The sequence below is a fragment of the Pan troglodytes genome, chromosome 16 (genome assembly GCF_028858775.2).
Source record: "Pan troglodytes isolate AG18354 chromosome 16, NHGRI_mPanTro3-v2.0_pri, whole genome shotgun sequence".
NCBI lineage: Eukaryota > Metazoa > Chordata > Mammalia > Primates > Hominidae > Pan > Pan troglodytes.
The window spans coordinates 61,063,104-61,276,968 of record NC_072414.2 but is presented as its reverse complement, the minus strand read 5'-3'; the positions used below and the strand labels follow the sequence as shown (position 1 = coordinate 61,276,968).

The following is a 213,865-nucleotide window of genomic DNA, read 5'->3' as shown; positions in this document are numbered from 1 at the left end:
GGGGGATTCGCCCCTCGTCTAAGTCATGGCCAGAGAAGGCAGGGTCACATGGCATACAGTGGCCGCCAGAGCCTGTGGCTATGAAGGGAAGGAGCACTCATCAGACTGCCAAGTAAGTTCTCTGGAGTATGGAGGGCCCACCCCCCTCAAGGGCAATGGGGAGATGAATATTAGATGCTCATTGTGCTAAGGCAGAACAGCCAACGTATTAACAGTTTGGCTACAAGCAGCAAAATCAAAGCAAGAGCAGCTGGAGAGCTCATTCAGCCCAAGACTTCTTGCAACCTTATGGCCATTTCCCAACTGAAGACGGTGGGGAAGGAAAAGCTGCCAAGAATGTTGATTAGTAGCCTGTCAAAATCTGTGCACCCATCAGCTGGAAAAAGTTGATTCGTGATCAATTGTAATTCCATTACACAAATGGTGCAGAATGTTTATAATCCAAAAAATACTGTGCAATGAAACATAACATGAAGCAAGACTCTGGTCTCTGGTTTTGTCTGTTTGGGAGGTTAAATCATTATTCTTTGAGAAGGGGGTAAACATTAAATAATGCTAATTGTTCTGAAGAGGCAAGTAGAGAAAATATATGAGGGACAAACTCTCAAATAAATCTGAATAAAAAATGGTTACCCAGTCTGAATGAGCATGGGAAAGGCCATCCTCTCACCTGGCATGGACACCTGTTTTTGCTCAGGTTACTCCCTCCTCTTCTTCCACCTGGACTCCACCCCTGGAACACCAGCTTAGGCTCTGTCTCTTCCCTAACACCTTCCCTGAGTACACAATTTAGCATTTTATTTTTCTTCGAGTTTTTAGTATACATTGTGCTCCCCCTTGAAGACTAAGGGTCCTTAGGATTAAAGCCCATGCATACTCTTTGTTCCCACACATTGTCTGACAGGGCTTGGTATGCCTTTGATGAACAACATTTGTTGCCTGACTTCTGGTCACGGGTTGAACAGGAAATGGTCAGAAATCTGCTTGCTGGGCTCAAATAACCTTAGAATAATTTGAGAAGAAAGAGAAATATCCAGGTATATTCTTTTTAAGAAAAAAACTTTATTTTACAGTTTTATAAAGCGGCTTTACATTAAGCACAAACAATCCATTTACTTTGTATAGAAACAAAATACCTTTCCATCTGCAAAAAATCAAGTTTTGCTGTATATAAAACTAACATGTGCACATTGTGCTTAAACTGCAAAGTCTGTACAGCTTTACAAAGGACTACCCTTCAGAAGGGCATCCTGTAAACACTTTATTGCATATTTAACATATGGTATATAACCCACATGTACAATGGAAGAGAAACAAGAAAAGCAACCACAAGGAGGATGAAAATAGCAGCTTTCAGTGAGAGTCTGCACTGAGAAAGGAGAAGGAGCCACGTCTGGAGAGTTGTGCTTGTGTCATTTTTGCACTTGCTTCTGTGCGCTGGATGGTTCGTGGATGAAGCCTTTATGTACAATAACTCCTAAAAGGTCAAACTTGACCTTCATCCAGAAACTTTTGGCTGGTTTTACAACTGAAGTAGCAATAGATTTAACATCAAAGTGAACTCAAGATAAGTGGAAAAACAAAAACAAACCTAATACCTATAATCTTAAAGCAAAGAAAAACTTAAAGAAATAAAACAATAAAATTTAAAAATACCCTCCCCATTCTCTCTAAGTTCAGAATAAGTAAACATTTTACATAATTTAAAACCCTAGAAAATTCTGTAGTTGTTTAGAGGCAAAAATGCAATGGATAGTCCAGGGCAGTGTTCCTCCCTGTATGCCCCCAGCTCACCTGCATCAGAATCACTTGAATGCTCATTACAAATGCAGACTATCATACTTCACAGGCAGATTTACTGACTCTGGGTTCTGCATTTCAATAAGCTCCCAAGTGATGCTGAGGCATTTTAAAGTTTGAGAACCACTGGTCTGTACTGACAATGCTGCTATAGATTCAACTCATCCTCTTAGAAAATTCTGGGATCACAAGAAATCAACTTGCTGTTGCAATGTGGAAGGCAGTGTAAAACCAACAGCAAGGAAATCACAACGCTATTTCTAGATCAAAAAGTCTTTCCTTCTTCAGTGGAAAAGGACAGCCACATTGTTAAGGCACGATATTTGTCACAGAAGCAGTACCATACTGTTATCATCGAGTCTCATAATCTGAAGACCAGTATGCAAACAAAGCAGACGTATGAACCATTCTAAATAATAACAAATATGGGGAAGTAAAAAAGGTTCCCAGACTGGAGAAAGTTTATTTTGAACATCGGCACTGGGAATAAAAATTAGGGGAGACCAGATATTCTTGCTGAGACATCTAACATATATGAAATGCAAAGGTCAAAAGCTAGGGGTAAGCCTAATAACTCAAAAAAGTGTTTTTACTGTGAGCAAAATTAAGAAGAGTGTGGTCACATCAATTGGGAGTTCAAGCTTACTTTTCTATGGCCAGTCTAATGTCTTCAGTGCAGATCTGTATCTTCTTTGCTTCTGCCCCCTTTGATGCTAACATATATATGTTTTCCAGTTTCTAAGTAGTGCTTGATAGTTTGAATTCAATTAAAATATAGTGTGTAAGCAGGTAACCTACCTGGCTCCTAAATGTGTACTTGATATAGGTCACAGATAAATGTATTGTGTTTGTCAGACTCGGTCCCCTGAAAGTGTAGGGTATCATATTTTCAAACTGTATAAGATATAGTATTGATTTAGTGTACTGTCACAGCAAAATCAACAACCCTCGGTTTTATTTAATGCCTGAAGCCCTATAGCAGACACTGCCCATTGTATGGGGGCTCTGAAATCTATTTATGTGCGGTATAGGAGGATATGTATACCTAAATAAAGATCTGATTACACATAAGTGCAGTAACATCCCTTCTATCTAATAGCTGGAATAATTTAAAATTAAATTAAGAAAAACACCCAATGATGCACAGACTTACTAGTTTGGGAAGCTGATGATCAAGAATGATCTTGGTAGGAAAAAAAAACTTTGCTATGATTCTTGCATATAGTATTTGATCTAATATTTTTATTTAAAGGGGGAAAAATCCTAAAAAAGTAAAATATGGTGGTGGCCTTAAAGCTACTAGCTCCTTTCCAAATTTAGATTTGTAATAAGTTTCCAAAATAATGTCCCAAAAATATCTCTCTCAAAATATACAAAACTCCAAGGTATAGTCTGAAATAAAATACAAAATTCTAGACAGTGACAAAAAGAAACTGTCACAATGGGGGTTGGGGAGGGATATACTGATTATCAAACTTTTACTGATTGTAGATCAAGTTTCAAAACAGAAACATTTTTGTAATTTCTTGTGCAGTCAACAAGTTTCACTTTAGTTGTGCTTACATTATATAACTGTGAAGCCTGAACACTGATTGTGTTTTTAATTTACACGTTTCAAGAAAACCATAATTAAATATTCACCATATACAACAAATTGAACAAATGCAACAAATACTCATTTGCTCCCAAGAAATTAATCTATAGAAAGGAAACATCTTTTTAAAAAGTTGAACACAGTCTGCTATCCAGGCTACAAGTACATATTTACTGTATTACAGCACATTATTTTTTTTAAAGTCCGCTTTCAACATAAATATAAATAATCACATTTTAAAAGAGCTCCATACTAAGTTTTCAGGTAAGTGCTAGACAGTTGGCCAGTAGCAACTACTTACCATTATCTTTCTCACATAGAGTGACTAGACTATCTGCGAAACTGTATAGGGTGATGGGCAAGGCAAAGTGAAGCATCTTTGTTCAGCCCATTGATTAAACATTGTGTTCTAAATGCCACCTACATTTCTAAATACCCAACCCATGGAATGCAATTATTTTAGAAGGCTGGTTTTAAGGATCACTTATCACTTTGATAGAATCCACAAAAACCTAGTACATAACCTTTTAAAATGTGCCTATGCTCTCCTGAGACAGAGCCTGTAGTTTCTGTGTACAGCAGAGGCTGAAGTGCAATTTTGGTTGTGAGCTCTAGTTGTGCTTTGCCCTGCTGCCTTTAAGGTAGCTTTTCCACCTCTTGACAAATTCTTTGAAGATTGGGGACTCATCAATGGTACTGAGTAGCTGCAACTGATTGATGTGGGTGGTATGATAGTCCCAGCGAGCCAGGTTAGGAGCGATGCCAAGCATGAAGTGACGGAGGTCATAGATGGTTCCTGAGCCAGTGTCATACAAGGGCAGCATGGCTTTAAGAGATTCCATGCCACGCTCATACAAGGACCTTGCTTCTTTTCCGAGTTTTTCCCCTGCAGTTTCTTTTAAGTCATACAGCCCAATTAAAGAATACATAAAGCCATTTAAAACAAAAGAGCTAGGTGTGGTTGGATATTCTTCATACCAGTCATATTTATTCATAAACACAGCTTTAACTCCATGCTGCTCAGATAGAAACTTATAAGGGGCTGTTGCCCTTAAAGCTGAATTGAGGAATATATGGTCTTTTGTTAACAGATAGGCCCTGACTAATGTAGAAATGGCTTGCCCTTGGGCCATGGCAGAATACCATCCTGGCTCTAAAGACTTGAACCCTTCCCCTAACTTACGGGTCACCATAATTGGCCAGCCACCTTTCTCATCCTGGTTCCTTACTAGCCAATCACTAGCAGCAAAAAATGCAGCCATGTGGGCTGTGGTAGAGATGGTAATGTTGTCGAGGAATCCCTTACCTTTTGCAATCAACCTAACCACCTTCTTGGGCATTATTTTGGTTGGCTTGACAGCTTTTGTGTTTGAAAGACCCACTCCTTTCCTGAGGTCAGTGACCAGGTCCCTGGTAACTGTGCTCCATGAAGTTCTGGGCCCAATGCCATAGTATATATCTCTTTCTTTAAAAGCAATTAGCTGAGCATTTGAGACATAATGTATAGTGAAGAGCTGATTCTTTTCTGTGGTCTCTAGAACCACGGACACACTTCCATTTGTCAAGAACTTGAGGTCAAATGAAATAATAAAATCTTTTGTGTTTCCCAGTTGCAAGGATACACCTTCACTGGTTTCTGTAGGGGAGAATATACCAACAAAGACTGGTTAGAATAAAAGCACTTTTGTATTTGAAATTGAATTGCAATTCATCCTTGAAAACCCTGACCGCACAAAATTAACACTTAAATATTTTTAGTATCAGATCATTTGTAATTTTATTTTTTATTAAATTAAACAAAAACAAATGACAGAATTGGTGAGTTCATGATGGCTTGTGAGCATCAGGCCAAAGCTCTTACCTTTTGCCCTGTCTAGGTTCTAGCAGAGGATTGAGAGCAAATGGCTAAGGTATTGCTGATCAAAACTGCCTTTCCTAAATCTAGTACTAGCTGATCAGTAATCAATGACTATTCTAGTATACCCATTCTGCAAACAGAAAAAAAAAAAAAAAGCCAAAAGCTGGCTCAGCACATAATATTGCAAGAAAGAGGCTAGAAAAAATGTTTATACATGAATTTTAAACTATTTAACATTTAATATGTACTTAATACTATGTTCTAAGGGCTTTACACCTATTTATTCATTTAATCCCCTGAACAATTACAAGGGTAGGTGCTATTACTATTACTTTATGGATGAGGAACTGAGACACAAGGAAGTAACTTGCCCAAGGTACAAGACTTGAACCCAGGTTGCCTGGTCTCGCTCCACAACACATTATTAATTTGATTTTGAAAATGATAGATTTGTTTTCACATACTTGCTAGAAGTGCTAATAAAATTTCTGGAAATTAAGCAATGGGCTCATGTGTACAACAAAAAGTGAGAGAATGGTGGAGTGACAGGGTAAAGCTCAGGCTTTGGAGTTTAAAAACCTCAGATTTGAATTTTTGTTCAACCACTAGCTTTGAGAAGTCTGGCAAGATGCACCTCTTTGAGCCTCAGTTTCTTCACATGTTAAATAGAGATAATATTACTTTGCAGGGTAATTGTGAGGATTTTAAGAAAGACAATGGAGTGGAATATAGTAATAAATGATGGTTATTATTCCGAAGCCACTGGCTTCAGAGGTCAAAAAGTTAAAGTTGTTTTATTTGACAAATTATTAAAGAGAAAATTTCTCTTGAATATTTACAGTATTAATGATGGCTAATTCCCAGAAAGATGACATTTTGAATACTGCTCATCTAGATCTACCAAGAAACTGAGCATATTAAAATAGCAGTAGCAGCAGCAAGAATAAGAACAACAAAAATATACGTAGTACAAATTTAAAAATATTAAAGGGAAATCTTCATATCTTGATCTTTTCACAGCTTAAAAGTCCAAAACGCATTCACATATATTATCTCATTTGATACTTAATCTTCTGAAGCTGGTAGGGCAGGAATTATTATATTACATCTCCATTTTAGAGGTGAAGATATGTAGGCTTTGCAAGGTTAAATGGTTTGCCCAATGCCAAAAGCTAATTAGTGGTAGAGCAGGGACTAGAATCCAGGTTTCCCGGACTCAGGTTCAGACTGTGAAAAAGACAAATGATATTGGAGATGGTATTCTTATGAGAATATTCAATAGAAAGGTTCTCTTAGATGCAGCCATAGAAGCAGATCTATGCTTTGCAGAATCCTTGAAAAAATCTTTAGTGTGTCACCAGGAGCAAAGATCAGAAATGTGAACTGGGCCAGGCACAACTGGTCACACTCAGCAGTTTGGGGGGCCAAGGCAGGAGGACTGCTTGAAGCGAGAAGCTTGAGACCAGTCTGGGCAAGAAAGCGAGACCCTAACTCTACAAAAAATATAATACAATAGCCAAGTGCAGTGGCATGTGTAGTCCTAGGTACTTGGGAGGCCAAGGTGGGAGGACTGCTTGAGCCCAGGAGTTTAAGGCTGAAGTAAGCTATGATCACACCACTCTTGTTCTGGGTGACAGAATGAGACTCTGTCTCTTAAAAAAAAAAAGAAAGGGAAAAAGGAATGTGAACTGATGATAGTGTATACTTGGAGGGTGTCAGTATGCTGAGTTGATCATTTAACTCTTGCAACACTGGACTCAAGCAGGATGGTTATATTTGTCCCAAGGCTCTTAATTACTTCATTGGATGGAACAGACAATTCTGAAAGTTGTATCAAGAATGAGAACATCCTCATAGACTTATGCATCAAACAATGCTCTGAGTAACTTAATAGAAAAACTGATTGCAGAAGTAAACTTCTAATACAGTAAAAAATCCATTTTATCTGGCAAAATGTCAACATGTACTCTCTCTCTTAACTAGCATTTTTCTGCATCTATAGTAAAATGGGATCTGAAGTTCAGGACAACATCCCTGAAACACTGCAGGATTCTGAACTGACTTATGAACCACTCAAGATTAAATTATATTCAGTGGAGCAGACTATCTTGAGTGCTTATTTTTTCATTCTCATCAGATGGGATTATTAACTATGACATCTATTCTGGCCAAACTGGATAACAATGACCCATCTTTAGAAGTCCAAGTGTGAGGAAGCTGGAAAAGTACCCATTTCCTCCCAGAATTTCGGAAGCTGGAAGAGTACCCATTTCCTCCCAGAATTACAATTTTATTTACACAAATTTAATGAAATGACATGGTTTAATCCGTCACCTTATATCTTCATATGACAAACCAGTCCAAAGAACTCAGTAATGAACGATGTCAAGGGATGTAACCTTTTAAAAAGCCAATGTATCAATTTTCCTAAGACCTTAACACCAGCAGAGGGCGTTACTGAGTCATCTAGGAGAAGTGACAGAAGTCACAATCCTCAATTTAAATTAACCAACCAACAATTATAATCTTCACAACAATCTTACAAATCATTTAATTCCCATTTTATAGATATACAGAGGACGTTAAATAACCTCCTGGCATCATTCACGAGGACCTGAATGGGAGCAAATGGGATGGTGGCAACCAGTTTGGCAATGTACCAGGTAAGGTTCTGAGCTCTACTGGAGGTACTAGGCTATCTGAAGATTCCTCCTTCAAATCTAATAGAAAGTTTTTTTTTTTTTTTTTATTGTTTGAAAGCCATGACCCATCCTCTCCTAACCAGTTATTCCCAGTAGTTACTATAACTGTTTATTTTTGGTATATGTGACACATATATATGCACTTTAGACAATAAAGGATGATCAACATTTAAGAATACTTTTGACATTGGTCTTAGCAATGATTGTTTAGATTTGACATCAAATGTACAAGCAAAAGGGGCACAGACAAACAAGTGGGACTACATCCAACTAAAAAGCTTTTGCACAGCAAGGGAAACAATCAACAAAATGAAAAGCAACCTATAGAATAGGAGAGAATATGTACAAACATATATCTGATAACAGGTTAATATCCAAAATCTATCAGGAACTTATACAAATAGCAAAAAAAAATCTGATTAAAAAATAAGCAAATGATCTGAATAGACACTTTTTCAAAGAAGACACGAGTGGCCAAAAGGTATATAAAAAGGTGCTCAACATCATTAATCATGAGGGAAATAAATGCAAAGCAAAACCACAATGATATATCATCACCTTACACCTGTTGGGATGACTATCATAAAAAAGGGAAGAGATAAGAAGTACTGGTGAGGATATGGAGAAAGGGGAACCCTTGCGCACTTCAGGTGGGAATGTAAATTGGCATAGTCATTAGGAAACAGTATGGAGGTTCCTCAAAAAATTAAAAATAGAACTACCATATGATCCAGCAATCCCACTTCCTGGTATACAACCCAAGGAAATGAAATCAATAACCTCAAAAAGATACCTGCACTCCCATGTTCTTTGCAGCATTATTCACAATAGCCAAGGCATGGGAGCAACCTAAGTGTCTAGTATAGATAAAGAAAATATGGTGTAAATATGTGTGTGTGTGTGTGCACGTGCGCACACATGTGTGTATACACACACACACCTATAGAATAGAATATTAGCCATAACAAAGAAGGAAATCCTGCCGTTTGTGACAACATAGACGAACCTTGAAGGAATTATGCTACGTGTGACAAGTCAGAGAAAGATACTGTATGATCTCACTTATATGTGGACCCCCAAACAACTGAACTCACAGAAACAGTAGAATGGTGGTTGTCGGGCTGGGGGGGTGGGAAAAATGGGGAGATGTTGATCAAAGGGTACAAACTTCAGATATAAGATGAGTAAGTTCTAGGGGTCTGATGTACAGCATGGTGACTACAGCTTATAATACTGTATTGTATGCCTGAAATGTGCTAAAATATCTCTTAAATGTTCTCACCACCACCAACACCATACAAAGAAAGGTAACTATGAGGTGATGGATGTGTTAACTAATTTAATTATGGCAGTCATTTCACAACATATATGTATATCAAAGCATCACATTGTATACGTTTGCCAGTTATACCTCAATAAAGCTGGGGAAAAAAGAGCCTTTAAATCAATGTTTCACATCCAACAAAAACTGTTAATCAATCAATTCGTTTAATCAACAGATTTACTATGCAGCATGAGAAGAGGCCCTACTCAAAATCTTAAGAAACACCAAGAGAAAGAAGAATCAGGCAGAAGAAGAGAAGCTCCCAAGAAGCCTGAGAAAGAATGGCTACAGAAATAGGAGAAAGTGAGGTCATGGAAATCAAATGAAAAGAGTGCTTGGGGAAAGGGAAAGCTAATTTAATTTAATAGAGTAGGACAGGCCTAAAGTTTCAATTCATTCAATTTTAAAATTAGAAAAAGGAATAAAACATTATTCAACAAATAAAACAACAAAAATATGCTGCAGACCCATATTATATGCCTCTTCACTCATATTTGATTTTATCCCCTTTCAGAAAAAAAAATCGAAGGCCAAGAAAGGAAAAAAAAAAGGCCAACAGCATTCAGCTTGTGGTCCTCCAGGGTCTCACCTCACTTGAGCCTATGCTTTTATGTACAAGTTCCAATTTCCTCTTAATGGTGATTCTCTGAATTTATCTCCCATGAGGTCTATATCCTCTAAAAAGCCTCATTTCTCATACGTATGCTTCAATAAAATAGTCTCACCTCTTTGATTCCCTTCTCCTGCTCTGTTCTGAGCAATAACTCCCATGTAACTCCAACTCACCTTCTCTCATACTCTTATAGTATGCAACTGGAGAGGCAGCATCCTTAGTTCAAAAATCCAAAATCTGAAATGCTCCAAAATCCAAAACTTTTTGAGTGCTAACATGATGCCACATGTGGAAAATTCCAGATCTTCCCTCATGATGGGTCGCATATATTATTAAAAATATTATAATAAGTTACCCTCAGGCTATGTGTATAGCATATGAAATATAAAAGAATTTTGTGTTTAGACTTGAGTCCCATCCCCAGGATATTTATGTATATGTAAATATTCCAAAATCTGAAACACTTCTAGTCCCAAGCATTTCAGATAAGGGATACTCAACCTGTACATGCACACACAGAATTCCATTCCCAGCTAGCATGCTTCCACCAACAGGGAGTTCCAACTTAGAACAGCTGTGTCCCACTCGCAGAGTGGCTGTTAGAGACAGAGTTCTCTCCTCTATATGCTTAAAACCACCTTAGGAAGTAGTTTTATCTCCAGCTACTGGCTACAGAATGAGGGGCTAAGGTGAGGATCCCTCATTTAAGATGTGGGGACCTATCTTTTGTATTACTCAAAGCACCCAAAAGTGCACAATGAAATCTGTTGCTCTAAATAGGACAGAGTTCATAAGACTGTCCTAGAAAACCTTCCAAACACTCAAGGAGATCAAGGTGAGGGCTGCTGATTCCACCCTAATCCAGACAACCATTATTAACTAGTGCAAAAATAAGTTTCTTGAGTGCACCCTAAAGTTCTTTTGCATAGTCTAATCATTTCCTGTTGCAATAACCTCTTAGGTATCACAAGCTAAATATTCTTAAACATTTAGTTGTACTTTCTCACTCAGCCAAACCTGTTGTTTACAATAAGCAAAGATGCTCTGTGTACCAGAATATCACAGAATGCCATGGGAGAAAAGGAGTTCTAGTGACAGAATAAAAATTAAAGGTCATCTATTATTTGCACTGCATTCAGTACTCATAAATTCATTACTTAAGGCTATCTAGAATGAGTAGGTTTGTATTGTGGCTTTCAGGGTCTGTAAATTATGAAGAACAAGGAGAGAATACAGAAGAGGTCTTATAACCTTTCCTCTCTTTTTATTTACCAACTGCAAGATTGGTGGGAGGGGGAACAAGTTCCGTACTTGAAAACATTCCCCCATAGAGAATTAAACCTGAGGTGCTAACTAAAATTATTTCATTGTCTTCTTAAGTAATGGACTCATTAATTCTCATTGATATTGATTAGTGCAGGAAAATGCATTACATTCTAATTAATGAGACTGTCTTAGTAAAAGGGGAAATGTTGCATAAAGTTAATTTGATTTTGTTAATTATTTTATTAATGAAAATGACTTTACATGAAGTTTGAGATAATCTACTACATTAACAAAATCCAATATGGGAAACAGGCCTCTTTGGTAACGCTCTATTATCCTGAAAAAATTAAAAGCTATTGGCAAAAAATAGGCAAAGGAAAAGATGGCTGTCTCCTTAAAACCATTCTATTTACTGCAAAAGTTTAAAAATTAAACTATACTGTACTGACATATTAAATGGAGGAACTTCATTCCTATCAGATATAGACCCCTGGAGGCAGGTACACATTGTGCAGTAACCTGGACCTTACCATTCAATCTATGGCTTGGCTCTTTACATAGTAAATATTCCTTTTTATAACCTTGACTTTTTAGCTGTATCTTTTTTAGAGATTTCATTGGGGTGACACCATTTGTTACTTTATATATGTAATATAAAGGGTCTGCTTATGTGTTTTTTTAAACCATATTAAAATTTTAAGGGACTATCAGGGTCCCATAAGTCAACATAAAATTAGCAGGCACATATAACACATAACTTACCTGGTGCAATAAACTGTTTGACATTGGTGAATCTAGACTTATCAGCCACATTCGCCATAAAGCAGCCCTTTGGCACAGTCCAGTCATTAGGCTTGTTTTTGTCTCTGTCTTCTGCTGTTTCATATACCTCTATGTGAGGAGGTTTCTCAGTTAGATTCTTGCTGTAATGACTTAATCCATACTGTGCAATCTGGATTGGATAGAAATAGCCTTGAGGTCCCCATTGTGTAGATAATGGCACACCTATAAAATAGAGAAACAAAATGAATAATCATATCCAGACATTACAAGCCTATTCCTAATACCATTCCTCACTGATTTACTTCTGGGGGATCTTACAGGGTTATCAGGAAGTTGTGGGCTTCCTTATAATACTGCTCTCATAATGACCAGATCTAGTACCAAATTAACCAGATGTGAAAAACAAAAATTAAGTATTCTTTCACTCTCATTCATTATTTGTTAACAAATAGTGCAACGCTATAAATTACCTTTTAAGGACTGGCTTTTTGTGTGTGTTACTTTTGCTCATGGCTACAGATGTCATGTTTCATAATCCTGTTTCCTACATTCAAATTCTGCACAATTTAGATGCGTATAGCTAATGTCACCACAGTTCTATTTTCAATATTAATCCTGAAATTTTCTTAAACATTTATACTTAACAGTCAAGTTACTACATACTCATCTTTCCCTCCAATGTCAAAGTGTGGTCTACTAATTAGGTATGTCATCTGATGGTTAATGTATTTGCTTAAAAAGCCAGTTGTGGCCAGGCACGGTGGCTCATGCCTGTAATCCTAGCACTTTGGGAGGCCGAGGTGGGTGGACTGCCTGAGCTCAGGAGTTTGAGACCAGCCTGGGCAACACGGTGAAACCCCGTCTCTACTAACATACAAAAAGTTAGCTGGGGGTGGTGGCAGGTACCTGTAATCCCAGCTATTTGGGAGGCTGAGACAGGAGAATCACTTGAACCCAGGAGGCGGGGGTTGCAGTGAGCCGAGATGGCGCCACTGCCCTCCAGCCTGGATGATGGAGCAAGACTCTGTCTCAAAAAAAAAAAAAAAAAAAGCCAGTTGTGACTTGGCAATTTAAAATATAAACACAGCTTGAAATTCTTTTTCATATCTTTCCTGTTAAAATGTAATTCTTAAGAAGTGTTTTTTAAAACATGAATTTAGTTTGTATATTTTACCACAGATTCTTGAAATAATTCATTAATGGATTACCTTATGTAAAGTTCTAAGTACAACTTTTAAATGTTGGGTATTAGTGTTTTTCTTAGTAATTTACTACTTAGGAGCTACAAATCCTACATTTACATAATGTTGTATGGTTGAATCACGTATGTATTGAGAGATAAACTACTATCTGTAGTTCTAAAATTAATAAGAATCTGATGAGCACAGCAGAGACTGGGAATCTACAAAATTTTATGTGTTTTGTTGTAGATTCAAAACAATGTTTACAGAATTAGGTAGGCTACAGATAAGCTTTTTAACATTTGTACCTTTCCTCCAAGAGGGGGATCCCCTCTGTAATTCAAATAGAATTATTATCAATTAATAAAAGGTGGTTTATACAACCTCATTAAACATGAGTGGTGACTACAATAATGTGCAACTGGCACAAGAACTGGGACTGATCAATGAAACCAAGTAGTAGTCCAGAAACACATTCTAGTACTCCTAAGAATTTAGTATAATGACGAATATTCCATCAAACTCAGTGGGAAAAGAGATGATTCAATACATATTGGGGAAAAAGGTTTAAAATTAGGCTGTGACCTTGTACCATTTGCCAAAATATAAATCAATTTAGCAGAACTAAAAAAGTTAAACGTAAAAAAATGAAACCATAAAACTATCAGAGAAACTAAAAGTGAAAAGCTGATCATAATGTGGTGTGGCAAGTGCCTTTCTAAGCATAAAAAGAAGAGGTACAAAGATCCAAAAAACCCCATAAGTTTAATAAATGGAACTAAAAACTTCTAAAACCAACAAATCATATATAAAATGAAAAGACAACCAGATTGAAGAAATAGCTCTAACAAATATGAGTACTGCTACCCTTACTACATAAGTTCACACAAATACATTTTTAAAAAACTCCACTTATCACATTCGAAAAAGGGGTAAAGAACATGAAAATACGGCAAAAAGCATAAGAAAAAGATATCTGACCTCACTAGTTGTTAAAGAGAGAAAATTATAATATCCCTCTGTAACCAACAGACAAAAAAACAATGTTCCATGATGGCAAGAGTTGGGTGAAAACGGCACCCTCATACTCTGCTGCTGGAAGCATGAGCAAGTTCCACCTTTCTGGAAAATGGCTGGCAAAACAGTACAAAGGTTTGGCAGGTTATTTGACATGGCAGTTAATTATATTCTCAGAATAGGAATACACTACAATGAGAATAAAATTAAAATAGCAAATAAAGATTAACAATGAAAATCTGTAACATTTATAATAGCAAAAAAATGGAAATATAGTTAGTCACCCTTTGTGCTACCAAATACCAGATTTTATTCACTTGATCTTAATTTATTATATATTTAAAAATAACTGAAAGAATATTACTGGATTGTTTGTAACACTAAGAAAGGATAAATGTTTGAGGTGATGGATACACCATTAACCCTGATGTGATGATTATTATACATTGCATGCCTGTATCAAAATATCTAATACACCCCATAAATACATACACCTACTATGTACCCACAAAAATTAAATATAAAACATTAATTAAAAAACATAAAAAACCTGGAAATGACCTAAGTGTACAACTAAAGAGAAGGGTCTCATACATTACATATATCATGGCATGTCCTTACTACAAATATTAGTTATTAAAATGTTCAATAAATATTCAGTGAGGAGAAATAGTTGAAACACGTTAAGTAGAAAATATCAGAATAAAAATTGACCATACAGTATGATCTGAATTTTTTTTAAAGATGCATTTCTACTATGCAGCCATAAAAAAGAAAGAGATCACGTGCTTTGTAGAAATATGGATGGAGCGAGGGGCCATTATCCTTAGCAAACCAACGCAGGAACAGAAAACCAAATACTGCATGTTCTCACTTCTAAGTGGGAGCTAAATGATGAAAACACATGGACACATAGAGGGGAACAACACACATTGGGGCCTACTGGAGGGTAGAGGGTAGGTGGCGGGCGAGGATCAGAAAAATAACTGATGGGTCCTAGGCTTAATACCTGGGTGACAAAATAATCTGTAAAACAAATCTCCATGACATGAAGTTACCTATATAACAAAACTGCACATGTACCCCTGAACTTAAAAGTTAAAAATAAAATAAAATAAAATAAAATAAAAATATATTTCTACAACAACAAAAAGAATGGGGAAAAAAAGTCAAAATATTAATAGTGGTTATGGGTACTTTTTACTTTTTTATTTTAGAATTTAGGCACCTATTAATTTCATGCATTTAAAAAACTGCTGAAAAAAAGGTTTGACTCTGAATATCTTTGAAATCTCTATTACTCTCCTGAATCACTGTATAGTAAACATCATTACGATTATGCTAAAACATATGTCTAAGTACAAAGGCCTCCAGAGAATATATAAAAATAATAATAATTATATTGAGGTGGTAAGAGTATAGGTGAATCTGGTCGCTTCTCTCTTCTAAACATTTGGTAAGGATATTGGCCAGGCACAGTGCCTCATGTTTGTGATTCCAGCACTTTGGGAGGCTAAGGTGGGAGGACTGCTTGAGTCCAGGAGTTTCACACAAGCCTGGACAACACAGTGAGACACTGTTTTTACAAAAAATAAATTTTAAAAAATTAGCTGGGCATGGTGGAGCATGCCTATAGTCCCAGCTACTTGGGAGGCTGAGGTGGGAGGATCACTTGAGCCTGGGAGATCAAGACTGCAGTAAGCCATGACAGTGTCACTGCACTCCAGGCCTGGGTGACAGAGTGAGATTCTGTCTCAAAATAAGAGAAAAAGATATTATAAAAAATTTATCTAAGTCGTAAAAACAAAGGAGAAAACTCCTGCATCAGATATGTAAATTCCAATTTCCAACTGGATGAATAAACACACCATTAACTTCACAGACATGGGTGGGCTATAATCCTTCGGTCTGTGGGAGTCTGAAAACATCCACATGGTCACCAAGTGAGCACAAACTTCTTTCCAGAGCAAAAAATATATATTTAGTTAGTTAAAAACTTATTTCAATACAGATTTTAAAATACTAAGATCTTAAAATCACTTTATAACAAAATGAGGAAAGTAAAACCCAAACCAAGAAATCTCAAACATATTAAGCTCTTTCCTCTGTTTAAGTGATATACTTTAAAGTCAAATTCAATTTGGCTTTCTGGTTTGAAAAGCAAATTCCAAAGCATATTAATTGTATCCACAAGGAACTCTTACTGCCCCAGGTTTTAAAGACAATGAAAAATGTAATAGACTAGGAGTTCAGTATAAGTCCAGAGAAAAAGCATCTACATATTGTCTTGTTCTGAAGACTTGAAACCTCCTTCCAGAGATGACACCTGACTCATTAGGTAACCAGACCACACTGGTACATTGATGGGTCCACTGGATGGTCTCTCTCCCTTTCCCATCTCTCACAGGATTCTAGCTATATATTTTAACGCAAACTTCCGGAGAAACAGTGCCTTTACCTTACTGGTGAGAATTTTAGATTCTGAGTTAGGTTAATAAAATAATTCTATTTGCCCAGGTTTGGTCTTATGGCAGCCCTTAAGTCATAGCATCTAGAAAGTTGCCCTAGGTTCAGGCTTAACCTGTTCCTCCCTGCTAAACTAGAGTGATGAAAGGTCTTTTGACAGTAAGCTATGTACTTGTTGTATAATTAACAACATTTTCTTATTCCTCAACACAATCATGCTTGAAAAATGCAAGTGAAGCAGACAGATACCAACCTTCAACCCCACTTATGCACTTGACTCTGTCTCGGACTTCCACATTGTAGCCTTCAAAAGACATAAACACACCATCGGGGTGATAGGGGGCTCTCTGTGCATAGACTTTGGAATAGCTATGAGAGAATTCAAACCGATCATAGCCATCATACTGAACCACCTTTCCATAAACATCAAAATATTTCTCAACCCAAGTGAATGGAAGAAAGACTTCGTTCCCCTCTCGTCTCCCTTTAATTGTGTGTTCATCATTTATGAGACAGTCAATTTCTTCATATTTGAGCCCTAACACCTTACTTCCCACATTGCTATTGAAGCCCCCAACAACAGGGGGTGCTTTCTGCTGTTCCTGAGGGAATGCTTCCTCAGACTGTTGTTTGGCCACGTGGTTCATATAGTTGTTACTCTCAGATGCTGCTGCTCTTTTTTCAAACCCATCCACTCTGAAGCCACTACTCGAACGCCGTGGAAACTGGATCGCTTTGTCACTGGAACACTTATTCCACAAAAGTACTGTGACCAAAGTGAAGAGTGCGCAGATAATAATCAAAGTCTTATAGTTGACCCGAGCTGCCAAGCAACGCATATTCAGACCATACCTATGGAGGCAAGAAGAAAAAAAATCATGCAAAGATGTACTACCGGCATTTCATAGGATAAAGTTTTCTTTGCTTTTTTTTTTTTTAAATGTTGAACAACTGTATTAGGACAATTTTGGATCAGATTTAAAATTGCAAACTCAAACTTTTCAGCACAAAAAAAGGTAAGAAGTGCTTCCTCCTTTTGGTGAAATCCTTAGTTAGCACAAGCTTCTAAAGCAGAGATGTTCAAACTTTCTTAGTTTGTGGCTCCCTTGGTATCTCAGTAATTTTTCACAATGCCCCCTAGGCCAAAAGAAATACCTAATACAGTTTGAGTATGCTGTACCCAAAATGCTTGGGACCAGAAGGGTTTTGGATTTTGGATTTTTCTCAGATTTGGGAATATCTGCATTACACTTAACAGTTCAGCACCCCAGATCTAAAATCTGAAACGCTTCACTGAGTATTTCTTTAGAGCATCACGTTGATGCTTAAAAAGTTCTTGATTTTGAAGCATTTTGTATTTTCGATTTCTGAACTTGGGATGCTCAACATGTAGCATTTATTTAATAGTTAGGGCCAAATAACTACTTATGTACAAGTATTTATGTCCTAACACCTTAGTAGCTGTCTGAAAAAACACAGTAGACCTTTTCAAGGTAAACACCAACATCCATGTTGCTAAATCCAACAATGAATTTTTAGTGCTCATCCTACTTGACCTCCTAACAGCATAAAATAGTCAATGGCTCTTTCCTTCTTGAAACATTTTCTTCCCATGGTTTCTAGGGCACCATTCTCTTTTGGTTCTCCTAAAATCCCACTGGCTGTTCTTCTCTTCTTTGAGTCTTCCTTTTCATCTCCCTAATTCTTAAATGTTAGAGTACCTTAGGGCCCCAGTCTTTTGAACTTCTTTATCTCTATTCACTCTATTCACTTTGATCTCACCCAACCTCATGCCTTTAAATACAAGGCTGACTATCCCCAAATTCTCTCGCCAGGCCAGGTCTTTCTTCAGAGCTGCAGATACGTATATCCAAATACATATATCTTTATTTGGAGGTCAAATAAATTTCTGAAATAACATCCAAAACTTAACTCCCAATCTTTTCCTCAATCTGTTCCACCCTTCCTACTGCTCAGACTAAAAATCTTGACCCTTTCTTATTCACTCAATATCCCATAAGTCAGGAAATTCTGTTGGCTCTACCTTCAAATTATACCCAGAATCTGACCTCTTTTCACCAACTACATTGTTACTACCATGTCAGAATCACTGTCATCTTTCACCTGGAACACAGCAGTTATATTCAAACTGGTCTCTCTCCTTCTACGCTTACCCTACTACTCCACCCTCAAGTCTATTCTTAACACAGCAGTCAGAATGATGCTCTTAAATTTAAGTCAGATCATGTCATTCCAGTCCTGATGGGAGGAAAATGTGATGCTGTTGCTTCTTCTGGCCATATGGTGTATGAGCCTGTTGTGATTGCAATGCAAGTAGTCCTGGGTTACTTTTTGCTGGGATGATTGGGAAACATGGGAAATTATGGATAGTTATACGTATAATGTATGATACATTTCAGCCTGATGAGAGTAAAGGGAGTAGTTTAACTGCCGTTTGCCACAGGAGCTCTGTAATTTATTGTATGGTGTGAATCAACAACTAATTTTATCGTTTTTAATCCCCCCTTCTCATTTTCCCCTCAACCCTTTTGGCAGCAATGATATATTAAAAAAAATCAAATGCTAAACTTCCGTTTCTCAAGAAGTTGATGGTGAATGTGTAATTCATTCATTTCTTTTACTTCCAATGGAAGGCAAACTTTGCACCCTTCAGCGTCTGAAAACAACTGTATTCTGCTCTCACCCTTGATTAATAGTTTGGCAGGTTGTAGAATCCATGGTTGCATATTATTTTCTTTCTAAATGTTGTAGGCAATACTTTACTGTCTTAAATCATTAAGAGTTATTCATAAGGGGTTTGATTTCAGTCTCTTACTTGTTACTATGTGTGTGATTTCTTCCGGGATCTTTGTTTATCCTAGGAATTCTGCAGTTTTGAGATGTGTCACAGTACCATGTTTGATTCTCTATTTCAGTGCTTGGTGTGCCCTTTCAATCTAAAAACTTGTGTCCTCCTATTCTTGTTTAATAGATGTAGTATCTTCTTGGATCTCTGAATATATTAGATGATTTATTCTTCTTTTTTTAAAATAAAGTTCTTTCTTATTAGTTTTACTTTTTCCACTGGCCATTTTCCTGGTTATTTAGTCTTTCATGCCATTAGTTTTTCCTACCATGCCTGGTGATCTTCGGTTACTCATTCACATTTAAGGGAGAATGACTCATTAGCCAACAAAGATTTCCTGTGTTATTTTGAAGATAGTCTGATTTTGGCTAGATTGTTCCCCTGGAGGGGATAAAAAGAGGGAGCTCTGTGTGGGCTGGACATAAGCTGACTGGCAGTGTTCCCACAGGGTGAGGGGGTGGGGAGCCAGCAGACCTTTCAAATGCCAGAAAGAAGATGGTGTTTTCTCTTTTGTTACACGAACACAGCACACACTTTAGAAGCCTTCGTCTTTCTCATGCTCTGTAAAGAAAATCTGCCTAGTGTTTGCCTGGGATTCTTGCCAGCTATCTGTATTCAAGTGTAGGGGTGAAAGAGGTATGAGGAGGGGAGAAGAGGGTATAGTTGGGCCTACTGGTACTCAACTAGAGATCTGGAAATCTGTTCAACTATCATCCTTGGGTAGTCCTCCTATTTACTGTTACTGGCTTCTTCATTTCTGATTTTTAAACATTTTATTTTGCTGGGGCATCAGAAGGGAAAGGAGGTGAATACAGATTTTAAGAAGTGGAAACCCAATAATACATTTTTAACCCTATTAACTGAGAATAATTCATCATCTGCATTATTACTATGAGAAACCAAAGTGTGTAACAAACAAAACTTTAGAAGTCATATAAATTGAGGGTTTCCTTATATTGCAGTGGGGGCAAACTGATAACACTAAATGGTGTTTTTTTTTTTTTTAATCCTTCATTAAAAACACTTACATGTCAACAGCTGAGTAATCTGTCAGCTACGCCTTACATTTTGACCAACTAATATAGAAATATACAGCTTTTTATCCTATCTTTGAGAAGTGCCCTTCCTCCACTACTCGCATGCCTGCAACCCTGCTTATGGAACAAGGCTACTGATATAGTTTGGGCATTTGTCCCCACCCAAATCTCATGTTGAAATGTAATGTTCAGTGTTGGAGGTGGGGTCTGGGAGGAGGTGTTTGGATCATGGGGGTGCATCCCTCTTGAATGGCTTAGCGCCATCCCCTTGATGATGAATGAGTTTGCGTGAGATCTGATTGCTTAAAAGCACTGCCCATACTCCCTTGGCTCCTGCCCTGGCCATGTGACCTGCCTGCTCCAGCTTTGCCTTCTGCCATGAGTAAAAGCTCCCTGAGGCCTCCCCAGAAGCTGAGTGGATGCTGGCACCATGTTTGTATAGCCTGCAGAATTGTGAGCCAATTTTAAGCCTCTTTTTTTTAAAAAAATAAATTACCCAGTCTCAGGTATTCCTTTACAGCAATGCAAGAACAAACTAACACAGCTACCAATATGTTGAAGCACACGATGGGAAAATAAAGAAAAATCAAATTTAAAAACTTCCAATAATCCTTATGTCCAGGTTTTATTGTCTGATGCCATTCGTTACTAAAGACAATCAGGGCTTCTTAAAGAAATGAGTAATTCCAGGTCTAGGGATGGGACACCTTGCCACACCAGAAAACAAACTTTCAACTACCAATGAGATAAAAATCAAGGGTGTCAAAAAAGCAGCAGGAGACAGATAAAATTAGAAAATTATTGCTAATTGCTAAAACTGAGAGTGACAGATATATTGGAGGTTCAGTATACCACTCACTATATACTTTTGTTTAAACATTTCCATAAATATATAACATCATGGCAAAAAGACACAGGAATCAGTCTAAAAGGTCCTCTTTCCTATGAGTCAAATTTGTAATAATTATGAGTGAAGTAGACTGAAACACAACGAAGCAATAAAAATCCATGAATCTGCAATAATATTTAAAAAGGAGAAAGCCAGCAAAAAACTTACCTAATCTTCTGAGCTGACAAAAATTGGCAACTGAGTGAAAAAAATTATTTACTTGTCTTTGTAGGAGCAACCATATTTCAGAACAAATCAATAACCCTAGTAAATAAAATACTCTGTTTTGCAAAAGCCTATCTAATAATAAGAAGTAAATTTTTTTAAAAAAATCAGAAAATTAGCATTATGTAATCCCTCATGATATTACAGATTCAGGCAAGTGTTAAATGCAGGTATATGTTTGCCATGACCTAGAGATTCATACTGTGCAAAGTAACACCAAATACGTTATTTTCTAGTTGAAAGAAGAAAAAGATTAAACTTGACAGTGAAAGGATCAGATAGTCATACCCTAATTCAGTGGTCAACTTTAGTCTCCTTAATTGTGACCCATCCAGAAGCTGTCTCCTGATAAGTCATAATAAAAAATATATCACTTACCATACATTCCAGCCCAAAATGTTTCACTTAGATCTCTCAGGACATAAAATTTAATCTCTGGTTAACAGGAAATACAAGGGATAGAGGAACAAGTTAAAGGAGGAAGCAACCAGACACTTCTGGAAGGTGAGACATCCTGCAGGACAGCTGGTCCTGTCTCCTCAACTCAATAAGTGATATGAAAATAAAAAAGGAGGGGGCTGTTTTGTGTGTGTGTGTTTTTTAAAGAGACTTAGGGACATAACAACCAGATGTGAAACTTGGTTCTGGACTGGGAAATTCAACAATGGACTTGATAAAATGGAAAGATACTGAAATGAAGACTGTTAACTGAAAAATATAGGTTACAGAACAGCACATTTAGTATTATCTTATTTTAAGTAAACAATGCATATATAGGTCTTTATTTTCTAATTTTCCATGACCACGCTGTTTTTTTTTTTTTTTTAACTATAAAAAATGGCATGTGCTTGCAGTCTCAGCTACTTGGGACTGGGGTAGGATCACTTGAGCCCAGGAGTTCTGGGCTATAGGGTGCTATGCCGATCGGGTGTCCACATTAAGTTTGCCATCAGTATGATGACCTCCCGGGAGTAGAGAACCACCAAGTTGCCTAAGGAGGGATGAACCAGCCCAGGCTGGAAATGGAGTGTGATGATCAGTAGTGGGATTGCGCCTGTGAAGAGCCACTGTATTCCAGCCTGGGCAACACAGCGAGATCCTGTCTCTTAAAAAAAAATAATGAAAAACTAAGAAGGGCAAGGTTAACTTTGTTAAAATATTGAAAGAAAAAAATGTAAGTCAGTTAAAAATTTGTAGAAAATTTTAGCTTTCGAATGGGCACGGGTTTTTTTCAGAGGGGCGGGGATGATAAGAGAGATCGAAGGAGGATGAAGAGAAGGAAATCTCTGAGTGTTGACATACAGTATTAACTAAAAAATAGGCTCATCTAAAGAGAAACTCAGTAATTTCATTATAATGTTGCCAAATTATAGAAAACTGACACAGACACTCTGAAATTTCAAGAAGTAGATTGCACTGACATTCTGCTAGGTATAAATGATGGTAACTTTGAGTGGTGAGAGGCTTCCTACTTATTTTGAAGCTTTTGCCACATCTACAAAATAGATTGATGTTTTAGGTAAAACAAACAAATGAAAAACTCATAAATTAAAAAAAAATCTTGAAACCTCACCTACTGCTGACCCTAAAGATTTATTTCATTAGAAATAGAATCCAATAAAAATCAGGTCTTATAACGCTGGAGATCTAAAACAGAAAATGTCATGCAGTAAGCATCATAAAGAAACTGTGGAAAAACTTCTTTGTAGAAATAGTTAAAAATTAGGGAAAATAAAACATAACTCTTAGGGTTTTTTTTGGAAAGCAAATTGTTCTATTCTAAAGTGATTTGCAATTCAAACATCTTTTCTGTGATACTTTACTTTTCAGATTTATTTTCCTAGTTACTTCAAGTAACTATTAGAGTAATTCACTAAATATCAGGAACTATGGATAGCATCATGAGCTTTCAAAATATGAAGGTTATATTTCAGTAAAGAACAACCTTTCAATAGGTTTTTTAAATATTCATTTACATTGTTATTGGCTTTTTTTCCCTCTGAATAATGTAGGCCAAGGCTTCCCTGCTTATTATTTCTCTTATCTACTTACACATCTATTTATGTTTCCTATAATTCCTTGATTGAGAAGAATGCTTACTCTTAATTAAAAAATAATTTATTGATACTGAGTGAGTAGATGAAATAGTAATTGCTCAACAAATAATCAAACTCACTGATTGTTTTGATCAATATTTGTTCAGCAGCTACTATGTGGCAGGTAAGGCATTATCCATGTCTCTAAAGGACAGATTCGCAGGCAGAAAAAATAATAATGCTAAGATTTAAGAACTGTAAAAAAAAAGTTATGTAGACTATGCTATAAAACACCTTAACCTTTTAAGGTGTTAAGAAAAGCTTCCAGGTAGAATGAATTGAAGATTGACAGTTAAGCATGCTCCCAAGTCAGGGTATTTGCACTTGTCATTCCCCATGCCTAGCACTCTATTTCCCCAGATATCCATTTGGATGGCTCTCTCACTTCATTCAGGTCACTGCTTAAATGCCAATGTATTAGAAAGGGCTTCCCTGGCCACCTTATCTAAAATACCAGTTCTCACCCCATCATTCTCTAGGTCCTTACTCAGTTTTATTTTTCTTCATAGCATTTATCACCATTTGACATATTATACATTTAAATTATTCATCCCCAATCCACTAGAATGCAAATTCCATGAGGGCTGGGGTTTTGCTTCTCCTGGCCACTGTTTTATCCCCAATACTTAGAAATGCACCTAGCTTGGCTCATGCCTGTAATCCCAGCACTTTGGGAGGCCGAGGTGGGAGGATCACTTGACAAGGTCAGGAGTTTGAGACCAGCCTGGTCAACATGGTGAAACCCCATCTGTACTAAAAATACAAAATATTAGCTGGGCGTGGTGGTGTGCACCTGTTGTCCCAGCTACTTGGGAGGCTGAGGCAGGAGAATTGCCGTGAGCTGAGATCGCCATTGCACTCCAGCCTGGGCGACAGAGTGAGGGGGCAAAAAAAAACTGTGCCTAGCTCAGAGTAGACATTCATTAACGGTTTGTTGAATAAATGAACATTGTTAAATATTCTTTCCTCTCCGTTGCTCCCTCCTTTCCTTCCTTTCTTGAAAGGAAGCAAGCAAGCAGGCAAGCACTTGGCCTATATAATTAAAAAGATAAAAAACAGACATTTGAACCAGACAACTTTGTTTTCTTTCCAATATTTGGGTATTCAGAAATTGTAATCCAAATAAAAACGAACATAACTGACATAACAGAATACGGACTGTGATGGTGTATATTGGCCGATTTTAAAACAGATTTATAATTTAATTACTGCTGTTAGTAATGTTCCATCTGTTTACTGCTTAATAGACCAAGATTTAAATTATACAGTCAAATTGTTAAATATCCAGTGATAGATGTAACTCAAAGGAGAACTGCCTAATATTTTTGGTTGTTAGGATCCTTCCAGTAATATAAACAAGTAGAATTCTCTGGTAGCTACTCACAATAAGGCAAAACAGGAAGGAAATTTTGCAAGTCCCTTTTATTTTTTAGTAACAAAATTGAAATGATCTGTGATACAAGTGCTCATAATACTTCAAATAAGATTGTATTTCTAGGAAAAAAATCCCAAGGAAACTGAGTAGTGGGTATATATATGGACATGCTTTATGTTACTGAATTCTCACAGTATTTCTAATATTTTCTCATAATTATATCTGTTACGGTGATCTGTGATCAGTGATCTTCAATGTTGCTATTTTAATTGTTTTGGGGTACTATTAACTGTACTCATAAAAAATGGCAACCTTTATTGATAAATGTTGTGTGTGTTCTGACTGCTCCAATGACCAGCTGTTCCCCGATTGCCTGTTTCTGACCTTCTCCTTGGGCCTTGCTATTTTCTGAGACACAACAATATGGACATTAGGCCAATTAATAACTCTACAATGACCAGTAACTATTCAAGTGAAAGGAAGAGCCACATGTCTCTCACTTTAAAACAAAAGCTAGAAATGATTAAGCTCAGTGAGGAGGGCATGTCTAAAGCCAAAATAGGCTAAAAGCTAGACCTCTTGTGCCAAAAAGCCAAGCTGTGATAGCAATGGAAAAGTTCTTGATGGAAGTTAAAATTGCTACTCCAGTGAACACATGAATGAAAAGAAAGTGAAACAGCCTTATTGCTGATAATGGAGAAAATTTTGGCGGTCTTAAGGTCAAACCAGCCACAATATTCCCTGAAACCAAAGCCTAATAATCCACAGCAAAGCCCTAACCCTCTTCAATTTTATGAAGGCTGAGAGAGGTGAGGAAGCTGCAGAAGAAAAGTTGGAAGCTAGCAGAGGCTGGTTTATCAGGTACAAGGTAAAGCAGCAAGTGCTGATGTAGAAGCTACAGCAAGTTATTCAGAAGCTCTAGCTAAGATCATTGATGAAAGCAGCCACACTAAACAGATTTTCAATGTAGACAAAGCAGTCTTCTATTAGAAGAAGATGCCATCTAGGACTTTCATAGCTAGAGAGAAGTCAATGCCTGGCTTCAAAGCACCAGCTGACTCTCGTTAGGGGCTAATGCAACTGGTGACTTTAAGTTGAGGCCAATGCTCCTTTATAATTCTGAAAATACTAGAGCCCTTAAGAATTATGCTAAATCTACTCCTCCTGCACTCTATAAATGGAACAACAAAGCCTGGATGACAGCACATCTGTTTACGACATGGTTTACTGAATATCTGAAGCCCACTGTTGAGACCTACTGCTCAGAAAAAAAGATTCCCTTCAAAATGTTACTGCCCATTGACATGCAGCTGGTCACCCAAGAGCTCTGATGGAGATGTACAACGAGATTAATGCTTTATCCATGCCTGCTAACACAACATTCATTCTGCAGCCCATAGATCAAAAAGCAATTTGACTTTCATGTCTTTTTTTTTTTTTTTTTTTTTTGAGATGGAGTCTCACTGTATCGCCCAGGCTGGAGTGCAGTGGCATGATCTCGGCTCACTGCAACCTCTGCCTCCCGGATTCAAGTGATTCTTCTGCCTCAGCCTCCTGAGTAGCTGGGATTAGAGGCATGTGCCACCATGGCTGGCTAATTTTTATAGTTTTAGTAGAGACAGGGTTTCACTGTGTTGGCCAGGCTGGTCTCAAACTCCTGAACTCGTGATCCACCCACCTCAGCCTCCCAAAGTGCTGGGATTACAGGTGTGAGCCACCACACCCAGCCAACTTTCAGGTCTTAGTATTTAATAAATACATTTTGTAACACTATAGCTGGCCATAGATGGTGATTCCTCTGATGGATCTAGGTAAAATAAATTGAAAACCTGCTGGAAAGGATCCACCATTCTAGATGCCATTAAGAATATTCATGACTCATGGGAGGAGGTCAAAATATCAACATGAACAGAGTTTGTAAGTTGATTCCCACCTTCATGGATGACTTTGAGGGGTTCAAAACTTCAGTGGAGGAAGTAACTACAGATGTGGTGAAAACAGCAAGAGAACCAGAATTAGAAGTAGAGTCTGAAGAAGGGGGTGAATTGCTGCAATCTCATGCATGAGCAAAGAAAGTGGTTTCTTGAGATGGAATCTACACCTGGTGAAGATGCCATGAACATTGTTGAAACGACTGGCCGGGCGCAGTGGCTCACGCCTGTAAACCCAGTACTTTAGGAGGCCGAGGCGGGCAGATTACCTGAGGTAAGGAGTTCGAAAGCAGCCTGGCCAACGTGGTGAAACCCTGTCTCTACTAAAAATATAAAAATTAGCCGGGCGTGGTGGTGGGCACCTGTAATCCCAGCTACTTGGGAGGCTGAGGCAGAAGAATTGCTTGAATCCAGGAGACGGAGGTTGCAGTGAGCTCACACGGTGCCCCTGCACTCCAGCCTAGATGACAGAGTGAGACTCTGTCTCAAAAAACAAAAAAGAAAAGAAAAAGAAATGACAACAAAGGATTTGGAATATCACATAAACTTAGTCAATAAAGCAACAGCAGGGTTTGGGAGGATTGACTCCAATTTTGAAAGAAGTTCTGTTGTGGATAAAATGCTATCAAATGGCATGGAATGATACAGATAAATCTTTCATGAAAGGAAGACTCATTCTATGTGGCAAACTTCATCGTTGTCTTATTTTAAGAAATTCCCACCACTACCACAATCTTCAGCAACCACCACCCTGAGCATTTAGCAGCCATCAACATCAAGGGAAGACCCTCCACCAGTAAAAAGATTATGACTTGCTAAAGGCTCAGATAATCTCTAACAATTTTTAAGCAATAAAGTATTTTTAAATTAAGGTATGTACTTTTTTTTTTTTTTTTTTTTTTTTGAGACAGAGTCTTGCTCTGTCTCCCAGGCTGGAGTGCAGTGATGTGATCTCGGCTCACTGAAACCTCTAACTCCCGGGTTCAAGCGATTCTTGTGCCTCAGCCTCCCGAGTAGCTGGGATTACGGGCATACGCCACCACGCCTGGCTAATTTTTGCATTTTTAGTAGAGATAGGGTTTCACCATGTTGGCCAGGCTGATCTTGAACTCCTGACCTCAAGTGATCCTCCCCACCTTGGCCTCCCAAAGTGCTGGGATTACAGCTGTGAGTCACTGCACCCGGCCAGGTATGTATATTTTTTAGACATAATGCTATTCTACACTTAACAGACTACAGTACAGAATAAACATAACTTTTATAAGCACTGGGAAACCAAAAAATGTGTGTGAGTCACTTTATTGTAATATTCACATTATGGTGGTCTGGAACTGAATCTGCAGTATCTCCAATGTATTCCTATAGTAAATTATATTATTTGAATTTCATAGATGAAAAGACTAAGGCATAAGAACCCACAAAAAGATTTACTAAAGGAAAAGAACAGGAACAAAGCCAAGACGAGAACTTAAATCTGATAAAAAATTTTGTGCGTTCCCTACTTACAGATGATGAAACTAAGGCATTGTGATGTTAAGTAATTTACCTGAAGCCACATGATTATTTGATGGTTCACATATCTAGTATTAAGAATGGTATTTTAACTCCAGTTTTTCAGTCTGACTCCAAAGGCTGTGCTCTGATATGTCACAGGGTATCTTAGAACAGATATATAAATATTATATTTCAGAAGCTGAATACTCCCCTTCCCCAGAAGATTTTAACTTATAACAGGTTACTAGACTGCGAACTGAATTCAGACATTCACAGGTCTTGTTTTGGTTAAAGTTTAATTTTACCATAAATCAACAGTTCACACAGGTAAACATAATTTTAGGAAAAGTTATCTAGTTGTTCTAAAAATGTATTAGCATTTCTGAATGAAGCTACTGAAATTTTTGAATTTTCTTTAAATCTAACAGTATAATTAAATGCCATATTAATATTAGAAAGGGACAGAAATGAGAGTCATGATTGTGAATGTTATGTATTTTATTCTAAGAAAGCTACCTGGTCCCCAGGTGGCTTAGAATAATTAAGCTCTTGACAACAGGATCCTCACTGGCCCCACAAATCCAGCAATAGCTTACAAATGCATTATAATACCTTATTTCTGTCATAATTATTATGATATTCTGGTATAGCTCGTTGAAGCAAAACCTTCCCCATGTTAATCTGAGGCTTTGAAAATGTACTCATGTTCTGAAAGCCCCAAGGTGGCAGTATATATGAGTAACTAACAGTACAAGAAATTAGGGTGTAAAAAAGAAGAATCTAAAGATAAAGCTATTTTTTGGGCTGGGCATGGTGGCTCACGCCTGTCATCCCAGCACTTTGGGAAACCAAGGTGGGAGGATGACTTGAAGCCAGGAGTTCGAGACCAGCCTGGGTGACCTGAGACCCTGTCTTTTTTTTTTTTTTAATTATTTTATTCTATGACTTTTTATTAGCCATAGCAAAAATAAAAATAATAATAAAAAAAGGCAAGAAGTCAAGGGGAATAAAAAGCTTTAACTTTTTTTTTCTACTTAGTTTAATTTCTGGCAAGAACATATAATCTTGAATACAGATTGTAATTACCCTTAGAATGAAAATCACCAGTGACACCAAAGGTCAAATCTATTTGCTCATGTCATGCAACACAAATTGGCTTTTTTTTTTTTTTTTGAGATGGGGGCGGTCTCATTAGTTACCCAGCCTGGTCTTGAACTCCCGGGCTCAAGTGATCCTTTTAGCCTCCCAAAGTGCTGGGATTACAGGTGTGAGCCACTGAGCCGAGCCAATAAATCGGCTTTGAAGCTATGAAACGAAAAAGCAAAACAAAAATAAAAAATTTCAACACTATGGAGATAAAGGAGAACCATCTAAGGAAAGCTAATTTTATTAGCCTTTAAAGATAATGTATAAATAAAAATGCAGAACAGAACTAGAAGTTGGGGGAAGACACATTCGTGGTTATTGCACTTTACTCATAAGGAGACCTGAGACCACCTGGTGGCTTCTATTAGCTCAGGTGTGGAAATTCATATTCTAAGCCTACTGGGCCTCCTACCTGACATACTTTTGTAGGAAAATCTTAGTCTTACCCCTAACAGGACACCAAAGCAATTCCAGTTTTCTTTTTTTCTTTCCTTTCTCCTTTCTTTTCATTTCTTTCTTTTTCTTTCTTTTTTTTTTTTTTTGGACAGGATCTCTCACTCTGTCACCCAGGCTGGAGTGCAGTGCCATGCTCATAGCTCACTGTAGCTGCAATCTCTTGGACTCAAGTGATCCTCCTGCCTTAGCCTCCTGGGTAGCTGGGACTACAGGTGCACACCATCATGCTTGGCTAATTTTTATTTTTTATTTTTATTTTTAGTAGAGATGAAGTCTCACTATGTTTCCCAGACTGGTCTTGAACTTCTGAACTCAAGCAACACCCCCTGCCTCGGCTTCCCAAAGTGCTGGGATTACAGGCATGAGCTACCACACCTAGTTCCAGTTTTCTTAACTTCAGCAACCATAAACTAGGCAGAAAGAATAATATGGTGAACCTTTAAAAAAATAATTTTAAGAAGTACAGATGTTGACTGGTTCCAGACCAACCACTTTTTCATACTAGTAGAAGGAAAGTTGTTTGCATCAAAGCACTAAATTAATCAAATAGAAAAAGAAAATCCTCATCAATTCCTACAGCAGTTAATGACAATGAGCTAATGAACAGACTAAATTCAATGAATGAAGCATTTTACTTAGTATTACTATATATCTATAGTATATAGATATATAGATGCATAGCTTAGCTTAACATCTGATACTGAGGAAAATAAAAATATATATAGAAACGATTTCCGCTCTCAAATAACTTAGAACCTTGAAGATACAAGACTTGAACATACAGAAAACAAGTGAAAAAAATCCACATTGAAAAGGTGGTAAAATAAATATAATAATTGAATTTGAAAATCAAATAAAAAGTAGTGTGGCAGGTAGTTTAGTTAGGAAAGGGAAAGATACTAGAAAGTGGTGCATGGGGAGAACTTCACTGAAGTTCACTTCAGTGAAGCCCAACTTCACTGAAGCCCAACACAGATGGTATATACTGGTCTCCAAGAGAATATTAACAACCATTAAGTGAGGCCCTTTTCAAACACAGGATAATGAACTTGTAGCTATGGATTTCCTTATCTACACTGCAAAGTACTTTTACATTCATTTCTTCATTTAATTTCTGCAACAATCCAATGAAATGGTCAGGAAAATGAGTGCTATTTTACAATAGAAAATACTAAGGCTCAGAAATTGATAAGGTGGTCTTTTGGTTCTAAGCTTTATCAGACCAGTGATTTCCAAATCCAGATAATTAAGTCTCATCTGGACTGGGAAAAGACGTTTCAAAGTCTTACACAAGTGATTCTGATGATTAATTTGGTCTGAGAACCAATACAACTGGCTCTAAATTTCACTGGGCATTAGAATTACCTAGAAGGTTCGTTCAAACACAGATTGCTGTTCACAAACCCCACAGTTTCTGATTTACTAAATCTAGGTAGAGACCTAAAAACCTGCTTTTCTATCAAGTTCCAGGTGAAACCTATGCTTCTGGTCAGGAGATCACACTTTGAGAACCACTGTAATATACCATATGCATAAAGTAGGTACTATGTGCAAGTGGAAATACATATGCTGCCCAAACTCAGAACTATCTTAGGCAATTCTGAAAATTAGGGTCACTAGCATATTGATTTTTGCAGAATAATTAGTTTGTGCTCCAGTGAGAATGACTTTAGTTAACTCTTCAATCAATTTACAAAGCAGTGATTCAAGAGTTAGCTAAGCCCTAAAGTCATGCTTGGAAAAAATTTGTAAGTTTTGGCTTTTGCCTGTATGTTGCAGAATCTCTCAGCTACAGTATGTTTTGAAATAATTCTTTTAGAAGGGTAGGTGGGTGGTATATATTTTGAAGTCTTGCAGAATTGAAAATATGTGTTGCTTCTTCATCAAACAACTTGGCTGAATAAAGAATTTTAGGGTCCAAATTGCCTACAGAACTCTGTATACACTGCTCAACTGTTTAATGGCAAGAACAAGCCGATGTTTAATGATAAGAACAATCAATCTAAAGCTAGTCCATCTTTTCTTTCCTTGTGAACAACTTGTATGTTTTCTTGTTTTTCTCCCTTCCTGGATGCCTGACGATCATGATGATGATGATGACGACGACGATGATGATTTTAACAAGAGAAAGTACAAAGTTTCACCAGAATAGCTTTAGTTGTTAGGCTGTTTTCATTAATTTTTCCTGGTGTTTGGCAACAAGCCTGCTTGAATTGCAGGCTCAGGTCATCCTTCATCTCAGAAAAGTTTTTATCCCATAGTGTGTTTAATAATTGTTCCTGTTGAATTTGTTCTGGTCTCTTCCAAAATGTCAATTGTATATATTGGATCTCTGTACTCTATCCTTTATGTCAATCATCTTTTTCTTCAAATTTTCTTTTTTCATCTCTTCTCCCCCTTTTCCTCTGTATTTTGGGAGAGCTTCTCAAATTTGTAGTCTGCATCACTAATACAATTTTCTAATCCACTCTCTGTTGCTTCTGGTACAGTTTAATCTATATACTGCCTATTTAGTTTCTATTTTATTGTTTCTTATTCGGATATTGCATTTTTCAGTTTCCATCCTATAGGCCTTACTTATTAATATCCAACACCCTTTTAATGTATGCCTCCCCGTTAGCTAGCCCCCACTTTCATCCCCGCCTGCTGCCTTATGAACTTATTTTCTACATCTCACTCCAAAGACTCCACAATTTAAAAAATCTACAAGCATAAAAAAATGTTTTCTACAATTTTCTTGTTACAGAAGTAACCTTTTATATCAAGAGTATGTGCTTTTGCCCTGGTGTTGAGTGCAACATTCCTGTATTTTTAAGGTTGCAGAATCTTATTTCAGAGTCTGTCTCCTCAATATTTCTTATATATCAGTTACTAGATATCTAGAGGTTTGATAAAAGTAGGGTTTGATTTTTCACAAGGATACTTCATGATAGAGATGTGAACTTTCATCAGGAAGTATATAATGTTCAACTGTCTCTCTTTTTATGATGTTAAGATTAATCCCTATTTTCAGCCTAATCCATTATAAAGCCATTATATGACCCAAGAAAGCTACTAAAGCCTCAGCCATGTCTGTGTTGTAGCCCAAAAACAAGAGGAAAGCCATTATAAAGTTATCCTTTAGCAGTTCACCCAATATTACTTTTAGCAATCACTGATGACTGTTTCATTAAAAGTTGCAAAATGGGTGATATTCTATCAGACCTTCTTAATGTATAGTTAAAATATTTCTATAAAGAAAATCTTGCTCTTGCCAACTACTTGGTTACCCTGAGATATACAGTTTGTATGGGAAGGGCAGAATTAATGATTAAATCTTTATCAATTTTCAAAATAATGAATTGGCTCCCTAGTCCCCAAACATAAGGAGCTTTTAAAAAAAGTAACATATGAACTCACAGATTTTTAACATATTTGATACATTTCAACCTACTGCAGTTATTTCTTTTTCTTGGGATGTTGGTATTTCAGGTATGTGAACACTTCCTTTTTGGTGTTTTCAATGCTGGTACACTCTATTTAGATATATTTATAGTCATTTCAGTGGTAACTAGATGTGGGGTTAGAGGGAGTCAGATGCTTGTACCACACTGCTATCTGTACCTGTGAGGAACAGGTTTTGCTATTAGTAACAGACACCAGAAATAAACCATCTTATGTTCCAGCTTGGGTTTTCACTCATATAAAATATATCTAGAAATAGGCAGTCTGGAGCATATATGCAGCTATGTGCTCATCAAGGACCTAGGTGCTTTCTATCTTTCTACATCACCTTATGCCCCAAGAAAGCTACTGAAGCCTCAGCCATCATGTCTGTGTTGTATCCCAGAAAGAAAAAGAAAGGCAGAAGGGCAAAACAGCACATCTCTCAGTAGAACTAATTCAAACTAATGAGACTTTCCTCAAGCTTCACACAACATTTCCAACATTTCATTAGTCAAATCTTAGTCACATGGCCACCTCTAGCTGCAAGGGAAGCTAGGAGGCACCTCTGTTCTAGGCAGCCACATGCCAAGTGGGAAAAACCGGATTCTATTATTAAGGAGAAAACAGACCCTGGGAGGAAACCCACAGTCTCTGTCATACCATCTCACCAGAAAGTTTCTCAATGTACAAATTAATCACTCTCTCCCCATGTAGCCCTTTACTATATCTCAATTACACAAATTCTTCAAGTCTGGTTTGCAAGTAATTATGAATCTGTGGGTATTTTTCTCTAGATTGAATTCCTTGAAGATGCAGGGCATTTTTTATTTATATATATATTTCCCTCTATCAATGCCTATTCAGGCATTCCACTCAAACATGCCTTATTCAGACACACTGAAGGCATGTATTTTGTCGCCATGTTTATAGTTATGTATGTTCATTTTCAAACTATTCTATTGGGTTTTGTTACCTGTATGGCAACCTATTCTTCCCACAATCCAGAGCTTGTGCTGAATGAAAATCATCATCAGCACTCCATAAGTAGGTCAACCCTGCTACTCTCATTTATCCTCAAACCTTAATAAAACATATTTAGGCTAAAAAAATATTCATTTCAATGAGAAAGGAAGTTGTTCCTTTTTGGGAGGGTGGGGAAGGTCACAGAAAAAGGAAAGGTTTAACGAGTAGTTTTACCATATATGCTAAGCATTAGATATACTTTCGGTTATTGAAATCAAACCCTAAGAAGATTTTTTTTTATCACCCACATATGGTTGAAGAAACTGAGTAGTTCTTAACTTTGCTGAAGAAAAATTATTAGTGAGCACATAGTGGGATTTAAACCTAGATTTAATCTGGCTTTGAAGTGTAAATTCTTTACATCAGACCATAGTATCATATTATGGCTCCAAGTCACCATATACTTTCACACCAACTACATAAGAGCAGAAAGATTTACCCTTGGTTGTGCAGACACAATCTTAAACTACTAGCATTATGCATCAGCTTCTGAAACTAAAATATGTTTTTAAAAAGAGCTTTTAAATACATTCAGCTTACTTTTCTCTAGCATTGAAAGCCATAACATAAAAAAGTGAGACAGGAATGTTTTTTTAACAGCAAAGAGATGCTTTGTATCCAGAAAAGCTGAACAATTACAGTGTAGCTAAAATGTTCTTTGAAGTACTGTATAGCACTTAACTTTAAAAGCTCTCTGCTTGCTTCTAAGCAATGTGTCAAACTAAGCATATGCTATGTATATAAATCAGCTCAGAAAGGAGTTCCAGGCTTCTCCAGCTGTGTTAAGATTTCTCCACTCATTAGGAAAGCCAAGAAAAAGAAAACTTAATGATGTGTTTACTCTGCATGGTTCAAACACAGGTTCTATAGAATAGTTGTTGACAATAAGTTTTTATGAAACATCTTTTACCAAGTTTGGCGCCATCCTGCAAACTGGAATGTCTAAAGGAGAAAGGTTCATCAAGAAGCCTGCTTATAGTAATTTTAAAAATCATAAGATACAGAGTATTAGCTATGCAGAAGAAATTATATGTGGAAGAAATCAGTGCCCAATTTTTTTTTTAAATTTTTTTGGAGACAGAGTCTTGTCAGTCACCTGGGCTGGAGTGCAGTGGCACATTCTCGGCTCACTGCAACCTCTGCCTCCTGGGTTCAAGCGATTCTCCTGCCTCAGCCTCACAAGTAGCTGGGATTACAGGTGTGCGCCACCATGCTTGGCTGATTTTTTTTGTACTTTTAGTAGAGACGGGGTTTCACCATGTTGGCCAGGCTGGTCTTGAACTCCTGACCTCAGGTGATCCACCTGCCTTGGCCTCCCAAAGTGCTGGGATTACAGACATGAGCCACCGCACCCAGCCCCAAATTGGTTTTTAAATGAGTTATTATTAGGATAATTTTTTAATATAGAATGCAGTTTTGAGCTACTTCACAAAGCAATGCAGAAAGCATGATATCAGAAAAAATGATTGTGAGAATATGCTAATGGCAACATGTAAGGATAATCTGGTAGAATAAACAATACTGCAAATTCTACTTGCAATTTGAAGTAATGTTTTTTCTAATGTTTATGATAAAAAGAAACATTTAATATACAGCCTTCAGACACTGCATAATCTTTTGCCATTTTAAAGATACATAAGAGTAATATCCATATTATAAATTTCTCTTAGTAATTAATAGTTAACAGAATGGCAGGTCAAGAGACTGGGAATTGGGGACCTTTATAAAAAGGGGGGTAGAGGAAGAGACTAGCAGCAGTTTTGAGTCCTTATTAATGTAATCCCACTTAATTCTCATAACTACAAAGTGGTATTACCTTCGTTTTTCAGATAAGGAAACTGATATAGAGTCAACTGTTGACTCAATCACTTACTAGCTTTTCTTCCACTGCCAGTTATTTCACTTCTCTGAATCACGGTTTTCTCATTAGTACACTAGCACTAGTACTATCTAGCTCACAGGTACCTCACAGGTGTCTTGAGAACTAAATGAGATACATGTATATACTCAAGAATGTGGAAATGTAAGTTCCATTTTTCTTTTAGAGCGGTTACTAGTTTTTTCAAGTCTCAACTTGTCCAAAATCTCTTAAGAGATACAGCTGGAAAATGAAACCAGATTATAGGCTCAGAACCCAAATTTATCTTAGTCCAGTGTTTGCCATTATACTACATTTCCCTGTACTTTTTATGTCATTTATTTCCTACTACTACTACTACTACATGCTAATTTTTTTAAAAGGCATGTCTCAAATGTCATCTCCAAATTTTGAAAGCAATCAACAAATTCATCTCCAATTTCTAACAAAGGGCTCACAACCTTCAATCATGTATCTCATATCTAAAACTAAGGAATCTATGAACTCGTTAGAAGGCCATATGACTCCAGAGAATGCCATAATAATCCAGAAATTTTAAAACTAAACAGGTTATGAACATGTATGGTTACAGCAGTTTATTAATGATAATTCCAAGCTGGAAACAACCCAAATGTCCACCAAATGGTGACTGGATAAACTGTGGTTCATCCATACAATGGAACACAACACAGCAATGCACTGATACTGATAACCTGCCACAACATAGATGAATCTCAAAAGCATTTCACTAAGTGAAAGAAGTCAGACACAAAAGCGTACTTACTATATAATTTCATTTATGTGACATTCTGGAAAAAGAAAATCATAGGGATAAAAGTTAATCAGCAGTGGCAGGAAGGGAGTGACTTATAATGGGACATAGATGAGAGGCTTTTGAGGACGATGGAAATGTTCTAGATTTTGATTGTTGTGCTGGTAGTTAAATGACTGTATTCATCCGACAAAACTCATCCAACTATAAATTTTAAAGGGGCACATCTTGTTTTATGTAAACTATACCTTAGTAAAATTAATCTATAATGGGTTTCTATAGTTTTGTTTTTGAGTAATAAATGCTATGAAAATATAGAAGAAACTAATTAAATAGGTCATATAAACAAAGTGAGAAGGTATATTTTTGGGACAACCTGAGCTTTTTAGTCTGATAGGCCTAAATTTGAATCCTGGTAAGCTTGACAATCTTGGACAAGTTAGTTGACCTTTCCAAACTTCGGTTTCCTCATCTGTTAAGCTGATATCATACTTTCTGCTTTATAAAGTAGTTTTAAGATTAAGTGAACACTTAATTTAGTGCCTACCACACAGTAGGCACTCATAATAGGCAAACAAAGGAAAATGTTTATGGATGAAGTGATATCTAAGTCAATTAGAAAAATAATAATCTTCAGGCCGGGCACAGTGACTCATACCTGTAATCCCAGCACTTTGGGAGGCTGAGGTGGACAGATCACATGAGGTCAGGAGTTTGAGACTAGCCTGGCCAACATGGCGAAACCCCGTCTCTACTAAAAATACAAAAATTAGGAGGGTGTGGTGGCATAAGCCTGTAATCCCAGCTACTTGTGAGGCTGAGGCAGGAGAATCGCTTGAACCCAGGAGGCAGAGGTTGCAGTAAGCTGAGATCGTGCCACTGCACTCCAGCCTGGGTGACAAAGCGAGACTCTATCTCAAAAAAATAATAATAATAATAATAATAATCTTCATCTATCTGTATCAGTTCATTTAATCAACAAATATTTGTTAAACATCTGTTATAAGGTATGTTAGCATTTTCCCAAATAAACAATCAGTAAAACCAGAGTACATATTCCCCTGAAAAAAATCACCTTTCTCTAAGCTTCTGTAATTTTTATTATCTCATAAAAGTTGATAAGAATAGCAATCAAGAAACAAATATAATCTGGCTTTCCACAGAATGATATATTGGTAGGCAACATAAATTTTATCAGCAATAAATGTGAATTAAATAAGATTTAAACTAAGATTTCCCAGCTGCACAATTTTCTAAGCAAATAAGAAGGTTACCAAATTGAATTAACTTCAGCACTGCAAGAACTTTCATTAACCTCCTGCTTAAGACCTTACTTCATGCTGATCAAAGGGTGTAGATACTTTCTGTTGGTTTTTAAATTTGAGGTGAATGTAACTTGCAGCACAGAAACAGCATTTACCTAAAAAAATAAGGTGGTGAAGCAGAAATGAAATTTTACCTAAGATTATTTCTTAAGGCATATAAATATATTCCATATATATATATATCAATACATTTTCTAAGGGTTGAAACTAAGTTTTCACTGACATTTATATAAATAACCTAAAATCTTGGCACTAGGATTATTTACAAAGGTAAAACCTGAATTACAAATATTTGGCAAGGAGAAAATTATACTTTCTGTCTTTGTTCCCAAATCAAAATCATCTTCTATGGGGCGGCATCCCCACCTCAGCTGTGGGAACGGTGGCCCCAGAAAAAATAAGGTCAAAAAAATTTAAAAAAAATAATCTTCTGGCCGGGAGCAATGGCTCATGCCTGTAATCCCAGCACTTTGGGAGGCTGAGGCGGGCGGATTACCTGAGGTCAGGAGTTTGAGACCAGTCTGGCCAACATGGTGAAACCTCCTCTCTACTAAAAATAAAAAAATTAGCCGGGTGTAGTGGCGTGTGCCTGTACTGCCAGCTACTGGGGAGGTTGAGGCAGGAGAATCGCTTGAACCCAGGAGGCGGAGGTTGCAGTGAGCTGAGATCACGCCATTGCACTCCAGCCTGGGCAACAAGAGCGAAACTCTGTCTCAAAAAAAAAAAAACAAAAAAATCTTCTCCATATATGTATGTATATGTGCATCACATATATTTCATATGTACGTATGTATAAGTTTTCTTCCTGCAACAAGCTGTACCGTGTAGCCTACACACTGCTTCATGTTTTAAAAATTGCTTCCTTAAGACAGAATTTAAATTATTACTCACACATCATAATAAACTCTAGGTTTCAAATTGTGGCAAATGTTGATTAAGAAATTAAGATGTTATACAAATCTTTCCTTCTCTATTAAGCCAACCACAAAGTAGCTATGGTCCCTAAACAGTCTAATAGGGTACCTGGGTTATAAACTGAGCTTCTTATCATACCCTACAATGCACATATGTAATAAGGATAGAGACTGTTCTTTTTCCTTAGTGCTGAAACTCCACCTCTAGGAAGCAAAGTGACTTTAAACAGAAGTTTAACATATACTGAATTTGAAGACTCATATGACATCAATGTTTCCCCCCATTACTAGTGCCTGGGGTTGGGAGGGAGAAAGCATTCAAGTATGTTATTGATGTCTACTTCTTGACTTAAAATGTAATTTTTCTAGCAGTTTCTTGGTATAAATTTACAGAGCCTGAATGTAGAGATAAAACACGGGGAATTTATAAACTAAAAACAAACATAAAGTCAATAAAATTTTGATTTCTCTTTTCTCCATGTTAGTCACAAGAAGTGACTGAGGAGGTCAAACTTCAAGACTTTTGGGGGCTTTATGGAATCTTTTACATGTTTTTCACATACTTTACACCTAAATCCTTAGAGGTGATAGAGCACCCAAAAGTTAAATATGTCCAGCTTGAACATACTTTTCTGAAAGGAACCCCTTAAGATGACTATGAAATTTTAAGCCAGTATGCCCTCTTTCAGCCTTTCTGGGAAAATGAGAAACTATCCTAAAATGCCCAAATATGAATATTCTACAATCTTTAATAATCAATGTTAAGTAAGTCATCTTACACTGTTAGAAAACTGTTTCTCAATTGTGTATTCTTGGCTCCCTTCCTACTGTCTGCTGCTCCTCCCGAAAAAGCATATTCTCCACCCAAACAGAAATACTCTCATTTAGTCTATGACATTGGACTAATCAAAAGCTTACTCTCAAGGATAAATGTCTTACAGGTCCTTGCTGTTCCATTTATGTCAAAAAATAAACTCCTTGAGAGAAGAAGCCACGTGTGAATAGATTATTCCCCCTTGTTTTCTATTTAATTGTCTAATTGTTTCTAGTATACATATAAACAAATTATGTGAATATAATTCCCCCCTCAAATTCTACTCTGCTATTCTAAACACTTATTTTTTCCCTGTAAGAAGCCGCAGCTAGTTTAGGAAGTATAATGGTTCCAAGCTCTGTAACAATAAAAGCTAGAAAGCAACGCATCATTTTTTTAAAAAGTACTTGAAATATTTTAGACAACTGGCAAAATAAAGGCATAACTCAATGATTTCTATTTTCATGACAAATAACTCAGGAGTAAGAACATATGGACATACTGATATACATACATACACACACACACACGATTCATGTAGTCATATCAATCCCATAAAACCAAGTGACTAATCAAGACTTTTGTTCCTAGGAAGACATTTCGTAATATAACACAATATGTATCTCAGGAGCCATTGCTTGAAAGTATTACTGATTACTAAGAACATAAATTAGTCCTAGATCAGCACTAGATGTTAGAAAGGCATTAATGACTATTCTACCATACTCTCCTACCAGACTGACACTATAGATTCACTCGTTAACATACCAGACACAGGAAGTTGTCCATTCTCAAATAATTAAAATTGTTATTTTCTTGCAAATAAAAGGAAATGGTAATTACTCAGACAATAGCCTACTTTACTCCATCCAAACGTATATATAAAAATCTGAGGCCGGGGTGGTGGCTTGGGCCTGTAATCCCAGCACTTTGGGAGGCCGAGGCAGATGGATCACAAGGTTAGGAGTTCGAGACCAGCCTGGCCAATATGGTGAAACCCTGTCTCTACTAAAAATATAAAAATTAGCCAGGCGTGGTGGTGTGCACCTGTAATCCCAGCTACTTGGGAGGCTCAGGCAGGAGAATTGCTTGAACCCAAGAGGCGAAGGCTGCAGTGAGCAGAGATCGTGCCATTGCACTCCAGCCTGAGTAGTGACAGGGAAATACTCCGTCTCAGAAAAAACAAAACAAAACAAAAAAGATAGATAGATATCTGAATCACATGTATATCCTAAATGGGAAAAGCTCATAGGCATATATAAAAATATCAAAAAGTCCTTTAAGATCTAGAGAACAAACAACAACAACAAAATGAAATGAGGGCATTTGCTGAGGATGTTGCCAAGTGCTCAGCGAATAGTCCATCAACTCACTTAACATGTGATTTTTAAGAATGACTGGACAAGGCTGGGTGGCTCACGCCTGTAATCCCAGCACTTTGGGAGGCCGAGGCGGGCGGATCACGAGATCAGGAAATCGAGACCATCCTGGCTAACATGGTGAAACCCCATCTCTACTAAAACAACAAAAAATTAGCCGGGCATGGTGGCGGGCGCCTGTAGTCCCAGCAACTTGGGAGGCTGAGGCAGGAGAATGGCGTGAACCCGGGAGGCGGAGTTTACAGTGAGGCAAGATCAGGCCACTGCACTCCAGCCTGGGCGACAGAGCGAGACTCCATCTCAAAAAAAAAAAAAAATGACTGGACAAAAAACACTAGGTAGCAAAGGCAAAATCTCTGGCTGCTCATAAAAACTTGGTAAAATTAGATATTTTGTCTTCAAAAGTCTAAAGTATAATAAAATCTGTCTCACCCCTGCTTACCCATACCTAAGCAGAGCACCAGGAGAAAAACTGTCATCAGAATTGCAAAGGGGATTCGAATTGAAAATTTGTTTTCTTTTTCAAAACTTTACTTTCATGGTCTTGTTTCAATAAACCAAAAAAGTGGTTTTATCTACTTGATGGATTACACAGATCAAGTATTCCATCTGAAATACAGGCCTTTTTACTTCTTTAGAAGGGAGCCATGAGCCAAGGAATACAGACAGCCTCTAGGAGCTAGAAAATGCAAGGAAAAGATCCCCACTACAGCTTCCAGAAGGAACATAATCCTACTGGCCCCTTGATTTTAGCCCAGTGATATGCATTTTGAACTTCTGATCTCCAGAACTGTAAAATAAATCTGTGTTGTTACAAGCAACTAAGGTTGTGGTAATTTGCTATAATAACAACAGGACACAAATACATCTAGAAATTAGTAAGCCCCAATAAGTATTTGCTATTTTTACTGATCTCTGGTTGTTGACACTTAGAATAGAATGTGCACTTTAACACTACTTTGATAATCAGGGTTAGCAGGAATAATCTTTTGGCTAATGAGAGAGCAACTCCCAATTAGAATGGAAACATTAAAACTAATGTAACAAGGATAAATCATGCCTCTTGTGGTAGACTACAGTTCAACTGAATCAATTATTGAGAAATAATGTTGCAGACCCCAACTATAATTGTATATTTTTCTATTTCTCCTTTGAATTCTATTAATTTTCCTTCATCTATTTTAATGCTCCATTATTAGGGGCCTACATGTTTAAGGCCACTATATACTCTTGGTAAACTGACCCCTTTTATATTATCAAATGTCCTTCATACTTCTTGCTCTAAAATCTACTTTATCTGATACTAATTGTGGAACTCCTGTTTTCTTTTTATTAGTGTCTACACGGTATATCTTTTTTCATCTGTTTACTTTTCGTTTTTTTTTTTTTTTTAATCGAGATGGAGTCTCTCTCTGTCACCCAGGCTGGAGTACAATGGCGCGATCTTGGCTCACTGTAACCTCTGCCTTCTGGGTTCAAGCGATTCTCCTGCCTCAACCTCCTGAGTAGCTGGGATTACAGGTGCCCACCACCACGCCCAGCTAATTTTAATTTTTCGTAAAGATGGGGTTTCACCATGTTGGCCAGGCTAGTCTCAACCTCCTGACCTCAAGTGATCCACCCTCTTCTGCCTCCCAAAGTGCTGGAATTACATACATGAGCCACCGCACCCAGCCTCAGCTGTTTACTATTAACCTGTGTTTTTATATTCAATGTGAGTTTTTGTAGACAATATGTAAATGAAATTTTTTTTAAATCAAATTAGATAATCTCCATTTTTTAATGGTATTTAGACCATTTACATTTAATGTGATTATTGCTATGATTGGGTATATATCTGCTATCTAGCTATTGGTTTACTATGTCTCATCTTTGTCATTTTTTTTTCTTTTTGTCATTGTTGGGTAAGTAATTTTCATAATTCCATTTTATCTCCACTACTGGTATATTAACTATACCGCTTTAAAAAAACAAAAAAACCTCTACTTATGTGAAAAATTCCATAACATATTATTATTCTTGTTTTAAGCAATTATCTTTAAGAAAAAAGTTTCTTAAATGAGAGAAAAAAGACTTTTATATCTATTCATATACACTCACCATTTCCAGGGCTCTTCATTTATTTTTGTAGATGCAAATTTCCATCTGATATAATTTTCATTCCTTGTCATCTCTGAACCCAAACTCAAACCTGTGTAATTCCTGAGCTGTTTGGGTTCCCTCTTCCTGTGCTATGGCCTGGAAACATTGTGGGCTCACTTCATTTGTTCTAAATCACACAGCTAGACTCTCTGGTTTAGCTTCTAGAGAAATGAAATTTGTGGCCATACTCATTTTAGCTCTGTCATATTTTGCTTTATATCTTTAAAGCCAAATTATTAAGTTCACATGAATTTAGAATTATTATGTCTTTCCAGTGTATGGACCTTTTACATTATTATGAAATGACCTTCTTTACGTCTAGTATTGCTTTTTGCCTTAATGTCTACTTTGCCTGATATTAGCATAGCTTCATCAGCTTTCCTTTGATTAGCATTTGCATGGTATATTTTAATCCTTTTAGTTTCAACCTTTTTGTGTTCTTATATGTAACATGTATCCCTTGAAAATGAAATATATTTTGGTTTTAAAGAAATTTATAATCCCAGCACTTTGGGAAGCCAAGGTGGGCAAATCGCTTGAGCTCAGGAGTTTGAGACCAGCCTGGGCAACATGGCAAAACTCTGTCTCTACAAAAAATAAAGAAAATTAGCTAGGTGTGGTGGCATGCATCTGTAGTCCCAGCTACTTAGGAGGCTGAGGTGGGAGGATTGCTTGAGCCAAGGAGGCAGAGGTTGCAGGGAGCCGAGATCGTGCCACTCCAGCCAGGGTAACACAGCAAGACTCTGACTCAAAAGAAAAAGAAAGAAATTTAGTCTTCCAAATTTTTCAAACAAATTTGTCTTTTACTAGAATATTTAAACCATTTACATTTGATGTCATTAATATATTTAAAATTTTATCCATTAGCCTATTGTTTGTTTCTTCCAATTAACCTGTTTTATATTCTTTCTCTTCTCTCTTGCCTTCTTTTGATTTTATCAAGTAGTTTTCATTATTCAATTTCTTTTGTTAGCTAATAATTCTTTTACTGTTCAAAACCATCCTTGCTAATTACAGTCTAATACAAATCAGTACTTCTATCACTTTATAGCTAACTCTAAGACCTTAAAACACTTTATGTATACCCTTCCCACTTTTTGAGTTGCTGATATCATGAGTTTTAATTCCACATACATTTTAGAGCTCATAAAAATTGTCTGATACAATTAATATAGTTCATCTATATATTTACCCTTTCTGTCACTCTTCAATCCATACATACTGGTTTTGACAACTTATAGTTCCTCACAGTGCTATAAAATACAAAGAAGATACATAGAAAATAAAAATGTTATCAGACAGATTATAGGAAGGAAAAGCATAATACTTCAGTAGAGAAAGAACATAATGCCTTGGGGAAGAAAAACTTTCCTCCTAGCTTTCTCTACTATTTTAAGAGTAGGCTTAAATGTCAAATGCTAGCTTTCAATGCATCTATTAGCAGATCAACTGAAAATACTTTATGTGACAATTTTCAGTACTCTAATAACTCTTCCTAGATAACATGCAACTTACCTATATTTACTTCTACTAGCAGTCATATTCTTACGTATCATTGTTTACCTTACCCAGTTTCCACATAAGCTCATAAAAATAAAAGCGGAATTTTCTCATGTATAAAAATACAAAAGGGATTGATGCTACCATACTAAACCTATATTCCTTAATGTGCTTTTATAACCATACAGATTAGTCAGTCATATTTAACTCTATCATGGACAACCAACAAAGGGTGAGAACAAAATTGAAATTATCAGTATAAGGTCAGCATATATGCCCAAGTTTGCTGTACACAAAGACTGTTTTTTAAATGATGGTTTAGCTATACTTGCAGATCTTGCTGCTTCTTGCAAGGTTTATGTTCGGCTCACAGCGTTCACTCAAAAAAGATTATCTAATTTTTTTTCTGTCATATGAAAAAAGAAAGTTCATGACTCTCCTGATTTAGTTATCTAACAGTTCATTCTAACAAATCCTGTGTTTTTGTGCATACTTAGCAAGCTTTCTCTGACACACCTACTCTAGTATCAGCTCTACATTGAACAAATCATATTTAAGACTAGTGACTTGAGTTATCATAGGGCTTCACTAATACTGATGTTCTTTCTCCAATACAAATAGGGGTCTCTAATAATTATCTGGATACCCTTTCTATAGGGTATTAATTAGTCAGGATAATCTAGGCCTGGGGCTGTAACAAATATTCCCCATAATCTTAGAGACTTAGCAAAAATGTCTCTCTTACACATGGTCTACTGACTCAAATTACATTTAAACAATAAATCATCCTTGATTTAGTTAGGCAATAATTATATATATTTTATACACATACACATTTTTCCCTACTAACATCCGACTCAAGAATACACTAATTAGAAAGCTCACTCTTGGCTGGGCACGGTGGCTCACGCCTGTAATTCCAGCACTTTGGGAGGCCGAGGCAGGTGGATCATCTGAGGTCAGGAGGTCGAGACCAGCCTGGCCAACATGGCGAAACCCTATCTCTACTAAAAGTACAAAAATTAGCTGAGTGTGGTGGTGGGCGCCTGTAATCCCAGCTACTCAGGAGGCTGAGGCAGGAAAATCGCTTGAACCTGGGAGGCGGAGGTTGCAGTGAGCCGAGATCACGCCACTGCACTCCAGCCTGGGTGACAAGAGCAAGATTAGGTCTCAAAAAAAAAAAAAAAAAAAAAAAAAGCAAGCAAGCAAGCTCACTCTGGCTGAAGATATGAAATCTATATTAAAAGTCCTGATTTATGGATCAGGGATGTGCATGAACATGAAGTTCTTATACTTTCTATGCAATCAAGTTTTGATTTTCACTAAGAAATTGGAATCCATTTTAGTATAAGCTTTCCTATTTGGCAACTGAGCTTTACTCTTAAGACTCCATTATTCCTATGCTGTTTTGCAATAAACACTATGGACAAAGTAAAAACGCTACATTTTAGGAGTGACTAATTGACTATAATATTTCTCAGATTTTGCTATCTTCTACATTTGTACACTTGTAGGACAGACAGGGTTTATACAGACCAGAAGGCTTATCAGATCTTTATAAAAATATTCCTTTGTCAGTGTCTATTTAACTTAATAAAGTACTCAGAATTCTATCTAACCTAACACTTCCAACAACAGCAGTGTTTGGAATATTGCCAAAATCATGTTTATTACTTATGAAATAGAGTTTTGAAATGTTCATAATCTGGAATAGAAGTAATATTTGTGTCAAATACTCAATTCTAACTCAATTCACCTAAAGGTAGGTAGTTTAAGTTACAGAAAACGCCATGATCCCAAGATGGTCTAATAACTGTATCTAATAACAAAAGATTAAAATAGGTGTGTGTGTGTCTGTGTGTGTGTGTGTGTCTGTGCACGCACGCACACGTGTATGTGTTTAGAGGAGGGAGGTTTGATGAATTTAGGCCCTTAAGTCCAATAAAAATTGGAAACGTCATATATGTAACACTGGGAGGCAGTATAACATAGAAGTTAAGGATGTAGGCTTTTAGCTGTTTTTTTCTGGGTTTGAATCCTGGCTCTATCACTTATTAACTCTGTGTATTTAAGAAAAAGTTTAACTTGTTTATATCTTAGTTTCCTCATACACCATATGGATTTAAAGAATACTTCATAAGGTAGTATTAAATGAGTTAATGTACGTAAATTGTTTAGATCGATGCCAGGCACAGAGAGAGTACTCAGTAAATGTTAGGAAATATCAGCACTACCACTCTGAAATCAGTAAAAGAATCCTTAGTATGCAAGTCAAAGTTCAAATCTACAAATTTACACATAATTCACAGGAAGTTGTGCATACTTTCAGTCTAATGTCTACTCAAGTTTCAAGACCTTCATTATTCCACAAAAAAATTATTGCTTATACATGATAACCTAATCAACAAGTGTTTACTGAATACCTACTAGGCACTGTGTGTACAAACAAGAGGCATAACAACTGCCCCTCAAAACCTTATAATTATTAACAAATTATTTAGACTATGATATAAGACCATATTTAATTGAATGCTGAACTCTGTGGTACAGAATATAAGTCCTGGTATATCCTAATGTTTACTGAAGACTAAGAGGACAGGGACTTCTATGACAGCCGACGCAAGGATGCCTAGCTTACTGCATACATTCCCAAAACTAAGGGCTTACTCTTTATTATGCCAACTGTAGGGCAGATGAAATAATCTAACCCCTCTCCACCTCTGCCCTGCAAAAAAGAAAAAAAAAAAGCTTTAAAATATTTGGCTAATGAAGCTTTTATTCCTAATACCAATAATCATACCTTTTTAGACATATTATATCACTATGGGTATATGTAGCACCATAAGCCATAAAACCACCAGCATAGTTATCTTGGGCTGCCATTCTAAACACAAAAAACAAAAATCTGATTTATTAGGAACCAAAAAACTATATCACTTATGTTGAGTTTACTATTAACATAATTTCTGCCATAAGAAATCACAGAGGGATTCAAGAAAGATGACAAAGTAGGAACCACCAGGAATCTGTCTCCCAACTTAGACAACAACTGCACTGGCAGAATCTGTCTAAAGTAATTATCTTGGAACTCTGTAGTCCACTGAAGGCTTGCAACTTCCAAGAGAAGGACTAAATGATAAAGTGCATTAATTTGGGTCATTTTCAGCTCTTAACACTGTTGCAGCAAGCCATCCTCCACTCCTAGCTCCCTGGCAGGCAGCTGTGCATGTGCTCCTGGAGCAGTTTGTACTCAGCTTGCAGGAGCCCACGTAGGCAAAAAGGACCTTGTCCTCCAGGTATGGAGATCTGTACTCTGATCACTGATTGTTGCCAAAGATCACATGGGTGTAGTCAAAGAGGCTGCCAGCCATTGTTGTTGCACCTCCTCCCGGTGTTGCAAGAGCCCCCCTGCTCCCCTGAAATGACTTCCAGGGAACTTAAAGGGCCAGAGCCAATTTTTCTTCCTGTATTTATTTTTCTCTTTTTCTCCTTTTGGGAGCCAGACATTAAAGACTGGGACATTCAAAAACAACTGTAAATATGGACAAAATTGGAAAATGATCATGCATGTCCAGGAAAAGATGCAAAGAAAATACCTGGGAAGACCTTAAGTTTATATTTCTATCTCTGACATAGGCTGATCCCTGTTTCCTTACCCAGTCTACAAAAACCAAAAACAATAAATAAAAATAATACTAAAACAACCAGCCCTAGTGAAAGGAGAAAATCTGATTTCCAGACTTAGCACATTAATAGATGTAAATGTCTAGTTTTCAACAACAACAAAAAATCACAAGGCATACAAAGAAACAGGAAAGTATGGCACATTCAAAGGCAAAAAATAAATCATAGAAATTGTCCTTGAAAAAGACCTGATGGCAAATCTACCATAGCTCTTAAAATGCTGTCTTAAAGATGTGCAAAGAACTAAAGGAAGGTGCAGACAGAATCAAGAAAATGATGTATGAAAAACGTGTAAGTATCAGTAGAGCTACAGAACCTAAAAAAGAACCAAAGAGAAATTCTGGAGCTGAGAAGTACAAAATGAAAAATTCACTATATAGATTCAAAGGCATATCTGAGCAGGCTGAAGAATCAGCTAACTTTAAGATAGGACAATTGCAACTATGACTCTGAGGAACAGAAAAAAAAAAAGACTGAAGAAAAATGAAGAGAATCTAAGAGATCTGTGGGACACCATCAATTGGATGAGTATATACATTGTGGGAGTTTTGAAAGGAGGAGAAAAGAGAAAGAGGCAAAGAGATCACATGAATAATGATGAAAAACTTCCAAAGTTTGATGAAAGACATGAGTATAAACATCCCAGGAGCTCAACAAACTCCAAGTAGCATGAACTCAGAGACCCATATTGGGATATAGTATAATGAAACTATCGAAAGCCAAAGACAAAGTGAGGATCTTAAAATCAGTAAGAAAGAGACTTATCATATACAAGGGACTCTCAAGAAGGTTATCATCATGTTTCGCATCAGAAACTTTGGAGGCCAGAGGCAGTGGGTTGACATATTCAATGTGCTAGAAGGAAAACAAACAAACAAACAAACAAAAAAATCTGTCAAACAAGAATCCTATATCCGGCAAAAGTGTCCTTCAAAGGTGAAAGAGACATTAAGATATTCCTAGATAAATAAAAGCTGAAGGAATTCATTACCACTAGACCTGCCCTGCAAGAAATGATCAATGGAAACCTATAAGGTAAAATGAAAGAACACCAGAAATAAATATCTCAATAAAGGTAACTACATGGGCAATCATAAAACCTACTATTGTTGTAATAATGGTCTGTAACTTCACTTTTTGTTTTCTATACAACCTAAGAGACTACCGCATTTAAGAGTTTGTTTGTGGGTACATAATGTATAAGGATGTAATTTGTGACACCAACAACTGACAGGTGTGGGAATAAAGCTGTAGATGAGCAGGATTTTTGGATATTATTGAAGTTAAACTTTTATAAGCTCAAATTAGAGTGTTATAACCTAGGATGTTAATTGTAATCCCATGGTAACCACAAAGAAAGTAGCTATAGAAAATACACAAACAGGAATGTGAAATTATTTTAAACCTTTCACTATAAAAAAAATCAACTATGGATTCAGCAAAGGAGCAGGATATGAACAGAAATCAGTTGCAGAGGAACCAAACAAGATGGCTGACTAGTCATAGCCAGAAATAACTTCTCCCATTGAGATAGACCAGAGTATCAACTAAACTGGCATAATCCAGACAGACAATCTGAGAAAATCACACTGAAAGAGGTTAGAGAGATGACCTAGATGCCAGGACTGAAGGGGGAGGAAACTGGGAACCCCACACAGGGTTGCCAAGTGCCAGGATATGTTCAAGGCCCTAAACAGCTCCTTAGGAAGGGGTGGCTCTGACCTGTATAAGCTGCCAGACCTGGAGAGAACAGGGCTTTCTTTCCTGTGGGACCAGGGTGAGCCTGATCTGTGCACCCTGCTGTCCACCAGCCCCTCGCATAGTCCCTGTCTGGTCGTGCCTACACACAGCAAAGCCTCAACTACCCTGCTGGAGCACTTCCTGCCCGTGGTGCCTCCACCACCCCTGCCTCCCACCCATGGTGCCCCTGCCAGAATGCCTCCCACCTGCAATGCTCCCACAGGAGCACTTAAGCCCATGGACCCGTGCTGCCATACCTCATGGAATGCTGTTGTCAGCAGTCTGGGAGTACCTCAGCCCCTCTAGCCCAGCCTGGGCTCAGCTTCGAGGAATCAGTGGACAAAGCTGTGGATTCAGTCCAGGCCACCCAGAGTTAGAGCATGCAGCCCATGAGTGTAAAGCTGAACCTTGGCCCTTTGAAAGCATTCAGAAACAAAGGCATTCAACCACATGCAACTTGTGCCACAGGCAAACTCTTGAGGCAATAAAGATCATAAAAACAAAAAGTCCCATTTGAAGGACAGCAACTTCAAAGGAAAAAAGAACATCAGCCCTCATCAATGAGAAAGAACCAGCACAAGAACTCTGGCAATTCTAAAAGCCAGGGCATATTCTTTTTTTTTTTTGAGACAGCATCTCACTCTGTTGCCCTGGCTAGAGTACAGTGGCGTGATCTCGGCTCACTGCAACATCCACCTCCCAGGTTCAAGTGATTCTCCTGCCTCAGCCTCCCAAGTAGCTGGGATTATGGGTGCCCACCACCACGTCCAGCTAATGTTTGTATTTTTAGTAGAGATGGGGTTTTGCCATGATGGCCAGGCTGGTCTTGAACTCCTGACCTCAGGTGATCCACCCACCTCAGCCTCCCAAAGTGCTGGGATTATAGGCATGAGCCACCGTGCCCAGCCTAATTTTTTTTTAATTAGTTAATTTCTATATACTAACAATGAACAATCTGAAAAGAAAATGACAAAAGTAATTCCATTTATTATAGCATCAAAAAGAATAATATACTTAGAAATTAACCAAGGAGGTGAAAGACATGTAAAATGAAAATTACAAAACACTGCTGAACAAAATTAAAGAAGACATAAATAGAAACATATCCCATGTTCATGGATTGGAAGACATAACATTGTTAAAATGTCAACACTACACAAAGCAATCTACAGATTCAATGCAATCACTATCAAAATCCTGATGACATGTTTTTCATGGAAATAGAAAAACCTAACCAAAAATCCACATGGAATCTCAAAGGACCTCAAATAGCCAAAACAATCTTAAAAAAGAACCAAGTTGGAAGACTCACACTTTCTGATTTCAAAAGTTAGAATGATCAAAACAGTATGGTACTGGCATAGACATATAGATCAATGGAATACACTAGAGGGCCTAGAAATGAACTCTCAAATATATAATCAAATAATTTTTGACAAGGGTGGCAAGACCACCCAAAGGGGAATAAAAGCACAGTCTTTTCAACAAATGGTGTTGGGAAAACTGGATCTCCATATGCAAAAGAGTGAAGTTGGATCCTTACCATATGCAAAAATAGATGAAAGACTTAAACATAAATTCTAAAACTATAAAATTCTTAGAAGAAAACAGGGCAAAAGCTTCACAATATTGGATTTAGTAATGATTTCCTGGATATTACTCAAAGACACAAGCAACAAGAGAAAATAGACAATTTAGACTTCATGAAAAACTTAAAATGTTGTGCATCAAAAGACAATATCAGCAGAGTAAAAAGGCAACTCACAGAATAGGAGCTAATATTTGCAAATTATGTATCTGATAAGGGATTAATATCCAGAATATATAGATAACTTTTAAAACTCAACAACAAAAAGCAAACGACCGAATTCAAAACTGGGCAAAGAACTTGAATAGACATTTCACCAAAGAATATACACATAATTGGCCAAGAAACACATGAAAAGATGCTCAACATCATAAATCATTAACGAACACAAATCAAAACTACAATGAGATACTGCCTCATACCCACTATCAAAAAACAGAAAATAACAAGTGCTGACAAGGATGTAAAGAAAATGGAACTCTTGTGCAGTGTTGATGAGAATGTAAAATTGTACAGCCACTTACATGTGCAGGTTTGTATAAAAGAAAGAAAAATAAATTTAAAAAATAAGAAAAACAAAATGGTACAGCCACTCTGGAAAAACAGTATGACGGTTTCTCAAAAAATTAAAAATAGAGTTTACCATACGATCCAACAATTCCACTTCTCAGTATATCCCTAAAGAACTTAAAACAGGCTCTCAAAGAAATATTGGTACACCTGTGTTCACAGCAGCATTATTAACAATAGCCAAAATGTGCAAGCAACCCAAGAGTGTATCAATGGAATGAATACGTAAAATGTGGTATATACATATAACAAAATATTTTTCAGCCTTAAAAAGAAAGGAAATTATGATATATGTTACAACATAGATGAACCTTGAGGACATTATACTAAGTGAAATAAACTGGTCACCAAAAACACTAATACTATAATTCCATTTGTATGAGGTACTTATTCAAAATCATAAAGACACACAGTAGATTGGTGGTTGCCAGGGAGTGGGGGAAGGGAAAACTGGGGAGTTACTGATTAATCAGTACAGAGTTTCAGGTTTACAAGATTGAAAGAGTAATGGAAATGGATGCACAACATTATGAATGTATTTAATACCACTGAACTATATACTTAAAAATAGTTCAGATGGTAAATTTTATATTACGTGTATTTTAACACAATTTAAACAAGTGAAAACAAAAAAGAATCACAGAACTGGCAATAATCTTAAAAACCGTAATCCAACCAGCTTATTTGTAAAGAACAACAACAAAAAAATAAGATCTAGAGTTTAATGACTTGTCCAAAGTCACACAACTAGTTCTGGCTGCACCAACACTAGACCCAAGTCTTGTGATTACTTACAAAGGCTTTGCTTTCCATTGCAGCTTTCTAACTTTGTTGTTCTACTTATAACACTGAAATAAATACACAGACTCAGATACTACTTTTATATATACTACTTAGTATTACAACATACTTTACCCTAGGATGTTATTAAAAAAAATATTAAATTATTGGACTTTTTCCTTACCAAATGTCAACTAACATTTATCACTTTTTCAACAGAAAATCTACAGTTTGACTGCTTATATATACTGAAACAACTGTCTATACAATTTCATTATCCTTGAAACATGTTATATATTTTATTGATTTGGGAATATTAATATGCTGGAAATAAATACTAAATAATGACTGGACTATAGATAAATTTATATTAAGTATACAATAAGACTGCTAATATAACAAAAATATTAAGAAAAACCCTTACAACTGACAATTCTACATGAAGTTATTAATGTTTACAGTATAACATTACTATATTACTATCAATACCATTAAGATAAAGACGGTTTAATCACTATGGAAATAGAATTTACTGATCTACAATAAAATGAGTTTATTGACAAAACAGTTTAAAAGTATTATTTGCAGCTATATGAGTTTGTTTTACAAATATTATACTAAGTATCATTTTAAGAGTTTAATTGGACTATCAGAAAGTTACATTTGCAGTGTTAAATTTTTGAGATGAGTATTTTTACTGCTAACAGCAATGCAGATATGTGCATTATTTCTGATTCACAGATAATTTGTTTCTAAGAAAACAATTATCAGTAATGTTATTAGATAATCTTTTCCAAGATATCAAATGGATATTTAGCCATATGATTAGCATTAATAGGTATTATACTGACAGTTCTCTTGTATAACACACATAAAACAGGTTTTCCAAAAGTGAAGCCCCGTGAGGTTGAAATTTCAGTCTTGTCTAATTATTAATTAAACATAAGGTTGAAATTTCAGTCTTGTCTAATTATTAGTTTCCCTCCCACAGGCTTAAGTTTAGAGAGATTTTCTAACACTTCTCATCACTTTTCTTTTTCTGTTTGTTTTCTTTTTTAAGACTGGGTCTCACTCCAGCAGCCAAGTTGAAGTGCAGTGGCTTGATCTTGGCTCCCTGAAACCTCTGCCTCCCAGGCTCAAGCGATCCTCCAGCCTCAGCCTCCCAAGTAGCTGAGACTATAGGCATGCACCACTACACCCAGCCAATTTTTTTGTATTTTTTTGGCAGAGATGGGGTTTCACCATGTTGCCCAGGCTGGTCTTGAACTCCTGAGCTCAAGGAATCCACCGGCCTTAGCTTCCCAAAATGCTGGGATTACAGGAATGAGCCACTGTGCCTGGCCTATTTTTCTAGTCTTAGAAGAAGCAATATAGTATAGTTGATAAAAGTGTGAATTTCCCTTTTTTTTTTTTTTTTTTTGAGACAGTCTCGCTCTGTCACCCAGGATGGAGTGCAATGGCACAATCAGCTCACTGCAACCTCCGCCTCCTGAGTTCAATTGATTCTCCTGCCTTGGCCTCCCAAGTAGCTGCGATTACAGGTGCGCACCACCACGCCCGGCTAATTTCTGTATTTTTAGTAGAGACAGGGTTTCACCATGTTGGTCAGGTTGGTCTCGAACTCCTGACCTTGTGATCTGCCCACCTCGGCCTCCCAAAGTGCTGGGATTACAGGCATGAGCCACCGCGCCTGGCCTGCTGTGTTCCTTTGAATACATTTTGTTTGTAAAATGTGTGTAATCACGCCTCCTTTGTAGGCTAATTGTGAAGACTAAATTGTGAGGATTAAATTTAAGAATTAAATAAAATAATAAAGAAACAAAGTGTCTGAGTCAGAGTCAACCAAAGAACAGCTGTTCAAAAGAAGTTAAATTCCATCCTTCTTCAATACCCCAATTTCAGAAGTGCTGATTTCAACAATGAAAGTGAAATTAATAATGTCAACTGTCATACATGCAAAACTGCTAGCAGGTGCCACTTTATTATGTTTCAGGTTCTAAAGTATACTCAATTGAAGTCACAAAGTTCCTAGTCTCCTATAAACAAGGAAGTAGGCTGCTATCAAGGCCTTACAGAACAAATAAAAACCCACATTCTTTCTTCTTTTTTTTTTTTCCTGCTTTTCAGGAGAAGGGAAAAAGGAAATAAAATATATATTTATAATATATGTATATATAGTAATTTTTCTACTTTTACAAGTCTTGGAAAACAGTTGGTCTTATTTACATCTCATTTATATTTCTAGGAATAAGGATCAATAAAAAACAAACAAAAAATACATCTCATTTACAAATATGGCCTGAGAAGGGACAACAATGTAAGATATATACAATGACTACAGCAGTCATTAATGTAAGTTATATATACACAAGTTACATCCAATGTAATTTATATATATATGTTTTATAAGTTTTATATTGGAAAGGGCAGACCTTTCTATAATGGCTTTGGTTTAAATCAAAGACTGTCATCATCATCATAATAACAACACTGGGTTTAGCCATTAGAAATATCAGTCATGTGATCACACTATTAAATAGGACATTTAAAGAGGTACGCTTATTCTAAAGCAGAAAAAGTCATCTTCCCATATGTAATGACTTCTAATACTAAAGTTATTTTCAGAATCTGAATATGTAAATAAAACATTGTTTCGTTTGGCTTTCTCCTACTGAAATAGGAAACAATCTCCTACTGAAATAGGGAACTCACTTAGCTAATTAGAATTATCAACAGAATCAATCATAATTACTCACATAATGTGACAGGAATGCTATCCTTTAAGGCATATATTATTTTCCAAATCTAGGCATACAGTATTTTCCAAATCTAAGCATATTAATTTGTGTAATATAGTAAAGTTCTTAAAAGGGCAAGAACTATACAGCAGTTATACAGTTTGCTGTATAACTTTCTATTTGTTATACAGCAAACAAATAGAAAGGCCTAATTAAATAACATGGCATCCCCACACATATTCTAATGGGTTAAACATAGGTCTTTACAAAAAGAAATAGTAAGTATCAGGCTTAAATAGGGTAGAAAACTACCACTGAAACTTGCTATGTCTTCATTCCATTCTGACAGAAACTAAATATAAGTCCTAAGTATTTTAAGTTGCTAGTTTAAATGTTTATATAAAGTAGCCCAAGTTTAAAAACATTCATTTCTAATCTCTTTCACCTAATATTAACTGATTAGTTGTAAGAACATACCAAAGTTTGTCCATATTGACAGATATCCCAAGACAGTATCAGGTTTCTTTGTCCATTTGATACTCAAAGGTGAAAAGATCTCACCAAAGACTCTAAAATTTATTTTTCTAAAGTAACATTTGTCATTCCAATGCCAATCTTCAGCACTAGCAGTATTTATTACACTTCGTCTTGTTTTACATGTTTTTTCAGTCACAGATGTAATCTTTGGATAGATTCCTACGATGCAATCTAGCTTTAGACAACAATAAAATTATCATTCAAATACTCACCTATATAAAACTATACATACATTCCCTTGGAATAGGTACAGATAACCAAAACTCATATATGAAAATGTGTATTTTATTATAAAGCATAGCTAAATAGTCAGAGATAATAACAGCTAATTTGGTCAAAAAGATATTGGAAAGACTATCTACTTGGCTGATCATAAAAGAAGAAAATACAGAGAAATAAAAGAGACCAGCTACCTTTTCACAAACATATAAGGATGACCTATAAAAAGGTGCTCAACATTATGAGTCATTAGAAAAACACAAGATGCCACTACACATACATTAGAACAGATAAAAGGCAAAAATATACTGCACAATATCAAGTGCTGACAAGGATGCAGAACAGCAAAAATTCTTATATATTGGTGGCAGGAATGCAAAATTGTACATTCACTTAGAAATAGCTTAACAGTTTCTTATAAAGTTAACTATACACTTAAGATAAGGCCCATAATCCTGCTCCTAGGTATTCACTCAAGTGAAATGAAAACTTACACACAGAGACACACACACACACACACACACACCCCCTTTATGTAAATGTAGTAGCTTTATTCATGATTGACTGAAACTGCAAACAACCCAGATGTCCCACAACAGATAAATGAATAAGCAAATCGTGTACATATAATAGAATACTACTCAGCAACAAAAAGGTATAAACTAAGGATTTATGCAACAAATGGATGAAACTTAAAATGTATTTTGCTAAATGAAAGAAGCCAGACCTAAGAGGCTACATATTATATGATTCCATGTATATGATACTCTGGAAAAGGCTAATAATTAAAGGGATAGAACACACATTAGGGGTTGCCAGGATTTGGGGCTTGGAAGAGAGGCTGACTACAAAGTGGCAGCACAAAAAAATTGGGGGTGCGGGGGTGGTCACAGAACTGCTGTTGGTAGATATGTGACTCTATGCATTTTTCAAAATCCACAAAACTACAACACAGAATGAATTTTACTGTATACAAATTAAATGCAAATAACCAGGATATCAGGGAAACCCAAGATGGAATGTGAACTGTGACAAAATGAATCTAACTGTGGTACAAATGAAATGGCACAGTAGACTGATGGGGATATACAGAAGAAAAGACCTGACAACTAACTTTGGAAAAAAGCATTCTGGCTGGATAATGTGAGAATAAAGATAAAAATAACTGTACACAAACACTGTATTCTATTTGGTAAATTTGTTTCTCACAGGAGTATGGATTAGCAATTTGGAAACTACTATATATGTATAATAAATACATAAATATAGTGTAGAGAATGAGAGTCAGGTTTCTCACTGTGGGAGAAAGAAATTACAAATAAGCAAAGGGGAAATGCTAGAATAATCCCTGTGGTGCAAAACTGGAGTTGAAGGTATCAGCATGAATTAAAATTTTAAGCGTATACAGAAAGTAAACACAAATAAATATAGATGTATGTATGTGAGTTGGTATATGTAATTCGTCCGTTTTCACACTATTATAAAGAACTGCCCAAGACTGGGTAATTTATAAAGGAAAGAGGTTTAATTGACTCACACTTCAACATGGCTTGGGAGGCCTCAGGAAACTTACAATCATGGCAGAAGGGAATGTCTTACATGGCAGCAGGCAAGAGGGCAAGTGTGTAAGGGAGGAACTGTCAGACACTTATAAAACCATCAGATCTCATTAGAACTCACTCACTATTATAAGAAATGCATGGGGACACTGCCCCATGATCCAGTCACCTCCCACCAGGTCTCTCCCTCAACATGTGGGGATTATGGGAATTATAATTCAAGATGAGGTATGGGTGGGGACACAAAGCCTAACCATATCAGTATACATTTCCTAACTCTGACTCCTGAAAGGCCTAAAAGCAGTAACTCCTCGGTAGCAATGAATATACCTAGCACCCAGATGCTGGTTTCTAAATACTATTCTCCAATAAGTTGGACCTGGGTTCCTTGGAGAGGTAAGTGATTTCAGGACTAAAGCAGGGAAAATACAAGATGAGCCTGAAGCATCTCATAAAGTCAGAAAGTAAGGAATTGCTTTTAAAAAAAGAAAGAAAAGAAAAAGACAATGACGTGTTGAAAAGTGCTCCCAGTGGCTGAAGCTGGAACAATTTGAGCAACAAAATAAATAACAACAGAATTTTGATTCTAATCCAGAGAATAAAATAAATATCTATGAGTTCACACTGATATAAGTAAATGATTAAGCAAATAAATGTGAGGAGGGACTACTGTGTATTACAGAAGAATTATAATTGATAAATGTAGAGGAAATACGGAGAATAGAAAATCACCACTAAAACACCACAGAAGCTGCAGGCAAGATCTACCTATAAATGCTAAAATTAGTGGCCAAAAATTTAAGGAAAAACAAGATATTTGTGAAGCCTCAAAGCATTTTCCCCCAAATATTTACTAATTAAGGTAAAAGTATTAACTTTTTAATAGAGAAATCTGATAGACACCACCATAATCAAGTGATCAAGGTTAACATTACCAGTAATAGGACATTCTGACACCACGTGGCCTCTGATATTGTGTGCTGAGAAAGGCACATCACCTCCGTGGTATTCTGTCTCAAAATCTGTAACTTCAATCTAGTTATGAGGAAACATCAGAGAAACTCAACTCTAATTGAATGACATTCTACAAAATACCTGACCAGGAGTCTTTCAAAGTGTGAAAATCATGAGAGACATGGAAAGACTAAGGAACTGTCAGATTGGAGGAGACTAAGGAAAAACACAACTAAATGTAATATGGGATCCTGGAAAAAGAACATTAGTGGAAAAACTGGTGAAATTCTAATAAGGTCTGTAGTTTTAGTAAGTCATTATTGATTATTTAGTTCTGATCATTATACCATGGTTATGTAAGATGTTAACATGAGGGTAAGCTGAGTAATGAATATTAAAAAAACTCTCTGTACTATATTATCATTGTAACTTATTTGTACATCTAAAATTATTTCAAAATAAAATTTTTTTCAAGAGCTTTAAACAAGAGAAAAAGAGACGTTATTCTTCTCCTTCAAATGCAGTATACCTTTCTTGATAGCAAATTACGTGTATAAACTTGATTTTTTTAAATTTATTTGGTAGAAGATAAAATGGGTACAAAAACCAAATTATTCGAAAACATTATTTAACATTTTAAAGAAAACCCCATAGTAGTCAACTAAAGTAAGATTTTTAACACTGTCTCCTATGAGGATAAATCTTGGAGGTTGACTTCCAAACTAGTTTCTTTACAGCCCTGACAGTTATATGAAAATAATACACATGTCCACATCGTTAGCAGTAAAAATACTCATCTCAAAAATTCAACATTGCAAATAGCTACTGTAACTAACAGCTATGTGGTAATATGGACCAGGTTTTACAAAGTTAAAAAGCTGACATTCTCTTTTAGTCTGAATACCTTCAAAGACATGAACAGAGAAAATTCCAAATCAAGTCCATTCAGGTCCTTTCTTATCTAGCCACATATACTTTAAAAGATAAGCAGTATATTCAATTAAAAGAAAAAATTCTATGCCTGTCTTTAAAGTACACATATTTAACTTCAATGATACTATCAAATTGGCAATGACTCAGTATTTGATTTTATAATGAAATATTTTATGCTGTTAGAAAAATCTAAATAATCTAAGATTATATGAAAGAGAAAATCAAAGTATAAACTTTCCTATGAGTTTATTTCCCCTTGTTTTACTTTTAAGTACCACAACTAGAACACAAATCAGGGAAATTAAAAAAAGATGTCTTAAGATATGATTTTAATAGATGCAAAAAATGTTAGCATTACCTTCTTATATCATCCATCATTTAAGAGGAAATTTTACTTATTCGTAAGAAATTGATTATTTTATTCATAAGTCTTAGTATACAAATCAGATACTCTCCACAGCTAAACACACACAATGCTAAGGTGGCCTCATTAACATATTAAAGCTATCAAGATTTCCATCCCTTCTGCAGCTTAATTTTATCATCTTTCATAATTCAAATGTATAAGCACTCAAATTCTAAATCCATACTGATTTAAATATAAAATGTGTGATGGCACAAAAAGATGCAAAGTATTTTCTTTCTGATAAGTTTCCAGATTCCCTCCTTTAAAAAGTAAATTTTAAAAAGTTTTAAATTGACTTTATGAAAATGAAAGCAAAGATACCTCACACAAGTCTATTAGGAAACCAAATATATTTCAGGTTATGCAGGATATAAGAGGCTGTTTTCAAATCAAATAATCATTCTTTATGAGATGAAGATTTTAGAAGCTTACTTTATTTTCTTAAAATTACATGGGAAATAGCAAAAATAATTTGTTTCTAATTTTGGTGCCCTGAACAGAGAAATTCCTTTATGATATTGGTTGGAAATTCTAACTTATATGGCATGTTTTTAAAATATACTTTTTTTTTTCTTCAGCCAAGAGACTTCTGAGGAGGGTAGCAAAGATTTTATAGACTTTCTAGGCTCCAATTTTATTTTCTCCTTCTATCTTATGTTTATTTAAACACTAATAATTTTAGGAATCACAAACAAGTGTAAGCGTTTCCATTTAAACCTCAGAGAGAAACGTAACTCCAACTTTAGCCACTAAATGTAGTTCTATATTAGCATGTTTTCATTTAAGTTCATATATGCTAAACCATTTGCACTACTAGAACAGATATTAAAAACACACAATCATCACTCTCAAAATATTATTTGTTCAGTTTAAATTTAGTAGGAGAGACAAATATAATCAAATACATTCGTGTGAATAGTTTTTAGAATGAGAACAAGCTTGACCTTTATCATATAAACTTTTATTTTTGAAAATCTAAGCAAAATGAAGGCTTCTACTTAAAAAATAAGCATAGTATTTAACTGCTAACATTAAGTCTTATTTTAAAAATCAATTACTTCAGAAAACTAGCACCTCCCAAGAAATAATACAGACCCTTCACTTCAAGAAATTAGAGTTCCTGTATCTGCACATATACTTATATGCATATTTAAATCTCTAATAAGTTTTCATACAACAAGCCTTACTGACAACTAAAATCAGTTAGCTACCATTTCATGTATTATAATTACATAGCAGAATAAGATACCCTGCTTCAGTTTTCTAGGCCAAGGGTCAGCAAACTTTCCTAAAAGGGCCAGATTTTAGGCTTGTGGGCCATACAGACACTGTTCCAACTAAAAACTCTGCCAATGTAGTGCTAAGATGGCCACACACAATATGTATTAAGTGGGTGTGACTGTGTTCCAATAAAACTTTATTTACCAAAATAGGTGGCTGGCCCATAGGCCATAGTTTGCTGACTCCTGCTCTAGGCAAACAGATTTGATATCAGTCTATAACACTTCCAGTGAATGTATTATCATGTTTCCCTTGAATCTAGTAGTTGTTACAAGGAACATTAGCTATTTAAGTGGTAAAGAAACCATGAAAATATTTCCTGAGGTCAGAATCTCAGATTAGACTGGGAAATTTAAATATGTTAATCAAATACACATTAAAATATAAGTCTAAAAATGCATAGTATTGGTATAATTAAATTTTATTAAACAATCTTACCTTAATCAAATGAAACAATCTAAATTCTAGCACATCACTGAAAACGTACAGTAAAGGTATGATTAAGTTTTATCAAACAATCTTACCTTAATCAAATGAAAGAATCTAAACTCTAGAACATCTCTGGTTTCAATTCAAAATATATCTGAATCAAAACTTCAGTTTCTTGTCAAATTCCTAGAGAAACAAAATTGAAAACCTTAAGTCAGCTTCCAGTTCCAGATAAGATGGGGTAATCACATGCCAACAAGTTAATGTAGCTATAAGACCTGGACAGAATGCATGGAACAACTACTAAGGAACTTTGAAAAGTAACAGTAGCAGGCCGATTAAAACAACCAGAATTTGATGTACCACTGAAGCAACCACAGGTTTACCATTTATTTCCCCCTCTGCTTTCATCCAGACTGAACATAATACAGGCCAAATGGAAAGCTTCAGGAGAAGCCCTCTATCTCTGGCTTGAGAGAGGGAAAGGGGTCTCTTAAGACTCACAAGGAAGTGTGCAAATCCCCCCGTTTTTTTCTCTCTTCACTCTCTCAAGCCCAGCCACCCATCACAGCTGTGGCAGCAGTGGCAATGGAGGTTACTAAGAACTAAAACTCTGAGAGAGGGAATCTACCTCTCTGATCACAGAAGCTGTGGTCCCAAGAGGATGTGGTGAATCCCTTTTGCTTCTCTCTCTGTCCTCCTGCCACTTGGCCCTGAATATGGGCACAGCTGCAGGGAGTGAACATTAAAGAGGGATAAAGATCCACTTTCTGATCAGAAAAGGGGAGCCATGCAGAATTAGAAATTACTGGGAGATCACAGACAAGGAACATGGGACAGCAACACCTCAAAGTTGTTTTATGAACTCCTGGACTCACCCTCGAGTGGCACATGCATACATCTGACCCAAACAAACATACACAGACTTTGAGAATTATGAACAGACCACCCCTCAAGTTCCAGACTGGCAATGCGTGGTACACATGTGGGACAGAAGCAAGTAATATGGCAAAAGTTTTGAAAATCAAACTGATGTTGTAACTACAATCCACAGAAATTTGCAGTGTGACTCTAACTGGGTTGACTGTCTACTAAAACAAATATATCAACATTTTGCATAGTATTTAAACAAGACCCAACGTCTCCTAACATAATAGTCAAATGTCCAGGATATAATCCAAAATTACTAGGTATACAAGGAATCAAAAAAACTCAACTTGCACAGGAAAAATACTAACATCAAGAAAACAAAGATATTGAAATTATCTAAGATATTAAAGATATTTAGAGCCATTATTACAGAATGCTTTAACAAGTAAGTGCAAACATTCTTGAAACAGAGATAAACTCAGAAAAAAAAATAGAAGATAAAAGAAAAACCAAATGGAAATTTTAGAAGTGGAAAAATACCAATAACCAAAATAAAAAGCTCACTAAATGAGCTCAATAGCCGAATGAAGACGACAGAAGAAAAAGTCAGCGAACTTACTACAGATGAATAAAAATGATCCAATCTGAACATAGACAAAGATTGGGGAGAAAAGGTCAACATCAATCACATTTCTGTACATTAACAATGAACAATTTGGAACCCTCACATTTAAAAATAATACCGTTCAAAATAGCTCCATAAAAAACAAATACTTGAGCATAAACATATTAGAACATGTACAAGAGCTATATGCTAACAACAACGAAATGCTGATGTATGCATCAGGAAAATCTGAGTAAGTAGAAAGATATCCTGTGTTCATAGATCAGAAAGCTCAACATTGTAAAGATGTCAATTCTCCCCAAACTGGTCTAGAAATTTAATGCAACTCCAATCAAAATTCCAGGATTTTTTGTAGTTATAGACAAGCTGATTCCAAGATTATTATGGAAAGGCAAAAGAACTAGAGAAGACAAAACTATTTTTAAAATAAATAAAGTTGAAGGAATTATACTACCTAATTTTAAGGCTTTAAGCTACTTACCAAGACAATGTGATATTGCTGAAGGGAGAGATCAATCAATGGAAAAGAATAGAGTGTTCACAAATATATCCACACAAACAGGGTCAACTGATTTTTGTCAAAGGTTCAAAGACATATAGTGAGGAAAGGATTGTCTTTTCAACAAATGGTGTTGGAACAACTGTGCATCCATATGCAAAGAAAAAAATAAAATTTCACCTAAACCCTCATGTTATACAAAAATTCACTCAAAATAAACTTAAATGTAAAATATAAAACTGTAAAACTTGTACCTAGAAAATGACAAAGAAGAAGAAAATCTTTGTTACCTGAAGTTAAGCAGAGTTCTGAGATATGACACCAAAAACATAATCCATAAAATTAAAAGTTATAAATTGGACTTCAACAAAATTAAAAATTTATGCTCTGGAAAGGTATCTTTAACATAACATAAGGACAAGCTACTGACAGGGAGATAATACCTGCAAATCGCTTATGGAACAAAGGACTTCTGTCCAACAAATATATAGAACACTCAAAACTCAACAGTAAGAAAACAATATAATTTAAATATGAGCAAAAGTACATGATTAGAATAGCTTAAAAAACAAACAAACAAACAAACAAAAACAACTGGTAATTCCAAATGCTGCTAAAGATACAGAGCAATAGGAAATCTCATTCATTACTGGTGGAAATAAAAAATGGCACAACCACCTGAAAGACAGTTTGGCAGTTTCTAACAGAGCTAAGTATACATTTATCATATGACACAGCAGTCAAACTTCTAGATACTTACTAAACTGAACTGAAAACTTGTATTCAGACAAAAACCTATACACCAATATTTAATGAAGCTTTATTCATAATCACCAAAACCTGGAAGCAACCAAAATGTCCGGGTGAATGGATAAACAAACTGTGGTATTCCTATACAATAAAATACTATGCAGAAATGAAAAGGAATGAACTATTTGATTTATGAAACAATATGAATAAACCTTAAATGTATTTTTCTAAATGAAAGAAGTCAGATCCAAAAGCAATATATTATACGATTGCATTCAGATGACACAATGGAAAATGCAAAACTACAGGAGATTTTGGTTGTCAGGAGAGGAGTTGGGGTATGGAGTAGTGGCTGACTACAAAGGGGATGCATGGAGAAATTTTTTAGTGTGATGAAGTTGTTCTGTATGACACTGAAGTGGTGTATACATGATGTTATGCATTTGTCAAAACCCACAGAACCGCACATCACAAAGACTGAACTTTAATGTATGCAAATTTTAAAAAATCAACAAAGATGCTGGGGGAATTTTAAGATAGAATGTAGTCCATGACAAATGAATCTGGCTGTATTATAAATGAATGGCATAACCCAACTAAAGGGGGTAGGGTAAATTTATTTCTCACAGGGGTACTGGTTAACAATTGTGAACTTGCTTTACTGAGATGGAACAAACAAGTAAATGGATGATCAAGGCCAGGTTTCTGTTAGAAAGGAAAGTTACAGATAAGCAAAGTGGGGAAGCCTAGAATGAACCCTGTGGTACTGGATTAGTCACAGACATCAGTATGAACTTAATATATATTATATATACAGCAAAATATATAATACAAATAGATAGGTACAGAAACAATTATAGATGTACATAAATGCATGATTAATATACAAATGTATTATTTCCTAGCTCTATCCTCTGAGAAGGCCTTGAAATGGTGATACCCCTGTATCAACAAGTATATCCAGTACCCAGAGAGACAATGGATCTAAACACAATTCTCCAATACAAGAAACCAGGGCTCCTGGTGGAAATGGCTGATTCTAGGGGTAGGGCAGAGAAAATATATGATAAGCCTGGAGTATCTTGTAGTACCAGAAATTAAGGAAGTATTCAAAAAAGAAAAGGACGGGACATGTCAAAGGAATACAGGGACCAACACTGGAACAATTTTAGCAACAAAATAACATAGTATTGAATTATAAGCCAATGTATAAAATAAGTATACATATTGATATAAATGACTGAATAAATAAATGGAAGAGAAGGGACAAAGGCTTACTTACAGAAGAAAACTTAATAACATATAGATATACCCTATCCATAAGATGAAACAATCTCCCACCCTTTTGATTGTGGGCTGAAATTAGCAACTCATTTCTAAAGAATATAATACAAAAAGACAAAAATATCAACTTTACAGTGAGGAAATCTGATAAACAGTACCTTAGCCAAGTAATGCTGTCATCATGCACTTTGATAAGATGTGAGGAAAAGGGCATTTCCCTCTGTGTATTCTTCCTAAAACTCATAACCTCAGTCTAATCACAAGAAAAGCATCAGACAAACACAAATTGAGAGACACTCTGCAAAATATCTGACTGGTACTAGTACTCAGAACTATCAAGTTTATGAAAAACAAAGAAAGGCAGAGAAACTGTCATAGACTATAGGAGATTTAGGGAGAGATGACAAATGTAACACGTAATCCTGGAATGGATTCAAGAACAGGAGACCCAGTGGAAAATCTGGCAAAATCTCAATTTGGAATCTGGAATTTGGTTGGTAGTAAGGTACCTGTTGGTTTCTTGGTTTTGAAAAATGCACTTGGTTTTGTAAACTGTTATTATTATGGCAAGCTGTGTGAGGAATATAAAGGAATATAAAACTCTTTGTATTATCTTTGTAACTCTTCTATACACCTAAACTTCTACCAAAATAAAAAGGTTGTTTTTAATGGTCAAAGGACCTGAATAGATCCTTCACCAAAGAGAATATAACAAAACATACGACAAAATGCGCAACATCACTAGCTATCAGGAAAGTGAAAAATGAAACTCATTATCAGGTACCACTACAAATCTATTAGAATGGCTAAAATGAGAAAGATTGAACATAACAAGTGCTGACAACTGTGCAGAACAACTAGAACACTCATACATTGCTGATGGAAATACAAAGTAGAAATAGCCATTTTAGAAAACAGTTTGTCAATTTCTTGACAATAAACATCTACCATATGACCCACCAATCCCATACCTATGTATTTTTACCCGACAGAAATGAGAACTCATTTGCACAAAATCCTATACACAAATGTTTATAGAAGCTCTATTCAAAATAGCTAAAAACTGGAAACAACTCAAATGTCCTCCAATTAATAAACTTATAAACAAACTGTGGTACATCCATACAACTGAATACTACTCAGTAATAAAAAGGAATAAAATATCAATACACAGAACAACTTATATGAATCTTATAAGGCATATGCTGAGTAAATGGATATGTAACAGTCTTAAATGGCTTCATGCTCTATTATTCCACTTCATGACCATTTTTGAAAAGACAAAAGTAAAATGGCAGAGTTACCAGGTATTGAGGGGTGGTGGGGAGCACAGCTACACAGGGATAACACAAGGAGTTTTTTGAGCTAAGGAAACTATTCTGGATATTGACTGTGATGGTGGTTAGATAAATCTACACATGTTGAAATATATCAACTATACATAGGAAAAGTCAGTTTTACTGCATGTTCATTTAAACAAATAAAATTTATGATACTTAAAAGAATTTTAAATCAAAGGCCTTTTCAGGATTATTTAGTTTGGATCTTATAGTCTGTGAAAATCCTCTTGTTTATTCTGCCTACTTTTCAGATAGAGCAAGTGACAAATAGCTCAGTCGTGACATGTAAAATCACTAGAGGGATCAATGGTCTAAATGTCAGTTCCCCTAAGCAATGTATCACCTGCAAAGGAGTCGGATCTGCTCATCACCACTATACCACCTAATTGAAAAGTAAATCCTGACATCTGCTTAGTGGTATCATAAAAGAACTTTCATTAAAGCTCTTTTAAAAATACTGATTTACAGTCAGTAGAGAATTCCACATTGTTGGTCAGGGAGAGGAATATGATTAATTCTGCTTCCATTGCATAATAAGCATTCTGAAAATAAAAAGTAAAACAGGCCAGGCAAGGTGGCTCATGCTTGTAATCCCAGGACTTTGGGAGGCCAAGGTGGGCAGATCACCTGAGGTCAGGAGTTTGAGATCAGCCTGGCCAACATGGTGAAACCCTGTCTCTACCAAAAATACAAAAAAATTAGCTGGGTGTGGTGGCACACGCCTGTAATCCCAGCTACTCGGGAGGCTGAGTCATGAGAATCACTTAAGCCTGGGAGACAGAGGTTGCAGTGAGCTGAGATCGTGCCACTGCACTCCAGCCTGGGTGACAGAGTGAGATTCCATCTCAAAAAAAAAAAAAAAAAAAGTAAAACAATCATTTGTTTCTAACTTTTTTATCAGGGAAAAAATAGTCGCTTTATTTGAATAAGAAGGATGAGGAATGCAAGCTGGAAAACACAGTATTTCAGAAGTATCTCTACTCTTCTGCAAGAATTTCTTTATCGTACTTCAACTAATACAGTACACTACAAGCTTACAGTGAATTATTACTATACTATACATGCATGTGGTCACAAAATATAAAAATCTACATAGTAGAGGAATTTAAATTTTTTAAAACTAAGTATAAAGGTACTACCTCTTCTGAACACTTTCTATCATGTTATTTAATCTATCCGGTTCCTATATGTACCTTAGGTATTATTTTTAAAAATCATATTTAGCCAACTATTTCCATTTAACCTAAACTCAATTATTTGTTTTTAAGGATACTGTTGTTTCTCAGTTGGGCTAGTAAATTTAGCAACACCTTCAGATTATTATATTTAAAAGAATATGAGGTTTTTTTTAAAAGCCGATCAGCAACTGCACTAATTTCAAATGAAAAACAAAAAGCCTCTATAAGGAACAGTTTTTGCCTTAAGGCCTTTTCTTGTCATAATATTACATCCAATTATAAGTTAAATGATCTGCTTCAAGAATTTAGGTTATTTTCCCCAGGAACACATTTGGAAAAACTGATGACATTACCTGGTACCATATCCTTTCTAACTGAAGCCATGTGTGTGCAGTAGCTATAATTCACTAAGGTCAGTTTAGTTTTGACACCCATTAAAACCCACTGAATGGAGTACCTATTGCAAATCTGTATGCTTACTGCTCCATGTAATCTTCTCACTTGATGTTCAACTTACTAAACAAAGGCTGTTTTATTAATAATAATCAAAATCTGACTTCCAAAGATGCACTGCACCTGTCAAGTTTCAGTAGGTTAGTAAATTTCCTGTCTCTTCTCTCTGTAGCATTGCGTGTGTTTAAGCCACTACTATATTTTAACGTCCATAAACACAGGAGTTTTTTCCCATCTTTTTCAAAGAATCAAGAAAACTTCAGTTAATTAGTATTACACCATTCACAGTTAAACTTCCAGCTCTCTTCAAAAGTTGCCAATTAATAAGAATTTTTACATATGAACTAAACCCAACAGGATGCTTTACCTTACTGGCCACTGAAATGCTAAGTTCACAGAAATCAACATTACCTAGTAACATTTTAAAGATTAAACCACCTATCTCTATAAAAGTAGCTACTACTTTCCTTCACCCAAATTAGTATCATCCAAACTTAAATATCACAATAGCCATCTCTACACTTAAGCAAATCAAATGAACTTTCCACCCATTATTCCAAAAGTTCTTCTTTCAGAAATGAAGTTTTATATAAAATATATTTAGGCTATTTGTTTAGAAACATTAAAGGTCAGAGTAAGAAATTATCCATAAATAATGTTAAATCATCAAAGAATCAAGAAGGGATTTGGGATGGAGAACTTGGTATGTACTGAAATTAAGAAGGCCTCATGTGACACTTAACACTATGTAGCCCAAACCTGTGTTACAAGTATATTTAACCACTTGCTAATAGTTCTGATAAAAAGTTTTATGATTGAAATCAATGCCTGTGTAGACTATAAATCTCATATACCTATGCTTACTCCAATCCACCATTACTGAAGTTTCCTGTTGCTACATTGGGAAACTACATGATACAGAATTGTAACCAGGACTATCACTAAGAAAACTACAAATAACTGTCTTTTAGAAGGCATTTAACGATTGGTAAGAATACCGCAGTTTTTCCATGAAGGGTAGACCCACACTCGGCACACAGTGGGAGCACAAGAGAGAATTGTATATGAGGAAGACAGAAGCTCTAAGAGCAGTGACCAACAGATAGTAAATCTCTTCCATTATTTTAAAAGTCTATCTATCTCAGAAAAGCCATATTGAAAAATTTATTTTAATTTGCTTCTGAGTTGGCAGTTCTTCACTATAGGTGAATACTGGTTTAAAGCAACTGTTGATTTTTTTTTTTTTAATTGGGTAAGTACTCTCTGACTGTTGAATTTAGGAGGTGAAAGCAAGGCTGGGAACCATGGTTCATGCCTATAATCCCATCATTTTGGGAGGCCAAGGTGTAAGGATAGTTTGAGCCCAGGAGCTCAAGACCAGCCTGGGTAACATAGTGAGACTCCATCTCTACAGAAGATGTAAAAAATAGCCAGATGTGGTACAGTGTGCCTATAGTCCCAGTTCATTGGGAGGCTGAGGTAGGAAGACTGTTTGAGCTGAGGAGGTCAAGGCTACAGTGAGCCTGTGCTCATACCAATGCACTCCAGCCTGGGTGACAGAGCCAGACCCTTTCTCAAAAATAACAGTAATAATAATAATAGGAGGAGGAGGAGGAAAAAGCAAAACAGAGCTGCCTTTAGCACTTTAGAGTCTTTACCAAGAAAAGTAAAATGGAGTACATGGTCATTCTTAAGGCCTTTTTAAAAATTCCTCAGTGGGTATCTGATTAAATCTTAAATTGTCCTCTACGTCTGGATTTTTGAACTCAAAATTCCTCACTGCTTTTGAGGCAGAAAATAGAAAAAAAGAGAGATAAATGAGGTTTCTAACTCAATGCAAAGAAAAAACAAAGTAAGCCTTTGTTAACAGTATCTGTTAAGCATCTAGTATGTAAAACACTGCTGTAGTGATGGGATGAGGAAAGGGCCAAAACAAAGAACACTAGTACTGGCTTTCAAAGAGCTTACATAAATATGGAATACATGAAGAATTCTTTATAAAGCAATGCTATATGTTTTGCTTGTTTTTATAAGTATACTGCTAGACAGGCAAGGGCAGATACTATGTCTGTCTTGTTTACCACAATAGCCCCAGTGCCTACTACAATGACTAGACACAGCAAGCACTAAAAAAAATTTGTTGTATAAATGAAGACTTTCAACAGCTATGTCAATACTGACACTTGGCTTCCTTGACTCCACTGATCTAGCCCTCTTTCACAGGCAGAACAATGGCCCTCCAAAGATGTCTGTGCCCTTAAGCACTGGAATCTTACATGGCAAAAGGGACTTGCAGTTGTAATTAAGGTTAAGGAACTTGAGATGGGAGAGATTACTCTGTATTATCCAGGTAGGCCCAATCTCATCACGTGAGGCTTTTAAAGTGGAAGAGGAAGACAGAAGGTGGATCAGAGAGTTTAAATCAAAGGAGAAGGAAATACTGGAAGCTTGAGAGGGACTTGACCTTTGTTACTGGCTTTGAAGATGAAGGAGGGCCACATGCCAGGGAACGAGGGTGGAATGTAGGTGCTAGAAAGGGCTCTGATCAAGACAAATGCTACAACCACAAGGAAGTGAATTCTACCAAAACCCCATATAAGCAAGGAAACTGATCTTGCCCTACAGCCTCCAGAAAGGAACATGGCCATGCTGAAATTTTTATTTTAACCCAATGAGACCTGGATTGGCCTACTGACTCACAGAACTGTAAGATTAAAAAGCTTTCTGTTTAAGCTACCAAGTTTGTATTGATTTATGATGGTAGCAATAGAAAACTAATATGCCCCTTATCGCTTCTACTCTAGCAACCCAAATATATAGCTTTTCTTGTCAACACCCTCATACTGGTTCAATAAAAGATTTAACATTCTGAAATGCTTTGATATGATCATAATCTCCTATTCTTACCTCTTCTGCTTCATATTCCCTACATCTGTCATTATCAAAGAAAGACCTTGTTTAAAAGAACAATATGTAGAAACAAAATGCCACTTATCAATCATGAATTAGTATTTTCTAGTTAGAATGTTTGGTCAGCTTTATATCCAAAAGTATAAAACGACACAACAGAATAGTTGTAACAAACTGCAAATTTCATATGCCTTGCAACATTGCAGTACCAAGGACCCAAACTGAAATGTGTAATTAAACAACCCAGTGTGTCAAATTCTGATTTACTTTTAAAGAAACTGTATTTTAAATCTGGAACCATTTCTTTGCCTCTTTATATTTATGCACTTGCTCTAAAATATTAAAAACAACCTCATAAACAATCTGTTTAACAGTAATTAGAATTTTATCTAGTTAAAACAACAGCAGAGCATGCCACAACACAGATGGCACGAAACTTTCTCCTTGCCTGATTAGTATCAAAAAATTGTTCTCCAATTTCATGATTAGGAAAAATTTTGTCACAGGCTATCTCACAAAATACTAGTGAAAGGACAGTTTTATTAAGGAAGTCTTTGCTCTGCATATATCTTAATTATTTCTCAATGTAAAAAATTGTCTTACTACTCTGATAAAACCCAGCCAAATAAGTGATTAAGGAATCATAACGGATAGAAGTCTGTACCACTGATTTCACTCTAGTTCCAATTCCTTAAGCACACTAATTCTTTTTGGAGTAGAGGTTCCCAGACTATGATGCATGAATCACCTGGGGCGTGTTTAAAACTTCCAATGACCAAGTTCTAACCCATACCAATTAAATCAAAAGGTCTGGGGATAAGAGAAGCATAAAAGTTTTTAAACTCCCCAAGTGGCTCCAGTATGGTTTAAGGCATGGTACAGTGCACTGAATGGAGTCAGGAGGCCTGGGATCTGGCACTGGCCGTGCCACCAGAAAGCTTGGGTACGTCACTGGGTAGCCATTTCCTCATCTATAAAAATATAGGATTGGACAAGTTATTTCTAATATCTAACATTTTATAAGAGGATGAGATTCCTTAGTTTTCTTCAAAAGATTAAATCACCTCAACATTTAAACTATGCAAAAAAATTGAAATCCATGATCTGATGATGCTTATTCCTACCTGTTAAAATCTTATTTTTATAAAGATTATTTTATTGTAGAGATCAAATTCCACTACATTTCAATTGCACAGATTTTTATATATCCTTATGCTCGTCCATGTCATAAAAGGGTATATATGTTAGGAATGACTGGAAGCTTGAATTATCTCAAAATACAGCTTGCTATCAGATTATTTCTAGAATTCCTATTAAAATATACTGCATGTATTCTGATTTTCTTGAATAGCATTCCTGGTTTTGCTTAGCTCCTGAAGATACAAAATGACTTGAACTTTTCATTAACATTATTTCATAAAAGCAAATCATTAAGGAAACAAGAAACAGTTGAAATAATCCCTGAGTATCAAGTTATTCTGTATACAGTCTCAAACCAAATTCTTACCCTTGACCAGCCCTCTTACAAATGTACACTACCAGTTATGAGGGTGCTTGGAAAAAGGTTAATTCATTCAACAAGTTAAGCATTTTTATAGTTCTAGAGTTTGGGGACCGGGTGGCGGACTTCTAATACATCCCTGCAGTGATCCCTGCCTTCTGATAGTCACATGTTGTGTAACCCTCTTTAAGTGTGGGCTAGACCTAGTAACTTGCTTATAAAGAAGAAAATATTGGCCAAGCATGGTGGTTCACGCCTGTAATCCCAAGACTTTGGGAGGCCAAGGCAGGAGGATCACTTGAGCCCAGGAGTTCAAGACCAGCCTGGGCAACATAGTAAGACTCTGTCTCAATTTTAAAAAATAAAGAAAATATGGCAACAGTGATGGGAAGTCACTTCTGTAATTAGGTTATAAAAATTGTGATGTGCTTCTTGCTAGCACTCTCTTTTGCTGGCACTTTTTCTTGCCCTCTTGCTTGTTTGCTCTAAGTCAACTGCCATATTGTGAGATGCTCTATGGGGCCCTTTGGCACGGGTCCAAGGGAGGCCTCTGGCCAACAGCCTGAGAAGAAATGAATCCTGCCTTATGAGTGACCTAGAAAATGGATCCTTTCACATCAAGATTTCTGATGAGACTTCAGGGCCTGTCAACACATTGGTTCATAACCTTGTAAGAGACCCAGCACCTATGCTGTTCCTGGATTCCTGACTCACTGCAATATAATAAATGTGTGTTTTGAGTGGCTATGTTTTAAAGTAATTTGTTATGCAACAATGGGTAACTAATATAGGCATGTAGCAATGAATAAAAACACTGCAAAGAACCAATAGTTGAGTAATAACATAGATCAAGGTATCGACAATCCAGTAATGGGTGAGACATGTAAATAAATGTAATAAAGTATTTTAGGGGCTCTGATAAAAGCATACATGTGTTTGAATGCCACATGCAGGGTTTTTTAAAAAAAAGAAAAAAGTATACATGTGAGGGGTAAGGTACAGACATAAGAAAGGATATGTATATAAAAAGGCTCAGGCACTGATGTTCTTTAAAAGGGAAGAATGTGAATTATAAGCATCAAAGAAATACAATGGTCACTTTGGAAAACTAAAGGTAATCCCAATTATTTCCCACCTATTCAAGAAAACTGCTGCAGCAATTTTCTCTTCCTTCTACTGCATTGTCAAATATTCCCTCTCTACTGGATTATTCCTATCACATTAAACATAGAACCAAAAAATTTTTTAAAGCCCACTCTCTTAACTCTACACACCAAATGTGCATAGTTCCCCCTTTACAATAAAACTCAAAAGTGTTATCTACACTCACTGTCTCCACATCTCCCATTTTCTCCTGAATCCATATCAACCAAGCTTTTCATCCCATCTGTCTACCAACTTGCACTTATTTAAGGTCACCAACATCTTCCACATTGCTAAACACAACAATCGATTCTCAGACTTCCTCTTATTTTACCTATGAGCAGCAGCTGACACAAACAATAATTCCGTCCTTGAAATACATGGTTCTCAAAATACCCACCTCTACTGGTTTTAATCTTATTAGGTTGGTGCAAAAATAATTGCGGTTTTGTACCGTGAATTTTAAATCATTATATTATAACTAGGCTCAAACACATCTTTATTCATCAAAATAGGAAACATTACAATCAACACATTTTTGCCAATGAGAAATAAGTTTATTTATTCCTGTAGTGTAAAAATGTGTGATCTGGGATTCGATAAACTCTTGGAAAGCTTTTTCTGCATTCCGGTTGTGGAAACATCTTCCCTGCAAAAAGTTGCTGAGATGCTTGAAGAAGTGGTAGTCAGTTGGCAAGAAGTCAGGTGAATACGGTGGATGAGGCAAAACTTTGTGACCAATTCATTCAACTTTTGAAGCGTTGATTGTGCGACGCATTGTCAGGCATTGTTGTGCCGAAGGACTGGGCCCTTTATGTTGATCAATGCTGGCTGCAGGCGTTGCAGCTTTCCATGCATCTCAGAGATTTGTTGAGCATACTTCTCAGATGTAATGGTTTTGCTGGAACTCAGAAAGCTGTAGTGGATCAGACCGGCAGCAGACCATCAAACAGTGACCATGAACATTTTGGTACAAGTTTGGCTTTGGGAAGTGCTCTGGAGCTTCTTCTCAGTCCAACCACCAAGCTGGTCATCAGCGGTTGTCATATAAAATCCACTTACCAACGCACGTCACAATCTGATCAAGAAATGGTTCATTGTTGTTACACAAAGTAAGAGAAGACAACACTTCAAAATGACGATTGTTTTTATTTTCAGTCAGCTCATGAGGCACCCACTTATCGAGCTTTTACAACCTTCTAATTTGCTTCAAATGCTGAATGACCGTAGGATGGTTGATGTTGAGTTCTCGGCAACTTCTAGTGTTGTAAGAGGATCAGCTTCGATGACTGCTCTCAATTGGTCGTTGCCAACTTTCGATGGCCGGCCACAACACTCCTCATCTTCATGGCTCTCGTCTCCTTTGCAAAAGTTCTTGAACCACCACTGCACTGTACCTTTGTTAGCAATTTCTGGGCCAAATGCATTGTTGATGCTGCGAGTTGTCTCTGCTGCTTTATGACCCATTTTGAGCTTGAATAAGAAAATCACTTGAATTTGCTTTTTGTCTAACATCATTTCCATAGTCTAAAATAAATATAAAATAAACAGCAAGTAATAAGTCATTAGCAAAACAAAGCAAGAAATGCACATTAAAATTATGTATAACATAACCACATTTATTTAAGAATGTATTCCAATACCAAACAGCAAATTTAAACAATGCAAAAACCGCAATTATGTCTGCACCAGCCTAACACTCCATGCTCACTCCACTTCAGTCACATTAGCCTCCTCCTTGTTCCTTGAACATACTAGGCACATACTTTCCTCAAATCTGTTACCCTTGCTATACCTTAGAACAGGAATGTTCTTCCCTGAGATATCTGCACAGATTCCTTGTAGGTCTTCACTCAAATGTCACAATCCTTCCCAGGCCTGCCCTCCTCCAACTGCCATGCCTTCCAACACTCCCCCATCCCCTTTCCCTCCTTTATTTTGCTATCTGATACAGTATATATTTTATCTGTTAGTTTCAGTTTCCCTCTCAGCTAGAATGTAAGCTCCATAGAGGCAGAAATTTTTGTCTGTTTTGTTTACTGTTGTATGTGATACAACAGTACCTGGCAATAGTAGGAATGGTATTAATATTTGTTTAATGAATGAATGAACCAACCAAGGGAATTCTCTCACTGATTTAATGTAATATAGGGGAGTAATTTAATAGTTTCAAAGGTACCAAAATATTACATTCATATTTCAATCATTGTGATTTGTGTTCTGACAGATTTAACACCCTCATTATACACACCAGGGCTACATTAAATTAGTTTGCATTCCCCTGAAAACATACCAATCAGGAGAAAACATCCAGAATTGTCTTAGACAACAAGGAGCAACAAGACTGATTTTAAAAAATAGTTTTCCATGGATAATCTAAAGTAGACAATCCACATACAATATGTCACAAAATCTGATACAGACTTTCAAAGTCTAGAGGTGAAAGAGAAGGTAAGTAAAAATTTCAAATTTTGTTAATACACAAACACACACACACACAAACTCTAAGGAGATTTTATCAATTCTTTCATAGGTAACTTGTAACCTTTGATGTGTTTTCCATCCATTTGCCAATATACGTATTTTTTTACTTCTCTTTTTCTAAGCTATCAGTGATTTTAAAAAAAAGTTTAGCTGAGACTATATTTACACAGTGTCCCAAAGACAAAAACAAGACTTGATTGTGCTGAGATAAAATACTTATAAATATCATTTTTACATTTGTATGTATATGTTCTCTACACATTTCCCAAGTGCTTTCACATCTTTATTATGCTCTTCACACTGACACGAATAAATAGGCAGGCAGATTTTATCACATCCTCCCCCACCTCCCACATACATACACATACTTTGCAGATGGAAAAAAGTGACTCTCAAAGAGATTAACTGGCCTGCTCAAGGTCACAGAGCTACAAGCAGTTCAACCTGAACTATAATTAGGTTTTTTTGAATCCAAGTTCACTATTTTCTTTCACAACATATTACCTCACCCAGTAATTAAAGAAAGGTACATTGCATTTATCTATAAAGACAATATAAGTATCTTCCTTCTGGATTAGAGATTTTCACATTCCAATCCATTATAAAAGTGCTTTGCAGATGGTACAAATATGCTACTCTTCTTATTTTTTAAAAAAGAAAAGTCCAAGAAAGTAAAAATAAAGAAAATTGAGTCAAGCAGTAGTAACATGAGATTAATGGTTACTTTCTGCACACAGGATCAATGTTTTAGAACAACCCCTGAACTATCAAACAGATACCAAATACCACTTCAAGTGCCAGAGGAAGATATTTAACAGATGCCATTCTGGGTAAAATTGCCGTTTATTACTGCCAGAACCCATACCTACATCACTGTCTGAAAAATCCTGGTAATCTGGACTAAAAATAATAAGAATGAATTATTTTTACCCTTCTCTCCTAAGATTTAGCTCAGGTTCAGATAAACAAATGGTTCCATGAGTCACTTCATCTGGACTTCTTCCTGTCTCCTTTAATATTCTAAGAAGAGAGAAAAGAGATTCCTTTATCATTCCAGCTGCAAGAACACTCTAAGGCAATCCAAAAGTGGGTCACAAACCAAAGACCTCAAAGAGAGTACATTTTATGTAAGATTAAAAACTCTGTTCTTCCCACCATCAGAGACCAACTGCATGTCTCTGACCCATATTAAAATTCCTTACTATAAATCTAGATTCATTTTTGAAGCCTAGTCAGGCTTACTTGGGACTCTCAAACTGCAAATACAGCTGCATGCCCAGTGGGCAACAGCCCACATGGAATTAATGGAATCTGGCCTAGGTAGGGAGAGGAACTGTTTTCTAGGGCCAAGGCCGACTAAACTAAAAATAGGTAAGGCTTCAGTACACATGGTTTTGGCTTTGTGGGACAGTATTTGCTACCCTGAATACTCTTTTCTTTTCTTCTCTCATTTCTCAGCCAATACTAAGGAACTGGCATTTTACATCAGACTTTATTACAACTCCTCCAAAAAAACAGATGGTCAGAGAAGTTTAAATAATTTAACTATGAAGGTAAAAAAGACACCTACTACAAAGGAAATATGTGATCTAGTTAATAATGGTTTGAGACTAATGCCCTAGGTAATAAAAGTGATCTTAGTCTGGAATATCCACTGCAAAGCGTGTACTAGACTGAGGCAAACAAGGCATCTAGGGTACAAAATTTAAGGAGACACTTACTCTCCAGGTAGTACAAGCACAGGATTGACATCTGAGAGTCAGTGTCTCCTTAAATTTTGTAACTTAGGCGCCCCCCTTGCCTCACCCTCCTTGGAGCCCAGATCCACAGTGATACCTAGATGTTCATCAAAGGCATAGGAGATTTTTTGTGAATACAAAAATTTGAAACAAAATCTGAGCAAAATCTGAAGTTTGAGATCCTGATCACACGCATCATTATTATCTTCTGAATATAATAAGAAAAAAGTAAAGGCTTGACATTTTCACACATTACGAGGATGAAGTTGCTTCAGAAAAGGAAAACATTTATGGTATAAATGGAAAAGTATGCAATGTTTATAGGGAGATTTCCACTTCTGAATATGAAGGACATTCTGAATATGTCTGGAAATATTCTTCTCCCTAACAACCAGAAATTGGATAAAATAGAGGAAACTATTTGCTGGCACTGAACAAAGGCAGCACAAGTCTATGATACCAGACTATTGCCCTAAAAGGGCAATAATAAGAGGGCCCTCCAGCTTCTTCTGCCTGGAGGTAATTTACAAACAATGGCGCAGGGAAAGGTAACCTCATAAGAACCTAGGAACATTGCTGAATTGAAAAGACATATATCAGAGTTTAGGGAGGCCAAAACAGCTAGAATTCAGGGGGAGGGGGAGGGGGCAGATGCCTGAGAGAAGAGATCAACACGGAAAGAGATCCCAAAAAATGCACAGCAGTCCTACTGGATCTTTGGCTGAATACAAGTTATACATGTGAAGGGTGAACCCCCAAGAGGCTGGGCAAAATAAAACATCAACCTTTAGAAAAAGAAAATTACCAGGAGTTGTAAGATAAACAACTGTCAGTGCTCACAAAAGGCCAGGAATTGTTAAAATTTGTATTACCCAAAGTGGTGAAATCTTGCTGAATAGCAGGGCAGCCATGAGTGACTCCAGAAGGACCATGCATTAGAAGTGAGGTTAAATTAGTCCTTAAGGCTACTCTAGATTCTCCCTGAAGCTGCATAAAAATAAGCTTTGAAAGGATCGAACTTATCTGTAAGTAACAGTGGCATACTAGAAAAAAACCAACATCCTTTAAAATAATGCAACCAAATCCAGCAAATAACATAAAATTCACAATAATGAGCATTCGATAAAAAACTATTAGACCTATCAAGAAGCAATAAAATGTGACTTGTGAACTAGAAAAACAGTCAATATTAACAGAACCAGAAATGAAAGAGATGATCAAATTAAGAGATGAGAACATTAAAATAGCTAAAACAAATGTTTCCTCAACAGCATAAGAGAAAACCCAAACACAATGAGGAGACAAAGAAACATAAAAGAATCAAATAAAACTTCTACATATAAAAAATACTTGAAATAAAAATATTATTATGTAAGATTTGTAGCAGATTAGCCACTACAAAAGAAAGTATTAGTAAATTGAAGACACAGGAATAAAACTATCCAAAAATGAAGACAGAGAGAAACACACACACACACACACACACATAACCCCTCCAAAAAATAAAGATGCCATGACCTCTGTAACAATGTCGGCAATCAACATAACCATAATGAAAGCATGAAAACAAAAAGAGTAGGGCAATATTGGAAAAAATAGCTACAGAAATTTCCACTTTGTTGAAAACTACAAACCCACAGTTCCCAGAAGTTCAAGCAATATCTAGCAGGATAAACACAAACACACATTCACACATACATTGCTGAAAATAATGATAAAGAAAACATTTAAAGCAGCCAGAGGTAAAAAGGTACATTACATTCAATGGAGCAAAGATAAGTCATCACAGATTTCTCCTTGAAGCTATACAAGTCAGAAGACAATAAATTAAAATCTACAAAGTACAGAAAAGGAAAAAAACAAGGCAACCTAGTATGCAGGAAAAAGGTAACACAGCAGGCTCAGGAGTGCTATCCTTAGAAAGGCCTACTTGTAAGGTTAGGCCTTGGCTGGTGTCTAAGAACTTGAACTTCAAAAGGGTTCCTGACATTCCCTAACTAAAAAGGGTGGTTTACTGTGCCTGAAGTATTTATGCAAACAATATTCTGAACATCTGCTTTCCTTCTTGGAAACTGGAATTTTGCTACATGCTAGGCAGAGGATGCTTACCTGACCAGCTCCCAATAAAAACCTTGGGCACTGAGTCTCTAATGAGCTTCCTGTTCAACTGTATTCACATGTGTTGTCACAATTCATTGTTAAATTAAATGTATCCTGCATGATTCCACTGGGAGAAGATTCGTGTAAGCTTGTGCCTTGTTTCCTCCAGACTTCACCCATGAACCTTTCCCATTTGCTAATTTAGCTTTGTACCCTTCTGCTGTGATAAGTCATAACCATGAGTTTGACTATATGCTAAGTCCCGAGTCCTCCTAGCCAACCACCAAACCGGAGGTGATACACTACAATTTGGGACCCAGTAAAAATATCTTTCTGAAATGTTGATGTAATTTTTCAGACACATAAAAGCCGAGAAAATCTGTCACCAGTAGAACTGCACAATAAAAAATATTGAGAAAGATTTTTTGCAGAAGAAAAATGATACTAAACAAAAACATGGAACCATACAAAGACATGAGGTACAGTGGAGTAAATATGTGGGTAACTATAAAAGATATTTCTTATTTTTACAACTCTTTAAAATAAAATGGTTTAAAACAACCATAATTACAATCTACTGTGGGGTTTTTAACAAATATAGAAGTAAAATATAGAAGTTGTATAATATAATGTGTAGGAACACTGTGTAAGTTAAAGATATAGAATGTAATCCTAGGACAACCACTAAAAAAGAAAAGAGGCAAAGTTCCTAAGACAATAGTGCAAGTAAAATAGAACATTAAAAACTTCTCAATCCAAAAGAATGCCAAGAAAAGAGAGAAAAATGCAAAGAAGAAATGGGACAAATAGAAAACAACCAGCACAACAGTAGACAAAAGTCTAATCATACCAGTCATCAAATTAAGACTAAATGGTCTAAACTCCTGATTAAAAGGGATAGAGATTGTCAGATTGTATTTAAAAAGAAGTAAAACCCAACTATATGCTGTCTACAAGAAACCCATTTTAAATATAAAAACACATAAAGGTTAAAGGATTGTTAACTGGGCTAACACTAATCAAAGGAGAGCTAGAGTATCTATATTAATAACAGATAAAGTATATTTTACAGTAAAGATTATTACTAAGAATAAAAAGAATAATTTCATAATGAGTGAAGGGATGAATTCATCAAGAAGAAAAATCCTAAGCTAGTAACAGAGCTTCAAAATGCCTAAAGCAAAACCTGATAAAATTACAAGCACAAACAGACAAATCCACAATTATTGTCAGAGATTTCAACAAATCTCTCAATAATGACACAACCAGTAGACAAAAACTTAGTAAGGACATAGTAAACTTGAACACCACTAGCAACCAACTTGATCTAATTAACATTTATAGAATCCACCACCAAATTACAGCAGAATACACATCTTTTCAAGTACACATGGAACAACACCCCAACTCAGACTATATTCTGAGCCATAAAACATTCTCACTAAGTTTCAAGGATTTCGAAGCATGCAAAGTATATTCTCTGATCACAATAAAATTATATTAGAAATTAAAATTAGAAAAACATCTAAAAAAAAATCTCCAAACATCTGGAAACTAAACAATATACTTCTGAATGTTAGAAAAGAAGGTCTCAAATCAGTGACCTAGGCTTTCACTTTAGGAAATTAGTTGGGGCCTAGTGGAGGGTGGAGAGTGGGATGAGGGAGAGGATCAGGAAAACTAACTAAAGGGTGCTAGGCTTAATACTTGAGTGACAAAATAATCTGTACAACAAACCTCCATGACACAAGTTTACCTATATAACAAACCTGTACATGTACCCCTGAACTTAAAATAAAAGTTAAAAAAAAATTAGAAAGAGAAAAGCAAGCTAATCCTAAGCAGTAAGTGTGTCCTCCTCTTCTGAAGGGAAGTACGCAGAAGGAGAAGAAAGAAAAGATAGATGAGCAGGAATGAAAAACATACATGTACAACAGAAAAGAAATAGAAAAAAGTCAACGAAACCAAAAGCTGGTTCTTTGAGATCAGTAAAATGCAAAATGGTAAAGCCACTTTGGAAGACAGTTTGGCAGTTTCTTACAAAACTAAATATACTCTTACCATATGATCCAGCAATCATGCTCCTTGGTAGTGACCCAAATGAGTCGAAAACGTATGTCCTTATGTTTATAGCAGTTTTATTCATAATTGCCCAAACTTGGAAGCCACCAATATGTCCTTCAGTAGGTGAATGGATAAATAAACCGTGGCACATCCAGACAATGGAATATGATTCAGCGCTAAAGAGAAATGAGCAATCATGCCATGCATGAAAAGACATGCAAGAACCTTAAACGTATGTATACTACGTGAAAGAAGCCAATCTAAAAAGGTGACATACTATATGATTTCAACTGTATGAAACTTTGAAAAAGGCAAAGACTATGGAGAGAGTGAAAAGATCAGTGGTTGCCAGGGGTTAACTGGGAGGTAGGGATGAACAGGTGGAGCACAGAGGATTTTTAGGAGAGTGGAACTATTTTGTATGATAATATGATAATGGTAGATATATGCCATTACACATTTGTCAAAACCCACAGAATGTACAACATCAAGAGTGAACCCCAATGTATATTATGGACTTTGGGTGATAATGATACATCACTGTAGGTTCAGTTGTAACAAATATACCACTTCTGGTGTGAAATGTTGAAGTGGGAAAGGCTGGTGGGGGGGATATAAGAACTCTGTATTTTCCACTCAATTTTGCTGTGAACCTAAAACTGCTCTAAAAAAATAAAGTTTATTTAAAAATTTTTATTGAGTCAATGAAAGCAAATGCTGGCTCTCTGAGATCAATAAAATTAATAAATCACTAGCCAGACTAATGGAGGAGGGGGGTGGAGAGAAAATACATAAATTACCAATATCACAAGTGAGAGAGATAAATTAAAGACAGACATTAAAAGGGTAAGAGAATGTCATGAGCAACTTGATGTCAATAGATTTAACAACTTAGATGAAACAGACAAATTCCATGAAAGACAAATTATAAAGCTTACTCAAGAAGAAACAGATAACCTGAATAACCTTACATATATTAAAGAAATTGAAATTACAGTTAAAAACCACCCCACAAAGAAAACTTCCAGGTCCAACTGACTTCACTGGTCAATTCTAACAAACATTTAAGGAAGAAATAATACTAATTCTAAAAGGCTTATCCAGAAAATTGAAGAAGAGAGAACACTTCTCAAGTCATTCTATAAGGCCACCATGACCCTGTATCAAAACCAAACTAAGATATTATAAGAAAACTATAGACCAATTTTCCTATGAATATAGATGCAAAAATACTTAATATGACATAAATCAAATCAACAATATGTAAAAAGTACAATATCTCATGACCAAGTTGTGTTTTTTTGTTTTGTTTTGTTTTTTGTTTTTGTTTTGAGACGGAGTCTCACTCTGTCGCCCAAGCTGGAGTGCAGTGGCAATCTTGGCAACCTCCACCTCCCAGTTCAAGTGATTCTCTGCCTTAGACTCCTGGGTAGCTAGGACTACAGGCATGCACCACCAGGCCCAGCTAATTTTTTTTTTGTTTTTTTTGTTTTTTGTTTTTTGAGATGGAGTCTCGCTCTGTCACCCAGGCTGGAGTGCAGTGGGGCGAGCTCTGATCACTACAACCTCTGCCTCCCAGGTTCAAGTGATTCTCCTGCCTCAGCCTCCTGAGTAGCTGGGACTACAGGTGCGTGCCACCATGCCTGGCTAATTTTTTGTATTTTTAGTAGAGACGGGGTTTCACCATGTTGGCCAAGCTGGTCTCGAACTCCTGACTTCAAGCAATCCACCCGCCTGGGCCTCCCAAAGTGCTGAGATTGCACAGGTGAGCCACCATGGCCGGCCCCAAGTAGTGTCGATATGAAAAAAAGCAAGGTTGGTTTAACATTTGAGAATCAATTGATGTAAACAAAACCAAACGAAAACCTTTTATATAGGCTTCTATTCCTTAATGTAGTACACATTTTCATTTTCTTATTCTTTAAATTGTACATTCATGTTAATGTTTTTCTTCATCTGCAAAATGATAATAACATCTTCAAAGAGTTGTATAATTAAATGAAAGCAGGTATGAAAAATGCCCACTGAGGGTAAAAGGGAAGGAGAAAGCAGGATTTCTCCATTACAGTAATTTTGTTTACTTAATCTCTATGTTTCAATGTTTCCTTTTGTAAAATGGGGACAATAATACTCTCTCATCAGGTTGAAGGGAGAATTAAATGATACAAATGTTAAATGTTTGGTATGCTTGTACATAGTAACACAGTCAACATACATTAGTATCCTTTTCCTTTCAAGGCTTATATATATTAATAGTATCTCTTATGTAAAAGAAAAAAAAATATGGTAAGATCAGTCTTTTCATTTAGAAAAAGCTATGGCCCCAAGTCTAACATGACAGATAACAGTGACTAGCTCAAAACAAAAAGGTGAATGTCAACAATTTAAGAAGCATATATACCCAGTTTCAAACCAATAGTAATGAGATACAGAAACTATAGCTAATACAGTTTATTAACATACTCAGACTCACCATGAACATTAACCTAAGACATTGAATGGATATATTAGTTTTTTATAAGTCAAATTCTTTAGTGTCATCTTAATTTCATTCTACTCCAAATATGAAGTCTTGCTCTTGAGGGTTCTCAGCAATGAAATGTGCTATCTCTTTTGGTAATAACAACCAAACTTCACCCAATGTGAAACCCTGGGGTTCTTCAAAAGAATGATATTCCAAGAAAGGAAAAAAAAAAGTGTATATGAGAAAACAGTCAATAATTTGAATAAATGTATCTGTCATACCTTGTAAGCTACACAAAGCCCTAAAGCTTATAATAATACCTAGTTGATACCTTTAAAAACAGCTTTAGCCAGAAAAGGGGCAAAAATTTAAGTTAAAAAAATTCTAGGGAATACTTGAGAAGTAGCCATTGGATATACTAACTAGTAGCTAACTATTCATTAAGCATCTACTTTCAAAAAAGCTGCACACATCCTTATCTTCTTCTGATACACCTTAGATACTCAGAAACTAAGATCAACTATTTATTTTTTAGCATCAGAATCTTCTGTGTTATTCAGGTTCCTCTCTTTAACTGCCTACAGTTTACTATTAGAATATAATAATTCAGGCAATTTTAAATTGTTTGCTACTCTATATTTATCAGATTTCTTTCATATTAGCTTATTTAACTCTGCAGCATTATGATACATATACATTGGTTTTCATTCATGGTTCCTGGCTCCTAACCCCTATAGCCCTTGTTTGTCTTTTGTTATAATGCTGAGGGTGTGAGGCCTCAGAGGCAGGCCTCTGACCTTCTCCTCTTCTCCTTTTATCGGCTCTATAGCAGGACTTTAATCTTCCCAGCCTCTCTGACAGTGGGTCTTAAGACCCTCCAGAGAGGGTCCTGCCTCATACCCTGGAGGAAGGAATGTTGATGTCATGAGGCTTCTTTAAAAACCCAAGAAAACTGGTTCAGAGAGCTTCTGGATAGCTGAACATATGGAGGTTCCCAGGGGGTAGCATACCCAGGGAGGACATGAAAGCTCCGCACCCCTTCCCCCATACTTCACCCTATGCATTGCTTCATCTGTATCCTCTACATATATCCTTTATAATAAACCACTAAAGGTAAGCAAGTATTTCCCTGAGTTCTGTGCACCACTCCAGCAAATTAATTGAGCCCAAAGAGGAAGTGGGCCCAAAGAGGAACCCAACTTGAAACCAGTTGGTCAGAAGTTCCAGAGGCCCAGATTTGCAACTGGTGTCTGAAGGATGGGGTGGCCTGGACTTGTGACTGGTATCTTAAGGATAGGTTGGCATGTTCTTAAATTCTCCAGGTAGACAGTGCCAGAATTGAACTGGAGAATACCCAGCTGATGTGCACTGCTTGGTGTGTAGGGAAAAACCCCCACACCTTTGGTCACAGAAGTCTTCTTCTGTATTGATGATGATTTTTGTGGTGGTGTGAGAGTAGAAAAAAACACGGTTTGAGAGTTTTCGCTACACTAACTCCAATAAAAACAACTTGATGAGAAGACAGGTAGTTCTCTCCAGGCTTACAGAGAAGCAAGCAGAAGGTCTGAGATGAAGTTATCTGCCCATGATCACACAGATCTGGAAAGCAGTGGAGCTAGAATTAATTAGAAACTTAATCACAACCCACTTTCTACTTTACCACAACGCTTCAGGCAACTTTTGACAGAGAGAAAGGAGATACAAATCAAATTACTAAAGTTTCTATGTAAATGATAGCTAAGTCAATTACTGGAGGTTGAAAGAGGTTAAAAACTATTGGTTATAAGGAGGTACAGATTCAAATTTGCCAACTATCTTCAATCTTTTCACTATTCCAGCATTTTTCCCTTTTTGCAGAAAGGAATGCTTAATAATTGCTCTACTCTCTATATGACAGAAAGCTCTGAACATGGCAATTAAACCAATAAAGTATGATGAAGCATATTTTAACTCACTATAAAAATGTAACAGGTAAGAATGAATAAAGAACCTCAGAGCATTAGAACGCAACCAAGGCAAACACTGTAAGCAGACATTGTGACTGTGTTCTCCAATATCCACGCCACAACTCTGAGTGGCAAAAACTGGGAGAACTAACTTTAGCTCAATGGTGGATCTATCCTCACTGCCAGAAACTGACTCAGATATGAGGAGGAATCATGTCAATCAGATAGGAGAAGAGGTAGAAGAGGTTTGCTGGTGGCCTCTGGTTAAGGTTGTCCTTTCTGTTAGGAGGAAGCCAGAATTTTTCCTCCTTATAGAACATATAGCTCCTTCCTGGTACCCACTGTATGAAGAGAATCTGAGAATCCCACCCTGGAATAAAGCCAGCACTGTGGACAGCAGAGTGGAACAATGGAAATGATCTGAATCTTTGGTGTCTTCATTAAGGTACTAACTGACTAATCCTAAAGACTGCCTTTCCTCTGGACTTCCAGTTACGTTAAGCTAATAAATTTCTTCATTGTGTAAGGTTGTTTGAATTGGGCTTTCTGATATCTAAAGTTGAAAGACACCTAACTGAAACATATTAGTGATCTAATACATGTAGCTGATGGACAACAAAAGGTGCTTAAGAACCAACATGGTCTCTTGGATTTCTAAAAATATTTTAAGAACACTGTTATTCTATTAGTGGGTAATTTAAATGTAGTAATATAAACTAGGTGAAAAAATTCTAGAAATACTTTGGGAAAGAGATGAAAGAGCTCTATGCTTATTTTTTATAATTAATATTTTTCTCTGATTTGGGTATTCCTGAAAGACTTAGTGGGAGGTAGGATTAATAAGGGAGGAGAGATGTCATTATTCCGCATTGCATGCCCAGAGCTACAACTAAATTGAAGTGGCTGGGAAGCTGTAACAAAAATCATTATTAATGGTTCAGGATCAGTATTAAGCCATGTCCTACTATTTCAATATTGGGATTGATGTTCATTCTTATGAAAAATTCCTGGATGTTAAAATATAGAGAATGCCTATAAATTCTACATGATACTAAAAGGGATGTGACTACGAAGACATCAAACTGGAATAAACCTTAAATTCTAAACTGCACTAGAGTTTTTGCTATTCTCCAACATCAAATAATGTACCTTTTGTGACTCTGTTTCTGGTGTTTCCTCTATTTGGGATGTTCTTCACTGGTTCTACTAGTTAAAGTCATTCTTGTTCTAACTACAACTTGGTTCTCTGTTATCGGCATTTCCCCTGAAGCTTTCTCAAGTGTTACGTGTTTTCCCTCCCAACTCCTCATACCACAGGGCCTGGATGTGAAGGTAGGTCTTCTTGATCCTATTGACCTAAAGGAAGAAACTGAAGTAAAATTAATATAGAGAATTTATTTGAGCCAAGGTTGAGACCTGCAGCCTAGGACACATTTCCAAGTTGCCTTGGGGAGTGCCCCATTCAGCCTTTGTTACCAGCAGGTTTTTAAAGGCAAAGGGGGACATGGAGCAGACTGATACACAATTGTTTGACAGGAATTCTCATTGGTTTACAGAAATAGCATTGATTAGTGATTGACTATATATTGTCGAACTATAGGGTATGAGTTATGGCGTCTAGCACATGGCATTTTATGGCTACCTGGTATCAGTCTAGAGCCCACACAGCATGTGGCTTCCAGAGGTAATTATTTCATTTCAGTGCCTCTCTAGGCCTGATAATGGTGGCTCAGTTTCTCAGATTAAAAGCTTCTATTCTTTCTCAATCCTAGTTGCCCATTCCAGACAATTCTTCCTAACTCTTCCCTAAAAACATCCAAACTGAAATCTCATCATCAGACTGTAGCCGTTCTTTACTGCAGTTATCAAGCTCTCCACTTTATTTCTTGAAGATTTTAGCTGCTTGCTCATTACACCATCATTATTGTCATAATGCTTGGGAATCTCATCATCCACACAATCCTTTCCAAATTCTTGCTTGTCAGTTTCTTATTATCAGAAAGGAAGTTCTGCCCTTCAGTAGATCTAGGATCTTCCACTGATCCTTCCCTCAACCCTATTTTATACTCATTCCCATACAGTCAAACCTTAAACCTTCTCAATTTTAATAAATGCAACCCTTCCAAAATGCCATTTTTTGTTTTGTTTTGCTCTGAGACAGGGTTTTGCTCTGTCGCCCAGGCTGGAGTGCAGTGGTGCAATCACAGCTCACTGGACTCAAGTGATCCTCCCACCTCAGCCTCCTGAGTAGCTGGGACTACAGGCACGCACCACCACACCCGACTAATTTTTGTATTTTTTTATAGAGACGGGGTTTCACCATGTTGGCCAGGCTGGTCTCAATCTCCTGACCTCAAGTGATCCACCTGCCTCAGCCTCCCAAAGTGCTAGGATTACACACATGAGGCATGATGCCCAGCCTCAAAATACCATTTTTAAGTATCACACTCTGATACCAGCTCACTACCTCTAATATCCTAACTCCAAAAAATCTGCCAACCCAACAGACCTGTAGTCCACTAATCTGACGACTTCTGCACTTCCTTTTACCTTCCCATGTCCTCAATCCCCTTCTTACCCAAATTAAATCCATATTCAATCATTTACTTCCTTCCTTCCTTTGCATACATGCTTAACTACTTGTCTTCCTTCTGACTATGTCAATCTTGCTTGGCTAGTTGTTACCAATGCAATTTTCTGCCTATTCTATGTTGATACCTACAGAGCTGCATGTGGCTGGATGGACTCTCTCTCTCTCTCTCTCTTTCAGCGCAATTTTCTGCCTATTCTGTGTTGATACCTACACAGCTGCATGTGGCTGGATGGACATGCACTCTCTCTCTCTCTCTCTCTCTCTCACACACACACACACACACACACAAATACACGATGTCTGATAAATTGGTTTCTCTTTAAATTCGTGGCCAGGAGCCTCAAATGAGTTTCCTTAATGCTGACTGACAATTATACCTTATTTTCCTGATTCATCCATTCTGCCACTCTCTTACATAACTATTTCAACTTTTTGCTCCTCAATCTTCCATCACCTTCCCTCTCATCCTCACTTTTATCTTATGACCCTGTGTCCTATTTTACTAATAAAATACTAGAAGCAATAAAAGAACTTCTACAAACTCTCAAACCACATCTACCTAACTACGTCTGTGCCCACATATTCTGATTCCTCTTTCATTACTAGCGTGAACTATTTCTGCTCTACCCAAGACCCAACCTTTTTACTTACACACTAGATCCCCATTAACCACCACTACCTCTTCGTCTATCCCATCAAATTTTCCATTTTTTTCTCAGCCTCCTACAAACACGTCAAAACAAAAACAAAAAACAAAAAAACTCTTTGAACATCTCTCTTAAGTTACTATTCTATTTCTCTCCCTCCCTCTTCAGCAAAATTCCTCAGAAAAATGATTCTTTCTGCATGTCTCCAATTTCTCACTTCCCTTTCTCTTGAATCCATTCCAATGAGTCTATTTCCCCACCACTCTATCAAACCTGCTCTTGTCAGAATCACTAATGAATTCCACATTGCAAACTAGAATGACCAATTCAATTACCAGTTCTCTTTACTGGAACTATGAGCAGCATCTGACAAGGGGTTCATTACTCCCTCCTCTCAAAACACTTTCTTCATTGGCTTCCAAGATTCCATGTTCTCCTGGTTTTCCTCTTGCCTCAGTGATTTCTCCTTCTAAGTTTCCTTTGCTAGTTCTTCATTTCCCAAACTTTAAATGTTGTAGTGCTCCAAATCTCTGTCCTGGACCTTCGCCTCTTTATGCTTACTCCCTTAGTGAAGTCATCTGATCTGATTTCTTTAAATAGCATCTATACATAATTCCCAAACTTAAACCTCTAGCCCATTCCTTTCCTTTGAACTCTAGACTCAGATAGTTAGCAGTCATCTCACTTAGAATACCTAAGATATATCTTAAATTTACTTTGTCCAAGATCCAACTTCTCTCCTCCAAAATCTTCCATCATAGTTTTACCCATAACAGCAAATGGGTAACTAGCCTTCTAGGTGCTCAGACCACAAACTTTGTATCACCCTTAACCTCTGTGCCTCCCTCTTTTTTCTCTCCCTGCTTCCCAGTCCCCCAAATCCTGTTGACCTCAAAATGTCAATTACTCACCACCACCACTACTACCATTTTGGTCCAAGCCATCACCTCTCACCTGAATTACTGCAACAGTCTCCTAGGTGGTTTCACTGCTTCTGCCCTTGTTCTCCTTTAGCCTACTCTCAACAGTTGCCAGACTGATTCTTTAAAAGTCCAATCATGTCACTATTCTGTTCCAACTCATCCAATGTCTTTCTATACCACGTATCACTTAGTCTAAAAGCTGAAGTCCTTAAAATGGTCTATAAGACCTTGCTTGACCTGGCAGCACAACCAGCCCATCACCAGTGCCATCATTACCTTTCTGACTTCATCCTATATTACCCAGTCCTTTACTCAACTCCAATGACAAGCTTCTTCAAATGTAAATACCGCAGGCAAGCTCCAACCTCAGAGACTTGGCATTTGCTATTCCCTGGGCCTAGAATGATTTGTATTTGTGTCATATCTCCTTCACTGACTGTCTTCATGTTATTTAAAAGTCACCTTATCAGTGAATTTTCCTGGCCATCCTTTAGAGAAGTGTAACTCCTCCCATACTTTATTCCCCCTTCCCTGGTTTATTTTTCCTCTTTACTACTTATCTTCTAACATGCTGTAAACTTACTTTTTTTTTAAATTCACTCATCTAAAATGTATGTCTTCTCAGGGTAGGGGTAGGGATTTTTGTCTGTTTTGTTCACTGAGGTACTTACAGAGCCTAGAGCAGTGCCTGGCATAAAATGGTCAAATATTTGATAAATGAATAAAATCATAGCCCTCCTTCAAGGATGATGCCAAATTATCCACAGTATTAAGACTATACTAAAAGGGACCACTAAAAAAATCTTTCTCTCAACTTTCTTATTTTATACATCTAGTTAGTTAGTGGTGTTTAATGCAGAATCAGAACTATAGCCAGTTCTCCTTATAACTATACTAATTATTTCCATGAAGATTTTTCTGATCCTTTTTTAATATTTGATCACTCATAACTCTCAAAGCAATAAATACGTTCTTTTGGCACTTGTTATGGTTTTGGTTTTTGAGACAGAGTCTCACTCTGTCGTCCAGGCTGGAGTGCAGTGGCGCACTCACGGCTCACTGCAACCTCCACTTCTCGGGCTCAAGCAATTCTTGTGCCTCAGCCTCCTGAGTAGCTGGGACTACAGGCATGCACCACCACGCCCAGCTAATTTTTGTATTTTTAGTAGAGACAGGGTTTCGCCACGTTAGCCAGGCTGGTCTTGAACTCCTGACCTCTCAAGTGATCCGCCCGCCTTGGCTTCCTGAAGTGCTGGGATTGCAGGCATGAGCCACTGCACACAGCCACTTGTTTTGTTCTTTGTACTGAATTGTTGGTATATCTCTATTATCTCCCCTATAAAACTATATGCTCTTTAAGGCCAGGAGTGACATTGTCAGTGGTTAGGATGAGAGATATGACTATATAGGGATGGCACAGGGATTTCTGTTGTGATGAAACAGTTCTGTATCTTGACTGTGGTGGTCAAAACTACACATGATAAAACTGCAAACAATTACACACATACAATGAGTACCTGTAAAACTGGTGAAATCTGAATAAAGTCTTTGGATTGTACCAACATCAATTTCATGGTTTTGATAGTGCACTAGGGTTATATAAGATGTTACCAGCAGGGTTTGAAATTGGATGAAGGGTATATGGTACCTCTCTGCACGAATTTTCCAACTTCCTGTGAATCTATAATTACATACTACAAATTTTTTTAATGTAATATTCTCTTGACAAGAAATAAATACTCAAGCAGTATAAAAGTGTACACAACCAAACCCAACCACAGTCATACCGAGATCTGATTTCCAATCTCCTGGTCCCTTCTTTTAGTCCCTCTTCAGAAGGAACTATTCCCTTTCTTGTGTATCCTTCTAGAAAAGTCTATGCATTTTGAAGCAAAATATGTTTATTAATGTGTGCATATGCATGTGTATTTACACCAACACATACACAACTTATTTATAGCAATATAAGCAGCATACCATAAACATTGCTCTGCAACTTACTTTTTTTTAACCCAATAATGTGTCTTAGAGATGAGCTTATGGAGAAGTGCTCCTTTTTTCTTTTTTTATGACTATATGACATCCCATTGTGTGGCTATATCATCATTTATTTAACCAGACCCTTACTGAGTCATTTATGTTTTTTGACAATATAATTAATACTATAAAGAGCAAAGATAAATTATTTAAAATTGAATGAAAAAGTATGAACATTTATCATTTTAAGATGTAAAGTCAACTTGTCCTCCAAAGAAATTGCACAATTTGTGTTCCTGCCTACAGTATATAACAGTGATTCTAGATATCTTTGCCAGTGTTGTGTATTATTGAGCTTTTTAATCCTTGTCAATCTGATAATCAAAAAATGTTCTCCTGTTTAAATTTGCATTTGAATAATAATAAAAATAAACTTCCATAGAGCACTTACTGTGTGTCAGATATTGTTCTGAGAACTCCACATATATTAACTTATCTAATACTCATAACAGTCCCTTGAGGTAGATGATATTGCTATTATTAGCCACATTTTACTGATGAGAAAACTGAAGCACAGGAAGGTTAGGGAACTTGATTACACTGATTGTTAGAGAATATGCAAACCCAAGCAGACTGACTCTAGAGGTTTAAATTTTAAACAACATATTAAGTTTTTTGTTCAGCTTTCCAAAAATATTTTCTTATGCTTAAAGCCATTTGTATATTTTTTGATATTAGCTACCTGGTTTTGTCCTCTGCCCATTTTTCTGTTGGATTTTTGATCTTACTCTTACCGAGCTACAAGATCTCTTTGTGTATTAAGAAAATTAGCCCTTTATGATAAATATGTTATTCCCAAAAAAGGTAAAACAGATACCTACCCTGTGACCTAGTCATCCTATTTAACCAAAAGAAATGAAAATATATGTCCATATAAAGACTCGTACACTAATATTCATAACAGCTTTATTTGTAAATAAAACTGTAAATAACCCAAATGCTCATCAGCAAATGAATGATAAATTTTGGTATACCCATATAATGGAATATTACTACAAAAAATGAATGAATTATTTATACATGCAACAACAGAGAAGAATCTCAAAATAATTATTTGAGTGAAAGAAGCCAGACTATAAAGAAAAGTACATACTGTGTAATTCCATTTATATAAAACTCTAGAAAATACAAAACAATCAATCTGTAGTTACATTAAGTAGATCAATGGTTACTTTGAGAGGGTGGAGTGTGGAGGGGCATGAAGTAAAGATGATAAAGCGGCATGAAGTAAAGATGATAAAGGGGCATGAAGTAAAGATAATAAAGGGGCATGAAGTAAAGATAATAAAGGGGCATGAAGTAAAGATAATAAAGGGGCATGAAGAAACTTCTGGAGATGATGGGTATGGTCACTATTTTGAATGTGGTAATGATTTCACAGGTATATACCTATATCAAAACTTACTAAATTGTGTAATTCACTATATGCCAGTTATACTTCAGTGAAGCTGTTATACTAAGGGACTCATAACATATTGTACTATTGTTTTAAAAATTATCAAAAAATGGTGATATCTCCTGTTTAACTTCTTTTATATTTATCATAAAGAACACAAGCAAGGCCGGGTGCAGTGGCTCACACCAGTAATCTCAGCACTTTGGGAGACCAAGGCAGATGGATCACCTTAAGTCAGGAGTTTGAGACCAGCCTGGTAACATGGCAAAACTCTTTCTCTACTAAAAATACAAAAATTAGCTGGGCGTGGTGAAACCCCGTCTCTACTAAAATACAAAAATTAGCTGGGTGTGGTGGCGCATGCCTATAATCCCAGCTACTCGGAAGGCTGAGGCACAAGAATCGCTTGAACCCAGGAGGCAAAGGTTGCAGAGAGCCGAGATTGCACCATTGCACTCCAGCCTAGGTGACAAAGAGACTGTCTCAAAAAAAAAAAAAAAAAAAGCAAATATGAAATGTTCCTGATTCAGGTTTGAAACATTATCCACTTCTTTTTTCAAAGTCATAGTTCAATTTGAGAGTGTCCTGATTCTACTCTAAGTCTCAAGAACCAACTAAAACAACTCTTCCAGTTGTGGTGGACATTGTACAATCAAAACAAAATAGAAATTTAATGCAGAGATTGAGAAACTACAATCATTATCAGTTATTCAATTTCAAATTCTTGAGTACATCAAAATGGCCTAAGTCATTCATTCATTTATTCCACTAAGATACATTTGGAATCTGCTATGTATGAGGCACTGTTAAATGCTAGGAATAAAGTGGCAATAGAATGTCGTGAAGATAAGACAACTTAAGAGCCTACCCTGAATGTCACTGATCCCCTTTATGCTAAGTTAATGTTATAAATATGTACTTAAAAGTTATACAAAAATGTTACTTTTTATTTGTATTCTATATTGCAGTGCCATATAGATGTTTGGGGAAAAAAAACCAAAAATGGGCCAGGGGTGGTGGCTGACGCACGCCTGTAATCCCAGTACTTTGGGTGGCTGAGGTGGGCAGATCATCTGAGGTCAGGAGTTTGAGACCAGCCTGGCCAACATGGTGAAACCCTGTCTCTACTAAAAATACAAAAATTAGCCAGGTGTGGTATTGCCCACCTGCAGTCCCAGCTACTTGGGAGGCTGAGGCAGGAGAAACGCTTGAACCCAGGAGGTGGAGGTTGCAGTGAGCCCGAAATCACACCACTGCACTCCAGCCTGGGCAACAGAACAAGACCCTGTCTCAAAAAAAAAAAAAAAAAAAAAAAAAAAAAAAACAAGGTTCCACTGAAAACTACTAGATCACAAAATTTAACTCCTTTTAGACTTTAATATGTGGTAATGCAAAAACAATCACATCCCATGCCAAATAAAAAGTGGCTCTGAATTATCAATTTTTCATTATTTCAATTATTTGAGAGATATACCATTAGTATATAATGCACATGTAGCTTCTAAAAATGAGTAAGTGAACAGTGTTACATGACAAAGTACAATGTAAGATTTGCCAGCCAGTATACTCACCTCCCTATTTGTGATTTGATGTTTTCCTGCTCAAGGGTTCTAAGGTTATATACTCAGTAAATTCACACATTTCCTGAGTGTCTTCAGAAACTTTATTTGTTTTAATTTAAGTAAAATAACTGGAAAATAGCAATTTACATTGCAGAGATGCCCCCACATGAAGAAGCAGTGAAAGCCTATCACATAACAGAAAGTCATTAGCTTCAGTGAAGAAGGCAAACAGATCTCTGATATGGACCCAAACTTCCCCTGAGCAAAAGCCAATCAAAACAAAATATGACAATGCTACCTTGATTTTAAAACATGCTAAGTCTGGAACACCCACTGGGTATGACAAGTATTTTGTACGGGGAATGAAGAATATAGAAAATGAAGCTGATGACTATAAACTAACTTCATCAACAGCTCAATTAGATGTTGTCACAGACATACTTCTTAAACATGTTAAAATATATTCTATTTTATTCACTAAACTTTTTGGTGTTCATATGAATGTAACAAAGTAAAAAGTATACTACTGAGGTCCAGTAAGTACATTTACTAGAATGTATCTCCTGATTTTCTAAAAAGAAATTTCGTTTTGAAATACACATTTTAAAATTATTTGCCACTTCTGAGGGCTAATGACAAAGACATTGGCATATGCATTGAAAAACAACAAAAGGGAGACTCCAGAATTTAGGAGATGGTGGTATTAAGAATGTGAGGATGATGGAAAAATCTTTTTCTTATTTTTCATTTTTAAAGTGGGTATATTACTATTATTTGTAAATTTTACAATACATCAGATGAAGACTAAAGATCATATTGCTAAAGAAAAAAAGTAGAAACTAAACATGGAAATTCTGCATAGGCTTTTTCTTATGCTATTAAGAGTTTCAACATTAGCTAAAATTCAACCACCGAGTCTGTAAATTTTAATTTCATTAAGTAGTTTTCAAGCCCCAGTAAAAGAGTCTTCAAGGGGCTTATAATCCTGTTAATTTTTTTAAAAAAACCTTACATATTATAAAGCAATTAGTAACAGTATAGGATATAGTACTAATAGATTACCAAACTGTTAGAAAAGAAAGAAAAATATCAGTGTTGGATAGAAGAACCTGAGATGACTTTAAAAAAATGGATCAGGGTTAAGTCCTAAAAATTAGACTTTAGATGGGCTTAAAGAAAGACAGTATTCTCAGGATAAAAAAATATGAAGGTCATGAAGGCCAAAAAAGCTCTTGATTTGTGTAAGGGATGACAGTGAATAAAATGGTTTACTGTTCCATTTTAGATTTAAACAACTGAATCATTTAGAAGTTAATAATCTTTGGGGTTTTGTTTGTTTGTTTGTTTTGTTTTGTTTTGTTTTTTAGACATAGTTTCACTCTTGTCGCCCAGGCTGGAATACACTGGTGCGATCTCAGCGCAATGCAAACTCTACCTCCCAGGCTCAAGTGATTCTGCTGCTTCAGCCTCCTGAGTAGCTGGGATTACAGGTGCCCACCACCATGCCCAGCTAATTTTTGTATTTTTAGTAGTGACGGGGTTTCACCATGTAGGCCAGGTTGGTCTCAAACTCCTGACCTCAGGTGATCTGCCCACCTTTGCCTCCCAAAGTGCTGGGATTACAGGCATGAGTGGTTTCAGTTTTTGACATTAACATTTTTTTAGATACACAGAAGAGAAACCACAAGCATTTGAATTTAATGATACTTATGCCATCATCTTTAAAAGCAACTTCAATTGGTCTGTGACATTTCTAAAACAAGACTAAAATCTTGTTTCCTTCGGAATTGTGAATAAACTTTTTAAAAATCATCTAAGGCCAGGTATGGTGGCTCATGCCTATAATCCCATCACTTTGGGAGGCCAAGGCAGGTGGATCACTTTGAGCTCAGGAATTGAAGACCAGCCTGGGCAACATGGCAAAGCCCCATCTCTACAAAAATACAAAAATTAGCTGGGTGTGGTGGCATGCACCTGTAGTCCCAGCTACCTGGGAGGCTGAGACTGGAGGATCACTTTAGCCCAGGAAGCAGAGGTTGCAGTGAGCCAAGATCACACCACTGCACACCAGCCTGGATGACAGAGTAAGACCCTGTCTCAAAAAAATAAAAAATCTAGTTAAATTATTTCATACTATAATTTCAGATTTTGATTATCAAGAAGGTATCATTCTCCCTAATAGAATCTGATACTATATGAAGCCATAAGTATTATAAGTGTGAATAAGTGCCCAAGAAAATGTTTTGCCAATTGGAATTACAACCAATGAAGAAAATTTAAAAAAATTTTTAAATTGGAAAAGTCCTTAAAGGATCGCTTGATTAAACCCTACTCAATCTATGCTTTAGTGCCTCAGGGAGTGAATGTTTACTCCATTCAAATTGTCACCAGCCTGGGCAACAGAGCAAGACCCCATCTCTTAAAAAAATAAAAAGGCTTCTTCATTATGAACCAATATTTTCTTTCCTCTAACTTTCATTCATTGTTCCTAGTTCCATCCTCCAGATTGCAATGCAAAAGATATGCTTAATCCTTCTTCCATGTGCCAACCCTTCATGTTTCACAGAATCCCAGATTTGAGTCAGGAAGAACATTAAAGATCATCCAGTTACCCAATCTAAAAAGTATTATCATATACCCCAACTCTTCTTTCTTCCATGCTAAACAACCTCAATGTTTCAATTACTTTGCAACTGTTTCAAGACATGCTTCATTCTGATTACTCTCTTCTCACTACACTGTTTATCAATGCCTACCTTAAAATGTGGCAAACAGAACAGAACTAAGCTAGATGCAGAGTAGAAAAGAATAATCAACTGTTTTGGACAATATGCTTCAAAGTGTAGCTTAAGCAGGTGCTGGCTTTTGGGATAGTTATAATAAACCACTGACTCACCAACTGCAGACAAATAAGGAGACACACCCAGGCACACACCTCTGCTTAAACAAACACACATCTACTGCTGTTAGCCCTCCAAGATTCCCATCTTGTATTTGTGCAGACTTCTGAAAAAAAAATCAACTATAGGCCGGTCTTTATCAAATATTTACACATCAAATATAAAATCTTATAACATATTTCGTAACAAATATTTTCTAAATACAGTCTGTCATTTTTAACTATTAGAAATAAGGCAGTAAGAGTGAAGATCCTGATTCTGTATATATACCAGCATTCCCTTACAATTTTCAGAGTAACTGATAAAAATCTTAAATAGGACATGATAGCTTCTTGAGGCACACCACTAAGAATGTACTGCAGTTTAATTTTAATCATCAAGCTCTGGATATGGCCATTTAAGCAATTACTAATCCACCTACCTATGTAACTATTCAGACCACATTTTCTATCTAGTCTAAAAAGATATCATAAGAGGATGTCAAATGCTATATGTATAATCTTGAGGGACCCTTTCCTCATCTGTAAAACAATAACTTAATGAGACAACCTATGTAAAAGCATTTAATCCAGTGCCCAGCACGTAATTTAAAATCCAATAAATGTAGCAATAATTCTATATATACTATGGCCAGAGTATCTTCTGATATATCTACATTTTCTATCTAGTCTAAAAAGTTTATGTAACTATTCAGACCACATTTTCTATCTAGTCTAAAAAGATATCATAAGAGGATGTCAAATGCTATATGTATAATCTTGAGGGACCCTTTCCTCATCTGTAAAACAATAACTTAATGAGACAACCTATGTAAAAGCATTTAATCCAGTGCCCAGCACGTAATTTAAAATCCAATAAATGTAGCAATAATTCTATATATACTATGGCCAGAGTATCTTCTGATATATCTACTATTAATAGTTCACTTACCCCATAAAAAAAGAAGTGAAGCTAGGTGTCATTACTTGTTCTTTGTGAACCCATGCTGGCTCCTAGTGATCAGTGCCTTCTTTTGTTAAGTACCGACAACACGTGTGTTCGATAATCTGTTTAAGAATTTGTTCAAGGAATGACACCAAGCTCTGATATCAGTCTATTATTGTCTGTAACCTTTACTTGTTTTCCCATATTGTACATACTTCAGCAGCCAAAATACTCTTTTATACATAATAGGTCTTCAAAAAAAATGGTTAATTGAATTCCCTTTTAAAAAATCAGTATGAATTTCTTAGTTTTGATCAATATAACATGATTATATAAGATGTGAACATTAGAGAAAGCTGAGTGAAGGGTATATGGCACATGGAAATCTTCTGGACTATCTTTGCAATTCTCCTATAAAGATATATTTCAAAATTGAACATTTTTAAAAAATCAAGATGATCTCTTCCCTCTGACAAATTCTTTCTTCAAATTCCCCAAATATTACCAATCACAATTAGATGTAAATTCTTTCAGCGGCCCTTAGAGCTTTATAATCTATCCTCAGTAGGAGACATGAATTCCAGTAAACAGGAACTCTTATAATACCCCTAACTTATCCTGGGCTACATCAGTGAGTTAGTATTCAGTAAACAATAGTCATTCCCAAATTTTAGTTTTTGAAATAAGGGCCTTAAAAAGAATCTACCCCAGAGCAGGGCGCGGTGGCTCACGCCTGTAATCCTAGCACTTTGGGAGGTCAAGGTGGGTGGATCACAAGGTCAGGAGTTCGAGACCAGCCTGGCCAACATAATGAATCCCCGTCTCTACTAAAAATACAAAAAATTGGCCAGGCATGGTGGCAGGCGCCTGTAATCCCAGCTACTCAGGAGGCTAAGGCAAGAGAATTGCTTGAACCTGGAAGGCCGAGGTTGCAGTGAGCCAAGATCATGCCATTGCATTCCAGCCCGGGTGACAGTGTGAGACTCCATCTCAAAAAAAAAAAAAGAATATATCCCAAAAGCAAATATCTTTTCCCTAAACCATTAAAATCCTGCAGAAACCAATTAAAATTTCTGACTCTTGTTGCTCAAACCATTTATTTAACAGTGACATTCAAGTCAAGCTCAGAAATATCTTTTATATATGAGACAAATTACTACTATATATTATCATGAAAAACTGTCTTAAAATATTTTTAAAATATGTTTATATTGAGGGTGATTGATTTTTAAATTAGGTAAATAAAAGTTTAAGTAAATGAATAATTTTATTTGCAATTATTCAAACTCAAATTTTCACTGTTAAACAGTAGTCAGAGGAATTCTGCAAAAACTGTAACTGTCAAGCAAATGAATCCTAAAATGCTTAAGAATAAAGTATCTTTCCCCTAAATGTTTTCCTAAATACCTCCAAATAGCTTTCGTACATTTAAAGAGCTTCTTTCAGGTATCATCTGTCTAATTTTCAAAAACTTGGCTTTTCACTTTGGAACAGTACTACAGAATCAGTACTATAAACAGAAGTGCTATTGTCAAAGAACTGATTCAATAATAAGGAGCGCTAAGGCCACTTGTCTTATAGAAAATTACCGCCAAATGCTGCCAGACCCTGCTTTTCTTCCTTCTGGGCCAGTAGCCAGATACGAATCATAGCTAGACCCTTTCCAATTTTTAATACACAAAATGGTACACAATAACACATCCAAACCAGAAAGTATTTTAATGAATGGTTTCCATAATTCATCTAATGTTTTGGCATATATACACACACATTACACACATGCATGCACACACAAATATATATATACATACACTTACAAACATATACATATACACACATTTATACACATATACATATATATGCATAGTCTATAATATCTTTAGAAGTATACATAAAAAACTGTTAACAATGGCTGCCTCTGGGACAACTGTTTCTATTTCTGAATTTTGTTATGTTTTTCTAATAACTATTCAAAATTTATCTATTAAAAGGAGAAACAACAATAAAGAACATTAATTCTAGTTAAAATATATTTTACCTTACAAGACATCTGAGGCATTCTTTTAAAAATTGTTTTATTATAAATATTTTAATATCTAATTGTTTATGAAACAATTTACAATGTTTCAACTTCACTTATAACCAAAGAAATACAAATTAAGTAAGATATTTTGCTTATCAAATTGCAAATGTTTTTTTAAAACTAATGTTTCATATTGGCATATAAATTAGCATCTTTCTAGAAAGCAATATGGCAATGTCTAATTTTTTTAAGGTCTTATCTTTTGACTTAATGTTTTTATTCCTATTCTTTAAACAAATCAGGTAGGGAGAAAGATTATGTACTAAGATTTACATAAATGTTATTAGCAGAGAGAATAAATTATTTTAATACATTTGAAATAATCTTATAATAAGAGATTAGTTAATTCATCTTTAATCATTTAATGATCATCTAGCATGTGAGAGGAACCATGTGAGCTTAAGAATTATGTGTGTTCGTATGTTTATTGCGGCACTATTCACAATAGCAAAGACTTGGAACCAACCCAAATGTCCATCAATGATAGGGTGGATTAAGAAAATGTGGCACATACACACCATGGAACACTATGCAGCAATAAAAAAGGATGAGTTCATGTCCTTTGTAGGGACATGGATGAAGCTGGAAACCATCATTCTCAGCAAACTATCGCAGGGACAAAAAACCAAACACCACATGTTATCATTCATAGGTGAAAATTGAACAATGAGAACACTTGGACACAGGAAGTGGAACATCACACACAAGGGCCTGTTGTGGGGTGGGGGGAGGGACAGCATTAGGAGATATACCTAATGTAAATGACGAGTTACAGGTGCAGCACACCAACATGGCACATGTATACATATGTAACAAACCTGCATGTTGTGCATATGTACCCCAGAACTTAAAGTATAATTTAAAAAAAGAATTATGTGTGTATATGTGTGTATATATATGGAGATATGTTTCATTATATATTTAAATGAAGCGCTTTGCCAAAAAACGAATTTTTATGGCCACCAAAACACATGCACAAAATTGTTTATGGTAGCTTTGTTTCTAAGAACTAAACACTGGAAACAGCCCAAATGTCTGTCAACAGAAGACGCAAATAGACACTCGTATAATGAAATAATACAGAGCAATGAAAAAGAATTACTACTACTAACTCAAAAAACATGGATCTCACAGATGTAATGTTCAACACAGGAAATTAGACATAAAAGAATGATTTGATTCCACTTATATGAATTTCAGGAATAAACACAACTAATCTATAGTGATGGGTATCAGAAAAGTGGTAACTTTTGTTAAGCAATGACTAAGAGAGTACAGGAGGGAAGCTTTCAAGGTCCTGGAAATGTTCTCTATCTTGATCTGATTGTTGGTTACATGTTTACATATGTAATTCATTGAGCTGTATACTTATGATTTGTGTACTTTATTGTATATATTTTTTCTTCGAGTCCTATCAAATTTTTTAAAAAATAGAATGGATGGGCCAGGGGCAGTGGCTCACGCCTGTAATCCAAGCACTTTGGGAGGCCGAGGCAGGCGGATCACCTGAGGTCAGGAGTTTGAGACCAGCCTGACCAACATGGAGAAATCCCATCTCTACTAAAAATACAAAATTAGCCGGGAGTGGTGGCACATGCCTGTAATCTCAGCTACTCAGGAGGCTGAGGCAGGAGAATCGCTTGAACCTGGGAGGCAGAGGTTGTGGTGAGCCAGATCAGGCCATTGCACTCCAGCCTATGCAACAGAAGCGAAACTCCGTCTCAAAAAAAAAAAGGAATAGATGGAATGGAAAGTTCCTCTTCCTCCATGCCTGCCAGCAAGAAAGAAAGAAAAGAAGAGATGAGAGGCTTAGATCAAATGATCTTTTAAGCTCCTGCTTTAAAGTTCCACTGTCTTATTAATTCAACAAAAATTTGAGCACCTACTTTGTAAAATGCACCGTTCTGTATGTTGGGGATACAATATTGACTAAAATGGGTAAAAATCCCTATCCTGGAGGGTCTTATGTTTTTTAATTTTTCATTTAATTTAACTCTTTTTTTTGAGACAGGGTCTTACTTTTTTGCCCAGGCTGATCTCAAACTCCTAGGCTCAAGCAATCCTCCAACCTCGGCCTCCGAGGTAGGTGGGACTACAGGCATGCATCACCGTGTCTGGCTCTTACACTTTTTTTTAGTAGGAGTAGAAAGACAATAAAAATCTAGAGTATGTTGGATAGTGAAAAGCACAAAAAAGAAACAAAGCAGGCAAGAAGGATAGGAAGAGTATGTGTGGAAGAGATATTGTCATTTTAAACAAGGTGACCAGTAAAGTTCTCAGATAAAGGATAATACTTTAATTAAGACCTGAAGGAAGTGAGGGAGGGAGACATTTGGATATCTGAAAGAACATGTTAAAGACCTCATGAAACAGTGAGGAGTGTGGCTGAAGGGAAAGTAAGCAAGGTAAGATTAGTAAAAGCTGAGATTAAAAAAAAAAAAAAAAAAAAAACACTTTTCCCAAGTCTTTTTCTCTTTGCACACCATTCCAACTCTTCATTTAAAGACTTAAGTAGAAACTTTTCTATATAGAAATTTCTGTAACCACTAGCCCAGCCCACATTTACCTAATCTTCTGAGCTGCTAAAGTTATACTACTCATGGTTATCTTTATACACTACCTTGCAATTAGATATAAACTGCCTTCCGCTCCCAAACAGACCAAGCTTCTTCATGGCAGTGACTAGATTTTATGCATTTCTGTATTCCTATTAGTTGGCCCATGGTTGGCATTTAAATGATAACTGGTAAGACTGATGCTAATAACAACTCAGCAGGCATAAGATCAGTAAACTGTGGACAAATTTTAAGAAAGAAAAAGAGGAAGGAAAGGAGCCAAGATTAGGGAACCATGTGCTTCAGGCACTGGCGTGTCTCCATGTGTCATGATCCAAAGTCAGGATTTTCTCTGATTGTCCTTAAGACTCTCAGATCCTCAACATTACTTTTATAAAAAGTCATTCTAGGCTTTTGCTTCTTCCCCTTGAGGGGGAAAATCAAGCATCTGGTATCCCTTTCAAGCAATAGTTTTTGTTTGTTTTGTTTTGTTTTGTTTTTTGTTTTTGAGATGAGTCTTGCTCTGTCACCCAGCCTGAGTGCAGTGGCGCGATCTCAGCTCATTGCAACCTCTGCGTCCCGGGTTCAAGCAATTCTCCTGCCTCAGCCTCCCGAGTACCTGGGATTACAGGTGCGCACCACCACACCTGGCTAATTTTTGTATTTTTAGTAGAGACGGGGTTTCACCATGTTGGCCAGGCTGGTCTCGAACTCCTGAACTCAAGTGATCCACCTGCCTCAGCCTCCCAAAGTGCTGGGATCACAAGTGTGAGCCATCGCACCCGGCCTTTTTTTTTTTTTTGAGACAGAGTCTAAGTCTGTCGGCCAGGCTGGACAATCTCGGCTCACTGCAACCTCCGTCTCCCAGGCTCAGGCAATTTCCCTGCCTCAGCCTCCCGAATAGCTGGGATTACAGGCGTGTGCCACCACGCCCGGCTAATTTTTGTATTTTTAGTAGAAACGGGGTTTCACCATGTTAGCCAGGCTGGTCTTGAACTCCTGACTTCAGGTAATCCGCCCGCCTCGGCCTCCCAAAGTGCTGGGATTAGAGGCGTAAGCCACCGCGCCTGGCCTCGAGTAATAGTTTTATAACACCAGTGTTCACAACCAGCTTAACAAAGAAAATCTTATAGACCAACTAACTGTGTGATCTTCAGCACGCCATTCCACCACTCTTGCATGTGTGCTTCCTCATATGCTAAAGGAAGGAGTTGGATTAAATGGTCTCTAAAGTCCAATCAATCTCAAATTGTCTACTTTAGCTTTTTTGGAAGAACTGAATGGATAAACTTTACAACCTACTTCTTCAATTTACAAAATGAATTAAATATGTTAATAATTTTAAACACTGAATAAGCAGTCATATTCAGAAAACAGTGTAGTATTAGAAAAAGCATAGAGTCTGGAGACAGTCAGACCTACATGTAGTCATAGTCTGCATCTTAGTAGATAATGACGCTGAGCAAATTATTAAATGTTTAGGATTTATTTTGAAAATGAATGGCAATGTATGTACAGCAATTATTAAAGCCTATATAAAAACCTGCATACATCAGCTACTATCATTTTCCAAGTAAAAAGCAGCCAAGGTAAAATATCTACCAAATAATGATGTCCAAGATTTAAAACACCCAAACTAGTTAATATCTCTTCTAGCAATTTTAGAGATAAGGATTAGTAGTTGCCTCAAAATTCTACAAGACTTTTCTGCAAGTTTAACAGTGTAACCATCACCTCTTAAAGTGCGAGAAGTCTTATTTCTTAAACACAAAGCTAAGAACTACCATTCTCATATCAGCTTATGGTCACAGGGCAAGAGAATAAGATACTTTAGAAACTCCCAAATTTTAGGAAAACAGGATAAGACTGAGATTTGAGGTTAACTCACTTCTGACATCATGAACACATCAATCTTGGTACTGAGAGTTCAAACATGTAATGATAGCCAACTATGCATAAACAAGCAACAGGAAGTCAAAAAGTAATAAGACAAATATAAACCTGCCTTTGAGTCCAGGAGGAAAGAGAGACTTAATTACAACACATTAGTAAACACAAGAGAATGAATGAACATGATACAGTGAGTATATAACACCTAGGGTTGGGAAGAGGGAAGACCAGAAGACTTAAAAAGCAGACAGTAAAGAAAGAAAAAAAAGAAAAAATGGTAACTAAAAAAGAGCTTAAAAAAAAAAAAGCAGACAGTGCTTACGTTGTATCTTAAAAAATCAGTAGACTTTGCCAGCAAGACAAGAGAAGGAAAGACATCCTAAACAGTGGAGAGAACATATGTGAAGGCTCTGAGTCAGGAAACAGTATGGCTCATTCAGTAAACTGCTCGTATTAGTACAAGTGCAGCTTTAGATTTATGGTGGTGGAAATGCATAAGATTAGTCAGATGATGAAAGGCCTTGTAACGATAGAGAGTTGGGCTGATAAAGTATGGGCTTTAAGAAAGAAGGGCAGGGAGAGAGAGCATCAGGAAGAGAAGAATAGCTAGTGGATGCTGGGCTTTATACCTGGGTGATGGGATGATCTGTGCAGTAAATCACTATGGCACATGTTTACCTGTGTCACAAACCTGCCCATTCTGCACATGTGCCCCTGAACTTAAAAGAAAAGTTGAAAGATAAATAAATAAATCTCAGTAACATTTCTAAGAAAGAAAGAGAAAGAAGAGAGAAAAGAAACAAGAAAAGAAGCAATGAATAGATTTGCACTTCAGAAAAAATCACCTTGGCAGTAATGTAAGGATGGATTAAAGGGGGTCAAGTCTGGAGGCAACCACTAGAGACCTCATTCTATATCCAGAGTTAAGTAAGGACATATTATTATATAGATAATCTACTACAGAACCAGGGATCGGAACTAAAAATAATAATGCTTTAACAGATAAAGCTAAATTATCCAAAGAAAATCATTCACCTTCATGAATCTATATTCTGGAATTAAATACTTGCCATGTACCTTTAAAAAGAAGAGGCTTCTAAAATTAGGTATAATATGTAAAAATTACATGGAACTAGTTGTTTCTTGAGAACTAGCTACTCTTAAGGTATCTCTTCCTTTTTGTACATACAATACTTCAGACTTGCAACATAAAAACTCTAAGTGTGTGTATATGTATCTTTTTATACACATATTTTATATATTATACATATTATATACATATATGACATATGTATATAACAACATACACATGTCGTATATGTATATATTAAAGCAAAAGTATATATTATATATAAAATGTATGTAAGTATAATTCATATATGTATATATGAAAACTGGGGCCCTGAAAGATTAAGGAATTATCCAAGGACACACCATGAGTAGCACAGTGAAGACTGGAATTCATGTCTTATGATTTCCTTTCTAGAAACTGCTTTAGTATATCATATTTATGATTCTAGAACTCTGAATGATAATTCAAAAGACACTTTGGTACTGTCATTTTCAGCAGTGTAATAATGAAACTATAAAATTACTTGTATGGTTCGTATGCTTCACAAGCAAAATATATCTATCAGATGTGTATATGTTTGACAAAAAGAAATTTCCTGAAGTCTGTACCACAATAAGAATACCTATTCCCCCACCCTATTCTCCTCTAGGAAATCTAAAAACTTCCTTTTGCAAACTCAGGAAACAATTAAATTTGATAAAAGAAAGTCCTAAAATTAATTTATCTTTACATAATTAAATATCCAACAAACTTAACATGTTTTAACATTTTACTTAGGTCTATGTCTTTTCTTATTTTGTTGTGCTACCCACCCCACCCTGCACACCCTTATAATTTTCAGATACTTGAAATACCCTTTTCCTTCATTAGTATACACGGGTGCAACTGGCAACACTGACAAAAGCCTTATAAATACTGTACATTTCACCATTTGCATAGTGACTGAAATGTTTTAATTTTAGGGTTTCTCTAACTTGTACTTAAAAGTAATGTCTGCTCATTGAAATAGATTCAAGTAATATAAAACTATAAAATTAAACCGCTCTCTTCTATGCCTCTGCAACTCCCTCCTGAAGAATCCAAACATGGTTAAGTCTGATGTGTATCCTTATAGGCTTTTGTATGCTTACGTAGCACAATCATCTACAAAGAGTCAACATACATTTAACACCTAAAACTCTACTGATTGTAATTTAATCTTTCTTTACTAATTCAGAAGGCAGTTAACTATTTTGCTTGGTTTCTTATTATCACAACACACATCAATTGTATCATCATTCAGGGGTTACTAAAAAAAGAGAGCTGAATCTTAAGTACCTTGTGTATTTCTTCCTTAGCAGTATCACAATTTTTAACTGTATTTATTTGTTTTCTTCCTCTCTCTGGACTTAAAGGGGAAAGTCACATGACAGCTTTAATCAGTGTACATCCAGCGCTGTGACACCTAGCAGGTAATCAAATATGTGTTGACTTATCAGTCTATGCCTTACTTAGAAATGATGAAAGCTGCTTTTTAGAAAAAAAAAAAGTTTCTGAAACCTGCTTAATTTGTTCTTCGTCTTTCTCTCAAAAAAAGGAAAAATAAGATCTGCTTACAGGTTTGGGGGCTGTCATTCCAACCAAATATCTGCTCAAGCAATCAGTTGTGATAGCTGTAAATGTCAACCAGGTATTTTGGTCTGAATAACAACAACAACAAAACTTATTTTAACCCCTTCAAAGTGTTAAATATTGCTGTGCGGGATTCCTTTGTTTTTCAAAATGATGTAAAATTCCAAAATTAAGTACATTATCCCTAATCTGTCTGGTTCTAAGATCAGAAAAAATGACATCTTTTAAAAAAAATTGTATCTAAGAGGCCTGGCATGGTGACTCACGCCTCTAAATCCCAGTACTTTGGGAAGCTGAGGCTGAAGGATCACTTGAGGCCAGGAGTTCAAGACCAGACTGGGCAACAGCGCAAGACCTTGTCTTTAATTAAATAAATAAATAAATAAAATTAGTGAGGCGTGGTGGCACGTGCGTGTAGTTCCAGCTCCTCTACTGGGGGTGGGGATGGGAAGCTGAACTGGGAGGGCTGCTTGAGCTTTGGAGGTCGAGGCTGCAGTGAGCCATGGTAGCGATGCTACAACCTAGCCTGGAAGGCGGAATAAGTCCCTGTTTCAAAAGAAACAAACCAAAAAACAAGAAAAAAAAACTGACACGAAGAAAAAGACTAAGGCAGGCAAAATTATTTGCTTTGGTATACTCAAATTTGTCTGTTAACGCCAGATTACATATTTACAGAACAGCTCTGAGTACGGACTTCACTGCCTGCCACATTAAATTTCATATACAGGCCTCTGTGATAGAGTAACTAACCAAAAGAAATGTCAGGCAAACACATAGGCTTTCTCACCTATACGCTGTTTTTTTCTTTTTTTTAACCAATACACACACATACAAGTCATTTTATTTAAATCCCACCTACGCCTACGCTAGTTACCAAAACCTCTGTAATATCCAAGGCTAAATACACTTTTACAATACAATGAAACTGTTAAGCAGAATTCTCTAAAAAAGCTCGATTAACCATCCTTACAGGTCACAGAAAACGCTTTTGCAGAGTTCTAGCTTTGGGATTTCAAATTCCATTGTTTTCTGGAGGCTGAATTTGACGTTATCCCTCTCTACAAATGCCTTTCAAAGGACAGAAAGAAGCCAGACAGAACACGCTTCCCTGCACTATCCGACTCTGCCTAACACTCACTCAGGCAAGACTTCAGAACAGATCTAATCATGCAGGATGAGCAAAGCAGACCACCACCTAGGAAAGCAAGCCAAAATCACAGTCTTCCCCACCCTCAACAGATTCCAGTTGCTCAGGAGCTGTATCCACGCTCAACCTGCGGACACCGGCCTCCTAAAGAACCTGCAGACCAAACGCCCACCTAAGGTGCTGCCACTCTAGCTCCCGGAGCTCCAGCGAGACCAGCGCGCCCCCACAGGGATCCCGGGGCAGAGAAAAGAAAACTGCAGAACAAACGCACTGCTTCTTCAACTAGGCAACAACACCGATCAATCCTCCAACTAAGCATTGAGTAAATCTCATCCAGAGAGAAGAGACCTGAACAAAAACGTTTCAGGATGCTGCCCAGCCTGCGCGGTAGCACTAAAGCCCTCTCCCGCCCTCAGCGGACCCAGCGCCTGCGGAGCCGCGCCCACCCCGAGAGACTGCCCGGGGGCCAGCTAACTCGCCCCGTCGCCCCCAAAAGACTGGAGACCATGCCAAGTTACCGCCCCGCTCCGGGCAAAGCAGAAACCCCGGCACAGACGCTGGTCGCCGCTACACACCCTCAGCCCCCAACAACCCCCCAAGGCGGCCCCGGCCCCAGCGGAACGGATACATCGCTCTCTCACCCGGAGACACCGATGAACAGACCCCTCTCCCCAGAACCCGGACACACTGCTTCTTCATCCCAGCAATGCGAAACGGACGCCCACGCTCGCTCAAAGAACCCCCAAGACCCCGATGATCTGCCTCCAGAGACAAGGTTTACACCGGTGTAAACCTTGCTAAACTGCATTCTCTGCCCCAAAGAGCTCGGGACCCGGGTAAAAAGACCCCTTGTCCCGGAACCCCGCTACACCACCTCCAAGAAGCTCAAGACCCTGATAAATCTCCCTCGACGTCAAAGACCTAGGACCCCGTGTGCCGCCACCCACCCCTACCCCAAGCCGGAAGAGCCCCCAGGATCCCTAATACATTGCCCCCTCACCTCGGGAGCTCCGGCACCCGCTACACCGCCCTTGGGCGCCCGCGCCCGGATCCCACTGCACCGCCTCCTCGCCCCCCGGACTCCCAAACCCCGCCAAGCCTCGCGCCCACCAGGCAGCGCCGCGCAGCCCCCAGAGCCGCCCCCGTCAGGAGCCCGCCTGCTCCGGCTGCTCAGTGTCCCCGCTCCCCGACCGCTCCTCAGCGGAGACGCGCTCCGGGCTTTCTAACCTGAGCAGCGTCGGAGGGCGAGCAGACACGGGAGCCCTGAGGAAGAGAAGGAGACAGCAGAGAAGGGGTGGCTCAGGCCTGCGGTGCCGCAGCTCCAGCCTCTCGGCAAGGAAGCGCTTGTGTGAGGAGAGCCCTCCCGCTCCGCGCGCAGCCGGGAGACCGAGCCACCGCCGTGCCCGCAGCTCTTCCCGCGAGATCCCAGCCACGGCAAGGGGCGGGGCCACGGCGGGGGGCGGTAGCGGCAGCTCCTCGAGTGACAGTCCTGGCAGCCTGTCGGCTGCAGGACGGGCGGCAGGACTCGGAGTCTACTACGACCAATTGTAAAAAAGGAAAGGTGATTCTCCCCGCCCCTTCTCCGCCCCTCTTCTTCTCCGCTCCTCCTTAATAAACTGTGAGCAAAGGTAGTAGTGACCAGAAGTAGTAGGAGGCAGTGTACTTTCGCGGTAAGGTAGCTCGAATGACGTGACGTGCTTGGCTTGTGTGTGGTCCTGCTAGGCCGCCGTAGATACACCTGGTTTGGGGAAGAGGCTGGTCTTCACACCGGTGTAAACCGAGGTGCGGTTACCCTTGGTTACAGCGCTGCCCGAAGTGCGCAGGGGATTCCCATCTTCCAGGTCGAAGGCCCACCCACTCCGGTTACCCGCGTCTAAACCTCCATTTAATTCCTTTCCCCGATTTGGGCCTCTCCTCCCTCTCCACCTCAAAACAGGGCACCATTGTTAAGATGCCCATGTTTTCCAAACCCCAACCCAGGACATCTGGTCTGACAAAGGACTCGTCTGATGACTGTATTTATTTCTACATACAGCCTTCCAGAAGAATGAAAAGCAAATCTCGAGTTACCAACATAACAAATTCCAAAATTAATGAAAAGTCGTACCTTTATAGACCCCAGTGCCCAGTAGTATTTGGCACACCCAGGGCACTGAATAATGTGAAAGGAATGAATTAAGACTGTTAAATATATGCAAATCTCGAGTTACCAACATAACAAATTCCAACATTACATGAAAAGTCGTACCTTTGTAGACCCCAGTGCCCAGTAGTATTTGGCACACCCAGGGCACTGAATAAGGTGAAAGGAATGAATTAAGACTGTTATACTTAAATATATTAAATCTGGACCTGGCCCCAGAAAATTCGGCTTTCCTAGCCTTTCCTCTATAATGTGAGCCAGTGGCTTCACCCTTAAATCCAGGCTCTTCATTATTTTGCCTATCCTGTACCTTCATTCATCTTACCCTCTTCACTCCCTCACCCACAGCAAGAAGTGCCCTTTCTCCTCAAGGTTAAATCTTGCACCTGTGCCCTGGATCCCAGCCATTCCCAGATTTTATTCAGCTATTCTTTCTTTCCCCATTATTAATTTCTTCCTCTAACCTAAATCTTTCTCCCACGAACATAGTCTCGCCCATCCTTTGAACAGAACAAAGCCACCCAATCTCTTCCACCCAAACTACCTTCTCCTTTCTCCTAGGAATCACACTTCTTGAGAAACATTATATTTGCTGCTGAGCACTGTGGCTCATGCCTGTAATCCCAGCACCTTGGGATGCCAAGGTGGGAGGATTGCTTGAGGCCAGGAGTTTGAAACCAGTCTGGGAACATAATGAGACTCCCCTGTATGCAAAAAATAAAAAATTAGCCGGGTGTGGTGGCACACACCTCTAGTCCCAGCTATTCGCGGTGGGAGAGGCGGGGTGCTGAGATGGGATGATCGCTTGAGTGTAGGAGGTTGAGGCTGCAGTGTACTGTGACCAAGCCACTGCACTCCAGCCTGGGCCACAGATTGAGGCCCTGTCTCTAAATAAATAAATAAAAGTATATTTGCTGTCTCCACTTTCTCATCTCTTATTTTTCCCACTACAGCGTTGCTTTTGCTCACACAATCTGCTATTCTTTCAATGGTTACAAAAGACCTCTTACCTTCTAGAAGAATGGTCTATTTTGGGGTATCTTTCTCATGACCTCTCTCAGCTTATTGACAATGCTGACATCTCTTCCCTTAGTAGCTGCCTAACTACATTCTCCTGATTCTTTGGCAACTCTTCTTTTTTTTTTTTTTTTCCCCTGTCCCTTGTCCTGGTTTGAAAACTTGCATATTTATGTCTCCTTATCTTATAGCCACACCTTGTGCATAATATGAAAAATGGCCACACACAGTTGCACACTTTGAGTGCCAATAAGTGGCTGAGACAAAAGCTGTTAGAAGAGTCCAGAGGAGGAGACATGGCTGTGAGGCTTGAGCTGGGTCATAACGAAACACTACGTTGGCCATATAAATGCAAGGCAGAAACGGAGGCCTTTCAGAGGAGAAAAATAATGTGAACCTGAGCACAGAGAAAAGGATGTGGGCTGAGCCTGGGCTGTAGGTCGACAGGTTTGACAGATAGAAGATTCCTGCAGAGAGTAGCGGGAGGCAAGATTAGAGAAAAATCAAATAGTAAAAGGCCTTAAAAATCAGGCCAAGCCGATTTGACTTGGATTCCATATTAAATGGGGAGCCGGGACCAATTTTAATATTTGTAGGGACCATGAGAAGGCTACACATGGAGACCCACATACCAAATGTCTAAATATGTGAAAGTTAAAAAGCTAACAAATGGAGTACTAAAAGCATTATATCCTTTCACCTTGACAAATATACTTTCATAACAACTTGGAAGACCCAGTTTGAATTGAGAATTCTGAGACTTCTCAGAGCTCCTTGCTGGAACAAGGCAGGTCAGAGAGAGCTGCTCCCCACATGGAGCAGCCTTTACCCTTTGCTTCCCATGGCCCCTTCAGCCCTACAGTGCCAGGTACCCTCCACTCCATGAACACACTAGCCCACATGTCCAAGCTCTGTCTTCACTTTCTCCCCTCCAAAACAGTCATTTCTTGGCTATTCCACAGGTCCAGGGGTGCATATCTCAGGATCTAGGGGAGAAGCCTATGCAGGCTCTGGAAGTGGCTCAGAGCCATTTGGGCAGGGAATACTGGCTCCTGGGTACCTGATGTGAGGTCTGAAGGGGTACAGTCACCTCCAGGTGGACACATTTCTTGGCTTAATGGACTCCTCAGATGTAGGAGCACAGCTGGGGAAGAGCCAGAGCAGAGCCTTTAAAGGGAAGCCCTGCCTGTCTGCATCTAAAGGTGGTAGCAGCAGAGCCACTGAATTTCTTGGTAGGGTAATGACATGTAGAGTTGATCTATACCTTGAAGTATAAATATGTGCATTTTCTGTTTCCCACCCCCTCTGCCTTTGCACGGGTATCTTAATAGCAAGAATGTACTGGAAAGACTCTATCCTTTTCTCCAATGCTCAATTTCATAAATTACACCATTCTATGTTTCCCTTGTTAATTAGTGCATCAGAAACCTGGTAGTCTCTAAATGTGAGAAAATAGAAAAGCTATGAAGTGCTCTCAGCCTGGAATCAAGCTTGAAACACTTACATTTGACTTCTAGATAAAAATGCTTTGGAAGTAGAAGCTTTTGGAGAGGCCCATTTGAAGGGTACACAGGCAGTAAGAGTACTCAAAAGGCAGTGAGCTGCCACGGAGGGGGGCACCCCTCTCGCCATCTGTCTTTATGGTGCGATGTTTCACTCTGTGGTCTGACAGTCATGCTCTGTTCCCGCAACCTCTCCATCTGGTACCAAGTGCTCCCTTCCTCATGTTTTGCACTTAGAGCCACCAAGGGGCCAGAACCACTATGGTCTCTGTTTTAGCTATCCAAGCCTAGAATTCTGCCTGTGGATCCTGCACGTCTCTCAGCAGTGCTGTAGATAATTTTAGTGTGAGGCTTTGGCACTTGCTTGATCCCAGAACTGGGATCTACTTGTAGCCTCACTGTCGCCATCTGTGACTGGCCTTTGCCAACCTGCAGAACAGAACTAGCTAGCTTCTTACTCAGGTCTTACCATCTGCTGCCTGCATTCTGACCTATTAGTCTGAGTGAGCACAGCCAAGCAGTTCTATCCCTGTTCAGAAGCCTTCCTGGTGTCCCATTCTCTGAGCACTCCCCAAGTAAAGCTACCTCCTGGCCACTGCATATTCACAAGGGCACAGAAGCCAGTATTGTTTGAAAATCTGGCTCTCTCAGACCGAATTTCCACTTCATCTTTTTAGAGCTTTGGGGACCACCTATTTTGTTAGGTTGGAAGCATGAAATTCTCTGTAAATTACCCCAAGACTGAGGGAACAGTACTTATCTGTCCATTTGCTGACTCCAGACTAAACCCCTGACCTTGATTGGTTTGTTCATCTGTTTGTGTTTTGCAGATAGCCAATCATAAAGGAGGGAAATCAAAAGAACAGTGGCAGTTTAAAAATATGTCCCCAAATTATTTGATATACCATCTCTCAAAAAGTAGGCCTCAATTCCCCTCACCCTGAGTATGGGCTACACCTAGTGACTCACTTCTAGCGAGTAGAATATGGACAAAGTGACTGCTTTTGAGACAAGGCCATAGGAGGCATTGCAGCTTCTTCCTTGGTCTCTCTCTTTGATCACTCATTCTGGAGGAAGCCAGCTGCCATGCCTTCAAGCAGGGGTCTCCATAAGCAAGAAACTTAGGCTTCCAGCCAATACCCATGTGAATGAGCCACCTTGAAAACCCCAGTCCAGCCCCAGCAAAGCCTTCAGATGACTACTGCCCCAGGCCAACACCTTGACATAATTTCATGAGACATCCTGAGCCAGAACCACCCAGCTAAACCTCTCCCAGATTCCACACAGAAAATGTGTGAGATAATACATGTTTATTGTTTAACACGTTTATTATGAAGCTACTTCATGTTGGGATCACTTTTTACATAGCAATAGATAGCTAATACAAGTGTTGAGTGTAGTTCAGTCTACTCTTATTCCTGGACAAAAGAGGTAAAAACTTACATCCTTCTAATCATCAGGCCCTAACATTATGTAAAGAGCAAAGGACAATGGCTCTGTAGCCATAACTCTTTACATCGGAAACTCAACTGCAACTGCACCAAAAGTAAGTAGAAGAAACCATTTCTTGGTGGAAACAAAGATTCCAGTGCCTTCAGACTTTCCAAAGCATCACAGCAATTAGAGATAACAATAACCGCAGAGCCATTTGGAGATAGTTAACAGTAGGTCTTGAGGAGCAGAGAAAACTTTGTCTCTCCAAACCTTAGAATGCTTCACAACCAGACTATTTTCATCTAGTCTTGTGGGAAAGTATGTTTTTATGAAAACAGAAGAGAAAACTCAAACATCCTCTTACCCATCCATATTAGCTAAGAATAAAAAGTTGAAAATTCCATCTATAAGGACTCTGTCAAAATAGAATTTACATCCTGACAACATTAAAGTGCCCATGTGAGAGCAAGAGGTGTTTGACAGCAAGAAGATTGAAATTCTTTCTGAATATAATACTATATTTCTGAAGTCTTATCATCGTGAATTAAAATTCAGTGAAAGAATGATTTCTTTATTAAATTAAAAATGAGCAAAATCCCCATAAAAAGGAGACCAGCTGGCTGAGTTATGTACATTGCCTGTATAACTTCATTTTACATTTATAAGAGCCATATAGATGGGCCATACATACAAAGAGTTGAATGATTTCCAAATTGACCAGGAGATAACTTATAGCTAAGAAAATATATTTGAGATACATTTGGAGCTCCATGATTCAAATGCCATAACACGGATGTGTTGACCTTCGATTTCCTTTAGCAGTGAGGGCAAATTTAAGTTTTTGAACTACACAATCCCAGAGAAAATCTGAGTCTTCCACCCTTCCCTCAACCCTTCATTCTGAAATATAATGAACAAATACTTATTGGATGACTCCTACGTGTAAGAATGCAAGTATAAGCTACAGATCTTGCCAGAAGCTGTAGGAAGAAGGAAGCAGATGGAGAGAGGACTTCCCCCAGAGATAGAAAAAACTTCCACTCCTGGAGCCCATGGGTGAGGTCAGCCTCATGGAACTGCATGAATGGAGCGTGAGACGTGGGTGGTTCCACAAAGGAAAACTGAGATACTGTTATCACAGGAATAGGTAAAATATCTCCGTTTTCCTTTGCGGGGGGTGGGGGAGAACTCATGCAGACTAAAGGAAAATTCGAAATACACAGTACCTTGCATGTATTAAGAGTAAGTTTTCTTTTTTACTTAGAGCGATTTGAGATCAGTCTCACCACTTGCACCTGAAAGAGTCCTAACACTAGTGGCCTGAGACTATTGCACAGAGAAGATGGAATATGAGTTGTTCTCTCAGAATATGAGTTGTTCTCTTAGAAGATGGAATATGAGTTTTATAAACAGAAGGATAGGAGGTGCTTCTGGATAGAGAAAATAATGTAAACAAAAGCTTAAAGTCAGTGAGTAAAAATATCTGGTGGAAGGAACAATTCATCTCAGAAAGGAAGTTAATATAGAAATAGAGGTCAGGATCAACATACAAAAGGGCTTAAAGAAGGCCAGGTGGAGTCTGAACTTTATTCTCTAGAGTCTGAACTTTATTCTGTAGCCAACTCCAATCCATCAGAGGCTTTTGAGCAGAAGAATGACCTGGTCAAACCAGAGTTTAGGGGAAGATTATTCTGGTATGATCTCATGAGCTGAAGTGGGGAAATCCTAGACATGAGACAATGAGGGCACAACCCAAGTACAGATTCTGTCCAAGATGGAATTACCTTCACAGTAGGTGACCACTCAGCAAGGCAGAGCTAATCAGCTTATTACCAAACTGCAAGGGGACTCTTGATGAAGTTTTGACTTTGAGATTTAGTATTTAAGATTGGTTATGTATACATTCCACAGATATTTACTATGAGCCCAGCACTCTGATAGATGTTTGATACAAAATAATAGACAAGACAGTGTGAAGACTAAAATTAATGAAGTATACTTCTGTGAAATAAATAACTAAGCACAACTATGAGAAGTGCTATGAAAATTACTTGTGCTCAAATGCCCATCAGTGATAGACTGGATAAAGAAAATGTGGCACATATACACCATGGAATACTATGTAGCCATTAAAAAGGATGAGTTCATGTCCTTGGCAGAGACATGAGTGAAGCTGGAAGCCATCATTCTCAGCAAACTAACGCAAGAACAGAAAACCAAACACCGCAGGTTCTCACTCATAAGTGGGAGTTGAACAATGAGAACACATGGACACAGGGAGGGGAACATCACACACCAGGGCCTGTCAGGGAGTGGGGGGCTAGGGGAGGGATAGCATTAGGAGAAATATCTAATGTTGATGTAAATGATGGGTTGATGGATGCAGCAAACCACCATGGCACGTGTATACCTGTGTAACAAACCTGCACGTTCTGCACATGTATCCCAGAACTTAAAGTATAATTTTTTAAAAAAAGAAAAAATAATAAAATTATGATGCTATCAGATCATATATCAGGGAGCCTAATCCCAGTCTCATTAAGTCCCTGAGAGTCAGTGAATGCTTGTCAGAAGAAGTAACATCCAAGATGAGACGTGAAGCAGGAGTAGGAGTTAGCACGGTGAAGGAGGTTGACAAGCAGAACACTCCAAGCAGAAGCATGCTAAGATTAGATGGTATTTTGATCAAAGATCTGACAAAATTCCAATGTGGCTTTCCTCCAATGACAAAGAAAGAGTCTAAAGAGTTAGGTAGGAGGCAGGATTATGCAGGGTCTTGTGTGCTATGGAAAAGGCTTTGGGACTTTATCCTAATAGCAATGTTGGCATGTTTTTCTGAGGTTGGTCAATTCCATTATCTGTTCTGATTATACATGAAAGCCAAGGAAAGGACCGATCTCTTGCATATTCCAAGTAGGTGGTCAACAGATGGTGTGACTCTGAGGTTTTGGAGAAGGGCTTCTACTTTGAAAATATCTCCCCTGCTTGCAAACTGATGTCTAAAATTTCTTGAACAGGGAATCATTTGATACAACAACGGAAGATTAAATTAAAGCAACTTACATTTGCACCAAAGTGCAAACAACTCACAGCTCAACTTTCCTGAGAATAGGTTTTGAGGTCACAGGGAAGTGGAGGACAGAAAGAAATATGATACCTAAAGTAGGAAGAAGAAAAGCTACAGAGAGGGAAAAGATGCACACAAAAGAACTACTAGTGGCACCAGAGAGAATACCTAATACGTCGTACGTGCTCATCAAATATTTGTAGGAAGAAATGAGAGAAAGGAAGAAATAGAGCTCATAGTTGTATCAAGACTTGCCTCCTATTTCGCATAAGCACACTGGCTCTTTTCTCCCTCAGCCCACACATATCATGTACTGAGAAGACTAAGGCCAAGTAAAATAGAGAACAGAGCACAAATCCATTTTCCAAGCCGAGGGTGGTGGTTCATACATGCAGTTCCAGCTACTGAGGAGGCTGAGGTGGGGGGATCACAGGAGTTCAAGGCTGCAGTGAGCTATGATTGTGCCACTGCACTCCAACCTAGGTGACAAAGTGAGACCCTGTCTCTAACATATACACTATACATATAAATTTTCCAAAAGGCCTCAGAATGCATAGTTTGTAACTTTCTATCCTGGGACTGTCCAATAAAACTCTGGCCTTGCCTTCCAATGAGAAAGACATCCTTGCTTTTAAAGTGTGTAACGAGAGAGAGAGAGAGAGAAACTTTTCCCCAGAAAGACTGGGAACCTGGAGAATGAACAGGGATGAAGCCCCATGAGACTGGTGGGCAGATAACCATGGGCAAACACTACATTTCTGTGCCTGCAAGGTGGAAGCCCAGCACCTAGATGGTGGTGACCCTCTGTCTCTGAGATCTCACTTGCAAAAGCCACTGCTTTTCTTCTGACATTTCTTTAGAAGCCCCCAGAACAAACTGTTCATTAGCAACACCCAAAGGTTTTATTTAAATGGCCATATTGAAGCATTATTATTGACCAACAGTCATCCATACCTGTAGACTTTTTCACGTATATTAGGGCAGAAAATTCTAAGAAAAACTGCTTTTGAGTAACTAAGAATGGTTTCTCTTTTTCTTACCATGCCATGCAAAAAACAAACCTCCTATTTTCCTTGTTCACATTTCAACTAAATATTTTTGCCATATTCTTATAAGCTTCTGCTGTCAGAATAAAAATACTTCTAAAATAGCTTAGTAAACTCACTGTGTTAATGGTAACTTGACCTTTCACTGATTTCAAATTAAACAACGGGGAAACAGTAAGTTGCCTTAATTAAAGCAGTATCTTCATTAAAGGTTATTAGATGAGTAAGAGGAGGGATCCCAGAAAATCAGCATGTTCTGTGGTCATAACAACCCTGGCATTTTGAAGGCAGTGTGATTGAAAGGTCTAAAATTGAATTTGGTGATTGGATATCTCTGCAAAATATGAACCATGTTAACAATGATTTCTTTTCCTCAGTGTGTTCTAAAGATTGTTTCCATGGTGATCTACATTGTTTTGTCTAAATTTTTTCTCATGCCATTTTCCCCCTCCATCTAGATATTTGCAAAGCACCTATCACTTGAGTATCTCTTCTCTGAACAAGTCCCCGGGAGAGGAAAAAGAATATTTCTTGGAAGAAATGAAAGGCTGCCACTTATCAAAAAGATCCCAGTTTGCATGATTATGTAGGGCTGGAGGTTCTCCCTAGGGGGGCTTCCCCCTGGGATCCACCTTCTGCTCAGGTGGTAGGAAGGCAAAAACCCTGGTCCCCATTTTCTGTGACTTCTGAAATTTCTTCTCAGGAGTCCAGTCATTTCCAGACTTTGGACTGAATGATAAGCTGGAGGGGGAGAAATAGGCTGGGTTGGAAAGAGATAGCACTTAGAAAACAGGTGTTCCACTGCGTAGCAGAGAAAATGCTACTTGTACACCAGATTTTTTCATTTTCCCCTGGCACTCAGGAAGACTTCATTTTCTAGGTGAGGTTAGGTACTAGTTTTAACCAGTGATGATGAAGTCAGAGCAATGAATACCACTTCTTGGTCAGCCCCTAAAAAATCTCCTGATATCTCCTTTGCTGTCTTGCCTCTCTCATCCACTGGCTGGCTGGATACAAAGGAACCAGTTAAGGATTCCAAGGTCTTAGAAGATGGAGGGCCCACTGGATGGAAGGAGCATGTCCACGAATCATCTTGTGGTAGATTGTCGAACTCTTGGACTGATATGAGAAATAAACCTGTTACTGTGTTAAGCTACTGAGACGTGGGATTGTTTGTCAGAGCAGTTGGCCTATTCTGGCATTAACCAGTGAGACATGGCAGATTTCTGGTCAGACCCAGCAACAGATGGCAGCAGGAAGTCCATGCAAGGAAACAAACTCCAGTGACCAGAGATGAGATGGACAGGCAAGGGATCAGAGCCCAGGCTGGAAGTCAAAGGTGGTCCTAGCAGCTATAACTTGGCATTAGCTGAGCATGACAGCAGGGAGTCTTGGACTCCAAGGACTGGGGCTCCCACAAGACTCCAGTCCCTGGGAACACAGTTTTCACAGTGAGGACAAGACAGAGTCTCTATTCTAAAGGATACAGCAGGAACACTTAGACAGGAATCAGGCAGGGCAGGGGTTCAAGCAAAAGGAGGAGATATAGATCTGGCAACTTGGACCATGGCACAGGCAGAGGCTCAGCACACAGGGGAACAAGACAAGAACCTCTTTCCTGGTGCAGGGACCATGTCCAAGGAACAGAAGTGACAGCCACAGCACAACTGACTCAATGTCAATCCTCCGGGGTAGTAATACTGGAGGAGGGATTGGATAGAGTTGCATATAGGAGGAAACAAAGTAGCCTTGGCAACCACAGAGGACAGTAAGGCGTGGAACAAAGTCCATTAATGCAGTGGGAGATCAGGAAACCAGAGCTTAGGAGGTGAGACAAGTCAAGAGGCCATCTATGGGGATGGACCTGAGAGATGGCAGAAAGAAGAGGTTAAAGGAGTAATTGAGAAAAATCAGTGAGAATGGAGTTTAACAATCGGCCAAGTGCCTTCTAATACCAAGTCAAGTAGACTTCAAGGATGGCAGCAAGTGGGAGATGAGAATGGCACTTATAAGTTAAGAGATCAGGCAGTACCTAACACCAATCAACAATGAAAGGAGGACCAGGCATGGTGGTACACACCTGTAGTCCCAGCTCTTTGGGAGGCTAAGGTGGGACGATTGATTCAGCCCAGGAGCCGAGTGCAGTGAGCCATGATCATGCCACTAAACTCCAGCCTGGGTGACAGAGTGAGACCCTGTCTCTAAAAAAAAAAAAGGAAAGAAAACCCTAAGGAAACGTTCTTCTCCCTCCCTTGCAGAACTGTAAATGAACTGTGTCCATATGTTAGTAAGATCTGGCTTTCCCCGAACATCACTGTAACCCACATGTTCTCACATAGACAATCAATACTCATCTCTTTCAGGAAAGAGGAGCTGCAATTATCACTCTAGCTGTAGGCAGTGGACAATCACCTGTTACTTAGACACACATTAAAGAGTTTTTATAGGCAGTGAGCTATCAGATTGTTAACGTTTACATTCTGCCCCATGCCAAGGAGTTTGGCTTGCTGATATGAAGGATAAGAGTTCTGCAGGTTGATCATTATGGGGCATGTATTATATTTTATTGGGAAAAGTGGTTAGCAGCTCTTGGGATAGTTAAGTTCTTATCCAGAGACCAAGAGAGCTCAAAATGACCAGGGATGATGCAGGTACATTGAGTTGGACATATGATTAGTTTGGCCCAGGATTCTGTCTCTGGTACAGAGTGGTGGATGTTTCCCTACAAGACTCTCACTCTGGGCTGAGATTTTACTGGCCATAAGAAGAATCTCCACAACATTCTTTCAAACAAGAAAGACATAGCCTTTTGTTTAATAAACTGAAATAAAATTTCTAATTAAAAAAATGTTCCAAGAAATAACACATTGGCTTATAGTCTATATATAATGTCATTTATACTATAGTGTAAATGACTGATATCCAACACTCTCCAGAGCAGGTTTTAATTGTGAAGAGGTAGAGAGCAAGATCTCAGAAGCAGGGGTAAGGTGGGACTATGAGAAAGATAAAGTTCACAGAAAGGGAGTATCTAGGGATGCTACTGGCACTCCTTTATGATCTGACCTCAATTTTCCAGACTGCTTCCCTACTTGTCTGCCCACCCTTCACATCTACCCTCCCACACTGACCAAATGTCTATCTTTCTCAGTACACATCATGCCCTTTCATGTTTCTGTGTCTCCCCATGTGTATTCCCTATGCTCAGGATTATTGTCCCACCTCGCTCCCTCTGCCTGGACAGCTCTTACCTATCCCTCCAGGTCCAGGTTAAACATTATCACCTCTGTGAAGCATCCAATCTCCCAGCTAGTGCCCACAGCTGCTTCCTCTGTGTTCTATCAGTGCTTTGTTCAGGCCCTCTTTCAGCAACGATTATATTGGATAACCTAGACTTCTCTCCTAGACTGTGAGACTCTCCATGGCAAGGACCATTGTCACCTTGCCTTTGGATTCTGTGCTGAACGTATGACTGGGCATTGACACTTCCCAACTGATGGCTACTGAATCAATAACAAAAAATCCTACTTCATAACTTCCTTCAAATTCCAACTCTTTTCTCAGACTTTACCTTGTGTCCTTGGCTCTCTTTTTGTCTCTCAGCTTTCATTTTTCATGTTGGTAAATTGGAAATAAATACACTTAGGTGTTGTCAGAATGGATGAAGATAAAAGTAAACTCCAAGTAGGAACCATCAAAGAATCAAAACAACCTTAAAGAATTGTTTATATGGCTTTGAATTTGGAAAGGATTTAAAAGCAAATGTTGATACATAAAAAACAAAAACACACACAAAGAGCCCAATCCTTTACTAAGTACCAATTATATTCCTGATGCTGGACTGGAAGCTAGAAAGAGACATGAATAGCCTTGCCTTTTACCTTAATTTTAATGGAATTTATGTACATTTTTCACTCCAATTTTCTGAGAACAGATGAGAAAAGTGTTCCATCCACAAGAAGATACAGCTCTCCTGGGCTGGTCATGCATCGCCATGATGAGGATTCATATTTTAATGAGTCTATCCACTGAATTAATAAAGAGTTAACTCAGAAAGATGAAATGAAGAACCCAAAGCAGCATGGCAAAGAAAGGGCTCAAATCTGAAGTAACTGGCTCTAGTCCCAGCTCTTTGTATATTCTCAAGATAATAACACTATCTCCCGTTCTACATGCTCTTCCTCCACTGTGACATTGATTCTTCTCCCATCTTGTCCCTCCTTTGATCCTGGGTGAAATTTTGGGACTGCCTCAACCAATAGGGCATGGCAGAAGCAACACTATGTAACTTCTGAGTTCAGATGATAAAAATAAAGTGCAATTCTGCCTTGTTCTTGGGACATCAGCCCTTGGAGTTCAGCTGCCATTGTGTGAAGAAGCCCAAACTAGCCCATGTGACAACCCCAGAGAAAGGCTGTGTGTCAGTGTTCCAGTCAATAGCTCAGCTGACGTGAGTAAGGACACATCCAGATGAATCTAGCCCCCGGCTGTTTAGTCACTACCAGCCTTTGGTCTTTCCAGCCGAGGTCTTAGACATTATGGAACAGAGAAGAGCATTTCGTGTTGTGCCCACCCAAATTCCGGAGTCAAAGAATCCGTGAACATAATAAAATGGTTGTCTTGTGCCATAGAGTCTTGAGGTGGTTTTAACACAGCAATAGTTACTGGAATAGTTGGTCATATCTGTCCTAATTACCTTACAAATTGTGAGGACCAAATGAAATTAGAATGTAAGACCATGTTCTGCACAAAATGTGACACATATACACCATGGAATACTATGCAACCATCAAAAAGGATGAGTTCATGTCCTTTGCAGGGACATGGATGAAGCTGGAAACCATCATTCTCAGCAAACTATCACGAGATCAGAAAACCAAACACCGCATGTGCTCACTCATAAGTGGGAGTTGAACAATGAGAACACATGGACACGGGGATGGGAACATCACACACTAGGGCCTGTCGGGGGATTGGGGGCTATGGAAGGGATAGCATTAGGAGAAATACCTAATGTAAATGATGGGTTGAGGGGTGCAGCAAACCACCATGGCACGTGTAAACCTATGTGACAAACCTGCACGTTCTGCGCATGTACCCTAGAACTTAAAGTATAATAAAAGAAAAATAAAGTAGTCTACTAATAAAATTCAATGAGCCAACATGGAGCAGCTGTGCCTGGAATTTACTAACCTCCTCACCTCTGCCCTTGCAGGAAGCATGCCCTTGCGGGGTCTGAGGTGCCCCTATGAACCCTAACACTCTGAGGAACCTGGTTTGAAAATCACTGTTCTTATCCACTCCTTCATTCTATGGATGAGAAAACTAAGACCCAGAGTGACTTGCCCAAAATCACACAGCTGGCTATGTGCTTGCTCCAATTTGTCATGCTGCCTCCAAAAAGAGAACTATTTAAGGTAGGACCATCCTTGTCTGAGAGCCAAAAAGTTGAAAGCAGGAACAAGCAAGATCATTATGCGATATTTCTCTTCAAGTCTCAAACAGACACTTTGAGCTGTTGCCCAACCATGCCAAAGACAAGCCTATTTCATTTTCCTCGTTCCCTCCCCTGCTCCTCTCCCACTCAGTCCTGGTAGCATAGATCATTTCACTGGGTAAAACAAAGACAGAGCCGCATACTCAACATTGAGCTCTGCAAGCTGTCAGCTCAGTGATGAATGGAGAGCTGAGCTAATGCAAAAGTGCGCCTGGTTTGGGTGAAGCTCTGTTTGATCACCAGTCATTGGCATTCATGGAGAGTTCCTAATTGTCACTTGGTGATGGGGTGCTGCACTGTGGTTAAGTGCGTGGGGGCCTCTCTCAGTTATTAACCTTTATGTTGCCCCTATTGCAGTGAGGGCAAAGACAGCCTGGGATTCTGATCAAGTTATATTTAATGCACTGCCTCTCTTACTCAGCTCATATCCCAGCTATTTCAGTGGAAGAAAGAAAAATAAATAAACCCCCAACGCAAAGCAAGCAGGACGGATAAAGGTGAAAGCTATTGACCCGAGTACAGTAATGTCTTTCCATCAGAGGTGGTATGTTCCTATACCTGGGAAGGCCCTGTGGATATTGATGAAGGACCCCTGACATTCTGCAAGCCACAGATACATAAATCATCAAGTTTGAAAGAGGCTTTGGTACCTGTCCCCTGAAATAAGGGTGTCATTCATTTAGGATTTATAGCTCTGGGGAAGACAATTTATCTAAATGGCTCCAGAGAACATTAATGGGAAACTTTAATGTTTCCAGTCCCTGGGGAGCCATGGAGCTGGGAGCGTTACATGGGAACCCAGGAAAACCCAGTTTAAATGAACTTTCAAAAAAATCTATGGATTCAGCAATTACTGAATAATCATTTGGTTGGAATATTTGTGTCTGCATACTGAAGGCAGAGACAATGAATTTTCTTTGAAGACAAAGCGAGAGGTTTATAAATATTGCTTTATGGCAGAGGATGAGCATTTTAAATTTAAAAAATTTTAAATGAACATTTTTATTACTATAAAAGTGTGTGCTCACTGAACATAACTTAGTAAATATAGAAAAGGAAAACTCTAAAGCAAAACTTACCCACATTCTTACTCTGTGATGATAACCATGGTAAATATGCTGTCTTTCCTTCAGTCTTTTTTTCTGTGTGTGTACACTCACATATGATTTTACATAATATATACATACATATAATTTAAAATGACGAACTGTGGTACTATACTTTTTTGCATTCTGCTTCTTTGTTTTGTTTTGGTTGGGGGAGGGTTGTTTTGTTTCATTTTTGAGACAGGGACTCCCTCTGTCACCCAGGCTGGAGTGCAGTGGTGTGATCACGACTTACACCAGCCTCAACCTCCCAGGATCAAGCGATCCTCCAGCTCAGCCTCTCAAGTACTGGGACTACAGGCATATACCATCACACTGGCTAATTTCTGTAGGGTTTTTTGTTTGTTTGTTTTTTTGTAGAGACAGGTTTTCACCATGTTGTCCAGGCTGGTCTCAAACTCCTGGGCTCAGGTGATCCACCTTCTTTGGCCTCCCAAAGTGCTGGGATTACAGGTGTGAACCACTGCGCCTGGCCCACATTCTGCTTCTTGACATTATGTGACATCATTACACATTTTTCAAAAGTATGTTCTGTAAAAGCTATATAACATTTGACCATGTATATGTGTGATAATATATTCAAGAATTCTCCTATTATTTAGACATTTGTCTTCAGTTTTCACTCTGTCTCTGAAATTTTTGTTAGTTTAAACCCTAGAAGAGAGATTACTGGATGAAAAGATATTTTTTTTTGTAAGTCACTTGACACAATTGCCTTTAGAGTTTTTCAGTCATTTTCTTTCCTCTTTTCTTTTGTAGCAGGCCACATGTGAGCTATGGGACTTCAGTTGACCTTTTATCCCTTTTCCAAGAATGATCATTGGGTGTTTCATTGCCCCCACCACTCCCTAGCCCCACAATTCCACAGCTTGGATGTTTGCCCTTGGATTTAATTACTCTCATGCTTTACTTGGGAATTTTTTAACTCAGTGTCCCCTGTACCTGTGTTGCCTTTGCCATCTACACTCACTTTCCCTCTTTCTCACCTCCTTCACATCCCACCTACCCTCAGAATCCTGTTTAACTCTCCTCCTTCACAGAGCTTTCGCAGACCACTCCATCCTCAGGCTTCTCTCTTTCTGAACTGCTCCATAATTTATGTTCTTCACACCACTCCTCTGACAATTAATCACCACTTACCAGCTGTATGACCTTCAGTAATCCCAGAAGCTTGTCGTGAGGATTTAATGAGATCAAGCCTATAAAACAAATACCTATCACAGTGTGGGGCACACATTGCAGTTGAGCAATAAATGGAAGCTGTTATTATTATTACAGCCAGTTTGCCTTGTGACATTTCTTCTGTTTAATGTTACATACGCCCTCCTCTACTGCTATTTAACTGTGTGTGACCTGGATTCCAAATTCCCTGAGGGCAGCTGCTCCACAACACCTGGAGCTGTGTCATCTCCTAAGAAGCTCACAGGGAATATTACTGCTTGTGACCAGAGAGTGGGGTCACCCAAGTATCTCTTCTTTGCTTTCTCCACCCAGTTTACTTCTTAGATGACCCTGGAACCCAAAGCACTGAACTGAACCTCTTGAGTGTCCATCTAAGCTGCTGAAGTACATAGCAAGATCCAGCAGGATGCAGTGGTTGAGTGCTTGGAAATTATCCCACTTTTATACTTAATTTGAGCAAGGGGTACAAATGTGACTGCGTATGTGGCTCAGAGTTTCTGAATTGGAAGGAAGCTTAAAGACAACATTGTCCCTTGTACTTATTTTCTGGATATGGGAAGACACCTTAGTGCTGTCCTTGGGTTGGTTTCTAGGAGACCTGGTCTCTGGCTCTTCTATTTATAAAGCTTTGTGTCCTGGACAGGTCACTATTCTTTCTGGTTTTCAGCTTCCTCATCTACAAAATGAGAGGATGGCACTAGATAATATCGAAGGTGACTTTCAACTAAATTTTATGATTCTATGAAACTAAAGCCCAGAGAGGTTAAGAAACTTGTGCTAAATTGTAGAAAACAAGGACTAAAATAAAAGTTAAATTCCAGAGCTTTGTCAATCACTCTAGTCTATCTTGCCAACCAGTGGTACTGATCTAGTGCCTTCCTAGAAGGATCACAAACAGGTGTAAGTCAGGGGCCTAGTTCTCACGGAGCTTTTATAGTCTAGCTGGAAACACAGACACAAAGAGAAAATTACAATCCCAAGTAGAAGTTAAGCCTGCTAGGTTGTTCCCCAATACCCATTCTCCCCAACCAGTAGCACAATTAACAGAACCCTCCATTTCTACTAGGCATGTAGTGATGCAAAATAAAGTTAAATCTCTCAACCTTGGTTGCAGCTAAGGGTGGCTATGTGATCAAGTTCTGGACAGTGGAAGGTGATCCTAATTGTGTGCAATTCTTTGTTGTTGCTCTTCCTTACTCCATTTTCCCTTTTTCCAGTGTCTGGTTATGGGCATGGTGATGAGCCGTTTTGGGCTATGAGAACAAAGGCACCACGCTAGGGATGAGCAACAAGATTGCAGGAGCCTGGGTCCCTGATGGACTGATTATTCTGTACCATGAGAGAAGACAGGGATGTATTTATAGGTGTTAAATGAGGCAAAACTGCTATTTTGGGTCTCTCGGACAGCTTCTAAACTCACATCCTGACTAATATATATCAGTTTAGAGCCAAAGGTGTTAATGGAATACAGATGATGGAGCATTCCTGGAAGCTCTGGGAGCCAAGATCCTTACAGAGGTGATGGAGTGTGAGCTGGATGAGAACAATGGGTGGGAGTAAAAAAAAGTTAATTTAAGTGAAGTCTATGGAATTGAGCAAAGTCACACAAATGGGAATATGGATGGGAATTTGGAAGTGACTTTCTGCATAACATGATAGTTTCCAAACCAACTGATGATCACAATCACTTGGAAGGCTTAAAAATACAAATAATTGGTTCCAGTACCAATTATTTGGATTACAGTAAACCAAGGATGGATTCCAACAATCTGTATTTTAAAGCTTCCAGGTGATTCTGATGATGAAAAACATTGTGTCTGATAAGAAGAATCCAGAATGAGATCAGATCACAAAGGGCCCTAAAGACCATACAAAGAATCCATTGTGCCCTGAGACTGGGCCTGGCACCATCTGCACTTCCCAGATTATGCTTTTAAATGTAATTGTCAGGAAAGAGGAATTCTAAAAGAAATAGCACATGGTATCTTAGAAATGTCAGACCTGGATCTCGTTCCAGCTCTATGCTTTGCCAACTGTATAACCTGAAACATAAGCTTCACTTTCTTTATCAGGAAAAATATGAAAAATAAAAATTGTTTTGGAGATGAAATGGGAAATTGTATGCACAAATAGCTAGCTTGGTGTAAACACCCAATAATGTCACTGAAATGTTAGTTGCCCTCCAGGCACTGTGCTAGAGCTGTGCCTGCTGTACATGGGGTGGGATGATGGCAGGGTGGGGGGTGGGGGATGTGTGCACTGGTGCTCTAGAGGCCAGGACTGCAGTCCTCCCTCTGGTGGCCACTCACCTTAGACTTGGGACCCTGGCACTCTTTTAGAAGTGGACCATGCCTCATGAGTCATTGGCCTCTGTATAAATAATTCAACCCTATTATTATTTAGCACTCTGTGGTCACTGCTGGAGACCTGCCAAAGTCAGGCCAGGCCTCTGTGGCACTGAAGGGCTCTTGTGGACTCCCCGGCAGGCTCAGCCTTCAGCCTTGATTTCCATTAGTTCAGGATGGAGGAGAAAGGGCACATCCTCGAAGCTCCCAGGGTTTTGCATTGTGACTTCAAGAAAATCAAAGGGCATAATTAGTTTGGGCTAAAGTACACAGGCATTTGACATTTTGAAAAATAGTTTTATGACATTTCTTTGATAGGTCTGGACCGAAGGCAGCTGCTTATACTTTAGGGAGGTGACAGAAAAGAAGAAGGAGAGAGAAAGCAAGTGAGGAACCTAAGTATTTTAACAATTCTCCCTTATGTTTACAGAGTGCTTTATACTTTTCAAAGAAGCTTTACATTCATTACTAAATTATTTGATTTTTATAGTAACTCAGCAAGGGAGGGCAGAGGGTAAAGAAACTCTGCCACTTACTAACTGGATAAGCCTTGGCAAATTAACTTCTCTGAGGTCAGTTTTCTCTTCTTTGAAATGGGGATATCATCTGCAGGCTTTAGTTGACAGTTAAAAGTAAACGTAAAGGCAAACGTAAATAAAGCCCCTGGCATAGCTGCTAGCACAGAGTAGATGCTTACTAGTCCTGAGTTTCTGTCTCCTCCCATTATATAGATGAGAAAACTAAGGAGAGAATCGTAATGTGAGTCCATAAAGGGATAGGAAACATGTCTGAGTACGCTTGGTTCAGGGATTTTTTTTTTTTCTACAACAGGTAGATTCTCAAGAAAGGCTATTTCACAAAATAAAACAAAACCCTGCTTGGCACGTTTGCCCCTAAGTTCCACGCTGGTGGTACAGTTGGGATGGATTTGTGGGGCTCCTACCTAACAAGCAGGACAGGAGGCAAGTGGGAGGAGAGAGACTCACGTGGAAGACATCCGCCAGGCAGACAGGCGAGGGGAGAAGGAAGCGCGCGGTGCGTCTGGCTTCAGACAGTGCGTCTCCTCTGCCAGGTTTGCGGTGGAACACGCTGGCACAGGGCACAGAATGAAAAGCATCCAGAGCTGGAGAAAATTCCATACGTCAGCCCGACACAAGCCTGGGAGGACCTGCCACAGCAATGCCTCACAAAATCAGGCTGGAAATTATCTCGACAGATTGCATGAAATGAATAAGATGAAATCCCAAAGGGCTAAACCCAGGGTTATGCGTTGGGTTCCAACATCCAACAGCATAAAGCACTGCATGAGAAAGACTGACATGAAAGTAGAAGACGCGTTCTATTTACCCCCGAAATGGCTGCCAATCAGGAGGCAGCCTGGTGTTTTAGAAAGAGCACTGGATCAGGAGTTAGGAGTCCGCGCTGTGCCCTACTCCACACAAGCTATGAGCCTTTTCACAGTCCCTTGATCTCTCTGGGCCTCAGTTTCCTTTCCTGTAAAATTAGTAGATTGGACTAGCAGATAATCCTAGTGGGTTATTTTAACCTTAACATATAACGCTATTTTATTTTATTCATGTCAAGAAGACTTGGTAGTTTTAGTTGGCTCTCAGTTCAATAAGAGCTAGTAGTATGTAAATCGTAGTTAATGAAAACTTAGGGTGCACAAATAGGAATAGAGTGGTCACTTAAAACCAGGCAATAACCCAGCTGACCTCAATTGCTGGGCAGCTCTCTTTGTAGTAGTCAGTTTGGGGGAATGGGGCACATTTTGAGGGGTCTCTAGAAAAACTAGAGGCTGTCCAGAGAAACATCTTCAGGATTGTGAGAGGTCAAATTTGAATTTGGAAAAGCTGAGAAACTGGAAATATTTATCCTCAAGAAAATCCTGAAAAGGAACATAATAGCCATAATTCTAAAATCTGAAAGGCTGCAGCTCAAAAGATGAATCAGGATTATTCCAGGCTCTAACTTATGCAGTCCAGACAACGTGGGTCAACTTGAGCTGAACATATGAACATGCCTTCGTGGGGCAGGACAGGAGGCTCATGAAGCAGAGACAGCAGGCTGTTGCTGGAGGTGAGGGCCACGGTGAGGGACCAGCTTCTGAGACGCTGTGGATGGGACACCCATGCTGGGCTCTGGATAACCAGAAGCACCACAAGATCTCTTCTAATTCTGCGTTCTGAGGATTCAGATGAGGAAGGAGCAGGGGAGACTGAAGATGAGGCAAGAAGCAGGGCGAAGGCAGGTAGCGAGCAGAGAGTGCCTGTCTCTGCAAATGCCATATTAATTATGTGGCCACTGCAGGCAACCTGTTAGACCAATTAACAAAGAACAAGAGGCAAAACAACATGGGGTTTGGAGGTGGGTTGACCTTCACAACCTGAAGATGGGGCTACTGATCAGGGTGGGAGCAATGGGTCAGCAGAGCTCAGTGTTTGCTGGCTTCTGTCCGCTTTGTCATTTAGATGTTGGACCCCAGAGAGCAGGGATCTTGCTTAGATCTTTGTGTTTCCCCATCAGTTAGCTTCTGGCACCACATCAGACACACCACCGGTGCTCAATAAACATCTTGTCAAGTGACTGCATCAATGGACAAAGGAACAGCTGGAGCTCAATAAACAGTTATTGACTCAATTAATTAATGAATTAATTAATGGAAAATTGACCCAGCTTTTCATTCTGATCTCAAGAGAGTGAAATTATGAGAAAGGAAGCTCACAATGGAGCCAAAGATGGGGTTGATGAGAACTAAGGAAGCAAAAAATATTTGAAGGAAGGAAAAGAGAGAGGGTGGGGAGGAAACAAAATGCAAATAGTAATCAGTAATACAGGACCATCAATGCTGGCTTGCAGGGTGGCACACCATCCATCCATTCATTTACCCACCTATCCATCTGTCCCTCCTTCCTTCTGTTAATTCATTCTTTTGACCAAACTTTTTTGAGGAACTACCATCATACCAGCCTGTACTAGAGACCATGGAGGACACAATGAGACATAAAATCCACGTACTGCTTCTAGGGTCTATACCTTCTAGCTATAGAGGAGAAACCAAAGTGTGTTTTTCCTATTCTCTACTCACCACAACACAGCACAGAATACTTCTGTGACCCCACGTGTGGAGGTATTTCTCCATACACCAAGCCATCTGTAGCAGACAGCAGCTGGGTGTCCTCTAATTCAATTCAGTGCCACACTATTACCTGGAGAGAGTGCCAGATCCCATAAGACTGCCCCCCATTTCAGATACCAGTCACAAGCCCCAGGCTGTTTGCCTGTGCTTCTGACGAACCTACTATAAATCCAGGTTCCCATGACTCCCTCCTTGGGTTTGATTAATTTGCTAAAGAGGATCATAGAACTCAGGGAAAGACTTTACTTACATTTATCAATTTATTATAAAGGATGTTACAAAGCCAGATGGAAGAGATGCTTAGGGAGAGGTATGGCTGAAGGGGCATGAAACTTCTATGCCTTTTCTGGGTAGACTACCCCTCAGGAGCCTCCACATGTTCAGCTCTCTGGAAGTTTCCTGAACCCTGTCCTTTTGAGCTTGTATGGAAGTTTCATTACACAGGCATGAATGATTACATCACCGGCCACTGATGATCAATTTAACCTTCAGCTCCTCTCCCCTCATGGAGGTTGGGGGATGGGGCTGAAAATCCTAACCAGAGGGACTTCCCTGTGACCAGTCCCCATTCTGAAGCCATCTAGGGGCTGCCAGCCACCAGTCATCTCGTTAGCGTACAAAAGACACTCTTCTCACTTCAGAGATTCCGGAGGTGACTTATAAATATTTGAAAAATGACATAAGATGCAAAATGGCTCAAGATCATATACTAACTCTGGTTTCCTAGGCCACCAGGGGCTGGACTGGAGGGAGCTCAAGGAATACTATTTTAAAATCTTTCTCTGGCTGCTTCCTACCCATTCTTTGACACCTTAAATTCCCTCCCAGGTTGCTCTGGGGGCTCCCAATGGGTGACTTACTGTGCTTGTGGAGGATTCAGAGCACCTGACACCAGCCCGCTCATTTGTTCTGCCTCACTGCATTGAAATCTTTGGTCACCACCAATAGCACAAGAAGCAGCCACAGAGGGTATCTGCCAATGCCTGGTGCATTGGGGGTGCCACGAAGGGCCCTGCTGTGGCTGGTGCTCTCTGGTGCGTATGCTGAAGCTGCCCATGCTCAACACCTGCCCATGCCCACCACTTGCCGAGTCCAACACCTGGCATGGGAATCTAGGCTGGACGTACTATGTCTGCTCCCATAGTGGAAGCAGTTGCTGGTCCCAAAGCAGCAGCTGTGCTAGACCATCACTATCTATGACCACTATTGAGAAACTGCTCCTTTATAATTTTTTTGTAGCCCTTCCTCTAAAAAAGGGCTCAGGCATCTGTCCGGTAGGGACAGGCAGAGGTCATCCTGAGTGGCAGATTCTACATCCCCACCTCCTGCACCATGGACTATTACCTTGAACCTAACTTCTGTGGCTCTCTTCTCTTAGGATAAATTCTTCCCCAGGAGGCTCCTTGGTTCCTGGGAAATAGACCCTAGTGGGCCTGCCCCAACAGTCTATAGAACATTCTGGATCCTACTGGGATCATAGCTTAGGTTCAACTGAGATTCCGCCACCACGAAGGGATGAACTGAAAGAGCTCTGCAGACACTCGTATAGGTCCTAGCAGGTTGTGCAGCCTGGAACACCATGTTGAAGATTTTGGGGCCTCGTTTAAGCTTAGCAGAACGGAGTACAGTGCAGTGATTGATTACTGATGCCTACCACAGGCACTGGAAGAGAGAGGAGCAGCATGTGTGCCACATCTATGCCCTCCCTTGTCTAGGTTACTGTTTGCCTTTGGAGACTGATATGGTTTGGCTGTGTCCCTACCCAAATCTCATCTTGAATAGCAGCTCCCATAATTCTCATGTGTTGTGGGAGAGACCCAGTGGGAGACAACTGAATCATGGGGGCATTTTCCCCCCTACTGTTCTCATGGTAGTGAATAAGATCTGATGATTTTATAAGTGAATGAGATCTGATGGTTTTATAAGTGGGAACCTTTTCAGTTGGCTCTCATTTTCTCTCTTGCCTGCTCCCATATAAGACGTGCCTTTTGCCTTCCACCATGATTGTGAGGCCTCCTCATGTGGAACTGTGGGTCCATTAAACCTCTTTTTCCTAACATATTAACCCAGTCTTGAGTATGTCTTTATTAGCAGCATGAAAATGGACTAATACAGAGACTAATGGTGGACAGGAAGGGAAGGGACTTAAAATTTGCTTATAAAAATATTTAATAGTGGCTATCACATTATATTTCACAACAACACTGAGAAAGAGGTACTATTAGCAATCCTTTTTATAGATGAAAATCGGAGACTCAGAGAAGGTAAGTAATTTGCTTAAGACTAGACAGCTACTAAGTGGCAGAGTCAGGATCCAGACCTAGGTTCCAGATTCCAGGGGCCATGCTTTGTTCTACCACCTCACCCAGTCTCCTAGTGCATAGACTGGAATGGGTTGGATCACAAGACTATTGAGGGCAGCAGTGAGGCTTGTCCTAGACACAGCTTTATCTAAGTACCATACATAAGCAGACTTTTCAGGAACTCATGCTGGCAACCATGAAGGCTGATAATGATGATAAACCCTGTGGTAATGATGCCTAGGAGCCCCTTCTCATAAGGGGTTGAACTTCACAGGAGCAAAGAAAGGGTTAGTTGCTCCCAAAGGCATCTTTACATGTGATGGATTATCAGGCTGACTCCTGATCATTTCAAAATGCACATATTCATCAGCATTATCCAAGCCCCACAGGAGCACTCAGCCAGGAGATTCACCTAAATGCTTTTTCTAAAAGCAGACACTGTCTTTATCCTCCTTGCTAACACCAACCACAGAGGGCCAGTCACCTCTGACTGCTGGCTGCTCTTGATCATCGAGATAACTGTATGCAGATCTACAGCTTTTCCGTGGCATTTTCCAACCTAACAAAATAAGACACATATATGCTTCATTTCCATATGTATCCATCTCCAAATCCAACCTCTTTAATTAAGGAGTGTCAAGGTTTTCAAGGGAGACAAATAGGCTATGTTCCATGGCCTTCCTACTCCATGGACACATACCTGACAACCTCCGCCCCCCGCATCCTTTCCATGCCCCTCTGGGTGAAGGAAGCGAAGTTACAGCCTAAGTGAGTTACTTTCTTTCAATCAACGATGAATCATCACCGATACACTGAGCATTCAGCCCTGTGGGGAAGACAGGAAAAAATGGAATTCACCGACCTTGCCCTCAAAAAGATGAGAAGACCACTGAGGCATAACAACACCATGTAGCATATAATTAAGTGCTGGATTTCAAAGTCAAAAAAAATTGGAAAAGTCAGAGGTAAATGTAGACTTTCATTCTCAGGGAAGACTTCATGAAAGGTGATAGGGGTCAGGGGATTAAACCTGGGTCTTAAAGGAGGTTAGGATTAGAACTTGGAGATAAATCTGGATTTGGGTGTGGGCTCTGCTCTTCACTAACTGGGTAACCTCGGCCATATGCCTGCTCTGAGTCTCAGTTTCCTAATCTACCAAATAGATCATCACACCCCCTCAGAGGACTGTAGTGCCTCTGCTCCAGTGCCCAGTAAAGCGTCAGTATGACAACACAGTTCCTTAGCAACAATTCTGATACCCCTAATGCTCTGAGATCCAAAACTGACTTTCATAACTCATTTTGCAGCCACATCTGACCTGACATGAACATTTAGGTGGTAGAGCCTGGCTTGCATTGATGGGAACATATCTGTGGTCTTATTTATCTTATGTAGAGGGAATAGTTCTACATTTCACTATAGAAAAATGAATGTATTTGATTATGGCATGTTGTCCCAGGCCCTACCATGGGTGATGTCTAATAGAACCATATATGCAGTGCACGTACACTGAAATCCAAGCAGTTCTGAGCTCTGAAACACACCTGGCCACAAGAGACGTGTATTATTACACAGCCTTGGCTAAAAGGAGAGCAGCAGGCAATTCCATAACCCCTATGACTGTGAGAATAGCTATGAAGAGCAGGGCTGAGTAGGCTTTTTCAGTAATGGGCCAGATAGTAAATATTTTAGGTTTTGTGGGCCACATACGGTCTCTGTTGTAACTATTCAACGCTGTAGCATGAAAGCAGCTACAACAAACGGGCATGGCAGTGTTCCAATAAAACTTTATTGGCTAGATTTGGCCTGTGGGCTGTGGTGTGTCAACCCTGATGTACAGGAATAGGTTTAAGATCTGAAAAGACCACCCAGAGGTCACCTACTCCATTCCACCTCTATTTCCTAATCTGATCTCTAAGAGAGGTAGGAAAAAGCAGAACCAGGTTCGGAGTCCAAGCCTGTGACTATCTCAATACCCACCTCTTGCTAGATCTCCCTGGCTCCCTGAAGTGGATTCCACCCTGCAGCATAGACCTTCTGACTAGTGGGAGCAGGGCAGAGGGCCAGTGAGCCTCCTTTGACCCTGATCCAGGGTCAGAGAGCATTGGAAGCAGATGAGGATCTGAATTTCCTCATCCAGCAAAATGAAATTGCCAACCCTGAAATCAAAAGCAATGAGAAGTAAAAAACCAAGTCTCACAGCTCCTTGTCTGTACAGACCATTTGGCTGACTAGCTGGGCTGCAGGGTGGGTGCTGCCAACCAAGCAAGACTGCAGCCAGAGTGAGGGTGGCAGGTGATGGGCCCCCCGGGTCTAGGGCAAGGACAGTTCTGCTCACCATCTGCCACACTCCTTCCCTGTCCTCAGCCAGATGGGGAAGAACCTGGCCTTTTGGCCAGGCCCCACAGGGTGCCACTCCTCCCCCAAACTTCACAACAAGAAGCAGGAAGAAATGACAGATGCTCACTGAAGGCCCTGGGGCAAGTTGGGAAGGCAAAGCTTTGGATGGAAGCCATAGCCTGTGCCTGCTAGTAAAGGGACAGCTGGGGGCAGGAGCTGAGCAGCCAGGCTGGGTCCAGGAAGCCAGTGAAAATATGAGGTCCTGGGAACAGTACTGGAATCCTAGAGCCTTAGCAGAAAGGAACTTTAGTGATTCTGCACTCCAACCCCGCTCCTATTTTACAGATGAGAAGACTGAGACCCATCACACACTTGTAAGCTGCAAAGTAGGAGCTACAAGCCATGTGTCCTGATTCTCAGCCCAGGCTCTTTCCACCAACAAATGTTTATCTTATCTTGAAGATTTTGTCCACAGGGAATGTGTCAATGTGTAAAAATGACCATAATAATAGTATCTACCTCATGGGGTTATTTTGAGGGTTAAATGAATAACTACACAGTGTAAGCTTTCTTAGAAGTGGGTTTCATCAGTTGGGCCATCCTGTTGTTCCTCTTTGTTGGTTCAGACTAATTGATTTTTGTGTGTGTGTATGAAAAGAATGCCCTGACTGGGCATTGATCAGCTCAGCATAAAGACTTCTGCCTGTGTATTAGCCAAGAGAGAATGGATGATATGCTGCCGACTCTGTGTGTGTGTGTGTGTGTGTGTGTGTGTGTGTGTGTACATTTTCATATATATTTAACCTTGCCCTGGAGACCAGCTCACTGACAAACAAAACAAAATGGTCAATTTCCAGTGCCCTCTCTGCCCTACCCAAGGACAGGAAGAGTATGGGCAGGTATCATAGCATTCTCAAGCACCCCACCCTCTGCGGTAGCCCTTGCTCTCAATTGCCTGGTAGATGCATCCACCTCAAAGCAACAAGTCCCAAATAGCAAGCATCACCTTCCTCATGCTCTGGCTCCCTTTCCTGATAATCCTGATGGAGACAGGATAGCCTAGTGGCTGAGGATACAAGGCCTGCGACGCAGACTGCTGGGTTCACGTTCCAGTTCTACCATTTACTTGCTGGGTGACCTTGGGCTAGTTACTTAAGTCTCTCTGTACCTCAGTTTGCCTATCTGCCTAATGGGGAGAATAGTGGTACCTGCCTCATGGAACTATTCTGAGGATTACATTGGTTAATACACTGTATATACAGATTAAGCACCATACAAATATGAGCTATTAGCATTTCCATGGTTCTGCACACAGGGCCCTTCTGACTCTTCCCAGGCCCAAAATGTGGGGCAGGCTTGGCTCCAGTCACACTAGTTCATGACTCTGGGCCCCAACTACGCTTTATACTTCTGGTCTTGCCTTTGCTTATGCCATAGCCTCCTCTGAGACTGCTTCCCACCCCTTCCCCTATCCTTCTTCTTCTCTTCCATTCTGCCTCTCCCTGAGTGGCCCCTGTGGACCCCTGCTGAGGGGGGCTTTCCCTCTTCAGAAATCTTAAAGCAACACCTCCTCCGTCTTTTGCAGGGTTCACTCCCAGGCATGGCCTTGCACTGCCGATTGCCTTCTGTTTCTCATGAAGAAGAAGGGTTCACTTTTCAAAAGTTTAATTTTAGGAGCCTTGAATTTAGCTTCCTACCACTGGGTCGGCTCTCCTAATAGAGTCAGTCGCCACAGATAGTAACACCCTGTTCCTCTTTCCTTCCTTCAATGTTTAAAGTTACTGATTCACTTTCAAGAGTGGCTCTTTTTAAACTGTGTGATGACATTTTCTCCCTAGCAAAGGCCTTGAGGGCATTGTTCAAGCACCTCCCCAGGGTACCTTGAGAACTGCTCAATAAAGATGGCTCTATTGGTTAATCGAGTGACTGGCTGATCAAAAGACCTTCCAACAATCTGTGTGCAGGGCTGTAGAGCCAGCTCAGGGAGCAGGGAGCCTGGTCACAGGGCTGCAGTATCCTGGTCCCAGAGAGGAAGTGAATCTCAACTTCTGTAAGCCCTCCACCCTAGTGTCTCTCATCTTACTGCAGTTTCCTCTTTCCCTGGGGCACACTTAGGTCCCAACTGGCTCCTGCAAGCAAACTGCCGGGCTCCTGCTCCATCAGGGCCAAAAAAACCATCTCCTATAAGTGCTGGTGCTGCCTTGATGAAGTCTGCCTGGCAGGATGACTGTGGCCCGGTTGTCCAATCGATAATGCCCAGCAGAGGCCTTTTGAGAACAGAGCCAAAGAAAAATAGCAAGCGTTGTTTGCTTAGTAAATGAAACTTTGCTAGGGACAGTATTTTCCTTCTTTCTCTTTTTTATCTTAGCAACTTGTCAGTTATTCTTGCTTCTCTTTCCTCTTCTTTTGCCCCTCCTCTGCCTCTTCTCTCTCTCTCAACTCTGTCCTACAGCAGCAAGGCAATAGCTTTTAGCATCGTTACTTCTGCCTCAAATAATTTTTGGAAGATGAAATATAAAATAAATGAATGGATGAGGCCAGGTGTGGTGGCTCACGCCTGTAATCCCAGCACTTTGGGAGGCCAAGGCAGGTGGATCACCTGAGGTCAGGAGTTCAAGACCAGCCTGGTCAATATGGCAAAACCCTGTCTCTACTAAAAATACAAAAATTAGCAAGACATGGTGGCAGGTGCCTATAATCCCAGCTACTCAGGAGGCTGAGGCAGGAAAATCACTTGAACCCAGGAGGCGGAAGTTGCGGTGAGCCAAGATCGCAACACTGTACTCTTGCCTAGGTGACAGAGCAAGTGTTAAAAAACAAAAAAGAAAAGAAAGAAAAAAAGAGAAAAGAATGGATGAATGGATGGATTAATGCATCACAGCAAGCTGAGCACATGTCACTTGAACTTGTCTGCCCATTTTTTAAAGGGATTCTTTTTTCACCTAGTTTTCCAAAGTCATAAGGATAGAGACAAATTAAATGCTGGACAAACCTTCCTAACAATGCTGTTTTCTTTAAATTAGGGATCTCCTCACTCGTGTTTGTGGGTTGAGTTTGTCAGGCTATTGTGTCCTTCCTGGGTAATTTATCTGTAATCTAGGTATGCTGTCACCAGGAGGTGGGTCGGTGGTGCTCCCCTGTGGCCTGCTATCCAAATGTCTAGGGTTTCCATAGTCAACGTTAAGAAACACAAAGTTAACTTACTTTGTTCAATTCCCTTGTTTAACAGTTGGGGAAACTAAGAGTTAGTGGGATTAGGGGACTGGCCCACAGTCATGCAGTGAGTTAGCAAGAGCCAAGGCTAAGGAAGACAAACATCATGAGTTTCCTGGAGCCTGGAGCAGGGTTATTTGAGATTGGAATCCATCGAGGGCTGTCTTTGCCTGGAAGGGTAAAGAAAATTCCGATGATCAAAATCTCAAAGGAGCCCCCACACTTAAGCCACCTTCCTCTTCTAATGTCTAATTTCTAGTTTGCTAACATTTGGTTGAACAGGAGAGTGGAGGTTTCTCCTCCTTCCGATGCATTTTTTAAAGGCAAAAGGAAAAATAAAAGAAACAGAAGAGAAAAGGGGCAGCGAAAATCTTCAGACACTGTCTAGAGGGAAAAGAAGCTGGTTTGTAGAAACTGGAAGAAAAAGAGGCTGACATTGTTGAACAGCCCAGGCAACCACTGGCTAAGAAAGGGTCTAAGTCTGAGTTGCTAAGGAATGAGACTAGGTGCTGCTCTGGGGCTAAGCCATGGGCCTTCCTGGCTCCACAGTAACTACTTCCTCCAGTAGAAGGCACCTATGTGTGGCCTCAGTTCTTTCTGTTCATCTTAGTAGCCCTCTGCTTGCCCAGCCCCTAAATGATCTCCCAGAGCATGACACGCTGTTTGAGGAGTCACAGAAAAGATCATCCCTAAAGCTGCCGTGAGTTCTGAAAATTGCCCCATTAGAGGTTCAATCTTCTGCCTAAAGCAAACTTTAGAGCGCATGGGAATCACCTGGATTCCTGTTAAAACGCACATTGCTGCCCCCTCTCCCCTGTCTAGCTGGGAGCCTGAGGATTTGCATTTCTAAGAAGTTCACAGATGATGCGGATGCTGGAAGTCCTCATGATGAAAATCCCTGGACTGAAGTATTGTCCTTCTCACGGTCCGCATCTTTCAGGAGAAGGGGCGTGCTTAGACGGGAAGAAGATTCAGTGTGGAATTAGACACGCGAGGTTTCTCTCTGGTTAGGTGTCCTTGGGCAAGTCATTTCACCCTCTAGTCTCAGTTTTCTCAGCTGTAAAATGAATACATTGAATATCCTTTCCGAATTTTGTCTTAGATACATTGTGAAATTGATGTGGATTTTTTTCAGGGCTCCTATCCCCCTGAATTGGACTCACCCAGGCGCTTATTAGAAATACATAATCTTTATTCAACCATCATTTTGACTAGAGACTCATAGTTTTTCTTCCAAAACCCATTCTCCCCATTTCCTTTACTAGCAGACTTGCTGAACTTGCCTGGTCACATAGCACTCAGAATAAAGCCAGTGTCCTTTGCAGTCAAATGTGACCATGTGACTAATTTTGGCTACCAAGATGTGAGTGGATACAATGTTTGCAGCTTCCGGGTTATAGCCATACAGGGAAAGAGTGTGGGCTACACTGTGGCTTTGCCCTGTGCCTGCCAGTACAAAAAGTAGTGAGACAACTTCATTCAATCAATCTCTTTCTCTCTCTCTGTGTCTCTTGCTCTCTCTTGATTGTGTGCCCAGCCAGTCAGCCAAATGGCCTGAACAGACAAGGAGCTCTGAGACTTGGTTTTCTATTTCTCATCACTTTTGATTTCAGAGTTGGCATTTTCATTTTGTTGGATGAGGAAATTCAGATTGTCTTCTGCTTCCAATGCTCTCTGGCCCTGGATCAGGGTCAAAAGAGGCTCACTGGCCCTCTGCCCTGCTCCCATTAGTCAGAAGGGCTGTGCTGCAGGGTGGAATCCACTTCAGGGGGCAGGGGAGATCTAGCAAGAAGCAGGTAGTAAGAGAGTCACAGGCCTGGACTCTGAACCTGGTTCTGCCTTTTCCTGTCCCTCTCAGAGATCAGATTAGGAAATAGAGGTGGAGTGGAGCAGGGGCAGGGAGAGAGAAAAAGAGAGAGAGAAAGAGAGAGAGGGTCTGGCTCATCCAGGCTACAGTGCAGTGGCACGATTATAGCTCACTACAGCCTTGAGCTCCTGGGCTCAAGCCTCTTGAGTAGCTGGAACTACAGGTGTGGGCCACCACACTTGGCTAATTTTTAATTTTATTTATTTATTTATTTATTTATTTATTTATTTATTGAGGCAGAGTGTCGGTCTGTCACCCAGGCTGGAGTGCAATGGTGCAATCTTGGCCCACTGCAACCGGCTCCTGGGTTCAAGTGATTCTCCTGCCTCAGCCTCCCCAGCAGCTGGGATTACAGGTGCCCACCACTGAGCCCAGCTAATTTTTGTATTTTTAGTAGAGACGGGGTTTCACCATGTTGGCTGTGGTTGGCCAGGCTGCTCTCAAACTCCTGAGCTCAGGTGATCTGCCTGCCTCGGCCTCCCAAAGTGCTGAGATTACTACAGGCGTGAGCCACTGCACCTGGCCTTATTTTTAAAAAGAAATGTTTTTTTAAAACATTTTAAAATGGGGTCTCATTATGTTACCCAGGCTGGTCTCAAACTCCTTCCCTCAAGCTATCTTCCCTCCTCAGCATCTCAAAGCAAAAAAAAAAAAAAAATTATTATTGCGCATCAGGCATTTGCCTGGAACTATTCTAGGCACTTGGGATACACCAGTGAATAAGCAAGACAAAAATCCCTGCCCCAGTGGAGTTTACAGCCCAACAGGTGGAGACATATAATAAACAATAAACATGATACAAACAACTTATATTGTACATTAAAAGATGTGCTATTGGGAAAAAGAAAGAACTGGGGCACAGATACAGTGCAGGGGGCAGGGGAGGGGCAGGTTGCTATGTTAAATCAGTCAACCACAAGGTTGACTGTCATTCGAGGTGACGGTGGAGGCCAGGTCCCTGACACCTGGGAGCCACCTTATCAGCCCTCACTGCTTATGCTCAGACTCTTACGCGAGATAGAAATAAACTTCCATTGTGTTTAAGCTGTCTATTGCTGTCTGGGGTCTTTGCTGTAGCAGCGGCTCCTGTATCCTAACTCATCCTTGTTTACTGAGTCTGAGCCAATCAGCATGTTAGGCTCTGTATTAGTTTTCTGTGGCTGATGTAACAAATTACTACAATCTTGGTGACTTAAAACAACAAAAATTGATTCTCTCACAGCTCTAAAAGTGAGAAGTCTGAAATCTAGGTGTCCAGAGGGCACATTTCCTCTGGAGGCTCTAGGGGTAAATACTTCCTTGCCTCTTCTAGCTTCTAGCAGCTGTCAGCATTCCTTGTAGCTGTGCTATTCCAATCTCAGCCTCCATTAGCACATGGCCTTTTCTCTGTGTCTTTCTTGTTTTTCTTTTCTTTCTTTCTTTTCTTTTTGAGACAGGGTCTATCTAGCTCTATTACCCAGGCTGAAGTGCAGTGGTGCAACCTCTGCCTCACTGCAACCTCTGCCTCCCAGGCTCAGGCAGTCCTCTCAACTCAGCCTCCCAAGTAGCTGGAACTACAGGCACACACCACCATGCCTGGCTAATTTTTGCTTTTCTTTTTTTTTTTTTTGTACAGATGGGGTTTCACCATGTTGCCCAGGCTGCTCTCGAACTCCTGAGCTCAAGTGATCCACCCTCCTCGGCCTCCCAAAGTGTTGGGATTTCAGGGGTAAGCCACCAAGCTGGGAACTGTGTTTCTCTTTTAATGGTACCAGTTATTGGATTTAGGGCCCACAAAAAAAATCCAGGATGACCTTATCTTGAGATCCTAAACTTAATAACATCTGCAAAGAACCTGCTTCCAAATAAGGTCACATTAATAGGTCCTGGGGGTTAGGACATGGACATACCTTTCAGGGCCCACCATTCAGCCAGCGACAGGCACCGAGAAACATGGAGTATATCACTTCAAAGTGTGTACTTGGCCACAGTGCTCAGCAAGTCAAATAAAGAGCTGATTCTCTCAGTCTGCAGGGTGGGCTTCTGTGAAGTGGGCCAGCCAGCTTTGACTGCTTAACGTACAATGGGGGATGAACCCCAGGGCTGTGTGTGTGCCAGTGTAGACAAATGGCTGGGAATAGCCCCTCCTGCACCACTCACCTCTTTACAAAATGGGCTTACCTCTTTTCACCTTATCACTTCTGAAGTCAGCCCACAAACAAAATAGGCATAAAACCACATGGAGACCTAAGAACATTTAGAAAGCACACACAAACCAGGTCCCAACCTCAATATCTCAGCTCTCAGTAAACAAAACAAGGGGTGAAATGGAAAGGTGAAGGAGGATAAATTGTAGCTGGACTTTAACAGGAAAACAAACATGGGAGGCCCCATGCTGTGAAGTACGAGGATTATGAAAGTTATTCTTCCTCTGGTGTTCCAGGAACTGAAGTGCTGGGTGCCTCATGTACGTAATCTTGCATCACCATGGTCAAGGATAAGACTACAATATTTAACAACCAGTAAGGCCCAGACACCAACATGTCAGAACTGACCTTGGTTATAGCACTAGAACTGGGTCTGCAGGTTCCTCCCGGGTCAGGCATGACCTGTAGGCTGCTGATTCTGTGGATGTCTGTGGGCCTCAGAGGGGGAAGCTGGAGTGTTTGGGGTGAGGGAAACCCAGGGGCTTAGAGTCCTGGCTTTTCACCAATCAGTATGGATGTATTTGAATACTGTAGCAACTGGAATACCTACACGGATGTGGACGGGCTGAATAGTAGGTGTTGATATCCGCGATTTAGAGATGAGGGTGCCAAGGCTCAGAGGGGTGAGATTACCCTGAAGTCCATGGCTAGCAAGTGCAATACTGGGTTGGGAAGAAAACGATGTCAGGGTTGCTGAGAGGGTGTGGGAGTGTCTGGGCCACAGTCGTGGAGGGAGTAAAGGATTTCAGCCAGGAAATCTCCCCTGACAGTTTTCATCCAAGGAGCTCAGGGAAAGGCAGCCACTCATCAGAGAGCTTATGAGGGGGATCTCAAAGCAGCTTCTTCCTCCTTAGGGCGCCCCAAGTCTCATATTAAATATGAGTGAAAACTCATCAGCAGTGCCCAGGTGCTGGGCCTCCCTCCCCATGGAGGACAGTGCAGTATTCCCAAGCTGGGCAGCCCCGTGTGCAAAAAACGGAGTGCAATGGAATGTCCAGATACCGCCAGGTGGAGGGACATGGAACAGAGCATTTCAACGTGGCGGCAGGAAAGGCCTGGCAGAAATTAAAACAATTGGCTGGTCCTGACTGTTTATGAAATGCATGGCATGTGGAGCATTCAAGGACAGAAGGGTCAGCCGGGAGTCCTTTCAACGGGCTTCAAATCATGCAGCCAGAGGAGAATGAGGAGGCTGAGGCTCCTTCTGCTTCTGCCACTGCACTGTCTTTCATCTGGTTTATCTTTTAGGGTGCTGATTCTAATCGAAGAAAAGGAAAAAGAAAAAAATGGCATATCACTGACTTCATTCACTTGTTACATTTTATGAATGAGGAAACTGAGGCACAGAATGGGAGTGACTGTCACACAGTGAAAGTGGACGTGGTCTCTCAACGAACAATCCAATACTCTGTGTTCACTTGGCCTCCCACCTCCTTACCATGTGCCCAGTACTCTGCTAGGCAAGGGGTGGGAGAATAAAAAGAAAAACTATATATATATATATATAAATAATATGAGCATGGTTGTAAGATATATATATATGGCCACCAGGATTGCTTGTGTAGTCATCCAAGCCATGGCCCCTAGACTACTTTTATAAACTCCAAACTGGCCTCTATTTCAACCTTTGTCCGTGAATTCATTCTCCACATTGAGCCATAGTGATCTTTTAAACATATAACTCAGATCACGTCATTGTTCTGCTTGAGACTCTTCAGTGGCTCCCTATCATCCTTAGGATAACGTCTAAACTCTCTGCATGGCCTGCAAGGTTCCTTGTCACCCAGCCCCTGCCTGCTCCTCTGACATCACCTTCCTCATGCTACCTTTCAGTTACTGATCACTGTTTACAATTCTTACCTCTTTAGTGTCTCTCCCCTCCCACTCCCCTGGAAGGTAATCTCCAGGAGAAGAGGGATCTTGTCTCTCTTTTTATGGGTGTACCCGAGTAGTGTACCATGAGGGTCTGATGCTTGCTTGGTAGGTGCTCGAACACTGTTTATTGAAGGAATGAATACAAACATTCCAGCAGACAGCCTCCAAGATGACTCCCAAGGATCCCTGGCTCCTAGTATTCATGCTGTGGTATAGTCCCCTCCCACACTGAGTAGGCCCAATTTGTATAATCAATAGAATCATATATTGCAGAAGTGACAGAGTGTGACTTCTGAGGCTAGGTCATGGAAGACATTGCAATCTTTGTCTTGTTTTCTGGAATCACTGGCTCTACCGGAAGCCAGCTGCCACGCCCCAATAATACTCAAGTAGTTCTACCGAGAGGTCCATGTGGTGAGAAACTGAGGCCTCCTGCCCGCAGCCATGTGAGTAAGCCATCTTGGAAGCAGCCCCTCCAGCCCAGGCAAGCTTCAGGAGACTGCAGCCACAGCTGACATTTTAACGACGACCTCAGGACGGTCCATGAGCCAGAAGCCACTTCTGAATTCCTGACTCACAGAAACTATGAGGTAATGTTTGTTATTTTAAGGTGAAAAGTTTGGGGGTAATTTGCTATACAGCAACAGATAACTGATATGCTTATTTCTTTTTTCTTTTCTTTTTTTCTTTTCCTTATCCTGTGTTAGGATCATAACATAGGTAATGTTCAGAAACCAGCTTTTTTCACGTAAACAGTATATCATGAACATCTTCCATGTCAGTAAATCCATATCTATAATCATTTTTAACTAGCATTCAGAATTTCATTGAATAAATGTACCACTTTTTTTTTTTCTTTGAGACCGAGTCTTGCTCTGTCACTCAGACTGGAGTGCAGTGGTACGATCTCGGCCCACTGCAACCTCCACCTCCTGGGTTCAAGCCATCCTTGTGCCTAAGCCTCCAGAGTAGCTGGGATTACAGGCGTGCACCACCATGGCTGGCTAATTTTTTTTTTTCCAGTAGAGATAGAGTTTCACCATGCTTCCCAGGCTGGTTTAGAACTCCTGGCCTCAAGAGATCCACCCGCCTCAGCCTCTCAAAGTGCTGGGATTACAAACATGAGCCACTACACCTGGCCAAATGTACCACAATTTAGTTAACCACTTCTCCAAGTCTCAAACTTTTCACAATTATAACCAAAATTACAATTTTAGTTGTAATAATTCTGGTATTATTTTGGTGGGTAATTCTGAATGGCATGTGTGATTTCTTAGGATAAATTCTCAAAAGTGGAATTGCTGGGTCCGAGAATATATTTTGGGTTATGTATTTCCAAATTGTGTCTTCAGAAAGATTGTGTGATTTTTTTCCATTAGGATTTGAGAGCACCTGTTTAGTAGCCAACTCTTCAAAACCTTTTACTATTTTGCCCATCTGATAAGGTTAAAAAATGGTCTTTGATTATTTGAAGGTACAATTTCTTTGATTCTTAATTACAGCAGCTTTGAGGTCTGGGGTGGGGAGGTCTGAGAGGTAGAGAGGGCTCGGCCAGCCCTTTCTTTTATCCAGCCCACCACTCCACCCTAGTCTTAGATTTCCTTTCCTTTTCTTTTCTTTCCTTTTTCTTTTTGTGAGATAGAGTCTTGCTCTATGGCCCAGGGTGGAGTGCAGTGGTGCCATCTTGGCTCACCACGACCTCTGCCTCCCGGCTTCAAGCAATTCTCCTGCCTCAGCCTCCCGATTAGCTGGGATTATAGGCACCTGCCACCATGCCCAGCCAATTTTTGTATTTTTAGTAGAGACAGGCTTTCACCATGTTGGCCAGGCTGGTCTCGAACTCCTGCCCTCAAGTGATCTGCCTGCCTCAGCCTCCCAAAGTGCTGGGATTACAGGGGTGAGCCACTGCGCCCAGCCTGTTTTCCTCTTTCTAGATCACTCCCTTCTTTTTCTCTCCCAGCAGCATGGGCAGAGTAGGGGTCAGGAGTTTTCTTTCTGAGGCCAGGCCAGGTCCTTGGTTTGTCCCTACAGATGAAGGTGCTGGTATTGGCAGGCCTCAGCCTGCTGTCCCTCCCCTGCAGGCTGGCAGGGTAGGGTCCCACTGTCTGACTGCTCCACAGCTGGGTGGGGATGGCCACCTAGATCCCAGTCCTCGCAGACTGAGGGAAAGCACTGCCTCCATTGCTCTACACCTAGTCCATCCTATAGAAGTACAAGAAAAGAAAAGCAATGATATTTAAATCACTGATGCCACTGGCAAAATCTGGGTTGCATCACAGTCAGACTAAGCCATTTAGAGCTCCATTCATCAAAAAGATGATGGATGGTGATGCAGCTGTCCTCAGGAGGCTTCCAAACCCTGTGAGCTTGGGGTCCCCACAGTTGGGAGACCTCCAATGGACGCACTTTTCTCCACTTTCCAGAGGTGAAGAGGAAGAAGAGGAAAAGAGAGGGAAGGGGGAGAGGGAAGGTGAGACAGAGAGAAAGAGGGAAAGGAGGGAGAGAGGGAGAGGGGAAGAGGAAAAAGGGGAAAGGCCAGAGGGGGAGAAAAAAGAGAAAGGGAAATTGAAGGGAGAGAGGAGGGAAGGAGAAGAGAAGTAAAGAAGGAGGAAGCGGAAAAGCATGAGGCAGGTGGGTTATCAGCACACACGCCAGACTTGCTGGCTGTTAGCGGCATCTCCAAAACATGAACTCAACTCCCAAGAGGTGTGGTGATGTTGATTTTATGGCGATGCCTTGGGGAGATGGAGGCAGTTGCATCACACCGCAGACCAGCAGATTGTAATCAAACTTTCCTTTGTCCTATTCCCTAACTCTCCCATAGCCTATTTTTGAAAAGTCCCTTAATTTCCAGATTGTTTCAGTTCTTCAACTCAGCTTAGGTACTCACTGAGTAGGACAAGCTCCTGGTCTGCAGGTTGGCCATGTCTCTCACACCTAGTGTCTCTCTGGCCCCCCTCTCCCTCCCTCCCCCTGGTCATTCTAGAAGCCTGCTCAGCACTCTGGCCAGAGCTGTGTGATTCTCTGAAGGCTCCAGTTTCCCTGGAGCCCCCGTAACCCCTCAAAGGCCCAGTTCACTCATCCAGCCTCTTCCTAACTGATTTTTTTCTTAGGAATGGGACAGATGGTGTTTACCTGGTAGATGTTAGGGTGTCATGGCAACATTCACCCCCGCTCTGGAGCCATCCATTCCTGGAGTATACGGGTCTCCATCTTCCCTCCAGATAATAAGGATTCTGACCTTTGTTATACCTGTTGCATGTTTACACATGTTCAAGCACTTTACAGCTATTATCTCCTTAGAGCCTAGGACTGAGAAAAGGAGGGGAGGGAAGAACTCAGTCCTCTCCTGCAGTTGTAGGACACTGGACCACAGAGAAAACTGCAACCCCAAATGGATGATTTGCCCAAAGTCACGGGGTCAGTAGGGCCTGAGGTAGAACCGCAGCTTTGTCTTCAGACCCCATTCAAATCTTTTCCAATCCCATGCTTAGGACTGACTGCATAATGACTTCCCTCAGCCCTAGGCACTTTTGCCTTTGGGGGCCCCTTCTGCCATAACAAAATATTAAAAGTTATATTTTATGATTGCATTGGTACAAAGACAAGTATATTGTAGGCTGGATTTATTCTTCTATATCATTATTATTATATTCATTTTTTTCTTCTGATTTTAAAAGAAACCACAATTAAAACAAATTCATGGCCCCTGAAAGTCCTATGGGCCCCAGGCACAAAGCCTGCTGTGCTTAATGGAAACGTGGGCCCTGCCCTGCCCCTTCCATTAAACACTGAATGTATGCACTGCTGCCTGTTTTTCAAAGGGCTTTCACAGGTGTGGAAGGAGGCTAGATTATTAGGAAGAAAAAAGATCTAGCTGATTAATAATGTAAAACACCTGCAAGCCTCACAGACGTCCAGCTGGGAAACACACAAAAGCAGCAATTGATATCCAAAATAGCCACGGAGTTAGAGCTCAGGCTCCCCTGGGGTCCTCGATTCCTTTAAGTCCCACCCACCCCTGGGTTCCCAACACTCACCCCACTCTGATGAAACCTTCTTCAAGATCTTTCTGGTTCACAGCGTGTCACTGCACTGTGTCTGGTGCTACTACAGAGGGAGTTCTCTTCTCCCTCCTGGAGAGTACACTATTATCAGATTAAGAAGGCTGTGCCTTGTGACTGGGGACAGCTCCAACGTTCCAGAATGATACTGGGAGGCTGTGTTCAATTAAGAGGCTAAGTTACTCTCTCTGTGGGAGCCTTTGAAGATCCCAGGTAATGGCTTCTATAATTCTACGCAGGTAATTGCAAGAGTCACAGCCTGTCTTTTTGCCTTCAGGCAGGAAGCAACTAGAGCAGAGATGGCAAATGTGGCTTGCACATGCTTTCAGGACCCTGCCCACATTGGAGCAGACATTTCCACACTGTCACATGCTGTCTGCCAAGACTGCAGTCAGCTGCCTTGGAATTCTTCACAAACTGACAATGCAGTGTACCTGGGGCACCTCCGAGTCCACCCACATTCATAGGTGAGACCTATTAGCCATCCCCGATCTCAACCATTCCCTTCAGTCTTTACTCCTCCCACTCTTTTTGTAGCTTTAAAGAAATATATTCATAAGAAATCCAAATAGCACTGTACATGTTTAACCCTTGAAATAACGAGCATATATATGTATATGTGTGTCTGTGCGTGTGTGTGTGTATAAAACACTGTCCCTATTTTACAAAGGCAGAAAGTGAGGCTCGAAGAGTTTAAATATTTAACCCAGAATATAACAACTAACAAATGGTACAGCTGGGATTTGAATCCAGACTGACTAACCCAAGCCAGAACACAGCTTAATGGAGATGAAAATTCTCATAGGGATTAAACCCTTACATAAATGATGAAACACTGACTCTGAAATTCCTGGCAATGGAGAGATAGGGAAATGGGGGTAGAATTGCCCCAGAGCCATATCATGTGAGCCTTCCTAGTGAGACTGAGATCTTAATTTGCACTGCCATCAAAGGCTCAAGACACCGTGTGAAGGCTTTAAAAGAAAGGGAAGCATGCTGTTCTGGGGCACACACATCTGTTTCTCCTTCTCTTAAGACACTCTCTGCTTCCTGCCTGTTGGCTGTGTCTGAGCAAGGGTCAGGTCACCATGGTGGCCTGTGCACCAACTGTCAGCTCTCTTCTTAACCCTAAAGATCCTGAGTTGCCATAAAGCTCACCATTTGCATATTTCCACCAGTCATCTCCCTGCAGGGAAACTTCAGACCTTTAAGTCATGCACCCGAAAAGGTTAGAATGAGGTAGGAGGAAGGTAAGCAAAGAATCGGCCCTACCCACCACCTGGAAAGGGTGGTGGTGAGACTGGGCCACATGTTATGAGACCCTGGTCTTAGGACCACCCCCTGCAAAATGGAAGAAACCAGATGAGTTGAGTCTAGGGGAGCTCCTTATTCTCATTTCTCCTCCCCTTTCTGTGTCTTGACATCTCATCCACTTCTAGCCCCTTTCTTTCCTGGTCCATGCCTTTATGATACATGAATCTCCACCTCTGGTACCTTCCCTTCTACCATATGCCAATCAGCATAGACCTCTTCTCTATCAGAGAGGATGTAGGGGTGAGTTGGAGAGAGCAACTGCTCACTCTTTAAGCGCCTATTATGTGCAAAGTACTTTCTATATCTCATTTCATCTTCAGCCCTGTGAGTTGGTTGCACAAGCTGAATTTTGCAGTGGAGCAAAGGAAAGCTGAAAAGATGAAGTAATTTGCCCAGGGCCACAGAGGGAGAAGGAGGAGCTAGGAGTCGATGCCAGGTTGTCTGACTGCTCTACACCAGACAAGACATTCCCTCCCCTCCCCTGTCCCTGTCCCTGTCTGCACCTCCTCACAGTCCATCAAGCTGAGCAGTAAATCAGAGCTATAATGCTGATGAGTTCCCCCCTCCTGGGTGACGTGCCCTTCGGTGGGGTTACTAAGGCGTCAGAATCACCCACAGGGCCAGTTAAACACAGATACTCCCTCCTCCAGATTCTGATTCAGGGGGTCTGCAGTGGGGGCCCAAGAATTTGCATTTCTAATAAACTCCCAAGTCATGCAGATGCTGATGGGGATGGGATGGGGCACAGACAGACTTCACTTTGAGAACCACTGCTCCAAATGTAAAAAGATTGAGTCTCCAATGATGGCGTTCTCAGGTTTATAGCAGGAAAATATTTGGAGCTCAAGAGATTTTTCCAGAGACCCTGAAGTTACATCAAGCAGGCAGCCGCCTCCTCATCCCCAGGCAGGCTGCTTTTCTCAAGTCTTTGTTCTTCAAGGTGAGCCAGAGAATGTGTTCTGTAACTTGATCTTTGGAGAAGGGAACCTCAGTGCTTGTGTCTCTAGTGCTGGTCTTGCTGTGCCGAGGGCCAGAACTGCCAAGCACAAAGGAAAAGGAAAAAGAAAACAGAGACAGCAGCTGTGGAGCTACCCCAGAGGCTGTGGCTCTGGGCTTTTCATTAGCTGGGACCCTATCTGCCCTCAGGGTCGAGTCTGACACAGGCTGACAAGCCACAGCAGATGCGTCCACTCACAGCAACTGCCCCCACCTGCCCAGTCATCAACACGGAACAGGGAGGGGGTTAAAAGGCAGAGTGACTGCTCATCTCACAGCACCCCGCCCAGGATGGGGAAGCTGCCTCCCTGTCTGACACATTCAGGGTGCAAGAGGCAGCAGCAGGCTCATGCGGAGTTCCCAGGAACACTATCCTACAGAGAGTGGCAAACCCAGGCAGGTATGCGAAGAGTTAGGTAAGGAGGGCTCTGTCAGAACAACCGTGAAAACTCAAGTCCCAGACACTGCTCATGCTAATAAGAGCCCACATATTAGTGTTGAGGACTGTAGTTTATGGTTGGCTCCTCACAAGGGACTTGGTGCATATCACAAAGACTTGGAAGAACCTTTTCAATAAAATAATGGTAGCAACAACAATGACCATTTTTGAGCTCTCACTAAGTGCTGGGCCAGGCCAAACATGACTCCTTTAATCCTCACACCAAATTCAAGAGGAAAGCATTATTATTTCAATTTGATGGTGAGGAAATAGAGGCCCAGAGAGGCTACCCAGCCAATAATGGGCAGAACCAGGATTTGAACCCACATTCCAAAGTTTTTTCCACCAGATGAACAGCTTCTACTGAGTGTAAGAAGGGAGTCACTGACATGGTAAAGAGAACTTTAGCCTAAAATTCAAGGGGGGATGAAAGGAGGCCAGATAAAATGGCCAAACCAGATTCAGTGGAAGCATCCTTTGCTCTTCCACTAATTTTTCTATTTGATCATTAAATGTATTAAATAACACCTCCCATCTTTAAAGAGCCCTCCCTTGACTCCACTACTCCCTTCAATTACTGCTCCATTTCTCTGCAAACCTCCACAAAGTTGTCTGTACTAGTGTAAGATGTACGCAAAGTGAGCTGAGGAGGAGGGGAGAGGCATCCTCCGCGGTGTCCTTAAAGGCAGCAGCATAGTGGGTGGGGCTAGTCTTGCTTCCCTCTCCCATTTGTCTCTCTGCCTCCTTAGGAAGGGCGCTGTCTACCCTGAGCCTGAGTAAGAGCTCTAGTAATAGGAAAATGAGCTAAGAGCTGATACAGGGGCCTGGGTCCTGCTCACCTGGAGGTTGGGCATGCAGTCTGAGGTGTGTGTGTTGTTCAGACTTTATTCTCCAGTTCCAGTTATACTCATGGTTATTTCTTTGGGATCTGAAAGAAACAAACATTTGTGGAAAACCCACAGTATGCTAGATATTGTGCTAGATGTTTAATATTCTTTATCTCATTTGCTTCTCAGATAATGTAATAGGCTGTCTTTATTCTACAGAGGAGAAAACTGAGGCACAAAGAGGTGAAAGTCCTTTACTAAGGCACCCAGCATGTGTGAAGCCAGAATTTAAATCCAAGAAAGGGACTGGGAAGAGCTTGCCCTGCTGACTTTATCTCAAAGGTATCCCAAAGAGTATAGGGGATGGGGGAAAGGCAACACAGCAGCCACAGTGACCTAAAACCCACCTAGACCCTCATTTTAAGTCTTGACACTCTGAAGAGAGTCTAGCCAGCCAGGCTTGAAGGTGGACAACCTGATTCCTGCCCAAATACTTAGTTCATGGGAAACATGGCATGGTGATCCCGGATCCACACATTTTCATAGCCCACATGTCAGGAGGAGCACCTGATGCCATCATTTTATAACAGGCCAGAAAGAAACGAGTGAAGGATGTTGGCAGCAATCCCATGATTTAGGCAGCCTGAAGGTGGGGGCCTTCCCAGAGGAGATGGGATTCTGGACCTGTTGGGTTAGGAGGCAGGTTGTGTGGTGGTTGAAAGAGGGGATCTGGCCCAGGCGCAGTGGCTCACACCTGTAATCCCAGCACTTTGGGAGCCCAAGGCAGGAGGATTGTTTGAGCCCAGGAGTTCGCCTTTGGAGCGGCTGCCCATTCTTTGTGTCTTCCAGCAGTGGCGACAGCTCTGAAGAAGTAATGGGGTGGTCTGTAACAGTCAGGGATGTAGTTCAGGCTACCATGCCTGGGCAACATGATGAGACCCTACCTCTACAAAAAAATTAAAAAATTACCTGGGCATGGTGGCATGTGCCTGTATTCCTGGCTACTTAGGAGGCTGAGGTGGGAAGATCAAGTAAACCCAGGAAGTCAAGGCTGCAGTGGGCTGTGTTCATGCCACTGCACTTCCAGCCGGGGCAACAGAGAGAGACCTTGTCTCAAAAAAAGGAAGAGGAAATCTGGACTCGGCTCTGCTGACCAGCTGTGTTTGCTAACTGCCCCCAGCCTAAGGAATCCCATTTCTAAAATGAGAACTTTTCTTTGTAGGGTGCTGTGAAAATTCGACGAGATAAAATATGTGACGCACTTGGCATGGCTCCTGGCACATAAACGATGGCTTCATAAATGGCGGCTAGCTAGTACCGAGGAGAACTGAGTTGGCTTTTGGAAGCTAAGGGAAGGGAGCTACCGCTCAGAGAGGAGTGAGGCTGTTTCTTTCTATTCTCAGACCTAAGAAGGAACAGGTTCAACATCCGGGCCACATCCCCATGGGGTTCTTAGGGATGAATCCCAAGAATTCATGGAGATTCTCCTCAGACCCATAAAGAATTCTGCTGCCAGGCTGCTGAAGGATGGAGGCCTCTTAATGTCTAAGTGTGACTTATTTCCCTGCAGCTCCTCGTGAAGACGGGATAAGAAACTGCCTCTATCTGCAGACCCTTGGCACAGCTAAACACTCCTGTGTCTCCCAGCAGTGGCGGCAGCTCTGGAGAGATAATGGGTGATCTGGAACAGCCAGGGATGTGGTTCAGAACCAAGATTATCTCAGCCAGTGCAGCTGACAAGAGACAGTTTTACAGCATGAGCACCGTGTCCACATGTTGTAATTGCTCCTAGAGGCTGCCTGCCTCACCGTAACCCTGGCCAGCCCACCCACCACACCCTGCTCCAATGCATAGGTTTCCTGGTTCTCACCACAACTGAGCTGTCCCCCTCAAGACAGTCCTGAACACAGTAGATGAGAGAGATTGGTGCCGTCCTTTTCAAAAAAGGCTTAGAAAAGCCGTTGCCCATTAAGCAAGACTGTCGGCAAGAAGCAGGAACCACAAGGCGTGTCCCTACCTTCAAAGAATGTACAATTCAGCTGAGAGTGCAGAGGAAAATCACAAAGCGTGTTATTAAAGATCAAAAGGAATGTCCCAGGCAATAAGTTCTTGAACCGTTTGAAGCTGACGGATCACTGGAGCCTGGGGTGTGGCAGGGAAGGCTTCCTGGCAGATGTGAGGTTTGAGCTGGGCATTGGGTAAGAAGGATTTTACTAAGAAAGAGAAATGGAAGGTGTTTTCTTTCCAGGTGAGAAGCTGGCAAGAACAAAGGTGTGAGGGCAGGAAAGTGCACAACACGTTTTGGGCTAAGGAGGAGGCTAATTTGAAGTGGGCAACCTGTACTCGAGGGGCACAGAGGCAGAGGAAGTGGGGGAGCCCACGCCCCACAGGTGGTGAGGGGTGGCCTTTGAAGGGAGGCTTGGGCTCAGTCGCAGAGGCAGCAGGGAGCGGCGGTGGGGTCTTGAGTCTGGGAGTGCTCTGTTAAAGCTTGGCAGAAGTGTGCAGGGTGGATTGTGGGGTAGAGGTGAGGTTGCCACAATGCAATGCTGCAACAAAGCAAGTGGCGATGAGGACCCAGACCACTGTGGCCACCACAGACACAAGCAGGAAGAGAGTGGCCGAGTTCGACTGGAAGAAGACTTGAAGAGGTGGCATTGTCTGTGGGAGCTGAGAAGGAGCTGGAGTCTGATGGGACACTCCAGCTCTCCAGCCAGACCAATTGAATAAAAGGTGTCAGAGAATCACGAAAGGAAATAAGGTAGTGAGAGAAGGGGCCGAGTTTTCTGGGAAGTTGACAGGAAATGTAGAATACAAACCATTTTGTGTGAAATAGGGAGCAAGGAATCTGGAGCAGGAGATGGTCTTGAGAAGGTTTCTCCAAGAATCTAGAGACAATAGCAGCAATACCGGACACCCGTGGGGGAAGCCTCAGCTCAAACAACATCCATTTCCCGCTCCTGGGCTCCTCTTATTCCCCAGCCCTTCAGTCATGAGGAGAAGCCCCACTCCACTGCCCTCATCCTGACTCATCATTTAATCCTTTCACTCCCCAGCAATAGGAGCCATGTAACAATGATATTGTTGCACCCAACAGCAATTTAACAGTAAAAAGGTTAATTACATTTTTTAAAAAATCAATGCAAAAGGAAGACATTCAAACAGTTGGGCAGACTAATTGAAAGCTAACGTTGTCACTAAATTGAATTTCAAATGAATTTTACATTCATAGTTCATTTTGCTAATTTCATTCTCTGCATCCTGTAATTTGTTGACAGTGATTGATTATTTAAGTGAATAATCTGTGTACTAGGATCATTTAGTAATAGAAAATGCCACACATGATCACAATGTTAATGAATACTATTTACTTAAATTTCCACTGCCTATTTAGTTTGTAGGACATATTGGACCAACAGACATAGCCCCAAGATTCAGGGGATGAGAATGATCCATAGCCATTGGGGTCACTTTCACAGCATGGAGGTGGATTGGGTCCCTGTACCTTTAAGACAATAGGCCACATTTGTACTTTATTCATGGGTCAACTATCATTATTTTTTTTGTTTTTGTTCTTTCAGCAAAGAGAAAACAGAAACACAGTATCACCCCCCGCCCATATTTCCGGGATTTGAGATCCAGGAATCTCTTTTGGAGAGATTATTGATTATGCCAGTCTTGAGAAAAACATGACTTGTGTCAGGGGAATAAGGAGGAAGGGTGAAAAGAAGCTTATGATGGAGCTAAAGTAGTGCTACAGTTAACAATTTTAAATATATATATATATTTTCTAGAGCTTACATTTCCGAAATTTCAATGTGTATCAGAATCACCTGGATGCTGGTTTAAAATGTAGATTCCCATGCTCTGTTCCCTAGGAAATCTAGGAAGGGACCCTGAAATCTGCATGTTAAATAAACATCCAAAGTGATGTTAATGTGTGTTAGCATTTTCAGAAACACTGAGCATCTCTGAACACTCACTGTGACCTGCCTCAGACTCTTTTCCCAACTGGTTCTGATTCACTCTATTCCCTGCTGCTTTTTCACCTACCTTCAAAACAACTTTATGAAATCATTGGTATTATTTTCCCCCTGTTATGGATGAAGAAACTGAGGCACAGAGAGGTTAAGTATGTCGTGATTAAAAGTCCAGATTCTGGTAAAGACTTGGAAAAGAGTCTTGCTTTTGATTCTTACCAACTGTGATAACCCTGGGCAAGTAAGTTACTTAACCCCTCTGAGCTTCAGTTTTTTAAAGTGTAAATGGTAATACTAATCCCTCCCTGATAGAGGGATTAAGTGGGATTAAACAAAGTACACTGCATAATGCCAAGTGCCCAGTAAGCATCCAATGAAGTACTGCGATTGCTCTTAGCTGACTCTGTATGTCAGCCCCACCCAGAATGAGACCAAGAGAAGCAGAGAACGCCAAGAATGAGGTGGCCAGCCCCTGCTGGGGGTTAGCGGGTAAGGGGGACTTGAACCACATAAACAAATGATATGACCCAAAGTTTATTAAAAATTTCATTTGAAAAGTTCAGTTATCTTAAAAATGTACTATTCCACAGTGATACATTCACACGTGTGAAAATAATCTATATAAAAGTTTCCAAGGGCTGGGCGCAGTGGCTCACGCCTGTAATCCCAGCACTTTGGGAGGCTAAGGCGGGCGGATCACGAGGTCAGGAGATAGAGACCATCCTGGCTAACATGGTGAAACCCTGCCTCTACTAAAAATACAAAAAATTAGCCGGGCGTGGTGGCAGGCGCCTGTAGTCCCAGCTACTCGGGAGGCTGAGGCAGGAGAATGGCGTGAACCCGGGAGGCGGAGCTTGCAGTGAGCTGAGATTGCTCCACTGCACTCCAGCCTGGGAGACAGAGCGAGACTCTGTCTCAAAAAAAAAAAAAAAACTTTCCATCATTGGCACCTAAATATCAAGGAATTTAAAACAACCTAAATGCCCATTATTAAATCATTTTAAAGTTTATGCATAACATGAAAAGCTACGCTGCTAGAAAAAGGAATGAGGGAATTTTTATGTGCGGACATGAAATACCTTCAAGTTTCAGTGTTAATTAAAATAAGCAGAGATAGATAAGTGGATAAATAAAGTCTAGAAGGAAAGAAAAGAAACTGATTACCAGTTGCCACTGGGCAGAGTAACAGAAGTGGGGCTGGATGGATGGCGTGGGAGGAAGACCTTTTGCTGTAAATCTTTTGTGCACTTTTAAATTTTGCACAATGTGAATATATGACAGTCGGAAAATAATAATCAAATAAAATACAAAAAGCATACTAATAGCTGTTTATTTATTCGTTCGCACCTCAAGTATTTATTGAGCCACTGCTATATGCTCGACCCTCTTCTGACTCAACAATTAACAAACAGGCAAGAATCCCTGCCCTATGGGTTTATATTCTTTTCTTTCTTTTTTTTTTTTTTTTTTTTTGACAGAGTTTCGCTCTGTCGCCAGGCAGGAGTGTAGCAGCGTGATCGTGGCTCACTGCAACTTCTGCCTACCAGGTTCAAGTGATTCTCATGCCTCAGTGTCCCAAGTAGCTGGGATTACAGGTACGCACCACCATGCCTGGCTCATTTTTGTATTTTTATTTTATTTGTTTATTTTTTATGATACTTTAAGTTTTAGGGTACATGTGCACAACGTGCAGGTTTGTTACATATGTATACATGTGCCATGTTGGTATGCTGCACCCATTAACTCGTCATTTAACATTAGTTATATCTCCTAATGCTATCCCTCCCCCCTTCCCCCACCCCACAACAGGCCCCGGTGTGTGATGTTCCCCTTCCTGCATCCATGTGTTCTCATTGTTCAATTCCCACCTATGAGTGAGAACATGCGGTGTTTGGTTTTTTGTTCTTGCGATAGTTTGCTGAGAATGATAGCTTCCAGCTTCATCCATGTCCCTACAAAGGAAATGAACTCATCATTTTTTATGGCTGCATAGCATTTCATGGTGTATATGTGCCACATTTTCTTAATCCAGTCTATCATTGTTGGACATTTAGTTTGGTTCCAAGTCTTTGCTATTGTGTCATTTTTGTATTTTTAGTAGAGACGGGATTTCACCATGTTGGCCAGGCTGGTCTCAAACTCCTGACCTCAAGTCATCCACCCGCCTCGGCCTCCCAAAGTGCTGGGATTAAAGGTGTGAGCCACCATGCCCGGCATGTGGGTTTATATCCTGATGGGAGAGAAACAATAAACATAATAAATGAATGACATGTAAAGTACACTAGAAATAATAGATTCTGAGAGTGGGCTGGGGAGTAAAGCCAAATAAGAAAAGTGGGGGATGCTGAGGGTTCCCATGTTTAAGAGGGTGGTCAGGGGAGGACTCTCTGAGATGATGCGGTTTCTACAAACTTAATGGAGGCAAAGGTGTGAGCCCTGCAGATAACTGGGGGAAGAACCTTCCAGACAGAGGGAGCAGCCAGTGCATAGCTCTAAGGGGGACAGCACTCCGCATGTTCAAAGAACAGATGGGAGGCTATTGTGGTTGGACGGGGGCAGGCAAGATGGAGAGAGGTGGGAAAGAGAGAGGCAGAGGGAGTGGGAAAGGAGGGGGCAGTTCAGACAGCGCCTTTCAAGCCATGCAAAGAATTTAGCTTTTATTTTGAGTTAAATTGAGAGCCACTGGAAGTCTTTGAGTTGAGTACAGTGGTCTGACATGTTCTAATAGGATTGCTCTAGCTTAGGTATTGAGAAAGGGCCATAGGGAGGTAAGGGTGAAAACAGGACCAATTAGGACGCTATTACAGTAATCCAGGTGAATGATCACTGTGACTATACTCGTTTCCTAGGGCTGCTGTAACAGATTACCACAAACTCTGTGGCTTGAAACAACTGAAATGTATTTTCTCACAGTTCTGGGGACCAGAAATCCCAACCAAGGTGCCAGCAGGGCTGTGCTCCTCCCAAAGGCTCCAGGGGGAATCCTTCCTTGCCTCCAGCTTCTGGTGGTTCTAGGCATCTGTGACTTGGGGCTTCACCTCTTTAATCTCTGCCTCTGTCTTCACATGGCCTTCTCCCTGTGTCCCCGTGTCTCTAATCTCCCTCTGCCTTTCTCTTACAAGGGTACCTGCCATTGGAGTTAAGGCCCATTATGAATCCAGGATGATCTCATCTAGTAGTCCTTAATTATGCCTGTAAAGGCCCCTTTTCCAAATAAGGTCCTATTCATAGGTTCCTGGGGTTAGGACTTGGAGATATCTTTCTGGGGCCCACAATTCAACCCACCACAGTGGCTAAGAATCAGGATGATAGCATGAAAAGATTCTTGAGATATTTTAAAGGTGAAGCCAACAGGATTTGAGAAATAAGAGAATGAAAGGAGTCAAGAATGACTCCAAGGTTTTTGTCTGAGCAACTACAAGGATGGAGTTGTCAGTAATTGAGATTAGGAAGTTGCAGGTGGATCAGACTGGGGCGAAGTGTAAATCGAAGATTCAGTTTTAAAGATCTTAAGTTTGAGATGATTATTAGGCCTCCAAGGGGAGATGGCAGTAGACAGATGGATAAATAAATGCTGGAGTCAAGGACTGAATTCTAGGCTGGATATATGAATCTGAGTCATCAGCATATAGATGGCATTTAAAGCTATAAAGCAGGATGAGATCTTCTTAGCAGTGACTGTGTCAGAAGGCAAGAAGAAGATCTGTGTCCAGGTCCTGTGCTGGGCTGTAGGCTTAGATGAATTTGACGACCCCTGCTCCCAAGTAGCCCATGGTCCAGAGTGGAAGACAGATGGGCTCACAAATCAATGCTCAGATGTGTCCGATTGCCAGCCTCCCTTCTTCCCAAAGCAGCTCCCTGGCCACCATGAGTGATAACCACTCTTCCTCAACACATCTTCCAAGTGGCTGATAGGTCATGACTTCCTTTAATGATTGGTTCGTCTGGACATCCTCATGTATAAAAGAGTAAGAGCAAGAGAAGAGGGAAGGCAAAGCCCCTTATGGTTTGGGTAAATTCCTTGCACTCTTGAGGAAGGACCCAGGCTGTGGTATCCCCAAGTTCATCTCCACCACAGCAGAGGGTTCCCGTTTCCGATTTTGCTTTCCAAACAAAAGGTCAGTCAGATTCATCTCCTCAGATGAGGATAATGGCCTTTCTGAGTGGCATCGTCAGCTTCTCTTCACTTCAGCAGTCTTTAATCTCCATTCTTAATTGTTGAAAGATAAGAAAACAAATATATTGGCAGGCTGTCATGAAATATTTTCTTCCCAAATCCAATATACTATGTGTGATTCAAATCTATTTATACTCTTAAAAAATTAAAATCAATGCTTCTATTTGAAGCATGGGCATTTGTTGTTATCAAGTTTGCCTTCACAGTGAAGAGTCTGGTGAGAGCTTTCTCTATTTAGGAAGGTTGTATGTTCTCGCAGGTGGCTGATGGGGCCAAGGTCCTGGCATAGGCAGGGGTGGTCAGTATGAGCAAAGCCAAGGTCAAGAGTGTCAGACTTTTTTGGATTGTCAATTTCATTATATTTTAATGGCCACAGAATATAAGTCCTTGAAATTATGCTTTGGTGGGTATAGAAAGGCAGGAATTTGCCTGCACTACTGGAGTTTTCATTGGTACAGTAAATTCATACATCATTTAAAATGTGCATATCCTCCAACCCAGTCATTCTTTGTATGGGAACAGAACCTACAAATATCCTCACATATGTACACAAAGTATATTGCAAAGATATTACTTGCAGCACTCTTAGTAATAAGCATAAAACTGGAAAAAACATAAGAGTCCACAACACATTTTATGTACCATCTATAAAATGGAATACTCTGGTTCTTGAGAAAGGATGGATGCATTTGCTTGCTAGGGATGCCATAACAAATACCATAAACTGGGTGGCATACACATCAGAAATTTACTTCCTCACAGCTCTGGAGTCTACAAGTCCAAGATCAAGGTATCAGCAGGGTTGGTTTCCTCTGAGGGCCCTCTCCTTGGCTTGCATATGGCAGCCTTCCCACTGTGTCTTCACATAGTCATCTTTTGTGTGGGCATGCCTGGTGTTTCTTTCTATTTGTGTCCTGATCTCCTCTCTTTTTTTTGAGGCAGAGTCTTGCTCTGTCACCCAGGCTGGAGTGTAGTGGCATGATCTCGGCTCAGTGCAACCTACGCCTCCCGGGTTCAAGCAATTCTCCTGCCTCAGCCTCCTGAGTAGTTGTGATTACGGGTGCCTGCCACCACGCCCAGCTAATTTTTTGTAATTTTAGTAGAGATGGGGTTTCGCCATGTTGTCCAGGCTGGTCTTGAACTCCTGACCTCAAGTGATCACCTGCCTCAGCCTCCTAAAGTGCTGGGATTACAGGTGTGAGCCACTGCACCCGGTCCTGATCTCCTTTTCTTATATGGACATTGGTCATACTGGATTAGGGTCCACCTTAATAATCCCATTTTAACTTAATTACCTCTTTAAAGGTCCTATTTCCACACAGAGTTGCATGCTAAAGTACTGTGGGATTAGGGCTTCAACATCTGAATTTGTGGGTGGGACACAATTCAGCCCATAGCAATGGATTAGCTCCATGTACTCTCACTTGGAAAAGTGGCCATGACACCTGCTTTGAGAAAGAAGCAAGGTGCAGAACAATATGCATAGTATGATCCCAATGTTGCTTTAAAATTGTGTGTGTGTGTGTGTGTGTGTGTGTGTGTGTGTAGGAAAACATCAGCAAGGGCATGAACCAAACAGTTAACGTGGCTCTTTCTGAAGAGTAGAATGGGAGTGAGGAGGACTCCAACTTTTATTTTAGTTTATAAATGCCTGTATTGTGTTTGCTTTTAAAAATAATGACCATGCAATAAGTTTGTAATTTAATTTTTGCAAATCTGACAGGACAAAAAAAGGAAGGCTGCTTTTGCTCACTGGGAAGATTCACTGACAATACATGTGTCTGGGTATTTTCATCATCACCACTATCATCATTACTATATCAAGTGCCTACTATGTGCCAGGTGTTTTACTCTCAATCTCATTTGGCTCTCACCATAATTCTGTAAGCTATATATTAGTATTTCCTTTTTGTGGATGAAGAACTTGGGCCCAGAGAGGTTAAGCAATTGATCCGAAGCCACAGGGTAAGGTAATTGACCATCCTGGGTCTTCCATTGGCCATCCAGTGGGCCACGCAGATGGCTTGAACCAAATCTTTCCCTTTGACAGAAAAACAACTTGGAGCGCCTGCTGCTGAGCTTGTTGATGGTAGGAGATTGGTGACATTTCCTTATAAAGGGGTGTTCCCTCTGGCTACTGGGGGCTAGTCCAGGAGATGACCATGACTAGTTCTTCAACTGCTTCTCCTTCAAGCTAACATTCAAGAGTGCCCACTACATACCCAGTTCTGTTACAACTGCCTAATATCTACTAATGGGCCCCTCACAACAACCTCATTTATCAATGAAAATAATGAGGCACAAAGAGCTCAAAAAAGGGAGGGAATTTGAGTGAGCATGTGCTGCTGTCTTTATGCAAGCTGCTAAACAGCTTGGTGCTCTGCTCTCAGTTACAATAACAGGGAGGCAGGAAGAGCATCAATGATACAAGTTCCTTGATAAATCAAAGGCTCAACTGAAAAACGTGGGCCAGATGGCAGTGGAAGTAAATGTGTAAATGGGTTCATCATTAAGTGAAACAATGAATGTTGCAGTGCCATGGACAGTGCCTGGCACAGTGTATATCCTCCTGGACAAGCAGGAGCTGTCTCAGACCACAGGCAAACGGCTAGCTGCCTGGGCTGGACACTGGGCAGGGGCCAGTGATCCTGGGGCTGCAGAGTGTGGGCCTATACCCAGGGGTGAACCTGAGACCTAGAACCAAATATACAGTTCAATCAGGAATCATTCTTGGAATTCCAGACCAGAGTGGAGAGTTCAGACTTATCTGGAGGACAGCCTGGGGTTTCTTCCTTTGTCACTGGGGCAGAGCTGCTGGAAGGGTCTCTGCATTAGATGGGAAGTGAGAATGAGGAAACTGGGCAGTCTTGAGCTTGTAGCAGGTGCTGAACATAGGCTAGTTTCTTTTTACTCTGAAGGTAAGGGGTGTTCATTAGTGCATTGGTGACATTTGGGGTACCTTGGAGCATCACATTTCTAGCCAAGTTTTTTTGAGACTAGGTTTTAGCTCTGTTGCCCAGGCTGGAGTGCAGTGGCATGATCGTAGCTCACTGTAGCCTCAAACTTCTGGGCTCAGGTGATCCTCCCACCTCAGCTTCTCGAGTAGCTGGGACTACAGGCATGTGCCACTCTGCCCTGCTAATTTTAAAAAAATGTTTTTGTAGAGATCGGGGTCTCACTATGTTGCCCAGGCTTAATCAAAAATTGTATTAATGCCTTTAGGACTTGTCAGACTTCACTGAGTTACTGAATCCAGCTGGTGATTTCATGTAAGAAGTAATGTTCAAAGCTGTGCCAAAAGCAGGTTGGGGAAAAATAGCACAAACTCTGTAAGACAGAATGGGGACCAACAGAGATAAATGCAAAGCCATGCAGGTAGGTTCAACGTATCATTGCACAAGATGGTTTGAGAGGTCAGGCTGGACAACACTCACATGAAGACTTGGAGGTCCTTAGCCACCAGTTTCGTGTGAATTTAAAGTATAATATGACACAACTGCTGGAAAAATGATTGCAAATTTAGTCTGCATTCCTAGAAGCGTGGTGTGTAGGTTTAGTGAAGGGCGAGTCCCACTGGCCTTAGACTTCATCAGGGGAGTGAGTCCAGCTGGTGACCAGCAACATCAGTTGTCAAACAGCAGCCCAGGAGCTGGATCCAGCCTGTAGAATATTGTTTGGGCCACACGATACTGTAAAAAAATGAAAAATTGAAAAAAAAATCTGATAAAGATGAAAAGTTTTCAAATGAAAACCCAGAGTTCCAGTAGCTTTGGAAAAGCTCAGAGAAGCTGTCACCCTCCTTTACTAGAAACACCTGGCAGGCTCTGAGTAGCACCTGTGTCCTTTAGATCAAGCATCTGCTGCCAGTTTGCCAAAGTGCTCACCACTCCCTCTTGTCCCACAGTAGCAAGGTTGAGTGCTCGTTGCCTTTTATCACTGGGTTTGTAGAGGAAAGCATCTCTATATCCATGTCTCTAAGAAAAGTGGGAGAATGAAAGAGTGAGGCAGCCATATGATTTTACCATACCTACCCTGCTCTATTTGTTTTCATTACTATCCTGGTGTCTGTAGAACTTTGAATTTGCGGTCCTTGAATACAGTACACATAGAAGAAGAAACACAGCATTTAAGAAGGGAACGGTTAGTATGGCTGTAGACGTTTAGCATAGAGAAGAAAAAGCTCAGAGGATGCATTATTGGAAGGACTGTCGTAGGTCAGAGGGATCAGCCTGTGTTGCTCCAGAGGGTAGACCAGATGATGAGAGATTCAGAAAAGCAGACTTCAACTTAACAGGATGGGTTTTTCAAATAGGAATGAGTTGTCTAGAGGAATGGAGACCTGGAAGAGGTGAGCAGAGATTGTTATGGGATGGGGTCAAAAGAAGTAAGGAGAGGCAATACACATAGCCAGGAAATCTGGTCCCCCCATTTATTTACCATGGCCTTGAACAAGTTATTTAACTTGATGTCTGTAAAGTGGACATTAAAATCATACTACCCTTTAGAGATGGGGTGCAGGTAAAATCAAAGATTGCCAGTAAATTATTTTGCATAACACTTAGCATGTGATAAACACTCAATAAATTCTAGCTATTATTATTTGCAATTCAGTGAAAGGCTGGATAATTTATCTCTGAGAGCATTGCCAAGTCTAAGTTCTGTGATATTATGTCTCATTCATCTCCATTTCCTCTCTCCAAGAAGTTGCTAAAAAGAAAGAAAATGAGTGAGTTTCAATCTCATTTTCTTTTATTGCTTCTCCCCCCACTCCCGCCAAGGCGCTTCTAACTCTTGAAATGGCCACAGGCTAACTATGAGAACTGCAAACTTTATATTTAGCTTCTTCTATGACCTCTTCTCTTGTACCAACCATCCTGGAAGTCTGCTAAGTTTTGCAGAAGATATGCTCATTTGAAAATGTTTGCTCATCTCCATTGCTTCCAATTTAAAGTTGATTGCCCTGAAACCTTTTATTAGTAGTGATGGTATCAATGGGCTGCATCAAGTTCAAGATCAATCAGCTCTTTATGAAATGAACCTGGAAGAAGCAGGCAGACAAATACAAAATGCTGAGCCATTAAATCAAGATGAGACCTCTTCCTTCAAACATGGGATAAATGTGTGCTGGCTGTATGGGTTGCTGGGCTTGTGGTTTTATGACTAAATTTGGTACAGAAGGGAAAAATCATGAGAGAAACACATTTGTTCTTTTTTTAGTAAGACGGCTGTGGCAGACACTGCAAAATATACACCTATTCCTCCCTCTTCCTTACTAGTCAAAAACCCTGTTTTGTTCAGAATACCAATGTGCCCAGTTAATCACACTTCCTCAGTCCCCCTTGGTGCAGCTGGTTCTGACCAATGAAACAAAAGCAGACTTCTTGTTGCCTGAGAATAAGCCTCTTACTTGCTCAAGTCACTATTTATCAGGTGTTCTGTTACGTCTAACCAAACAGGATCCTATCTGATTCATAGGCCAGCTACGTACTAAGTGTTTCTGTTAGTTTTCACTGCTTAACACCAAAGCTTAGGGACTTAAGGCAATCTTTTTATTATGATGATTCTATGGGTTGACTGAGGCTGGGCTAGAGAATTCTTCTGCTGGTCTCTCTTGGGTTGTCATGTAGTTACAACCAGGATCCAAGCTGGCTTTGCTCACATGCCTGGCACCTTTTTTTTTTTTTTTTTTTTTGACATGGAGTTTCACTCTTGTCACCCAGGCTGGAGGGCAATGGTGCAATCTCGGCTCACCGCAACCTCCACCTCCCAGGTTCAAGCGATTCTCCTGCCTCAGCCTCCCGAGTAGCTGGGATTACAGGCATGCGCCATCATGCCTGGCTAATTTTGTATTTTTACTAGAGATGGGGCTTCTGCATGTTGGTCAGGCTGGTCTCGAACTCCCGACCTCAGGTGATCCGCCTGCCTTGGCCCCTCCCAAAGTGCTGGGATTACAGGCATGAGCCACCGTGCCCGGCCACATGCCTGGCACTTTGACAGGTATAGTTGAAAGGCTGGGACCTCTCTTTCCTCCATACGTTTCCTCATGGCATTTTCACACAGCAGCTGGATCCCAAGTGAGATGTCCAACAGCGTGCATTTCAGGGTGCAAGTCTTTGACAAGCTTTGCGGGCATCATACCTGCTAATGTCCCGCTGGCCAAGCCCAGTCATTGCGAGAGGGGACTCCACAATGGTCACCAAACTAATAGTGTGGTACAGCAGGGATGTTGTAGAGTGATGTATTCTTTATACAGAGGAGAAGAGAGCGCTGTGTAAACCTCCAAGCTCCGCCTGAGTAGTGAAGTCTTTTCCACCATGTTTTCCATGATTTCATCCTCCTTCCCCATCTTACTCATTTTTTTTTTCCTCTCCTTATAAACTACCTGCCCTTCCCTCCTTAAAAAAAAAGGGAAAAAATATTGGTCTATTCCCAGTTCCAAAATAACATCCCTATGAATTAGGATTTAAAACTTCTAAACTATTATTGTAAACTGATAGCCTACAGACATGTTATGATTGGGGCAAAGGTTTTTAAAATAGGGAAATTTTATCTTAGAATCCACATTCCAAGCTTCTTTTGAAAATAAGGAAGGGCAAGCACTCCTGGGCCCACATTCTTTCATGGCAACAACTGGCAAGAGCTGACTTGAGGCCTCCGCTTGTTAGAGGGCCCAGGACTGTCCAGTTTACCACAGTCCTCACCATTCCATATAGTCTCATTCAGATTGGAGCCATGGGTTTTAATGGTGGTCTGGCTTGTCTGCCTGATGCATTTCTGTGATCTGCCTAGCCTTTGAGTTACAACCCCTTCTTTACACTTACTCTGAACTTTCTCCCTTTCACCATTCCCCGCACCCACAATTCACCACAGTTCATCTCCTCTCCATCAAATGTGCCTATTGTTATTCTCCACTCACCATAATTCTATCATTGTGTATTATCTAAAGCCTTTCCCAGCTTGAGGCCAGCTCATCAAATAATGCTTTGCCCTTTGTTTAAGTGGTGCCTGAAATCCCATGTCCTTTTAAAATCCTTGCTTTACTTAATAATGGTAAAATGGCAGTGGATTTATCTGCATTTAACTGTGTTTAAATCCAAAACCCCAGGCTCTACTCCGCCTTCATAATATCTCAAGTCAAAGCTTGATTGATGACAAACGCCACTGGTTCTGGGTTATAGAAAGATGCTCAAGACACAAGGATGGAGTCTTCACGTAGAGCAGTGTTATAATGCGAGGACTGAGAAACACAACTGAGTCCTTTTCAAAGAGTCACATTTGGTCCAGATTTCAGATTTGGAGAATCACCAAAGGCGATGGTTCTCAAAGTGTGGTCCTTAGAGCAGCACCACCTGCAAGCTTGTTAGAAATGCAAAGTCTTAGGCCCTACCCTTGACCTAAGGAATTAGAGACTGTGGGAAGTAGGGCCCAGCAACCTGTGTTTTAGCAAGTTCTCCAGGGCATTCTGATGCACACTTCGATTTGAAAAGCACTGACTTAGAGCCATCTCATATCATTAGGCCTTGTGGCTCCAATTTGAGCTAAGCTGAGTAGGTGGACCCCTCCCCAAGAAGCAGCTGGTTCTGCTGTCTTTTTTACATTGCCGAAGCCCCTTCTTTCCACAGGTAAGGGATTCCCGAAGTGGCTCAGCATAAGTGCGCCACCTGAGGAGTGACTTCCAGCCTCCCTCCCTACTCTGAATCCGTAGGTCTGGGCTGGAGCCTGGAAATGCGCAGCTCTAACAAGCTCCCCAGGTAATACTAGTGATCAGTTGGGTTTGGAAACCATTTGTGGAAAGTACCTGCTAATGGGTTCACTTCTTTTCACCTCCCACTAAGCACAAGTTGGGCAATTTGGTGTGTTCCTGGAAAATGCCTTGAAAGCCTGTCAATTCTACTGCAGGTTTTGGAGGTCCACTGAGAGGCCACTGGGTGTCTAAGGAGTGACACAACTTTTTGCACACTGACCCACTTCCACGTGCAAAGTGCAGCTCTCCCCACCGAACCTCCCCCACCCTAATGCCCACACGGCCACACTCTTTGGTCTGCCAGCCCTTTGGGGCTTTCTGTAATGGCATTTGACCTATAATACGCTTTCCGCCTGGCCACAGGGGATGTTTGCAGACCTTCTGGTGGGTTAATAAATAAATGATGGGCTTCTTTCTGGCCACAGGAAACCATCTCAAGGTCAATGATATTGCAGAGTAGGGTTTTACAGGGCTTGCTAAGATTAAAAAATCATCAGTTCCCACTAACCACATCCCCTCTCTTCTGAAACTTTGAAGCTTCGCCACAGCAAAAAGGAGCACAATTAAGCCTCGATAAAATTTTAATAGCAGGAATTATGCACTCTGCAACCAGCCTACAATTAGCCGTTGCTATGCTACGGGCAGAACCTAATCATGATAATGAGGCAAACAAAGGGAGGGAATTAATCAGGGCTATAAGGTTAGTGCACAGCCGGTTCCATCTCAGAGCTCTGATTTCTGAAACACAGCAGTTGGGCCCCTGGGAAATCTCAGTCCTATGCAAGGTTAGATTAGCTGGTGTGTGTATGCAATGTGTGTGTGATCTTCCGAGCAAAGAAGGCTATGTGCAATACCATCCCTACCATCATCAAGACGATGCATTCATCTAAAAAAATGGTGGTGTCCCTACTCTGTGCAGGAAACCATGCTAGATCCTGCAAGAGAGATATTGCTACACTAGACATTAGCCTTGCTCTTTAGGACTTTGCTATTCCAAGTGTAATCCTTGGACCGGCAGCATCAGCACCACCTGGGAGCTTGTTGGAAATGCAGAATCTCAGACCCACCCCAGACCTCCTGAATCACATCGGATTTTAACCAGATCCCCAGGTGATTTGTGTGCACACTAAAGTTGAGGCACCCTCCTCTAGGAGATTTCAACCTAGCAATGATAACTATTCTTATTGTAATTATAATAACTATTATTTCCGCCACATTCTGTGCAAGGCATTCAACACATGTGATTATCTCATGTACTTCTCACCATAACCCTATCAGGCTCCCCTCATTGTGAATGAGAAGTTGAGGTTCAAAAATGTTAAGAGACTTGCTCAAGGTCACTGAACTAGTTAACAGGAGGGAATAGGATTACAATCCCAGGGTTTCCTGATTCCAAAGCCTAGATTCTTAACCTACTGGTATGGAATGGCTCCCATCCCACATAGACCAAAGGTGAATAAAGATAGTCACAATTCAGGTTAACATGTGATAAAGGGTCACAAGTGAGTTTTTTGTTTGTTGTTTGTTTGTTTTTTAAAGAGGATAGTTTTAGATCATAAAGGGGCAGCAGTCCCTTTTAGTATGGGCAATGAGGGATGGAGGAAGTAGCATTGGAGCTGGCATTTGAATGGTGAGCAGGCTTTATACAGACATAATGATGGGAGGGCATTTCATGTAGCAGGCCCAGCAGAAGCAAAGCACAATAATTTGAGGGCATGAAGGATGTCCATGGGGCTACTAGGTATAACCTTTAAGTATGATACATGCATGAGGTAGGGCTGGATTATGGAAGGCCTTAAATGTCAAGACAAGTGTTTGGACTTTATTAGGGGGTGATGAGGATCTATTAGGGGTATCTGAGACAGAGGCATGACATGGTCAAGCCAATATCTAGACAGATCTGTTCTGGCCATGGTGAGCTGCACAGAGAAGACCACAGAGCCTCAAGCTACTAAGTGGAATCAGAAAGGAAGGGGTGCCAAGAGGTCCTGCCTGAAGAGGGAAGCAGGGCCTGGGGCTGATGGGAGACATGGTCAGGGCGATGGGATGAATCAGAGCCTCCAGTGCCATGAGAACACTGGAGCCAGGGGAAAAATAGTTTGGGGAGAAAATGGCAGCGTGGTTTGAGACCTATTATATTTTTCATTCAACAAAAGCTTATTGAGAGGGACAGCAGAGTGAATAAGTCACAGAAGCCAACAACAATGACTGGGCACCATGGGCTAGGTCCCGAACTCAGTGATTTAGAGGCATTGCCCTCTGACCCTCACCAGAGACTCTTAAAGCAACTTGTTCCCCACGGACTCCCAACCCAGGTTGCCTTTTAAAATTACCTACAGATCTTTAAAACATACCAGTGCCTGAGGCCCGCCCCTCCACGATATGTGAACTGTTACTGAGTCAGGGTCCTGGTTAAAGCTATGAAAGTCTCAGGTGAATCTTGGTGGGACCTCCAATTTTGTCAGTGTCCTGTAATTTACCAAAGACCGCCAGGAACACAGTTAAACCAGTTGGGTTTATTGCTTACTGCAGAGAGGGAGAAGGCACAGCATGGGAAACCATGGGGTGTGTTCTCTCCAAGAGAGGATATTAGAATTGATTATAGAATCTTGGCTTTGATGGGACAACTTGGGAAGGGGTCCAAGGAAGTGAAGGTTACTCTAGATTGGATGCTGTCAGTAAGCAGGGGCAATTCTATGATTGGGTATCTCAATAAATCTCATCTCTAGGGACTATGTGAAAGACTAGAATGAAGATAAAGTTGAAATAGAAAAGAAGTAGCAGTCATTCATCTTGGCCAAGAGAGGGGCTACTTGGTATTTTGTGGGTGGCAGAGTGACCTCATTCTTGTCTGACCTTAGGTAAAATTATGAAGTCACCTTGCTTCATTTCATTTTATCTTGGCCTCGGAGTTAATCTGTCTGAGGCTGGTATGCTGTGAGATTGTTTAGATCCAAGAGAGAATAGCATGGCTTAGCTGCAAGGGTCAGGCCAGCTTCTAAATGACAGGGGCTGCTTTTCTTTTTTCCCATCACTCATAGTCCCCTCATCATCCCCATTCCTCCCCCCACCAAAGGAAAGAGAAGATGGAGTAGAGGAGAAAGAGAAGAGTGAATGGAGGTTGAAAATTGAGAAAGTGAAAAGAAGAGGGAAAATAAAAAGGTATGAGAGAGTAAACCTTACAGACTTTGCTTCTCAGCTCCAAGCTGAACCATCTTTCAGCTCAATCTGTGGCAGAAAAGTGATGAGAGGGAAGTGATCCATTGATTTTTCACTGCCCTGCAGCCCAGCCCCTCACGCATCAGCAGTGACCTTGCCGCCATCCCCACTCAGAGCAAGAACTCTTTCCCGCCATCTGTTTGGCATCAGGTGATTGGTGGTGCTCAGTTTGGTGTGAAGGGGAACCTGCTCATGGAAGGGCAGGAGGGTGGCAGTGAGATGGTCTAGGGAGCTGTGCCCACAGCTTCTGTGGGTGTGTGTGTTTTTGTGTGTGTATACGTGCGTGCATTCGCATCCTTACTTTTGGCCAGACTATGCTAGAAGTAGGTTGTCACCCAAGATGTGTGTGCCAAGGGCACTCCCTGAATCTGGAATGCTGGCCTCAGTCCAGGTGTCTTGTGGCCTCCCCACCTCCACTCCAACCTAACTAGAAGTGGAGGGGCATGTGTCCGAGCCCTTGAGCGCTCCCATCTGGCTCAAGGGGCTGACATCTGAGGGGGCAGAGCCATCCTCCCCTTTGGGGCTGGCTCTATGAAACTCTGATGATTCGAGGGCCCTGGAAGCAGCAGGGCCCAGGTGGCATGGAACATGCCATGTCTTTTGTGCCTTTCTTTACTTGGCTTAGGCTTTTCCCGTACCTGGAATCACTGTGCCTACCCTGCCCTATTCAGCCTTCAAGCCTGAATGCAAATGCCTGCCTCTCCCAGCTGAATCAGTATTCCCTCCTCCCTGCTCCCAGAGAGAAGTCTTTGCTCCTCCATCTATGGAAAAACTTCTCACATTGTATTTATTACTATATGTTTCTTACTGGAGTGTCTCTCCTACTGGACAGGGAGCAGGTTTATTTATTGCTCAGTCCTCAGCCCCTGGACTTAGGCAGACTCATAGTAGACATTTGGGAAATGCTTGGGAAGGAAAGGAGGGGAGGAGAGAGGAAGGACTCCATGGCCATGTCTAAATGCCCAGCAATGTCATAGAGGTTATGGGGGTGCAGGAGAAGACACAGCCCTCCCTCTGGCAGCTAAGATAGAGCCTAGCTGCTGTTAAAGACAGGCAGCTCATTCCTCACCTGGGCCAAGCTGCAGCTGGTCATCTCTGCCCCTTTCTCCTTCCATCTTATGGGAGCTTTTATGGAGTCAGAAGTGAGTGAGGCAGACCTGGGAGAGCCCTACACTCAGGAAGAATGTAGGCTGCAGAAAGGAGCAGGTGTCCTGGAGTTAGCTCAGGAAGGTCTTGAAGGAAGGGGTTAACTAGCAGATGGCAACCCAGTGACTTTTGTTGCTCTCTGAAGCCACAGAGGAAAACAGTAACAACAAAATAAAATAAAATAAAATAAAAAATAATAAAAAAGCAAAGTTCCCAAGGAAATAAGATGGGGGAATTGGGAATTAAGAAACATATTACTCACTGCCTGAGCTCCCCTGGGCAAAAGCAGAACTACTTCAGCACTCATCTGGTGTGGCTGGGTTCTCGGGCAGATGCAGGCTGTCATCTCCTGGCTGCTGTCTAGGCCCCAGCAGGGGAGACCTGCACACTGTGACGTTCAGAGGAGCTGAGCCTCCTCTTTGCAAACTTAAATCGTGGAGCTTTTCAATTATGCACTTCAGCACCTGGAGCTTCGGTGGAGATGCTAAATGAAAGTGATGATCCACACATGCATAATGATTCATAGCATTTGTAATTGGTGAAACGCATAAAGAGAATAGGGAGAGGCAATTAAGGTAGGAGAGATTTTTTATTTTATTATTTCAGCTTGAGATGAGCATGTTGGTCAGCACCTCGGGACTTGACAACTTGTCAAATCCTACCTCAAGGCCACAACAGGAACCACAGAGAGGCCTTATTTCAGAAGTTCAGGGATTCAGCCAAGGGGAGCAGGGAGAGATTTGGGAATAACATCTGAAATGTTGCCCTGAGTCCACCCTCATGGGGGCATCAAAATGCACAAGGGGCAAGATCTTGACAGTTGCAATTTCAAAGCATCTCAGCATAGGGGAGTGGCCTATTGGAAGCCACATAGACCAGGGTTCAAATCCCAGCTCCACCAGCTCCACCACCTGCTAATTCTGTGATCTTAGACAAGGTTCTTGAGCTCCCCAAACTTCTATTCCATCACTGCAATGAAGAGATCGTGGTTGTTGTGTGAGGTTGGTGGGATCTGGATTAAATTAAAGGATATGCCATATGGAAAGGGAGGGAGCACAAGGCCTGGCAGATTAGAGGTGCCCACAAATGGAAGTCCCCTTCCTCCACCCCCATGCCCCTTCACAGGACAAGAACGTGCCTTCCTGGACCCTCCCTGCCAACATACCCAGACCTCACGGTTTCTCATCAAAATGAATTATTCAGGTCTTCACCTGTATCTAGACACTCAGTGAGTGTGTCCTTGGCAAAGGGGAAGCACTTGGCTGGAAGCGGTGGTCGGTGGGTTCTAAATATTGACTTTCTTATGTGTGAAGCAGAACTTCTTCTAATTTGTCCCAAAGAATATCTGCCCAACTGTGGGTTGGGCCTCAAGCTGGAGCAGGCTGGTATTGGATATGAGTCTTTCCTTCCCCATCACGATTTTATCGTCTCTAATCGCCTCTCTGTCCAGACTTCCAGGCTCCAAGTTTCCAGCTTCAAGTGATTCATCTTAAAGCCCACCCCCACGGGCCCCTCATCTGCTGTTTAATTGGAGAAGGGGGTGCTAGAGGCCCAGGCGCCTTAATTGCATTTGTTAATGGGTAGGTGCAATTATCCCTGCCACACTCCTGCACGCTGCCAGGCAGATAGAGATGATTAAGGGGGTCTTTACAATTCCAGCTCCCTGCAGCTCTCTCCACTAATTGAGCAGTGGAGGAAGCGATATTGAGCTCCCCTACTCCTTTCTTTAAATTAACTCCTGGCTCCAAAGTCTTCCTTGGAACAGCGCATTGGCCACATGGCTCAGAGCATTTAGTTCCAACCCCATCCGTCACCTGTCATTTAGGCCCAGGGCCTAGCCAGACCATGAGTTGGTCTATCCATCCCCCACAGGCTGGGAGTGGGCTGGTAAGGGAGGTGCCTTTGTGGCCCCTGGAGGGTGATACCATCCAGGCTGATGATAGCACCTGTCATGGAGACTATAACTGAGGAGTGACTCAAAAGTTTCCACTGTCCTCTGAGCCTTGGCCACCTGAGTTCAGCCCCAGTCTGGACCACCACAGTTGCCTACGAACTGGTCCCCCACTCCCTAGCTCCATGCATTCTCCACCCAGTAGCCAGAATGATCAGCTTGAAATGCAAATGGGGTCAAGCACGAATGTTAAAAACCTTTTGATAGCTTCCCAATGTATCCAGAATGCCATCCAAGCTCCATGCCATCGCCTGTAAGGGGCTGTCAACCCAGCGCCTGGCACACTCTCCATCCTCAGCCTGTAGGCCTCTAGCCCTTGCTTACTAAGCTCCAACCACACTGGCCTTCACAGTCCAGCTCCTCAGGCATACCAAGTTATTTCCAGCCTCAGGGCCTTTGTACATACTCTTTCCTCTGCCTGGAAGAAGCGGCCCTCACACTTTTTGTGGTCAGCACCTTCTCACCCTTCAGGTCTCCATTTAAAAGTTGCTTGAGAGAGGCCTTCTTTCCTTCTGTGACTGCCATATCTTAAGTAGTTTCCTACCCTCTTAGTTCTGCTTTTTAAAACCTTTGTGTGTTTCCTTCAAAATGTATTTCACAATTTTTCATTATTTTAGTTTTGTTCTTTTGCTACATGTTTTTGTAATTGTTTCTGTCTCACTAAAGTCATGGAAGCTATAAATTCCATGAGGTCAGGATCTGTCTTCTGGTTCATCATTGCATCCCAAATGCCTGTTGAAGAGATTGGTACCTCCTCATTCATTCAGCAAATATTTATTGAGCACCTGCTCTGTGCCAGTCACTTCTTTTAGGCATTGGGGAGACAGTAGTGAACAAACAGGAGAAAATCACTGCCCTCCTGGATCTTACACTCTAAAGGGGACAGGGGACAGGGGACAGGGGAGTCACGCAATAAACAATTAACATGGGCTAGGTATGGTGGCTCATACCTTGAATGCCAGCACTTTGGGAAGCTGGGGTAGGAGGATCGCTTGAGAACAGGAGTTTGAGATCAGCCTGGGCAACATAGTGAGACCCGTCTATACAAAAAAAGAACAATTAACAAAAGTAAATCATATAGAATATTAGAAGGTGACTAGGACTCTTTCTACCAATCAAGGCTGGTGACTAATAATTCTCTGGGATCCTGGGAATTCAATACTGGGTAAAGAGAAAAAGAGAGAGATAGTATTGGGATGTGAGAGGTCAGTTAACAGGGTGGTTAACATTGAGATGTAAATGCATTTTGTTCCCATAAAAACGAAGACCATCACTTCCAGCTTCCTTCTTCCCAGTACCCATCTTCTAACCACTGCTGCCTCCTGAATGGGTCTAGTTCTGTTAGAGAGAGCCATAGAAACTGTCCCACCCTGCAGCCCATCACAGCATGGTGCAGTCAGGTGAGCTTGGGATTCTGCCTGCCTAGGATTCATTCCCCTTTCTTCTGGAAATAGCATCCCAATTTGGAGGGAGGGGCAGTCTCTATCCCATTGAATATAGGCTTGGTAGGACTGTCGATTACAGCAGTCTGTCCTCTTCCAGCCAACAAGCGGCACTGGGCCCAGCTTCCTCCCCAAACCTGAATCCTAAATGGAGAGACAAAGGAATTTAAAAATAGAAGTTTATTTATTCCAATGAAATGATGGTCCGTTCCTGGCACCCAGATCCTGAAGCTGCCCTGCTTCCTGTCCTTTCCAATCATGTGTCTTCAGCTTTTCCTTTCCTTCTGGTGTGGCACCACAGTCCTTCAGCAATTTTTTTGCTTGTGATAGTGGGAGTTGGTTTCTGTTGCTTGCAACCAGAGATCCCTGGCTGGTACTGACTGATACTGTGTCAGTACAAACTGATAAGGTGGCAGACCAGTTCTCTTGTTTGTTACCTGGGTGAACTTGGGTTAGATGTCTTTGGGCCTCAATTTCCTTGTCAGTACCACAAGGATAATAATAGCATATTTCTTAGAGTTATTGTGAGGATTAAGAGACTGGGTGTTTGTGTATGAAAGTGCCTGGCAGTCCTGTCCTTTCCCCTCCCCTCCTCTTCCTAACCTCTCTCACGAGTCCAAAAGGAGATGTGGGGAAGCAGGGATGGCAGGTCTCCACAGAGGTTCCTATGGGAACCCTAGCCACATGTGCAGCATCCCTGGGGGTGTCTGGGAGGGGCTAGGCAGCTGCTGGGTGGCTGGCTGAAATGACTCTGCCTTTTGGAGCAGAAAGGCTCAGCTGTTCCTGTCCCCCCAGGTCCTAACTCAGCTCAGTGCATAGAACTCCAAACGGAGCAGATGTTCAGCTTCTGGAGCCTGGAAGAGGAGTGATCTCTGTATGGCTCTCGGCTTTCAGTCTCAGGGGAGGCTGGGAGGGAGGAAGAACAGTACTCAGCTCAGTGTTCTCAGGTTGGAAGCAAGCCTTAAGAAGCCATTCAGCTGATCAATCCGCCAACGCACCTTCAATGAGCTGGTTCCAGGAGTCCAGCACTGAACTGGATAGGCAGTGAGGGAGATGGAGAATTAAGAAACATGAGTGGAAAGACTTCACTGGAAATAAAAATAGAAGTTAAAGACAGTAACTATGGCTGTCATCTGTGGAGCGCCCACCATGTTAGCCGCTCAGCTCAGTTATTTATATACATCTCCATGGTCTGAACCATAGATTCTGCCAGGAGGTAGAGAGCCCTTTTTACCTATGTGGAGGCTGAGATCATAGGAGTTACATACAGGACATGCCCAGGTTCTGTAGCCAGAACAATCACCTAGTGTGATGCTGTCTTACAGACTAATTCATTCATTCACTCATACCCAGAAATTTGTTGAGTATCCGATATGTTTTGAGCTCTCTATTTGATGTGCTTGGAGTTGAGTGGCGGAGGCTCATGAGCACACAGGTGACAATGATACCATTGAGAGCCCAAGAAAGGGCTGTGACAGCCATGGGACAGGTCAGTGGCTGTGCCTGGGTTGTCAGGAGGAAGTGGGGAGGTGTTGGCTTAGCTGGCCATGGAGGATGGAGGAGTGGCAGTTCAGCATAGGGAAGGTGGAAGGAGGGAGGAGGGAATTTCACACAGTGAGCCCAGCAACAGCAAAAGTGTGAGGCTTTGCACAGGGCATCTTCATCCTGGAGGCCCTCAGCTGGAGCACTGAGTCCAGGGGACTCCATGCCAGGGCCTGAGGCCAGACTATGACTGATGCCAGACAGTCAAGGGCCTTATATGGGATGTCAAGTGATTTCAACTTCATCCTGTAGGAAAGGGTTTTAAGCAGTGGGGAGGTGATCTGGTCAGATTCGCTTGATACCCAGATAACTCCTGCTCTTGCATGTAGGATGGGCTTAAGGGTGGGGTAGAGGCGGAGCAGGAATCCTGTCCAGACTTTGCTATTGCCCAGGGGTCTCGGTGGGAGTTTCAGGGACTAGGGATGTGGCGCAGGTGGAGAAGAGGGACAATAAGTAGAGACATTTCAGAGATGGAGTCAGTAGACTCTCACTGGCAGAAAATTGAGGACAAAATAGTGTTCCTTGCCAGACACTTCTGTGTGTGTCTCTGCAGTGTTTGTGGGCATAGACATGTGTCCATCTATGTACACATCACATGTGTGCATGCGTGTGCATGCATGTGGGGCTGTCTGGATGCACACTGGCGATCACGCACGTATTTGTGCATGTGAGAGTCTGTGCTCTCAGGCATCCTGCAATCTGCATGACTGTCTTTATATGTCTGTGCCTACGGCCTGTATGTCTGCTGCTCCCAGTCCAGCTGTGAACCCACCCTGCCAGCCCGCTCCCATTGTGCTCCGGGCTCAGCACAAGATTCTGTGTGCCAGGCACCCTCCAGGGCTTCAGCTGCTTTCCAGGCTCCTGCTGCTAAAGCAAGATGCATCTTCCATCCCTGTTTGATGCTGCAACATGAACCCCAAGGCAGTTCTTCAAAGGGAGCCACTAGGAATGGAAAGAAAGAAAGTAAACATCAGGATTAAAACTGTGAACTAAGCCTGCCCCTGCTCTAGATCTGGCCCATGAACCTGCTCCCACAGGCAGGCTTTGATTTGACGACTGCATTTCCCCAGGCCAGGATCCCAGGGAGAGCAAGAGGTTCTGGAAACACAGAGATGGGCGGGGCTCAGGGAGGGGCTGGGGGACTGCCCTCTCCCACTCAGCAGCTTGCCATAGTTTCATGAGTCCCTCTTCAAATGTGAAACAGCTTCCAATGGGCCTGAGGACTCTGATAGTCCTCAGGGCCATGGATGGAAAGCCCTACCTCCTTTCCTTCCTTCTTTCCTTCCTTCCTTTCTGCCTTCTTTCCTTCCTTCTTTCCCTCCCTCCCTCCCCTCCTTTCTCTCTTCTTCTCTCGCTCCTTCTTCCTTCCTTTTTCCCTCTCTTTCCTTCCCCACCCCTCCCTTCCCTTTTCTCCCCTCCTTCCCCGACCACCATTTCCAGAGGATACCAGGAGTTCAAACTGACTCCCACGTGTGTGCTAACTCTGATAGTTAGTGGCTGTGTGATTGTGGGCAATCATGCCTGCTTTATAAGGTAGCTACTCTGACCTCACAGGGTTGGTTGGTTGTTGGGATTTAGTAAATTCAGGCATGGATGTGCACAGCAAATGCCAGCCTGGCTGGAAAAGCTCAGTACATGGCAGCCATCAGAATTGTTGTCACTGTTGTGCAGTGTCAGTGATCAGGAGTGACAAGGCATCTCTTGATCTCAGTCTACTTCTACCAGCAGGTAAACAAAGAGTGTGATGAGAGTTTTATAAAAGGCAGGGTGCTAGGGTGCTTGGAGGGGACTCAGAAGAGCAAGGGCCCAGCCTTCCTGGGAGAAGGGGCAAGATCTGGGAGAGCTTCCTGGAGGAAGTGACTCTCAAGTCTTACAGGACAGCTGGATTTCACCAAATGAGTCCAGGCCAAGGAGAGGCTTTGGCTGAGGTGTGAGAGGCAAACTGCAAAGACCTCTGGTGTGTCCAGGCATTGGATCCTGTGTGGGAAGCCTGTCTGCAGGCTATGATGCAAAGCAGGTCCTATGAGTGCTGGGCACCGCTGGACGAGTTTAACCAGACTAGGAATGCTGGGACTGAGGGATCTGAAAAAAAATCTTTACAGGCCACCAAATCTTCTAAACTCAGGTGGCAGGCTTCCTGTGGTGGTCGCCCAGATCCATTTCAAGGAGGGACATGCTGGGAGAGCTATAGTCAGGCCAGCCCCTTTCAGATGGCCTCAGCTGCAGAGCGCAGCCAGGCCTGAGATCCCTCCTCTTCCTGGGCAGCGCACATTCAGTGACTGACCAATGCTGGGGTATAAAGGTGTGGCCATCACAGCCCAAGTCAGGATGACTCTGAGGAACTCATCTAGCTCCAGGACTCCTACAAGGGATTGAGGGATTGGAGAGGCTGTGGCTGGCCTGCACTGAAACCCCACCTCTCCCTCTGCCCCACCTGCTTCCTTCCCTTCCATTCCCTCCCAGAGACTGTCTCTAAATTCCAGTAAACACAGTCGCAGAGTCCCCTACTCACCCCTTTGGGCTGAGCATTGTCTTTCCATACTGCTTTCCCCCTGCTGTCCTCTTTTTATTTTTAATTTAATTTCTTTTAAAGACAGGGTCTCCATCTGTCGCCCAGGCTGGAGGCAGCGGTGCGATCACAGCTCACTGCACCCTCTACCTGGGCTCCAGCGATCCTCTCACCTCAGCCTCTGACTAGCTGGGACTAGAGGTGCACACTACTGTACACAGGTAATTTTCTTTAAAAAAATATTTTTATGTTGCCCAGACTAGTCTCAAACTCCTGGGCTCAAGTGATCCTCCTGCCTCAGCCTCCCAAAGTGTTAGGATTACAGGTGTGAGCCACAATGCCCAGCTCTACTTGCCTCTTTTTAAAGTAAACTTCTTTTTTGTTGAAGTATAACATGCATACAGAAAGATGCAAAACTTAACCAATTATGTACAACATAAATCTCTGCAAAGTGAACATAACCTATAACTGCCACCAGATCAGGAAACAGAATTTTACCAGCACTCCCAGAGTCCCTTTTTGCCCCACTCCTTCTCAAAGGCAACCCCTGTCCTGACTTCTTAACACCACAGACTTAAGGCTTACATATTTTCAAACTTGAAATTAATGGCATCAGAGCGTGCTGTCTTACGTATCTGGCTTCTTTCACTCAACATCACCTTCGTGAGATTTGTTCATGTTGTTGCAGGTGGCAGTGCTCTATTCATTCTCATTGCTATACACATTTTCATTGTCTAAATTACCCCCACTTTATTTATCTACTCACCACTGATGGGCATTTGGGTGGTTTCCAGTTTGTGACTAATACAAACGGCTCTACTATGAACATTCTTGTATCTTGTGTAATTGACTTTTGGTGCCTTTATAAACAAACTTCTGTTAGATATATACCTGGGCTCAGGATTTCCGGAGTAGGCATGAATATGTTCAGCTTTAGTGATGCTTCTAAACTGTTCTTCCAAAGGGGCGGTATTAATTTACCCCTTCCGCAGTGCATAGGAGAGTTCCAGTTGCTCTGCATCCCCACCAGCCCTTGATATTGTCAGTCTTTGCACTTTCAGCCATCCTGGTGTAGTTCTAATTTGAATTCCCTGGTAGCTAATGAGATTGAACATCTTTTCATATGCTTCTTGGCCATTTGGAGGTGCTCCTTTGTGATGTGGCTCTTCTAAGGTTTTTGCCTATGTATCTAATGAGGTGTTTGCCTTGTTGATTTGGAGGAGTTCTTTATACATGCAAGTGCTTTGTCAGATTCCCATGCTCCCTTTTTGAGATTTAAATATCCCCAGGGTAGGGTGAGGCCTGGCATCACCAATACTTGGGTGGTTCCAAATTACTTTCTCCCTTCTCTGGGCCTGGGAAGCCCTTCCAGAATGGAGGCCTCCTTACTGAGGCTGCATTTCCCTTCCTCTTACCAGTTTTATTCTTTCGGCTGGGAGAAGCTGAAATACAAAAGGGTACACACTAAAAAAAATCAGGAGCAAAGATCTGGAGTTTTCACAGAGGAGAAAGGAGGCCATGGGAAGAGTTTGACCTCTCCCCTCCACCTGGGCAATCACAAGTGTGAGTATCTCAGTCTGGGCTGTAAGTGAGGAGGTAACTGCAGACAATGCTTTGAGGAGCTCTCAGGCTCAGGATACCTGGCAGGGGACTGGAGGAGGTTGGAATCTCCTCTCTGCTTCCAGAGAGACAGTGCAGAGGAGGTGCCCCAGCCCAGGGGGGATTGGAGGAGGAGATGAGAAGAAAGAAACAGGGGGGTCAGAACGTTTTATGGAAAGATGTGAACCCCTCAGTGGACAGGACTGTCTTCATCTCCAGGTCCCTGGTCCTTAGCATGGTACGTGCCCACGAATGTGCCTACCAGAAAGTAAGGGACACGTGGAACTTTCTGAAGGTAAGCCCTGTGGAAGGAGGGCCTGTGGCTGCTCATCGGTATGGGTTGAATGAATGAAGTTCAAATTATGATGTAAATAATAATAGCTCCATTTCTTGAGCAGTAACTAGGCATGTGTACTTACTAGCATCACATTTAATCCAACAAGCGCTAAATGGAAATTCATATCCAGTTCCATCTGATTCCAGAGCTCACAGGCTTTTTCCCTAAGCTGCACACCTTCTCATGACAGGAACCACAAAGAGTTTACCAAGGTGTTCTCTAGGCAGGAAGTCCACTCTTCTCCCTTCCAGGTGAGGAATCGCAGGCCCAAGAAGAGGGGCTCTGAGAAAAGGAGGCGGAGAAAGGTGAAATTACAGATGCTCCTCTTATCCTGCCCATCACCTCCTTCAAACTGTTTCACTTCCCTTCCTCCCCTCCCTCCCTCCCTCTCTCCTTCCCTCCTTCCCTTCCCTTCCCCTCACTTCCCCTCCCCTTCTCTCCCTTCCCTTCCTTTCCCTTCCCTTCCCTTCTTCCTTCCTTCCTTTCTTCCCTCCCTCGCTCCCTCCTCCACAAACATTTCTTGAGCACCTACTGTGTGCTGGACTCTGTACTAAGGCCACAGTGACCAGAACAGACACAAAACCCTGTCTTTATACAGTTTACACTCAGTGGTGAATGCAGAAGACAGTCATTAATCAAATGAAGATGTCATTACACATGGGATGGGGAAACCTGGAGGCAATTGCATGCGGTTTGCTCTTCCAGCTGCAGACACTCCCCTCCCCAGTGTGGGAGAGAGCCCAGCCTCTGTGAGTTCTGTTCTCAGAGGATTTTGTGTTGCTGGGTGAGCCACATCATCCAGCCAAGCCGCTGGCTGCACAGGCTGCTGTTGCCAAGCACCCCAGAACACATCTCCTCCCCTTCCTGGCTTTTGTTTTCGTAAAAACACGTTTTCAGGGGAATTATGCTGAATTGTCTGAGAGAGGGAGGGCTTGGAGCAGGTGAGAGGGAAGTAGCTGAAGAAGGGATTTGGGGAGCTTCTCCTCACCAGAAAAAGGGGCAGACAGGCAATAGGGATGGGCGGCGGTGGGGAGACCTTAGAGGGAAGTGGGCAGTGAGGACCCTAGGGTGGTCACGCCTACTTGGCACACAAGGTTCCCAACCTCAACAAAGGTGCAAATAAATCCCCCCTATAAACACACACACACACACACACACACACACACACACACACTCAGGTAAGCCTGGCAGGGACATGGCAGAGCCTCGAGTCTTCAGGGACTAGGAAATCCTGGACAACAGCCATTATCTATGGTGTCCAGGGCAGCTCGCAGTCCAGAGGACCTAGCCTGAGCTATGTGGGTTCCTTAAGCCCTCAGACCCTTGCTTGAGTGGGGAGGAGCCCCAATGTCAACCAAGATGGAGCTGCCCAGTCTTGCAACGCAGCCCCAGTTCATCACCTAGTTTTCCTCCCTTCATCTTCAAACCGCTTCCTGGCCTCTAGACTATCATATTTCCTCTGACCTTTTTCATTTGATCCTTCATTCCCTAACTCCGGTGGGAGACCTCAACCCAGAACTCCTATGTGCTTCTCTAGCATATTCCCCCAAATCTGAGTTGTTTAGCCGAGTGACACTGTGGCAGGGTGGAGGGGTTAATACCAGCGCTACCTCATTAGGAAGTTGTGAGGATTAAACAAGATAATCCACCTGCAGCCTCTAGTGGAGCACCTGAAACATAGGATGTGCCCCGTCAGTGTGAGCTATTGTTGTGAATTACCTTTCCAAGCAGAGGGGAGATAGGAACGCAGGCCCAGAGACCTGGAGGGGCAAGGCACAATCGCACAGCTGGAGTTCACACAGCGGTGCTGTCTGAGGATCATAGGAGGGTTGCTGATGCAGGAAGGCCACCCAGGATCTAGAACATGTGTGTGATTATATATGCCATCCTAAGGGGTCTGTGATCTCTTCCTGCAGGCCATGGGAAGTATAAGTGGGTTTTTTTTAATTTTTATTTATTTTTTTTTTTTGGAGACAGGGTCTCACTCTGTTGCCCGGGCTGGAGTACAGTGGCTCAATCACAGCTTACTGCAGCCTCCATTTCCTGAGCTCAGGTGATCCTCCCACCTCAGCCTCCCAAGTAGCTGGGACTACAGGTGTGCACCACTATGCCTGGCTCAGTTTTGTAAGTATGAGTGTTTTTTCAGCAGAGATGTGCATTTTAGAGAGCCCACTTGGCCACGGTATGGAAGATGGATCTGAATAGGGAGAGACACACCATTACATACCATTGACCCTGGTGTATAAAGACAGCCCTTCAGCATCTGGGCAGGCAACATAAGGAGAAGGGAAGGATAACCTATTTTCCAAGTACATCTCATGTTTAGTGAGTAAGCAACTTTGGAATCATGTTAATTGTATTGCCAGAGAAGTGATACCGCAGGAGAAGAAAAACACTGTAAAGAGATTGCAAAATCGAAAACCTGTTGTGGCTCTGCAGGTGACAGTGATTCAGGGACACAGATGTGGCAAAGTTTCTTAAATCCTGACACCTCCCCTCCCACCCCATTCTGCCCACTGACCCCAGGAGGTCTCTTCTTCAGGTTGTGCATTTATTAGGACTCTGTATTGCGAGTAGCAAAACAAACAAAACCTCAGCTGAGACCGTTTAAACGGGAAAGGGAAGTTATTGACTTGCATAACTGAAAAGCCCAGAGGGAGGTTTGGCTCAGGTGAAGCTTGATCTTGTGGCTCGAACAATGTTATCTACGACCTGATTTCTCTCCGTCCTGCCGTCTACAATACAGGCCTCACCTGCAGGCTTCACTTGGAGGACCCCCAGTAACTCCAAGCTTTCCCTCACAATTATAAATGGCTGTGTTGGTGCCTGACTTCACATCTCTACCTTACTCTCTCCCACCTGAGGGGGAGTCTCTCCTTCCCACAATAGCCTGCCTTTCCTCCCCTCACTCACATCCATGCCTCCTCGCTGCACATTGGCTCTGAGGGGTCATACAGCCATCCCAAAACCAATGAAGGGGGCGTGGGGCTGGGATCCACAACTGGCTAAGGATCCACCATCCTCATCCACACAGAAGGCAAGGGAGGAAGGCTGCTTTCCCAGAGGAAATTGCCCTGAGAACATGGGATCTGGATAAGGGTGAATCCGATGCCACACTGTGTGTGCATTCTCCTTACTCTCTAGGATTCGTCCTCTAGATTTGGAGGCTCCTCTTCTGTCCCCATCCTTTAAGGATAGGGCCTTCACAGTGCTGTCCTGGTCTCCCTCCTGAGCCATCATCTCACCCTCTTCTGCCCTCCTTGACCACTCATGCATTGCTGACTCCTGAACTCATGTCTCCAGTTCCGATATTTCTCTTGTACCATGAAACCATATATCTACTGCCTGCAGGACTTTCCATTCTGACCTCCCACGGGGGCCTGACACCCAACATGTCTAAAGCCTGATTCACTCTCACTCCTCCCAATGACCCTGCTCCAAAATTTCTTCCCCTTCTATATTGTCACTGTTGCCCCTGAGCTGGAAATCTGATCACCCTTGATCCCTTCCTCTCTCACTCCCTCAAATTTAATCAAGCCCCAGGCCATAAATCCCTGGAATCCATCTACTTCTTTCTCTTCCTTCCCCCAGCCTCTGTTAGGTGCTCGGTAAAGTTCTGCTTGACTGATGCTTTCTATTTTAGCCAAAGCCCCCTCCCCTGTGCTGCGGAGCCTCTTAACTGCTCCCCTGGCCACCAGAGTGGCCTGGCCCTGAGGGCAGGGTCGATATCCTCATCACTGCCACGCTGACAAGAGCTCAGGACAGCGCCTGGTGCTTAAAGACTCCCACAGAAATGTGCAGATGAACAAATCAACCTGTGAATGAGAGGGGAAAGGGCAAGAAGATTCTTCTTGGGAAAAAGTCAGTATCTCCAAAGGCCTAGGGAAGCAGGAGCTTCCTCAGACAACTGGCGCTGGCCTGGCAGAGACTGGTCCTTCCTCATTCAAAGCTCATTGGGCAGAGGGCTGCCCAGCTCCGGCCAGGGGTGCAGGACAGCTCCTGACAGGCACTGTCCATCAGAGGAAAGGATTCTTAAAGAGCCTTTGAATCTCCACATTTTGGGATTCCAAATGTTCAGCTTTTCCCTTAAGCTCAGTGCATTTGGCCCCAGTTACCACCTGGAGCAACTAAAAGTCCAACTGCTCCATTTCTTGTTTAAAGTCATCAGAAAACCAGCACGTCGCAACCGGTGCTTCGGGAACAAAGCGTGCTTGTTCTTCCCCCACCCTGGTCACGGGAGGTAGGCACGTGGGTTAACGACACCTAAGACTTCAGCTACTGCGGTGACATTAAAATGTCCATCGGGGAGAAGGGAAAATGTGCCTGTTTGGCTTTAAAGGGCTCACAAACTTTAATATTCTTCTGTGACTCGGTAGAGAGGGCAAACCGGTGGCAAACACACACATGTGGGAATAGACCTGTGGCTGTGTGTTTTTGCTCTTCTGTATCAGGCTTCTGCATTTTTATAGACAAAGACTTGCTCTTACCTCTTTTCTGCTGAACAAGGGCCTCCTTCAGTCCTCGACAGGCTTAGAAATAAACATAAGAAAGGAGGAGAAGACTTGGTTTTGTCATGTTCTGGCTTGGGCCCGTGGCCATGCTGGGCGTCCCACAGCATGATCTTATTTAAGCCTCATAGTAACCCTGAGAACAAACACCCTCACCACTCCCATTTTGCCAGATGCAGACAAAAGCCTAGAAAAGTCCCTACTTACCCAACGTTGAATGGTTAGTGAGCGACAAACCCCTTTTCCCCTCCTGATGCAGATCTGTTCTCCCGAAAGCCCTAGAGGTACCAGGCTGATGACACAATCATCTTTAGCTCCTAGGGCCTTGGTAACCATCCTGAGAGAAACCAGGACTATAGAGGGCTGGGGATTTATCATACTTCTTTTGACACTGGCCCCCCGTTAAAGCTTGAATAGTAACCTCACAGGACAGCCCAGTCTTCCTGTTTGCAAGAATTTTAGTGCATATAGTATATGCCATGGTAGACTCTGGAAGATTTCTCCCTGTGTGACCCACCTTATATAATGCTAATTGGATTTTTTTTTTTTTTTTAAAGACAAAGAGGTACCAAGAAAAACAAAAAAAAAATGAGTCAAAATCTCCCTGGTCAGATAGCTTTTGTTGACATTAACAAACCCAAGTATAAGGTTAAAAAATTCAAACATCAGGAAAGTTTTAAAAATTAAATACCATTCCCCTCTATTCCTCTCCCAAAGGCAATCTTTGCTAATATTTTCTTGTGATTCTTTCCAGCAAAAACGAGCATGTAAAATCCTATAGATATGACTCTATTTTGTTTTTGACATGAATGGAGAGAGTACCCCCTGGGTATTCTGCAGCTCGCTCCTTTCACTCTAACATGTCTGAGAGAAGCTTCCCATTTTAGCACAGAGCAATCCACTGTTCTTTTCCTGAACTCTACGTGTTCATATTCTTTGCTCATTTAAAAATTTGGCATTTGGTTGTTTTCTTATCAAACTTTTTGTAAATTAATAAGTTTGTGGTCAAGTTTATATGTTAGAAATACGTTTTCTCTGTTTTTCACTGCTGTAACTTCTAATAAATATTAGCATTTCTCCTTTTTAGCCACACAAGGATCACAGAGAGGAGAAGAGAGGACTATATGAGCTACCTACTGCTACTGTGACAAATTACCACAAACTTAGTGGCTTTAAACAACTCATTTATTGTCTTACAGTTCAGGAGGTCAGAGCTCTAAAGTGGGTGGGCAGGGCTGCGTTCCCCTGGTGGCTCTGGGGAGCCTTTTCCAGCTTATACAGACCACTTTGGTTTGTGGTCACCTCCTCCATCTTCAAAAGCAGCAGCAAAGTGGCCTTTTCTTCCCTGTGTGACCTCTGTTTACACCCTCATGTCTTCTCTGAGCCTCCTAGCTCCCTCTTATAAGGACCCTTGTGATTACACTGGGCCCACCCAGATAATCCAGGGCAACCTCCCCATCTCAACACCTTTAATTTAATCACAATAGCAAAGACCCTTTTGGCATGTAAGTTATCATATTCATAAATTCCAGGGATTAGGACATGGACATATTTGGGGATCATTTTTCAGGGAAGAAGGGGAGAAGGGTATGTTGGGGGAAGGGTTGGTAGTATTGCTGCAAATTGTAGCTGTCCCCTCACCTCTGAAAGTCTGGAACCTTCTACACTTGGTGTGATTTAAGTCTCCTAAAAAGTGACATCCCTGCTCTTCAAGGCTATCACATCACAAGGTTTGTTTCTTATCCCCTCCCTGCCCCCAACACATATATCTGGCATGAGGGCAATTTATGAAAATCAAGCACCTGCGCCAGAAAATTAACTCTCCCAGCTGGGTGGTACCTCCTCACCAGGCTATAGGCTCCTGGAAGCCAGAGACCACATCTCAAGCTTTGTTGTTGTTCTATCTTACACAATCTGCCTGGCACAGCACTTCATATGTGATTAGAGAGGGAAAGAGGAAGGAAGGAAGGAAGGAAGGAAGGAAGGAAGGAAGGAGAGAGAAGGAAGGAAGGAGAAAGGAAGGAAGGAAGGAGGGAGGGAAGAAAGGAAGGGGAAAGAAGGAAGGAAGGAAAAAAGAAGACAAGGAGTCAGTGCTTCTCTGCAGGCCCCAGCTCTCCTTGCACATTCCTGTAGAAATGCTCTCCTGTTCTTCCTCTTCCCCGAGGTCTCCCCCTCCCTGGGACTCAGCTTGACTTCTCTTTCCTTGGATGACTGGGCTTTCCAAGAGGACACTGGCTACAGGCAGGTGGTTGAGCAAAGACTTTGTGGGAAGATCATGCCCTATTTTCCATCCAGCCATTAGTGCCCTATTTTCTATTTAGCAGAACACTGAAAGCAGGAAAGAAGTAAGAATAATTAGCACGAAGTCAAACCTCTTTTGGCATTCTGCTGGGAGTGGAAGGGCAAGGAAGGCAAGGAGCAGTTCTGACATGGTGGGGGGAGAGGGTTCAGATATTGGTCTTATTCAGATACATCCGGAAGGCAGGAGGATGGGCTAGATGACCTCTCAAGGTCCCGTCCAGTCTGAGATGTTCACTGCCACTGTGTCCTCACCCCTGTGAATCTGCCTCTGGCCTCTTACTCCGAAACCTCCAGCTTTATGTCCTCCCTGAGTTGGCCAGGGAACCTTTTCCCCTCCTGATTATAAAAATAGCTCATACTTCCTATTACCGAAAGTTTGACAATTTAAAGAAGCAAGAAAATATGATATCCACAATTCAGCTACCCAGAGGGAAGCATGCTTAATATTTTAGACTATTTTTCTCCTAGTCTTTACTCTATGCATATATATTTGCAACTCCTGCAGTAGGCTTCTTTCTGCAGTTTTCTAGGGAGGGTGCGTCAGGAGATCAGCCTCCCTACCTCCAGGTAGCTTGTCCCCTAATGGATGGCTGCTTCCCATACCCAGTGGCTGCCAATGACGGAGCTGCTTTGGCTCACCCCAACCAAGGAGGCAGCCGGAAAGCCTTCCTCTGCAGTAACTCAGACCTTAAGGGAGGTTTCACTTTGTCATTGAATGAAAACAGGAGACTGGGCCAGGTGTGGTGGCTCATACCTGTAATCTCAGCACTTTGGGAGGCCAAGGTGGGCAGATCACTTGAGGCCAGGAGTTTGAGACCAGCCTGGTCAATATGGTGAAACCCTGTTTCTACTAAAAATACAAAAATTAGCTGGGCGTGGTGGTGGGTGCCTGTAATCCCAGCTACTTGAGAGTCTGAGGCAGGAGAATCGCTTGAACCCAGGAGGCGGAGGTTGCAGCGAGCCGAGATTGTGCCACTGCACTCTAGCCTGGGCAACAAAGTGAGACTCCGTCAAAAAAAAAAAAAAAGAAGAAGAAAAAGAAAGGAAAGGAAAGAAAGAGAAAAAGAAAAGGAGACTGTCTTCAGGCCTCACAGAATTGGAGTCCTATTGGGGGAAATGGGAGGGTGGAGGCAGGTATCTCACGAAGTCCCACGGACCCACACAAGGTCTCCTGCATGGATCTCTTCCCCATCTCCCCTCTTCCTGTTGCCTCTCTAGCTTTTCACCTCTTTCTCCTCAGTAGCTACTGCTTCAGGAGAGAAGAGGTGAGATCTCTGAGAAGAAAGGTGTGGGGAGGAGGGGCTCCCTGAGGTGCAAGGCAGGAGGTGGGGAAAGGAGAACTTCTGCTTAAACTGTAGCTGCTTCACTCGATGAAGCACTCGTCTAAAATAAAACACATCTCATTCTCTAAAAACTAATCTTTTCCAGGAAAGAAAATACAACTACAGAAATAATATTTGGCCCACATAAGAAATTGATATTCCTCCTATTACTCTACTCATAACTCTATTTCCTGTGAGCAAACACTCTGACCTTATTAGCCCAAGAGAACATTTACATCCTCTCTGTCCAAGGTCAGATGACAAGATATCCTTTATTAACTTGACAAAACAGCTTATTGTACTCAAGTTACCGACTCCTGTAATCACTCAGAAAGGAAATAGTGGTGGGTGTGGAATCCTGGGGAAGGCAGGGTAAGAAGTCTCTTTTCACTTGATCACACATATTTTTAACGTACACAAAATTACACAGTTTTTGTGTTTGTTTTTCACAATATCATAAGCACTGCCCCCCAAGTTTTTTTAAAACTCCCTAAAGACTCTATCTTATCTGAGCACGCCTGCAAATGAATTCATACTATTCCATTGTAGAGCACAGCCGTGGTTCTGTGATTTTAGGAACAGAGGTCCTTACAGACCAGAAGACCTCATATTATTCTTGCTAAAATAAATCCTTAAGTTTTCCCAATAGCTAGCTTAGTAATTGCTGGTAACTTTCCAAAGACATCACTGATAAGGAGCAGCTTCTGTTAGATGATTGGAAATATTGCCCTGGTTTTCAAAACTGTGTGTAGAAGGCACTGAGGCCAGGTTTGGCAGTAACCACATAAGCGGAGTCAAGAAACACATCCTAGGAGGAGACACAGTATCTGGATCATTGTTTCCACAGCTGTCAGTCTATCCCAGGGAACAGAACTGAAGACATTTCATCCTGGACACAGGCAGGCAGCTGTGTTACTGCACAAGAGTGGACAGACGTGGAGCCAGCACATTCCTAACTTTGAATTCTGATCATCTCTGAGATTGTGTAGCCCTCAGTTCTCAACCCTGGTTGTACATTAAGGGGGAAAAAAGCCAGTACTCAGGACTGATTGCAGACTGATTAAAAAAAAGAATCTGAGTCTCCCCCCTCTGGAGAATCTGAGAGAGAAAGCTCTCTGTTCAATTTTCGTAGTTTGGATGACCTGGAAAGCCTCTATGGAGGCAGAGAGTGGGTTCTATGACCTCTGTTAGGTCCCCTTTCCCTCCCTGTGTTCCTTAGCCAGGACTTGGCAGGAAACACTGGGATATCAACAGTTCCACAGAGCATTTTGCACCCAGTTTTCTTGTTTTTATCTTGAGATCTCATCATCAGGGAGACTTGGAGAATAGGCCGGTAATTTTGAAACCACAACTTGGCTTCTGACTGCCTCAGGCCTTCCTGAAAGTTTCCACCAGCCAAGAGTTTCATCCAGATATCTGCAAGGGACCTTCAAGGGAACGGCTGGGAAGCTCATTGTCCCATTAGGACTCCCTATGACCTTCCCAGAGGACCCAGACACACAGATGCAGCCTGGAATGTGGCAGGAAGCTGCAGAACAGGCAGGAAGCCCAGCTCCACGTTACATCGCAAGCAGCCTCCAGCAGCCAGCCCTGAAATATCCCGTTTCTTCCTGATCCACCCCCACTCCCAAACACACATCTAACCAGCCAGTAAGATTCAGCAGTTACCTCTGAAATGTGTCTTGGATCTTCTGTCCTAACACCAACTCCCCAGCGCAGGAGCAATCTCCTAACTGGACTTCCAACCTCCAGTCTCTCCACCTCCAGCCCATTCTCCATGCCATGGCCAACATGATCTTACTAATCTAAGATCTTCTGGTTTGAAGATGGCATAAAGTTAGTAACCCTCCCTTCATTTTCTGGAAGTAATCCAAAAGCAAAAAGGACTTGAGCGATAAAAACACAAATTCCATTTTTAGTAAAAGTAGGAGACACCTAAACCACAAAATAGACGAAAGAGTTGCCAAAAGCAATAGAGCTTCAGCAGAGACGTTGCAGGAAGAAATAGAGCAAGGATGCTGTGCTGCAAAGTCTCTGGGACAGCCTGAAAAAGAATCCTCCAGAAGGGGAGGGGCACACCTGGATGCGGAATGCACAGAGCCCTTGTGTGCAGCAGCAGAAAACGGGTGCAGGTGCTGTGGCCTGAGCTCTGCTGGCTCAGGACTCAGACAAGCCATAGTTGTAGGAAACGGTCTGTTTCTGTGGCAACAGGGGAGGAGAGACTTTGCCTCGGGGAATCTTCGCCATTGGTTGGAAAGAATTCAAGGCTCAGTGAATTTACATCAACTCTGGGTCATAAGGAAAATTTAGCCAACCTGGAAGACAATCTTGGCCTCTCTCACACCTGAGGTCCACGGGGAAGAAAAAACATTACCTTCTTCAATAATGAGTAATATATACAAAGTTTTGACAAGAAACAAAGGAGGAAAAAAAGAAAAAGCAAACAGCAGGTAAAGAAGATTCATCAAAAAACATTGTCATGGAGCAGATGACAATTTTAACGAGAAAATTAAGAAAACATAGCAAAGTAATTTCCCCCACAAAGAAAACACGCACATGAGAGATGAGGGAAGAGGTAATGAAACAGTGGGAGGAAATGAATCCTGAGCTGCCAGAGCCCGGGGAAGAAGTGAAAGAAAAAAAGAAAACTATCCAATCTCCACTCTTAAAAAATGAAGCCTCAAATCTGAAGCAGTAAAAGGGGAACACATACTGTGGAAACTCAATGAGAGATAGCGAGAGGAATAAGAAAAGGAGGCAAATTAAATGAAAATAAAGAATTAGAAAACAACAGGTACATTTGAAAGGCAAAGAAGAATTAATTTTATATGCATTAAATATGTCTGAAAGGGGCCGGGCATGGTGGCTCACACCTGTATTCCCAGCACTTTGGGAGGCCGAGGCAGGTGGATCGCTAGAAGTCAGGAGTTCAAGACCAGCCTGGCCAACATGGTGAAACCCCGTCTCTACTAAAAATACAAAAATTAGCTGGCGCGCTGATACACACCTGTAGTCCCAGCTACGGGGAGGCTGAGGCAGGAAAATGACTTGAATCTGGGAGGTGGAGGTTGCAGTGAGCCGAAATCGCGCCACTGTACTCCAGCTTAGGCAACAGAGTGAGACTCCATCTCAAAGAAAAGGAAAACAAAATTCTGAAAGGGCACACAAGAAATTGATAATATCAGTTGCTTCTAGGGAAGAAAATTGGGTTGGCCGTGAGGTAGGGTAGAAGGGGTGGAAGGAGGGCCGGGGTGGAAGGAGGGCCAGGGTGGAAGGGAGATTTTTCACTTTTGTGTTTTTTAAAGTTTTGACTTGTATGAACATATTAGCTCATCAAAAACATTCAAATTAAGCAATACACACCCTGCCTCCAACACACACACACTTTCACAATCTGATTTTGTTACTGTCTGTTTAAAACCCTTCCATTGTTCTCATTTCTCTTAAGATAAAAAGCACATATCTAAAAATGGCTTATTAGTAGGGTGATCATATAATTTATTGTCCAACAGGGCACTTAAGATCAAAAAGATGCACTACAGATGTAAACTGGGACTAAGGCCATCTACTTACGAGGCAGGCCACGATCTGGCCCTTGTTTCCATCTCCAGCCTCATCTGTCACCTTCCAGCCCACAGGCTCTAACTGCAGTCTTACTGAGCTATAAGCAGCCACCCTCTTCCCTCCAGACCTCTCAGCACAAGCTGTCCCCTCTTCACAGTACTTTCCTTCTTCCAAGTCTCCCTACACCCTACACCCTACTCTTTGGCTTATTCTGTATATCCTTCGTGTCTGATTTACCTTACTTATTTAATCAGTTCTAAAATGCATGTTCTGGCCAGGCGCAGTAGCTCATGCCTATAATTGCAGCACTTTGCGAGGTCAGAGTGGGAGGACTGCATGAGCCCAAGAGTTCGAGACTAGCCTGGGCAACATAGTGAGACATCGTCTTTACAAAAAGTTAAAAAAAAAATTATGGTTGAGTGCAGTGGCTCATGTCTGTAATCCTAGCACTTTAAGAGGCTGAGGCAGGTGGATCGCTTGAGCTCAGGAGTTTGAGGCCAGCCCGGGCAACATGGCGAAACCCTGTCTCTACCAAAAAAAAAAAAAAAAAAAAAAATTAGCTGGGCGTGGTGGCATGTACCTGTAGTCCCAGCTACTAGGGAGGTTGAGATAAGAGGATTGCCTGAGCCTGGCAGGCAAAGGTTGCAGTGAGCTGAGATTGAGCCACTGCACTCCAGCCTGGGCAGCAACAGAATGAGACCTTGTCTCAACAACAACAAAAAAAAACGTTAAAAAAAAAAAAAATCCGGGCATGGTGGCTCATGCCTATAGTCCCATCTACTCAGGAGGTGGGAGGATCACTTGAGCCCACGAGGTTGAGGCCGCAGTGAGCTGAGATTGCACCACTACACTCCAGCCTGTGTGAGTGACAAAGACAGACCCTGTCTCTCAAAATAAATAAATAAAATAAAATGCACATTCCTCACCTCCCTACCACCCTGTTACATTTTCACATCTCTGAAATTAGAACAGGTCTCGATAAAATCCACGACATGTCACGGTTCAATTGGCAGCATTTTTCTTAGTGGTGCATAAATTAATGATGCATCTTTTTTTTTTTTTTTTTTTTTTTTTTTTTTTGAGGCAGAGTCTCGCTCTGTTGCCCAGGCTGGAGTGCAGTGGCGCGATCTCGGCTCACTGCAACCTCTGCCCCCTGGGTTCACGCCATTCTCCTGCCTCAGCCTCCAGAGTAACCAGGACTACAGGCGCCCGCCACCACGCCCGGCTAATTTTTTGTATTTTTAGTACAGACGGGGTTTCACTGTGTTAGCCAGGATGGTCTCGATCTCCTGACCTCGTGATCCACCCGCCTTGGCCTCCCAAAGTGCTGGGATTACAGGCGTGAGCCACCGCACCCGGCCAATGATGCATCTTACAACAGAAGGCATCTTGGGTTTGATGACCGGTGTTATCACACTGTACTGTAACTGCCTAGTTCCATAGCTAGCTTTCCACTTGCTGGGAAAGCTAGTCGTTGAGGGCAGGACTGTGTGTTATTTTCATTGGGCTCCCACTGGCACTTACTGGAAAAATGGTAGCTCCACGATAAACATTTTCTGAATGTGCATGAATAAATGGATGCAGTTTAATCAACTTTTCTGAAAATACTTTGTATCTTTTTCTGCCTAGGCCCTATAGCTTAATTGGTGACATAAAACTTACAATGAAGCAGAAAATTTCAGAAGAAAAATTTGTTTAAGGACAGGGGGTTTACTCTCAGACATTTCTGCACATTTTTCCCCGTCAACATTTCTGATTTGCTCTGGGTCTTCAGATCTCCTGAAGACTCTCGATGACTGAATGAAGGCAATCAAGTTCCATATAGAAGAAATCTTTGTGTTTTTAAAAGCAGGACTTTAGATCTATAAAGGGAAGTGAAATAAAATTATTGTATACATTTGTATTTTCTTTCAAAGTTTCAATCTCACTCTTTTTTTTTTTTTTTGAGACGGAGTCTCACTCTGTCCCCCAGGCTGGAGTGCAGTGGCGCAATCTCGGCTTACTGCAAGCTCCGCCTCCCGGGTTCGCGCCATTCTCCTGCCTCAGCCTCCGGAATAGCTGGTACTACAGGCGCCCGCCACCACGCCCGGCTAACTTTTTGTATTTTTTAGTAGAGACAGGGTTTCACCGTGTTAGCCAGGATGGTCTCGATCTCCTGACCTCGTGATCCACCCGCCTCAGCCTCCCAAAGTGCTGGGATTACAGGCTTGAGCCACTGCGCCCGGCCCTCAATCTCACTCTTAACTTGGTTCACAAAGCGGAAGTGACAAATACAAAACAGAAATTCATTTATTTATTCAACAAATATCTGCAGAATCCCCACCACTTGCTTGCATTCTTTTCCATACTGAGAACATCCCAGTGAATAAGACAAGGTCCTTTCCCTCTTGGAGCTTACAATCAAATGATGGTTGAGATACAATGATGTACATACAAATTAAAAACATAATATTTCAGAAGCTGTGACTGCAATGATGATATGCGAATATACCATTTTATTACACTTGTGGGTCCCCAGGCTTATCTGATCATAACAACTACCAGGGAGCTTGTTCAAAATACAGATTCTTGGGCCCCTGCCAGCTCCACTGAATCAAGATCTACAGCAGAGAGGCTGGGGCAAAACTATTCTAGGGAGTGCTCCAGTAATTCTTGGGATCACCTAGGCTGTGTCAGAACTTTTGAACTTTGGCTGCAAGCTAGAATCACATGGAGAGCTGTGAAGATATGTGACACTGGATCCCTTTCCCATCACTTCTGATTTCACCCATCTGGGATGAGTCCTGCATCTGTATTTCAAAGCTCACCAGATGATGCTAGTGGGCAGCCAGGGTTGAGAATGGAGGGCTACACTGCCTCAGGGATGGTTGGAGGTCAGAATTAGCAACTTGCTGCCCACTCCTGCTCAGGAATCAGGAATCAGGATCTTGTATGCAGCTGCTTGCCTGTGTCCAAGATTAAATGTCTTTAGCCTACACCCAGGGACAGATGGGCAGCTAACCCAGGTACTGTGTCTTCTGCGTCTGGCTTTATACCTTTGCCTTGGATGTAGCTCCTCCTTGGATATGTTTCCTGTACAGAGCCAAGTCTGAGAGGTGACCCCTGCTGTAACATTTCAGCTGGGCCTGGCCTCAATACCCAGCTGTGATAACGTGATGCAACACTTCCAGTCACCTAGCACAAGCCATTCTCTCTTAGCAGTTTCTTTGGAATGTCCCCAGTGTATAATTTCCATTAGTAACTTCATTTTGAAATCCCATCAAGCCTACCAGCTGCTATGCCAGGAACCCAAAATGCAAACACTCCAACAGTTCCCCTTTTAAGAAAAGAAGAAAATGTTTTCCTTTTTCAGCTCAAAAATTTCCAAAATCATTATGTCACTACACCTGGCCTCTGAGGGGAGAAGGAGAGGAAAACAAGAAGATGAAAGCCCCAGAAAACCCTGGCATGAGAAGCATTGTCATTCTCTTTTCCTACAACCAGCCCCTGAAGTCCCTACGACTCTAAGACATTGTATCCTAACTGGGCACAATAGTAGTTTTCTTTTCCCCCCGGAGGTAGTAGAGTGCTATGGAAAAAACTCAAGTTCAGGCCTTAGTTGGAGATGTGTGACTTCTGTAAGCCTCAGTTTCCCCATTTGTCAGTTTTGTTGTGAGGATTGGAGGAAACATAACTAAAGCAGTAAGCATGACACCTGCACATAGTAGGTAGCTATGATTGTTATTGCATCCTCTCTGACTTTCGGTATTTTTCTCCTAGAGAAATGATCATGCTGGGATTTTTTTATGTCATTGCTCAATGAGCTGGAAAAGGCAGCCCTGCTGATTAGAATGCTGGTTTGCAGGAAACAGAGTGGTAGTGTTGACATTTGCAAAAAGCTTTCTTGCTAAACTTTAAACACTTGGCAGATCTAATCCTGCTGGCATTGCCTGTTAGTGATATTTCTATGGCTATAACGGACATGCCGAGTTCAATCAGACACCCAGGGAAAGGGCAGGATAATTGGTTTCCCTCAAGTTTCCAGCAAAGTTACGTGGACGCAAAGTCTATTTTAGCATGGAGGGAACTAATGTGTATTGAGTATTACCTGTCTAGCACATTTGGAGGTGCTCAATAAATGCTGAGAAGCTGAATATACTGTGATGGAATGAATGTACTGCATAGGCCAGAATGGACCATGCATTTTTATTCTGTGCTATGTGTTTTGCTATGGATAAATGGTTAATTTCAAATATTGATGTATTTTTTTGAGCAAAGGGTGTGTCAGTCCACATGCTAGGTTCTGGGACCATACCTGTAAGCAGAACAGAAAAGGTGTCTCTGCCTTCTGAGCCCTCAGCACAGAGAGGGTGACAGGGAAGAAACGGGAATATTCTCCTACTCTGTGTGCTAAGTCCTGTGATGGAGAAAGCACTGAAGGCGTCTAACCCAGCCTGGACTGAAAGCTAGGGAAGTGGAAATATATGCTGGCTCTGGAGGGCAATGGGAAACTCAGGGAAGGACTGAGCCTCGGAGGAACTGGAAACAGGTTAGCCGGCCGGTGCAGGAAGAGGAGAGAGGCAAGGTGAGGAGATCCCAACTGGTTTTGCAAACCTTACTGGATCTTCTGTTGGGCAGGCCAGTGTGCTGCAAGGCAAGGGCTTGTCGTTGCTATTAAAATAATTTCATAGAGGAAAATCGGCTTTTTGGTAAAGTTCCATTTAAAGTTTTTTTTTTTTTTAATTACATTGATGGAGATAGTGGGTCTTATAATTTTAGGGCCTCCAAAGGTCTTAATCAGGCTCTGATGGTGAGCTCATTAGGGCAATGGGGAGTTACTGAAGCATTAGCAAGAGGGTGGCGAAAACGCCCTCCTTTCTCTTTGTCTCACCACGTTCCTGAGGACCTCAGTCCAGTAAGCGCAAACGGGCAGGCGTGGCTGCGGAGGTGGAGTCCATCCACTTCCTGGTTTTCTGCTCAGCCTGCGGGAAGGGCAGGGAAAGCGTTGGGGACTTGGTTGCTCCCTGGGCTTGGCACACCAGTTCAGCCTTGGCTTCGGGTCCAGGGTCCCCCACCCAAGCTCCCGTCTCTGGGGAGGCCCAGGCAGGGCGAGGACTAGCGCGGTGATCGGGAGGCTGGATCCTGGAGAGACAGGAGCCTGCTTTCCTGCCCCGAGCGGCCACGACCTCGTAGGGTTGCAAACCGAATCAATCCTTTCCGTGCCACCACCTCCAGTATCTTGTTTGTTCTCTGGACTCGATTCCTCCCTTTATGCAAAATCTGCTGGGACCTCCCGCGCCTGGAGACTCCCAGGGCGGCGTGCTGTCCCCACTGGGCGCGCAGCGCAGAGCGCCCCGAGCAGCGAGAGCGCTCCCTGCACCCAGCCCTGCTCCGGGCTCCCCACCGCGGCCCTTTTCTTAGGTTGTAGACACTCCCGCCCCTGCACGTTCCGAAAGCTGCACATCCAGCGGGAAAAGGCGAGAATGGGGTCGGGCAGTTCCCAACGTCCCCCTCCACAGCCCATCTCCGAGCACCCTAGGGGCAATGCCAAGCAAGCGAAAGACCACAGCGAGGCGGTTCCTCGCTGTTACTTTAAAACAAAGTGTGTGTTTTCTATGTTGGGATGTTAAGGAAAAACAAACAGGTAAAATAAGATGCTTGTAGTCACGACTCAGTGGGTAAAATGCTGTTTCTATTTATCTCCTCTTCCTTCCATCTCTGCTATCTGCCTGCCTCTCTCTCTTTTTATGATTTTCTTTGTTTTATCACACAGGGAATATGCAAATGCATTTTCATTGTAAGAAGTTGAAACAATGCAGGAGATTACAAAGTAAAATGTGAACACCATATTGCAACTCGCCACCCCCATTCCACTTCCCTCCACCCCGGTAAAACCACTGCCTGCCATTTGGTGTGCAACATTCACTCCTATTCCACGCATTTACACGTATGTGAAAGTACACATTCGGATATACACAAATATAACATTATTGCATATATGCACATATGTACATGCACACATAACTTTTTTGCAGTTTTATGTCATGGAGACCATACAGTAAGTGTTCTTCAGATTGTCATTTTCATGTACTAATATGTCTTAAGGAGCTGTCAATGACAGAACATACAGGTCTTTTACGCCATAGCTCTCTTTCTAATAGCTGCAAATTCCAAACTGTGGATTTCTCATGGATTATTTAACCTCCCATTATTTACATTTCTGGTGTTTCTTTTTTTTAATTTTTTATTTTCTTTCTCTTTTTTGTCATTACGAACAGGAAGCAATGATTGTTGTATTAGTTATTTACTGCTGCCTAACACAATACTCCAAAAAGTAGTGGCTTAAAAGTATAATAAATATTTATAATCTCTCACATTTTTTGCCAGTCAGGAATTCACAGCTTCTTGGGTGGGTGGTTTCTGGCTCAGTGTTTTGCATGGGCTTGCAGTCAAGATGTTGACTGAGGTGTCAGTCAAATGAGGCTTGACTAGGTCTGCAGGATCTATTTGCTCTCAGAGCTGGCAATGGATGTGGGCTGTTGGTGGCAGACCTTAGTTTCTCACCCATGTGGGTCTCTCCACAAGGCTAATTGAGTGTCCTCACAACATGGTGGCTGTTTCCATCATAGCCAGTCATTCGAGAGAGCAAAGTAGAAGCATAGGGCCTTTTATGACCTAGCCTCCGAAGTCATACATTGTCACTTTGGCCACATTCTATTCATTAGGAGTAAGTCATTAAGTGTAGCCCTTTTGTGAAGGGAAGGGTATCAAAGAATTTGTGAACATATTTTAAAACCACTAGTATTACCCTTATACATAATCTTTGTGTAGTTGTGTGACTATTTCCTTAGAATACATTTCTAGAACTGGAATTGCTGGGTCTAGCGATATATGCACTTTTAACTTTGATAATTCCTCCTGTTTGTGTTAGAAACTGTTCATTGTCCCCCTAATATCCATTTTCTCTTTTCTTCCTTTTAGCAATGAATCTCCTGAGTTTCAGGTGGGTATGAGTTGAGAATATATTTTCCACCCCCCTTGCTACTACATGGGGACGTGTAACTAAGTTATGACTGATGAGAAGCATTGTGTGCAATTTCTGAATCAGGTCCTTAAAATACGCTGTTTGTTGTACTTCTGGAGAAATCTATTCAGAGAACAGATGTGGTGGTGGGAGTCAGCTTCCAGCAGGTGATGCAGGTAACACCCCTGGGGATGGTGGTACAATGTACAGAAAGAACCTGTGTCCTTGTATAACCTTGTGGAGCCGAGCCAGCCTTCTTTCCAGGACTTTCTACTAGCTTAGACTTTTGTATGAGAAAAAAATAAAATAAAGCTTTTATCTTGTTTCAGCCACTGTTACTTACTGATGATTTGCCTCCTCGAAAGCCTCCCCAACAATGTATGAGTATCCATTTCCTCCATCCTTGCCCACACTAGATATTATCAATCTTCAAAAAGCTATCAATCTGATGCCCCCCTAACTTATGACTTTATAATCTCCTTCATGTGCTACTGCTAGGGGCAGGGTGGAGGATATTGATATAAAATTCAAGAAAAAACCTACCACAATCTGTATTAATAGAAAACACAAAGATATAATCTTGCTTTTGAGAAAGAAACTGCAATTTCAAAAGGACTCATACATCCCCCCATAGACTCTGCATGGATGCTGTGCCTTCCCTCAAAGGCATTACAGCCTAACTGGGAAAAGGTATCTGGACATAGAAAACTAGCAGTACAGAGTGGAGCAGTCTGGCTGGCTAATTCCTGGTACTGACCCAGGGAGATTGAGAAGGGAGCTGTGATGGAGGACATTTAGCCTCCCAAAGTCAGTGGTTCATGAATTTCGTATGCTATTCGGGAGGGAGAACGGAGTGGACTATCTGGGAGAAAGTTGTGGCAAATGCTAAGGGTACAGGCTCTGGAGTTAGACTGTCTACATTCATGTCCCATCCCTGCCACTTCACTCTGTTGGCACATACTTACTGAGTGCCTTCTGCAAGCAAGGTACTATTGGTGAGGCTGGGCGTTCCACGAGAAACTCTGCTGTAACTGGATCTTCCTTTCAGAGTGCTGAGACAGATGACGACAGGCTGGGCTTCGGTTCCCTCACCTGGAGAGTGATGAGAACACCAGCGCAAAATTCCAGGGCCATTGGGAAGATGGAATGAAATAGTACATGTAATGGCTCGCATCCATAGTGCCTGGAACATAACAAATGCTCGTAAAGGTAGGTGTTATCATTAAGAAAAGCCATGAAGGAGAAAGTCCCTAGAGCCCCCAAGGTTCCTTTCTGTGCCTTCACTGGTGACTCCCATAAACTTTGTTTTAATGCCCCCTGATATAGTGTGGATATTTCTCCCCTCCAAATCTCATGTTGAAGTGTGATCCCAGTGTTGGAGGCGGGGGCTGGTGAGAAGTGTTAGGTCACGGGAGTGGGTCCCTCATAAATGGCTTGGTGCCCTCCTTGTGGTAATGAGTGAGTTTTTGCTCTATTAGTTAGAGTGAGATCTGATTGTATAAAAGAGCCTGGCACCTCTTCCTCCCTCTCTTGCTCCCTCTCCTGCCATGTGACCTGCCTGCTCCCCCTTTGCCTTCTGCCATGAGTAAAAGCTTCCTGAGGCCTCACCAGAAGCCGAGCAGATGCCAGTGCCATGCTTATCCAGCCTGCAGAACCATGAGCTAAATAAACCTCTTTTCTTTATAAACTACCCAGTCTCAGGTATTCCTTTATAGCAATGCAAAATGGACTAATACAACCCCCCCATAGAAAAACTCCTGCTTTCATAAAAGATACCAGTTCTTTCTCACTGAGGTGAAAATGATTGATGTAGTTTGATGCACTACTTCTGTTGCATTTACACTTTAGTGGAGAACATACTGTGTTTGGTTAAATCACAGGGATGAAAGTCTAATTATGAAATTTCAGGCATCAGCAAAGCTAAACCAGGGGCATTTGGGCCAATTGAGGGTGCTTCACTGATGCTGCTGAAATAAACATTTTTAGGGAGCTGGCCCAGTCTTCTCTTCCCTTCCCTTCCCTCTCTTCCAGTCCCTTCTTATCTCTCCTCTTCTGTCTCTGCTCCCCTGCCTCCCTTTTCTTTCTCTCCCTCCTCTTCCTCCTCTCCTCTGTCTCCTCTCTGTCTTTCCCTTGCTTAAATGGCTATCTAAGTCCCTGATGATTCAATGTGATTACGTTTCCATAGGCAGGTGTGTGTCTTGTTTAGTCACGTTAAAAATAAATCACTTGGCCACACGCAGTCGATGCATCAATCTGTTACTTTCCTCTGCTTTCCAGGAACAGATTGCTCAAAAATCAGACGACTGTTGGGTGAAATGCGAGTGGGGAAAGGAGTGAGATGAAGTGAACGGAGCCCTTCCAAACTCGCCCTTCAGCCTTCCTACCCAATCAGAAAGGAAATCAGTCATGCCCACAATCCCGCCAATAACACAGTGTAGCGGCTGCATTCTTTGGACCAATGACAGTGAGCTGTAGAAGAAATCTCATTTGGAGAAGAGATGGGGGCTTGTGTTTACTGAACATCTACTACGAATCAGGCCCTGTGCTTTTTTTTCCATCTGTTCTCTTCTAAAGGGGAATCAGGATCCTGGCTGAGGGACCCTGGACTATTTCACCTTTCAGGATCTCAGTTTCTTTAGACCAAAAACACTAACTCTTATTTTTTTGTTGCACTTTTTTTAAAAAAATTAAACTTTAAGTTCTGGGATACATGTGCAGAATGTGCAGGTTTGTTACATAGGTATACAAGTGCCATGGTGGTTTGCTGCACCCATCAACCCATCATCTACACTAGATATTTCTACTGATGCTATCCCTCCCCTAGCCCCCCAACCCCAAGACAGGCCCCAGTGTGTGATGTTCCCTTCCCTGTGTCCATGTGTTCTCATTGTTCAGCTCCCACTTATGAGTGAGAACATGCAGTGTTTGGTTTTCTGTTCTTGTGTTAATTTGCTGAGAAAGATGGTTTCCAGCTTCATCCATGACCCTGCAAAGGACATGAACTCACCCTTTTTAATGGCTGCATAGTATTCCATGGTGCATATATGCCACATTTTCTTTATCCAGTCTATCATTGATAGGTATAATTCCTATTCTTTAAAAAAATTTTTTTTGTAGAGATGGGGTCTTGGTATGTTTCCCAGGCTGGTCTCAAACTCCTGGGCTCAAGTGATCCTCCCACCTTGGCCTCCCAAAGTTCTGGGATTATAGGTATGAGCCACCACACTAATTCATATTCTAATAATTCTTTCTGGCATCAGGGACAAGTCTTGGGGTTATTCAGACCTAGCTCCACCCTTCTGGGTAAATTACTTATCATCTCTGAGCCTCAGTTTCTTCATCTCTAAAATGGGGATGGGAATCAAGATCAAATGAAATAATGTATTTAAGACATCTTTTTAAAATGGACAGCTAATAGTGATGGTGTTTAATCTTTCCTTCATAATATGCACATTTTCACCCTCTTAGAGATTTTTTCATATTTTTTACAGGTTGGAATGGTGGTTTTCCAGGTGGTATGAGTATGTGTGAGTGTGTGAGTGTGAGTGTGTGTGTGTGTGTGTGTGTGTGTGTTCTTTTTATTCTTGATGAAAATAGTCTGAGGAAGAGACAGCTGAGGTTTTTTATAGTAATCTCGTCACTAATGACAACCAGACCCTGGCCTCCATAAATGCTACTGGGCATTCAGTCAAGGGGTAGCAAGTATCCCAAGATGTTCCCTAGCAAATCAGACCTCCCCTAGTGAATCACATCACCGTTGTGTGATCCCCTCCCACACTGAATCTGAGCTGGCCTGTGACTTGCTTTAACCAATAAAGTGTGTTGGAAGTGACACTAAGCTGTTTGTGGTCTAAGTTTTAAAAATCCTCAAATCTTATACTTTTGTGCTTTGGGGATCCTCAAGTCAATATGTAAGAAGTGTGGTCTCTCTGTGCTGGAGAGATCACACAGAACAAGTGGAGAAGGAGAGACCTTGAGAATATATGGATAGAGGAAGACAGGGAGGAAGGGAGGTCCAACTGTCCCAGCTTCACAACTGAGCCAGGCCTCCATCCACCCCCTCAAGGCACCAGTGAAGTGAGTGACTTATCCTGGATACTTCAGCCCAGTAGTCCCCAGATGACCGCGGCCCCAGCTGCTATCATGTGCAACAGAAGAACCACCCAGCTGATCCCAGTCAACCTATGGACTCATGAGAGATGATAGAATGGTTGTCTTAAGCCATTCACTTTTGCATTGGTGTATTAAAAAGCAACAGATTATTGAAAAAGTCAGCAATATTTTTGAGCTTTCACTATGTACCAAATCATGGATTCTCATTAGGAGATATACAGAGGAACTGCCTGCAACTTCCCTCAGGAACTTAGTTTGGGCAAGAAGATTGTACAAAGGCAAGTATAAAGATTCTAGATATTTACTAATCCACACACAAGTGTATGTTTGGAAGTATGATGTAAACAGACTGTTTAGTGATGGGGTCACTGGGGTTCAGTTAGGGTTAGGAACACTCCTACAGGGAGAGAGTCTTGAGCTGGATTTTGAAGGAAAGGGCAGGTGCCAGTTCAGACAATGGCTGGGGTTGGAAATGGGGGGCATTGACAGCAACATAGCAATAAAATAGGAGCATGTGGAGTGGGAGCTGAGAAACTCAAGTTTGATATCAGCTGGACATAAAAATAATGGGTCTCAAAGGGGATCTTGCCAAGTCAGGTTCTAGGCCTGCAGCAGGGACCTCAGGAAAGCTGGTTATTTCATGATCTTCATTTTCTTCATTCCATTTGGTAAAAACATAATTTGTGAATGGCAGCATAATCCCTTTATAAATGCCCCTGATTGTGGAGTCTCCTGGGGGAAACTTCCTCTTCAGCACCCATTGGAGGGGGCTCAGAAAGATGTGTTTAAGCTGTTTATAGAGGACCCTTTTAGGCCTCCCCCAAGGACAGCCCCCAAGGGGCGGGGGTTATAAGGGCCCCTCTGTGTGGCTGATGAGAAGCAGAGACATAAGCTAGGGAAGCACAGCCGAGACCAGAGCTAATTGGTTGGTAGTTGGCAGGTTAATGGCTCACATCAGGGATAATGCAAGGCTGTAGCCATATGGCAGGAATGACTTCAGGGTTTTCCTTTCTTTGCTTCTCTCCCTTCCTGGTCTTTGGTGGGGCTTTGAAGCTCTCCTGTCTGGGAAGATCTGGGTCATGCTTGAATCCTCAGCTCTGGGAGTCAAGGCAAGGCCAAAAGGTGATGACCTGTACTATGAAATGTGGACTCATAGGAAAATGAGCCATTCTGCCCGTCCCTTGAGGAACAGGGGTGCAAGTGCAAGTTGGAGGGGGCAAGGGGCAAGTGGTTCCAGCTCTGGGCAGAGAAAGACTGAGGGGTCGGGAAAACAGGTGGCTCATGACAGCATCTTTCTTCAAATTTTAGGGTGGTACCTTAGTTTGTGATTCTACCCAGTTTACTCCATTTATAAACTTAGCATGTACTGTTATTATTTTTCACAGTTACTGAGTTAGGCATATGTTCAATTGTAAGTAGCAGAACTCCCAGCTAACAGTGGCCTAAGCAATGCAGACCTTCCCTCAACCCACAAAGGATGATTGAGTGGCCACCACATACCAGGCGCTGTTCTAGGAGCTGGGAAAGAGCAGAGAGAAAAACAAACTTCTTTCCCTCATAGAGCAAGAAGGCAGCCCGGATCAGGGCAGGGCCTTGTCACTGTCCTGAATTCCTGGGGCTTCTGCCTCATGGGCATTGGAGACCTCAGAATGTCTAGGAATCTCAGTCAAGACAGGAAGCAGGAGAAAGAGGTGGATCAGCCTCCCTTGTTCCTTTCAGCAGAAGAGCAAAAGCTTCCCCAGAATCCCCAGCAGATCCCTCCTTACTGTCACTGGAGAACCAGGCCTGTGGCTACCTCAGAATCTTCATGGTTAACTTGGTCACTGTTTATGACCTGGGGCTGCCCAGAACAAGGCAGGGTTCAGTTTGCAAGGGAGAAGGAAATTGGGCAGGTAGTCAGAGTCGGGTTGTCTCTGTGTTTGCAGGGGAGGCAGACATTGGAGAAGGTAAACATTCCATGGCAAATATATCATTGCAAACAGTAAGGAAATAGTGAAATAACTGTAAAATGGCATTGAAACAATCCAAGATGAGGCAAAAAGTCCTTAATGAGTGCTTGCTGTTTCCTACGGTCTTTTCCAAGAGGGAAGGAAGGATCCAGCCTTGGGGGGCTTTCAGACTGGCAGGAGATGACATGCACACATCTGAAACAACCCGTGCCCAGAGAAACTGAAAAGGGATCTGGTGGCAACTGAATACGCAGTTCAAAGCAGTCATTGTCATAGGCACTTTCCCTGCCTGTCCTGCCCATGCTCCTTCTAGGGAACATGCCCTGCTCACAGCTGTTAAAGGTGTTGACCCATGACGTCCAGGCCCATCCCCATCCCACTAAAAGGTGTTAAAACAAGGAATATCCACTAAAAGGTGTTAAAGCAAGGGTGTGTCTGGTCTCATCGCCTGATTTTAGTGCTTTTAACGCTAAGAGGTGTTAAAAGCAAGGAAGATTCACTAAAAGGTAGATGGGACCAAACATGCCCTTGCTTTACACCTTTTAGTGGATCTTCCTTGCTTTCAGATTAAAGACAGACTCCTTGGCACAGCCTCGAGGTCCATCACTGCGCCTGTGCTCCTCTCTCGCTGCCTCCTGACCTGGCCTCCAGCCACCCCAAGATGGGCTGATCCCACCCAGCAACTCACACTTCTGGGTCTTTTAACATGCCTGGACTCGTGTGCACAGATATACCCTCCCCCTCCCCTGTTTTCCAGCTGGTGAAGTCTCATTCCTCCTTCAAGACCACCGCCTGGGGTCATCTCGCCCCCACCCTGACCTTGCTTCCTCTCTCCTTCATGCTGCCCCAGCACCTCATGAGGACTGTGCTGGCATCTGCCCCTTGTATTGGCACTATGGGCCTGTGCGTTTCCCTCTCACTCTAGGGCAGGGCCTATGCTTCATCTTGGTATCCTTGTTAACTGATACAGTGCCTGACACGAGGCGGACACTCAGCCAATGCCTGTGGGGTGAATGAATGAATGAGTGGTTCTCTAATGGTGACAGAGTAGGTCTCACCTGATTTAGTAGGGCTTTCCTCCCTGGGAGTTTAGCCTCAGTGTGGCTCTGGGTGGGGGGGTCAGGCGCTTTATGGAGCCCTTCTGCCCTCTGCCCCTAAAGCCAACCTTATTTCCTGCTCACTGTCACCATCATCCTCTTCTCTAGAGCCGGAATCCCCTAGGAGCATTTCCTTGTTTTCCTCCTCTGGAGAAGAGGAGCCCAGAGCCAAGGAGCAGAGGGCTGCAGAGCATGGCTCGGATTTGATAAACAGGCAGGAGATTTCAGCAGCAATCAGGAGAGGAAATCACACACATTATCCCCGGAATTCATAATGCAGCGCTAATGAGCTGGAGGGGCTGGGAGTTGATCTCCACCCACCTCTTGCAGCCCAGGATCATCAGTGTTTGGAGAAGGATGCCGGGAGGGGCAGTGCCATAGCCTGATGGTCCTCTCAGGAAGGGAAGGCATTTATTAGGCCTCCAAATGTGGCTTGGTCACAAAGGACGTGAAGATGAGGGGCTGCAGAGACCTCCAGGGGGCAGTGGAGCTGCGGAGGGGTGCATGCAAGGTGGGGGACCCACAGCGACCTCCCTGTTGAATAATCTTTCCCTGAGAAAGTCCTAACATCTGGGAAATTTCTAAATCACATTATCATTGAATTAGTATCTATTGAGGCTTGTCATAGGCAGGAACAATGATCAGCATTTATTGAACCTTTGTGCCCCAATGCTGATAGTTTACAGTTGTACCTTATCCAATTCTCTACCTCCTCCCCAAACGCACATCCTCACACCACGTGCACTCACATACATTCTCACACACATGCCCCTCCCACACACACTCTCCATGGTGAGGTGGGCATTGCTGCCCTCACTTTACAGGGTACAGGAAGAACTAAAACACCAAGCATTTCATGACTTCCTGTCATCACACAACTCCTGGCATGTGCGCCCCAGGGGATTGACTCCAGGTACCCGTGCTCCTGTCTGCACTTACTGTCTGCCGCTTCCCTGTTTTATTTTCTGAGAGCACTTACTCTCCGTAATGTCATTGTTTATTCATCTGTTTACTTGGTTTTTGCCTGCCTGCCTCCATAGAATGTAATTGTGATGAGGATGATGACAGACAACATTGACTGAAATATACTACATGCCAGGCACTGCGTTAAGCACCTCATGTACATTCACTCATTTAATCCTTGCCATTACTCTACCTAATAGTACCAATCTTATGATCATCCCCATTTTACAGGTGAGAATGCATTCACTGGGCTAAGGCCTGGAATACAGGAATGAGTATGGCTTGGATCCCCATCTGATCAAATGAGGCAGTGGCTTCTTCCCTGAGGGTAGCAACGCCTTGGGGAGAACAGGCTCCTGCCACGCCCCTGCCAGTCATATCTCCCTCCTCCCACTCTTGGCCCGCCCTAGAATGGGGCTTTCAGGGGGCTCTGTTGAGTAAAGCAGGTCGGTAAAGCCCTCTCAGGCCTTTGGGCTAACTGTCCCCATTCAGTGTCCCTCTGGCCTCTTTCCTCTGTGGTATCTGGCAAGGGCCCCAGGCTCCTGGCCTGGTTGTTCACGCACAGAGTTATCCACAGACACCAACTGCTGGGTCCCCCGCCTGCCCCATTCTGCTAGGTGATTGATGGGGCCACTCTTGCTCTCAGTCCCAGAGAGCTCCTTTGAATAATAACTTGGCAAAATTACCTCTCTTTTTGCTTTCCCTATCTCTGATTCATTTGCTTTTTAAGTCATTCATCTCTTTTGAGTTAGAAGAAGAATGAGGAAGAGAAGGAGGAGGTGGCACAAAGGAACCAGGCACCATGAGCCCCGCCTCATTTTTTTTTTTTTTTGAGAGGGAGTCTCCCTCTGTCCCCCAGGCTGGAGTGCAGTGGCGCTATCTCTGCTCACTGCAAGCTCCACCTCCCAGGTTCACACCATTCTCCTGCCTCAGCCTCCCAAGTAGCTGGGACTACAGGTGCCAGCCACCACACCTGGCTAATTTTTTTGTATTTTTAGTAGAGACGGGGTTTCACTGTGTTAGCCACAACGGTCTCGATCTCCTGACCTTGTGATCTGCCTGCCTCGGCCTCCAAAGTGCTGGGATTACAGGTGTAAGCCACCGCACCCGGCCCCCACCT

General features: G+C 41.0%; 1 protein-coding gene, 2 long non-coding RNA genes and 1 pseudogene across 5 annotated transcripts; all 4 read right to left on the bottom strand.

The window, feature by feature from the left end:
• Nucleotides 1-1,042: 1,042 nt before the first annotated feature.
• On the bottom strand, nt 1,043-112,696 carry GLCE (glucuronic acid epimerase). 2 transcript variants are annotated; one of them, XM_001174876.6, is made up of 5 exons: nt 112,608-112,696; nt 62,786-62,876; nt 16,858-17,456; nt 11,920-12,162; nt 1,043-5,030 (listed from the first exon to the last, which is right to left on the bottom strand). In XM_001174876.6, exons 3-5 carry the CDS (start codon nt 17,441-17,443, stop codon nt 4,006-4,008), a joined length of 1,854 nt encoding a protein of 617 aa, XP_001174876.2. In that variant the 5' UTR covers nt 17,444-17,456; nt 62,786-62,876; nt 112,608-112,696; the 3' UTR covers nt 1,043-4,005. The 2 variants fall into 2 exon arrangements, with proteins under 2 accessions (XP_001174876.2, XP_063650252.1); XM_063794182.1 differs by lacking the exons at nt 62,786-62,876; nt 112,608-112,696 and adding an exon at nt 62,700-62,714.
• Nucleotides 62,885-112,746, bottom strand: LOC129137141 (histone-lysine N-methyltransferase SETMAR-like; annotated as a pseudogene).
• Nucleotides 112,747-180,103: 67,357 nt separating this feature from the next.
• Nucleotides 180,104-182,422, bottom strand: LOC129137140 (uncharacterized). The gene is made up of 2 exons (XR_008539326.2): nt 182,253-182,422; nt 180,104-180,971 (listed from the first exon to the last, which is right to left on the bottom strand). It is a non-coding gene; the product is annotated as an uncharacterized LOC129137140 (long non-coding RNA).
• Nucleotides 182,423-186,133: 3,711 nt separating this feature from the next.
• On the bottom strand, nt 186,134-204,259 carry LOC107968655 (uncharacterized). 2 transcript variants are annotated; one of them, XR_001710038.3, is made up of 3 exons: nt 203,975-204,259; nt 199,283-199,482; nt 186,134-186,207 (listed from the first exon to the last, which is right to left on the bottom strand). It is a non-coding gene; the product is annotated as an uncharacterized LOC107968655 (long non-coding RNA). The 2 variants fall into 2 exon arrangements; XR_010151402.1 differs by lacking the exon at nt 186,134-186,207 and adding an exon at nt 197,064-197,184.
• Between the last annotated feature and the right edge of the window lie 9,606 nt (nt 204,260-213,865).

Coding starts and splice junctions, on each gene's coding strand:
- GLCE (XM_001174876.6), bottom strand. CDS start 17,443: ATGCGTTGCTTGGCAGCTCGGGTCAACTATAAGACTTTGATTATTATC. Junction 12,163..16,857: donor GTGCATAAGTGGGGTTGAAG/GTTGGTATCTGT, acceptor TCTATTTTATAG/GTGTGCCATTATCTACACAA. Junction 5,031..11,919: donor CAAACAGTTTATTGCACCAG/GTAAGTTATGTG, acceptor TCTCCCCTACAG/AAACCAGTGAAGGTGTATCC.